The 288358-nt window shown below is 43.9% G+C and overlaps 6 protein-coding genes and 1 long non-coding RNA gene across 15 annotated transcripts in view; 3 read left to right on the top strand and 4 right to left on the bottom strand.

The window, feature by feature from the left end:
* Positions 1 to 64280, bottom strand: part of LOC115124429 (cystic fibrosis transmembrane conductance regulator-like) — an 88220-nt gene extending 23940 nt beyond the window's left edge. The window contains exons 1-18 of the mRNA XM_065022377.1: positions 63859 to 64280; positions 62650 to 62760; positions 61027 to 61138; positions 59931 to 60146; positions 59593 to 59682; positions 47538 to 47701; positions 46929 to 47054; positions 45957 to 46074; positions 45563 to 45691; positions 40057 to 40149; positions 31274 to 31450; positions 30489 to 30680; positions 10493 to 10587; positions 9222 to 9308; positions 7861 to 8413; positions 4341 to 4601; positions 3977 to 4105; positions 1029 to 1066 (exon numbers count right to left, since the gene is read on the bottom strand). Coding sequence (XP_064878449.1) covers positions 1029 to 1066; positions 3977 to 4105; positions 4341 to 4601; positions 7861 to 8413; positions 9222 to 9308; positions 10493 to 10587; positions 30489 to 30680; positions 31274 to 31450; positions 40057 to 40149; positions 45563 to 45691; positions 45957 to 46074; positions 46929 to 47054; positions 47538 to 47701; positions 59593 to 59682; positions 59931 to 60146; positions 61027 to 61138; positions 62650 to 62760; positions 63859 to 63911 — 2744 coding nt within the window. The 5' untranslated portion in view covers positions 63912 to 64280. The remainder of the gene's footprint in view (positions 1 to 1028; positions 1067 to 3976; positions 4106 to 4340; positions 4602 to 7860; positions 8414 to 9221; positions 9309 to 10492; positions 10588 to 30488; positions 30681 to 31273; positions 31451 to 40056; positions 40150 to 45562; positions 45692 to 45956; positions 46075 to 46928; positions 47055 to 47537; positions 47702 to 59592; positions 59683 to 59930; positions 60147 to 61026; positions 61139 to 62649; positions 62761 to 63858) is intronic.
* Positions 64281 to 77962: 13682 nt separating this feature from the next.
* asz1 (ankyrin repeat, SAM and basic leucine zipper domain containing 1) lies at positions 77963 to 114650 on the top strand. Of its 2 annotated transcripts, XM_029668883.1 has the most exons (14): positions 77963 to 78061; positions 78189 to 78318; positions 78828 to 78930; positions 83061 to 83183; positions 84776 to 84887; positions 100824 to 100935; positions 101335 to 101469; positions 102969 to 103093; positions 103764 to 103836; positions 104321 to 104377; positions 104605 to 104717; positions 111619 to 111724; positions 111985 to 112098; positions 114243 to 114650. In XM_029668883.1, exons 1-14 carry the CDS (start codon positions 77985 to 77987, stop codon positions 114393 to 114395), a joined length of 1533 nt encoding a protein of 510 aa, XP_029524743.1. In that variant the 5' UTR covers positions 77963 to 77984; the 3' UTR covers positions 114396 to 114650. The 2 variants fall into 2 exon arrangements, with proteins under 2 accessions (XP_029524743.1, XP_029524744.1); XM_029668884.2 differs by lacking the exon at positions 77963 to 78061 and having other exon boundaries at positions 78068 to 78318.
* Positions 114651 to 126054: 11404 nt separating this feature from the next.
* LOC115133974 (protein Wnt-2) lies at positions 126055 to 145626 on the top strand. The gene is made up of 5 exons (XM_029667449.2): positions 126055 to 126463; positions 126906 to 127126; positions 132806 to 133083; positions 133439 to 133703; positions 144939 to 145626. The coding sequence occupies exons 1-5, from the start codon at positions 126381 to 126383 to the stop codon at positions 145142 to 145144; spliced, it is 1053 nt and encodes a 350-aa protein (XP_029523309.1). The 5' UTR covers positions 126055 to 126380; the 3' UTR covers positions 145145 to 145626.
* Positions 145627 to 145867: 241 nt separating this feature from the next.
* Positions 145868 to 242448, bottom strand: LOC115133973 (suppressor of tumorigenicity 7 protein homolog). 8 transcript variants are annotated; one of them, XM_029667443.2, is made up of 15 exons: positions 200467 to 200568; positions 175923 to 176005; positions 174306 to 174465; positions 173122 to 173176; positions 170857 to 170972; positions 168815 to 168890; positions 167221 to 167375; positions 166795 to 166892; positions 166015 to 166129; positions 165558 to 165630; positions 165149 to 165251; positions 152222 to 152372; positions 150424 to 150516; positions 148267 to 148409; positions 145868 to 145972 (listed from the first exon to the last, which is right to left on the bottom strand). In XM_029667443.2, exons 1-15 carry the CDS (start codon positions 200486 to 200488, stop codon positions 145877 to 145879), a joined length of 1539 nt encoding a protein of 512 aa, XP_029523303.1. In that variant the 5' UTR covers positions 200489 to 200568; the 3' UTR covers positions 145868 to 145876. The 8 variants fall into 8 exon arrangements, with proteins under 8 accessions (XP_029523303.1, XP_029523302.1, XP_029523304.1 ...); XM_029667442.2 differs by lacking the exon at positions 200467 to 200568 and adding an exon at positions 181716 to 181863; XM_029667444.2 differs by lacking the exon at positions 200467 to 200568 and adding an exon at positions 181716 to 181861 and having other exon boundaries at positions 148267 to 148406.
* A 2092-nt stretch (positions 242449 to 244540) lies between these two features.
* LOC115133972 (F-actin-capping protein subunit alpha-2) lies at positions 244541 to 267968 on the bottom strand. The gene is given in 11 exon segments (XM_029667441.2): positions 244541 to 245544; positions 245777 to 245839; positions 245976 to 246047; positions 246138 to 246216; positions 246690 to 246769; positions 246881 to 247087; positions 251362 to 251425; positions 251584 to 251635; positions 255465 to 255528; positions 267851 to 267946; positions 267948 to 267968. Coding segments are annotated over 11 exon segments (939 nt in total). The 3' UTR covers positions 244541 to 245403.
* LOC135573337 (uncharacterized) lies at positions 250707 to 253170 on the top strand. Its single transcript, XR_010464666.1, has 2 exons — positions 250707 to 250862; positions 251046 to 253170. It is a non-coding gene; the product is annotated as an uncharacterized LOC135573337 (long non-coding RNA).
* Positions 267969 to 284835: 16867 nt separating the features above from the next.
* met (MET proto-oncogene, receptor tyrosine kinase) overlaps positions 284836 to 288358 on the bottom strand; it is a 33381-nt gene continuing 29858 nt past the window's right edge. The window contains exons 11-12 of the mRNA XM_065022136.1: positions 288083 to 288219; positions 284836 to 287035 (exon numbers count right to left, since the gene is read on the bottom strand). Of these exons, the coding sequence (XP_064878208.1) occupies positions 286792 to 287035; positions 288083 to 288219 (381 nt within the window). The 3' untranslated portion in view covers positions 284836 to 286791. The remainder of the gene's footprint in view (positions 287036 to 288082; positions 288220 to 288358) is intronic.

The raw sequence follows: 288358 nt of genomic DNA, 5'->3' as shown, positions 1-288358 counted from the left end.
TGTATAAGGTAGTTGTTGTGAAATTGTTGGATTACTTGTTAGATTTTACTGCATCGTCGGAACTAGAAGCACAAGCATTTTGCTACACTCGCACGATGTGATAAAAACATTTTTTTAAACATCTGCGTATGTGACAAATAAGATTTGATTTGACGTGTTATCACGCTGTTCTGAGCTGTTTACATGTGATCAGGCTGATCTGAGCTGTTTACATGTGATCAGGCTGATCTGAGCTGTTTACATGTGATCAGGCTGATCTGAGCTGTTTACATGTGATCAGGCTGATCTGAGCTGTTTACATGTGATCAGGCTGATCTAAGTTGTTTATACGTTATCACGCTGTTCTGAGCTGTTTACACGTGATCAGGCTGATCTGAGCTGTTTACATGTGATCAGGCTGATCTGAGCTGTTTACATGTGATCAGGCTGTTCTGAGCTGTTTACACGTGATCAGGCTGATCTGAGCTGTTTACACGTGATCAGGCTGATCTGAGCTGTTTACATGTGATCAGGCTGATCTGAGCTGTTTACATGTGATCAGGCTGATCTGAGCTGTTTACATGTGATCAGGCTGTTCTGAGCTGTTTACACGTGATCAGGCTGATCTGAGCTGTTTACACGTGATCAGGCTGATCTGAGCTGTTTACATGTGATCAGGCTGATCTGAGCTGTTTACATGTGATCAGGCTGATCTGAGCTGTTTACATGTGATCAGGCTGATCTGAGCTGTTTACATGTGATCAGGCTGATCTGAGCTGTTTACATGTGATCAGGCTGATCTGAGCTGTTTACATGTGATCAGGCTGATCTGAGCTGTTTACATGTGATCAGGCTGATCTGAGCTGTTTACATGTGATCAGGCTGAGCTGAGCTGTTTACACGTGATCAGAATGATCTGAGCTGTTTACATGTGATCAGGCTGATCTGGGTTTCTTTTGGTGGACACTACTTGTTTACCATTGTAGGCTGATCATCCTAGTTCCTTGTGATGAATATTATAGCACATGTGAAAACAAACAAGTACTTACTCTGTGATAAGAAATATCCCCAGGACAGAGCCAGCAACCTACAGCACACAATAAACACAGTTAGACTGAGGGTGGCAACAGCATATGCATTGAAATAATAATGTCAATAAATGCAATTATGACCCAACAGGGACCCTCTAGTCTAGCGCTCCCAGACATCAGTCCACATTCTTGTTCAAGAATCTGGAAAAGTCCAGAAATGCTGGAGTTGAGTTTAGGGATTCTCTAATACAGTATCGTTATGGGTTAATTGTCAGATTCTCCCTAGGAGAGTTGGGTGTAGAGTCAGGCGCAGGAGAGTAAAAATTACAAGAAGGGCATTTATTTACAAGTCCATCAAAAGAACAGGCACAGCACCACAACAACAGCCACTAACAAAAACAGGAATGCAGTCCAGTAGAACACGGAGGAAACCACTCCTCTAACTAAGCTAACATGTAGGAAACAGTCCAGTAGAACACGGAGGAAACCACTCCTCTAACTAAGCTAACATGTAGGAAACAGTCCAGTAGAACACGGAGGAAACCACTCCTCTAACTAAGCTAACATGTAGGAAACAGTCCAGTAGAACACGGAGGAAACCACTCCTCTAACTAAGCTAACATGTAGGAAACAGTCCAGTAGAACACGGAGGAAACCACTCCTCTAACTAAGCTAACATGTAGGAAACAGTCCAGTAGAACACGGAGGAAACCACTCCTCTAACTAAGCTAACATGTAGGAAACAGTCCAGTAGAACACGGAGGAAACCACTCCTCTAACTAAGCTAACGTGTAGGAAACAGTCCAGTAGAACATGGAGGAAACCACTCCTCTAACTAAGCTAACGTGTAGGAAACAGTCCAGTAGAACACGGAGGAAACCACTCCTCTAACTAAGCTAACATGTAGGAAACAGTCCAGTAGAACACGGAGGAAACCACTCCTCTAACTAAGCTAACGTGTAGGAAACAGTCCAGTAGAACACGGAGGAAACCACTCCTCTAACTAAGCTAACATGTAGGAAACAGTCCAGTAGAACACTGAGGAAACCACTCCTCTAACTAAGCTAACGTGTAGGAAACAGTCCAGTAGAACACGGAGGAAACCACTCCTCTAACTAAGCTAACATGTAGGAAACAGTCCAGTAGAACACGGAGGAAACCACTCCTCTAACTAAGCTAACGTGTAGGAAACAGTCCAGTAGAACACGGAGGAAACCACTCCTCTAACTAAGCTAACGTGTAGGAAACAGTCCAGTAGAACACTGAGGAAACCACTCCTCTAACTAAGCTAACGTGTAGGAAACAGTCCAGTAAAACACCTGTTCAACAGACAAACAAAACGCAACCCCAAACCAATGACAGATACACAAACAATCCCGCACAAACCGTAGAGGGTAGGGCGAGAATAAATATCCCACTGATTAACCTAAACTAGACACAGGGGCGGCAGGTAGCCTAGTGGTTAGAGCAGTAGTAACCGAAAGGTTGCAAGTTCGAATCCCCGAGCTGACAAGGTATAAAACTGTCGTTCTGCCCCTGAACAAGGCAGTTAGCCCACTGTTCCTAGGCCGTCATTGTTGGTTAAACTTGCCTGGTTAAATAAAGGTAAAATAGAAATAAAATAAACCCTAACCCTAATATAACATCTTTCCTCTAAGACAGTACCATAAGGGGTAATATAACATCTTTCCTCTAATACAGTACCATAAGGGGTAATATAACATCTTTCCTCTAAGACAGTACCATAAGGGGTAATATAACATCTTTCCTCTAATACAGTACCATAAGGGGTAATATAACATCTTTCCTCTAAGACAGTACCATAAGGGGTAATATAACATCTTTCCTCTAAGACAGTACCATAAGGGGTAATATAACATCTTTCCTCTAATACAGTACCATAAGGGGTAATATAACATCTTTCCTCTAAGACAGTACCATAAGGGATAATATAACATCTTTCCTCTTAGACAGTACCATAAGGGGTAATATAACATCTTTCCTCTAATACAGTACCATAAGGGGTAATATAACATATTTCCTCTAAGACAGTACCATAAGGGCTAATATAACATCTTTCCTCTTAGACAGTACCATAAGGGGTAATATAACATCTTTCCTCTAAGACAGTACCATAAGGGGTAATATAACATCTTTCCTCTAAGACAGTACCATAAGGGGTAATATAACATCTTTCCTCTAATACAGTACCATAAGGGGTAATATAACATCTTTCCTCTAAGACAGTACCATAAGGGGTAATATAACATCTTTCCTCTTAGACAGTACCATAAGGGGTAATATAACATCTTTCCTCTAATACAGTACCATAAGGGGTAATATAACATCTTTCCTCTAAGACAGTACCATAAGGGCTAATATAACATCTTTCCTCTTAGACAGTACCATAAGGGGTAATATAACATCTTTCCTCTAAGACGGTACCATAAGGGGTAATATAACATCTTTCTTCTAAGACAGTACCATAAGGGGTAATATAACATCTTTCCTCTAAGACGGTACCATAAGGGGTAATATAACATCTTTCCTCTAAGACTGTACCATAAGGGGTAATATAACATCTTTCCTCTAATACAGTACCATAAGGGGTAATATAACATCTTTCCTCTAATACAGTACCATAAGGAGTAATATAACATCTTTCCTCTAAGACGGTACCATAAGGGGTAATATAACATCTTTCCTTTCCTTAACTGACTGACTATCAGTGACTGAAATAACAAGAGAAAAACTGCTGATGCACAACCACATTTTGAAATGCACCTTGTGTATTCTACTATTCTAACTCACAACATTAAGTTAAGACCCAGACTGAGTTCCACCCTAAAATAAAAAAATATTGATCCGAGGGCCTTGAAAAGCGGGGCCACAGACCGCGGGCAGCCAGTTGCCTATCCTTGCTCTACAGTATCTCCGAGTCAGGGATCATCTAAAGCTATCATTACCTCGAGAGCGAAGATGAGGAAGATAAAGATGAGGACGTAGACCAGGTTCCTGTTGGTGAAGATGTAACGCAGATAGGTGTTCCACGACGTCGTCTCAAACACGTTCTCACGCTCGTCTGCAAAGCATTGCTACAAAGAGACAAAAGAGATACGTCAAATTAATTACTGAAGCCTAGCTGTCTTTGTGTTTTGTCTTCAAACGTTTATGTTCAAACTTTACTTTGAAAAAGGTGGTTCAAACACTGGTGAACATTCTATGACGTCCCTTTGGCAACTCCTTGATCCTAACCATAACCTCCATGTGCTCTTAAAGACCTGCAGCTACAGGGGGAAACGTCCAAGCTGCTGCCTTCACTGAACCTACCTCCATGTCCTCCTCATCCACATCCTCACTGATGTCATAGACACTATCTTTGGACAGGCGTCGCGCGTAGATGTCCAGCTCAGAGGCCAGCTCGCACTGCGGCGTGACGGACAGCTTCTTCCTGAAGGATGTCTGGAGCTGCTCCCTCCTGCCCTGCCCCTGTGCGTTGGTGATGAACTGCAGCACAGACTGGCGCCGCTGCCCGCTCAGGTGCTGCAGACCGTCGTGGTACAGGTTCCCCCGGGGCAGCGACTCTTCCACCTATAATCAAATCAAATTAAACTTAGATTTTTTTGTATATATTTAGCCTTTATTTAACCAGCTAAGTCATTGAGAACACATTCTCATTAACAACGACCTGAGTTTATTTGTGATTTGTACAGGATACAGCGAAGTAGTGTAAACACGTCTACATACAAGCTCTCGTGTCATACAGTGTAACAGCTATAAAACACAATAAGACCAAGTTCAATTGTCACGTGCCCCGAATTCAACAGGTGTAGACTTTACAGTGAAGTGCTTACTTACGAGCCCCTAACCAACAATGCAGAGTTTAAAAGTATGCCACAATTTTGTTCAATAAAAAAGGAAATAGTAACACAAAAACAATAAAGAGGCTGTATACAAAGAGTACCAGTACCAAGTCAATGTGCCGGGGTACTAGGTAGTAGAGATAATGAAGGTAATACAGTATGTATGCATGGGTAGGGGTACAAGTGACTAGGCAATCAGGATATATAATAAACAGAGTAGCAGCAGCGTATGTGAAGTGTGAAAGTGTGTCTATGTGTGAGTGTGCATGTGAGTGGTGTCATGACATTGCGCTTTTCTGCAATTCCTAATAAAACCCAACTTTGAGAAATTATCACCAGACCATGTTTTTTTCCATTTGGAGAGGACAAAGGTTGTAGACCATTGTTGAATCTTTTAACCATACCACGTGGTTAAACTCTTAGACTATCGATACTGACAGAATAAGAACAAGTCTTTGATATTAATTACTGGTCTGCAGCTAGGAATCATTGAACGCGAAGAACGACAACCGCCGAAACATCCATTCTATAACAATCCCCTCTAACCAATAACTATCCAATAACTATCCCCTCTATCCAATAACTATAACTATCCTCTCTAACCGAGAGAGAGAGAGAGAGAGATCGAGAGAGAGAGAGAGAGAGAGAGAGAGAGAGGACGAAACTCTCCAAAAGAAACAAACTTTTCACCAGCGATCAAGACGACACACTGAGCGTAAATATATATATTGATTGCAATTGTTTCCGAGTGAGTGAGCGTTCATGTGCAAAGGATTAGCATTTCATTTGTTATAATTATTAACTCTGTAGTGACTTCTTAGTCGACCCCCACTTCCCCTTTTGTCTAAAAAGCCGCCATGCCGGTTTAGCCCACTAGGGCACATTCTCATTTCATGTAACCACATTTACCTTGTTTGTTTATGCATTTCTGTGAATTACTTAGTTAGTAATAAATGAATGATTTAAGACAATTGATGTATGGATGACTCATAGTGAAGACTGGGTTCGTGCAGATAACCAACCATTTACGACGTTTGGAATGAGACTAACGTGATGTAAAGTAAATAATTCATTAATTCGAAGACTAATTGATCAGATAAAATATCTGAAAAGTTATTTTAGGAAATGATAACTTTGTAATCTGAATATTTTTCCTTGGTGCCCCGACTTCCTAGTTAATTACAATTACATGATTAATCAGTTGATCGCGTAATACTAATTACAGAGAATCTTTGATAAAAACTATAAGTCTTCAATTTAATGATAGTAAAGACACGACAGTGGTGTCAAGATGCATGTTCGTGAGCGTATGTGTTTTGTGTGTGTGAGCATATGTAGTGTGTGTATGTGTGTGTTGGAGTGTCAGTATAGCATGTGTGAGTGTGTGAGTAGAGTCTAGTGAGAGTGCATAGAGCCAGTGCAAAACAATGAAGATAAATAAATAAATAATAGGGGGGGGGGGGGGGGTCAATGTAAATTGTCCGGGTAACCATTTGAATCACTATTATGGCTTGGGGTTAGAAGCTGTTCAGGTGCCTTTTGGTCCCACACTTCACATGCTGGTATCGCTTGCAGTCTATGATGCCTGGAGTCTTTGACCATTTTTAGGGCCTTCCTCTGACACCACCTGGTATAGAGGTCCTGGATGGCAGGGAGTTTGGCCCAGTGATGTATTGGTCGGTACGCACTACCCTCTGTAGAGCTTTGCGGATGCCGAGCAGTTACCGTACCAAGCAGTGATGCAGCCAGTCAAGATGCTTTCAATGGTGCAGCTGTAGAACTTTTTGAGGATCTGAGGGCAGTGTGGAGTGTGGATCTGTAGGGGCGGTATTCAAATTGGAGTGGGTCCAGGGCTTCTGGGATGATGGTGTTGATGTGAGCCTTGACCAGCCTTTCAAAGCATTTCATGGCTACAGATGTGAGGGCTACAGGCCGTAGTCATTTAGTCAGATTACCTTGGTGTTCTTAGGCACAGGGACTATGGTGATTTACTTAAAACATGTAGGTTTTAGAGAATGGTCAGATAGTGGTTGAAAATGTCAGTGAACACACTTGCCAGCGCATGCTCCGAGCACACATCCTGGTAATCTATCTGGCACTGCGGCCTTATGAATGTTAACCTGCTCAAAGGTCTTACTCACATCGGCTATGGAGAGTGTGATCACACAGACATCCAGAACAGTTGGTGCTCTCATGCATGTTTCAGTGTTGCTTCCATCGAAGTGAGCATAGAAGGCATTTAGCTCGTCTGGTAGGCTTGCGTCACTGGGCAGCTCTGGGCTGGGTTTCCCTTTGTAATCCGTGATAGTTTGCAAGCCCTACCATATACGATGAGAATCAGAGCCGGTGTAGTAAGATTCGGTCTTAGTCCTGTATTGATGCTTTGCCTGTTTGATGGTTTGCCTCCTCTGACGAGGAGGAGTAGTAAGGATCGGAGGACCAATGAGCAGCGTGGTACGTGTTCATGCTCTTTATTAAAACAAGCACGTGAAACGACACGTGAAATACCCAACTGAAACAGTGAAATAACCAACTGAAACAGTTCCGTGTGGAACACACAGACACAGAAAATAAACACCCACAAAACACAAGTGGGAAAAGGCTACCTAAGTATGATTCTCAATGAGAGACAACTAACGTCACCTGCCTCTGATTAAGAACCATACCAGGACAAACGCAAACACAACATATAAAACGGAACATAGACAAACCCACCCAACTCCCGCCCTGACCATACTAAAACAAAGTGCCGGAATCGGTTTGTGGTGGTAAATAGACAGCTATGAAAAATACATATGAATTCTATCTTGGTAAATGGTATGGTCTATAGAGCATCATGAGGTATTCTAACTCAGGCGAGCAGAACCTCGAGACTTCCTTAATATTAGAGATCGCACTCCAGCTGTTGTTAATAAAGAGACACCCTCCTCTGACCTTACCGAACTCTAAGAGCACTATGTAAATAAAAAATAGAAAGGCACCCTCACCTGATCATCCTCGGGCACCACAGAGAACTTCCTCTCCGACAGCTCCCGCACGCCATCCTCGATGGTAGTGGACCCTGGGGTTGGAGCCTGGCTGTTTTGGGGCCCAGTACCGATGAAGGAGAACTTACGTGCCGTTGCTAATGGATTTAAGATAATCGACTGTTTACGTTTCTCCACCACTGTGAGACCGTCGCCCCCGGCGATGGTGATGCCTTGAGGTCCCGTGTTGCCGTTGATGACCGAAGGCGGGGGCTGGCGGAAGGACTGGCGGATGGGCTCGTGGCCACGGAGGACAGCGGATTCGTCGATGGAGACACGTCGGAGGGTCTCGGTGAGGATGGAGCTGCGGCGTTCGGCTTTGATGTTGTCGTAGGCCTCCAGGCCCAGGAGCAGGGAGCTAAAGTCTGGTCTCTTGGCCTGCAGCTGGGAGAAGGAGCCGTAGAAGTAACACACTCCGTTGTGAAGCAGAAGGATCTTGTCTGCTCTCTTAAGGTGGTCCAGCTTACTGGTGACCACGATACGAGTCTTGGAGGACATCAGTTTACACAGACACCTGGCAAGAGAAAATACGTGTATCCTTTGTTTAGTTTATCAACCTTTACTTTAACAGACAGGCATGAAGTGACCTTTGGAAAACATGTAGTTTCCTAGGAACGCGAAGAGATTCACATTGTAAAAAAAGTTTCACATTGCTGTTCAATCATGTGCTTGCCCTCATTTCTGAGAGGAAAGATGCTGATAACACAAATGTCTGAAAATTAGATCAAAGTTCATGAATGTCAGACACAAAGTTACATTTCCGCAAAAAGCCCACACCTCACCACCTAACCCAATTGCTCAATAGGTCAAAGACAACACGACCTTGATCTTAACCTTCTCTCTTCACCTTAACCATTTACCCAGCCCATCCCCCACCCTCATCTCCCAGACTCAGCCCATCCCCCACCCTCATCTCTCAGACCCCAGCCCATCCCCCAACCTCATCCACCAGACCCCAGCCCATCCCCCAACCTCATCTCCAGACCCCACCCTCATCTCCCAGACCCCAGCCCATCCCCCAACCTCATCTCTCAGACCCCAGCCCATCCCCCAACCTCATCCACCAGACCCCAGCCCATCCCCCAACCTCATCTTCCAGACCCCATCCCACCCCCACCCTCATCTCCCAGACCCCAGCCCATCCCCCAACCTCATCTCCCAGACCCCAGCCCATCCCCCAACATCATCTCCCAGACCCCAGCCCACCCCCCCACCCTCATCTCCCACCCCCACCCTCACCTCCCAGACCCCAGCCCATCCCCCAACCTCATCTCCCAGACCCTCGCCCATATGAAAGCTTCAGTGTTGAGCCACAGACAGACCTCTCAAAGATCTCTTTCTCCGTCACAATGTCCAGGTGGGTGAAAGGCGAATCCAACAGGTAGAGGTCAGCATCCTTGTACACGGCTCTGTAAAAGCACACGCACACACACACACATACACACACACACACACACACACACAGACACACACACACACACACACACAGACACACACACACACACACACATAGAGATGCACACTCATACACAGATACACAGAGATGCACAAACACAAATATAATTGGAAGTAAGTAATAAATCAAACAGGCATCTAATTAGGAAGTCAAGTCCTAGTGGGATTCAATTCAGTTTAAGTGATACATCTGGCCAAACTGGCAGTGATGCTCTCAGTTAAGTGGGAGCAAATGGATACCGGGACAATAAAACCAATAAATAATGCATATGTTCAGAATGTTGGACTAGACATAGAGATTTAATGGGAGTAAAAAAACGTCTGCAGAAGCACCAGAAATATTAGATCATAAAACACTACAGTTATAGGAGCTGGACTAGATGTCTTCACGGATCCACCCGAACCCGAATACCCGAGACTCGAGCGACTTTTTGCTCGGGTCCTGGTCAGGTCCTGTTTGATTGTCATCGAGTCTCGGGTCTATGTAGCTACAGCTGATAAACACGAGTGGATCCGACCAGGGTTCTGCATATATTACTTATAAAGCCCTTTTTACATCAACAGATTTCACAAAGTACATATACAGAAACCCAACTTAAAACCCCAAACAGCAAGCAATGCAGATGCATGCCTAGAGCATATTAAGTTTACCCTAATAAGGTTCATTTATTGACTTATAGAAGGCCTAGCCAACATATAAAGGCCTATTCGTTAACCAGAAGAGCAATTTGACTGATAAATATATTTTTTTGGTCACTCGGTCCAATCGGGTCTGTTCTGGGTCTGGTTGTTGTTGGGTCCGTTCAGGTCTGACTTTTTGGACCCGATAAGACCTCTAAGCTGAACAATGAAAGCATTGATACTGTAGTAATCATCTTTTTCATGGGGCATTATGACCAGGAATCACTATCCATACACTGTCCCATACATTTAACGAGTCTCAACACTAGTCATGACTTCAAAAAATCAACCACAGTGTTTTGCCGAGTAGATCATAGAATGAGTGACTCAACATATTGTGGGTCTTTTATAATGAACGGGGGAGATTTAATGAATGAATGTTGCCATGGTGACAGACGGTGAAAGGTGCTGGGGGTGAGTGATGCTAAAAGACAGGTATGTGCCTATAGGTACCTACCTGGCCAGACCTATCCTTGCCCTCTGACCTCCACTAACGGTCACCCCTCCCTCCATAAGGGGCGTCTTGTCTTTCTCCGGCAGCAGGGCCAGATCCTGAGGCGAGAGCAGCGAGGGTTTAGATACATGTTTGAGATGCACACACACAAATCAAAAGCTGAAATATGAAATGTAGGGGAGTAGGGACATCATAGCCCTACTAAATGTAGGGGAGTAGGGACAACATAGCCCTACTAAATGTAGGGGAGTAGGGACATCATAGCCCTACTAAATGTAGGGGAGTAGGGACATCATAGCTCTACTAAATGTAGGGGAGTAGGGACATCATAGCCCTACTAAATGTAGGGGAGTAGGGACATCATAGCCCTACTAAATGTAGGGGAGTAGGGACATCATAGCTCTACTAAATGTAGGGGAGTAGGGACATCATAGCCCTACTAAATGTAGGGGAGTAGGGACATCATATCTCTACTAAATGTAGGGGAGTAGGGACATCATAGCCCTACTAAATGTAGGGGAGTAGGGACATCATAGCTCTACTAAATGTAAGGTAGGGACATCATAGCGCTACTAAATGTAGGGGAGTATGGACATCATAGCCCTACTAAATGTAGGGGAGTAGGGACATCATAGCTCTACTAAATGTAGGGGAGTAGGGACATCATAGCTATACTAAATGTAGGGGAGTAGGGACATCATAGCCCTACTAAATGTAGGGGAGTAGGGACATCATAGCTCTACTAAATGTAGGGGAGTAGGGACATCATAGCTCTACTAAATGTAGGGGAGTAGGGACATCATAGCCCTACTAAATGTAGGGGAGTAGGGACATCATAGCTCTACTAAATGTAGGGGAGTAGGGACATCATAGCTCTACTAAATGTAGGGGAGTAGGGACATCATAGCCCTACTAAATGTAGGGGAGTAGGGACATCATAGCCCTACTAAATGTAGGGGAGTAGGGACAACATAGCCCTACTAAATGTAGGGGAGTAGGGACATCATAGCCCTACTAAATGTAGGGGAGTAGGGACATCATAGCCCTACTAAATGTAGGGGACTAGGGACATCATAGCTCTACTAAATGTAGGGGAGTAGGGACATCATAGCTCTACTAAATGTAGGGGAGTAGGGACATCATAGCTCTACTAAATGTAGGGGACTAGGGACATCATAGCTCTACTAAATGTAGGGGAGTAGGGACATCATAGCCCTACTAAATGTAGGGGACTAGGGACATCATAGCTCTACTAAATGTAGGGGAGTAGGGACATCATAGCTCTACTAAATGTAGGGGAGTAGGGACATCATAGCCCTACTAAATGTAGGGGAGTAGGGACAACATAGCCCTACTAAATGTAGGGGACTAGGGACATCATAGCCCTACTAAATGTAGGGGACTAGGGACATCATAGCTCTACTAAATGTAGGGGAGTAGGGACATCATAGCTCTACTAAATGTAGGGGAGTAGGGACATCATAGCTCTACTAAATGTAGGGGACTAGGGACATCATAGCTCTACTAAATGTAGGGGAGTAGGGACATCATAGCCCTACTAAATGTAGGGGAGTAGGGACATCATAGCTCTACTAAATGTAGGGGACTAGGGACATCATAGCTCTACTAAATGTAGGGGAGTAGGGACATCATAGCTCTACTAAATGTAGGGGACTAGGGACATCATAACCCTACTAAATGTAGGGGACTAGGGACATCATAGCTCTACTAAATGTAGGGGACTAGGGACATCATAGCCCTACTAAATGTAGGGGACTAGGGACATCATAGCTCTACTAAATGTAGGGGACTAGGGACATCATAGCCCTACTAAATGTAGGGGACTAGGGACATCATAGCTCTACTAAATGTAGGGGACTATGGACATCATAGCCCTACTAAATGTAGGGGACTAGGGACATCATAGCTCTACTAAATGTAGGGGACTAGGGACATCATAGCTCTACTAAATGTAGGGGACTATGGACATCATAGCTCTACTAAATGTAGGGGACTAGGGACATCATAGCTCTACTAAATGTAGGGGACTAGGGACATCATAGCTCTACTAAATGTAGGGGACTAGGGACATCATAGCTCTACTAAATGTAGGGGAGTAGAGACATCATAGCCCTACTAAATGTAGGGGCGTAGGGACATCATAGCTCTACTAAATGTAGGGGAGTAGGGACATCATAGCTCTACTAAATGTAGGGGAGTAGGGACATCATAGCTCTACTAAATGTAGGGGAGTAGGGACATCATAGCTCTACTAAATGTAGGGGAGTAGGGACATCATAGCCCTACTAAATGTAGGGGACTAGGGACATCATAGCTCTACTAAATGTAGGGGAGTAGGGACATCATAGCTCTACTAAATGTAGGGGAGTAGGGACATCATAGCTCTACTAAATGTAGGGGAGTAGGGACATCATAGCTCTACTAAATGTAGGGGACTAGGGACATCATAGCTCTACTAAATGTAGGGGAGTAGGGACATCATAGCCCTACTAAATGTAGGGGAGTAGGGGCATCATAGCTCTACTAAATGTAGGGGACTAGGGACATCATAGCCCTACTAAATGTAGGGGACTAGGGACATCATAGCCCTACTAAATGTAGGGGACTAGGGACATCATAGCCCTACTAAATGTAGGGGAGTAGGGACATCATAGCTCTACTAAATGTAGGGGACTAGGGACATCATAGCTCTACTAAATGTAGGGGAGTAGGGACATCATAGCTCTACTAAATGTAGGGGACTAGGGACATCATAGCCCTACTAAATGTAGGGGACTAGGGACATCATAGCTCTACTAAATGTAGGGGACTAGGGACATCATAGCCCTACTAAATGTAGGGGACTAGGGACATCATAGCTCTACTAAATGTAGGGGACTAGGGACATCATAGCCCTACTAAATGTAGGGGACTAGGGACATCATAGCTCTACTAAATGTAGGGGACTATGGACATCATAGCCCTACTAAATGTAGGGGACTAGGGACATCATAGCTCTACTAAATGTAGGGGACTAGGGACATCATAGCTCTACTAAATGTAGGGGACTAGGGACATCATAGCTCTACTAAATGTAGGGGAGTAGGGACATCATAGCCCTACTAAATGTAGGGGCGTAGGGACATCATAGCTCTACTAAATGTAGGGGAGTAGGGACATCATAGATCTACTAAATGTAGGGGAGTAGGGACATCATAGCTCTACTAAATGTAGGGGACTAGGGACATCATAGCTCTACTAAATGTAGGGGAGTAGGGACATGATAGCTCTACTAAATGTAGGGGAGTAGGGACATCATAGCTCTACTAAATGTAGGGGAGTAGGGACATCATAGCTCTACTAAATGTAGGGAGTAGGGACATCATAGCCCTACTAAATGTAGGGAGTAGGGACATCATAGCCTACTAAATGTAGGGGGCCTACTAAATGTAGGGGGGACATCATAGCTCTACTAAATGTAGGGGACTAGGGACATCATAGCCCTACTAAATGTAGGGGACTAGGGACATCATAGCCCTACTAAATGTAGGGGACTAGGGACATCATAGCTCTACTAAATGTAGGGGACTAGGGACATCATAGCCCTACTAAATGTAGGGACTAGGGACATCATAGCTCTACTAAATGTAGGGGACTAGGGACATCATAGCCCTACTAAATGTAGGGGACTAGGGACATCATAGCTCTACTAAATGTAGGGGACTAGGGACATCATAGCTCTACTAAATGTAGGGGACTAGGGACATCATAGCCCTACTAAATGTAGGGGACTAGGGACATCATAGCCCTACTAAATGTAGGGAGTAGGGACATCATAGCTCTACTAAATGTAGGGGACTAGGGACATCATAGCTCTACTAAATGTAGGGGGCTCTACTAAATGTAGGGACATCATAGCTCTACTAAATGTAGGGGACTAGGGACATCATAGCCCTACTAAATGTAGGGGACTAGGGACATCATAGCTCTACTAAATGTAGGGGACTAGGGACATCATAGCCCTACTAAATGTAGGGGAGTAGGGACATCATAGCCCTACTAAATGTAGGGGCGTAGGGACATCATAGCTCTACTAAATGTAGGGGAGTAGGGACATCATAGCTCTACTAAATGTAGGGGAGTAGGGACATCATAGCTCTACTAAATGTAGGGGACTAGGGACATCATAGCTCTACTAAATGTAGGGGACTAGGGACATCATAGCCCTACTAAATGTAGGGGACTAGGGACATCATAGCTCTACTAAATGTAGGGGACTAAGACATCATAGCCTACTAAATGTAGGGGACTAGGGACATCATAGCCCTACTAAATGTAGGGGACTAGGGACATCATAGCCCTACTAAATGTAGGGGACTAGGGACATCATAGCCCTACTAAATGTAGGGGACTAGGGACATCATAGCTCTACTAAATGTAGGGGACTAGGGACATCATAGCTCTACTAAATGTAGGGGACTAGGGACATCATAGCTCTACTAAATGTAGGGGACTAGGGACATCATAGCCCTAATAAACATAGGGGACTAGGGACATCATAGCTCTACTAAATGTAGGGGACTAGGGACATCATAGCTCTACTAAATGTAGGGGACTAGGGACATCATAGCTCTACTAAATGTAGGGGACTAGGGACATCATAGCTCTACTAAATGTAGGGGACTAGGGACATCATAGCTCTACTAAATGTAGGGGACTAGGGACATCATAGCTCTACTAAATGTAGGGGACTAGGGACATCATAGCTCTACTAAATGTAGGGGACTAGGGACATCATAGCCCTACTAAATGTAGGGGACTAGGGACATCATAGCTCTACTAAATGTAGGGGGGACATCATAGCCCTACTAAATGTAGGGGACTAGGGACATCATAGCATCTACTAAATGTAGGGGACTAGGGACATCATAGCTCTACTAAATGTAGGGGACTAGGGACATCATAGCCTACTAAATGTAGGGGACTAGGGACAAAGCTCTACTAAATGTAGGGGACTAGGGACATCATAGCTCTACTAAATGTAGGGGACTAGGGACATCATAGCTCTACTAAATGTAGGGACATCATAGCTCTACTAAATGTAGGGGACTAGGGACATCATAGCTCTACTAAATGTAGCTCTACTAAATGTAGGGGAGTAGGGACATCATAGACTAGGGACTAGGGACATCATAGCTCTACTAAATGTAGGGGACTAGGGACATCATAGCCTACTAAATGTAGGGGACTAAATGTACTAAAGGGGACTAGGGACATCATAGCTCTACTAAATGTAGGGGGACTAGGGACATCATAGAGTAGGGACATCTACTAAATGTAGGGGATAGGGCTCTAGCCCTACTAAATGTAGGGGACTAGGGGCCCTACTAAATGTAGGGGACTAGGGACATCATAGCTCTACTAAATGTAGGGGACTAGGGACATCATAGCTCTACTAAATGTAGGGGACTAGGGACATCATAGCCCTACTAAATGTAGGGGACTAGGGACATCATAGCCTCTACTAAATGTAGGGGACTAGGGACATCATAGCTACTAAATGTAGGGGACTAAATGTAAATGTAGGGGACTAGGGACATCATAGCTCTACTAAATGTAGGGGACTAGGGACATCATAGCTACTAAATGTAGGGACTAGGGACATCATAGCTCTACTAAATGTAGGGGACTAGGGACATCATAGCTCTACTAAATGTAGGGGACTAGGGACATCATAGCTCTACTAAATGTAGGGGACTAGGGACATCATAGCTCTACTAAATGTAGGGGACTAGGGACATCATAGCTCTACTAAATGTAGGGGAGTAGGGACATCATAGCTCTACTAAATGTAGGGGACTAGGGACATCATAGCCCTACTAAATGTAGGGGACTAGGGACATCATAGCCCTACTAAATGTAGGGGACTAGGGACATCATAGCATCCTACTAAATGTAGGGGACTAGGGACATAGGGACATAGCCTACTAAATGTAGGGGACTAGGGACATCATAGCTCTACTAAATGTAGGGGACTAGGGACATCATAGCCTACTAAATGTAGGGGACTAGGGACATCATAGCTCTACTAAATGTAGGGGCTCTACTAAATGTAGGGACTAGGACATCATAGCTCTACTAAATGTAGGGGACTAGGGACAATAGCTCTACTAAATGGGGACTAGGGACATCATAGCTCTACTAAATGTAGGGACTAGGGACATCATAGCCTACTAAATGTAGGGGACTAGGGACATCATAGCCCTACTAAATGTAGGGGACTAGGGCCCTACTAAATGTAGGGACTAGGGACATCATAGCTCTACTAAAATAGGGTAGCTCTACTAAATGTAGGGGACTAGGGACATCATAGCTCTACTAAATGTAGGGGACTAGGGAAATGTAAAGGGGACTAGGGATGTAGGGAGTAGGGACATCATAAATGTAGGGAGTAGGGACATAGCTCTACTAAATGTAGGGGACTAGGGACATCATAGCCCTACTAAATGTAGGGGACTAGGGACATCTAAATAGGGACATCTACTAAATGTAGGGGACTAGGGACATCATAGCCCTACTAAATGTAGGGACTAGGGGTAGGGACATCATAGCCCTACTAAATGTAGCTCTACTAAAGGGGACTAGGGACATCATAGCCCTACTAAATGTAGGGGACTAGGGACATCATAGCTCTACTAAATGTAGGGACTAGGGACATCATAGCCCTACTAAATGTAGGGGACTAGGGACATCATAGCCCTACTAAATGTAGGGGACTAGGGACATCATAGCTCTACTAAATGTAGGGGACTAGGGACATCATAGCCCTACTAAATGTAGGGGACTAGGGACATCATAGCTCTACTAAATGTAGGGGACTAGGGACATCATAGCCCTACTAAATGTAGGGGACTAGGGACATCATAGCCCTACTAGGGGGGACATCATAGCTCTACTAAATGTAGGGGACTAGGGACATCATAGCCCTACTAAATGTAGGGGACTAGGGACATCATAGCCCTACTAAATGTAGGGGACTAGGGACATCATAGCTCTACTAAATGTAGGGGACTAGGGACATCATAGCTCTACTAAATAGGGGTAGGGACATCATAGGACTAGGGACATCATAGCCCTACTAAATGTAGGGGACTAGGGACATCATAGCCCTACTAAATGTAGGGGACTAGGGACATCATAGCTCTACTAAATGTAGGGGACTAGGGACATCATAGCTCTACTAAATAGGGGACTAGGGACATCATAGCCCTACTAAATGTAGGGGACTAGGGACATCATAGCCCTACTAAATGTAGGGGAGTAGGGACATCATAGCTCTACTAAATGTAGGGACTAGGGACATCATAGCCCTACTAAATGTAGGGGACTAGGGACATCATAGCTCTACTAAATAGGGGACTAGGGGACTAGGGACATCATAGCCCTACTAAATGTAGGGGACTAAATGTAGGGACATCATAGCCCTACTAAATGTAGGGGAGTAGGGACATCATAGCTCTACTAAATGTAGGGGACTAGGGACATCATAGCCCTACTAAATGTAGGGGACTAGGGACATCATAGCTCTACTAAATGTAGGGGACTAGGGACATCATAGCTCTACTAAATGTAGGGGACTAGGGACATCATAGCCCTAATAAACATAGGGGACTAGGGACATCATAGCTCTACTAAATGTAGGGGACTAGGGACATCATAGCTCTACTAAATGTAGGGGACTAGGGACATCATAGCTCTACTAAATGTAGGGGACTAGGGACATCATAGCTCTACTAAATGTAGGGGACTAGGGACATCATAGCTCTACTAAATGTAGGGGACTAGGGACATCATAGCTCTACTAAATGTAGGGGAGTAGGGACATCATAGCTCTACTAAATGTAGGGGACTAGGGACATCATAGCCCTACTAAATGTAGGGGACTAGGGACATCATAGCTCTACTAAATGTAGGGGACTAGGGACATCATAGCCCTACTAAATGTAGGGGACTAGGGACATCATAGCCCTACTAAATGTAGGGGACTAGGGACATCATAGCTCTACTAAATGTAGGGGACTAGGGACATCATAGCTCTACTAAATGTAGGGGACTAGGGACATCATAGCTCTACTAAATGTAGGGGACTAGGGACATCATAGCTCTACTAAATGTAGGGGAGTAGGGACATCATAGCTCTACTAAATGTAGGGAGTAGGGACATCATAGCTCTACTAAATGTAGGGGAGTAGGGACATCATAGCCCTACTAAATGTAGGGGACTAGGGACATCATAGCTCTACTAAATGTAGGGGACTAGGGACATCATAGCCCGACTAAATGTAGGGGACTAGGGACATCATAGCCCTACTAAATGTAGGGGACTAGGGACATCATAGCTCTACTAAATGTAGGGGACTAGGGACATCATAGCTCTACTAAATGTAGGGGAGTAGGGACATCATAGCTCTACTAAATGTAGGGGAGTAGGGACATCATAGCTCTACTAAATGTAGGGGAGTAGGGACATCATAGCCCTACTAAATGTAGGGGACTAGGGACATCATAGCTCTACTAAATGTAGGGGACTAGGGACATCATAGCCCGACTAAATGTAGGGGACTAGGGACATCATAGCCCTACTAAATGTAGGGGACTAGGGACATCATAGCTCTACTAAATGTAGGGGAGTAGGGACATCATAGCCCTACTAAATGTAGGGGACTAGGGACATCATAGCTCTACTAAATGTAGGGGACTATGGACATCATAGCCCGACTAAATGTAGGGGACTAGGGACATCATAGCTCTACTAAATGTAGGGGACTAGGGACATCATAGCCCTACTAAATGTAGGGGACTAGGGACATCATAGCCCTACTAAATGTAGGGGACTAGGGACATCATAGCTCTACTAAATGTAGGGGACTAGGGACATCATAGCCCTACTAAATGTAGGGGACTAGGGACATCATAGCTCTACTAAATGTAGGGGACTAGGGACATCATAGCCCTACTAAATTTAGGGGACTAGGGACATCATAGCTCTACTAAATGTAGGGGACTAGGGACATCATAGCCCTACTAAATGTAGGGGAGTAGGGACATCATAGCTCTACTAAATGTAGGGGACTAGGGACATCATAGCCCTACTAAATGTAGGGGACTAGGGACATCATAGCTCTACTAAATGTAGGGGACTAGGGACATCATAGCTCTACTAAATGTAGGGGACTAGGGACATCATAGCCCTACTAAATGTAGGGGACTAGGGACATCATAGCCCTACTAAATGTAGGGGACTAGGGACATCATAGCTCTACTAAATGTAGGGGACTAGGGACATCATAGCTCTACTAAATGTAGGGGACTAGGGACATCATAGCCCTACTAAATGTAGGGGACTAGGGACATCATAGCCCTACTAAATGTAGGGGAGTAGGGACATCATAGCTCTACTAAATGTAGGGGACTAGGGACATCATAGCCCTACTAAATGTAGGGGACTAGGGACATCATAGCTCTACTAAATGTAGGGGACTAGGGACATCATAGCCCTACTAAATGTAGGGGAGTAGGGACATCATAGCCCTACTAAATGTAGGGGAGTAGGGACATCATAGCTCTACTAAATGTAGGGGACTAGGGACATCATAGCCCTACTAAATGTAGGGGACTAGGGACATCATAGCTCTACTAAATGTAGGTGACTAGGGACATCATAGCCCTACTAAATGTAGGGGAGTAGGGACATCATAGCCCTACTAAATGTAGGGGAGTAGGGACATCATAGCTCTACTAAATGTAGGGGACTAGGGACATCATAGCCCTACTAAATGTAGGGGACTAGGGACATCATAGCCCTAATAAACGTGTTGAGGAAAACAAAATGAAAAGTTCAATACCTTATTGTTTACATCTGTGTTAACAGACATAACAGACAGAGATGGCAGCTAAAGAAATCTATGACTTCTGAAAGAATGTTGACAACAAACTGGGCAAAGACTCAATTCAACGTCCCCTAGTTTTTCTGTCCAGTGTTTAAATGGGAAATTAAATTAACCTGTTGAAAATGTACAACTTGTTGAGTTTTGCAAATCCAATTCCTTTTCCACATTGGGATACAGCCGCAGCGTAATCAAATCACGTGTCTTTAAAGCTATTTAAAAAAGCTATTTACAGTATAAGTACCAAGCTGAAAGATACAATGGTTTGATTTCAAAAGTCTAATAGCACCACATCAAAAATACTAAACCAGAAACACTGAAACATAAAAGGAGTATAAAAAACGATCACAGCTGAGGATAAATAAATTCATTATTAACTATTTCAAACACAAACGTCTGACACACATGTACACCAACATGTAAAATAATGAATGGAGTCAGACAGTGATGAGTCTACCATCATAAAACCGCCTACCTTTTTTAATGCTACTTCCGCTGTCCAAAAGGAAGGCATTGGGAATTAAGTTAACATGTTGTTTAACAGGTCTTAAAACACAGCAAGTGGAAAAAGGCACCTTGTGTGTCTCATACTGAACAAAGCCACTGCATTCGTTCCAAATGGCACCCTGTTCCCTATATAGTGCCCTTCTTTTTGAACAGTAGCCTGGTCAAAAGTAGTGCACTTTATAGGGAATAGATTTGGAACGTGTCCGCTGTTAGGCTGGAGCTGAAACCTACAAGCTAACCAAGGGCAAATGTGTCAAATCCATGGGGTTTACAAGACACAGCCCACCAATGGTAGATGTCTGGTCCTGGGACAGGCCACAATAGTCTGCAGCACAATCACAAGCCCTACTAAACACAGTCTGATTCGTCTGGGCACACAGAAACAGGTGTCTCTCTTTTCTCTCTGTCTCAGACCACGTACACCAAATTGCTTTTGCCATATTACTCACTTTGAGAGATTTCATATTCATGACTCTTCTAAAGTCGCTCAATTGACAGTGTGGATAAAGGTAGACGTTGCAGTTACATACGAGGGAATGGTCACTATCGTGAGCTGTCAAAGCGATTAAATATGTTCATACAGTAGTGTTTGCTTTAAACACACTCTGATGTTGGTCAAACAGCCATTGTGTAACACACCATCCACTTTATATGTGGCAAATCATCAATACCCCAGGGCATGAGTGGTGCCAATTGGCCACTCTAATAATTTTCACACCTTCTCAAAAGTCAAAATGTAAAACCAATGATAACTACTGTATAGTAGCTCTGCTGCCCAGGGTTTCTGGTCAGGTCATGTAGTCAGGAAAAACTCCTGATCCTAAATATATACAGATACACAGATTGACAATGAGTGCTAGTCTAATCTACATCAATGCCTGTGTCTCTGAGCAAGCTGATATTCCGTCCCAATGACATAATGTGGTGCATCCATGGCAACGGGAGTGTCTGGGACAGTAATCCAGTGACACGGCCCCCCTGCTGAGGCAGCACTTTGAACACACTGCCCAAGACTTAACAATGGGGCTCCACAAAGGGATGGGACGACATTGTGTGTGTGTGTGTGTGTGTGTGTGTGTGTGTGTGTGTGTGTGTGTGTGTGTGTGTGTGTGTGTGTGTGTGCACAAACTGGAGAAATATGACACATCAACGCCTCACAAAGGCTACTGGGTAGACAGTCAAGTAGAACATATGAGTCAAGGGAGAAGGAGAGAGAATTGGGTTGGGAATGAGAGAGTAGCAACAGAACAGGGGCAGGTTGAGAGAGTAGCAACAGAACAGGGGGAGGTTGAGAGAGTAGCAACAGAACAGGGGGAGGTTGAGAGAGTAGCAACAGAACAGGGGAGGTTAGCAACAGAAAAGGGGGAGATTGAGAGAGTAGCAACAGAACAGGGGGAGGTTGAGAGAGTAGCAACAGAACAGGGGGAGGTTGAGAGAGTAGCAACAGAACAGCGGGAGGTTGAGAGTAGCAACAGAACAGAGGGAGGTTGAGAGTAGCAACACAACAGGGGGAGGTTGAGAGTAAAAACAGAACAGGGGGAGGTTGAGAGAGTAGCAACAGAACAGGGGAGGTTGAGAGAGTAGCAACAGAACAGGGGGAGGTTGAGAGAGTAGCAACAGAACAGGGGGAGATTGAGAGAGTAGCAACAGAACAGGGGGAGGTTGAGAGAGTAGCAACAGAACAGCGGGAGGTTGAGAGTAGCAACAGAACAGAGGGAGGTTGAGAGTAGCAACACAACAGGGAGAGGTTGAGAGTAAAAACAGAACAGGGGGAGGTTGAGAGAGTAGCAACAGAACAGGGGGAGGTTGAGAGAGTAGCAACAGAACAGGGGGAGGTTGAGAGAGTAGCAACAGAACAGGGGGAGGTTGAGAGAGTAGCAACAGAACAGGGGGAGATTGAGAGAGTAGCAACAGAACAGGGGGAGATTGAGAGAGTAGCAACAGAACAGGGGGAGGTTGAGAGAGTAGCAACAGAACAGGGGGAGGTTGAGAGAGTAGCAACAGAACAGCGGGAGGTTGAGAGTAGCAACAGAACAGAGGGAGGTTGAGAGTAGCAACACAACAGGGGAGGTTGAGAGTAAAAACAGAACAGGGGAGGTTGAGAGAGTAGCAACAGAACAGGGGAGGTTGAGAGAGTAGCAACAGAACAGGGGGAGGTTGAGAGAGTATAACAGCACAGGGGAGGTTGAGAGAGTGGCAACAGAACAGGGGAGGTTGAGAGAGTAGCAACAGAACAGGGGAGGTTGCAAGAGTAGCAACAGAACAGGGGAGATTGAGAGAGTAGCAACAGAACAAGGGAAGGTTGAGAGTAGCAACAGAACAGGGGAGGTTGAGAGAGTAGCAACAGAACAGGGGAGGTTGAGAGAGTAGCAACAGAACAGGGGAGGTTGCAAGAGTAGCAACAGAAAAGGGGAGATTGAGAGAGTAGCAACAGAACAGGGGAGGTTGAGAGAGTAGCAACAGAACAGGGGAGGTTGAGAGAGTAGCAACAGAACAGGGGGAGGTTGAGAGAGTAGCAACAGAAAAGGGGGAGATTGAGAGAGTAGCAACAGAACAGGGGAGGTTGAGAGAGTAGCAACAGAACAGGGGAGGTTGAGAGAGTAGCAACAGAACAGCGGGAGGTTGAGAGTAGCAACAGAACAGAGGGAGGTTGAGAGTAGCAACACAACAGGGGAGGTTGAGAGTAAAAACAGAACAGGGGAGGTTGAGAGAGTAGCAACAGAACAGGGGAGGTTGAGAGAGTAGCAACAGAACAGGGGAGGTTGAGAGAGTAGCAACAGAACAGGGGAGATTGAGAGAGTAGCAACAGAACAGGGGGAGGTTGAGAGAGTAGCAACAGAACAGCGGGAGGTTGAGAGTAGCAACAGAACAGAGGGAGGTTGAGAGTAGCAACACAACAGGGAGAGGTTGAGAGTAAAAACAGAACAGGGGGAGGTTGAGAGAGTAGCAACAGAACAGGGGGAGGTTGAGAGAGTAGCAACAGAACAGGGGGAGGTTGAGAGAGTAGCAACAGAACAGGGGGAGGTTGAGAGAGTAGCAACAGAACAGGGGAGATTGAGAGAGTAGCAACAGAACAGGGGAGATTGAGAGAGTAGCAACAGAACAGGGGAGGTTGAGAGAGTAGCAACAGAACAGGGGAGGTTGAGAGAGTAGCAACAGAACAGCGGGAGGTTGAGAGTAGCAACAGAACAGAGGGAGGTTGAGAGTAGCAACACAACAGGGGGAGGTTGAGAGTAAAAACAGAACAGGGGAGGTTGAGAGAGTAGCAACAGAACAGGGGAGGTTGAGAGAGTAGCAACAGAACAGGGGAGGTTGAGAGAGTATAACAGCACAGGGGAGGTTGAGAGAGTGGCAACAGAACAGGGGAGGTTGAGAGAGTAGCAACAGAACAGGGGAGGTTGCAAGAGTAGCAACAGAACAGGGGAGATTGAGAGAGTAGCAACAGAACAAGGGAAGGTTGAGAGTAGCAACAGAACAGGGGAGGTTGAGAGAGTAGCAACAGAACAGGGGAGGTTGAGAGAGTAGCAACAGAACAGGGGAGGTTGCAAGAGTAGCAACAGAACAGGGGAGATTGAGAGAGTAGCAACAGAACAAGGGAAGGTTGAGAGTAGCAACAGAACAGGGGGAGGTTGAGAGAGTAGCAACAGAACAGGGGAGGTTGAGAGAGTAGCAACAGAACAGGGGGAGGTTGAGAGTAACAACAGAACAGGGGAGGTTGAGAGAGTAGCAACAGAACAGGGGAGGATGAGAGTAACAACAGAACAGGGGAGGTTGAGAGTAACAACAGAACAGGGGAGGTTGAGAGAGTAGCAACAGAACAGGGGAGGTTGAGAGTAGCAACAAAACAGGGGAGGTTGAGAGTAGCAACAGAACAGGGGGAGGTTGAGAGAGTAGCAACAGAACAGGGGGAGGTTGAGAGAGTAGCAACAGAACAGGGGGAGGTTGAGAGAGTAGCAACAGAACAGGGGGAGGTTGAGAGAGTAGCAACAGAACAGGAGGAGGTTGAGAGAGTAGCAACAGAACAGGGGGAGATTGAGAGAGTAGCAACAGAACAGGGGGAGGTTGAGAGAGTAGCAACAGAACAGGGGGAGGTTGAGAGAGTACCAACAGAACAGCGGGAGGTTGAGAGTAGCAACAGAACAGAGGGAGGTTGAGAGTAGCAACACAACAGGGGAGGTTGAGAGTAGCAACACAACAGGGGAGGTTGAGAGTAAAAACAGAACAGGGGAGGTTGAGAGAGTAGCAACAGAACAGGGGAGGTTGAGAGAGTAGCAACAGAACAGGGGAGGTTGAGAGAGTAGCAACAGAACAGGGGAGGTTGAGAGAGTAGCAACAGAACAGGGGAGGTTGAGAGAGTAGCAACAGAACAGGGGAGATTGAGAGAGTAGCAACAGAACAGGGGAGGTTGAGAGAGTAGTAACAGCACAGGGGAGGTTGAGAGAGTAGCAACAGAACAGGGGAGGTTGAGAGAGTAGCAACAGAACAGGGGAGGTTGCAAGAGTAGCAACAGAACAGGGGAGGTTGAGAGAGTAGCAACAGAACAGGGGAGGTTGAGAGAGTAGCAACAGAACAGGGGAGGTTGAGAGAGTAGCAACAGAACAGGGGAGATTGAGAGTAGCAACAGAACAGGGGGAGATTGAGAGAGTAGCAACAGAACAGGGGAGGTTGAGAGAGTAGCAACAGAACAGGGGAGGTTGAGAGAGTAGCAACAGAACAGCGGGAGGTTGAGAGTAGCAACACAACAGGGGGAGGTTGAGAGTAAAAACAGAACAGGGGGAGGTTGAGAGAGTAGCAACAGAACAGGGGGAGGTTGAGAGAGTAGCAACAGAACAGGGGGAGGTTGAGAGAGTATAACAGCACAGGGGGAGGTTGAGAGAGTAGCAACAGAACAGGGGGAGGTTGAGAGAGTAGCAACAGAACAGGGGGAGGTTGCAAGAGTAGCAACAGAACAGGGGGAGATTGAGAGAGTAGCAACAGAACAAGGGAAGGTTGAGAGTAGCAACAGAACAGGGGAGGTTGAGAGAGTAGCAACAGAACAGGGGAGGTTGAGAGAGTAGCAACAGAACAGGGGTAGGTTGAGAGAGTAGCAACAGAACAGGGGAGGTTGAGAGAGTAGCAACAGAACAGGGGAGGTTGAGAGTAACAACAGAACAGGGGAGGTTGAGAGAGTAGCAACAGAACAGGGGAGGATGAGAGTAACAACAGAACAGGGGAGGTTGAGAGTAACAACAGAACAGGGGGAGGTTGAGAGAGTAGCAACAGAACAGGGGAGGTTGAGAGTAGCAACAAAACAGGGGGAGGTTGAGCGTAGCAACAGAACAGGGGGAGGTTGAGAGAGTAGCAACAGAACAGAGGGAGGTTGAGAGTAGCAACACAACAGGGAGAGGTTGAGAGTAAAAACAGAACAGGGGGAGGTTGAGAGAGTAGCAACAGAACAGGGGGAGGTTGAGAGAGTAGCAACAGAACAGGGGGAGGTTGAGAGAGTAGTAACAGCACAGGGGGAGGTTGAGAGAGTAGCAAAAGAACAGGGGGAGGTTGAGAGAGTAGCAACAGAACAGGGGGAGGTTGCAAGAGTAGCAACAGAACAGGGGGAGATTGAGAGAGTAGCAACAGAACAAGGGAAGGTTGAGAGTAGCAACAGAACAGGGGAGGTTGAGAGAGTAGCAACAGAACAGGGGAGGTTGAGAGAGTAGCAACAGAACAGGGGAGGTTGAGAGAGTAGCAACAGAACAGGGGGAGATTGAGAGAGTAGCAACAGAACAGGGGAGATTGAGAGAGTAGCAACAGAACAGGGGAGGTTGAGAGAGTAGCAACAGAACAGGGGAGGTTGAGAGAGTAGCAACAGAACAGCGGGAGGTTGAGAGTAGCAACAGAACAGAGGGAGGTTGAGAGTAGCAACACAACAGGGGAGGTTGAGAGTAAAAACAGAACAGGGGAGGTTGAGAGAGTAGCAACAGAACAGGGGAGGTTGAGAGAGTAGCAACAGAACAGGGGAGGTTGAGAGAGTATAACAGCACAGGGGAGGTTGAGAGAGTAGCAACAGAACAGGGGAGGTTGAGAGAGTAGCAACAGAACAGGGGAGGTTGCAAGAGTAGCAACAGAACAGGGGGAGATTGAGAGAGTAGCAACAGAACAAGGGAAGGTTGAGAGTAGCAACAGAACAGGGGAGGTTGAGAGAGTAGCAACAGAACAGGGGAGGTTGAGAGAGTAGCAACAGAACAGGGGAGGTTGAGAGAGTAGCAACAGAACAGGGGGAGGTTGAGAGAGTAGCAACAGAACAGGGGAGGTTGAGAGTAACAACAGAACAGGGGAGGTTGAGAGAGTAGCAACAGAACAGGGGAGGATGAGAGTAACAACAGAACAGGGGAGGTTGAGAGTAACAACAGAACAGGGGGAGGTTGAGAGAGTAGCAACAGAACAGGGGGAGGTTGAGAGAGTAGCAACAGAACATGGGGAGGTTGAGAGAGTATAACAGCACAGGGGGAGGTTGAGAGAGTAGCAACAGAACAGGGGGAGGTTGAGAGAGTAGCAACAGAACAGGGGGAGGTTGCAAGAGTAGCAACAGAACAGGGGGAGATTGAGAGAGTAGCAACAGAACAAGGGAAGGTTGAGAGTAGCAACAGAACAGGGGGAGGTTGAGAGAGTAGCAACAGAACAGGGGGAGGTTGAGAGAGTAGCAACAGAACAGGGGTAGGTTGAGAGAGTAGCAACAGAACAGGGGGAGGTTGAGAGAGTAGCAACAGAACAGGGGGAGGTTGAGAGTAACAACAGAACAGGGGGAGGTTGAGAGAGTAGCAACAGAACAGGGGGAGGATGAGAGTAACAACAGAACAGGGGAGGTTGAGAGTAACAACAGAACAGGGGGAGGTTGAGAGAGTAGCAACAGAACAGGGGAGGTTGAGAGTAGCAACAAAACAGGGGAGGTTGAGCGTAGCAACAGAACAGGGGGAGGTTGAGAGAGTAGCAACAGAACAGAGGGAGGTTGAGAGTAGCAACACAACAGGGAGAGGTTGAGAGTAAAAACAGAACAGGGGGAGGTTGAGAGTAGCAACAGAACAGGGGAGGTTGAGAGAGTAGCAACAGAACAGGGGAGGTTGAGAGTAGTAACAGCACAGGGGAGGTTGAGAGAGTAGCAAAAGAACAGGGGGAGGTTGAGAGAGTAGCAACAGAACAGGGGAGGTTGCAAGAGTAGCAACAGAACAGGGGAGATTGAGAGAGTAGCAACAGAACAAGGGAAGGTTGAGAGTAGCAACAGAACAGGGGGAGGTTGAGAGAGTAGCAACAGAACAGGGGGAGGTTGAGAGAGTAGCAACAGAACAGGGGGAGGTTGAGAGAGTAGCAACAGAACAGGGGGAGATTGAGAGAGTAGCAACAGAACAGGGGGAGATTGAGAGAGTAGCAACAGAACAGGGGGAGGTTGAGAGAGTAGCAACAGAACAGGGGGAGGTTGAGAGAGTAGCAACAGAACAGCGGGAGGTTGAGAGTAGCAACAGAACAGAGGGAGGTTGAGAGTAGCAACACAACAGGGGGAGGTTGAGAGTAAAAACAGAACAGGGGGAGGTTGAGAGAGTAGCAACAGAACAGGGGAGGTTGAGAGAGTAGCAACAGAACAGGGGGAGGTTGAGAGAGTATAACAGCACAGGGGAGGTTGAGAGAGTAGCAACAGAACAGGGGAGGTTGAGAGAGTAGCAACAGAACAGGGGAGGTTGCAAGAGTAGCAACAGAACAGGGGAGATTGAGAGAGTAGCAACAGAACAAGGGAAGGTTGAGAGTAGCAACAGAACAGGGGAGGTTGAGAGAGTAGCAACAGAACAGGGGAGGTTGAGAGAGTAGCAACAGAACAGGGGAGGTTGAGAGAGTAGCAACAGAACAGGGGGAGGTTGAGAGAGTAGCAACAGAACAGGGGGAGGTTGAGAGAGTAGCAACAGAACAGGGGGAGGATGAGAGTAACAACAGAACAGGGGGAGGTTGAGAGTAACAACAGAACAGGGGGAGGTTGAGAGAGTAGCAACAGAACAGGGGAGGTTGAGAGTAGCAACAAAACAGGGGGAGGTTGAGAGTAGCAACAGAACAGGGGAGGTTGAGAGAGTAGCAACAGAACAGGGGGAGGTTGAGAGTAGCAACAGAACAGGGGAGGTTGAGAGTAGCAACAGAACAGGGGAGGTTGAGAGAGTACCAACAGAACAGCGGGAGGTTGAGAGTAGCAACAGAACAGAGGGAGGTTGAGAGTAGCAACACAACAGGGGAGGTTGAGAGTAGCAACACAACAGGGGAGGTTGAGAGTAAAAACAGAACAGGGGAGGTTGAGAGAGTAGCAACAGAACAGGGGGAGATTGAGAGAGTAGCAACAGAACAGGGGAGGTTGAGAGAGTAGCAACAGAACAGGGGAGGTTGAGAGAGTAGCAACAGAACAGCGGGAGGTTGAGAGTAGCAACAGAACAGAGGGAGGTTGAGAGTAGCAACACAACAGGGGAGGTTGAGAGTAAAAACAGAACAGGGGAGGTTGAGAGAGTAGCAACAGAACAGGGGAGGTTGAGAGAGTAGCAACAGAACAGGGGAGGTTGAGAGAGTATAACAGCACAGGGGAGGTTGAGAGAGTAGCAACAGAACAGGGGAGGTTGAGAGAGTAGCAACAGAACAGGGGAGGTTGCAAGAGTAGCAACAGAACAGGGGAGATTGAGAGAGTAGCAACAGAACAAGGGAAGGTTGAGAGTAGCAACAGAACAGGGGAGGTTGAGAGAGTAGCAACAGAACAGGGGAGGTTGAGAGAGTAGCAACAGAACAGGGGAGGTTGAGAGAGTAGCAACAGAACAGGGGAGGTTGAGAGAGTAGCAACAGAACAGGGGAGGTTGAGAGAGTAGCAACAGAACAGGGGAGGATGAGAGTAACAACAGAACAGGGGAGGTTGAGAGTAACAACAGAACAGGGGAGGTTGAGAGAGTAGCAACAGAACAGGGGAGGTTGAGAGTAGCAACAAAACAGGGGAGGTTGAGAGTAGCAACAGAACAGGGGAGGTTGAGAGTAGCAACAGAACAGGGGAGGTTGAGAGTAGCAACAGAACAGGGGAGGTTGAGAGTAGCAACAGAACAGGGGAGGTTGAGAGAGTAGCAACAGAACAGGGGGTGGTTGAGAGAGTAGCAACAGAACAGGGGAGGTTGAGAGAGTAGCAACAGAACAGGGGGAGGTTGAGAGAGTAGCAACAGAACAAGGGGAGGTTGAGAGTAGCAACAGAACAGGGGGAGATTGAGAGAGTAGCAACAGAACAGGGGGAGGTTGAGAGAGTAGCAAAAGAACAGGGGGAGGTTGAGAGTAGCAACAGAACAGGGGGAGGTTGAGAGAGTAGCAACAGAACAGGGGGAGGTTGAGAGAGGAGCAACAGAAAAGGGGGAGGTTGAGAGAGTAGCAACAGAACAGGGGGAGGTTGAAAGGAAAGCAGAAAAAGTAAAGAAACATCCGACACAATCACATCAAAGACCAGACCTGAGACCAAAGGAATTCTAATCAAGTTAACAAACAACAAGGTTACATATTTCAGTCCACCGTACCTCCTCCAGCTGACATGCCTTGATGACAGAGGTGTAGCGGAATTCGTCGTAGGTCAGACCAAACAGGATGTTGTCACGGATGGTTCCGGGCATGATCCAGGAGGTCTGGGGGGAGAAGGAGATCCGCCCACTGTGTTTGATCTTCCCCTCTGACGGGACCAGCTCTCCCAGGATCATCATCAGCAGCGAACTCTGGGGGGAGAGACAGAATTAAAGACAACAGACACAGATAAAATACAATTTTATCTCTATGGAAGACACACATTAGTGTGTGTGTTAGCTTCCAGATGCAACTTCAGGAGTCTGTTGGGACATTGGGCTGATATTTGTGGACTCCCTTAGTTGAGCATCTCTCTGGTGCCTGACAATGGAAAATAACCCTAACCTAAAGTGTCAGTTTTCACACCATTTGTTTTTGCCTGTCAACAAAAGCAGATCTATAATTTCTAGGAATACTACTTACCAGTTGGCAGGTAAAATGTGTCTGTCGCTATCAAAAAATGCATTTAGAACCAGTTTTTATCCAGTCTTCCACTAGCCTACGACTAACATTTTCCACCGGAAACACTTGTGGAAAATGTCAATAGTAGGCTAATCGTTGGAATGGAAGACACTATGACATAATGAGATGTGAGAAATACAGGGACTGCAGTTGGCACATTTACAGAAATGTTGATTCATGTACACTGTTTGTGTCAAATCAACCCAAAAAAGTAAACTACAACGGCCCAGACCTCCTCCATCCACCCCAGTGTTCCCTGACAGACAGTGAGTGGTAGTGGTACCTTTCCAGAGCCGGTGGACCCAGCCACGGCCAGCATCTGTCCCTTCTCCAGATACAGGCTGATGTTCTTGAGGACGGGAGTAACATATAGGTTGGTGAAGAACAGCCCTACGTCACCGTTAGGGTGGCCGTTAGACTTGTTCTCCTGCTTTATCTTCTCAAACAACTCCCCGATACCCTGGAGAGGGGGAGAGAGTTGGGGGAGAATTAGAGAAAGAGGGAGGGAGGGAGAGAGAGAGGGGGGTGAGAAAGAAAGAGAGGGTGGGAGAGAGAGAGGGTGAGAAAGAAATAGAGAGGGTGAGAGAGCGAGAGAGAGAGATAGAGGGTGAGAAATAGCTTTACATTACATCAAATGTAAATTTCTCTCATACAATATGACCAGACCAGCATGTCTGAAAGAGTGAGCTCATGTGTGTACAACTCTGGTTGTATTAGAAATACTATTTGTGCATAAAGGGGACAACAGACTAGTGATACAATACTCTGATGATGGCTTTATGCTGAAATGTCTCAGCCATCCAGCTGGGAAAATTAGAAAGATGAGAAAGTATTTTTTGGAAATTTATTTTCAAGATTCTGGGAATCACTGAGAAATAGGAGACTCTTGCGCCCTAAAGAAAAAAGGCCTCAAATGCCAGTATTGGCCCCTAATCCATCAACATTTCCATAGAAATCAAATCACTGGTGAGAGTTCTGTAGGAGAGAAACGGTGAACCTGGTTGGTTTGTTAAATCCTTTACCTGGTGACGTTTTATGGGTCAGTGATCTTCTAATGCCAAGGGCTTCCGTCACTTCTATAGCTTACACTGCGTCACATTCATATTCAAATGAGCTGACGTACATGCAGTCCACAATAAAGACCAGTCTGACAACTCTGGCCTATTTCCAAAACAACTTTCACAGGGGGAGACGCTGGGATAGAATCCTGGATGTGATAAATGAATGGATTCCTAACCAGATTTTCCCAGCATAGAATAGGTTTAGTATAGTTTACCACCGTGCAGCATAGAATAGGTTTAGTATAGTTTACCACCGTGCAGCATAGAATAGGTTTAGTATAGTTTACCACCGTGCAGCATAGGATAGGTTTAGTATAGTTTACCACTGTGCAGCATAGAATAGGTTTAGTATAGTTTACCACCGTGCAGCATAGAATAGGTTTAGTATAGTTTACCACCGTGCAGCATAGAATAGGTTTAGTATAGTTTACCACCGTCCAGCATAGAATAGGTTTAGTATAGTTTACCACCATGCAGCATAGAATAGGTTTAGTATAGTTTACCACCGTGCAGCATAGAATAGGTTTAGTATAGTTTACCACCGTCCAGCATAAAATAGAGTATAGGTTTAGGTTTAGTATAGTTTACCACCATGCAGCATAGAATAGGTTTAGTATAGTTTACCACCATGCAGCATAGAATAGGTTTAGTATAGTTTACCACCGTCCAGCATAGAATAGGTTTAGTATAGTTTACCACCGTGCAGCATAGAATAGGTTTAGTATAGTTTACCACCGTGCAGCATAGAATAGGTTTAGTATAGTTTACCACTGTGCAGCATAGAATAGGTTTAGTATAGTTTACCACCATGCAGCATAGAATAGGTTTAGTATAGTTTACCACCATCCAGCATAGAATAGGTTTAGTATAGTTTACCACCATGCAGCATAGAATAGGTTTAGTATAGTTTACCGTCCAGCATAGAATAGGTTTAGTATAGTTTACCACCATGCAGCATAGAATAGGTTTAGTATAGTTTACCACCATGCAGCATAGAATAGGTTTAGTATAGTTTACCACCATGCAGCATAGAATAGGTTTAGTATAGTTTACCACCATGCAGCATAGAATAGGTTTAGTATAGTTTACCACCATGCAGCATAGAATAGGTTTAGTATAGTTTACCACCATGCAGCATAGAATAGGTTTAGTATAGTTTACCACCGTGCAGCATAGAATAGGTTTAGTATAGTTTACCACCATGCAGTATAGAATAGGTTTAGTATAGTTTACCACCTTGCAGCATAGAATAGGTTTAGTATAGTTTACCACCATGCAGCATGCAGCATAGAATAGGTTTAGTATAGTTTACCACCGTGCAGCATAGAATAGGTTTAGTATAGTTTACCACCATGCAGTATAGAATAGGTTTAGTATAGTTTACCACTGTGCAGCATAGAATAGGTTTAGTATAGTTTACCACCGTCCAGCAGGTTTAGTATAGTTTACCACCGTGCAGCATAGAATAGGTTTAGTATAGTTTACCACCGTGCAGCATAGAATAGGTTTAGTATAGTTTACAGTCCAGCATAGAATAGGTTTAGTATAGTTTACCACCGTGCAGCATAGAATAGGTTTAGTATAGTTTACCACCATGCAGCATAGAATAGGTTTAGTATAGTTTACCACCATGCAGCATAGAATAGGTTTAGTATAGCTTACCACCGTGCAGCATAGAATAGGCTTAGTATAGTTTACCACCATGCAGCATAGAATAGGTTTAGTATAGTTTACCACCATGCAGCATAGAATAGGTTTAGTATAATTTACCACCATGCAGCATAGAATAGGTTTAGTATAGTTTACCACCATCCAGCAAAGAATGGGTTTAGTATAGTTTACCACCGTGCAGCATAGAATAGGTTTAGTAAGTTTACCACCATGCAGCATATAATAGGTTTATAGTTTACCACCACCATAGAATAGGCAGCATAGAATAGGTTTAGTATAGTTTACCACCATGCAGCATAGAATAGGTTTAGTATAGTTTACCACCATGCAGCATAGAATAGGTTTAGTATAGTTTACCACCATGCAGCATAGAATAGGTTTAGTATAGTTTACCACCATGCAGCATAGAATAGGTTTAGGTTACCACCATGCAGCATAGAATAGGTTTAGTATAGTTTACCACCATGCAGCATAGAATAGGTTTAGTATAGTTTACCACCATGCAGCATAGAATAGGTTTAGTATAGTTTACCACCATCCAGCATAGAATAGGTTTAGTATAGTTTACCACCGTCCAGCATAGAATAGGTTTAGTATAGTTTACCACCGTCCAGCATAGAATAGGTTTAGTATAGTTTACCACCCAGCATAGAATAGGTTTAGTATAGTTTACCACCATGCAGCATAGAATAGGTTTAGTATAGTTTACCACCATGCAGCATAGAATAGGTTTAATAGGTTAGAATAGGTTTAGTATAGTTTACCACCGTCCAGCATAGAATAGGTTTAGTATAGTTTACCACCATGCAGCATAGAATAGGTTTAGTATAGTTTACCACCATCCAGCAAAGAATGGGTTTAGTATAGTTTACCACCATGCAGCATAGAATAGGTTTAGTATAGTTTACCACCATGCAGCATAGAATAGGTTTAGTATAGTTTACCACCATGCAGCATAGAATAGGTTTAGTATAGTTTACCACCATCCAGCAAAGAATGGGTTTAGTATAGTTTACCACCATGCAGCATAGAATAGGTTTAGTATAGTTTACCACCATGCAGCATAGAATAGGTTTAGTATAGTTTACCACCATGCAGCATAGAATAGGTTTAGTATAGTTTACCACCGTGCAGCATAGAATAGGTTTAGTATAGTGCAGCATAGAATAGGTTTAGTATAGTTTACCACCATGCAGCATAGAATAGGTTTAGCATAGTTTACCACCATGCAGCACAGAATAGGTTTAGTATAGTTTACCACCATGCAGCATAGAATAGGTTTAGTATAGTTTACCACCATGCAGCATAGAATAGGTTTAGTATAGTTTACCACCGTGCAGCATAGAATAGAATAGGTTTAGTATAGTTTACCACCGTGCAGCATAGAATAGGTTTAGTATAGTTTATCCAGCATAGAATAGGTTTAGTATAGTTTCCAGTCCAGCATAGAATAGGTTTAGTATAGTTTACCACCGTGCAGCATAGAATAGGTTTAGTATAGTTTACCACCATCCAGCAGTATAGTTTACCACCATGCAGCATAGAATAGGTTTAGTATAGTTTACCACCATGCAGCATAGAATAGGTTTAGTATAGTTTACCACCGTCCAGCATAGAATAGGTTTAGTATAGTTTACCACCGTGCAGCATAGAATAGGTTTAGGTTTTGCAGCATAGAATAGGTTTAGTTTACCACCGTGCAGCATAGAATAGGTTTAGTATAGTTTACCACCATCCAGCATAGAATAGGTTTAGTATAGTTTACCACCGTGCAGCATAGAATAGGTTTAGTATAGTTTACCACCATCCAGCATAGAATAGGTTTAGTATAGTTTACCACCGTCCAGCATAGAATAGGTTTAGTATAGTTTACCACCGTGCAGCATAGAATAGGTTTAGTATAGTTTACCAACATGCAGCATAGAATAGGTTTAGTATAGTTTACCACCGTGCAGCATAGAATAGGTTTAGTATAGTTTACCACCATGCAGCATAGAATAGGTTTAGTATAGTTTACCACCGTGCAGCATAGAATAGGTTTAGTATAGTTTACCACCGTCCAGCATAGAATAGGTTTAGTATAGTTTACCACCATGCAGTATAGAATAGGTTTAGTATAGTTTACCACCGTGCAGCATAGAATAGGTTTAGTATAGTTTACCACCATGCAGCATAGAATAGGTCCAGCATAGAATAGGGTTTAGTGCAGTATAGAATAGGTTTAGTATAGTTTACCACCTTGCAGCATAGAAATAGGTTCAGTATAGTTTACCACCATGCAGCATAGAATAGGTTTAGTATAGTTTACCACCGTGCAGCATAGAATAGGTTTAGTATAGTTTACCACCATGCAGTATAGAATAGGTTTAGTATAGTTTACCACTGTGCAGCATAGAATAGGTTTAGTATAGTTTACCACCGTCCAGCATAGAATAGGTTTAGTATAGTTTACCACCATACAGCATAGAATAGGTTTAGTATAGTTTACCACCGTGCAGCATAGAATAGGTTTAGTATAGTTTACCACCATGCAGCATAGAATAGGTTTAGTATAGTTTACCACCATGCAGCATAGAATAGGTTTAGTATAGCTTACCACCGTGCAGCATAGAATAGGCTTAGTATAGTTTACCACCATGCAGCATAGAATAGGTTTAGTATAGTTTACCACCATGCAGCATAGAATAGGTTTAGTATAATTTACCACCATGCAGCATAGAATAGGTTTAGTATAGTTTACCACCATCCAGCAAAGAATGGGTTTAGTATAGTTTACCACCATGCAGCATATAATAGGTTTAGCATAGTTTACCACCATGCAGCATAGAATAGGTTTAGTATAGTTTACCACCATGCAGCATAGAATAGGTTTAGTATAGTTTACCACCATGCAGCATAGAATAGGTTTAGTATAGTTTACCACCATGCAGCATAGAATAGGTTTAGTATAGTTTACCACCATGCAGCATAGAATAGGTTTAGTATAGTTTACCACCATGCAGCATAGAATAGGTTTAGTATAGTTTACCACCATGCAGCATAGAATAGGTTTAGTATAGTTTACCACCATGCAGCATAGAATAGAGTATAGTTTTACCACCGTGCAGCATAGAATAGGTTTAGTATAGTTTACCACCATGCAGCATAGAATAGGTTTAGTATAGTTTACCACCATGCAGCATAGAATAGGTTTAGTATAGTTTACCACCATGCAGCATAGAATAGGTTTAGTATAGTTTACCACCATGCAGCATAGAATAGGTTTAGTATAGTTTACCACCATGCAGCATAGAATAGGTTTAGTATAGTTTACCACCATCCAGCAAAGAATGGGTTTAGTATAGTTTACCACCATGCAGCATAGAATAGGTTTAGTATAGTTTACCACCATGCAGCATAGAATAGGTTTAGTATAGTTTACCACCATGCAGCATAGAATAGGTTTAGTATAGTTTACCACCATGCAGCAAAGAATAGGTTTAGTATAGTTTACCACCATGCAGCATAGAATAGGTTTAGTATAGTTTACCACCATGCAGCATAGAATAGGTTTAGTATAGTTTACCACCATGCAGCATAGAATAGGTTTAGTATAGTTTACCACCGTGCAGCATAGAATAGGTTTAGTATAGTTTACCACCATGCAGCATAGAATAGGTTTAGCATAGTTTACCACCATGCAGCACAGAATAGGTTTAGTATAGTTTACCACCATGCAGCATAGAATAGGTTTAGTATAGTTTACCACCATGCAGCATAGAATAGGTTTAGTATAGTTTACCACCGTGCAGCATAGAATAGGTTTAGTATAGTTTACCACCGTGCAGCATAGAATAGGTTTAGTATAGTTTACCACCATCCAGCATAGAATAGGTTTAGTATAGTTTACCACCGTGCAGCATAGAATAGGTTTAGTATAGTTTACCACCATCCAGCATAGAATAGGTTTAGTATAGTTTACCACCGTCCAGCATAGAATAGGTTTAGTATAGTTTACCACCGTGCAGCATAGAATAGGTTTAGTATAGTTTACCACCATCCAGCATAGAATAGGTTTAGTATAGTTTACCACCGTCCAGCATAGAATAGGTTTAGTATAGTTTACCACCATGCAGCATAGAATAGGTTTAGTATAGTTTACCACCATGCAGCATAGAATAGGTTTAGTATAGTTTACCACCATGCAGCATAGAATAGGTTTAGTATAGTTTACCACCTTGCAGCATAGAATAGGTTTAGTATAGTTTACCACCGTGCAGCATAGAATAGGTTTAGTATAGTTTACCACCATGCAGCATAGAATAGGTTTAGTATAGTTTACCACCGTGCAGCATAGAATAGGTTTAGTATAGTTTACCACCGTGCAGCATAGAATAGGTTTAGTATAGTTTACCACCGTGCAGCATAGAATAGGTTTAGTATAGTTTACCACCATGCAGCATAGAATAGGTTTAGTATAGTTTACCACCGTCCAGCATAGAATAGGTTTAGTATAGTTTACCACCGTGCAGTATAGAATAGGTTTAGTATAGTTTACCACCGTCCAGCATAGAATAGGTTTAGTATAGTTTACCACCGTGCAGCATAGAATAGGTTTAGTATAGTTTACCACCATGCAGCATAGAATAGGTTTAGTATAGTTTACCACCATGCAGCATAGAATAGGTTTAGTATAGTTTACCACCGTGCAGCATAGAATAGGTTTAGTATAGTTTACCACCATGCAGCATAGAATAGGTTTAGTATAGTTTACCACCATGCAGCATAGAATAGGTTTAGTATAGTTTACCACCGTGCAGCATAGAATAGGTTTAGTATAGTTTACCACCGTCCAGCATAGAATAGGTTTAGTATAGTTTACCACCGTCCAGCATAGAATAGGTTTAGTATAGTTTACCACCGTCCAGCATAGAATAGGTTTAGTATAGTTTACCACCGTCCAGCATAGAATAGGTTTAGTATAGTTTACCACCATGCAGTATAGAATAGGTTTAGTATAGTTTACCACCATGCAGCATAGAATAGGTTTAGTACAGTTTACCACCGTCCAGCATAGAATAGGTTTAGTATAGTTTACCACCATGCAGCATAGAATAGGTTTAGTATAGTTTACCACCATCCAGCATAGAATAGGTTTAGTATAGTTTACCACCGTGCAGCATAGAATAGGTTTAGTATAGTTTACCACCATGCAGTATAGAATAGGTTTAGTATAGTTTACCACCTTGCAGCATAGAATAGGTTTAGTATAGTTTGCCACCGTGCAGCATAGAATAGGTTCAGTATAGTTTACCACCATGCAGCATAGAATAGGTTTAGTATAGTTTACCACCGTGCAGCATAGAATAGGTTTAGTATAGAATTTACCACCTGTGCAGCATAGAATAGGTTTAGTATAGTTTACCACCGTCCAGCATAGAATAGGTTTAGTATAGTTTACCACCATGCAGCATAGAATAGGTTTAGTATAGTTTACCACCATCCAGCATAGAATAGGTTTAGTATAGTTTACCACCGTGCAGCATAGAATAGGTTTAGTATAGTTTACCACCATGCAGCATAGAATAGGTTTAGTATAGTTTACCACCATGCAGCATAGAATAGGTTTAGTATAGTTTACCACCATGCAGCATAGAATAGGTTTAGTATAGTTTACCACCATGCAGCATAGAATAGGTTTAGTATAGTTTACCACCATGCAGCATAGAATAGGTTTAGTATAGTTTACCACCATGCAGCATAGAATAGGTTTAGTATAGTTTACCACCATGCAGCATAGAATAGGTTTAGTATAGTTTACCACCGTGCAGCATAGAATAGGTTTAGTATAGTTTACCACCGTGCAGCATAGAATAGGTTTAGTATAGTTTACCACCGTGCAGCATAGAATAGGTTTAGTATAGTTTACCACCGTGCAGCATAGAATAGGTTTAGTATAGTTTACCACCGTGCAGCATAGAATAGGTTTAGTATAGTTTACCACCGTCCAGCATAGAATAGGTTTAGTATAGTTTACCACCGTGCAGCATAGAATAGGTTCAGTATAGTTTACCACCATGCAGCATAGCATTGGTGTTGGTTATCTAAATTGGTGCACAAAGCATCTGAACACAAATCATTTTTTACCTACTTGGGATGGCCATAACATGTGTCCATAAAGTTAAATGTACTGCCTGTGACACTTCAAACTGATAACGTTGTTCTGTGGTCATGATTATGAATTGCCTTTTACCTACACAATAGTAGGATTATTATCAGGAAGAATAGAATGCACTCACACACACACACACACACACACACACACACACACACACACACACACACACACACTTACCTCATCCCAGGAGGCGGTCACGTTCACCAGCTCTACCTCAGTGGTGGTCAGGTTGTACTCTAATACTTTGTACTCCTCTTTACAGAGGTATTCCTACAGGACAGACAAAACAAGAGTTAAAACCACTAATGTATTACAAATAGAAACAGACAATAATATTATCTTGGCAACAACAAGTCAGCTCAATACGCGCACACGCATACACGCACACGCACACGCGCACACACACACACACACACACACACACACACACACACACAGTGGAGAACAAACAGTAGTGGCTGAAATACAAAAACGTGTTGTCCTACTGTAGTGCCTTGTGCAGTACTGGCTCACAGACAGAATATACAACATGTTCAGGAGATAGAGAGGACTCCCTGATAAGAATGACACAACAACAACTGTACTGTGACCCTAATATGGCCTTTTTGGCCGAGGACAACGTGTCTGTCTCTCTCTCTATTTCTTGATGGTCCTTATGGCAAGGCAGTATGAAGGGCATGTATGTGTCTTGGGGTGCAGTTGGTGTGGGTAGGGGGCTGTGTGTGTTTTGGATTCCAGATGTTGGACTGGAAAGATGACTCCATTACCTCAAACAGGTAGCTTCTACTTCCTCTTTGTGCGTGTGATTGAATGCCTCCATGCGTGTGTGTGGTTGCCTGTGTGTGTGTGTTATTATTATTTTGGTGATTGTTATTCAAAAATCTTATTCAAAAATATATAGCTCCATTATCTCTAAATACTTGATATCTGGTTTTAGTTGTTTAAGTTTACACTGTAAACACTTTACCATCCCGAAAATTATGAAAAAAATCAAATATGAAATAGCCGCTGCTAAATGAAAAAAGGGGAAACACTGATCCATGTGTCTGAACATGCAGTTGTGTTCATGTGCATGTATGTGTGTGTGTGTTTGTGCCAATTCCTATGAGTCTTCAGATACAGATACCGATTCTTCAGATACTGACAAAAAATCACCTAAACTGACATAACTGTAGGGGACACTGACATAGCCTTTAGGGACAATGACATAGCCTTCAGGGACAGTGCCATAACCTTCAGGGACAATGATATAGCCTTCAGGGACACTGACATAGCCTTCAGGGACAATGACATAGCCTTCAGGGACAGTGGCATAACCTTCAGGGACAATGATATAGCCTTCAGGGACAGTGCCATAGCCTTCAGGGACAGTTCCATAGCCTTCAGGGACAGTGCCATAACCTTCAGGGACAGTGCCATAACCTTCAGGGAAAAGTGCCATAACCTTCAGGGAAAAGTGCCATAGCCTTCAGGGACAGTGCCATAACCTTCAGGGACAATGATATAGCCTTCAGGGACACTGACATAGCCTTCAGGGACACTGACATAGCCTTCAGGGACAGTGCCATAACCTTCAGGGGCAGTGCCATAACCTTCAGGGACACTGACATAGCCTTCAGGGACACTGACATAGCCTTCAGGGACACTGACATAGCCTTCAGGGACACTGACATAGCCTTCAGGGACACTGACATAGCCTTCAGGGAAAAGTGCCATAGCCTTCAGGGACAGTGCCATAACCTTCAGGGAAAAGTGCCATAGCCTTCAGGGACACTGACATAGCCTTTAGGGACAATGACATAGCCTTCAGGGACAGTGCCATAACCTTCAGGGACAATGATATAGCCTTCAGGGACACTGACATAGCCTTCAGGGACAATGACATAGCCTTCAGGGACAGTGGCATAACCTTCAGGGACAATGATATAGCCTTCAGGGACAGTGCCATAGCCTTCAGGGACAGTTCCATAGCCTTCAGGGACAGTGCCATAACCTTCAGGGACAGTGCCATAACCTTCAGGGAAAAGTGCCATAACCTTCAGGGAAAAGTGCCATAGCCTTCAGGGACAGTGCCATAACCTTCAGGGACAATGATATAGCCTTCAGGGACACTGACATAGCCTTCAGGGACACTGACATAGCCTTCAGGGACAGTGCCATAACCTTCAGGGACAGTGCCATAACCTTCAGGGACACTGACATAGCCTTCAGGGACACTGACATAGCCTTCAGGGACACTGACATAGCCTTCAGGGACACTGACATAGCCTTCAGGGACAGTGCCATAGCCTTCAGGGACAGTTCCATAGCCTTCAGGGACAGTGCCATAACCTTCAGGGAAAAGTGCCATAGCCTTCAGGGACAGTGCCATAGCCTTCAGGGACACTGACATAGCCTTCAGGGACAGTGCCATAACATTCAGGGACAGTGCCATAACATTCAGGGACAGTGCCATAACCTTCAGGGACAGTGCCATAGCCTTCAGGGACACTGACATAGCCTTCAGGGACACTGACATAACATTCAGGGACAGTGCCATAACATTCAGGGACACTGACATAGCCTTCAGGGACACTGACATAACATTCAGGGACAGTGCCATAACATTCAGGGACAGTGCCATAACCGCCAGGGACAGTGACATAACATTCAGGGACAGTGCCATAACCGCCAGGGACAGTGCCATAACATTCAGAGACAGTGCCATAACCTTCAGGGACAGTGCCATAACCTTCAGGGACAGTTCCATAGCCTTCAGGGACACTGACATAGCCTTCAGGGACAGTGCCATAACATTCAGGGACAGTGCCATAGCCTTCAGGGACACTGACATAGCCTTCAGGGACAGTGCCATAACCTTCAGGGAAAAGTGCCATAGCCTTCAGGGACAGTGCCATAGCCTTCAGGGACACTGACATAGCCTTCAGGGACACTGACATAGCCTTCAGGGACAGTGCCATAACATTCAGGGACAGTGCCATAACATTCAGGGACAGTGCCATAACCGTCAGGGACAGTGCCATAACCTTCAGGGACAGTGCCATAACCTTCAGGGACAGTGCCATAACCTTCAGGGACAGTGCCATAGCCTTCAGGGACACTGACATAACCTTCAGGGACACTGACATAGCCTTCAGGGACACTGACATAACATTCAGGGACACTGACATAGCCTTCAGGGACACTGACATAGCCTTCAGGGACAGTGCCATAACCTTCAGGGACAGTGCCATAACCTTCAGGGACACTGACATAGCCTTCAGGGACACTGACATAGCCTTCAGGGACACTGACATAGCCTTCAGGGACACTGACATAGCCTTCAGGGAAAAGTGCCATAGCCTTCAGGGACAGTGCCATAACCTTCAGGGAAAAGTGCCATAGCCTTCAGGGACAGTGCCATAGCCTTCAGGGACAGTTCCATAGCCTTCAGGGACAGTGCCATAACCTTCAGGGAAAAGTGCCATAGCCTTCAGGGACAGTGCCATAGCCTTCAGGGACACTGACATAGCCTTCAGGGACACTGACATAGCCTTCAGGGACAGTGCCATAACATTCAGGGACAGTGCCATAACATTCAGGGACAGTGCCATAACCTTCAGGGACAGTGCCATAGCCTTCAGGGACACTGACATAGCCTTCAGGGACACTGACATAACATTCAGGGACAGTGCCATAACATTCAGGGACACTGACATAGCCTTCAGGGACACTGACATAACATTCAGGGACAGTGCCATAACATTCAGGGACAGTGCCATAACCGCCAGGGACAGTGACATAACATTCAGGGACAGTGCCATAACCGCCAGGGACAGTGCCATAACATTCAGAGACAGTGCCATAACCTTCAGGGACAGTGCCATAACCTTCAGGGACAGTTCCATAGCCTTCAGGGACACTGACATAGCCTTCAGGGACAGTGCCATAACATTCAGGGACAGTGCCATAGCCTTCAGGGACAGTGCCATAGCCTTCAGGGACACTGACATAGCCTTCAGGGACACTGACATAGCCTTCAGGGACAGTGCCATAACATTCAGGGACAGTGCCATAACATTCAGGGACAGTGCCATAACCGTCAGGGACAGTGCCATAACCTTCAGGGACAGTGCCATAACCTTCAGGGACAGTGCCATAACCTTCAGGGACAGTGCCATAGCCTTCAGGGACACTGACATAACCTTCAGGGACACTGACATAGCCTTCAGGGACACTGACATAACATTCAGGGACAGTGCCATAACATTCAGGGACAGTGCCATAACCGTCAGGGACAGTGCCATAACCTTCAGGGACAGTGCCATAACCTTCAGGGACAGTGCCATAACCTTCAGGGACAGTGCCATAGCCTTCAGGGACAGTTCCATAGCCTTCGGGGACACTGACATAGCCTTCAGGGACAGTGCCATAACATTCAGGGACAGTGCCATAGCCTTCAGGGACACTGACATAGCCTTCAGGGACAGTGCCATAACATTCAGGGACAGTGCCATAGCCTTCAGGAACAGTGCCATAACCGTCAGGGACAGTGCCATAACCTTCAGGGACAGTGCCATAGCCTTCAGGGACACTGACATAGCCTTCAGGGACACTGACATAGCCTTCAGGGACAGTGCCATAACATTCAGGGACAGTGCCATAACCGTCAGGGACAGTGCCATAACCTTCAGGGAGAGTGCCATAACCGTCGGGGACACTGACATAACCTTCAGGAACAGTGCCATAACCGTCAGGGACAGTGCCATAACCTTCAGGGAGAGTGCCATAACCTTCAGGGACAGTGCCATAGCCTTCAGGGACACTGACATAGCCTTCAGGGACACTGACATAGCCTTCAGGGACAGTGCCATAACATTCAGGGACAGTGCCATAACCGTCAGGGACAGTGCCATAACCTTCAGGGACAGTGCCATAGCCTTCAGGGAAAAGTGCCATAGCCTTCAGGGACAGTGACATAACCTTCAGGGATGCTGATATAGCCTTCAGGGACACTGACATAACCTTCAGGGACACTGACATAGCCTTCAGGGACAGTGCCATAACATTCAGGGACAATGACATAGCCTTCAGGGACAGTGCCATAACCTTCAGGGACAATGATATAGCCTTCAGGGACAGTGCCATAGTCTTCAGGGACAGTTCCATAGCCTTCAGGGACACTGACATAGCCTTCAGGGACAATGATATAGCCTTCAGGGACAGTGCCATAACATTCAGAGACAGTGCCATAGCCTTCAGGGACAGTGACATAACCTTCAGGGACAGTGCCATAACATTCAGGGACACTGACATAACCTTCGGGGACACTGACAAAACAAGAGTTGACAATGACAAAAACAGAGTTATCATCAACCTCTGTTAACAAGCACTCATTTCCCCTCCACCTCCTCAAGTCTGTACATTCCACATGCAAATTTATATACATTATATACAGACTACAACATGCCTACAACATGTGCTTCTCCAACCCAACTCCCAACTATTACAGCCCTCTCTCTACTGGACTCTACCAAAGTTAAATTCCCACTTCGACGGTGACCCAATGTTCCAGCGTACTGTACCGCATCTGAATGGAACGTTGAAACCCCATCCATCCCTCACACCTCCCCCTGTCCTCCCTCCATCCTCCCCCCCCCATCTGTCTTTTCCTCCCATGCCCAAGTATACATAACCGCCTCACCTCTATCTTTGTGACCAGCGCCAGGGTGTCGTACCACATCTGTATGGAGCCAGGCAGCTGTCTGGTGAGGGTCATACGGAGCACCATGAGGTAAGAGGCTGTGGTGAAGATACTTCTCAGGATGATGCCCTGGAAAGACCATTCAGATTGTATGTGATTCATCCCCAAGAGAAGTATTTCACAGATGTTTTACCTCATATTCATTATATCCACCACAATACTGGTGTCTACGTGTGAAACAGATAAGAAAAGGTATTTTATTAATCCCCAAGGGGAAAATAATTTGTCATACTTTGTCAACAATAAAAAACACAAAACAAATACTCACAACATAAAAAACATCACAAGTCAATTATATTTTAAATAAATATATATAGACCAGTGGGGAAAGTACCTTGCTGAGGGCGTGGGGCACGATAGCTGACACAATGACCAGGATGGCAGAGAAGAAGTAGGAGGCACTGTAGAAGTACCGCAGAGAACCAATCTTCCTCGTCAGCGTCATCTCATCCCTGGGAGGGGAGGGAGAGGAGAGGGGGGGGGGACAAACAGCCACAGGGAAATCTAATTATGGATTTAGCCCCACATTCTCCCAAATCAGACAGGGATTAAACATTGAACATTGGCAATTTACTCAAGGACTGTATAACCAAAAAACATAATGCATCAAGGATAGAGCTCTCCATTGATTAACTGGACTTCACAATGCAGGATTGTTGCTCTGATTGGCTTTGTTTGTGAAAGTCATGTGTCATGATCATAGAGTGCAATTAATGCTTCCTTTGAGCTTTGAATCATATTTAAAGGAATTGAAGCAAAATTATCTTGATGGGAATCTCATTAATGAGAGTCACAGATCATCTATCCAAACTAACAGTTTTTAGTTCCAAGAAGATCTTAGATAGATAAGTACCTGTTGCTAACATGACTTTTCACGTCAGAGTATTACAACAGAGTCAAAGCATGACCACTTTCCCTATAGCTCTGGGATTGTTGCCTTGGACATTTAAGCAATAAGGCACGGGGGGGGGGGGGGGGGGGTGTATGGCCAATATACCACGGCTAAGGGCTGTTACTTAGGCACGACGCATCGTGGAGTGCCTGGATACAGCCATTAGCCGAGGTATATACCATATACCAAAAACCCCTGAGGTGCCTTATTGCTTTTATAAACTGGTTACTAAGTCATTAGAGCAGTAAAAATAAATGTTTTGTCATACCCATGGTATACGGTCTGATATACCATGGCTGTCAGCCAATCAGCATTCAGGGCTGGAACCACCAAATGCTTGTAAGATCACTTGTCTCTGTTTATGTACAGTATTCGGTTATAGTTAGGTCATGGAGTGTTTTGTGTGTGTCTTACTGTCTGATGTTCTTGATGATGGTCTCCATCACCTCCTCCCAGCCGTAGGCCTTCACTGAGTGGATGTTCTCTACGATCTCTGAGGTCAGAGCCAGACGCCTGCTGATTAACCCTGCTCTTTTCTGCCTGATCATAGGACCCCCCCAAACACACACACACACACACACACAAAATAAGAGACACACACCATATTGATACAATTAATGAGACTTTTCAACTTCAGAGAGATGGCTGAGAACATAAACATGAAGACTTAACAGGTTTGGATGTTAATTAACAAGATTTATTTCTGGATCAAAAGAGTTTTGTATGGAACAGTGAAAGTTGTGCCCATCTGAATAGGCAGTTATTCCTACTTTGTTGACATTTCTCAGGGGCACAGGCCATGCCGTTCTGTTCTATGTGGGTAAGATGAGATCAGTGGTGGAGATCAGAGATACCTGTCCTGTACAGACCCATCTAGAGTGCACAGTGTGTGTGTGTGTGTGTGTGTGTGTGTGTGTGTGTGTGTGTGTGTGTGTGTGTGTGTGTGTGTGTGTGTGTGTGTGTGTGTGTGTGTGTGTGTGTGTGTGTGAGTGCATTCTATTCTTTTGACCAGCCAGTACCCACCTGTGAGGCCCCATCTTCTGAGAGAGGCAAGCCTGTATGATGCCCAGCAGGGTGAGGGCAGCCAGGGCACAGAAACCATTCACCTCGATCAGCTCCCAGATCAACCCCACACACAGGATGCACTGCAGAGGGGTGATCCACACAAAGTGGGCCAGGCCAAGACTCTGCAACACACATCCACATGAATGTATGAAGAGAAGAAACACGCAGTAACATTTATATGTACACAGAACACACTCACACAAACACAAGCACAACAAAAATATATATGTAACGACAAATCTACAATACATATTTTACACCATGGGTCTTCAACCCTCCCAGGCAAATCGGCACCCCAGGGACCCCGTAATACATTAGCAAAAAAACTTTTTGTTGTTGTTGTTTTACAATCAGGTGAATGATAATGGCAAAGAGAAGTAATCAACATTTTAAAATAGTAGTTAATAATAGTTTTTCAGAATTTTGACCTCCCCACATTATAATTGGAAGAGGAAGTGTAAACTCTTATATAGCCTATTAGCTAGAAAGGTGACTCCAAACACATTTTCACTAAAAGAAGCTGTTACGCCGGTCAAACAAAGGTTAGCCATGTGTTGGCAAAAATGTATGTCCAATTCAGGAAAGCTCACCAGCAGCCAGCGGCACTTGCCACACTGGTCAACTATTCGCAGGTGCTTTTTCTAAGCCTATGTGAGATACCTCAGTGAATGTGATTAACTCCAGTGAGTTTAATTAACTCCAGTGAGTGTAATTATCTCCAGTAAGTGTAATTAGCTCTAGTGAGTGTAATTAGCTCAATATTAGAAGTTGAGAAATAAAGTTGACATCATGAGAGAAAATATTCTCCTATTTTCTACTCTAGGTATGTAATTACAATTTTGTTTATTCTGTTGCTGTTAGTGATATTCATGAAATAATGAAATAATAAAATAAATCATTGACATAATTTGAGTCAATTGGAGGTGTACCTGTGGATGTATTTCAAGGCCTATCTTCAAACTCTCTGCCTCTTTGTTGGACATCATGGTAAATTCACAAGAAATCAGCCAAGACCTCAGAAAAAAAATAGTAGACCACCAGTCTAGTTCATCCTTGGGAGCAATTTTCAAACACCTGAAGGTACCACATTCATCTGTACAAACAATAGTACTCAAATATAAACACCATGGGACCACGTAGCTGTCATACCGCTCAGGAAGGAGACACATTCTGTCTCCTAGAGATGAACGTGCTTTGGTGTGAAAAGTCCCAGAATAACAGAACAACAGCAAAGGATCTTGTGAAGATGCTGGAGGAAACAGGCACAAAAGTATCTATATCCACAGTAAAACGAGTCCTATATCGACATAACCTGAAAGGCCACTCAGCAAGGAAGAAGCCACTGCTCCAAAACTGCCATAAAAAAGCCAGACCACGGTTTGCAACTGCACATGGGGACAAAGATCGTACTTTTGGGAGAAATGTCCTCTGGTCTGATGAAACAAAATTAGAACTGTTTGGCATAATGACCATCTTTATGTTTGGAGGAAAAAGGAGGAGGCTTGCAAACCAAAGAAAGTACAGTTGAAATCGGAAGTTTACATACACCTTAGCCAAATACATTTAAACTCAGTTTTTCCACAATTCCTGACATTTAATCCTAGTAAAAATTCCCTGTTTTAGGTGAGATAGGATTACCACTTTATTTTAAGAATGCGAAATGTCAGAACAATAGTAGAGAGAATGATTTATTTCAGTTTTTATGTCTTTCGTCCCATTCCCAGTGGGTCAGAAGTTTACATACACTCAATTAGTATTCAGTAGCATTGCCTTTAAATTGTTTAACTTGGGTCAAACGTTTCGGTTAGCCTTCCACAAGCTTCCCACAATAAATTGGGTGAATTTTGGCTCATTCCTCCTGACAGAGCTGGTGTAACTGAGTCAGGTTTGTAGGCCTCCTTGCTCACACATGCTTTTTCAGTTCTGCTCACAAATGTTCTGTAGGATTGAGGTCAGGGCTTTGTGATGGCCACTCCAATACCTTGACTTTGTTGTCCTTAAGCCATTTTGCCACAACTTTGGAAGTATGCTTGGGGTCATTGTCATTTTGGAAGACCCATTTTAAGACCAAGATTTAACTTCCTGACTGATGTCTTGAGATGTTGCTTCAATATATCTACATCATTTTCCTCCCTCATGATGCCATCTATTTTGTGAAGTGCACCAGTCCCTCCTACAGCAAAGCACCCCCACAACATGATGCTGCCACCCCCATGCTTCACGGTTGGGATGGTGTTCTTCGGTTTGCAAGCCTCCTTGACAGTACATGTAAGAGCAAAACCCAAGCCATGAGGTCAAAGGAAAACTCCGTAGAGCTCCGAGACAATATTGTATGGAGTCACAGATCTAGGGAAGGGTACCAAAAAAATTCTGCAGCATTGAAGGTCCCCAAGAACACAGTGGCCTCCATAATTATTAAATGGAAGAAGTTTGGAACCACCAAGACTATTCCTAGAGCTGGCCGCCTGGCCAAACTGAGCAATCGGGGGAGAAGGGTGTTGGTCAGGGAGGTGACCGAGGACTCGATGGTCACTCTGACGGAGCTCCAGAGTTCCTCTGTGGAGATGGGAGAACCTTCCAGGAGAACAACCATCTCTGCAGCACTCCACCAATCAGGCCTTTATGGTAGAGTGGCCAGACGGATGCCACTCCTCAGTAAAAGGCACATGACAGCCCACTTGGAGTTTGCCAAAAAGCACCTAAAGGACTCTCAGACCATGAGAAACAAGATTATCTGGTCTGATGAAACCAATATTGAACTCTTTGGCCTGAATGCCAAGCGTCATGTCTGGAGGAAACCTGGCACCATCCCTACGATGAAGCATGGTGGTGACAGCATCATGCTGTGGGGATGTTTTTCAGCAGCAGGTAGTGGGAAACAAAGCAAGATCAAGGGAAAGATGAACCGAGCAAAGTACAGAGAGATCTTTGATGAAAACCTGCTCCAGAGCGCTCAGGACCTCAGAATGGGGTGAAGGTTCACGATCCAACAGGACAACTGCCTTTCTAAAGTCTTCGAAAGCCAAGTGAACAAACAGATCACCGACCATCTCGAATCCCACCGTACCTATATGCAATCCAGTTTCTGAGCTGGTCACAGGTGTACCTCATCCATGCTCAAGGTCCTAAACGATAACATAACCACCATCAATAAAAAACAGTACTGTGCAGCCGTCTTCATCGACCTGGCCAAGGCTTTCGACTCTGTCAATCACTGCATTCTTATTGGCAGACTCAACAGCCTTGGTTTCACTAATGACTGCCTCGCTTGGTTCACTAACTACTTCTCAGATAGAGTTCAGTGTGTCAAATCGGAGGTCCTGTTGTCCGGACCTCTGGCAGTCTCTATCATGGTGCCACAGGGTTCAATTCTCAGGCCGACTCTTTTCTCTGTATATATCAATGATGTCGCTCTTGCGGCGGGTGATTCTTTGATCCACCTCTACGCAGACGACACCATACTGTATACATCTGGCCCTTCATTGGACACTGTGTTACCAAACCTCCAAACGAGCTTCGATGCCATACAACACTCCTTCAGTGGCCTCCAACTGCTCTTAAATGCTAGTAAAACTAAATGCATGCTCTTCAACCGATCGTTGCCCGCACCTGCCCGCCATCGTAGCATCACTACTCTGGACAGTTCTGACTTAGAATATGTGGACAACTATAGATACCTAGGTGTCTGGCTAGACTGTAAGACTCATATTAAGCATCTCCAATACAAAATTAAATCTAGAATCAGCTTCCTATTTCGCAACAAAGCCTCCTTCACTCATGCTGCTAAACATACCCTCGTAAAACTGACTATCCTGCCAATCCTTGACTTCGGCGATATCATTTACAAAATAGTCTCCAACACTCTACTCAGCAAATTGGATGCACTCTATCACAATGCCATCCGTTTTGTCACCAAAGCCCCATATACTACCCACCATTGCGACCTGTATGCTACATATTTTCCGCCAAACCCACTGCCTCCAGGTCATCTACAAGTCTCTGCTAGGTAAAGCCCCGCCTTATCTCAGCTCACTGGTCACCATAGCAACACCCACCCATAGCATTCTCGCTCCAGCAGGTACATTTCACTGGTCATCCCCAAAGCCAAATCCTCATGTGGCCGCCTTTCCTTCCAGTTCTCTGCTGCCAATGACTGGGAACGAACTGCAAAAATCACTGAAGTTGGAGATTTATATCTCCCTCACTAACTTCAAGTATTGGCTGTCGGAGCAGCTTACCGATCGCTGCAGCTGTACACAGCCCATCTGTAAATAGCCCATCCAACCTACTACCTACCTCATCCCAATATTAAAAAAAAAAAAAAATTCTGTTCTTTTGCAAACCAGTATTTCTACTTGCACATCTTCATATCTATAACTCCAGTGTTATTTGCTCAATTGTAATTACTTCGCCACTATGGCCTATTTATTGCCTTTCCTCCTTACTTAAACAATGACCCTAAGCACACTGCCAAGACAAAACACAGGAGTGGTTTCGGGACAAGTCTCTGAATGTCCTTGAGTGGCCCAGCCAGAGCCCAGACTTGAACCCGATCAGACATCTCTGGAGAGACCTGAAAATAGCTGTTCAGTGATGCTCCCCATCCAAGCTGACAGAGCTTGAGAGGATCTGGAGAGAAAAATGTGAGAAACTCCCCAAATACAGGTGTGCGAAGCTCGTAGTGTCACACCCAAGAAGACCCGAGACTGTAATCGCTGCCAAAGGTACTGAGTAAAGGGTCTGAATACTTATGTAAATGTAATATTTCAGTTGTTTATTTTTTATACATTTGAAAAAATGTCTGAAAACCTGTTTTTGGTATGTGATTATGGGGTATTGTGTGTAGATTTAATCAATTTTAGAATAAGGCTGTAACATAAATAAATGTGGAAAAGGTGAAGTGGTCTGAATACTTTCTGAATGCATAATAACTGAATCATAATTCATAAACATAGTTTCTCAAAACAGATTGTTAGCATTAAAGGGACATTTCTAAAATGTTCAACTTCATATTCATCATCTCCAGCACCACCCCAACATCAACATATGTGAAAATGGCATGTTTCTATGTTTTGTCATAAACAAGTATTTCCAATGATATCATCAACCAATTAGTAGGACATTAGTAGGTAATGCCTACTCATAATTGGTTAAAATCACACGATGGTGTCATTGGAAACACTTATCTTCCCCTATCTTCTTTACTACAAAACATAGAAATGCGCAATTTTCACATACTGTACAAATCCAATCAAATCTATTTTTATTGGTCACATACATATATTTAGCAGATGTTATTGCAGGTGTAGCGAAATGCTTGTATATTTTTCTGGCTGTATGTAATAACACAAAAAATGTTCTGGGCTAATAATGTAAGAAATAACACAAAAAAATAAATACTGCAAAGTTGCTTTGGAGGTAGAAGCAGAGCTGCCATGTCTGTAGACGCCATATTGAGTGAAGGAGATTTTTTAATTTTATTTTTTATTTCACCTTTATTTAACCAGGTAGGCTAGTTGAGAACAAGTTCTCATTTGCAACTGCGAGATGATCGAGGGTGAACAAGCAACACTTCAGGTATTTTGTCTTTGTACTTTGAGCTTATTGCTTGGACTTGGGGGTCAATTAATGTTATTGCTGGTATGCAAGTTTTAATGTCTTATGTATTTTTGTCTGTTTTCCTCCTTTCCAGCTTTAATTGTCTGGAGCCTGGTGTTGTTGTAGCCAAGGAGCTTTCACTCAGATGGAACCAGGTTTCAGCTGCTGTGCAATGTTGACGTCCTTCCTCCCAGAGATGTGAAATCATCCCCTGGGCTGGACACAACCCGACTTTTGAAATGAAAAGGCGATGGACATTACATGTCCTGCTCCAAATGGCAGGACAGAAACATGCTCTATGGCTAGATTCCTTTTTTCATATCGTAACATGACCTGAACCAAAGTTACTCAAAGGATCTGATGATCAAATCAAATCAAAGTTTATTTGTCATGTGTGCCAAATACAACAGGTGTAGACTTTACAGTGAAATGCTTACTTACAGGCTTTAACCAATAGTGCAAAAAATGTATTAGGTGAACAATAGGTAAGTAAAGAAATAAAACAACAGTAAAAAGACTGAAAAATAACAGTAGGGAGGGTATATACAGTAGCGAGGCTATAAAAGTAGCGAGGCTACCTACAGACACAGGTTAGTCAGGCTGATTGAGGTAGTATGTAGGGTGGGGCAAAAAAGTATTTAGTCAGAGAGCATTTGGATGATCCAGAAGAAGATTGGGAGAATGTCATATGGTCAGATGAAACCAAAATATAACTTTTTGGTAAAAACTCAACTCGTCGTGTTTGGAGGACAAATAATGCTGAGTTGCATCCAAAGAACACCATACCTACTGTGAAGCATGGGGGTGGAAACATCATGCTTTGGGGCTGTTTTTCTTCAAAGGGACCAGGACGACTGATCCGTGTAAAGAAAATAATGAATGGGGCCATGTATCATGAGATTTTGAGTGAAAACCTCCTTCCATCAGCAAGGGCATTGAAGATGAAAAGTGGCTGGGTCTTTCAGCATGACAATGATCCCAAATACACCGCCCGGGCAACGAAGGAAGAAGTAAGAAGCATTTCAAGGTCCTGGAGTGGCCTAGCCAGTCTCCAGATCTCAACCCCATAGAAAATCTTTGGAGGGAGTTGAAAGTCCGTGTTGCCCAGCAACAGCCCCCAAAAATAACTGCTCTAGAGGAGATCTGAATGGAGGAATGGGCCAAAATACCAGCAACAGTGTGTGAAAACCTTGTGAAGACTTACAGAAAACGTTTGACCTCTGCCATTGCCAACAAAGGGTATATAACAAAGTATTGAGATAAACTTTTGTTATTGACCAAATACTTATTTTCTACCATAATTTGCAAATAAATTCATAAAAAATCCTACAATGTGATTTTCTGGATTTTTTTCTCTCATTTTGTCTGTCATAGTTGAAGTGTACCTATGATGAAAATTACAGGCCTCTCTCATCTTTTTAAGTGGGAGAACTTGCACAATTGGTGGCTGACTAAATACTTTTTTGCCGCACTGTACTTGTCTTGTAGATATGGTTAAAGTGACTATGCATATATGATGAACAGAGAGTAGCAGTAGCGTAAAAGAGGGATTGGCGGGTGGAGGGTGGCGGGACACAATGCAGATAGCCCGGTTAGCCAATGTGCGGAAGCACTGGTATTGAGGTAGTATGTACATGAATGTATAGTTAAAGTGACTATGCATATATGATAAACAGAGAGTAGCAGCAGCGTAAAAGAGGGGTTGGGGGGGGAACACAATGCAAATAGTCCGGGTACCCATTTGTTTACCAGTTCAGGAGTCTTATGGCCTGGGGTAAAAAACTGTTGAGAAGACATTTTGTCCTAGACTTGGCACTCCGGTTCCGCTTGCCATGCGGTAGTAGAGAAAACAGTCTATGACTGGGATGGCTGGGGTCTTTGACCATTTTTAGGGCCTTCCTCTGACACCGCCTGGTGTAGAGGTCCTGGATGGCAGGCAGGTTAGCCGCAGTGATGTACTGGGCCGTACGCACTACCCTCTGTAGTGCCTTGCGGTTGGAGGCAGAGCAACGCCATCAACCAGGAGTTGATGCAACCGGTCAGGATGCTCTCGATGTTGCAGCTGTAGAACCTTTTGAGGATCTCAGGACCCATACCAAATCTTTTTAGTTTCCTGAGGGGGAATAGGCTTTGTCGTGCCCTCTTCACGACTGTCTTGGTGTGTTTGGACCATTCTAGTTTGTTTTGATGTGGACACCAAGGAACTTGAAGCTCTCAACCTGCTTCACTACAGCCCCGCCGATAAGAATGGGTGCGTGCTCGGTCCTCCTTTTCCTGTAGTCCACAATCATCTCCTTAGTCTTGGTTATGTTGAGGGATAGGTTGTTATTCTGGCACCACCCGGCCAGGTCGCTGACCTCCTCCCTATAGGCTGTATCGTTGTTGTCAGTGATCAGGCCTACCACTGTTGTGTCATCTGCAAACTTAATGATGGTGTTGGAGTCGTGCCTGGCCATGCAATCATGGGTGAACAGGGAGTACAGGAGGGGACTGAGCACGCACCCCTGGGGAGCTCCAGTGTTGAGGATCAGTGGGGCAGATGTGTTGCTACCTACCCTCACCACCTGGGGGCGGCCCGTCAGGAAGTCCAGGATCCAGTTGCAGAGGGAGGTGTTTAGTCCCAGGATCCTTAGCTTAATGATGAGCTTTGAGGGTACTATGATGTTGAACGTTGAGCTGTAGTCAATGAATAGCATTCTCACATAAGTGTTCCTTTTTTCCAGGTGGGAAAGGGCAGTGTGGAGTGCAATAGAGATTGCATAATCTGTTTGGGTGGTATGCAAATTGGAGTGGGTCTAGAGTTTCTGGGATAATGGTGTTGATGTGAGCGATTACCAGCCTTTCAAAGGGTCTGTAGTCATTTAGGCAGGTTGCCTTTGTGTCCTTGGGCACAGAGACTATGGTGGTCTGCTTGAAACATGTTGGTATTACAGACTCAATCTGGGACATGTTGAAAATGTCAGTGAAGACACCTGCCAGTTGGTCAGCACATGCCCGGAGCACACGTCCTGGTAATCCGTCTGGCCCTGCATGATCACACAGCATGATCACACAGTCGTCCGGAACTGCTGATGCTCTCATGCATGCCTCAGTGTTGCTTGTCTCAAAGCGAGCATAGAAGTGATTTAGCTTGTCTGGTAGGCTTGTGTCACTGAGCAGCTCGCGGCTGTGCTTCCATTTGTAGTCTGTAAAAATTTGCAAGCCCTGCCACATAAGACGAGTGTTGGAGCCGGTGTAGTATGAATCAATTTTAGCCCTGTATTGACGCTTTGCCTGTTTTATAGTTCGTCGCAGGGCATAGCAGGATTTCTTGTAAGCTTCCGGGTTAGAGTCCTGCACCTTGAAAGTGGCAGCTCTACCCTTTAGCTCAGTGCGAATGTTGCCTGCAATCCATGGCTTCTGGTTGGGATATGTACGTACAGCCACTGTGGGGACGACGTCTTCGATGCACTTATTGATAAAGCCAGTGACTGATGTGGTGTACTCCTCAGTGCCATCGGAAGAATCCCGGAACATGTTCCAGCCTGTGATAGCAAAACAGTCCTGTAGTTTAGCATCTGCTTCATCTGACCACTTTTTTATAGACCGAGTCACCCGTGCTTCCTGCTTTAATTTTAGCTTGTAGGCAGGAATCAGGAGGGTAGAATTGTGGTCGGATTTACCAAATTGAGGGCGAGGGAGAGCTTTGTATGCGTCTCTGTGTGTGGAGTACAGGTGATCTAGAATTTTTCCCCCTCTGGTTGCACATTTAACATGTTGATAGAAATTTGGTAGTTCTGATTTAAGTTTTCCTGCATTAAAGTCTCCGGCCACTAGGAGCGCCGCCTCTGGGTGAGTGGTTTCCTGTTTGCTTATTTCCTTATACAGCTGTCTGAGTGCGGTCTTAGTGCCAGCATCTGTCTGTGGTGGTAAATAAACAACCACGAAAAGTATAGCTGAAAACTCTCTAGGCAAGTAGTGTGGCCTGCAATTTATCACAATATACTCTACTTCAGGCGAGCAAAATCTAGAGTCTTCCTTAGATTTCGTGCATCAGCTGTGTTTACAAATATGCACAGACCGCCCACCCTCGTCTTACCGGAGTGTGCTGTTCTATCTTGCTGGTGCAGTGTATATCCTGCTAGCTGAATATCCATGTCATCATTCAGCCACGATTCCGTGAAACATAGGATATTACAGTTTTTGATGTCCCATTGATAGGTAATATTCGTGATCGTACCTCGTCTAATTTATTGTCCAATGATTGCACGTTGGCGAGTAACGGTAACGGCAGCTTTCCCACTCACCTTCTGCGGGTCCTCACGAGACATCCGGCTCTTTGTCCTCTATAGCTGCGTCGCTTCCTCTTGCAAATAACGGGGATGTCGGCCCTGTCGGGTGTTTGGAGAATGTCCTGTGCGTCCTGCTTGTTGTAGAAAAAAATCTTCGTCCAATCTGAGGTGAGTGATCGCTGTCCTGATATCAGAACCTCTTTTTTTACCGTAAGATATGGTTGCAGAAACATTATGTTCAAAATAAGTTAAGAATACATAATAGCACAATTGGTTGGGCGCCTGTAAAACTGCTGCCATTTCTTCCGGCACCATTTGAACTATATAGGCCTAGGTCTAGATATTTTTTTTTACCTAAGCCTTTATGTGTTTGACATTTGTCCTAATTGTAGGCTACTACAATTTTTTAAACACTACCTCACTGCTTTAGCACGTGGCCACATTCACATGTGTTTCAATATGAATTATTTAAGAGACGGGTGGGTCTAAGGCTTTAGAGGGTGTAAATGATGCTAAATGGGCATAAACAAAGAACATCACTGTAGCTGATCAATGTGAAGGTTATCTTTATTATACAACCATTTTTGGTTTGGCTAATCTGGGAACCTGGTGAAATAATGTTCAGAGAATCGATGTTGGCAATTTGGTGAAATGATTCCTTTTCTAAATATTCAGTATGATTCCCAAGGATTGATGTAGAGCAAGTGTGAAAATCTAAACGTTCGAATGCCTTTTTCTTCTAAATTGGATTATAAATTGCTCAACTTTGAAGGCAGCATTACTTCCCCATGTTTCCTCTAACTACAGTGTATGATACGCCATTTTGAAGATCTGAGTCTGTACCTTTATCCAATGTAAAAAAACACCATTTCAAATTGTAGGACATAAGACTGAAAAGAGACAGTGGATCACATATGTTGATGTTGGGGTGGTGCTGGAGATGATGAATATGAAGTTGAATAAAACAATACAATCTAGCTGGCCTGCTCACATGTGAGATTTGTTTCAGAGTGCCCGAAGTGTTAACCGTCTTCTCCTTTATCCAAAAAGCCTAGATTGGAGGGCTTGGCAATGTAAACTCCTGCTAGTTCGTAGAGATAGCTTTGGGCTAAGCCACAAGAGAGGAGAAGAGAGAGCTTGGGAACAAGTGAGAGTTTGAGGCCACATCCAATCCAGGTGATAATTGCCTAGGAGCAGGTAGCAGAGTGTATTGACATTCAACACCCCTGCTCTAGGACTCCTAACGTTCAGCCTTCACTAGCCTAGCTACGGCTAAATTACACACCCCTCTCATCCCATGTTGGCTTGACAAACGGCTGGCTTCACTTGTTTTCTGCCACTGAGCACTGACATAAGACTCATGCTCAAGCCTAACAGGAGTGGAGAAATGTGCTCAGAGTGTGACTCACATTTTTTACGTCCTTCTCACATTGACATCTGCATGATGTATGATTTTACAGGGAGGTTGGAGTTGCCTGGCTGCGTGTGTATCTCGAGCTGGGATTCGGCCCATGCTGCAGGTTTTTGTTACCACATAGTTCAATTGGGAGATATTCAAGGGAGCACAGCTAGTGTTGTGGTGTCTCAATTCGTAGAAAGCATAGCTTGGTGTTTGGATGACGATGCAACACTGATTCAAAGTAGTTGAGATTGCAAAATGTCACTCCTGCCCTTGACTACGCAATACTGGCCCAACCTGGCCCCTTCAACCTGGCCCCTTCAGCCTGGCCCCTTCAGCCTGGCCCCTTCAACCTGGCCCCTTCAGCCTGGCCCCTTCAGCCTGGTCCCTTCAACCTGGCCCCTTCAACCTGGTCCCTTCAGCCTGGTCCCCTCACACCACCATGGCCACCTAACTATCCCCTAACTAACTGGCTCATTCAAATCCCCCATTTTCACCACTGAAACTCTTCCCCCATTGTCTTCTGACGTGTTTCGTCACTCTTATGCAACGGTGAAGAAAATCACGCTTTCTGACATAATACAATGCTCTTCTTGATATCATTGTTATAGAGGAGAATGCATTCTCAGTCGACTAAACTGGTAAACTGACAGTTAATAAGTAGATTACTTGGGTCCTTACTTCTCATCAAGATTATTGAGGTTGAGCTTAGGGTTAGTACAGCAGATGAGTTGGTGGTTCTTACCTCATCCAGCTTGTTGAGGTGGGCTGACATCAGGCTAACCAGCTGACCTGTGCTGATCTTGTCCAGGACCCGGCTGGACAGCTTCAGAGTCTGAGGTGTCAAAGGTCAGGGGTTAGGACAGACACAAAGGGTTAAAAAGCTGTAGCAGGAGAGGCTGCAGTGTGACACTAAGAGGGTGTTGCAGCCACACAGCCCGACCCTCACACAAGAGTCTGGCTACACTGAAGAGGGCAATGTAGATCTTCATGCCTGCCAAGGTGGTGGCATGCCAAAGATGTGCCCATACACACACACCCACACCCTGCCCACACAAACACACACACCACCTCCCCCCACACCTTCTTATAGATGAGGCTGAAGAGAGCGATGCGAATCTGCATGCCCAGGTGGTGCAGTCCAAAGATGGCTGGCTGCAGGAGCAGGAAGCGAGCAGTGAAGAGAAGACAGAGACCCAGGGCTAGGTAGTAACCCTGCTCCCGCTCAGGGGCATGGATGGGGTCAAATGAGCCGATTATACGACCCAGGAGCTGGGGCTGCACTGTCTTCGACGCCTCCTGTAAGAAAAGAGAGGGGAAAAAAACATCCAGAGACATTGATGTAAAGAGTTCAGAATATATCCTACAAAATACAATTCAGTGGCAGCTTGATATCATTGTCTTAACTATGTACCTTGATACCTCTAGTCTTATTTCCAATCAACTCTGAACTGAACTGATGGGCATTCCTAGAAGGTTCCACGGGGAACACCCCACACCACTAGGTTACGCAAGACCTGCTACTGACGTCAGCTTCCTCTCCGAGCCGGGGACACTGGGATACTCACACTGCAGTGACACATGCATCTTCTCCATACTCTGGTCATGCCACTAATTCACTAGTAAGTAACACACACGTACAGGACAGAACAGGCTAACAGACAGCCTGGGTTGGGTTGAGGTCAGTTCCATTCCAGTTCCAACTCTCTCCATCAATTTAGGAAGTGAATTTGAACTCCTTGTCAACTCCTCATTGACAATAAATGGGCACTTTTTAAAAATGATTTAATTGGAAATGTCCATTTCCCTCCTGAATTTAAATGGAATTGATCACACACAAAACTCTAGCAATGGTATAACACGTCTGCTGTCACAATACATGACATGTTCTCATATGTGAGATATTGTCATGTGCGTATCACAGTATATTTAGGTGCTGGGTGAAATAACACTATAATAAAAACCAAACAGTGACCTACATTTGAAATACAAAGTGATTCATCATCTGGTATCGTACTAATAAAGTATGGAGGCCTTTTTGACAAACGTGGCCAACTCCGATGCCCACGATGTGTGCAGGCTTTTGCTCCAGCCCAGTTCCAACACACCTGACTTTTAAACTGCAGCCTCTCCAGGTAACCGTTGGCCAACTGTGCTTCACGCGGAGAGATGGACTCACCCCAAAGTACAGCAGGATTCCGTAGAACACAAAAGGCCAGAGGAAACAACGGGAGAGTGCCCGCAAGAGCCGAGGCTTCTTCTTGGCCGATGCCACTTCTCGGTCCCATTCTCTACACCAAGAACACAGACCAGAGGAGTTAGAAACTGTTAAAAAAAACACACAAATTAGCTAACAGTAAAAGTAAAGTAGGGGCACATTGTTCAGGGCACTGATGTATAACCTGGGTGATTTGGTCAACTTATTAAACGGAGTGCGAGACCTTAACAAATGAGGGAGAACGAGGAAAGAGAAAAAGATGACAACATTTATGAGAAAAATAGAGCAAGGAGGGAAGGAGAAAAGCAGAGAGGATGAAAAAATGTGAAAATGAGAGAGAGAGAGAGAGAGATAGAGAGAGAGAGAGAGAGAGAAAGAGAGAGAGAGAGAGAAAGAAAGAAAGAGAGATTGAGCGAGAAAGAGAGACAGAGAAAGAGGGTAGAGAGAGAGAGAGAGACAGTGAGAGATTGAGAGAGAAAGAGAGACAGAGAAAGAGGGTGTAAGAGAACATGTGCGCGCATCATAGATTGAGGGACCATACCAACCTGTTAATTCAATGTAAAGTTCAAATTCCCATGCAGCTACCAACAGTATTTGGCAGATTTAAAAAATGACCCGGTCATTTATCACTCTCCGGGCATCTGGCCCTTTTAAAGGTCGACTTTTACACCCATTTAGAAGGCTGCTGGCACCCTTTACCGTGACGCTGCCCCTGCCCCCGCCTCATAGGGGCCCCCGCAGCAGGATAAGGGTTGTGTTTGCATTGTTTCGGGGGCGAAAACACGGGTGGCATTTAACGGGTGGCCTAAGATCCTTCCCTTTTTTCTTTGTTCTTTCTACAATCCTCTCAAAGGTGTGACATTTACTTGCTCTTAAATAACGGGGACAGAGCGGAGAGGAGAGGGCACATACAGTGAGGGGAAAGGGGAGAGACAGAGAGGGAAAGGGACAGAGAGATTGGAGAGAAAGTGAGATTGAGAGAGGACGTTAGAGAAAGAGAGCCCAGCCCGTCTCCAGTGTGTTTGTTTGGGACACGCTAAGGTTTATGTTTGTCTGTCCACCTCCAACCAAAAAGCATCCCATATTTAAGGTTGGGGTTGTCTGTCTAGAATTTCCAGTTCCTTAGCTAATCATTGGATGGGCGGTGGAATGAATGGGGGGTTATTACAGTAAATACACTTAAAGTGCAGTAAGAAACATAAATGATCAACTCTCACAACTCAACAAGACAACAACAAAGAAAGGACCAACAACAATGCCAACAGGAGCACTCAATTTGATATATTGATATAGCATTAGGCTAATCCTCTATCAAAATATTTTGTGTTCTATATCATTCATATGGCTGGAATCAAATGAATAAGACACAAGTAAAAAGAGGTTCTCTAAGTAGGCTACTGTATGTGCCTACATGCGTGTAATCCAATTTGTTTCTAATTTTGTATTTAGTAACTTCCAATGCCGCACACGTCTGTGATTCTGATTTAGATTAAGAATAATATTTATAAAATGGTTATATCAATTTAATATGAGTCCAATGTGCCTTACATTTTCATAAAGTGAGGCACTTTGGCTGATACAAACCTTTCTAGTCGTTCAGAAAGATTGTCTGCGAGATCAAAATATGGTGCTTTATAAACATCTGTCAACTCCAAATTCTTTCTGAAGCCCTTCCTCAACAGTGGAGATGTCCACCTGCAAAACAACCAAATGGGTATAGGAGGTTAGGTTGGTAACAAACTCCTATCACATTTCTCCACTCACACAAGCGAACACATTATCCCACTGAGCACAGACATCATTTCAAAGTCCTGTTTTGATTTACATTTGATGTAGTTATCAATTCATTTTAATTCAACATTACATTTGTTTTAAATGTCACCATGTCATTGGATTTAGGTTAACAGTTGGATGAAAAAAATACCAAATTCCCTCATGTTTAGGACTTTTTGCAAATCCAATCATTTTTCTACGTTGATTTAACATGATTTTAAAATGACATGTAAACAACGTTGATTCAACCAGTTTTTGCACAGTGGAAAACTCACAACAAGTGAGTTGGCTATACAGCGTGTATAGAATATAGCCTACTTCTGGGGTACCTACATAGATCAATGTCCTCCGAAGTTGACCACAGATCGGCCAAATCAATAAATGTATAAATTAATTAAGCAAACGCCCAGTCGTATCTATAGGGTGACAAAATCAAACAGCAAGCAAATAGCAGAGTGTATGTAGCTGGATAATTAGGCCTACTACATCTTAGATAGCTATATAGATAGTTAAATGATAGCTTAATGTCTATTTGTTAAAATATATATATAGGCAATCCTGAGTTTTGGGATGACAAGGGATTTTCTAATGGCAGGAAGCGTGTGGTGAGTAGGCCTATTGTAGGCTACAAGATGACAATGTAGAAGTCTTTTACGCGCCTGAAAAATGACGAAAGATGTTTAGTATCAATTACACATTTCATACAAAGATAATCATTATGAAAGTTGGAGGACAATCGACACGTGACGCACTGGAGCGCAAAAGGGCTGCTGGAATTTTCTCTCAGAGCAAAACAGGACACAGAAACTGTCTATGGTGCATAGTTGCCCTAAAAGTGACCATTGAAACATCTATAAAATAATAAGTAAGATCCCTGGGACCTGCCTTGACCTGACCTGGTCCCCTTTCAACAACAGTGCGCTCTCCAAATCTAGCAACCACGTCTAGAAAATCATTCCATGGTTTATTTACGCGTCAAATCAGCCGGCACATAGATGAAGAAAACATATAATTCCTTACCAGAAGAAATATTTGGAGAGGAAGTTTGCATCTTCCACCGGTGACTTCTGCATCCTAAGAGAACCGCCAGTTTGATTTCACTGCACCTGTGAAATCACTGCACCTCGCTGTGTCGCTCACATTTGTGTCCCTCTGCTTCCCTTTTTCTCGAGGATGACCCAGCGCTTGTGATTTTCTGACTGTCCCACCTTGTACGGATTGTAGCCTAAATGCGCAGATCAGAGGTGATGTCACTGTTGTGAAATTGTCTCTTCCCAACCCGGAGTTGCGACCACTATCCAACCCACTATCGCACTATCCGACTTCTCAGATCAGCATTCACTGTTCTCACACACTGCGGAGCGCACAACACTGACCGCAGCAAATGGGCTGTCTTGTCCTTTCCTTGATCCTAACAATGAGAACACCGTGGTTAGCAAGAGAATCATTTATGGTCTCGCCAAAGATCCCGAGCGCGTCATTTCCATACTGACAGGCCTCTGCAAAAATGACACGGGTTGCATATTGTGGAAACCCAATTTGCAGAGACATAAACTACTACACGGCGTACAACTTTTAGCAGGCAGGTTTCAGAGAAATCACCTCTTCTGCAATTATGTGACCTATTATTTGAATCAATAAGAGGATATGTGATATCATACATTTTATAGAATGAATGAGATCCTTCAGAAAATCCAGTTATATCACCTGAGGCTCCAAGTAATGAACGCATTAGTCTAAAAAGATTAGATGATAGAGTTAGTCTGGAGAATATTCAAGACAAAGTAGGTGAAATCTTTTTGTAGGTCATTCCACGAAATTAATTTTAAATGCCTGTTATATTAAACTAAGTGCCCTTTAATATAGACCATGTGGAAAATTCAATAAATGTGATTTTTAACCCTCTAACTGCACATCGGCAACAGGAAACATTTTATCCCCCCAATGATATTTGTTTAAATTCCTACACATGACAATATGTGATGATAATATGTGATGACACGTCTGTAAACAATCTAATGAGGTCCAGAAGTCGGTATGATGTCTCAATTGGGGGAGGGACCTTCTTTCAGGAAGGAGTGCATTGTGTGAGTGAAAAGTACAGTAACGTTACATGTAATTATTTTTCATGTTTCAATAGAGCTAAATTGACAAAAAAAAATGTAGTAGTGTAATAACCTCTAAAGAAGCATATTTTATTGTTTAAAAAAAAACATATTTTGTTTTTATATACAGTACCAGCCAAAAGTTTGGACACGCCTACTCATTCAAGGGTTTTTCTTTATTTCACTATTTTCTACATTATAGAATAATAGTGTAAACATCAAAACTATGAAAACACATGGATTCTGTAGCAACCAAAAAAAGTGTTAAACAAATCAAAATATATTTTAGATTCTTTAAAGTAGCTTTTCCAACAGTCTTGAAGGAGTTCCCGCATATGCTGTGCACTTGTTGGCTGCTTTTCCTTCACTCTGTGGTCCAACTCATCCCAACCATCTCAATTGGGTTCAGGTCAGGTGATTGTGAAGGCCAGGTCATCTGATGCAGCACTCCATCACTCTCCTTCTTGGTAAAATAGCACTTACACAGGCTGGAGTTGTGTTGGGTCATTGTTCTGTTGAAAAACAAATTATAGTCCCACTAAGCGAAAACCAGATGGGATGGCGTATCGCTGCAGAATTCTGTGGGAGCCATGCTGGTTAAGTGTGCCTTGGATTCTAAATAAATCACAGAGTGTCTCCAGCAAAGCACCCCTACAACATCACACTTCCTCCTCCATGCTTCACATGTGGAGATCATCCATTCACCGTTCACCTACTCTGCGTCTCAAAAAGACAGCGGTTGGAACAAAAAATCTCACATTTGGACTCATCAGACCAAAGGACAAATTTCTACCGATCTAATGTCCATTGCTCATGTTTCTTGGCCCAAGCAAGTTTCTTATTATTATTGGTGTCCTTTAGTAGTGGTTCCTTTACAGCAATTCGACCATGAAGGGCTGATTCACGGAGTCTTCTCTGAACAGTTGATGTTGAGATGTGTCTGTTACTTGAACTCCGTGAAGCATGTATTTGGGCTGCAATGTCTGAGGCTGGTAACTCTAATGAACTTATCCTCTGCAGCAGAGGTAACTCTGGGCCTTCCTTTCCTGTGGCGGACCTCATGAGAGCCAGTTTCATCATAGCGCTTGATGGTTTTTGCGACTGCACTTGAAGAAACTTTCAAAGTTCTGGAAATGTATCAGATTGACTGACCGTCATGTCTTAAAGTAATGATTGTCGTTTCACTTTCCTTTTTTGAGCTGTTCTTGCCATAATATGGACTTGTTCTTTCACCAAATAAGGCTATATTCTGTATACCACCCCTACCTTGTCACAACACAACTGATTGTCTCAAACACATTAAGAAGGAAAGGAATTCCACAAATGAACTTTTAACAAGGCACACCTGTTAATTGAAATGCAGTCCAGGTGACTACCTCATGAAGCTGGTTGAGAGAATGCCAAGAGTGTGCAAAGCTGTCATCAAGGCAAAGGGTGGCTACTTTGAAGAATCTCAAATATAAAATATATTTTCAACTTTTTTGGTTACTACATGATTCCATATGTGTTATTTCATAGTTTTGATGTCTTCACTATTATTCTACAATGGAGAACATAGAAAAAAATAAAGAAAAACCCTTGAATTAGCAGGCATGTCCAAACTTTTGACTGGTACTGTATATTTTCAAAAATAGTTTTATTTTTGTTAGGAGAGGCTACTTTTTTTGTTGCCTCAGGGAAATGTTGTTCAGTAGACAACTTTTCAGGGCAATATAATGCTCAATGAATGACATATAATTTGATCTAAAATGGTGGCCTTGGTCAATGGTATGCCAACATATCCACTGACATTCACAGCCTTCGCAGGCAATGAACACAGGGACATTCTATGGGCGAAAGGAGCCTAATCGAGCATACCCTCTGATTGTGATAGTGGGCTTGAGGACAGTGACAGTGTGGGAGGAATGGGCCCCAGAATCAGGTTTGAGAGGCGGTAAAATTTTAGTTTATGCCCAACTTGTATTTTCTCATGAACGTTTTTATTTGTTATTATTTATACATTATCAGAAAGCCACAATCTTCCAAAAAGGAGGAGATGCAATATCTTTTAAAATGATTAAACTGAATGTGTGCAGTAAAAGGAACTAAAAAGGCTTTTCATATGGCAAGTAGGAGGCACTCTTTCCTCTGGTCTAAAAACAATGCCCCGGTGATTGGGGACATTGCCCTGTGTAGGGTGCCGTCTTTCAGATGGGACGTTAAACCGACTCTCTGTGGTCACTAAAGATCCCATGGCACTTATCATAAGAGTAGGGGTGTTAACCCCGGTGTCCTGGCTAAATTCCCAATCTGGCCCTAGTACCAGTCTGGCCCTCATACCAATCTGGCCCTCATCCTCTCCACCATAACTATTCCCCAGGTCATTGCTGTAAATGAGAATGTGTTCTCAGTCAACTTACCTGGTAAAATAAGGGTACAATTCTGGGGGGAATTATGTGTAGAGAATCATTGTACAATCTAAAATGCTGAGATATATATTTTCATTAACCAAAAATATTGTATTTTCAGCTGTTTGAGGCTGGTGTACAAAACTGAAAGTAAGGCAAAAGCTAAACCTAAGAATGGCAAGCATATAAATAGCGCACATAGAACAGATCTACCGCTTCTTAGACATGCTTTCAATGAGAGTGACAGATCTATAACTCACTTTTCTACTTCACACAAGAAGTTACATACGGAAGCTTTAAGATGGGAAAACATGTTTTTTATTAAGTTGAACATGTGCTCTTCATGACAAAATGTTCAAATTTTGTGAAATCAAACATCCTTTTTCAACAAGTTACACTACACAAAAAGGATTCTCTCCGTGGAACAACTCTTCTACATGTTGAAATATCAAGAAAAAAATGAATAGTGTGTGTGACATCCAATGGCTTAGAATAAAATAGGCTACTTAATGCACAATGCTGTATTATATTTTAATAACCTGAGTGTATTTACTCACAAAACGTTAGAGTAGAGATAGGAAACAAATGATTCAACAATGTCATTCACAAATTGCTGTAGAATGATCAGATCACACCATGTCAGACATAAAAAGGTATAGTACCAACAATTCTTCCAATCGTATTCTGAGATTACTGGAGCAAAAACAAACATGGTTCTGCTAACTGAGAGAACTTGAAACTTTCTATCAGCTTAATCACAATTTAATCAGTACAGTTTTAGGGAGGATGAAAAAGTCAAGACAAAGTCAAGACATTCCATTATGGAACACAGATAAAACGTGAAAGCCAGCCTTAACTTCCTTTGTAGCCTTTAAAAAGCGTGCTAGTGGGCTACAAACAGTCTTCTCTCACATCTTGACCCCTCATCATAATCCGTACACTCTTAGAAAAAAAGGTGCTAGAACCTAAAAGGGTTTTTCGGCAGTCCCCATAGGAGAACCCTTTTTTGGTTTCAGGTATAACCCATTTGGTTCCAGAGAGGTTGAAAATTGAAAATACAATTTTGTTCTTAACTGACTTGCCTAGTTAAATAAAGGTTAAATAAAAAAATCTAATAAAAAGTCAGCTAAGAACAAGTTCTTATTTACAATGACAGCCTACACTGACCAAACCCTAACCCAGACGACACTGGGCCAATTGTGCAAGAGGCGTCACTACAGCCCCTGGTTCGATTCCAGCCTGGAATCGAACCAGGGTCGCAGTGATCTAAGGCACTGCATCTCAGTGCAAGAGGCGTCACTACAGCCCCTGGCACTGAGATGCAGTGCCTTAGATCACTGCGCCACTCTGGAGCCCATGAACAGTTGCGGTTCTACATGGATCCCAAAAGGCTTCTACCTGGAACCAAAAAGGGTTCTCCTATAGGGACAGCCGAAGATCCCTTTTCAAAGAGTGTAGGACACATCGGGTATTCTCTCATGCCGGGTTACAAACAGTGTTTCTTAGTTCACCATCAGGTGAGACCATGCAAAATGCCTATTCTCCAAACAGCTACCATGGTCAGGTGAGACCATACAAAATCCCTATTTTCCAAACAGCTACCATGGTCAGGGCCGTAATCAAGATTTGAGTTTTAGTGAGGTCTGGAAGGGGGGGGGGGCTGTTTCTGAAATAATTTACTGCAATTATTTACAAATAAAAAAATGTAATATGCTATTTGGAGAAGAGAAAAAACATTAGTTATACAATTGTAATGTTATACCCCTGAAAGTGAGAAATATTAGAAATGACTCACACTGACACGTAGCATCAGAGACAAAACAGAAACCTATGACATGTTTTTACTTTATTGTTTGCATTTTGATTGCATTTTAATGTCGGCCTATATGGAAGATATGAAAATATCCACATGGCCTATATGAAACATATCTTATTTTTTAAAGTTCTTAACTTGTTTGATGAGATTAGTACAGATTTCCCCAGGGGACCCCACAAGGGGCCCCGACCCCATGTTTGGGAACCACTGTACTAACCCCTCTGCTTGCTTCCTCTGCTTTACCAGCCTTCAGCCACACCACTGATCACCACGTCACTGTCTGTCTCGGTAGCCTATGAGAATTTAGTAATGTATTTCTTACTCAGTTTAACGTTAGCTTCTCCTTCATCCTAGCTGGCTAAGTAATACTTGCCAGGAACCTTCAACATTACTGCAATATAAGTCTCTGGTGGCAGGTATAAGCGACTATTTACAGTACCAGTTGTGTACTCTTTCTCCGAAAGTCGGTTTTTGTTTGTATTGGGATGTCTGTAGAGTCGCGGGACAGTTTTTTTCCGGTATCTCGCAAACACACTGTCTGCGGGGTCTCTAGGTGCTCAATTGAGTGGGCTCCGAGCTGGGGTAGGACGTTTCACCTCTCAGGCCCCCGGCCTGTGCCGTGAGAGGGCAGAGTTAAACGTTTGAGAGAGTGGTGAATATACTGCTACAAAGGCAAACTTTTGCTTCGCAAGTCCCAACTTTACATATTCGTAATACTTCTTCTTATTCCCGACTTTAAATTCTCGTCATACTTTTTATTAGGTGGGACTTGCAAAGCAAAAGTCCCTACTTTAATCTTCGTCATACCTCTTTTTCTTATTATTATTCTTCTGCATGCTACTCCTCTTACACCGTTTTAGCCAGAAAGCCATTCAAACTTTTAAAATATGCAGACTAGTCTGGAATAATGTGCTTGCATACAACTTTTTAAATATTATTTATACTTTTTAAACTACCGGTATACATGTGTGTCTTTCTTTTTGTCCATCTTCATTCAACATTCTAAAGCTCCTCATTGTGACATCATCACTTCCAGCTTCCGTTCCCTGTAAATGCAACTTTTGACACAAATCAGCTACTTTGACCACTTTGCGAAACACTTACACAAAAAGTTAGAGGGCATGACATCTTCCTCTACTTCTCTGCTATTCAAATCTAAAATAATAACACAATTATTTGGTACCAATCAAACGTTACAGCTGTTTAAGTGACCGCATCAACAACATCTTCTGTAACTTTTTATAAACAACTGACATTTTGACCACTTTCCGAATAAGTTAGAGAAAAAGTTAGAGACTATGCCATCTTTGTCTACTCTGCAATTCAAATATGTCTGCGGAACAAACATTTCCGCAATGGATCTAACATACAGCTGTTTTTGTAGGAGTTTAGAGTGACGGGAAAAAAATAAGCTAACATCAGCTAACAGGTTTCTCATGTCTCAATAAAACCTTTTTTTTTGTAAAATGTAACCTTTATTTAACTAGACAAGTCAGTTAAGAACAAATTCTTATTTACAATGACGGCCTGCCTACTCATCATTGATCAGCTCAAACGGAGCTGTTGCTATAGATACTATGGTTGCTATGGATACTCATACAAATGTAGAGTAAACGCTTACAGCTGTTTGTCAGAGTTTAGAGTGACAAAAAGCAGCTAACTAACGTCAGCCAACAGCTCTTTCATATCGCATCATTGAGCAGCCCAAACGGGAGCAGTTGCTATGGATACCAATGCATTACAATGGCAAAAACAGGGCCACTGACTAGAATGGTAATACAATTCTAGACCTATCTCATTTTTTAACGCAGCTATAGGATACCATAGTATGAGTCAAACACGGAAATTGTTCCAACTGTTTTTCCACCATTCATTTTTCCATAGGGGATTTTAGAACCACTTCATATAAGGTCTGTGTTTCATATAGGCTTACCCTGGCTTGATGTTTTGATGACCGTATAAATCTCTCTCGGACAAGGTCACTTGTATCAATGTTTTCACCTTGCATTCACCCCATATAAATGAAATGCTAACTAGCCGCTAATGTGACTATCATACAGAACTACACATCCTGTCTCAAGCTTTGACTTCGTCACCCAAGGCAGTGTTTCAAGGGTTGGAAAAACCTCCACATTTCTTCATGCAAACTCACGTCAACATGTAGCTAGTAACCTACCAAGTCAAGCCAAATAGAATATCATAGCCTTTTTGTAGTTTCTCGATTACATCATTGAAGTTGTGTACTTATCATGTTGATTGTTGTTCAGAATTTTTCAAATTACCTACCGTAGCATTTTTTTAAACTAGATTTTTAAAATTACCCTGGCCTTTATAGCTAGCTAGCTACCATTAGGTATCTATGTTGATAGAAGCAAGGATGGTTCTGTGCTTATGTACCGGATTATAACCACTACTCCGATAAGGACACGTGCATTTTATCGTTTTCCAACCTCTAAGAGCCGTCGCTAGAGCCGTGTGATAAGCTAAGCCGTTTGCTAGCTGCTAACAAACTATTTTGGGTAATAAGTCAAAGATCTGTGGTTAGCTAGGTGCTTATTAACTACATATACACGTAACTACAGTCAGTGGTTAACACCGGTTACCTTTCTTACAAGTAAAAAGAAAACCAGCATAGGCTAGCAAAATTACTGTTGTGACCTTTTATTATTGACAAGCCAGCTAGTTAACCTTAGCTCACAGTTCTTGTAGTAATACTTTTTGATGTAGTGATATTGCTAGCTAACGTTAGCACAGCACCATGGCAAGGATCGTTAACTAGCATGTCACCACGTAGTAAAGTCTGACTACATGAATGGTGAGCTAATGTTAACTAGCTAAATATCGCCTGGTGGGCTAGCTAGTTGGGCACCTTGGTTGGCTAGCTAGCTACATTAGTATGTTGAAGCACCTTTGGCAGTGATTACAGCCTCGAGTTTTCTTGGGTATGACACTACAAGCTTGACACACCTGCATATCCTCTCAAGCTCTGTCAGGATGGATGGGGAGCATTTCTGTACAGCTATTTTTTTTAGGTCTCTTCAGATATGTTAGATAGGTTCAAGTCCGGGCTCAGGCTCATTCAGATACCAGTCCCGAAGCCATTCCTCCTGCATTGTCTTGGCTGTGTGCTTAGGGTCATTGTCCTGTTGAGGTGAACCTTCGCCCCAGTCTGAGCTCTCTTGGTTTCATCAGACCAGATAACCTTGTTTCTCAGGGTCTGAGAGTCCTTTAGGTGCCTTTAGGGTCTGAGAGTCCTTTAGGTGCCTTTAGATAGCCCAAGCGGGCTATCATGTGCCTTTTACTGAGGAGTGGCTTTTGTCTGGCCACACTACCATAAAGGCCTGTTTGGTGGAGTTCCTCAGAGATGGTTGTCCTTCTGGAAGGTTCTCTCATCAACACAGAAGAACTCTGAAGCTATGTCAGAGTGACCATCAGGTTCTTGGTCACCTCCCTGACCAAGGCCGTTCTCCCGATTGCTCAGTTTGGCCGGGCGGCCAGCTCAAGGAAGAATCTTGATGCTTCCAAACTTCTTCCATTTAAGAATGATGGAGGCCACTGTGTTCTTTTTTGACCTTCCAAGCTGCATATATGTTTTGGTACCCAACCCCCAGATCTGTACCTCGCCACAATCCTGTCTTAGAGCTCTACAGACAATTCCTTCGACGTCATGGCTTGGTTTTTGCTCTGACATGCACTGTCAACTGTGGGACCTTATATAGACAGGTGTGTGCCTTTCCAAATCATGTCCAATGAATTGAATTTACCACATGTGGACTCCAATCAAGTTGTAGAAAAATCGCAAGGATGATCAATAGAAACAGGATGCATCTGAGCTCAATTTGGAGTCTCATAGCAAATACATATAAATAAGGTATTTCTTTTTTAAATTTTGTATAAATGTTCATTATGTCATTATGGGGTATTGTGTGTAGATTGATGGGGGAAAAGTTGTATTTGATCAATTTTAGAATAAGGCTGTAATGTAACAAAATGTGGAAAAGGGGAAGGGGTCTGAATACTTTCCGAATGCATTGTATACCTGCACAGTATGTTTGTGTATGGTTCTCATGATTTAGGATTGGGTGTTGAGGGACCACTTGTCACATTGTCCAAGGTGTGTTTGTGTTAGGATAAACAATACATTTTCTGTCCAGATAAAGATGGTGATACATCATTGAAAAAGACCCACCACATCCCTCAGGCCATCCGGTGCATGGACATCTTGTGCCAGTGTGATCCAGCACGAGAGTCAGTTGTAGAGGCTACAGCTGATCAAGCATGTGGACGGACAGGTCAGTAACTCATCAAATGTGATACAATATTGTGTAAAACATTGAATTTATAGATTGACCTTTGTCTCCCCTTTTTCCCATGTTTTCCCCATGTTTTAGACATGAGGCATGACATGCAGAACATCTTCAGGCTCCCCCCATGAGAAGCAGTGCATGATGTTCAATGCCACCCTCCTTAAGGATATCTGGTGGAAGTAATGGCTCTCCCATTCTTAGATGTATTCTCTCTCTCTTGCTCTCTGTCTAGTTAAGCAGTCCAGATGATTTTCGTAGGGTGTGTCCTATCCAACTCTACTTACTTCTTATTTGGACACCAATGGAAACATTGAAGTTTCAGGCATCTCCACCATGGCACAATTCCAGAATGCTTTCACTGAGGTGCATCTTGTGGCCTAATTTTTTTCCCCATACAAACCACAGAAACGGTTTTGTTTTACGAATGCATCTGTGGTACAGTACAGACAATCCGACAACCACTGTTGGTCCTCCTTAGTGATCTCGCGACTCAGACGGTTAACTTTCCTCTTGAGAATTAGAATCAGAAATACAGTCGTATAGCTCACCGCAAGACTTCACCTCTTTCGGGGCAAAAGGTATCCTAGACTGTCCTGATTATCTAGGTGAGCATTACAGATAAATCCTCCATCCCATGGTTTTTCAGCTCAGCATTCTGAGGGAAACATTTGCCAGAAGTGGTGACCTCCGTGTTCTAAGAAAATGGAGTGCTTCAACTCTTTGTCCAGTGAGTGAGGCTTGCCTCCATAGCCTTTAGTTAGTAGCCTAGTTGTGGTTCTTGTTATTCCCACCAGGTGTTTCTTCAGGCTGAGAACCTTTCCCCACACAAATCACAAAGACAGTTTGAACATGACAAGTTAAATGACTGACCGACTTGACTTAAGCCCATGGCTCCTATAAGTCAGGGCTTCCCCAAATACGGTCCTGGGTCTCTGTTGAACATCACTTTCCTGTCTGACTTTAAGGTTTGATGCGTCAACTGGATGGTCATTGACTGTACTGACGTAGAAGTTGCTACTCCAAGTTAGATGGATCTGCAGAAGTAAACCTACTCAGTGTACCGTTCGATGCACTCCTTCAAGCTACTCCTGGGAGTTGCAACTAATGTGGTTTTAACATACTGCAGCGACCTGTATACAGTATCTGTGTCAGACAACACTAAAAACAACAACCATACAGAAATACACAAGATAAATAATGTGATCAGTACTTTCCTATACTTTTCATATGAGGACGAGTGCAGTTTTTCCAGAAACTTTTAATTGATCACTTTGGATTTTATCACTTGACTTATCAATTACAATGGGAAGGATCATACAAATTAAGACTGTGAATGCATATAGCTTTGTGACAGTAGTTCCCAACCTGAGATACTAGGACCCCTGAAGGTTCTTGGCCTACCCACAAGGTGCACATGTGTACTTGAGGAGACTCATGAGACCATAGGCCTAATGGTAAAATGCACATGTGGGCGTACTTTAAGGGTACTCCGGGCAGAGAGAAATTCAATTGGTGATAGTGTAGCCGAAAAGGGTTGGGAACTACTGCTCTATGACAGACCACTCCTAAAAAGTAAATTTGAAGATTTGTCTCTGGATGGCTCAACAATAAATATGTCAATAGATTTTTTGATTCATTCTCATCAATGACAACATTCTAGAACTGAGTTATCACTCATCTAAGTCTGGTATCCACACTGTATTGCTAAGATGCTCAAACTTTTCTTAATAGCTACACTCACCAACACAGGATAAACTTAATCCCTCATGCTGGCCCTGACCAAACCGGTATGTTGCCCTTCATCATAGCTGCACTTCTCCACATGGCCAGACTTATAGTAGTCTTTCCACCTTTTAATGCTCAAGCTCATCCTTCAAAAAATGCCATAAGGTCTGAAATAGAGACCAAAGTCAACATACTGTACAAACAATTATACAGGCTAAGTAAAAACATATAGTTTTGTATCTACTGCTCTGCTAACTAGTTAGCTAAAGTGTAGTCAGTGGGTAGCTAAGACATAGAGAAAGGGGACTGAAGAATTTCATCACATTTAATTCAATTCATTTGAATACAGCACTTGGATTCCTCATTGATTGGGCACAGAAGGTAGCTGACAGGGTCGGCTAGAGATGACGTGCACAAGCTTCCTGCAGGAATTTGTAGTCTCGCATGAGGTCTTCTCTGTTGCTAATTAGCATTTAACAATTTTGAGAGTAAACAATTTTGAGAGTAAATATATTGATCAAACTCACCTTGTCCGAGAGAGAAATTACACGGTTATCAAAATGTCACGCTAAGCCTACACCAAACACATACTTAATTTTAAATGTTTCTAAAATCTCATTTGGGAAAAATGAATGGTGAAAAAACGAATTGTATTACAACGCACCCACTGTGGGGCTCAATTAACTCCAAATCAATGCTGAGATGTTTAGACTCACCCTACTTAGATTGCGTGTCAAAACATTTTTGATACTATATACACTTAACAGAAATATAAACACAACATGCAACAATTTTAAAGATTTTACTGTGTTACAACTCACATAAGGAAATGAGTCAATTGAAATACATAAATAAGGCCCTAATCTATGAATTTCACATGACTGGGAATACAGATATGCATCTGTTTGTCACAGATACCTTAAAGAAAAAGTAGGGGTGTGGATCAGAAAACAGTATTAGCAACAGAGAAGACCTCGTGCAAGACCATAAGCCTAATTTAGCACGACACATCTCCTTTGCATAGAGAAGGACTGCAAAATTCTCCAAAATAACGTTGAAGAGGCTTATGGTAGAGAAATTAACATTCAATTATCTAGAAACAGCTCTAGTGGACATTCCTGCAGTCAGCATGCCAATTTCACACCCTCAAAACTTCAGTCATCTATGGCATTTTGTTGTGTGACAAAACTGCATATTTAGAGTGGCCTTTTATTGTCTCCAGCACAAGGTGCACATGTGTAATGATCATGTTTAATCATCTTTTTGATATGCCACACTTGCCAGGTGGAGGGATTATCTTGGCAAAGGAGAAATGCTTACTAACAAGGATGTAAACAAATTTTTTGCACAACGTTTTTGCGAAACAAGCTTTTTGTGCATACATTTTGCATTTATATTTTTGTTCACTGTAATTCAAATGCAAATTAATTTCTGCAAATGTTAAAAGGTTATAGTAATAGACACTCTTGCACATGTAACGGATGTGAAACGGCTAGCTTAGTTAGCGGTGCGCACTAAATAGCGTTTCAATCAGTGACGTCACCTGCTCTGAGACCTTGAAGTAGTACTTCCCCTTGCTCTGCATGGGCCGCTTCTTTTGTGGAGCGATGGGTAACGATGCTTCGTGGGTGACTGTTGTTGATGTGTGCAGAGGGTCCCTGGTTCGCGCCCGGGTATGGGCGAGGGGACGGTCTAAGTTAAGTTATACTGTTACACACACACACACACACACACACACACACACTTGTGGGGCCCCTCACCTCAGAAACAATACATTTTAGTGGCCCCCGTCCTGAAGACAGAGATTAAAAAAAAAAAAAAAGTGTTAAAGTAAAAAAAACTTGCAATTCTACACATTATGTCATGGAGTGAAGAGAACATTTTGTAGTTTTACAGCTAATTTCCTGAAATTAATGATACTTGAGTGAGATTGACTAACAAAATTAATGGGGGCCCCCTTGAGGTCAGGGCCCCTGGGCACATGCCCTGCGTGACTGGTCGGTAGTCAGCCAAGTTTAGATATCTGGCTAGACTAATTTATCAATCTAAAAAAAAAATGCTGACATGGCTAATTGAGTGACTGTCAGTGACTGACATAACAAGTAAATTAAAACCCCAACTGAGTTCCTAAAAATGTAAAATATAAACATTTTGGGGGCCTGGGGCCCTATGCGGCTGCTTACATACACACACACCACCATGCACACACCCACCACTTATGCTACTGCAATACTGTTTACTAAAATTACCCTGCTTACCAGTCACTTTCTCGTAATCCCTGCCTATGTAGCTCATGGGGATGTGTGAAATTTACTCCTCAGCCTAGTGTCCACACTTGCTTCAGAGAATAGCTATCTTTTCGAAATAGAACGTAAGCTCCTGAGAATGTAAGTTCCTGAGATCAGGCTTCAGTATCCTTGCACATTGAATATGTGGTACTGGCACTGACCTTGTATATGGCTTCCTCTCTTATTTCTCGAACTGCACAGGTATCCTACTTTTTGAAGTGATTGGGTTGACAATCATGCAGGCTGGCATAGCTGCAACAAACAGAACATGCACATTCTTACAACTAAACTGGTATGGCAACTTCAAAGTCAAATAGGTTGCCCCTTTGGTCCATCAGTTTTCCACTGGGTAGAACTCTGAAACGTTTTTACAACACCCACAATTCCTGTTGTTAAAATACTTTTGGATTATGGTCTAGACCACTGATGTATATAGCATATGAACGATGTAGACCTGGATGCGCAAACTTGACCTGATTCTGACATGGTCACCCGGGTGACCTCATGGAGCGCCCTCCATGGTCACGTGCGTCTCGAAGCTTTATACAGAACACACTCTTCACGTCACTTCGATACGAAGTGATTTTCGTACTAGGTTAGGATATCATTTTCGCAAACCCTAACTCTTTTCCTAACCCTAATCTCAGTCTCCTAACCTGTTACGAAAAAGTAACTTCGGTATCGAAGTGCCGTGAAAAGAGTGTTCCCTTTTTTTTTTACAGAGGATCCATACTCGAGGTCATCATGTCCAACCAGGTGGAATATGCCTTCCCTGCAGGAGACGAAAGCGATGGGAGCAACGACGAGTGGGACATTGGATTTTCAAAGTCGATAAAGGTCCCCTTAATTGAGGTGACACATATTTCCTATTTGTTTCTCCAATAATTTCGTATCTCATCTTGCGCTCGAGCCAGCTAAAATGCTAATGCCAGCTAGATAGCTATAGTTAATGTTTAAGATGAATTGGCTAGGTATTTGCCAGCTCTGTTCAATGCGCAGTAACTTGTCAGGTTATCTCGTTTGATTATGACAAGACAACCATTTATCTTTAGTATTTTTATTGTTTAGTTACGATACTTAAAAAAAATCTAGCTAGCTATTGCGTGCATGTAACAGTGTGAGAGGAAGATGGTAAATCCAATCCAGCAGGTGGCGACAACTATCCCAGACGGTCTGTCTTGTCTAGTAGTTTGGCCAGGCTAGCTTCATGACCTAGCTACCAACCAGACAACAATCACTTTTAAAATACAACACACAGTGAAGTACTCATCATTTAATGTACCAGCATTGTGTAATTCATTTCTAACAGAAAGGCATTTCACTGTACTTGTGCATGTGACATTAAAACTTGAAACTAACAGAGCACAGATGCAGGGGTCCCAGAAGCAGAGGATAAGGTCTCCACTTTGAAAAGAGCCATCAACACCAAAGATGTCCAGCTGGTCCAGCAGCTGTTGGACAATGGCAGGTTTTGATAATGAACAGTCAATTCTACATTAGGAAATTGCCATTATGATCTGTTACAATTTTGAAATTGAAGCACCAGTTATACAGTCAGCCTTTTACTGAATATTATAATCTTTGGTTTTAGCCCTCTTGTTCAGGCAATGTTCTGTAAATGACAGTGTTTGCAACCTTTGGTACTGAGTTATTTTTTTATATCAATTACATTGATGGAAGCTACAATCTGTTAGTCGTATTAAAGCTGGTCTACCCCCTAAAATGTTTTGTGTGTATACTACCGTTCAAGAGTTGGGGGTCACTTAGAAATGTCCTTGTTTTTGATAGAAAATCAAATTTCTGGAACATTTTAAAATAACATCAAATTGATCAGGAATATAGTGTAGACATGGTTAATGTTGTAATTGACTATTGTAGCTGGAAACGGCAGATTTTTTATTTAATATTTACATTTATCAGCAACCATCACTCCTGTGTTCCAATGATGCTGGATTGGATGCTGGCCTTCGAGGCAGAGTTCTTCTTTCCAGTGTCTGTGTTCTTTTTCCCATCTAAATCTTTTATTTTTATTGGCCAGTCTGGGATATGGCTTTTTCTTTGCAACTCTGCCTAGAAGGCCAGCATCCCGGAGTCGCCTCTTCGCTGTTGGTGTTTTGCAGGTACCATTTAATGAAGCTACCAGTTGAGGACTTGTGAGGCGCCTGTTTCTCAAACTAGACACTCTAATGTACTTGTCCCCTTGCTCAGTTGTGCACCGGGGTCTCCCACTCTCTATTCTGGTTAGAAGGGAGTAGTACAGTAGAAGGGAGTAGTACACAGCGTTTTATGAGGTCTTGAGTTTCTTGGCAATTTCTTGCATGGAATCAGCTTCATTTCTCAGAACAAGAATAGACTGATGAGTTTCAGAAGAAAGTACTTTGTTTCTGGCCATTTTGAACCTGTAATCGAACCCACAAATGCTGATTCTCCAGATAGTCTTCAGCGAGCAAGCCTTTCTAATTGACCTGGCCCGGGTATCCTGGAAGGATATTGACCTCATCCCGTCCGTAGAGGATGCCTGGTTGTTCTTTAAAAGTGCATTCCTCACCATCTTAAATAAGCATGCCCCATTAAAAAAAATTAGAACTAAGAACAGATATAGCCATTGGTTCACTCCAGACTTGACTGCCCTTGACCAGCACAAAAACATCATGTTGTGTACTGCATTAGCATTGAGTAGCCCCCACGATATGTAACTTTTCAGGGAAGTCAGGAACCAATATACACAGTCAGTTAGGAAAGCTAAGGCTAGCTTTTTCAAACAGAAATTTGCATCCTGTACCGCTAATTTCAAAAAGTTTTGGGACACTAAAGTCCATGGAGAATAAGAGCACTTCCTCCCAGCTGCCCACTGCACTGAGGCTAGGAAGCACTGTCACCACCGATAAATCCACGATAATCGATAATTTCAATAAGCATTTTTCTACGGCTTGCCATGCTTTCCACCTGGCTACCCCAACCCGGCCAACAGCTCTGCACCCCCCGCAGTAACTTCCCCAAATCAAGATAGCTGATGTTCTGAAAGAGCTGCAAAATCTGGATCCCTACAAATCAGCTGGGCTAAACAAAACTCTCTTTCTAAAGTTATCTGCCAAAATGGTTGCATTCCCTATTACTAGCCTGTTCAACCTCTTTCGTATCGCCTGAGATCCCTAAAGATTGGAAAGCTGCCGCGGTCATTCCCCTCTTCATTGGGCGAGACGCTAGACCCAAACTGTTAGGCAGGGCAGGATGGATATAGGTCTATCTACAGTCTTCGAAAGCCAAGTTAACAAACATATCACCAAACATTTAGAATCCCTCATTACCTTTTCCACTATGCAATCTGGTTTCCAAGCTGGTCATGGGTGCACCTCCGCCACGTTCACGGTCCTAAAAGATATCACAACCGCCATCGATAAAAGACAGTGCTGTGCAGCCGCCTTCATCGACCTGGCCAAGGCTTTCGACTGCATTTCTGTCAATCACTGCATTCTTATCGGCAGTCTCAATAGCCTTGGTTTCTCAAATGACTGCCTCGCCTGGTTCACCAACTACTTCTCAAATCGAATTCAGTGTGTCAAATTGGAGGGCCTGTTGTCCGGACCTATGGCAGTCTACGGGGGTGCCACAGGGTTCAATACTCAGGCCGACTCTTTTCTCTGTATATATCAATGATGTCGCTCTTGCTGCTTGTGATTCTCTGATCCATCTCTACGCAGACGACACCATTCTGTATACATCTGGCCCTTCTTTGGACACTGTGTTAACAGACCTCCAAACGAGCTTCAATGTCATACAACACTCCTTCCGTGGCCTCCAACTGCTCTTAAATGCTAGTAAAATTAAATGCATGCCGATTGCTGCCCGCACCCGCCCGCCTGCGTAGCATCACTACTCTGGACAGTTCTGACTTAGAATATGTGGACAACTACAAATACCTAGGTGTCTGGTTAGACTGTAAACTCTCCTTCCAGACTCACGATATGCATCTCCAATCCAAAATGAAATCTAGAATTGGCTTCCTATTTCACAACAAAGCCTCCTTCACTCATGCTGCCAAACTTACCCTCTTAAAACGGACTATTCTACTGATCCTTGACTTCGGCGATGTCATTTACAAAATAGCCTCCAACACTACTCAGACTGCATCCAATTTGCTATCACAGTGCCATCCGTTTTGTCACAAAGCCCAATATACTACCCACCATTGCGACCTGTATGCTCTCGTTGGCTGGTCCTCCCGACATATTCGCCGCCAAACCCACTGGCTCCAGGTCATCTATAAGTCTTTGCTAGGTAAAGCACCGCCTTATCTCAGCTCACTGGTCACCATAGTAACACCCACCTGTAGCACGCGCTCCAGCAGGTATATTTCACTGGTCATCCCCAAAGCCAACACCTCCTTTGGCCGCCTTTCCTTCCAGTTCTCTGCAGCCAATGACTGGAACAAATTGCAAACATCACTGAAGCTGGAGTCTTATATCTCCTTCACTAACTTCAAGCATCAACTGACAGTGCAGCTTACGGATCACTGTACCTGTACACAGCGCATCTGTAAATAGCACATCCAACTACCTCATCCCCATATTGTTTTATATATATATATCTTGCTGTTTTGCACCCTGGTATCTCTACTTGCACATTATCATCTGCACATGTATCACTCCAGTGTTAATGCTAAATTGTAAATATTTTGACCACTATGGCCTATTTATTGCCTTAACTCTCTAATCTTACTACATTTGCACACACTGTACGTATATTTTTCTATTGTGTTATTGACTGTACGTTTGTTTATCCCATGTGTAACTGTTGTTTTTTTGTCACACTGCTGTGCTTTATCTTGGCCAGGTCGCAGTTCTAAATGAGAACTTGTTCTCAACTGGCCTACCTGGTTAAATAAAGGTAAAATAAAAGTCTAAAGAAGGCACGGTTTTATTGCTTCTTTAATTAGAACAACAGTTTTCAGCTGTGCTAATATAATTGCAAAAGTGTTTTCTAATGATCAATTAGCCTTTTTTAAATTATACATTTCGAGTAGCTAACACAACGTGCCACTGAACACATTAGTGGTGGTTGCTGATAATGGACCTCTGTAGATATTCCATTAAAAGAATCAGCCGTTTCCAGCTACAATAGTCATTTACAACATTAACCATGTCTACACTGTATTTCTTATCAATTTGGTGTTATTTTAAATGGACAAAAATGTGCTTTTTATTTCTAAGGGACCCAAACTTTTGAACGATTGTTTGTGTGTATATATATATATATATATATATAATGTTCATATTTTTAGGGGGTATATCAGCTTTAATATTGCAGATAGATTGTAGCTTCCATCAATGTAATTGTCTGTCATTTCCAATGTATTTAAAATAAACAAATAAAAATTCCTTTATTATTTTCCCCTAACCCTACCATCCCTCTCCTAACCCTACCACCCTTCTCTAATTGGAGTAAACTAATGGACAACAACACTTAGGCCTCTACTTCCAGCTTATACATACTATATACATTTGACCCATCTGTGGTCTTTGTGCCTAGTAAGATAGCTAAGTGCTGTAACTCTGTATGGACTGGTTTAACCTTTCTAATCCCTGCCTTGTTAGGCCTGGATGTGGAGACGAGGCTGGGGTTTGAGTGGACACCACTGATGTGTGCTGTGCACATGGCTCACTATGACATCGCCAAGCTGCTGCTGGACAGAGGGGCCAGCGCTAACTTCAGCAGAGGTAAGAAAGACTTGCCATATTATGTTAGCTGTATTCAATACCATGCCCTCACCAGCACTCAGATGTTGACAACGTCCTGGTGCACTACAGGTGTGATGTGTTGCATTGTAGTTGAACAAAAGTACAGCCTTATTCTAACCAAAGTTAATAGACCTAAATGTTGAATCATTCGTCCAGGGAGTTATTTTTGGCACTTCGTGGTTTTTCAGGGTTTCATAGACAGGTGTGTGATCTAGAATTTGACTCATTGCTGCCAGACTCTTTCACATCTTCCAGTTTATGCAAGTCTCTGCTTGTAGAAAAGACTATCTGCTCTACCCACCTCTGTAGAGACTGAGAGCAATAAAGAGAATGCTCCCGCTGACTACATCAGCCCGTCAGAACTAGGACAGATAACAGTCAGACTTTATCTTCCCGTCCTCTGACGTGCCACTTCAGCTTTCCTTGATGAAGCACACACACACACTGCACTCGAAGCACACACATGCACACCAATGCACACACGGTGATACAGAGTGACCCCCCCCCTCCACTTCTCACACCTTCTTTCAATTTCCACACGTGTCCCGGCCAAAGACTGGAGAGCGAATTAGAAGCCTCGCTACATAGTTCATCTGCCATTACTTAATATCTATGACGTTAAAGAGGAACCGTCGAAAAACATGCTGCTAATCCGCCGGTGTTTTCAGTTTACATCTTCGACTGTTTCATTCCTCTTGTCTTTCTCTCTATCTCTCGTGGAGAAATTGAATGCATCTGTTTTATTGGTGATCTTGGAAAGGGAGACTTTAAGTTATGGATAGACTGGGGACAGTGCTACCACATTTGGATGTTACAGGTGTCTTGGTCTGTGTGTATGTTATTCCAGTCAGTACATACGACAGGGATGGTTGTGTACAATACTTGTGTGTGTGTCTGTGTTTACACACACCGTGGCGGCGTCTGTTGCCAGAGGCTTTGAAAGGAAACAATTAAACGGGAGAGCGGCGGTCACTTCCTATTTTGTGTTTCTCCAAGAGAGAGAGAAAGAGAGGGGGAGGAATGCAGGAGTGATTGATAAAGCTGGTACACAGAGCGTGGTGCTGTCGTCATAGCACTAGGCCAACCCCAGACTTTTATTTATTTTCCCCGGTCCACTGCAGACGCAAACCGTCAGTCTGGTTGCAACTGCCCTCAATGATTGCTCCCACCTAAAACATACTCACAGACACGTACACTCCACACACGCACACAGTCAGTCCATGCCGAAACAGGAATTCAGCAGATTGCCATCACTCTCGTGTTCCGAGTCTGAGATGTCAAGACAATGCCACTGAAGTCAACACCACAGATCCCGAGTTAAGATAAAAGGATATCGATCACATCAACGTTCACAGGGCCAATTTCAAAATGATATTTATAATGCTGCCTCATCCTGCACTGTCTGGTTTCTTATTATTGTAATGACTATTGATTGAATGTCTAATGTGATGTTTTATCCATTGACATTGGTTTTGTTGGCATTGAATTGTGTCTAGTTAAATGATAGTCATGAGATTATGCATGGACTGCATATTCTGCCCCAGTACTAATGCTCTTTGTGTGTTACATAGACCAGTACACTGTACTGATGGCTGCATGCACAGCTTCTGCCAGTGAGGACAAGATTGTCCAGTGTGTGGAGCTGCTCTTGTCCAGAAACGCTGATCCCAACACATTCACCAGGTGAGAGAGACGGTGTATGTGCCTGTCTTTGTCTGTCATGTTTTGAGTATCTCTGTGTGGATTTTCATGTCATTTAGTCAGAAGACATGGTACATTTCATACTCTGCAGCACAGGGACTGATATGGGCTCCAGAGTGGTGCAGCGGTCTAAGGCACTGCATCTCAGTGCAAGAGGCGTCACAACAGTCCATGGTTCGAATCCAGGCTGTATCACATCCGGCCGTGATTGAGAGCCCCATAGGGGCAGTGCACAATTGGCCAAGCGTCGTCTGGGTTTGGCCAGGGTAGGCCGTCATTGTAAATAAGATTTTTTTTTCTTAACTGACTTGCCTAGTTAAAAAGGTTAAATAAAAAATGTAACAATATAATATAGCCTCTGATGGCCAAGCTTTGTGAAACACTACTAGAGTATGTATTTCCTTTTAGCCACAGGACCACACTGTTATGCTGGCATCGCATTATAGAACAGCAACATGTTATTACATTCATTAAGGGTTAGAGTTCCCATTCATCCACTGTTTTATTCATTTAGACATGATTTACTGTGATGGAATGTACCAGGACTGAAGCAGTGTTTCCTGTTGCCTGGCACCATGTCTTGACCCTGGCTTTGACCACCTTGTGACATTCTCCTGTGCTATCCAGTGTCCCTGTTCACCACTATACCACTTGGAGTACAGTGTGTGTTTGTCTCAGTACAGTGTGTGTTGGTCTGCATTTATCTTTTGTGTGGAATGCCCTGTTATGGCATTTGCATGCACACATACCCAGATCCCCTTCAGACAGACAATAAACACTTACAGAGCAGGGGGGGAGAAGGACTAAACAAGAGTAAGAGAAGCCCTCCTCCACACCACCTAAACACACTGTACTGCCTGATGCTGCCCAGACACAGAGAGAGAGAGCGAGAGGGAGGGAGAGAGCAGGGAGGGAGGGAGGATTCTGGAACCACTTACACGTTGTCATTATCGCTGGACATTTCTCATGGCAAGTCAAGGAGAAAGCACCGAACTTAGCCTTCTCCCCTCCACCTCCATTGCCCTTCGCCCACCCCTCACAAACTCTCCGCCATCCTTGTCTTATGCCGTTGCCCGTGCCACACACCACCCCATCCCTCCTACACACACACACCGTCCTGAAAGCGAGCGAGAGCAGGCGGTAGGAAATTGATTGTTTCCTCTCCAGACAAAATATTTGAAGAACGGTAACGAGAGACAGAAGGGATGTGGACGAGAAGAAAGGGGGGAAGAACGGCGTTACAACAACAGGAGAAGAAGAAAGAGGATCAGGGGTTCTTGTGGGTAGAGAGCTATGGCCTTAACCTCTGAGTATTTGACCAGCAATTCACACCAGATGCATTTCTTTCCCTCAGCATCATAAACAAATGAACCTTTAAAGATGGTGTGTTTGTTCAGGAGCAAGATGTGGGGTCCACTCTCTCAACCTACAGCAGGGATCATCAACTACATCATTTTTTTTCTTGAGTGGATGGTCAGGGGGCCGGAACATAATTTCAGATAATTTGTAGACTGCAAATTGACTGCAAGAAGCCCAAACATGTATAATATTGGACTAAAACACAACCTTTTCAAATCTTGCATGCATTTATATATAATGCGTGGGAATACTTTGGAACAGATGTCCAAAATACTAATAATTTGGAGCTGATTTTCTGATATATTTTTTAAATATATGTATATAATTTTTAAATATATGTATATATTTTGCTCAGAACTTAGGAGGGCCATATAAAATCAGTTTGGGAACCATGGCCTACAATAACCTGGATCATTGGTCATCAGTGCAGCAAATTGAGGTCCTTTTGCATACACAATATTACATACACTGAGTATTAGAGGTCGACCAATTAATCGGAATGGCCGATTAATTAGAGCCGATTTCAAGTTTTCATAACAATCGGAAATCGATATTTTTGGGTGCCGATTATTTTTTATATTTAACTAGGCAAGGCAGTTAAGAACACATTCTTAGTTTCAATGACGGCCTAGTTAAATAATCAACTTAAAAAAAAACTCTGGAACCAAATGGGTTATACCTGAAACAAAAAAAGGGTTGGGTTAACTGCCTTGTTCAGGGGCAGAACGACAGCTCAGGGGATCCAATCTTGCAACCGTACAGTTAACTAGTCCAACGCTCTAACCATTGCACTCCACGAGGAGCCTGAATGTAGTAGAAGCCAAGATAAATTGCTAGCTAGCATTAAACTTACCTTATAAAAACAATCAATCATAATCACTAGTTATAACTACTAATCCAGTTTAGCAGGCAATATTAACCAGGTGAAATTGTGTCATTTCTCTTGCGTTCATTGCACACCGAGTAAGGGTATATGCAACAGTTTGGGCTGCCTGGCTCATTGCGAACTAATTTGCCAGAATTTTACGTAATTATGACATAATATTGAAGGTTGTGCAATGTAACAAGAATATTTAGACTTAGGGATGCCACCCGTTAGATAAAATACCGAACGGTTCCGTATTTCACTGAAATAATAAACGTTTGTTTTCTAAATGATAGTTTCCGGATTCGACCATATTAATGACCAAAGGCTCGTATTTCTGTGTGTTATTATGTTATAATTTAGTCTGATTTGATAGAGCAGTCTGACTGAGCAGCTTTCGTCCGTTTTGCCAGCAGCTCTTCGCAAGCACAGCGCTGTTTATGACTTCAAGCCTATCAGCCTAATGGCTGGTGTAACTGATGTGAAATGGCTAGCTAGTTAGCTGGGTGTGCGCTAATAGCGTTTCAAACGTCACTCGCTCTGAGACTTGGAGTAGTTATTCTCCTTGCTCTGCAAGGGCCGTGGCTTTTGTGGAGCGATGGGGTAACGATGCTTCGAGTGTGGCTGTTGTCGATGTGTTCCTGGTTCGAGCCCAGGTAGGGGCGAGGAGAGGGACGGAAGCTATACTGTTACACTGGCAATACTATATTGCCTGTAAGAACATCCAATAGTCAAAGTATATGAAATACAAATGGTATAGAGAGAAATAGTCCTATAAATACTATATTAACTACAACCTAAAACCTCTTGCCTTGGAATATTGAAGTATCATGTTAAAAGGAACCACCAACTTTCATGTGTTCTCATGTTCTGAGCAAGGAACTGAAACGTTATCTTTTTTACATGGCACACATTTTTACATGGCACATAGTGCATATGGGCACATAGTACTTTCTTCTCCAACACTTTGTTTTTGCATTATTTTAACCAAATTGAACATGTTTCATTATTTATTTGAGGCTAAATTCATTTTATTGATGTTTTATATTATGTTCAAATAAGTGTTCATTCAGTATTGTTGTAATTGTCATTATTACAAATAAATGTTTAAAAAATCGGCCGATTAATCGGTATCGGCTTTTTTGGTCCTCCAATAATCGAGTATCGGTATCGGCGTTGAAAAATCATCAGTCGACCTCTACTGAGTATACCACACATTAGAAACACCTTCCTAATATTGAGTTATACCCCGTTTTGCCCTCAGAACAGCCTCAATTTGTCAGGGCATGGACTCTACAAGGTGTCGAAAGGGTCCACAGGGATGGTGGCCCATGTTGACTCCAATGCTTCCCACAGTTGTGTCAAGTTGGCTGGATGTCATTTGGGTGGTGGACCATTCTTGATACACACAGGAAACTGTTGAGTGTGAAAAGTCCAGCAGCGTTCTTGACACAAACCAGTGTGTCTGGCACCTACTACCATACCCCATTCAAAGGCACTTAAATCTTTTGTCTTTGCCATTCACCCTCAATGGCACAAATAAATACACAATCTCTCAAGCCTTAAAAGTCCTTCTGTAACCTGTCTCCTCTCCTTCGTGTGTGTGTGTGTGCGAGCGTGCGTGTGTGACATCAATAGGGGATCATAGGTTTCACCTGGTCAGTCTATAAATGGAAAGAGCAGGTGTTATGATCACATCTCTGGTTTATCCTCTGCGTCCTCTACTGTGTCTGTCCTCTGCGTCCACTACGGTGTCTGTCCTCTGCGTCCACTACGGTGTCTGTCCTCTGCGTCCACTACGGTGTCTGTCCTCTGCGTCCTCTACGGTGTCTGTCCTCTGCGTCCTCTACGGTGTCTGTCCTCTGCGTCCTCTACGGTGTCTGTCCTCTGCGTCCTCTACTGTGTCTGTCCTCTGCATCCTCTACGGTGTCTGTCCTCTGCGTCCTCTACGGTGTCTGTCCTCTACGGTGTCTGTCCTCTGCGTCCTCTACGGTGTCTGTCCTCTGCGTCCTCTACGGTGTCTGTCCTCTGCGTCCTCTACGGTGTCTGTCCTTTGCGTCCTCTACGGTGTCTGTCCTCTACTGTGTCTGTCCTCTGCGTCCTCTACGGTGTCTGTCCTCTGCGTCCTCTACGGTGTCTGTCCTCTACGGTGTGTGTCCTCTGGCTTTTGAATAAAAAGTCAAGCATTTTTCTCCAGCCTATAGACCTATCAGTTGGATAAGAGCTGGAAATCAGTTTCAACTGAAACCTTTGAGGAGATAAGGACTGTTTGGGATGCAGGATGAGAGTAGGCAGCCTGTGTGTGGTGTGGTCATCCTCTCCAGAGGTTATGGATATGTACTGATTATAACCTGTCACAATGGTTTCATAGGAAGGGGAGTTTGATCGTTTTATCTGGTATGGTTGTTTTATCTCTCGAGGCCATTGTTCTCAGAGTTGTGACGTCGGAGTTGTGTTTGCTCAAAACCGTCTACGTATCGATTCTCTGCTCATTTGGAACTGGTGATGAAAAACGCATACAGTACAAACACATACCACCCTTCACTCTCTGGCTGCACCCCACCGTGAGCCAATGACCTTGTCACTGGTTTGCCACTGAGACCAATACCTTAGGCCAAACCTGTTTTTCCCGTCTCCTGTGCTCAGAGGAAGGAAACATTGAATACCTGGAATGTGTTAGGATGATAGATTACTACGCCCTGACTCACCTACTTCTAGATGTCACCAATACACACAGATTTACAAACTATCTCTCTCACACACACACATCCTCCCTCTGTGTCCCTGGGAAACGTCACATATTGTGATGAATGGCCACAGGCCATTCCCACACCTCTGGATTGATGCAGTTTCTCACCCTCTGTTCTGTCAGTGTCGGGTGATTTAAAGTTGAATTGTGTCAGTGGTTGACACTTGCCGGTTTGTTGCTCAACACAATAGGATGGGTAACCAATGGCATGGGCTGCCTCACTCTTTCCCCAAAAATATAGTGTTTTGGGTGTTCCCAATGTTAGAAGGCAGATTAACAACAACTGACCTAGAGCAGGGTTTCTCAAACTCTGTCCCGCCCCCCTGGGTGCACGTTTTGGTTTCTGCCCTAGCACCACACAGCTAATTCAAATAACCAATTCAAATTTTAATTATTTGAATCAGCTTTGTAGTGCTAGGGCAGAAACCAAAACGTGCACCCAGGGGGGGCCCAGGACAGAGTTTGGGACTGACCTAGAAGACTGCTTGTTTGGGCCAAACAGTGTGGTGAACCACTAAGTAATACAGTACTTGCAGTAATTGTTTAACTTATTGTAACTTACAGTAAGTAGTCTATGTTTTATGTCACCCTTGAGGTGTCAAAGCCAAGCGCTGCTTTGTGGATAATGTTCTCCCTTACAGCATGTTTCCATAGAGAATGTAACCTGGGCAGGTCTGCTGTAGCTGGTCACTCAAGAGTTGAGTGCTTGGTGTCTGTCTCCCTCCAGTGTTTTAAAGGTGTTCTACCAATCATTCTTTCATACCTAGAGCGGCAGAGACAAATTGAGATTGGGAGAAGAAAAATGTCTGTTTCTTCAAAAAAAATTGACAAAGTATCTATTCTATTTCATTCTTTGATGTCCAATCAAAAACATATTTGGGCCAATGGGTAAAATAGTGTTAATTGTGTAGATAATCCTATAAGAAAGCCATTGGTCCAAACCTCAGGTCTCTCTATTGGAATTTTTACCCTTATTAGGGTGACTAAATCAATGGAGGCCAGATACAGTGCATTCGGAAAGTATTCAGACCCCTTGAATCTTTCCACATTTGTTACATTACAGCCTTTATTCTAAAATTGATAAATTAATTTGTTTCCTCAACCTACACACAATTCCCTATAATTACAAAGCGAAAACCGGTTATTAGAAATTTTTGCAAATTTATAAAAAAAATACATATTTACACAAGTATTCAGACCCTTTACTCAGTACTTTGTTGAAGCACCTTTAGCAGCGATTACAGCTTCGAGTCTTCTTGGGTATGACGCTACAAGCTTGGCACACCTGTATTTGGGAAGTTTCTCCCATTCTTCTCTGCAGAACCTCAAGATCTATCAGGTTGGATGGGGAGTGTCGCTGCACAGCTATTTAAAATCAAATGTTATTTGTCACATCCGCCGAATACAACAGACCTTATAGTGAAATGCTTAATTACAAGCCCTTAACTGTTAGCAGTTGATGTTACTCTTCAATAACACAGACCCCAAAGCTTGATGTTACTCCTCAATAACACACACCCCAAAGCAGATCAGGTCGAGGAAAATGGGTTTATTCTTATTCAAAGAGGACAAATCATGCAGGGCGGTAGATGGTAGATATTAATGCTCCCCTGTCCTCAGTGATTCTCTCCCCAGAAAATAAATAACAGGATGTCATTTATAACTCCCCACCCTAGCCTGTGGCTGACCAATTATAAGTCCTTGCATTACAACTGGGCCAATGGCCAAATAAAAAGTATCCTCTAAACTCAGACAAATTAAAACATAGCACATGTAGCTTTGAGTTCAGGACTGACATTCCTAACCGATTCTAAACAGATGTTGAACTGAAAAACAACTATTTCCATTGATCGTTAATTTTCGTTCTCTCATCCTCTGCGTTGTGTATTTATCTTCGACATATCCCCCCCACCCTAGACCATTTAAAAAAACATATATACTTGCAATGTATATTTCGAAAACAATAGAAAACATGGAAAAATTAAATCATTCACATTAAACACCTTGCATTTCTATAAAACACAAAGGGAATATTTTACTTGCTGTTACAATAAGAAATATATTTCGAACAAAGTTATAGAAAATAAGTATTAACAGGTGTAATGATGATGTCCCTTACGATTCCTACCACATCCTGTATTAGGAGGAAACTCTCACAAACACTATTATCAAGACAATAATATGAAATTGTCCTATTGGCAAGGTAATCATTCACCAAGTCTTTTAAGTGATCATCTCTTCCACACTGGTATCAGTCCCTCATAGATAACTATTATAAATGATGTTCTGACGATAGTGAGGAATTCTTCCATTCTAATTTTTCTTCCGTTCTACTAGTTGATAAAGACTTCTCTAATGAACACTTCATTGGTGATCTTGTATCGTTTAAGGTACAGTCCTTGGGTCAAGGGATATTGCTTAAGTTTCAGACGGTAGATTCTCATAGCCTATAACAAAAGAAACAAAAAAGTGAAAGTAACATATCCTGGTTTCAAGAGAAATTAGTATTTCACATAGATTTCCCTAAATAAGCAACTCAAATTTTATTTGTCACATACACACGGTTAGCAGATGTTAATGCGAGTGTAGCGAAATGCTTGTGCTTCTAGTTCCGACAATGCAGTAATAACCAATGAGTAATCTAACCTATCAATTCCACAACTACTATACACACAAGTGTAAAGGGATAAAGAATATGTACATAAAGATATATGAATGAGTGATGGTAGAGAATGGCATAGGCAAGATGCAGTAGATGGTATCGAGTACAGTATATACATATGAGATGAGTAATGTAGGGTATGTAAACAAAATGGCATAGTTTAAAGTGGCTAGTGATACCTGTATTACATAAAGATGCAGTAGATATAGAGTACAGTGTATATACATATACATATGAGATGAGTAATGTAGGGTATGGAAACATTATATTAAGTGGCATTGTTTAAAGTGGCTAGTGATACCTTTTTTTTCATCCATTTCCATCCATTTCCATTATTAAAGTGGCTGGAGTTGAGTCAGTATGTTGGCAGCATCCACTCAATGTTAGTGGTGGCTGTTTAACAGTCTGATGGCCTTGAGATAGAAGCTGTTTTTCAGTCTGTCGGTCCCTGCTTTGATGCACCTGTACTGACCTCACCTTCTGGATGATAGCGGGGTGAACAGGCAGTGGCTCGGGTGGTTGTTGTCCTTGATGATCTTTATGGCTTTGCTGTGACATCGGGTGGTGTAGGTGTCCTGGAGGGCAGGTAGTTTGCCCCCGGTGATGCGTTGTGCAGACCTCACTACCCTCTGGAGAGCCTTACGGTTGAGGGCGGAGCAGTTGCCGTACCATGCGGCGATACTCTTGATTGTGCATCTGTAGAAGTTTGTGAGTGCTTTTGGTGACAAGCCGAATTTCTTCAGCCTCCTGAGGTTGAAGAGGCGCCTTCTTCACGATGCTGTCTGTGTGGGTGGACCAATTCAGTTTGTCCGTGATGTGTGCCCCAAAGAACTTAACTTACTACCCTCTCCACTACTGTCCTGTCGCTGTGGGTAGGGGGGTGCTCCCTCTGCTGTTTCCTGAAGTCCACAATCATCTCCTTTGTTTTGTTGACGTTGAGTGTGAGGTTATTTTCCTGACACCACACTCCGAGGGCCCTCACCTCCACCTGGGGGCGGCCCGTCAGGAAGTCCAGTACCCAGTTGCACAGGGTGGGATCGAGACCCAGGGTCTCGAGCTTGATGACAAGTTTGGAGGGTACTATGGTGTTGAATGCTGAGCTGTAGTCGATGAACAGCATTCTCACATAGGTATTCCTCTTGTCCAGATGGGTTAGGGCAGTGTGGTTGCGATTGCGTCGTCTGTGGACCTATTGGGGTGGTAAGCAAATTGCAGTGGGTCTAGGCCTAGGGTGTCAGGTAGGGTGGCGGTGATATGGTCCTTGACTAGTCTCTCAAAGCACTTCATGATGACAGAAGTGAGTGCTACGGGCGGTAGTCGTTTAGCTCAGTTACCTTAGCTTTCTTGGGAACAGGAACAATGGTGGCCCTCTTGAAGCATGTGGGAACAGCTGACTGGGATAAGGATTGATTGATTGAATATGTCTGTAAACGCACCAGCCAGCTGGTCTGCGCATGCTCTGAGGACGTGGCTGGGGATGCCGTCTGGGCCTGCAGCCTTGCGAGGGTTAAATGTTTTAGTGAGTCGGCTGCAGTGAAGGAGAGTCCGCCGGTTTTGGTAGCAGGCTGTGTCAGTGGCACTGTATTGTCCTCAAAGCGAGCAAAAAAGTTATTTAGTCTGTCTGGGAGCAAGACACCCTGGTCCGCTACGGGGCTGGTTTTCTTTTTTAATCCGTGATTGACTGTAGACCCTGCCACATACCTCTTGTGTCTTAGCCGTTGAATTGCGACTCATGTCCCGATTTTCATGAAAAAGTTGGACATTTCACCTAGATATCCCTAATATGATGACTGCGGTGTACAACATGGAAGCTTATCAGGTTCTGATCATCTTACTATGCTTCTTCACCCGAGATTGGCCCCCGATTGCTAATCAATCAGTTCTTTATTCTCCAGGCTCTGCTTTGTCATCAAAATGGAAAACCTTACAATGAGTAACATCGTGATTTTCCCTAGACTTTTATTGCTGACCTCCATTATGACAAAAAATGTATAAGGACTTTCCTATTTTGGCCCTAATGTGTCTGTTACATAAAAATCTAAAAAAGTTTTACCATCACCCACTGTCCTGGTACTATGTTATGTCCCCCCCTCGGGACTTATCCCCCACAAAAATAGAACTGTTTGGCCATAATGGCCATCGTCATGTTTGGAGGAAAAAGGGGGAGTCTTGCAAGCTGAAGAACACCATCTCAACCGTGAAGCACGGGGGTGGCAGCATCATGTTGTGGGGGGCTTTGCTGCAGGAGGGACTGGTGCACTTCACAAAATAGATTGCATCATGAGGCAATGTGGATATATTGAAGCAACATCTCAAGACATCAGTCAGGAAGTTAAAGCTTGGTCGCAAATGGATCTTCCAAATGGACAATGACCCCGAGCATACTTTCAAAGTTGTGGCAAAATGGCTTAAGGACAACAAAGTCAAGGTATTGGAGTGGCCATCACAAAGCCCTGACCTCAATCCTATAGAACATTTTGTGAGCAGAACTGAAAAAGCATGTGCGAGCAAGGAAGCCTACAAACCTGACTCTGGCCAAAATTCACCCAACTTATTGTGGGAAGCTTGTGGAAGGCCACCCAAAACGTTTGACTTAAGTTAAACAATTTAAAGGCAATGCTAACAAATACTAATTGAGTATGTGTAAACTTCTGACCCACTGGGAATGTGATGAAAGAAATAAAAGCTGAAATAAATCATTTTCTCTACTACTATTCTGACATTTCACATTCTTAAAATAAAGTGGTGATCCTAACTGACCTAAGACAGGGAATTACTAGGATAAAATGTCAGGAATTGTGAAAGACTGAGTTTAAATGTATTTGGCTAAGGTGTATGTAAACTTTCAAATTCAACTGTATATGTTTTGCATAAGATATGGGCAATACAGTGACTTCAGCATCCGTATCTACTGAAAAATCTACTGCAAAGTTGTTAACCATCATGTTCACATATTCCATCTGATGTCATATGTACATCAGCTGAGATGGAACATAAGAGGGGGTCTATAAGTTTCCCTCCACAGCATCCAGCAAACTCTGCTGCTGAGCCGGAGAGAGCTTCTTAAGTTTCTGCATCAGCTTTGCGTTGTTGGGGCTGTCTTCATTCCATTTCCCCTTAGTCCCTGCTTCTCCTGACCATTCCTCATAAGAACACATTTTATTTTCCGACATTCTCGTTGCCAGTGACCAGATATCCTGCAATAATGACATACACCAGGTTTCTCATCTGCTGAACGAATAATGTTGGTTTCACTTGGAACCTGCGTATCTCTGATACCCACGTCTCGTGGATGCTTCAAAGTATTTGACCATTCATCCAACTGTTTTGGAGATGCTGATTTATGTGTGATTACTGTCACTGGAGGTTTGTCTTTACTACCTTTTACAGCCTATGTTCGTTCTGGTTGGCCTAAGACATTGTTCATCACTGCTGTCAGAATCTGTTGACTCAATTCCAGGCAATGCTGACCAGATTCTTGAAACCCGATCATCCTTGCGCAACTCAGTGTGAGGGTAGATTGAGGGAACAAAGGGTCCACTTGTTGGAGCCAAGTCTGTTTTTTACAACCCTCTCCTGTAATTGTTGAAGCTCTTCTCAAGATTTTTATGTTCACCAAGAGCTTTCAAACTATTCTTATCTCTCTGCAATGTCCTGTCATGATTCTCCAGAAATAATTTCTCATCCTGTTTTCTTACTTCGGCTAGAACAGTTAAAGACCATCTTTTTTTTAGTCAACGAGTTAGACATCCTCTATTTTTCCCCAAGCTTTTTGTATGCCAGACAGATTCCATCTTTGTCAACAATGACGGAATATTTCTTTCTCTTGCATACACTTCTCTACTTTGAAATTGTTATTCATATCACTAGACAGTGAATGTAAAATATTTTTCATGGTGGGTGATAACCGTCAATCTGGATAATAACACAAAACAAATCTTAAGACTAGAGAAATTTATTGACAAATATTACGAAAACAAGCAACACCCAAACATGACGGAGAGTAAGACATGGGAACAGATTTCAAAATGAAAACGTGATTCTTCTACAGACACAGACGATTTAATATTTTCACCACCGGGGATGGTAAAGGTCGAAACGGATCTGTTAAAATCGATAAATGACAAACTGGGTATACTTGAATTAGTCAGTAACGATATAAGAGTTGAAGGCAAGTCTCGAGATGAGTGATGAAAAAGCTGCAACATTGGAGAAGGAAACAAACAAGCTAAAAGTGACAGTCAATAAGATTGAAACCGAAGTGAATGAAAACCGTTCTGAGAGAAGCCTTACTTGAAATACAGACTAGATCCATGAGCGAGAATCTGGTACTTACAGGTAACCAAGAGAAAGGAGAAGTTCCTGAATCTGTAGTTAGAGTTCAGATTCCACGAGAAGCTATCAACTAAATGTAACTCGAACGTGTACACCTATTCGGACAAAGAGGGCAGAGGTATAAACACCCAATCATTGGCAAATTTGCTTCATTTAAATATAAAATAATGGTTAAAAGCCTGGGTAAAAGACTTGCTGGGACCAAAATTGGCATGAATGATCAGTTCCCGAAGGAAATTGCAGAACGGCGTAGAGTTCTGTATCCAATTTTCAAGGAAAATAGATGAAAAGGGAAACGAGTAGGTCTCGTTGTCGATAAACTATATATTGATAACCAGTTGTTTAGAGACACAAAGACTACTCCATGGCTATTTTAAAAAGTATTACATTCTTATAGATGAGGAAAACAGTAACACAATTCTATCCCGGTTATGGATTGTAATAATACAATAAAAAATATAGCTTTTCTATATATCTTCAAATGGAACTAATTGGAACACAAAAGCACGAATTCAACATGGTGAAGATAAAAACTCAGTAAACAGAAGGCACAGTATATGTGGATGGATGGTGTGTTTTTTTTTATGTTTGGGAAAGTGTGGCGTTGAGTGAGAAAGGAAATGGTTGCATACCAATGTATTGCTGTGAGCCGGGGTATGAGAGGGCTTTCAATGTTGTTCAGATGATGGATATACTTTTTATAATGAATTGTCTCATTTATTGTCCTATCATGGTGGAACAGTGTTTTTTAAAATTATACATTTAATTTATTTATTTTCCTATAATGGGGAACTACATTTAAAAAATAAATTGTATATCTTATTTGTGTCTGATCCTATATTGATGGAACGGTCCACAACCCTATACCCTAGACACCCACCTGAATGACCCAGATACTAAGAAGAAGTCCCGAACTGTTTTATGGGCCTGCTGTAAGCGGTATGTATGCAGTCAAAACGCGGTTAGAGACCTAGAGCAGCACTGCCCCCTCAAGATTCTGAGCCTGCTTGGCAGGGTTGGACCTGCAAAGCCAAAGGGAGAGCATACTATACAAGGAAATTCTCAAAGCTGCTATTGAGAACCTTATAACAACCTTGTACCTAGCCGGTGGGGATTCCGGTGGGGTGCCCCCACCCAGGCAGAGGCAGTACTGGCAACACTAGCTGCAGTAACCCATGTGGAGGGGGTCACACTCGGACATTCAGAGAGGGGGTATATTATTGTGGCACAAAATCAAAAGTCTGACTGCATGGAGATGCTTGGGAATATGGTCAATACAGGGGACCGTGTTGTGGATGTTTTCAGCGAAAATGTGTACATTTGACCTGCATCATCTAGGATGTGGCAATGGTTAATAAAATCTCTCCATTTCTGCCCATTTTTTTTTCCTGCACGGTCTTGCAGGCCTTCTCATACAGCTGCAACTTTATATTAATTTGTAAATCAAGACCATTCTTGAGAATGTAGCCTATGGTTGTGTGCGGGGAAATGGTTGAGTGTGCGTGCGTGCGTATCCCACAACTGTTGAGAAGGAGTAAAAAATGTTAGGGACAATATAGGATGATTCACAATAATTGTTTGCTAATATAATAATTGCTTGCAATAATGTCCATCTGGTAATGCCTCGACTGGTGAGAGGTAAAATCCTTTGCATAAATTTCCTAAATTACTACAAACATTAACTAATTATGGAAATGAAGAAACAGGATTTTTTAAAATATGTATATATTATTATATATACACTGCTCAAAAAAATAAAGGGAACACTTAACCAGCACTACTGGAACTACTGAACAACGCGCAAATGTAAACTCAGATTTTTTTATATAAATATGAACTTTACTGAACAAAACATACATGTATTGTGTAACATGAAGTCCTATGTGTGTTATCTGATGAAGATCATCAAAGGTTTAGTGATTAATTTTATCTCTATTTCTGCTTTTTGTGACTCCTCTCTTTGGCTGGAAAAATGGCTGTGTTTTTCTTTGACTTGGCTCTGACCTAATATAATTGTTTGGTGTGCTTTCGTCGTAAAGCCTTTTTGAAATCGGACACTGTGGCTGGATTTTCAAAGTGTATCTTTAAAATGGTGTAAAATACTTGTATGTTTGAGGAATTTTAATTATGGGATTTCTGTTTTGAATTTGGCGCCCTGCAGTTTCACTGGCTGTTGACGAGGTGGGACGCCCATGTACCCTAGAGAGGTTAAGGAGCGGGACACTAATCCGGATGCTTATAAGAAGTCCCGCTATGCCCTCAGACGAACCAACAAAACAGGGAAAGCGTCAATATAGGATTAAGATAGCGCCGGTGTAGTAGGATTCAGACGCTCGTCGGATGTGGCAGGGCTTGAAAACTACGGACTACAAAAGGAAAACCAGCCACGAGCTGCCCAGTGACACGAGCCTACCAGATGAGCTAAATTCATTTTATGCTCGCTTAGAGACAAGCAACACTTAAACATGCATGAGAGCACCAGCTATTATGGACGACTGTGTGATAATGCTCTCGGTAGCTGATGTGAGCAAGACCTTCAAACAGGTCAACATTCACAAAGCTGCGGGGCCAGACGGATTGCCAGGTCGTGTTCAGCGCAGACCAACTGGCAAGTGTCTTCGCTGACATTTTTCAACCTCTCCCTGACCGAGTCTGTAATACCTACATGTTTCAAGCAGACCACCATAGTCCCTATGCCCAAGGAAGCGAAGGTAACCTGCCTAAATTATTATTGCCCCGTAGCACTCATGTCAGTAGCCATGAAGTGCTTTGAAAGGCTATCAACCGCATCATCCTGGATACTCTAGACCCACTCCATTTCGCGTACCGCCCCAACAGATCCACATATGACGCAATCTCAATGCCCTTTCCCACCTGGACAAAAGGAACACCTATGTGAGAATTCTGTTCATTGACTACAGCTCAGCGTTCAATACCATATTTCCCACAAAGCTCATCACTAAGCTAAAGACCCTGGGACAACACCTCCCTCTGTATCTGGATCCTGGACTTCCTGACAGGCCTCCCTCAGGTAATAAGTGTAGGCAACAACACATCTGCCACGCTGATCCTCAACACTGGGGTCCCACAGGGGTGCGTGTTTAGTCCCCTCCTGTACTCCCTGTTCACCCACAAGATTGTGAGCAAGACAAAGAAGCCAATCGTGAACTACAGGGAAAGGCGGGCCAAACAGGCCTCCATTACCATCGACGGGGCTGTAGTGGAGCGGGTCGAGAGTTTCAAGTTCCTTGGTGTCCACATCACCAACAAACTATCATGATCCAAACTCACCAAGACAGTCGTGAAGAGGGCACGACAACACCTTTTCCCGCACGGGAGACTGAAAAGATTTGTCATGGGTCTCCAGATCCTGAAAAAAAAAAAAAGTTCTACAGCTGAACCGTTGAGAGCATCCGGACCGGTTGCATCACCGCCTGGTATGGCAATGCTCGGCATTTGACCACAAGGCGCTACAGAGGGTAGTGCTTACGGCCCAGTACATCACTGGGGCCATCCAGGACCTATATACTAGGCAGTGTCAGAGGAAAGCCCAAAATATTGTCAATGGCTCCATTCACCCAAGTCTCAGACTTGTTCTCTCTGCTACCGCACGGCAAGCGGTACCGGAGCACCAAGTCTAGGACCAAAAGGCTCATTAACAGCTTCTACGCCCAAGCCATAAGACTGCTGAACAATTAATCAAATGGCCACCCAGACTATTTACATTGATTCACCCCCCTCACCACCACCACACACACTTGTTTTTACACTGCTGCTACTCGCTGTTTGTTATCTATGCATAGTCACTTTACCCCTACCTACATAAACAAATGAAGTCGAGGAGTGTGAATACTTTCTGAAGGCAGTGAAATTTCATTACCGAAGTGCATTTTCACCCATTCTAGGTAGATGAGGTGGATACCCTATTCATTCTAGTCTAATTGCCAGGTCTCGTATGACATCCCTGATGCTGGCGTCCCGGGACGGCTACAGTCAGGTAATCAACCTGTTGTTGTCTCACGGGGCAGAGGTCAACTCCCAGGATGAAAATGGGTACACGGTAAGAATGCCTACCTGGTGTAATGCCTGTCTCACATAAGCGGACAATATTATTCATCAGCCTTCCCTACATCCCAATAATCTCTCCTTTCTCCAAAAGTGTGGACTTGTTCACTTCCCTTGGGACATCGTTTGAAAGCATTTACAAGCATTTTGCTACACCCGCAATAACATCTGCTAAATATGTGTACATGTTATTTGAAAGAAAATGACTGGGTTAGGAAATATGTTGGAAACTCCCTCCAGCCCATGCTAACTACAATCAAATTCTTTTACATTATCTTGATTGATTCTAACTGTGATTGATAGTAATGATTGGTGACACTGTGTGGTTATTAATAGTAATTAGGATGCCGCTAGACATTGATAGGTGATGACCTGCTGTGACCTTTGACCCCAGGCTCTGAGTGTGGCGGTGCAGTATGGAAGAGAAGAGGCCGTCCTCAAGCTGCTCCAGCTGGGGGCAGACAAGACCCTCAAGACCAAAGCAGAGAAGAGTGCTGCCGACTTGGCCAAGGTCTTCAAACGACCACAGGTAAACACAACCAGTAATTATATTATTTATACTGAACAAAAATATAAATGCAACAATTTTAACGATTTTACTTAGTTACAGTTCATATAAGGAAATAAGTCAATTGAAATAAATTAACTAGGCCCTAATCTACGGATTTCACATGACTGAGCAGGTGGCGCAGCCATGTGTGGGCCTGGGAGGGCATAGGCCCACCCACCTGGGAGCCAGGCCCAGCCAATCCCCCACAAAAAAATCTTTATTACAGACAGAAATACTCCTCAGTTTCATTAGCTGTCCGTATGGCTGGTCTCAGACCATCTCGCAGGTTGTGAGGCCGGTTGGACGTACTGGCAAATGAACATTCAATTCTCTGGCAACAGTTCTGGTCGATATTCCTGCAGTCAGCTTGCCAACGGCATTCTCCCTCTAAACTTGAGACATCTGTGCCATTGTGTGACAAAACTACACATATTAGAGTGGCCTTTTATTGTCCCCAGCACAAGGTGCACCTTTGTAATGATCATGCTGTTTAATCAGCTTCTTGATATGCCACACCTGTCAGGTGGATGGATTATCTTGACAAAGGAGAAATACTCACGAACAGGGATGTAAACAAATGTGGGCACAAAATTTGAGCGAAATAAGCTTTTTGTGCGTTTCTGGGATCTCTTATTTCAGCTCATGAAACATGGGGCCAACATGTTATGTCTATTTTAGTTCAGTATATATTATCAAGAGGCTGGAAAGAGTGCTTCTGACATAGCCACAGTGTTCAATTGACCACATGTAGAACCAACAGAACCTCACAGTCACAGCTTTGTTTCCCACATAGTTAGCCAAGTACATAACTCTGGCACCTAAATCTGGTGTTTAAACAACCACAGGTACAGTAAAACCAAACACTAACCACAGCCACAAATTTACCACACTATGAAATGGTAGTTTTGAGGTGGTAGAGTAGTGCCAATTTCCCCTTCTCTTGCAAACATATAAAATACATGGAGTGTACAAAACATTAGGAACACCTTCCTAATATTGAATTTCACCCCCTTTTGCCCTCAGAACAGCCTCAATTCGTCGGGGCTTGGACTACAAGGTGTCTAAAGCGTTCCACAGAGATGCTGGTCCGTGTTGACGCCAATGCTTCCCATAGTTGTGTGAAGTTGTCTGGATGTCCTTTGGGTGGCTGACCATTCTTGATGCACACAGGAAACTGTTGAGCATGAAAAACCCAGCAGCACTGCAGTTCTTGACACTCGAACCGGTGTACCTGGCACCTACTACCATACCTTGTTCAATGGCACTTCAATATTTTCTTTCCCATTCACCCTCTAAATGGTACACATACACAATCCTCGATGTCTCAAGGCTTAATAATCCTTTTAAAAATCTCTCCTCCCCTTCATCTACACCAGCGGAAATGGATTTAACAAGTGACATCAATAAGAGATCATAGCTTTCACCTGGTCAGTCTGCCATGGAAAGAGTTTTGTGTATCAGGTCTTCTTTCCTCGCAGATTGCCAGGATCCTGGCGTCCCCAGGCAATGCCCTCACCAACGGGCAGGTAACCTCCTCGAAGGAGGAGACCCTCTTCAAGTTCTTCAAGAGGGACGCCGATCTATCTGCTGACTCCAAGGAGCGGTGAGACCATGGCTAAATCTCAATTCGTCTTATTGCTATTCCTTATATCCTCTTCTCAACCGTAATGGAGGAGGTAAAAGGTCCCTCAGGAGTTCTTTTACCATTTGTTTTTAGGACAGAGGATGCGAGGAATCGAGGTAAGATGAATTGAGAAAAGGCCACAGATCAGTCAGTGGAGGCCAGCAGCCGTGATTGGTATTTGGGGCCCTCTAGTGGACGTAGAGTTAAGTGTCCCATGCCATGAGACCGGTTTTTAGATGTAAACAAACATCTAGGGACTAGCTGCTAAATCTGCACCATAATGCTTTAACATATTTAGTCTGTATTTGACTGTTGAAGATTCAATGTTTTAATTTGGATTGTTTAATCTGTCAATGTTTATCTGTTCTGAAATATTTTAGGCGGCCGACTTGGCAACGTGGGGTTGATGTAGTACGCTCTTAAACCTATTTATGTATTTATCTATTGCTTTTATTTAACCCGGGGAAGTTATTGAGAATGCATTACTTGTCTGAGAGCATGAGAAAACTGACTGATTTTACAAATAATGTTGAGTAGGTGATTTAAAGGTTGATTTGTTGATCAGAGATTCTGCACAGTTGGACTGCAATGTGGTCAATCTCAAACGCGCCCATTCACTTTCAAAATAACGACTTTGAACCTCTCCTAGTCTGGCCAAACTGTGTGATATCGAGCTGCTTCTGCACGGACTCAACCTGGAGTACCTCTCTGACATAATGCTAGTAAGTAGTGTACACACACACACACACACAGGAGTACCTCTGACATTGTTTGAGTACTGTACCTCATCCTCACTGTGATTGGACAGTTTTCAGATTTCCATACCTCCCTCATGCCATATCCCAGCATATGGTATTATCATATACCTGTCCAACCCTACTGCTGGCTTATTGATGTTGAGCAGGCAGGTGTAAAGACTGTGGTTCTGACTCTGGAGTGATTGGGTGAAAAACTATAGTGTATGAAGCTCAGTTTGGGGTGGTGGGGGTGGATTGATATTTTCATCATTAGATCGAATAGACATACCGGTAACAAGTAGCTACACAACACAAACACATACTGTAATCGGTTACCGGTATTTAAAAAAAAAAAACTTATCGGTAGCTACACAAATGCAGATTGTAAATGATTGTACAATATCTGTTCAGGGTTTAGGCTGGTTTGCAAGTTGTCAGATCGTCAAAGTAGTTTTTCTTCTCTCCGCAGGAAAATGACATCACTTGGAGCTACCTGGTAACCATGGAGAAGGATGACCTGGAGAAGGTATGAAAGACCTCTTTATGTCAGTCTGTCTGGCAGCAAGTTTCCAGGTTTTTCAGAAATCTATGGTTCCTGGAATCAGTAGAGAATTAGCATGGAAGGAATCCTCCAACTGGGAATGCTTCAACCAGGATTTCTGAAAAACCTGGGAACTTTGGGAACGTTTTGGGAATTTTGCAACCTGAGTTACCAGTATGTTGCCCAGTTATTAATGTTGCGTTCTTCCCCAGATTGGTATCTCTGACCCAGAGGACCAGCAGAAGGTTCTGAGTGCAGTGAAGGAGATGCATCTAGACCGGGTCGATCTGGACACTGTCAACCAGCTGGAGAACATAGACACCGGGTAACATTGAAGTACAATGAAAAAAAATATTATTTTGAGCAATTCCTTCCAGGTCAAATCGTCAAGCACAATAACATATTTTCTTGACACATTATATATGCAACACAAACACCTACAGACTTACATGACATACTGTACACAGTCCATCCTCCAGCACACCACTGGAAGTCATTCCTCATACTGACCTAAAGCATCCATCCCACTGTTATTCTCCCACTGCCTCACCTCCTATATCCTCTCCGAGCTTCTGAGAGCAGAGTCCTAATGGTTTATTAAATGGGGCCGTAATGATTTGTAAGGTGAGAGGAGATGGAATGAAATCCCCTCTTTCACCCCCCCACCCACCCCTTCTCTCTGTGACTGATGATAGGATAGCTCTCAGGCCAAGCGGTACTGTAGTGTCAGGGCCAGGGGTACAGGGGTACTTTTACTGAGCCTTTAAATCCCCCAGGAGTAAATCCTCTGATGATGGCCACACTGTAAACATTAAAGCACTAGATTACCACATCCCTTATGCTTTATGCTCATCCCAGGACCTAGTGGCCATGTTCTAGTTGGCCTGGGATGTTAGACGTTCATGTTCTAGTTGGCCTGGGATGTTAGATGTTCATGTTCTAGTTGGCCTGTGATGTTAGATGTTCATGTTCTAGTTGGCCTGGGATGTTAGATGTTCTAGTTGGCCTGGGATGTTAGATGTTCATGTTCTAGTTGGCCTGGGATGTTAGATGTTCTAGTTGGCCTGGGATGTTAGATGTTCTAGTTGGCCTGGGATGTTAGATGTTCATGTTCTAGTTGGCCTGGGATGTTAGATGTTCATGTTCTAGTTGACCTGGGATGTTAGATGTTCATGTTCTATTTGGCCTGGGATGTTAGATGTTCATGTTCTAGTTGGCCTGGGATGTTAGATGTTCTTGTTCTAGTTGGCCTGGGATGTTAGATGTTCTTGTTCTAGTTGGCCTGAGATGTTAGATGTTCTAGTTGGCCTGGGATGGTTAGACGTTCATGTTCTAGTTGACCTGGGATGTTAGATGTTCATGTTCTAGTTGGCCTGGGATGTTAGATGTTCATGTTCTAGTTGGCCTGGGATGTTAGATGTTCTAGTTGGCCTGGGATGTTAGATGTTCTCGTTGGCCTGGGATGTTAGATGTTCTCGTTAGCCTGGGATGTTAGATGTTCTCGTTGGCCTGGGATGTTAGATGTTCTCGTTGGCCTGGGATGTTAGATGTTCTCGTTGGCCTGGGATGTTAGATGTTCTCGTTGGCCTGGGATGTTAGATGTTCTCGTTGGCCTGGGATGTTAGATGTTCTCGTTGGCCTGGGATGTTAGATGTTCATGTTCTAGTTTGCCTGGGATGTTAGATGTTCATGTTCTAGTTTGCCTGGGATGTTATTTGGCCATGTTCTAGTTGGCCTGGGATGTTAGCTGTTCTCGTTGGCCTGGGATGTTAGATGTTCTCGTTGGCCTGGGATGTTAGATGTTCTCGTTGGCCTGGGATGTTAGATGTTCTCGTTGGCCTGGGATGTTAGATGTTCTCGTTGGCCTGGGATGTTAGATGTTCTCGTTGGCCTGGGATGTTAGATGTTCTCGTTGGCCTGGGATGTTAGATGTTCTCGTTGGCCTGGGATGTTAGATGTTCATGTTCTAGTTTGCCTGGGATGTTAGATGTTCATGTTCTAGTTTGCCTGGGATGTTAGATGTTCATGTTCTAGTTTGCCTGGGATGTTATTTGGCCATGTTCTAGTTGGCCTGGGATGTTAGATGTTCTAGTTGGCCTGGGATGTTAGATGTTCTAGTTCAAATCAAATCAAATTTTATTTGTCACATACACATGGTTAGCAGATGTTAATGCGAGTGTAGCGAAATGCTTGTGCTTCTAGTTCCGACAATGCAGTAATAACCAACAAGTAATCTAACTAACAATTCCAAAACTACTGTCTTATACACACAAGTGTAAGGGGATAAAGAATATGTACATAAAGATATATGAATGAGTGATGGTACAGAGCGGCATAGGCAAGATACAGTAGATGGTATCGAGTACAGTATATACATATGAGATGAGTATGTAAACAGAGTGGCATAGTTAAAGTGGCTAGTGATACATGTATTACATAAGGATGCAGTAGATGATATAGAGTACAGTATATACATATACATATGAGATGAATAATGTAGGGTATGTAAACATTCTATTAGGTAGCATTGTTTAAAGTGGCTAGTGATATATTTTACATAATTTCCCATCAATTCCCATTATTAAAGTGGCTGGAGTTGAGTCAGTGTGTTGGTAGCAGCCACTCAATGTTAGTGGTGGCTGTTTAACAGTCTGATGGCCTTGAGATAGAAGCTGTTTTTCAGTCTCTCGGTCCCAGCTTTGATGCACCTGTACTGACCTCGCCTTCTGGATGATAGCGGGGTGAACAGGCAGTGGCTCGGGTGGTTGTTGTCCTTGATGATCTTTATGGCCTTCCTGTAACATCGGGTGGTGTAGGTGTCCTGGAGGGCAGGTAGTTTGCCCCCGGTGATGTGTTGTGCAGACCTCACTACCCTCTGGAGAGCCTTACGGTTGTGGGCGGAGCAGTTGCCGTACCAGGCGGTGATACAGCCCGCCAGGATGCTCTCGATTGTGCATCTGTAGAATTTTGTGAGTGCTTTTGGTGACAAGCCGAATTTCTTCAGCCTCCTGAGGTTGAAGAGGCGCTGCTGCGCCTTCTTCACGATGCTGTCTGTGTGGGTGGACCAATTCAGTTTGTCTGTGATGTGTATGCCGAGGAACTTAAAACTTGCTACCCTCTCCACTACTGTTCCATCGATGTGGATAGGGGGGTGTTTCCTCTGCTGTTTCCTGAAGTCCACAATCATCTCCTTAGTTTTGTTGACGTTGAGTGTGAGGTTATTTTCCTGACACCACACTCCGAGGGCCCTCACCTCCTCCCTGTAGGCCGTCTCGTCGTTGTTGGTAATCAAGCCTACCACTGTTGTGTCGTCCGCAAACTTGATGATTGAGTTGGAGGGTGCGTGGCCACGCAGTTGTGGGTGAACAGGGAGTACAGGAGAGGGCTCAGAACGCACCCTTGTGGGGCCTCAGTGTTGAGGATCAGCGGGGTGGATCGCCTGGGGGCGGCCCGTCAGGATGTCCAGTACCCAGTTGCACAGGGCAGGGTCGAGATCCAGGGTCTCGAGCTTGATGTTCTAGTTGGCCTGGGATGTTGGATGTTCTAGTTGGCCTGGGATGTTAGATGTTGTAGTTGACCTGGGATGTTAGATGTTCTAGGTGACCTGGGATGTTAGATGTTCTAGTTGGCCTGGGATGTTAGATGTTCTAGGTGACCTGGGATGTTAGATGTTCTAGGTGACCTGGGATGTTAGCTGTTCTCGTTGGCCTGGGATGTTAGATGTTCTCGTTGGCCTGGGATGTTAGATGTTCTCGTTGGCCTGGGATGTTAGATGTTCTCGTTGGCCTGGGATGTTAGATGTTCTCGTTGGCCTGGGATGTTAGATGTTCTCGTTGGCCTGGGATGTTAGATGTTCTCGTTGGCCTGGGATGTTAGATGTTCTCGTTGGCCTGGGATGTTAGATGTTCATGTTCTAGTTTGCCTGGGATGTTAGATGTTCATGTTCTAGTTTGCCTGGGATGTTAGATGTTCATGTTCATGTTCTAGTTTGCCTGGGATGTTATTTGGCCATGTTCTAGTTGGCCTGGGATGTTAGATGTTCTAGTTGGCCTGGGATGTTAGATGTTCTAGTTCAAATCAAATCAAATTTTATTTGTCACATACACATGGTTAGCAGATGTTAATGCGAGTGTAGCGAAATGCTTGTGCTTCTAGTTCCGACAATGCAGTAATAACCAACAAGTAATCTAACTAACAATTCCAAAACTACTGTCTTATACACACAAGTGTAAGGGGATAAAGAATATGTACATAAAGATATATGAATGAGTGATGGTACAGAGCGGCATAGGCAAGATACAGTAGATGGTATCGAGTACAGTATATACATATGAGATGAGTATGTAAACAGAGTGGCATAGTTAAAGTGGCTAGTGATACATGTATTACATAAGGATGCAGTAGATGATATAGAGTACAGTATATACATATACATATGAGATGAATAATGTAGGGTATGTAAACATTCTATTAGGTAGCATTGTTTAAAGTGGCTAGTGATATATTTTACATAATTTCCCATCAATTCCCATTATTAAAGTGGCTGGAGTTGAGTCAGTGTGTTGGTAGCAGCCACTCAATGTTAGTGGTGGCTGTTTAACAGTCTGATGGCCTTGAGATAGAAGCTGTTTTTCAGTCTCTCGGTCCCAGCTTTGATGCACCTGTACTGACCTCGCCTTCTGGATGATAGCGGGGTGAACAGGCAGTGGCTCGGGTGGTTGTTGTCCTTGATGATCTTTATGGCCTTCCTGTAACATCGGGTGGTGTAGGTGTCCTGGAGGGCAGGTAGTTTGCCCCCGGTGATGTGTTGTGCAGACCTCACTACCCTCTGGAGAGCCTTACGGTTGTGGGCGGAGCAGTTGCCGTACCAGGCGGTGATACAGCCCGCCAGGATGCTCTCGATTGTGCATCTGTAGAATTTTGTGAGTGCTTTTGGTGACAAGCCGAATTTCTTCAGCCTCCTGAGGTTGAAGAGGCGCTGCTGCGCCTTCTTCACGATGCTGTCTGTGTGGGTGGACCAATTCAGTTTGTCTGTGATGTGTATGCCGAGGAACTTAAAACTTGCTACCCTCTCCACTACTGTTCCATCGATGTGGATAGGGGGGTGTTTCCTCTGCTGTTTCCTGAAGTCCACAATCATCTCCTTAGTTTTGTTGACGTTGAGTGTGAGGTTATTTTCCTGACACCACACTCCGAGGGCCCTCACCTCCTCCCTGTAGGCCGTCTCGTCGTTGTTGGTAATCAAGCCTACCACTGTTGTGTCGTCCGCAAACTTGATGATTGAGTTGGAGGGGTGCGTGGCCACGCAGTTGTGGGTGAACAGGGAGTACAGGAGAGGGCTCAGAACGCACCCTTGTGGGGCCTCAGTGTTGAGGATCAGCGGGGTGGATCGCCTGGGGGCGGCCCGTCAGGATGTCCAGTACCCAGTTGCACAGGGCAGGGTCGAGATCCAGGGTCTCGAGCTTGATGTTCTAGTTGGCCTGGGATGTTGGATGTTCTAGTTGGCCTGGGATGTTAGATGTTGTAGTTGACCTGGGATGTTAGATGTTCTAGGTGACCTGGGATGTTAGATGTTCTAGTTGGCCTGGGATGTTAGATGTTCTAGGTGACCTGGGATGTTAGATGTTCTAGGTGACCTGGGATGTTGGATGTTGTAGTTGACCTGGGATGTTAGATGTTCTAGTTGACCTGGGATGTTAGATGTTCTAGTTGACCTGGGATGTTAAATGTTCTAGTTGACCTGGGATGTTAAATGTTCTAGTTGACCTGGGATGTTAGATGTTCTAGTTGACCTGGGATGTTAGATGTTCTAGTTGACCTGGGATGTTAGATGTTCTAGTTGACCTGGGATGTTAGATGTTCTAGTTGGCCTGGGATGTTAGATGTTGTAGTTGGCCTGGGATGTTAGATGTTGTAGTTGGCCTGGGATGTTGGATGTTGTAGTTGACCTGGGATGTTAGATGTTCTAGTTGACCTGGGATGTTAGATGGATTTTTACTTGTAGTACATCACTAATGGACTGACAGACAGAGATGGGTGGACGGGGGGGGGGGTCTTCACACTGGGGGACAACTGACACGGACGGGCGACTGGGCAGACACAGTTAAATCAACTGACCTCTACACAACAGACAAATGAACAGACATAAGACTGTGTGTGGCCAATGGCTAGGATTTCCTCTCATAACTCAAAACTAGATTAAAAACTTTTACATCCAAATTATTTGTACATCGTATTCATCGCGGCCCGATCTTTAAATATGTTTTGTTGCTGCGATTGTTCCACTGCCCTTTGTATGTTGTTGGATTGTTTCATCTTAGTGGTACGTATCCCTGCATGTGTAGCAGCCGTTTTGTGATGCTCACACTCTGTCAGTGGTCGTGTAAACAGTGTCAGTCAGACTGGAGTTACTATCTCCTTCCAGAGGCTTGTGACCAGGGACTACAGCTCTGTTAGTTTATCTAGCGCACCCAAGACTGATAGTACAGGATAGAGAGGAGCAGAGGAGAGGGGGAGATGTCTGTCTGTTATAGGTGACCTCTGTCTCTCCCTCCCTCCTGGTCTAGGTGAGACCTATAGGGGGTATAGGAGATGGGCAGGAATGCAGACTGACACGGGTTGTGCTGCTCACCCACTCACACTGACAGTCACACATAAACACACTTGGGTTGAGGTAGAAGGAGACTCATCAACTAGGCATGGTCACGGTTAATCGAATATCCGGATGTTTGGCCTATTTTAACAATGAAAAGGCTATGTCTAAATTAAATTATCCTTGTGACATTTCTACCTACAAGGATATACCATGACATTTGAAATTCTTAATTTAGTAAAACAAAAATCTTTTCAATGTAGTTTTTCTAACTGTGCATTGAGTTACTGCCCTCCAGGTTGCCCTGGCATCGGTATGCTGTTTACCCCTCTTTAAGTAGAAATTTAAGGCACTCTGCAAATGTATCAATGCAAAACACTCACCAGAAAGGCTATTTGTAACAGAATCAGTTCTATCATTGCCAAAATCTGACTTTTCCTTCGCTGTTGCTGACAAATTACAGAAGAAAAGCACCCTGTCCTCTGTTTACCTCTGCCATGTACATTTCAGCATTCTAATTGGTCAAGAGTTGACTATAAAAATTGTATAATTTAAAATGACCATCCCTGTCATCAACACTGATAGTGGGAAGTATTGTGAAAAGTTGTCGAATGGTGTATGTGTGTCCTTATAGAAGTGAGGAGCTGTATAACTTCCTGATCAGTCTGCGGCAGCAATGCTGCTACTTGACAGAGACGGTACAGGATGTCATCAGCCGCTTCCCCCGCCGAGCTTCTGAGGTGTGTGTGTCATTCCGTGTCCCTCTCTGATAATCTAATGGACTGGCGACTGATCCATCAATGCTGTTGTCTGACTGAAAGCAGACAGTATGGTTGTATAACCTACTAAAGCAAATTCCCTTTCAGCCCTGAAAGGAGGGTGCCCCCACTCATGTTTGTGGTTAGATTAAGTGAGTGCGTTTTCAGTCAGACACTATAGTACTGATGGATTTATCTAGAGCGAACCTGTTTCTAGCTCCCCTAACTTTCTCTGTCCTCAGCTGGTGTTGTCCCTGGACCCTAAGAAGGAGGCCCAGGCCATCTGTAATGAGCTGGTGGCCCAGACTGGAGACCTGCAGAAAGAGGTCGCCTGCCTCAAGAACCTGCTGCACAAGGTACATCTCACACCTTTTTCTCTGACTGCTGTGTACGTGTCACTGTCACCCAAGAGCCCCCGCCACTATGTTTCTGCTCTCCTCAGTGGGCCACTCTGACAGAACGAATTGGGGAACGGTCTGTTTCCTTCGTCTGGTCCCCCACACCCTTTCACTGCCCTAACCATCTCTCTGTCTGGTCCTCCACACCCTTTCACTGCCCTAACCATCTCTCTTTGTCTGGTCCTCCACACCCTTTCACTGCCCTAACCATCTCTCTGTCTGGTCCTCCACACCCTTTCACTGCCCTAACCATCTCTCTTTCTCTGGTCCTCCACACCCTTTCACTGTCCTAACCATCTCTCTTTGTCTGGTCCTCCACACCCTTTCACTGCCCTAACCATCTCTCTGTCTGGTCCTCCACACCCTTTCACTGCCCTAACCATCTCTCTTTGTCTGGTCCTCCACACCCTTTCACTGCCCTAACCATCTCTCTGTCTGGTCCTCCACACCCTTTCACTGCCCTAACCATCTCTCGGTCTGGTTCTCCACACCCTTTCACTGCCCTAACCATCTCTCTGTCTGGTCCTCCACACCCTTTCACTGCCCTAACCATCTCTCTTTGTCTGGTCCTCCACACCCTTTCACTGCCCTAACCATCTCTCTGTCTGGTCCTCCACACCCTTTCACTGCCCTAACCATCTCTCGTTGTCTGGTCCTCCACACCCTTTCACTGCCCTAACCATCTCTCTTTGTCTGGTCCTCCACACCCTTTCACTGCCCTAACCATCTCTCTTTGTCTGGTCCTCCACACCCTTTCACTGCCCTAACCATCTCTCTTTGTCTGGTCCTCCACACCCTTTCACTGCCCTAACCATCTCTCTTTGTCTGGTCCTCCACACCCTTTCACTGCCCTAACCATCTCTCTGTCTGGTCCTCCACACCCTTCCACTGCCCTAACCATCTCTCTGTCTGGTCCTCCACACCCTTTCACTGCCCGAACCATCTCTGTCTGGTCCTCCACACCCTTTCACTGCCCGAACCATCTCTTCCCAGGTCTGGTCCAAGCTTCCTGCAAACTTGGGTCAACTCCCCTTCTCATCCTCGCTATTGCTCATCCAGCGTTTACACACAGCGTGTGTGCGCGCTGTGTGTAGGATTCTGACAGGGCGAGTCCTCACAGCCTATAACTCAGAGACAGTGTGACAGTGTCCTGTCAGAGTGGAGATGGGGGGGTGGTGAGGAAGGAGGGGGGTAGCCCCGGACGCTGTCGGTGTCAGACAGGAATCCGACAACCAACAGAGGCCATTTGGAGACACTGGCTCAGTGCCCGGGGGGAGAGGCCCTTGCACCCGTTTATCTTATCTGTGGGGGCTCGTCTTGACACCCATCCCCCTACACAGAGCGCAGGTGCGCACACACACACAATCTATCTGCCCGGCCAGAAAGTTTGGAGATGGGAGGGGGGGAGCATGAATTGTTCCCTGGGTTGGACATTACTGTGTAGAATGGTAGATCTGTGCCATATGTACCCGTCAGGTGCAGCACTGTGCAGTGGTTCTCTTATTCAAACTCTAATTTGCATACTTAAGCAGATCACCTCACCCAGATCGGTTTCATTTTATTCCTAATAAATGATTGATAGGACACAACAGTCACATGACAAAACACTGCTCATGGCTACCATCTAGTGTCGAGAGGGAAGGTTCTTGTAGGGCAGGGGTGTCAAATATACAATCTGACGCTGTTCAATCCAAGGGGGGGAAACAAACTCAATATGACTAAAACCAAATGGAAACAGTGTAGTAACAATAATGGACTTATATTCATACAGTTTCTGGACTGTCCAGCTCACTGCTAATCACTGAAATTAAAGCTAGACAGTCAGGGAACATTAAAAAAAGAGAAGAAAAAACAATATTTTGAGGGCAAGGAAATATAATAAAATTCAATGTGGACCTTGTTGAAGACCGAACCCCTCCCCCCATGATAATCAGATTAACTTGGGAGTACTATTTTCAAAATGTCATACTTTAACACTTTCTTTTTTATACTAGTATGGGTATTTGGACACGTCCATGGTGTGTGCGCATCTCTAGTTTGTGTGTCCACCGTGCTCTTTCTCACCTCTTACCTTGTGACGTTCTGCTGCTCCTCTTCCTAAGATGGACCCAGCAGGAGATTTCTGCCCACTTCCTCAACCTGGTTCCCACGGCGACTGGAGGAGACGGGTCCTGAAGAGGCTTGCACTGAGCATGCTTGGCGCAGGCCTGCTGTTTGCCCTGTCCAGAGCAAAGAGTGCCAAGGTTTACCTTTAGACTGACAGCTCTTTTATTATCCAATTTACTCTTACTTTGGATAAATTGCCATAGGTTATCAATCAATAAGCTTAATTGTCTTAATTTACATTTCTGTTTGAGGAATTATGCCGAATGAGAATAACTCGAATGCAAAAAAGTTTGGTTTTTGATTGAGATTCCTTATATTTGTTATACTTTGTTCTTGTTTTTTTATTGAGTTCTTAATTGTTTTAAGCAATTTTCTGGGCTTTTGTAAAATAAAAACTATTTCTTTATCCAGCATTTTCTTTGCATTAAGTTGCTGCACAAGTTAGGACAATATTAGGGAAATCCATCCCCTACATATTACTCAATACTTTATGTAGTTGACTATATGACAAACTATTTAGGCTACTAAAAATCTAATTACATTTTTTTGGTCACATACACATATTTAGCAGATGTTATTGTGGGTGCAGCGAAATACTTGCATTCCTAGTTCCAACAGTGAAGTAATATCTAACAATACACATAAATATAAAAGTTAAAGAATGTAATTAAGAAATATATAAATATTAAGTCGAGCAATGTCCAGGGTATGTGTACAGTACCCGTCAAATTTGGACACACCAAATTTGGACACACCACATACTACTCATTCAAGAGTTTTTCTTTATTTTTACTATTTTCTGCATGGTAGAAGAAAAGTGAAGACATCAAAACTATGAAATAACACCTATGGAATCATGTAATAAGAAAAAAGGTGGTAAATCAAAATCGGCTCAAATAAAGTAACGATGGACTGTCGTTTCTCTTTGCTTAAGGCATGTAGGTCAGTCAATCCGGAACATTTCAAGAAAGTTTCTTCAAGTGCAGTCGCAAAAACCATCAAGCGCCGTGATGAAACTGGCTCTCATGAGGACCGCCACAGGAAAGGAAGACCCAGAGTTACCTCTGCTGCAGAGGATAAGTTCATTGGAGTTCCCAGCCTCAGAAATTACAGCCCAAATAAATGCTTCAGAGTTCAAGTAACGGACATCTCAACATCAACTGTTCAGAGACTGTGAATCAAGTCTTCATGGTCACTGATTGGCTCAAACGCATTAAGAAGGAAAGAAATTCCACAAATACTTTTTAACAAGGCACACCTGTTAATTGAAATGCATTACAGGTGACTACCTTATTAGCTGGTTGAGAGAATGCCAGCAAAGCTGTCAAGGCAACGGGAGGATGAATCTAAAACATCAAATATATTTTGTCTTCACTACTATTCTACAATGTAGAAAATAGTAAAAATAAAGAAAAACCCTTGAATGAGTAGGTGTGCCCAAACTTTTAACTGGTACTGTGTTTGTGTACACTGAACAAAAATATAAACGCAAATGTAAAGTGTTGGTTGCATGTTTCATGAGCTGAAATAAAAGATCCCAGAAATTTTCCAGATGCATGACGAAAAGCTTATTTCTCTCTAAGCTCTACATCCCTGTTAGTGAGCATTTCTCCTTTGCCAAGAATCCCTCCACCTGACAAGTGTGGCATATTAAACAGCATGATCATTAGACAGGTGCACCTTGTGCTGAGGACAATAAAAGGAAGCTCTAAAATGTGCAGTTTTGTCACACAAAACAATTCCACAGATGTCTCAAGTTTTGAGGGAGCGTGCAATTGGCATGCTGACTGTAGGAATGTCCCCCAGAACTGTTGCCAGATAATTTAATGTTAATTTCTCCACCATAAGCCGCCTCCAACGTGGTTTTAGAGACCACGTATGGCGTTGTGTGGGCGAGTGGTTTGCTGATGTCAACGTTGTGAAGGAGTGCCTCATGGTGGCTGTGGAATTATGGTATGGGCAGGCATAAGCTACAGACAACGAACCCAATTGCATTTTAGGGCCTAATGAATTTAAATTGACTGATTTCCTCATATGTACTGTAACAGTAAAATATTTGACATTGTTGCATGTTGCGTTTATATTTTTATTAAGTATATGAATGGATGGATGGAATGGGATGTATAGACATCATGGACAGTGTGTGGATAGAGTATTTAGAATGTCTGTAGAGTACATAGGATAGAATAGTACATAAACAGCAATAGTTTAATAGGATGGAATTGACTAGAATACAGTATATAAATATGAAATGAATAAAACCGTATGTAAACAGTGACCAGGGATTCCATGTCTATGTACAGTACATTCGAAAAGTATTCCGACCCCTTGACTTTTTTCACATTTTATGTTACAGCCTTATTCTAAAATTGATTTAAATACATATTTTCCTCATCAATCTATACAGAATACCCCATAATGACGAAGCAAAAAAAGGTTATTTGAATTTTTTGAAAATGTATACAGACCCTTTTCTATGAGACTCAAAATTGAGTTTCCATTGATCATTCTTGAGTCCACCTGTGGTAAATTCAATTGATTGGAGAAAAAATGCACCTTTATTTAACCAGGTAGGCAAGTTGAGAACAAGTTCTCATTTACAATTGCGACCTGGCCAAGATAAAGCAAAGCAGTTCGACACACAACAACACAGAGTTACACATGGAGTAAAACAAACATACAGTCAATAATACAGTAGAAAAATAAGTCTATATACGATGTGAGCAAATGAAGTGAGATAAGGGAGGTAAAGGCAAAAAAAAGGCCATGGTGGCGAAGTAAATACAATATAGCAAGTAAAACATTGGAATGGTAGATTTGCAGTGGAAGAATGTGCGAAGTAGAGATAATGGGGTGCAAAGGAGCAAAATAAATAAATACAGTAGGGGAAGTGGTACTTGTTTGGGCTAAATTATAGATGGGCTATGTACAGGTGCAGTAATCTGTGAGCTGCTCTAACAGCTGGTGCTTAAAGCTAGTGAGGGAGATAAGTGTTTCCAGTTTCAGAGATTTTTGTAGTTAGTTCCAGTCATTGGCAGCAGAGAACTGGAAGGAGAGGTGGCCAAAGGAAGAATTGGTTTTGGGGGTGACCAGAGAGATATACCTGCTGGAGCGCGTGCTACAGGTGGGTGCTGCTATGGTGACCAGAAAGCTGAGATAAGGGGGGACTTTACCTAGCAGGGTCTTGTAGATGTCCTGGAGCCAGTGGGTTTGGCGACGAGTATGAAGCGAGGGCTAGCCAACGAGAGCGTACAGGTCACAGTGGTGGGTAGTATATGGGGCTTTGGTGACAGAACGGATGGCACTGTGATAGACTGCATCCAATTTATTGAGTAGGGTATTGGAGGCTATTTTGTAAATGACATCGCCGAAGTCGAGGATCGGTAGGATGGTCAGTTTTACGAGGGTATGTTTGGCAGCATGAGTGAAGGATGCTTTGTTGCGAAATAGGAAGCCAATTCTAGATTTAACTTTGGATTGGAGATGTTTGATGTGAGTCTGGAAGGAGAGTTTACAGTCTAACCAGACACCTAGGTATTTGTAGATGTCCACATATACAAGTCAGAACCATCCAGAGTAGTGATGCTGGACGGGTGGGCAGGTGCAGGCAGTGATCGGTTGAAGAGCATGCATTTGGTTTTTACTTGTATTTAAGAGCAGTTGGAGGCCATGGAAGGAGAATTGTTTGGCATTGAAGCACGTCTGGAGGGTTAACACAGTGTCCAAAGAAGGGCCAGAAGTATACAGAATGGTGTCATCTGCGTAGAGGTGGATCAGAGACACCAGCAGCAAGAGCGACATCATTGATGTATACAGAGAAGAGAGTCGGCCCAAGAATTGAACCCTGTGGCACCCCCTATAGAGACTGCCAGAGGCCCAGACAACAGGCCATCCGATTTGACACACTGAACTCTATCTGAGAAGTAGTTGGTGAACCAGGCGAGGCAATCATTTGAGAAACCAAGGCTATCGAGTCTACCGATGAGGATGTGGTGATTGACAGAGTCAAAAGCCTTGGCCAGGTCAATGAATACAGCTGCATAGTATTGTTTCTTATCGATGGCGGTTAAGATATCGTTTAGGTCCTTGAGCGTGGTTGAGGTGCATCCATGACCAGCTCTGAAACCAGATTGCATAGCGGAGAAGGTGCGGTGGGATTAAAAATGGTCGGTAATCTGTTTGTTGACTTGGCTTTCGAAGACCTTAGAAAGGCAGGGTAGGATAGATATAGGTCTGTAGCAGTTTGGGTCAAGAGTGTCTCCTACTTTGAAGAGGGGGATGACCGCAGCTGCTTTCCAATCTTTGGGAATCTCAGACGACACGAAAGAGAGGTTGAACAGGCTAGTAATAGGGGTTGCAACAATTTCGGCAGATCATTTTAGAAAGAAAGGGTCCAGATTGTTTAGCCCAGCTGATTTGTAGGGGTCCAGATTTTGCAGCTCTTTCAGAACATCAGCTGACTGGATTTGGGGGAAGGAGAAATGGGGAAGGCTTGGGCGAGTTGCTGTGGGGGGTACAGTGCTGTTAGGGGTAGCCAGGTGGAAAGCATGGCCAGCCGTAGAAAAATGCTTATTGAAATTCTCAATTATAGTGGATTTATTGGTGGTGACAGAGTTTCCTAACCTCAGTGCAGTGGGCAGCTGGGAGGAGGTGTTCTTATTCTCCATGAACTTTACAGTGTCCCAGAACTTTTTTGAGTTTGCGTTGCAGGAAGCAAATTTCTGCTTGAAAAAGCTAGCCTTGGCTTTTCTAACTGCCTGTGTATATTGGTTTCTAACTTCCCTGAAAAGTTGCATATCACGGGGGCTGTTCGATGCTAATGCAGAACGCCATAGGATGTTTTTGTGTTGGTTAAGGGCAGTCAGGTCTGGGGAGAACCAAGGGCAATATCTGTTCCTGGTTCTAAATTTCTTGAATGAGGCATGCTTATTTAAGATGGTGAGGAAGGCGTTTAAAAAAAATAACCAGGCATCCTCTACTGACGGGATGAGATCAATATCCTTCCAGGATACCCGGGCCAGGTCGATTAGAAAGGCCAGGGGGGACCAATCCAATTGGCAAAATAGATATAGTTATAGTGACCCAAGAAAATGGTCCGATAGACCTATTCAGATAGCAGCCGATAAGACAGCTAACGATTAATGGGCTGCAGATGGGCGTTCAGGTAACGTCGCGACGGAGGGGCCAGTTGAATAACTCCCTCGGGCAGATAACGTCAGTAGTCCAGTCGTAAAGGCCCGGTGGGGTTCCGCATCGGCAGTAAAACGGGTCCGGATAGGTGATCGTAGCCCAGGAGTGGCTGATGGAACTCTTCAGCTGGCTAGCTACGGAATAATTGATGTTTGCTCCGGGACCGACGTAAGCCAGTAGTCACTCGGATAGCAGCTAGCTAGCTTCAAGATCCAGGTGTAAATGTCCAGAGCTTGCGGTAGAAATCCGGGGATATGGAGAGGAAATAGGTCCCGTATGCTCTGGTCTGAGTCGCGTCTTACAAAACTGGCGCTAGGTTTTCGAGCTAAAGGATAGCTGATGACCACCAATCGTGGTTAGCTGAATACTAACGTTAGCCAGTAAACTGGCTAGCTTCAGGCTAACTTCTGGCTAGCTTCTATTGTGGATTTCAAGATGAGGACAAAAGACGTCTGACTGCTATGCCATCTTGGGACAAGATTTGGACATGATTTGGAAAGGCACACACCTGTCTATATAATGTCCCACAGTTGACAGCGCATGTCAGAGCAAAAACCAAGCCACGAGGTCGAAGGAAATGTCCATAGAGCTCCAAGACAGGATTGTGTCGAGGCACAGATCTGGGGATGGGTACCAAATATGTCTGCAGCATTGAAGGTCTCCAAGAACACAGTGGCCTCCATCATTCTTAAATGGAAGAATTTTGGAACCACCAAGACTCTTCCTAGACCTGGCCAAACTGAGCAATCGGGAGATGGACCTGATGGTCACACTGACAAAGCTCCAGAGTTCCTCTGTGGAGATTAGAGAACCCCCCAGAAGGACAACCATCTCTGCAGTACTCCACAAATTAGGCCTTCATTGTAGAGTGGCCAGTCGGAAGCCTCTCCTCAGTAAAAGGGACATGACAGCCCACATGGAGTTTGCCAAAATGCACCCAAAGGACTCTCAGACAATGAGAAACAAGATTTTCTGGGTTGATGAATCCAAGAATGAACTCTTTGGCCTGAATGACAAGCGTCACGTCTGGAGGAATCCTGGCAACATCCTTACGGTGAAGCATGGTGGTGGCAGCATCATGTGGGGATGTTTTTCAGCGGCAAGGAGTGGGAGACGAGAGTCAGGATCAAGGGAAAGATGAACAGCGCAAAGTACAGAGAGATCCTTGATGAAAACCTACCCCAGATCACTCAGGACTGCAGACTGGGGCGAAGGTTCACCTTCCAAGAGGACAATGATCCTAAGCCCACATCCAAGACAATGCAGGAGTGGCTTCGGAACAAGTTTCTGAATGTCCTTGAGTGGCCCAGCCAGAGCCCTGACTTGAACCCAATCTAACCTCAGGAGAGACCTGAAAATAGCTGTGCAGCGATGCTCCCCATCCAACCTGACAGAGCTTGAGAGGGTCTGCAGAGAATAATTTTTATTTAACCAGGCATGTCAGTTAAGAACAATGTGCAACTCGTCAATCCTTGTCACGGATGGGCTGTTGCAGCAGACGACAATTGCAGCATACGTTCTACCCCGATCAGCTAAAAACAAGAAGAAACGGCTCCAGTGGGCACACGTTCTCCAACACTGGACAATTGAGGAGTGGAAAAACAATGCCTGGTCTGAGAATCCCAGTTCCTCTTGCATTTTTTAAATTTTACCTTTATTTAACTAGGCAAGTCAGTTAAGAACAAATTCTTATTTTCAATGACGGGCTAGGAACAGTGGGTTAACTGCCTGTTCAGGCAGAATGACAGATTTGTACCTTGTCAGCTCGGGGGTTTGAACTTGCAACCTTCCGGTTACAAGACCAACGCTCTAACCACTAGGCTACCCTGCCACCCCATACGGGTGTGCCAAGCTTGTAGCGTCATACCCAAGAAGACTCAAGGCTGTAATCGCTGTCAAAGGTGCTTCAACAAAGTACTGAGTAAAGGGTCTGAATACTTATGTAAATGTGATATTTCAGTTTTTTATTTTTAATAAATTTGAAAAAAATGGAAAATCCTGTTTTTGCATTGTCATTATGGGGTATTGTGTGTAAATTGATTAGGGGATTTTTTTTTAATCAATTTTTGAAATAAGTCTGTAATGTAACAAAATGTAGAAAAGGTCAAGGTCTGTATACTTTACGAATGCACTGTATATAGGGTAGCACCCTCTACGGTGCAGGGATGAGTAACCGGGTGGTAGCCGGCTAGTGACCATGACTAAGTTCAGGGCAGGGTACTGGGTGGAGGTCGGCTAGTGATGGCTATTTAACGGTCTGATGGCCTTGAGATAGAAGCCATCAGACAGGGCTCCGGGCAGCCGAGCGGAAATGGAGGAAAACTCGCCTCCCTGCGGACCTGGCATCCTTTCACTCCCTCCTCTCTACATTTTCCTCTTCTGTCTCTGCTGCTAAAGCCACTTTCTACCACTCTAAATTCCAAGCATCTGCCTCTAACCCTAGGAAGCTCTTTGCCACCTTCTCCTCCCTCCTGAATCCTCCTCCCCCCTCCTCTCTGCAGATGACTTCGTCAACCATTTTGAAAAGAAGGTCGACGACATCCGATCCTCGTTTGCTAAGTCAAACGACACCGCTGGTTCTGCTCACACTGCCCTACCCTGTGCTCTGACCTCTTTCTCCCCTCTCTCTCCAGATGAAATCTCGTGTCTTGTGACGGCCGGCCGCCCAACAACCTGCCCGCTTGACCCTATCCCCTCCTCTCTTCTCCAGACCATTTCCGGAGACCTTCTCCCTTACCTCACCTCACTCATCAACTCATCCCTGACCGCTGGCTACGTCCCTTCCGTCTTCAAGAGAGCGAGAGTTGCACCCCTTCTGAAAAAACGTACACTCGATCCCTCCGATGTCAACAACTACAGACCAGTATCCCTTCTTTCTTTTCTCTCCAAAACTCTTGAACGTGCCGTCCTTGGCCAGCTCTCCCGCTATCTCTCTCAGAATGACCTTCTTGATCCAAATCAGTCAGGTTTCAAGACTAGTCATTCAACTGAGACTGCTCTTCTCTGTATCACGGAGGCGCTCCGCACTGCTAAAGCTAACTCTCTCTCCTCTGCTCTCATCCTTCTAGACCTATCGGCTGCCTTCGATACTGTGAACCATCAGATCCTCCTCTCCACCCTCTCCGAGTTGGGCATCTCCGGCGCGGCCCACGCTTGATTGCGTCCTACCTGACAGGTCGCTCCTACCAGGTGGCGTGGCGAGAATCTGTCTCCTCACCACGTGCTCTCACCACTGGTGTCCCCCAGGGCTCTGTTCTAGGCCCTCTCCTATTCTCGCTATACACCAAGTCACTTGGCTCTGTCATAACCTCACATGGTCTCTCCTATCATTGCTATGCAGACGACACACAATTAATCTTCTCCTTTCCCCTTCTGATGACCAGGTGGCGAATCGCATCTCTGCATGTCTGGCAGACATATCAGTGTGGATGACGGATCACCACCTCAAGCTGAACCTCGGCAAGACGGAGCTGCTCTTCCTCCCGGGGAAGGACTGCCCGTTCCATGATCTCGCCATCACGGTTGACAACTCCATTGTGTCCTCCTCCCAGAGCGCTAAGAACCTTGGCGTGATCCTGGACAACACCCTGTCGTTCTCAACTAACATCAAGGCGGTGGCCCATTCCTGTAGGTTCATGCTCTACAACATCCGCAGAGTACGACCCTGCCTCACACAGGAAGCGGCGCAGGTCCTAATCCAGGCACTTGTCATCTCCCGTCTGGATTACTGCAACTCGCTGTTGGCTGGGCTCCCTGCCTGTGCCATTAAACCCCTACAACTCATCCAGAACGCCGCAGCCCGTCTGGTGTTCAACCTTCCCAAGTTCTCTCACGTCACCCCGCTCCTCCGCTCCCTCCACTGGCTTCCAGTTGAAGCTCGCATCCGCTACAAGACCATGGTGCTTGCCTACGGAGCTGTGAGGGGAACGGCACCTCAGTACCTCCAGGCTCTGATCAGGTCCTACACCCAAACAAGGGCACTGCGTTCATCCACCTCTGGCCTGCTCGCCTCCCTACCACTGAGGAAGTACAGTTCCCGCTCAGCCCAGTCAAAACTGTTCGCTGCTCTGGCCCCCCAATGGTGGAACAAACTCCCTCACGACGCCAGGACAGCGGAGTCAATCACCACCTTCCGGAGACACCTGAAACCCCACCTCTTTAAGGAATACCTAGGATAGGATAAAGTAATCCTTCTCACCCCCCTTAAAAGATTTAGATGCACTATTGTAAAGTGGCTGTTCCATTGGATGTCATAAGGTGAACGCACCAATTTGTAAGTCGCTCTGGATAAGAGCGTCTGCTAAATGACATAAATGTAAAATGTAAATGTTTTTCCAGTCCCAGCTTTGCTGTACCTGTCCTGATCTCGCCTTCTGGATGATAGCAGGGTGAACAGGCCGCGGCTCAGGTAGTTGATGTCTTTGATGATCTTTTTGGCCTTCCTGTGACTTAGGGTGCTGTAGGTGTCCTGGGGCAGGCAGTGTGCCCCCGGTGATGCATTGAGTAGACCGCACCACCCTCTGGAGAGCCCTGAGGTTGCAGGAGGTGCAGTTGCCGTACCAGGCAGTGATACAGCCCGACAGGATGCTGTCAATGGTGCATACTATATTGAAATGTTCAGATATAAAGTAAATATGTCTTTGGGAGATTTTTTGGAGATGATTTTTTTTCTTCCCTTAAAGATACTTTTTAGTAGAGATTTTCCATTTCAATTATGTTTATTTTCGAACAGATTTATATTGAGTTCATAAACTTAATTGAAAGATTACTATGGTTAATATTTTGTCTCCAAATAGTTTATAGTATTAAGCATTATAAAACAGATATTGAAACAACTTGTGGATATTTTTGCTATTGAACATCTAACAATTTATAAACGAAATAGTTTCAAGAAATCCATACTGTGGGATTATAATTAGTATTATTCATTCTTACATGTTTATAATGCCTCTATAAAAATTTATCGAATATCATGTGACGCAATTCAGTTGATCATCCTTTCACTGCAATCTGTAGGACTAGCCTATACTTGTACCTGATAGAGTGGTGTTTAATGCTGAAAAAGCAAGCAATGAAGCCTCAAAGTTTCCTCCTAATACTGGTGGCATATTGGTTTTGTGAATTTTCCTTCCGTTTTGTCCAATTCTTCCACGAAGATCATGAGAGTGACTTCAATTTGAGCATTAATCTCATCCGGTCAGAAGATCAGACCTCCCAATACAAAGACGAGATGAACATTAAATCGCTTACATAAAACGGAGATCAAAGATAAAGCAAATACAATGTGACAATCGTACAGATTGAGAAGAGTTCAAAAGAATGTGATAATCCCATTTTAAATGCACACATCACCTTTTGTTGCAGCCTTTGAGGAATCTGTGCATTTAACGTCTACGAATATACCTAATATTAACCCTCCTACTGTGTTCCGGTGGAAATTGACCAATTTACAAGTTTTCTCTCTGAAAAATTTAATTCATTTAATCTGATTGTTATAAAGTTCCATGACTTTGTCCACACAGGGCATCTGAACACACAAAATACATTTAGATGATTTTCATTACATTTTGGGTGTTTTATTTAACTTTTGTACACCTGTGGTGTTCCCGGTCATTAGAAATGAATGGGTGAGGCTACAATTAGCGTATAAAATTGAGTTCAGGCACATGCCCATTCATCAGATGAACACACTTCCTCTCCCAGACCCCCACATGCATGTGTGTTTGAGCGCAAACACACACACCTCACCTCCTCTTCTTGGCTTCCATGGCAACCCCCATGGGAACCTTTCCCCAATATAATATTTCCTCCATGGGAACCACACCTGTTGGCATTCTCACAAACAATCACAACATTGTTTCAATAGTATATAGAACTTTTCCTGCAGCTCTGGTATATAAAGCACAATAACCAAATGATATACTGAATGTGAGGCTCTTGATCAAATCTTTGATCATGACACTGGTGAGGAGAGAGTCCTTGTTAAACTTTGACACAAAGTAGTCTGTGATAAATAGCACAATATGTTTCATCTGAGTATTTGTTATAGTCAAAATAATCCATACATTATGCTTTTATTACTCAAAAACAAGTTGTATGAGCTCAGGTCAATGAGGCCTACAGGCCATAAATAGAAGTTCAAAACTTGTAATGTTCACAAGAACTTAAGTTGATAAAAAGATCTAGCACAACATTAGGGTGATAATATATGTAATATTATGGATTTATAATCAGCTATAATGGGGCGGTCATTTTGGACCAGGAACACACAATTAATTAAAATGAAACGAACACAACAGGAAGGTTAATCAAGGGCCTATCTCCACATCTTAATTTTTAATCTGTGTGCATAATATGGCGTCATGGCTGTGAGTTTCTGGAATATTTGGCATTTGGGCGTTATAGGCATAACCATAACTAAGCGCGTTTGCGCGCACCAGTTCCTCCCAAACACGTCAAATGTTTTTGTTAAAACACTCAGGGTTTAACGCATCACGTTGTACCACATTCTACAACTTGCCGCTTGGAAATCGGCCAAGCTTGTGTCTGGTGTCAAGCTAGCCTGAACAGATACTTTCAGACATCTAATTTCTTCACCTCATTCCTGAGACAGAACTGCGCCCACCCCTTGTGTAAGCAATTTAAACCTGATAGCAGACGATCATTTGCCTATATTTACACTGCAAATCTTTGTTCACTTCAGATCGACCCAATATCTCATGCGCTTCTTTACCATAATCATTGTCATTTTTTTACGCGCAAAACTCCACCCGGGCGGTAAACCTCTTCTGATTATCGATTTTTAATGCAAGACAGAGCAGAACTTTGATTGGTGCAATCGAGAGGCTGTAGACTCCTGTCTGACGCGCGCCTGTGTTCTTTTCTACCCATGGAAATGGTCAGTACAGGTGCCTGAATGTGCACAACGACAACATTTTAATAATATGAACTTATTGCCAAGTGGAATATGTTTTTATTTATCTGTAGCAATCTGCTGGCTAACGTCAAGGGTCGACGGATCTTGGTGGTGAGTAGGCTCTCAAGAATGTGAAAATAGCACTTACGACAAATGAAAATGTAAAGTTAGTAGAAAATATTATCGGCTTTAGGAACAATATATATACACAGTGGAGTCTAAACTTTATAGTATACGCTATTGGCAAGGACTGCGTGAGACAATGCATGACTTTGGACAGAAAGGCTATGATCTGTGTAAACGTTGGTTTAATTTGAATTAAACTATAATAATTTCCAATAAAATATGTAAATGTTTAAAATAATCGAATGTTTTCCCCAGAACACTAGACATGCATGTTTCTTTAATTTGGACACATTATGGGGCAGATCATTTTTTTCTAGGAGCCTAGTTTTTAATTATATATATAAATAAACACCATAGCCCACAAGGACATTCAAACAGATTAAAGTTGCATGGTCAAAGCCAAAACCTCTTTCATCTTTCTATGCAGGTACATGGGTACCCTCGGGTCGCAAGTGATGTGCGACAACATCCCCGGGTTAATCAACAAACAGCGGCAGCTGTGCCGCCAGCATCCCAAAGTTATGCAGGCGATTGGAGCCGGGATTAAAGACTGGATCGGGGAGTGCCAACATCAGTTTCAGAACCACCGCTGGAACTGCAATACCATGGCGCGAGAACACAACTTGTTCGGACGCCTACTGCTGCGTAGTAAGTATTGAGAGGGTAAAAAACTCATGCATATGCCTACTGTAAAAATATGTAATTTCATATTTAGTTAAATACATTTTAAATTATACTGAACAAAAATATAAACACAACATGCAACAATTTCAAAGATTTGACTGAGTTACAGTTCATATAAGGAAATCAATCAATTGAAATAAATAAATGAGGCCCTATGGATTACAGATATAAATCTATTAGTCACAGATACCTTAAAAGAAATGGGCCTCACAATGGGCCTCACAATGGGCCTCAGGATCTCTTCACAGTATTTTTATGCATTCAAATTTCCATCGATAAAATGCAATGGTGTTCGTTGTCCATAGTTTATGCCTGCCCATACCATAACCCCACCGCCCCCATGGGGCACTCTGTTCACAACGTTGACATCAGCAAACTGCTCGCCCACACAACGCCATATACATGGTCTGCGGTTGTGAGGCTGGTTGGATGGTTGGACGCTCTGCCAAATTCTCTAAAAAGCTGCCTCTGCTTATGGTAGAGACATTAACATTCAATTATCTGTCAACAGCTCTTGTGGACATTCCTGCAGTCATCATGCCAATTGCACGCTCCCTCAAAACTTGAGACATCATGTGGCATTGTGTCGTGTGACAAAACTACACATTTTAGAGCTGCTTTTTATTGTGCCTCAGCTTCTTGATATGCCACACCTGTCAGGTGGAGGTTTATTTTGGCAAAGGAGAAATGCTCACTAACAGGGATGTAAACACATTTTTGAGAAATAAGCTTTTTGTGTGTATGGAACATTTCTGGGATGTTTTATTTCAGCTCATGAAACATGGGACCAACACTTTACATTATGCGTTTATATTTTGGTTCAGTGTTATTGATCAAATCAAAGATATAGGCCTATATATGAACTAAATATCATATTTTTCATTCTCAAATATGAGCATGAACATGTTATTAGCTAAATTGCTCAGGTAAAAAAGTGCAGCTATTAAATTACCATACGTAAAATAGCTGATATTCTGGAATTATTTTTTAAAATTGTGTGCTGGGAAAGTAATATAGTCTACTCATCTTCGTCCTCATGTACAAGACAAGCACTTCTGAACAATAGACTAGTAATTCCAACATGCTATCTGCTATAGACTGTAGGCTCCTAGATATATAGCAAATATGGTATGTGTTTTTCCCCAACCAATTATTAACATTTAACAGTGGCGAACCTATAAAGTTCTAGCCTTTATCAAAGTGAACGAATTTGTGTGAAATTCATGTTCTTCTTTGACAGATGTTTTCTCCGTGTGCTTGCATTGCATTCCATACATTGTCTCACTTTACAGCTCTAGATGTATCAATATGACGTGCCTGCTTGCTGCTTCTCTGATGAGAAGGGTGTAATTGCGGCACGCAATTCGGGGTGTTCCTGCATGTGGTCATTCCTGTATCTGCAGGAACCCCTCTTTACACTTCTATTGGTTGATCCATTTTTATAAGCTAGGACTCCAGTAAACAGGCAGGAGGCGACAGCTCTCCTATACAGTAGATGGCGCCAACCACCAATAAACCCCACATGGGTGACAACTGTAGCTAGTTAGGACACCGGTAGACAGTGTCCTCCGTTCTGTTAGTGAGGGCAGGTGTTTGGCAGGCGGGCGCGAACGACACTATGTGCTAGCTAGCTAGGACTCCGATACGCAGCAGGTGGGGTAGGTAGGTAGCTAGCTGGAACACGACACCAGTACATAGCAGGCGGGATAGGTAGCTAGCTAGAGCATGACACCAGTACACAGCAGGCGGGATAGACAGCTAGCTAGGACACCGGTACACAGCAGGCGGGATAGACAGCTAGCTAGGACACGACACCGGTACACAGCAGGCGGGATAGACAGCTAGCTAGGACACGACACCGGTACACAGCAGGCGGGATAGACAGCTAGCTAGGACACGACACCGGTACACAGCAGGCGGGATAGGTAGCTAGCTAGGACTCCGGTACACAGCAGGCGGGATAGACAGCTAGCTAGGACTCCGGTACACAGCAGGCGGGATAGACAGCTAGCTAGGACACGACACCGGTACACAGCAGGCGGGATAGACAGCTAGCTAGGACACGACACCGGTACACAGCAGGCGGGATAGACAGCTAGCTAGGACACGACACCGGTACACAGCAGGCGGGATAGACAGCTAGCTAGGACACGACACCGGTACACAGCAGGCGGGATAGACAGCTAGCTAGGACACGACACCGGTACACAGCAGGCGGGATAGACAGCTAGCTAGGACACGACACCGGTACACAGCAGGCGGGATAGACAGCTAGCTAGGACACGACACCGGTACACAGCAGGCGGGGTAGGTAGCTAGCTAAAACACCGGTAGACAGTGTCCTTCACCCCTAAAAACTTGGATAATACTTTTGCCTGTTGGGTACTGCTTTCCTGCAGTTCTGTTAACAACTGCATTGGTAGGTGTTTGTCTAGCTAGGTAGATAGAACTCTGGTACACAGCAGGTGGGAGGCGGGGGCGACATCGGTAGCTAGCTAGTACACCGGTAGACAGTGTTCTTCACCCCTAAAAACTTGGATAATACTTTTATTTCCCTTTATTTATTTTTCTCCACATTTTAATTGTATAGACAATCATGCAGGAACCAATGGAATGCTCGAGGGGGGGAGTGTCCACATGCAGGAGCACCCTGAATTGCGGGCCGCAATCACACACTATTGGCTCTGATCGGTATCAGGTCCAGTGCTCTACATGCTTATAAAACTGCCACAGCTGACAAATGTGGGGAGTCAAGAATAAGTGTGTCAACTCCCATCTCGTATTAGTCTTACTTCTCTCCACGTTGGAATCTCTTTTTAATTGGTATAAATGTGAGGATCCACTCCACCTTGGGGGTGATCATAGAAATAAAATGGGTAATTCTATTGGGCATCATGTCCCAGTCCTCCGGCTCCTATAGGCCCTAAGTTATTCCAAGGCGGAACATTAATGGCCAGTTTCCCAGAAAGACTAGTCCTGGTCTAAAAATCATGTTCAATGGCGATTCACTATTGAACGTATTTATTTTTTACTCCTGGACTAGGCTTAATCTGTGTCCAGGAAACCGACCCTGAGAATTGCGTGTAATTTGGTTCTTTTAATCGTCCCTTTGGTATTCAGACCTCCCAGACTCGGCTCTGGTTGTGTCACACAACATTAGGAAGCTGCTCTGATTGGCAGCATTATTGCTGTGGCACCGTGAGAAGCTACTTATTGTCAATGTCAGGACGCTAATTTAAAACAATTACTGAGTTTTTTTTTTTTGGATGGTTTCATGTTCTCATCCTTTGGTTTATCTCCTCATTAACCAGATTAAACATTCACAGTCATTCACAGGCGCACACACAGTGAGTGTGTGTGTGTGTGAGAGAGTGAGAGAACATCTTGACATAAAAACAGAGCATTGTGAACTGAAGTTTGGCGTTTCCTGATCTCAGACACGCACGCCCCCCCCCCCCCCCCCACTATCCATAGTCTTTGATCCCACAGATCTCTCATCAGTTAGAAGAGAAGTCAGGGGTATTTTATCACAGAGCATTGCTGGTCAATTTCACCTGTTTTCCCATCTTGGAGTTAGATAAAGCAACACACTGCCATGCCTTAAATAAAAGACTTGAAAGAGTAACAAACAGTATTTTTACAGGATCCTATTTAAACTGTGAACCCCCCGAGCAAGACATTTTTACATAATGTTTACTGTGTACAGTACACACACACACTGTAGTGGTTATGCATCTTTATGGGATACTGGCTGGATACAATTTACAGTTTATCTGTCGGTTTGTGTAACTTATACGCTGAGTATACAAAACACTAAGAACTTCTCTTTCCATGACATAGACTGACCAGGTGAATCCAGGTGAAAACTATGATCCCTTATTTATGTCACTTGTTAAATCCACTTCAAATAAGTGTAGATGAAGGGGAGGAGACAGGTTAAAGTAGGATTTTTTTAAAGCCTTGAGACAATTGAGACATGGATTGTGTATGTGTGCCATTCAGAGTGTGAATGGGCCAGACAAAAGATGGAAGTGCCTTTGAACGGGGTATGGTAGTAGGTGCCAGGCGCACCGGGTTGTGTCAAGAACTGCTGGGATTTTCACGCTCAACAGTTTCCTGTGTGTATCAAGAATGGTCCACCACCCAAAGGACATCCAGACAACTTGACATAATATTAGGAAGGTGTTCCTAATGATTTGTACACTCGGTGTATGTTTGTGCAATGAGTTTGTGTGCATTAGTCATGGCCTTTAGGTAAGCCTATTCATACAGTTGAAGTCGGAAGTTTACATACACCTTAGCCAAATATATTTAAACTCAGTTTTTCACAATTCCTGACATTTAATCCGAGTAAAAATTCCCTCCTTAGGTCAGTTAGGATCACCACTTTATTTTAAGAATGTGAAATGTCAGAATTGACAATTATTTATTTAACCTTTTATTTATTTCATCACATTTGCAGTGGGTCATTCCCACTCGCACATGCTTTTTCAGTTCTGCCCACAAATCTTCTATAGGATTGAGATCAGGGCTTTGTGATGGCCACTCCAATACCTTGACTTTGTTGTCCTTAAGCCATTTTGCCACAACTTTGGAAGTATGCTTGGGGCCATTGTCCATTTGGAAGATCCATTTGCGACCAAGCTTTAACTTCCTGACTGATGTCTTGAGATGTTGCTTCAATATATCCACGTAATTTTCCTCCCTCATGATGCCATCTATTGTGTGAAGTGCACCAATCCCTCCTGCAGCAAAGCACCCCCACAACATGATGCTGCCACCCCCGTGCTTCACGGTTGGGATGGTATTCTTCGGCTTGCAAGCCTCCCCCTTTTTCCTCCAAACATAACGATGGTCATTATGGCCAAACAGTTCTATTTTTGTTTCATCAGACCAGAGGACATTTCTCCAAAAAGTATGATCTTTGTCCCCATGTGCAGTGGCAAACCGTAGTCTGGCTTTTTTATAGGGGATTTGGAGCAGTGGCTTCTTCCTTGCTGAGCGGTCTTTCAGGTTATGTCGATATAGGATATAGGACTCGTTTTACTGTGGATATAGATACTTTTGTACCTGTTTTCTCCAGCATCTTCACAAGGTCCTTTGCTATTGTTCTGGGATTGATTTGCACTTTTCGCACCAAAGTACGTGGTACCTTCAGGCGTTTGGAAATTGCTCCCAAGGATGAACCAGACTTGTGGAGGTCTACAAAAAATTTTCCTGAAGTCTTGGCTGATTTCTTTTGATTTTCCCATGATGTCAAGCAAAGAAGCACTGAGCTTGAAGGTAGGCCTTGAAATACATCCACAGGTACACCTCCAATTGACTCAAATTGTCAAAACTATAGTTTGTTAACAAGAAATTTATGGAGTGGTTAAAAAACAAGTTTTAATGACTCCAACTTAAGTGAATGTAAACTTTACTGTGTGTCCATGTAACTTATAACTTCTGGTGTGTATACTGTTCCTGTGTGTGTGTGTGTGTGTGTGTGTGTGTGTGTGTGTGTGTGTGTGTGTGTGTGCGTAGTGTAGTGTGGTGGGTGTGTGGGTGTGTGTGTAGTGTGTGTGCATGTGGAGTGTGAGCTTGCTAACGTGTGTGTGTTCAGCACTCACACAATGTCTTCCTCTTCCTCTCTATGCCTAACAGGCAGTCGTGAAGCGGCCTTTGTGCATGCCATCTCCTCGGCCGGGGTGGTCCACACGCTGTCCCGGGCTTGCAGCCAGGGAGAGCTGCAGTCGTGCTCCTGTGACCCCACCAAGAAGGGCTCGTCCCGGGATGCCAAGGGGACGTTCGACTGGGGCGGCTGCAGCGACCATGTGGAGCACGCCATGAGGTTCAGCCAGTCCTTCGTAGACGCCAAAGAGAGAAAGGAGAGAGACGCCAGGGCTCTGATGAACCTCCACAACAACCGAGCTGGGAGAAAGGTGGGTTCAAAGTTCAAACACATGGGGGAGTAATGACTCCAACTGAACCAATTTGATCTAGATCAGTGTTTTCCAAACAGTTGGTTTGCATATTTGTATTCCTGAACTAGTTGACTAGTGGAATCAGGTGTGCCAATCAAGGGCTAGTGATCCAAGAGTAGAGGGTTGGGATACACTTGTTTAGAGGAATTTGATAGGCTATTACCCTGTGTAGATTCCTTCCAGAGACACACGTGCACATACACGTGCACATACAAACCCTACCTGACACACAACCACCAACCAACCAGATACACACCTAGCCTCCCTGACAACACTTCTTTCTCTCTCCATCCCCTTCCTCATCACCATACAGGCGGTGAAGCGGTTTATGTCCCTGGAGTGTAAGTGTCATGGCGTGAGCGGCTCCTGCAGCGTCCGGACCTGCTGGCTGGCCTTGGCCGACTTCCGCCGCACGGGCGACCACCTGCGGCGGCGCTACAACGGGGCGGTGCAGGTGGCTATGAACCAGTATGGCACGGGCTTCACCACCGCACAGCGACACTTCAAACGGCCCAGCAAGAACGACCTGGTCTACTTCGAGGACTCGCCAGACTACTGCATAAGAGACCAAGAGTCTGGTGAGTCTGGTTTGTAGTGTTCAGATTTAGTCCACAGTCCAGACAGAGATACTGACGTAGATGACGTACGCTCTGTCTGACATCTGACATGACTGTCTCGCTGTAGAGTAGAACACCGTACTACTTGACCATAATATCTTCAGTATGTGGTAATATTTTCACAGGGTAACCGCTCAGCCTCTTGTACAGTAGGGTTATTCTCTTAATGCTGCACCGGATAACACCATAGAGAATGTGTTGGTGTGCCTGTGAGCGAGAGGGCGAAAACTGTATGTGTGGGTGCGTTTCTGAGACGGCAAGAAAATAGTGTTTGTGTGTGAGTGAAAACAATGTGTGTGTGATCTGAAGGACCTGGGTGCCCGCCAGGCAGCAGATGATCTGAGGTGATCAGGTGTCGGCCAGTTTAAGGGCCATTACACACTTCGGTGGGCTGAAACCCGACCTGCCGCGCACCACTATAAATTACCCCTGCTGGAGCACACACACATACCCTTGGGCACAGTGATGGCCCCTACACCTCTGCATGCTTGGAACCCCAAAATGGAGGAATATTTGGAGGGTAAGTCATATCTCTCAAACCCCTCTGACCGACATCAAAGCTAACCACTCCTAATGTAGACCTGGGACGGCCTCTCTGAAGTTCCCTCCCCTCTTTTTCTCCTCTCCTTCATTACGCTGACCTAAAGTCACAGGATAGGTGAAGGCAATATGGTGAACACCCACCACTGAGGATAGATGAAGGCAGTATGGTGAACACCCACCACTGAGGATAGATGAAGGCAATATGGTGAACACCCACCACTGAGGATAGATGAAGGCTATATGGTGAACACCCACCACTGAGGATAGGTGAAGGCAGTATGGTGAACACCCAGTACTGAGGATAGGTGAAGGCAATATGGTGAAAACCCACCACTGAGGATATGTGAAGGCAGTATGGTGAACACCCAGTACTGAGGATAGGTGAAGGCAGTATGGTGAACACCCACCACTGAGGATAGGTGAAGGCAGTATGGTGAACACCCAGTACTGAGGATAGGTGAAGGCAGTATGGTGAACACCCACCACTGAGGATAGGTGAAGGCAGTATGGTGAACACCCAGTACTGAGGATAGGTGAAGGCAGTATGGTGAACACCCAGTACTGAGGATAGGTGAAGGCAGTATGGTGAACACCCACCACTGGGGATAGGTGAAGGCAGTATGGTGAACACCCACCACTGAGGATAGGTGAAGGCAGTATGGTGAACACCCACCACTGGGGATAGGTGAAGGCAGTATGGTGAACACCCACCACTGAGGATAGATGAAGGCTATATGGTGAACACCCACCACTGAGGATAGATGAAGGCTATATGGTGAACACCCACCACTGAGGATAGGTGAAGGCAGTATGGTGAACACCCAGTACTGAGGATAGGTGAAGGCAATATGGTGAACACCCACCACTGAGGATAGGTGAAGGTAGTATGGTGAACACCCAGTACTGAGGATAGGTGAAGGCAGTATGGTGAACACCCACCACTGAGGATAGGTGAAGGCAGTATGGTGAACACCCAGTACTGAGGATAGGTGAAGGCAGTATGGTGAACACCCACCACTGAGGATAGGTGAAGGCTATATGGTGAACACCCAGTACTGAGGATAGGTGAAGGCAGTATGTTGAACACCCAGTACTGAGGATAGGTGAAAGCAGTATGGTGAACACCCACCACTGAGGATAGGTGAAGGCAGTATGGTGAACACCCAGTACTGAGGATAGGTGAAGGCAGTATGGTGAACACCCACCACTGAGGATAGGTGAAGGCTATATGGTGAACACCCAGTACTGAGGATAGGTGAAGGCAGTATGTTGAACACCCAGTACTGAGGATAGGTGAAAGCAGTATGGTGAACACCCACCACTGAGGATAGGTGGAGGCTATATGGTGAACACCCAGTACTGAGGATAGGTGAAGGCAGTATGGTGAACACCCAGTACTGAGGATAGGTGAAGGCAGTATGGTGAACACCCACCACTGGGGATAGTTGAAGGCAGTATGGTGAACACCCACCACTGAGGATAGGTGAAGGCAGTATGTTGAACACCCAGTACTGAGGATAGGTGAAGGCAGTATGTTGAACACCCAGTACTGAGGATAGGTGAAGGCTATATGGTGAACACCCATTGCTGAGGATAGGTGAAGCCAATATAGTGAACACCCACCACTGAGGATAGGTGAAGGCAATATGTTGAACATCCAGTACTGAGGATAGGTGAAGGCAATATGGTGAACACCCAGTACTGAGGATAGGTGAAGGCAATATGGTGAACACCCACCACTGAGGATAGGTGAAGGCAATATGTTGAACACCCAGTACTGAGGATAGGTGAAGGCAGTATGGTGAACACCCACCACTGGGGATAGGTGAAGGCAGTATGGTGAACACCCACCACTGAGGATAGATGAAGGCTATATGGTGAACACCCACCACTGAGGATAGATGAAGGCTATATGGTGAACACCCACCACTGAGGATAGGTGAAGGCAGTATGGTGAACACCCAGTACTGAGGATAGGTGAAGGCAATATGGTGAACACCCACCACTGAGGATAGGTGAAGGTAGTATGGTGAACACCCAGTACTGAGGATAGGTGAAGGCAGTATGGTGAACACCCACCACTGAGGATAGGTGAAGGCTATATGGTGAACACCCAGTACTGAGGATAGGTGAAGGCAGTATGTTGAACACCCAGTACTGAGGATAGGTGAAAGCAGTATGGTGAACACCCACCACTGAGGATAGGTGAAGGCAGTATGGTGAACACCCACCACTGGGGATAGGTGAAGGCAGTATGGTGAACACCCACCACTGAGGATAGGTGAAGGCAGTATGGTGAACACCCACCACTGGGGATAGGTGAAGGCAGTATGGTGAACACCCACCACTGAGGATAGATGAAGGCTATATGGTGAACACCCACCACTGAGGATAGATGAAGGCTATATGGTGAACACCCACCACTGAGGATAGGTGAAGGCAGTATGGTGAACACCCAGTACTGAGGATAGGTGAAGGCAATATGGTGAACACCCACCACTGAGGATAGGTGAAGGTAGTATGGTGAACACCCAGTACTGAGGATAGGTGAAGGCAGTATGGTGAACACCCACCACTGAGGATAGGTGAAGGCAGTATGGTGAACACCCAGTACTGAGGATAGGTGAAGGCAGTATGGTGAACACCCACCACTGAGGATAGGTGAAGGCTATATGGTGAACACCCAGTACTGAGGATAGGTGAAGGCAGTATGTTGAACACCCAGTACTGAGGATAGGTGAAAGCAGTATGGTGAACACCCACCACTGAGGATAGGTGAAGGCAGTATGGTGAACACCCAGTACTGAGGATAGGTGAAGGCAGTATGGTGAACACCCACCACTGAGGATAGGTGAAGGCTATATGGTGAACACCCAGTACTGAGGATAGGTGAAGGCAGTATGTTGAACACCCAGTACTGAGGATAGGTGAAAGCAGTATGGTGAACACCCACCACTGAGGATAGGTGGAGGCTATATGGTGAACACCCAGTACTGAGGATAGGTGAAGGCAGTATGGTGAACACCCAGTACTGAGGATAGGTGAAGGCAGTATGGTGAACACCCACCACTGGGGATAGTTGAAGGCAGTATGGTGAACACCCACCACTGAGGATAGGTGAAGGCAGTATGTTGAACACCCAGTACTGAGGATAGGTGAAGGCAGTATGTTGAACACCCAGTACTGAGGATAGGTGAAGGCTATATGGTGAACACCCATTGCTGAGGATAGGTGAAGCCAATATAGTGAACACCCACCACTGAGGATAGGTGAAGGCAATATGTTGAACATCCAGTACTGAGGATAGGTGAAGGCAATATGGTGAACACCCAGTACTGAGGATAGGTGAAGGCAATATGGTGAACACCCACCACTGAGGATAGGTGAAGGCAATATGTTGAACACCCAGTACTGAGGATAGGTGAAGGCAGTATGGTGAACACCCACCACTGGGGATAGGTGAAGGCAGTATGGTGAACACCCACCACTGAGGATAGATGAAGGCTATATGGTGAACACCCACCACTGAGGATAGATGAAGGCTATATGGTGAACACCCACCACTGAGGATAGGTGAAGGCAGTATGGTGAACACCCAGTACTGAGGATAGGTGAAGGCAATATGGTGAACACCCACCACTGAGGATAGGTGAAGGTAGTATGGTGAACACCCAGTACTGAGGATAGGTGAAGGCAGTATGGTGAACACCCAGTACTGAGGATAGGTGAAGGCAGTATGTTGAACACCCAGTACTGAGGATAGGTGAAAGCAGTATGGTGAACACCCACCACTGAGGATAGGTGAAGGCAGTATGGTGAACACCCAGTACTGAGGATAGGTGAAGGCAGTATGGTGAACACCCACCACTGAGGATAGGTGAAGGCTATATGGTGAACACCCAGTACTGAGGATAGGTGAAGGCAGTATGTTGAACACCCAGTACTGAGGATAGGTGAAAGCAGTATGGTGAACACCCACCACTGAGGATAGGTGGAGGCTATATGGTGAACACCCAGTACTGAGGATAGGTGAAGGCAGTATGGTGAACACCCAGTACTGAGGATAGGTGAAGGCAGTATGGTGAACACCCACCACTGGGGATAGTTGAAGGCAGTATGGTGAACACCCACCACTGAGGATAGGTGAAGGCAGTATGTTGAACACCCAGTACTGAGGATAGGTGAAGGCAGTATGTTGAACACCCAGTACTGAGGATAGGTGAAGGCTATATGGTGAACACCCATTGCTGAGAATAGGTGAAGCCAATATAGTGAACACCCACCACTGAGGATAGGTGAAGGCAATATGTTGAACATCCAGTACTGAGGATAGGTGAAGGCAATATGGTGAACACCCAGTACTGAGGATAGGTGAAGGCAATATGGTGAACACCCACCACTGAGGATAGGTGAAGGCAATATGTTGAACACCCAGTACTGAGGATAGGTGAAGGCAGTATGGTGAACACCCACCACTGAGGATAGGTGAAGGCAGTATGTTGAACACCCAGTACTGAGGATAGGTGAAGGCAATATGGTGAACACCCACCACTGAGGATAGGTGAAGACAGTATGTTGAACACCCAGTACTGAGGATAGGTGAAGGCAGTATGGTGAACACCCAGTACTGAGGATAGGTGAAGGCAGTATGGTGAACACCCAGTACTGAGGATAGGTGAAGGCAGTATGGTGAACACCCACCACTGAGGATAGATGAAGGCTATATGGTGAACACCTAGTACTGAGGATAGTTGAAGGCAGTATGTTGAACACCCACCACTGAGGATAGGTGAAGGCAGTATGTTGAACACCCAGTACTGAGGATAGGTGAAGGCAGTATGGTGAACACCCAGTACTGAGGATAGGTGAAGGCAGTATGGTGAACACCCACCACTGAGGATAGGTGAAGGCAGTATGGTGAACACCCAGTACTGAGGATAGGTGAAGGCAGTATGGTGAACACCCAGTACTGAGGATAGGTGAAGGCAGTATGGTGAACACCCACCACTGGGGATAGGTGAAGGCAGTATGGTGAACACCCACCACTGGGGATAGGTGAAGGCAGTATGGTGAACACCCACCACTGGGGATAGGTGAAGGCAGTATGGTGAATACCCACCACTGAGGATAGATGAAGGCTATATGGTGAACAAACAACAATTGAGGATAGATGAAGGCTATATGGTGAACACCCACCACTGAGGATAGGTGAAGGCAGTATGGTGAACACCCAGTACTGAGGATAGGTGAAGGCAATATGGTGAACACCCACCACTGAGGATAGGTGAAGGCAGTATGGTGAACACCCAGTACTGAGGATAGGTGAAGGCAGTATGGTGAACACCCACCACTGAGGATAGGTGAAGGCAGTATGGTGAACACCCAGTACTGAGGATAGGTGAAGGCAGTATGGTGAACACCCACCACTGAGGATAGGTGAAGGCAGTATGGTGAACACCCAGTACTGAGGATAGGTGAAGGCAGTATGGTGAACACCCAGTACTGAGGATAGGTGAAGGCAGTATGGTGAACACCCACCACTGAGGATAGGTGAAGGCTATATGGTGAACACCCAGTACTGAGGATAGGTGAAGGCAGTATGTTGAACACCCACCACTGAGGATAGGTGAAGGGTATATGGTGAACACCCAGTACTGAGGATAGGTGAAGGCAATATGGTGAACACCCAGTACTGAGGATAGGTGAAGGCAGTATGGTGAACACCCACCACTGGGGATAGGTGAAGGCAGTATGGTGAACACCCACCACTGAGGATAGGTGAAGGCAGTATGTTGAACACCCAGTACTGAGGATAGGTGAACGCAGTATGTTGAACACCCAGTACTGAGGATAGGTGAAGGCAGTATGGTGAACACCCAGTACTGAGGATAGGTGAAGGCAGTATGGTGAACACCCACCACTGAGGATAGGTGAAGGCTATATGGTGAACACCCAGTACTGAGGATAGGTGAAGGCAGTATGGTGAACACCCACCACTGAAGATAGGTGAAGGCAATATGGTGAACACCCAGTGCTGAGGATAGGTGAAGGCAATATAGTGAACACCCACCATTGAGGATAGGTGGAGGCAATATGGTGAACACCCAGTACTGAGGATAGGTGAAGGCAGTATGGTGAACACCCACCACTGAGGATAGGTGAAGGCAATATGTTGAACATCCAGTACTGAGGATAGGTGAAGGCAATATGGTGAACACCCAGTACTGAGGATAGGTGAAGGCAATATGGTGAACACCCACCACTGAGGATAGGTGAAGGCAATATATTGAACACCCAGTACTGAGGATAGGTGAAGGCAGTATGTTGAACACCCAGTACTGAGGATAGGTGAAGGCAATATGGTGAACACCCACCACTGAGGATAGGTGAAGGCAGTATGGTGAACACCCAGTACTGAGGATAGGTGAAGGCAGTATGGTGAACACCCAGTACTGAGTATAGGCGAAGGCAGTATGGTGAACACCCAGTACTGAGGATAGGTGACGGCAGTATGGTGAACACCCAGTACTGAGGATAGGTGAATGCAGTATGGTGAACACCCAGTACTGAGGATAGGTGAAGGCAGTATGGTGAACACCCACCACTGAGGATAGGTGAAGGCAATATGGTGAACACCCAGTACTGAGGATAGGTGAAGGCAGTATGTTGAACACCCAGTACTGAGGATAGGTGAAGGCAGTATGTTGATCACCCAGTACTGAGGATAGGTGAAAGCAGTATGGTGAACACCCAGTACTGAGGATAGGTGAAGGCAGTATGGTGAACACCCAGTACTGAGGATAGGTGAAGGCAGTATGTTGAACACCCAGTACTGAGGATAGGTGAAGGCAGTATGTCGAACACCCAGTACTGAGGATAGGTGAAGGCAATATGGTGAACACCCACCACTGAGGATAGGTGAAGGCAATATGGTGAACACCCACCACTGAGGATAGGTGAAGGCAGTATGTTGAACACCCAGTACTGATGATAGGTGAAGGCAGTATGTTGAACACCCAGTACTGAGGATAGGTGAAGGCAGTATGTTGAACACCTACCACTGAGGATAGGTGAAGGCAGTATGGTGAACACCCACCACTGAGGATAGGTGAAGGCAATATGGTGAACACCCACCACTGAGGATAGGTGAAGGCAGTATGTTGAACATCCACCACTGAGGTATTTAACGTCAGCACAATTGAAGAAAAGGAAACAAGGAGAGTACTTTTTTCACATCTTGTTATGTTACATCCTTATTTGAAAATGTATCATCAATCTACACACAATACCCCATAATGACAAAGAGAAAACAGTTTTTTAGAAATGTTTGCAAATTTATAAAAAATGAAAAACAGATACCTTATTTACATAAGTATTCAGACCCTTTGCTATGAGACTTGAAATTAAGCTCTGGTGCATCCTGTTTCCATTGATCATCCTTGAGATGTTTCTACAACTTGATTGGAGTCCACCTGTGATAAATTCAATTGATTGGACATGATTTGGAAAGGCACACACCTGTCTATATAAGGTCCCACAGTTGACAATGCATGTCAGAGTAAAAACCAAGCCATGAGGTCAAAGGAATTGTCCGTAGAGCTCCTAAACAGGATTGTCGAGGCACAGATCTGGGGAACGCTACCAAAAGAATTATGCAGCATTGAAGGCCCCCAAGAACACAGTGGCCTCCATCATTCTTAAATGGAAGATGTTTGGAACCACCAAGAATCTTCCTAGAGCTGGCCGCCTGGCCAAACTAAGCAATCGGGGGAGAAGGCTCTTGGTCAGGGAGGTGACCAAGAACCCGATTGTCACTCTGACAGAGCTCCAGAGTTCCTCTGTGGAGGTGGGAGAACCTTCCAGAAGGACAAATATCTCTGCAGCACTCCACCAACTAGGCCTTTATGGTAGAGTGGCCAGTCGGAAGCCACTCCTCAGTGAAAGGGACATGACAGCCCGCTTGGGGTTTGCCAAAAGGCACCTACAGGACTCTCAGACCATGAGAAACAAGATTCTCTGGTCTGATGAAACCAAGATTTAATTATTGGCCTGAATGCCAAGCGTCATGTCTGGAGGAAACCTGGCACCATCACTACGGTGAAGCATGGCAGTGGCAGAATCATGCTGTGGGGTGTTTTTCAGTGGCAGGGACTTGGAGACTAGTTAGGATTGAGGGAGAGATGAACGGAGCAAAGTACAGAGAGATCCTTGATGAAAGCTCCAGAGCGCTCAGAACCTCAGACTGGGGCAAAGGTTCACCTTCTAACAGGACAATGACACTAAGCACACAGCCAAGACAATGTAGGAGTGGCTTCGGGACAAGTCTATTATGTAAATGTGATATCCTTTTCTTATTAATACATTTGTAGAAAGTTCTAAAAACCTGTTTTTGCTACGTCATGGGGTATTGTGTGTAGATTGATGAGGGGAAAAAATGATTTAATCCATTTTAGAATAAAGCTGTAACGTTGCAAAATGTGGAACATGTCAAGGGGTCTGAATACTTTCCGAATGCACTGTATACACTCCTCGGACAGTTTATTTGGTACACTCATCTATTACCGGTTTTGACCCCCTTTGTCTCCTGAATGGACCTGGTCAGCAGAAATGTTAAGATACGTTGTGGCGTTCAATCATTATTCAATTGGTATCAAGTGACCTAACGTTCCTCACACCAGTACACCACCTTCATGGACTGCTTACGCCAAATCCTGACTGCCATCAGCATGATGCAAGAGGAACCGGACCAGGCATTGTTTTTCCACTCCTCAATTGTCCAGTGTTGGAGAACGTGTGCCCACTGGAGCCATTTCTTCTTGTTTTTAGCTGATCGGGGTAGAACGTCTGCTGCAATTGTCGTCTGCTGCAACAGCCCATCCGTGACAAGGATTGACGAGTTGCACATTCCGAGATGCATTTCTGCACACCACTGTTTTACTGCACCATTATTTGTCAGTTTGTTATTTTTGCACAATTCTGTTATTTTGCACAATTCTGTTATTTTGCACAATTCTCCTTCAACCTCTCATCAATGAACTGTTTTTCACCCACACTACTGCCACTGACTGGATGTTATTTGTTTACTAGACAATGTAGTGCATGCAAAGCGCAGGAGGCTTGCCGTTTGAGATACTGGAACTGGCACCAACGATCATACCACGCTCAAAGTCGCTTAGGTCACTTGTTTTGCCCATTGTAACGTTCAATAGAACAGTAACTGAACGCCTCGACTCCAGTCTGCCTGCTTTATATGAAGGGTCTTTATGGCCTGTATACATGTAAGCATGGTGAGCTCACTGATCATGGCCCCTCTCATGAGAACCTCTCTCCACAGACATTGGCTCCAGTCATCTTGGATGCCACACACACACACACCACACACACACACACACACACACACACACACACACACACACACACACACACACACACACACACACACACACACACACACACACACACACACAGCCCTGGGAGACAGATACTGTAGAGACTGCACCCCCCTGTGCCTCTCCAAAGTGTGAAATCAATTTCCCTCGGCCCCATGGAGGCTCAGGTGCTAAACTCATCTCTCGGCGCCCCCTCATCTTAATTCAATAAGCAGACGCCAGGAGAGAAGAGAGAGAGGGAGAGAGAGAAGGGGGGTGGAGTCTGTCCTTGATGTCAACCCTAGCTGTGCAGCATACCATGACTGACGGAGAGGCGGACACGTTGTCGGGTGGGGGTGGAGTCTCATCGTGCCCAGACACAATACCTGACTGCTCTCCCTCTTTTTCTACCTCCCTCCTCCTCCCTATCACTCTACCTCCCTCTATCTCTCAGCAGTGAGGAACAGATGGACAGAGTGGGAAGGAGGGATGAGGAAGAGGAGAGCATAGAGGGCTATAGAAATAAGCTGCCTAGAATAGACATGATTTGTTCCCAATCCCAAATCGACTCCTAGCTAGCCCCTTTAAGTCAGGACATTCATCGTCACGTGTACAGGGTTTTCACCTTAGTGCAGAGGAAGGAGGTAAGGAAGCTACTTTAGACTATTGAGATGCACCCCATTGAGGTTTGAGTTGAGGCCTCAAATAAATAGTAAATATTGATCTAATTTAATTGTATTATGGGATGATTTCTGAGAGTCCAATAAGCCTGCCAGACTCCCTTGCATGGTCACTCTGAGAAGAGGTGCAGGAGTGTGTGTGTGTGATAGTGTGACAGTGAGTGCCAGCCAGGGTGTAAAATTAACACCTGATGAAGAACCTGACTACCAGCTGATGGCTCCTATCATGGATCGCTCATCCTGTCTCCCTTCATCCTCTTATCCCTCACTCCCTCCTCATCTCCCCGCTCCTGCACGCCTTGCTCACTCTATCACTCACCGTCTTATCCAGTTAAGATTGAGTACACTGCATTCTATTGGAATGATGTCAATACCTGTACGGTAGTGGGGCTTAGCCCGCTGTTTGCCAACAATCACTCCATTGCAGCTAAAGATTAGATTTAGTCTATTTGGCATGTTATAAGCACATTTTATAAGGATTGTATGTGGATCACAAGGTATAAAAATCTTACTGGTTCAATATACAGGCAGAATATATACCATATACCAATATATACCTGATTGTGTCTCTTCTGATTTGATTCATTATTTCTCTCCCTCGCCAGGTTCGGTGGGGACGGGAGGGCGGGTGTGCAACCGGACGTCTCGCGCCGTAGACAGCTGCGAGGTTATGTGCTGCGGCCGGGGCTACGATACAACACGCGTCAGCCGCACCACCAAGTGTGAGTGCAAGTTTCACTGGTGCTGCGCTGTGCACTGCCGGGACTGCAACCAGGAGATGGACGTGCACACCTGCAAGGCCCAAACATGACTATACCACCAACCAACCTCTTATCCAGATTTGGTCTGAAATGGCAACCTATTTCCTATGGTGCGCTACTTTTGAGTAGTGCACTAACTAGTGAATAGGGTGGATTTTGGACATAACGCCAAATCAGTCTGACTTGCACCTGTAGGCTATTGCACCAAGAACACCTTACAATCTAATTTTGTTCTTCCCTCACATTCCATTATATTTATTTGCTCTCTCAATAACCAAAAAACATTTCTGAAATGTATTCAAATTTGTATATGTAAATACAAACTTTATGTAATTTAAAAGAAAGTTGAGTGTATAGTTTATGGAAACTGGTTGATAGCAGACCTGACCATACACCCCTGTCCTCAACCAGCCAGTTCCAGGACATGCTTTAGTCACCTGACCGCCATTTATGTTCCATGGCCCACAGGAATATTTATTACAGTTGTGATATATGCTTGACAATCAAAATTGTGTAGTAGAAGTTGCAGCAATACACATAGTCCTTTATTTTGGTATTTTTTTCACTTTTTTAATGATGGCAATTGAGCACCTTTTTTTTGTACAACAAAAAAAACGTTTTTTTTTTTTTACATGATTTGAAAACAAAATTGAACATATCAAATAAAGTCAAAACCGATTCAGAATGTTTCCCTTTTCTCTTCTCTTCCATCCTCTCTGTCCGTCTAATCCATGATCTTGGCACAAAGGGTGTGTCAGTCAGTCTGGTTCAGTCTAGTCCAGTCAGATGCGTGTGAGTTGGTGCCACAGACTGGATGGCAAGATGCTCTCCACTTTCTCCATGATGAAGTTCAGAGGAGCAAACAGGGTGCTAAGAAACTACATACAGAGAGACATGATGTTAGAACACACACGCCAATTCCTAGTGGAACCATTGCAACCAGATTTCTTCCTGAACATGTCCAGGTACTGTATGTAGATAGGTGCAACAGTTGAGAATGTACCCATCTTTACTGAAGCTCTGCGCATTTCAAGGTAGCTACTGTGGGTTGTCGTTGGCCTCAAATGATAGCTAGAGGACCATGATAGGAGCACCATAGCATGCCAGTTTAGGTACTGTGCTCAATGGGGCAGAACCAGAACTTGTCTACCAGGTATGTTGACTACTGACTGTGCTCTAACCCCTAAGAGTGGTAGTGGACTCTCTGTCAGCTCCCCATTCATCTCTCCTTCATCCTCCTCCCCTCTGATGTTATTTTGCTCCCTCTCTTTCTATTCACACCACCCTCGCTCTCATCCCTCTCTCTCCTCTCTGATGTGTTTTGGCAACATGCAGTGTGGGGGATAGGGGCTCCCTCAGAGGGATTGAGGGTGATGGAGGTTTGGCTTTGTCTGATGGCAGATAAAAGGCTGTCAGGGAGAGATGGAGAGAGGTGGAACAAGCACCTTGTTTACACGCTAAGAGGGAGAGAGGCCCTGTTCCAATGCTTTGAAGATGCACCTTTACTTCCTTCCGTCTTTGTTTGGGAGAAGCCACTGATCTGACATGATTCGATCATGTTTTCATCCATTCAATCACATTAGATCAGTGCTTACTTTAAGAAAGGGAGGAACTGTGCCTCTACCCTTGCATGTAAACCAGATGCTGATTAGTTTGTCTTTGAAGTATTGGAAGTGGATCAGAGTGTGTCTGATCATTCTGTCTCTTATTACGTATACCAGAATGTTTCTATTGGCAAGAACATACTCACCTTTACCATTAAGGCGAGAATGCAGGTTCTACCAACTAAATAAAACCTAGCACTCTGGTACCCTGCAAACCATGATCTGTTTTGTATCTCACATGATGTAATAAGAGTATATTGCAGATATTGTTAATGGTTTCTATTCATATAAGGACCAGTACATATGTAACCTTTATTTAACTAGGCAAGTTAGTTAAAAACAAATTCTTATTTTCAATGACGGCCTAGGAACAGTGGGTTAACTGCCTGTTCAGGGGCAGAACAACAGATTTGTATCTTGCCAGCTCGGGGATTCGATCTAGCAACCTTTCGGTTACTGGCCAAACGCTCTAACCACTAGGCTACCTGCCGCCTCACATATCTAGACATGACCGCCTCGTTGACCATATAGCTAGTGAGATGAAACAGGCAGTACCACCATCAGTGCATATTCAAACATTCTCGTCAGAGGAGGCTGATGAAGATGTGTTGTGTTTTCTTGTATACCAAATATGTCAGATATTGTTGTTGTGGAGGGAGGCCAGAAGGGGGTGCTACTTTGGAAGTAGGTTGCTTTGACACCTACATGAAGCATACCTTGGCTGCTAAGCCCCTTGTCAAGTGGAAACATAGGCTGACTGTACGTAGCCTTCAGATTGCAGGGCTACATAGGACAAAGGCAGAGCAGCTAGCGAGGTACTGCGCCGTTGTAGAGCTCATGGGCAGCCTAGCTTCATGGTGAAGGTGCTTTCTATGTCCAGATATCCGTGACCTTTGATATGTTTGAATCATTCTCGACTGTAATGTGATTTGTGGATTCAAATAAAGTATGTAAAGTGTGTGTCATCAGCACCCAACTAAAACAGGGCCAGAACAGAGCAGAACAGAGCAGAGCAGAACAGAGCAGAGCAGAGCAGAACAGAGCAGAGCAAGCCCCTGCCGAGGAGATGGTAGCTGCTGATAGAGTCACACCAGGAGCACAGCGATGAGCTCACACACATTCCAGGGGAGTGGCAGCACAGACAGCACAGGCCTGCGGAGGAAGTACGTCGAGGAGAATGCCCTCCACTGGTAGATAGGAGAGGGCCTGTGTAGGTTCTAGGGGTTGGATTCAATAGTTCTAAGCTGCATCCTTTACACATTTCCTTCCCTGCATCACCACTGATCCACAAGAACTTGTATTGATATAGGACCTTGCATCAACTTGTATAGAGCTTGCCTAGTCTCCTGTTATCCAGACTTCAGATAAAAGCAAATCTATGGTTGTTACAGTCAAAACAAAAATGGCTCAATGACAACCTCTGTACAGTTCAGAAGAACGCAACGAAATGAATGGCCACCTTATGAGGAATCTGAATGCAAATAACCTTATTGGGGATGGGGACTTGGCTTAGAAAGGGACCTGGTATGTGTGCACGAGTGTGAAAGCGACCGGTGCAGGAGACTCACCGCTTTAGCGAAGACTCCCATGAGCTCGGGGAACTGGTGTGTTAGCAGGGCCAGCATGGCGGTGAAGGAGCAGAGACCAGCCGTGAAAAGGATGAAGAACGGCAGCTCCTTCTTAGGATACACCGACACCTCATGAAACACTGCTTCCACATGAGAGAGAGCGCATCAACACACTGTACATACTTTATTCACACACACAGTATTATCTCATACCCCTGAACATTGACTCTGGTACTGGTATCCCGTGTACAGTGCATTCGGAAAGTATTCAGACCCCTTCAACTTTTTCCACATTTTGTTACGTTACAGCCTTATTCTATAATAGATTTAAAAAATAAAATTATTCTCAATCTACACACAATACCGCATAATGACAAAGCGAAAACAGGTTTAGACATTTTTGCAAATGTATCAATAAATAATATATATATATATTTAACCTCATTTACATAAGTACTCAGACCCTTTGCTATGAGACTCAAAATTGAGCTCAGGTGCATCCCGTTTCCATTGATCATCCTTGAGATGTTTCTACAACTTGATTAGACATGATTTGGAAAGGCACACATCTGTCTATATAAGGTCCCACAGTTGACAGTGCATATCAGAGTAAAAACCAAGCCATGAGGTTGAAGGAATTGTCCGTTGAGCTCCGAGACAGGATTGTGTCGAGGCACAGATCTGGGGAAGGGTACCAAAAAAATGTCTGGGGCATTGAAGATAGGGTAGCCTAGTGGTTAGAGTGTTGGACTAGTAACCGGAAGGTTGCAAGTTCAAACCCCCGAGCTGACAAGGTACAAATCTGTCATTCTGCCCCTGAGCAGACAGTTAACTCACTGTTCCTAGGCCGTCATTGAAAATAAGAATTTGTTCTTAACTGACTTAGTTAAATAAAGGTAAAAAAGAACAGTGGCCTCCATCATTCTTAAATGGAAGGAGTTTGGAACCACCAAGACTGGCCGCCCAGTCAAACTGAGCAATTGGGGGAGAAGGGCCTTGGTCAGGGAGGTGACCAAGAACCTGATGGTCACTCTGGCAGAGCTCCAGAGTTCCCCTGTGGAGATGGGAGAACCTTCCAGAAGGACAAAAATCTCTGCAGCACTCCACCAATCAGGCCTTTATGGTAGAGTGGCCAGACAGAAGTCACTTGTCAGTAACTTCTACTTAACCTGCCTTGAGTTTTCTTATGATGCTACCTGTATTTGACAGCTTGCCAAAAGGCACCTAAAGGACTCTCTGGTCTGATGAAACCATATTGAACTCTTTGGCCTGAATGCCAAGCGGCATGTCTAGAGGAAACCTGGCACCATCCCTACGGTGAAGCATGGCGGTGGCAGAATCATGCTGTGGGGATGTTTTTCAGTGGCAGGGACTGGGAGACTAAACAGGATGGAGGGAAAGATGAACAGAGCAAAGTACAGAGAGATCTTTGATGAAAACCTGCTTCAGAGAGCTCAGGACCTCAGACTGGGGTGAAGGTTCACCTTCCAACAGGACAACGACCCCAAGCCCACAGCCAAGACAACACAGGAGTGGCTTCGGGACAAGTCTCCGAATGTCCTTGAGTGGCCCAGCCAGAGCCCAGACTTGAACCCGATCGAACAGCTCTGAAAAGACCTGAAAATAGCTGTGCAGCGACGCTCCCCAACCAACCTGACAGAGCTTGAGGGGATAAGAAAACTAAGAAAACTCAAGGCTGTAATCAATGCCAACGGTGCTTCAACAAAGTACTGAATAAAGGGTGTGAATACTTATGTAAATGTGAGTTTATTTTTAATAACTTAACAAACATTTCTAAAACACTGTTTTTTCTTTGTCATTATGGGGTATTATGTGTAGATTAATGAGGGAACATTTTAGAATAACACTGTAATGTATCAAAATGTGGAAAAAGTGAAGGGTCTGAATACTTTCCCAATGCACTGTGGACAAGTTATTCACTGCCCTCATTGTGTATTACATTCCTTGTGTTATTATTTATTTATTCATTCCTATTCATTTGTTTCTATCTGCATTGTTGGGAAGGGCCGTCAGTAAGCATTTCACTGATAGTCTACACCTGATGTTTACCAAGCATGTAACAAAACACTGCTTCCACATGAGAAATACAGAAAGTCAACACACTGCACACACAGTTGAATCCAGAGCGTCTCTTACTTGGTAGCAGCTCTCTGTCTGCGGTCTCGGTGCAGATGGGATATGGGTAGAAGAGGTGTCCTTTCTCCAGAGGGTAGGGGATCATTCTAAAAGCTGGGGAGGAAAGAGGACACAGCAGTCAGAATAGGTTCAGTCAGGTACAAAGGTTTCATGTTCAGCTCAGAAGTGTAGTGCACCATTAGAAAACTCTGAAAATGTGTGTTGTACTCACTGCCCTCAAAATGTGTGTTGTACTCACTGCCCTCAAAATGTGTGTTGTATTCACTGCCCTCAAAATGTGTGTTGTACTCACTGCCCTCAAAATGTGTGTTGTACTCACTGCCCTCAAAATGTGTGTTGTACTCACTGCCCTCAAAATGTGTGTTGTACTCACTGCCCTCAAAATGTGTGCTGTACTCACTGCCCTCAAAATGTGTGCTGTACTCACTGCCCTCAAAATGTGTGTTGTACTCACTGCCCTCAAAATGTGTGTTGTACTCACTGCCCTCAAAATGTGTGCTGTACTCACTGCCCTCAAAATGTGTGCTGTACTCACTGCCCTCAAAATGTGTGCTGTACTCACTGCCCTCAAAATGTGTGTTGTACTCACTGCCCTCAAAATGTGTGCTGTACTCACTGCCCTCAAAATGTGTGTTGTACTCACTGCCCTCAAAATGTGTGTTGTACTCACTGCCCTCAAAATGTGTGTTGTACTCACTGCCCTCAAAATGTGTGCTGTACTCACTGCCCTCAAAATGTGTGTTGTACTCACTGCCATCAAAATGTGTGTTGTACTCACTGCCCTCAAAATGTGTTGTATTCACTGCCCTCAAAATGTGTGTTGTATTCACTGCCCTCAAAATGTGTGTTGTATTCACTGCCCTCAAAATGTGTGTTGTATTCACTGCCCTCAAAATGTGTGTTGTATTCACTGCCCTCAAAATGTGTGTTGTACTCACTGCCCTCAAAATGTGTGTTGTATTCACTGCCCTCAAAATGTGTGTTGTATTCACTGCCCTCAAAATGTGTGTTGTATTCACTGCCCTCAAAATGTGTGTTGTACTCACTGCCCTCAAAATGTGTGTTGTACTCACTGCCCTCAAAATGTGTGTTGTATTCACTGCCCTCAAAATCTGTGCTGTAGTCACTGCCCTCAAAATGTGTGTTGTATTCACTGCCCTCAAAATGTGTGTTGTATTCACTGCCCTCAAAATGTGTGTTGTACTCACTGCCCTCAAAATGTGTGTTGTATTCACTGCCCTCAAAATGTGTGTTGTATTCACTGCCCTCAAAATGTGTGTTGTATTCACTGCCCTCAAAATGTGTTGTATTCACTGCCCTCAAAATCTGTGCTGTAGTCACTGCCCTCAAAATGTGTGTTGTATTCACTGCCCTCAAAATGTGTGTTGTATTCACTGCCCTCAAAATGTGTGTTGTATTCACTGCCCTCAAAATGTGTGTTGTATTCACTGCCCTCAAAATGTGTGTTGTATTCACTGCCCTCAAAATGTGTGTTGTACTCACTGCCCTCAAAATGTGTGTTGTACTCACTGCCCTCAAAATGTGTGTTGTACTCACTGCCCTCAAAATGTGTGTTGTACTCACTGCCCTCAAAATGTGTGCTGTACTCACTGCCCTCAAAATGTGTGTTGTACTCACTGCCCTCAAAATGTGTATTGTACTCACTGCCCTCAAAATGTGTGTTGTACTCACTGCCCTCAAAATGTGGGCAAGTGTGTGTTACAGAGTAAAGGCAATGTGTAACACAATGAAGTTATGGCGTATGAGGTAAAGCGGATGTTGTGTGTGTGTTACGCACTGCCCTCCCAGGTACAGTGGAGCAGGTTAAGGGCCCCCTCCACCCTCTTCCAGTGCTGCAGGTGAAAGAAGGCGTATGCTATGGCCTCACTGTCCCCTCGCTTCAGAATGTGCTCTGGAGGCAGTATTACACTTTTCATTTCTAACAGGTACTGTGGAAGACAGAGAGAGAGTCCGTAAGTACAATATAAAATGGACAACAGAAACATACTTTTTAATGCAACTTTATACCAGTTCTTACAACCAGGAGAACGTCGATCAGCATTCAAGTAGCACCATTATAAGCGTCGTAGTAGTAGTAGTAGTAGTAGTAGTAGTGTGACGACCCTCCCACTCTGTCTGCCGTATTCTGTCTTTGTTCTTGTTTCCTTATTAGGATGCCGGTGGGCGGAGTTGGGAGGGTCGTCAGCTACATGGGAAACACCTGGGCCAGGTGTCTCCCAGGATAAATAGACCTCTTCCACATTCATGGAGGAGACTCTCTCCATGCAGACACCTTTGTAGATTGTGTTGTGGTTCTTGGTGGCCTTTTGTTTGTTTGCTTTGGCACCTTTCATCACCCTGCATTATCACATTCATGCATGCAAAACACTCACTTACACTACTGATTACTGATTACACACACCATTGTATATTATACTTAGTTACTTATTTAATAAATATATATTTTGCTACGCCTTATCTCCACGTTGTCTCCCTTTGTTACGGGCTTTGAGCCGGTTCGTGACAGTAGTAGTGGTTAGTGGTAGTAGTAGTGGTAGTAGTGGTTAGTGGTAGTAGTAGTAGTAATAGTGCTACAGTAGTAGTAGTAGTAGTAGAAGTAATAGTGCTACAGTAGTAGTAGTAGTAGTAGTAGAAGTAATAGTGCTACAGTAGTAGTAGTAATAGTAGTAATAGTGCTACAGTAGTAGTAGTAGTAGTAATAGTAATACAGTAATAGTGCTACAGTAGTAGTAGTAGTAGTAGTAGTAGTAGTGGTGCTGTAGTAGTAGTAGTAGTAGTGCTACAGTAGTAGTAGTGCTACAGGAGTAGTAGTAGTAGTGCTACAGGAGTAGTAGTAGTAGTAGTAGTGGTTAGTGGTAGTAGTGCTACAGGAGTAGTAGTAGTAGTGCTACAGGAGTAGTAGTAGTAGTAATAGTAGTGCTACAGGAGTAGTAGTAGTAGTAGTAGTAGTAGTAGTGGTTAGTGGTGATGCATTAGTAGTAGTAGTAGTGGTTAGTGGTGCTGCATTAGTAGTAGTAGTAGTAGTAGTAGTGGTTAGTGGTGCTGCAGTAGTAGTAGTAGTAGTGGTTAGTGGTGCTGCAGTAGTAGTAGTAGTAGTGCTGCATTAGTAGTAGTAGTAGTGGTTAGTGGTGCTGCATTATTATTATTAGTAGTAGTAGTAGTAGTAGTAGTAGTAGTAGTAGTAGTTAGTGGTGCTGCAGTAGTAGTAGTAGTGGGTAGTGGTGCTGCAGTAGTGCTACAGTAGTAGTAAAGTACTTAAGTAGTAGTAAAGTACTTACTACTTAAGTAGTACTTTCAAGTATTTTTACTTAAGTAATTTTTGGGGGAATCTGTACTTAACTATTTCTATTTTTGACAACTTTTACTTCAATACATTCCGAAAGACAATAATGTACTTTTAACTCCATACATTTTCCCTGACACCCAGAAGTACTCGTTACATTATTAATGCTTAGCAGGAGAGGTAAATGGTCTAATTTACACACTTCTCAAGATAAAATCCCTGGTCATCCTACTGCCTCTGATCTGGTGGACTCACTAAACACATGCTTCATTTCTAAATGATATCTGAGAATTGGAGTGTATCCGCTTCTACATTTTATGCTTCTCTCTGGTTTGCTTAATATACAGAATTATAAGTGACTTATACTTTTAGACTTTTACTCAAATAGGATTTTACTGTGTGACTTTCACTTTTACTTGAGAAATGTTCTATTAAGGCATCTTTACTTTCACTCAAGTATGACAATTGGGTACTTTTTCCCCACTGGCTGCAGTAGTAGTTGTTAGTGGTGCTACAGTAGTAGTAGTAGTAGCAGCAGTGCTACAGTAGTAGTTGTTAGTGGTGCTACAGTAGTAGTAGTAGTAGTAGTAGCAGCAGTGCTACAGTAGTAGCAGCAGTGCTACAGTAGTAGTTGTTAGTGGTGCTACAGTAGTAGTAGTAGTAGTAGCAGCAGTGCTACAGTAGTAGTTGTTAGTGGTGCTACAGTAGTAGTAGTAGTAGCAGTAGTGCTACAGTAGTAGTTGTTAGTGGTGCTACAGTAGTAGTAGTAGTAGTAGCAGCAGTGCTACAGTAGTAGTTGTTAGTGGTGCTACAGTAGTAGTAGTAGTAGCAGCAGTCTTACAGTAGTAGTTGTTAGTGTTGCTACAGTAGTAGTAGTAGTAGCAGCAGTGCTACAGTAGTAGTTGTTAGTGGTGCTACAGTAGTAGTAGTAGTAGCAGCAGTGCTACAGTAGTAGTAGTAGTAGCAGCAGTGCTACAGTAGTAGTAGTAGTAGCAGCAGTGCTACAGTAGTAGTAGTAGTAGTAGTAATGGGTTCTACAGTAGTAGTTGTTAGTAGTGCTACAGTAGTAGTAGTAGTAGTAGCAGCGCTACAGTAGTATTTGTAGTAGAGGTCGACTATAGTAATAGTAGTAGTGCTATGGAAGTAGTAGTAGTAGTTATGGGTTCTGTAGGAGTAGTAGTAGGAGTAGTAGTAACGGGTTCTACAGTAGTAGTAGTAGTAGTAGTAATGGGTTCTACAGTAGTACTAATAGTAGTAGCAGTAGTAGTAACGGGTTCTACAGTAGTAGTAGTAGTAGGTTCTACAGTAGTAGTAATAGTAGTGGATTCTACAGTAGGAGTCGTCCTCGTCGTAGTGGTGCTACAGTAGTAGTAGTAGTAGTAGTAGTAGTAATGGGTTCTACAGTAGGAGTCGTCGTAGTGGTGCTACAGTAGTAGTAGTAGTAGTAGTAGTAGTAATGGGTTCTACAGTAGGAGTCGTCGTCATCGTAGTGGTGCTACAGTAGTAGTAGTAGTAGTAGTAGTAGTAGTAGTAACGGGTTCTACAGTAGGAGTCGTCGTGGTGGTGCTACAGTAGGAGTCGTCGTGGTGGTGCTACAGTAGTAGTAGTAGTAGTAACGGGTTTTACAGTAGGAGTCGTCGTCATAGTGGTGCTACAGTAGTAGTAGTAGTAGTAGTAGTAGTAGTAACAGGTTCTACAGTAGGAGTCGTTGTCGTAGTGGTGCTACAGTAGTAGTAGTAGTAGTAGTAGTAACGGGTTCTACAGTAGGAGTCGTCGTGGTGGTGCTACAGTAGGAGTCGTCGTGGTGGTGCTACAGTAGTAGTAGTAGTAGTAGTAGTAACGGGTTTTACAGTAGGAGTCGTCGTCATAGTGGTGCTACAGTAGTAGTAGTAGTAGTAGTAGTAGTAACAGGTTCTACAGTAGGAGTCGTTGTCGTAGTGGTGCTACAGTAGTAGTAGTAGTAGTAGTAGTAACGGGTTCTACAGTAGGAGTCGTCGTGGTGGTGCTACAGTAGGAGTCGTCGTGGTGGTGCTACAGTAGTAGTAGTAGTAGTAGTAGTAACGGGTTCTACAGTAGTAGTAGTAGTAGTAGTAGTAGTAGGTTCTACAGTAGCAGTAATAGTAATGGGTTCTACAGTAGGAGTCGTCGTCGTCATAGTGGTTCTACAGTAGTAGTAGTAGTAGTAGTAGTAATGGGTTCTACAGTAGGAGTCGTCGTAGTGGTGCTACAGTAGTAGTAGTAGTAGTAGTAATGGGTTCTACAGTAGGAGTCGTCGTAGTGGTGCTACAGTAGTAGTAGTAGTAGTAGTAGTAATGGGTTCTACAGTAGGAGTCGTCGTCATCGTAGTGGTGCTACAGTAGTAGTAGTAGTAGTAGTAGTAGTAGTAATAATGGGTTCTACAGTAGGAGTCGTCGTCGTCGTGGTGCTACAGTAGTAGTAGTAGTAACGGGTTCTATAGTAGGAGTCGTCGTCATAGTGGTGCTACAGTAGTAGTAGTAGTAATGGGTTCTACAGTAGGAGTCGTCGTCATAGTGGTGCTACAGTAGTAGTAGTAGTAGTAACGGGTTCTACAGTAGGAGTCGTTGTCATAGTGGTGCTACAGTAGTAGTAGTAGTGGTAGTAGTAGTAGTAGTAGTAACAGGTTCTACAGTAGGAGTTCCTGAGGACGGCTCACCTCTCACAGTTCTGGGCGACTTTAACCTCCCCACGTCTACCTTTGACTCATTCCTCTCTGCCTCCTTCTTTCCACTCCTCTCCTCTTTTGACCTCACCCTCTCACCTTCCCCCCCTACTCACAAGGCAGGAAATACGCTCGACCTCATCTTTACTAGATGCTGTTCTTCCACTAACCTCATTTTTTTATTTTTTTATTTCACCTTTATTTAACCAGGTAGGCTAGTTGAGAACAAGTTCTCATTTGCAACTGCGACCTGGCCAAGATAAAGCATAGCAGTGTGAACAGACAACACAGAGTTACACATGGAGTAAGCAATTAACAAGTCAATAACACAGTAGAAAAAAAAATGGGCAGTCTATATACAATGTGTGCAAAAGGCATGAGGTAGGCGAATAATACAATTTTGCAGATTAACACTGGGGTGATAAATGATCAGATGGTCATGTACAGGTAGAGATATTGGTGTGCAAAAGAGCAGAAAGGTAAATAAATAAATAAAATAAAAAAACAGTATAAAAACAGTATGGGGATGAGGTAGGTGAAAATGGGTGGGCTATTTACCAATAGACTATGTACAGCTGCAGCGATCGGTTAGCTGCTCGGATAGCTGATGTTTGAAGTTGGTGAGGGAGATAAAAGTCTCCAACTTCAGATATTTTTGCAGTTCATTCCAGTCACAGGCAGCAGAGTACTGGAACGAGAGGCGGCCAAATGAGGTGTTGGCTTTAGGGATGATCAGTGAGATACACCTGCTGGAGCGTGTGCTACGGATGGGTGTTGCCATCGTGACCAGTGAACTGAGATAAGGCGGAGCTTTACCTAGCATGGACTTGTAGATGACCTGGAGCCAGTGGGTCTGGCGACGAATATGTAGCGAGGGCCAGCCGACTAGAGCATACAAGTCGCAGTGGTGGGTGGTATAAGGTGCTTTGGTGACAAAACGGATGGCACTATGATAGACTGCATCCAGTTTGCTGAGTAGAGTGTTGGAAGCCATTTTGTAGATGACATCGCCGAAATCGAGGATCGGTAGGATAGTCAGTTTTACTAGGGTAAGCTTGGCGGCGTGAGTGAAGGAGGCTTTGTTGCGGAATAGAAAGCCGACTCTTGATTTGATTTTCGATTGGAGATGTTTGATGAGTCTGGAAGGAGAGTTTGCAGTCTAGCCAGACACCTAGGTACTTATAGATGTCCACATATTCAAGGTCGGAACCATCCAGGGTGGTGATGCTAGTCGGGCATGCGGGTGCAGGCAGCGATCGGTTGAAAAGCATGCATTTGGTTTTACTCGTTTAAGAGCAGTTGGAGGCCACGGAAGGAGTGCTGTATGGCATTGAAGCTCGTTTGGAGGTTAGATAGCACAGTGTCCAATGACGGGCCGAAAGTATATAGAATGGTGTCGTCTGCGTAGAGGTGGATCAGGGAATCGCCCGCAGCAAGAGCAACATCATTGATATATACAGAGAAAAGAGTCGGCCCGAGAATTGAACCCTGTGGCACCCCATAGAGACTGCCAGAGGACCGGACAGCATGCCCTCCGATTTGACACACTGAACTCTGTCTGCAAAGTAATTGGTGAACCAGGCAAGGCAGTCATCCGAGAAACCGAGGCTATTGAGTCTGCCGATAAGAATATGGTGATTGACAGAGTCGAAAGCCTTGGCGAGGTCGATGAAGACGGCTGCACAGTACTGTCTTTTATCGATGGCGGTTATGATATCGTTTAGTACCTTGAGCGTGGCTGAGGTGCACCCGTGACCGGCTCGGAAACCAGATTGCACAGCGGAGAAGGTACGGTGGGATTCGAGATGGTCAGTGACCTGTTTGTTGACTTGGCTTTCGAAGACCTTAGATAGGCAGGGCAGGATGGATATAGGTCTATAGCAGTTTGGGTCCAGGGTGTCTCCCTTTGAAGAGGGGGATGACTGCGGCAGCTTTCCAATCCTTGGGGATCTCAGACGATATGAAAGAGAGGTTGAACAGGCTGGTAATAGGGGTTGCGACAATGGCGGCAGATAGTTTCAGAAATAGAGGGTCCAGATTGTCAAGCCCAGCTGATTTGTACGGGTCTAGGTTTTGCAGCTCTTTCAGAACATCTGCTATCTGGATTTGGGTAAAGGAGAACCTGGAGAGGCTTGGGCGAGGAGCTGCGGGGGGGGGCGGAGCTGTTGGCCGAGGTTGGAGTAGCCAGGCGGAAGGCATGGCCAGCCGTTGAGAAGTGCTTATTGAAGCTTTCGATAATCGTGGATTTATCGGTGGAGACCGTGTTACCTAGCCTCAGTGCAGTGGGCAGCTGGGAGGAGGTACTCTTGTTCTCCATGGACTTCACAGTGTCCCAGAACTTTTTGGAGTTGGAGCTACAGGATGCAAACTTCTGCCTGGATGCAACTCCCCTCCAAGTCTCCGACCACTACCTTGTATCCTTTTCCCTCTCGCTCTCATCCAACACCTCCCACACTGCCCCTACTCGGATGGTATCACGCCGTCCCAACCTTCGCTCTCTCTCCCCCGCTACTCTCTCCTCTTCCATCCTATCATCTCTTCCCTCTGCTCAAACCTTCTCCAACCTATCTCCTGATTCTGCCTCCTCAACCCTCCTCTCCTCCCTTTCTGCATCCTTTGACTCTCTATGTCCCCTATCCTCCAGGCCGGCTCGGTCCTCCCCTCCCGCTCCGTGGCTCGACGACTCATTGCGAGCTCACAGAACAGGGCTCCGGGCAGCCGAGCGGAAATGGAGGAAAACCCGCCTCCCTGCGGACCTGACATCCTTTCACTCCCTCCTCTCTACATTTTCCTCTTCTCTCTGCTGCTAAAGCCACTTTCTACCACTCTAAATTCCAAGCATCTGCCTCTAACCCTAGGAAGCTCTTTGCAACCTTCTCCTCCCTCCTGAATCCTCCTCCCCCTCCTTCCTCTCTGCAGATGACTTCGTCAACCATTTTGAAAAGAAGGTCGACGACATCCGATCCTCGTTTGCTAAGTCAAACGACACCGCTGGTTCTGCTCACACTGCCCTACCCTGTGCTCTGACCTCTTTCTCCCTCTCTCTCCAGATGAAATCTTGCGTCTTGTGACGGCCGGCCGCCCAACAACCTGCCCGCTTGACCCTATCCCCTCCTCTCTTCTCCAGACCATTTCCGGAGACCTTCTCCCTTACCTCACCTCGCTCATCAACTCATCCCTGACCGCTGGCTACGTCCCTTCCGTCTTCAAGAGAGCGAGAGTTGCACCCCTTCTGAAAAACGTACACTCGATCCCTCCGATGTCAACAACTACAGACCAGTATCCCTTCTTTCTTTTCTCTCCAAAACTCTTGAACGTGCCGTCCTTGGCCAGCTCTCCCGCTATCTCTCTCAGAATGACCTTCTTGATCCAAATCAGTCAGGTTTCAAGACTAGTCATTCAACTGAGACTGCTCTTCTCTGTATCACGGAGGCGCTCCGCACTGCTAAAGCTAACTCTCTCTCCTCTGCTCTCATCCTTCTAGACCTATCGGCTGCCTTCGATACTGTGAACCATCAGATCCTCCTCTCCACCCTCTCCGAGTTGGGCATCTCTCGGCGCGGCCCACGCTTGGATTGCGTCCTACCTGACAGGTCGCTCCTACCAGGTGGCGTGGCGAGAATCCGTCTCCACACCACGTGCTCTCACCACTGGTGTCCCCAGGGCTCTGTTCTAGGCCCTCTCCTATTCTCGCTATACACCAAGTCACTTGGCTCTGTCATAACCTCACATGGTCTCTCCTATCATTGCTATGCAGACGACACACAATTAATCTTCTCCTTTCCCCCTTCTGATGACCAGGTGGCGAATCGCATCTCTGCATGTCTGGCAGACATATCAGTGTGGATGACGGATCACCACCTCAAGCTGAACCTCGGCAAGACGCAGCTGCTCTTCCTCCCGGGGAAGGACTGCCCGTTCCATGATCTCGCCATCACGGTTGACAACTCCATTGTGTCCTCCTCCCAGAGCGCTAAGAACCTTGGCGTGATCCTGGACAACACCCTGTCGTTCTCAACTAACATCAAGGCGGTGGCCCGTTCTTGTAGGTTCATGCTCTACAACATCCGCAGAGTACGACCCTGCCTCACACAGGAAGCGGCGCAGGTCCTAATCCAGGCACTCGTCATCTCCCGTCTGGATTACTGCAACTCGCTGTTGGCTGGGCTCCCTGCCTGTGCCATTAAACCCCTACAACTCTTCCAGAACGCCGCAGCCCATCTGGTGTTTAACCTTCCCAAGTTCTCTCACGTCACCCCGCTCCTCCGCTCTCTCCACTGGCTTCCAGTTGAAGCTCGCATCCGCTACAAGACCATGGTGCTTGCCTACGGAGCTGTGAGGGGAACGGCACCTCAGTACCTCCAGGCTCTGATCAGGCCCTACACCCAAACAAGGGCACTGCGTTCATCCACCTCTGGCCTGCTCGCCTCCCTACCACTGAGGAAGTACAGTTCCCGCTCAGCCCAGTCAAAACTGTTCGCTGCTCTGGCCCCCCAATGGTGGAACAAACTCCCTCACGACGCCAGGACAGCGGAGTCAATCACCACCTTCCGGAGACACCTGAAACCCCACCTCTTTAAGGAATACCTAGGATAGGATAAAGTAACCCCCCCTACTACAGTAGTAGTAGTAGTAACGGGTTCTACAGTAGGAGTCGTCGTGGTGGTGCTACAGTAGTAGTAGTAGTAGTAGTAATGGGTTCTACAGTAGGAGTCGTCGTCATCATAGTGGTGCTACAGTAGTAGTAGTAGTAGTAGTAGTAGTAATAATGGGTTCTACAGTAGGAGTCGTCGTCGTCGTGGTGCTACAGTAGTAGTAGTAGTAACGGGTTCTACAGTAGGAGTCGTCGTCATAGTGGTGCTACAGTAGTAGTAGTAGTAATGGGTTCTACAGTAGGAGTCGTCGTCATAGTGGTGCTACAGTAGTAGTAGTAGTAGTAGTAGTAACGGGTTCTACAGTAGGAGTCGTCGTCATAGTGGTGCTACAGTAGTAGTGGTAGTAGTAGTAGTAGTAACAGGTTCTACAGTAGGAGTCGTTGTCATAGTGGTGCTACAGTAGTAGTAGTAGTAGTAACGGGTTCTACAGTAGGAGTCGTCGTGGTGGTGCTACAGTAGGAGTCGTCGTGGTGGTGCTGTAGTAGTAGTAGTAGTAACGGGTTCTACAGTAGGAGTCGTCGTCATAGTGGTGCTACAGTAGTAGTAGTAGTAGTAACAGGTTCTACAGTAGGAGTCGTTGTCGTAGTGGTGCTACAGTAGTAGTAGTAGTAGTAGTAGTAGTAGTAGTAGTAACGGGTTCTACAGTAGGAGTCGTCATCATAGTGGTGCTACAGTAGTAGTAGTAGTACAGTTGAAGTCAGAAGTTTACATACACTTGGAGTCATTAAAACTCGTTTTTCAACAAACTATAGTTTTGGCAATTCATTTAGGACATCTACCTTGTGCATGACAGGTAATTTTTCCAACAATTGTTTACAGACAAAGATTACTTCACTTATAATTCACTGTATCACAATTCCAGTGGGTCAGAAGTTTACATACACTAAGTTGACTGTGGGATTAAACAACTGAAATTGCAACCAATCACAACCAGTTGTGATACAGCCAACCTAAATAAGAAATACATTTGATGATAGAATTCTCCCCCTACCCTCCTTCTAGGCAAGTCTATTGTCCAGCTACCTGCGAATAGCCATAATGGTGCTGTACAACGTGACCATATGTGTTTGAAGGAGTATTTTCTAGTAAGCAACAAGTTGTTTACATTCATTAAACAACTTTGTTCCAATATTTCTGTAATTCAGTGATATTCTTTTCCCATAGTAATTCGTTATGGATCCATAACTAAATAAATAAACATCTGCATTTTGAAAGAGTATTTTTATCATTATTTTATTAATGAAAGCATAAAGATGCCATTATTAGTTCCATTGTTTTAGTTTGAACGTGCAGACTGGCACTTAGAACAGAGGGAAAGTTTCCCTGGTCAGCTCCATTATTAGTTACATTGGTTTAGTTTGAACGTGCAGACTGGCACTTAGAACAGAGGGAAAGTTTCCCTGGTCAGCTCCATTATTAGTTCCATTGTTTTAGTTTGAACGTGCAGACTGGCACTTAGAACAGAGGGAAAGTTTCCCCAGTCAGCTCCATTATTAGTTACATTGTTTTAGTTTGAACGTGCAGACTGGCACTTAGAACAGAGGGAAAGTTTCCCCAGTCAGCTCCATTATTAGTTCCATTGTTTTAGTTTGAACGTGCAGACTGGCACTTAGAACAGAGGGAATGTTTCCCTAGTCAGCTCCATTACTAGTGCAATGCCCCTTAAAGTGTTGCTCTGTCCTACCCAGTGTGACAAAGTGGGGGTCCACCCCCTCCCTCCTCTTCCCTTCCCCATGGGCTAGGTCCGTCTTCTGTGCGTGGCTCTGCGGCCCATCCCGTGCCCCCTGCCCTCGTGCCTTGAACGCTTTCAGTGGATAAAGCTGGAGAACTGCAAGGCAATCCCATTGTGTACCACTCAGGAGCCATGAACAATATGAAAAACGTATATTGTCCTGCTAATTACAGGGTTAATAATATATCTGTGAGAATATCCAACAAGCTTTTATATCATTCTAAATTAATAATAATAATAAAATAACAATAATAATCGCTTTGTTTAAAAAATAACAATATTTTGGAGATGATTTAGTTGTAAAATAACGTAAAATTAGCAAGAAAAAGTCCATTCTTGAACATGGTGTGACACATTGTTACTAATTTGTAAATAAAGCTAATTAGTTTTTTTTAGAATGATTTATTTCTGTTTTTAGAGGGAGAGAAACCTCATGGGTCTCCCAGTCAAGGCCGGCACGGGTATTGGACCAGCATCTGTCTTAGACCGTTGCACCACTCAGGCACTGTACAGCATGCCCAGTTGGGAGTGGCCTACAGTACTACAGTAAGACCAAAATAAAATGATTAAAAACCTTAGTGTAACAGCAGTTTTAGTAAGTAATATTGAAGTCGTACACAAGTATTATTTTCTATTTAGGTTTATGTCGCCCATTCATTGTCAGAGACACAGTAGGACCCAAAATCATAATCAGTGCTTTAACTGTCCTTGCGCTGGTCTGGAGAAATTAAGTGGTGACGCAGGGTATCGTACTAAACCACAAATTACCTCTAAATCCCGCAGCATAATCGCAAAACTTTTAGTGGAGCAACCACTGTAGTAATGCTACTAGCGGTTGTCATGACGTTGGCCTCTTTGGGTATAGCAACCCCATCCTCCTCTCCCTGCCTCCCCCTTGCCTCCTTCAACTAGGCTGCTGTGGCCAGAGGTCGTAAATTCCTGAGAAGACCTCCTCGTGGACACACAGTATACAGAGAGTAGATTTTCATGGAGCACAAAGGAATTTCTTCCAACTCACAGAACTTGAGGTACGAACAAATTTCATGTTCCGGAGAAAGTATAAAAGATCGGTGAAGAATCCAGCTACGAACTGGTGCGTTTGGCACAACTTGGGGAAGCTCATGGGAGACGGTGTGGCCACATTACCATAACACTGTTTATATAATAGCCTCAGATATGAGGTTTACATCTTATTGTTGTATAAGATGAATGAGTGAGTGTGATACTGTTTGTATAATTGTGTAATATGATTATGGACTGTTTAATGAAGAAGAATACAATTCCCTTTTGATTTGAACTAAATCAGAGGACCGCCCCTGAGCCCAGTTAGGGTCAGACATCCTGGGACAGCCCTCTTCGGCCCTTCCGAATAAAACCCCCACTCTGGTTTTCGATCAGCAGACCGAGCTTACCTCAATGACGAGATGGCTAAAGGTTTCAGACCATGTTTTTCTCCATTAGGAGGACAAAGGTTGTAGACCATTGCTGAATCTTTTAACCATACCACGTGGTTAAACTCTTAGACTATCGATACTGACAGAATAAGAACAAGTCTTTGATATTAATTACTAGTCTGCAGCTAGGAATTCGGTATCATTGAACGCGAAGAAGACAACCACCGAAACACCCGTTCTATAACGAATGTCACTCTGAACAATCCCCTCTAACTACAACCCGAAAGAGAAAGGGAGAGAGATGGACGATTCTACAAAATAAATGAACTTTTCACCAGCGATCAAGACGACACACTGAGCGTAAATATATATATTGATTGCAATTGTTTCCGAGTGAGTGAGCGTTCATGTGCAAAGGATTAGCATTTCATTTGTTATAATTATTAACTCTGTAGTGACTTCTTAGTCGACCCCCACTTCCCCTTTTGTCTAACAAGCCGCCATGCCGGTTTAGCCCAGGGCACATTCTCATTTCATGTAACCACATTGACCTTGTTTGTTTGTTTGTTTATGCATTTCTGTGAATTACTTAGTTAGTAATAAATAAATGATTAAATACAATTGATGTATGGATGGCTCATAGTGAAGACTGGGTTCGTGCAGATAACCAACTATTTACGATGTTTGGAATGAGACTAACGTGAGGTAAAGTAAATAATTAATTAATTCGAAGACTAATTGATCAGATAAAATATCTAAAAAGTTATTTTAGGAAACTTTGTAACCTGAATATTTTTCCTTGGTGCCCCGACTTCCTAGTAATTACAGTTACATAATTAATCAGTCTAATCGCGTAAAAACTAATTACAGAGAATCTTTGATAAAAACTATAAGTCTTCAGTTAATGATAGTAAAGACACGACACAGTGTTACGTATGTAGCTCCATTGTTGTGTCTTACTTTGGGAACGTGTGGGTTGAACTCCACAGCTCTGTGTATGGCTTCTACAGCATTCATCTCTGCTGTACTCAACCCTCGCCTCGACGCTGCCTCTGGAGAGAACCTGCATGGGGAACACGGGACACCAGTGTGTGTGTGTAAGAATGTGGGTCATTGAGTGTATCTGAAAGTGTAGTGTGTGTGTACCTGCAGTCATAGGGGCTACTATGCTAAGATAAATGGAATCCTCTCAGTCTTATACGCAGAACTAGGATATCTAGGTGTTTTAAAATGACCTAACCCATTTCAAAACAGAATCACTCAATATCATTCTCTCTGTCACACGAATATCCCCAGGCTAACTTCTAAATACTACTTCAGGTATGTGAACCACTTGGTGCCATTGTAACAGTAGTAAAAGGATACTCACTTGTCTGATACCGCCCTGGCTTTGAGCAAGGCTGCTGTGTAGCATATTGTTGCTGATTTGGGTAAACTAATATCTGTGGGGAGACAAAGCACATATCAACAGTGTTCTTTCTCCTCCACTTAACTAGAATACATTTACACTAAACAGGGAAGGAATAGGGCCCCTAAGGGTTTTTACTGAAGGTATTGGAGGGTTTACAGGATTTCACTAGAATACAGTCTCATTTTACTTTAAGTCATATGGTAATGGTTGGATGTAGACTTTATTTTCTAATGGTTTGTATTTGATGACTTTTGTTATGTAATGTCTGTCATTCAAACTTATGTCTCATCTCCAGAAATAAAATCACAGTGACACTGTTAGCACTGCAGAGGTGTCTCTTGAATGTCTGGTCATGGACCAATGAGCAACAGTTAATGTTGAACTTTTTTCACTTTAAGAGGTGTGTGTGTCTTACCGTCGTACTTGGCTAGTACGGCCTGTACGTCTGCGTAGTTCTGCAGCTCTAGCAGCGACTCCAGCAGGTTCTCATGGATATTGAACATACTGAGGAGAGGGAACTCCTTCATTAACTGGAAAACATACAACTGTTGTTACATGTAATACCAGACAGGCAGTGAAACAACAGTCAGACTTTAGTAACCCTGCCCAGTCCCACACAGCCTCAAACCTAGCCTGGTGCCAGACCTATTTGCTCTGTCTTGCAAAATTGTCATGGCAATAAGAGATGACGTGACAGCAGCAGATGTGGGACCAGGCTACCTCCAACCACTTCCCCAGACCTCTTATGTTCTGAGGCTGCAGAACATACTGTACATTTCCATTTCAGTCATTTAGCAGACACTCTTAACCAGAGCGACATGCGGAACAAATTAAGGTGCCTTGCTCAAGGGCACAGATAGATTTTTTACAAAGTCGGCTCGAGGATTCAAACCAGCGACCTTTCAGTTACTGGCCCAATGCTCTTAACTGCTAGGCTACCTGCCGCCACTGTTGTTTCGTTACATGTTTTTGTTACATTTATCATACGAATGTATAGTGATTGAAAACATTGGCATGTAAAAATTAGGCAAATCCTAACTTTTACCAAAGTCACATTTTCACCTAGTCCCCCCCTCTCCGTAGTTCCCCCCGACATCAATGCTGATCTAACAGACAATTCAAGTTCAGTGGGAACTACAGTAGGATTGGGGATTGGTCCGTAACCTCCTGGTGGCTTGGTGTATACTGTACTTACATCTCTCAACATTTTGACAGCTTCTCTGGTTCGGCCCAGCTTTCTAGAGCACATAGCAAGTCTCCTCTTAATGTAAACCAGAACATTGGTGTCCCTTCCTGAGAGAAACACCGCAGCAAAGTTATTTCAGTTGGTATAACACACATGGACACACACACACACACACATCCGAGCACACACACTAATAGATTTATTTGCGTACATATGTAAGTGTTTGAGAGTGTGCGTCTGTGTTTCCAACCAGGTGCATGCGTAATCTTTTCGACTGTGTGTGTAGGTTCAACTGTGTGTATGTTTGACTGTCTGTCTGTGTGTGTGTGTGTGTGTGTGTGTGTGGGTTCAACTGTATGTTTGGCTGTGTTTGTAGGTTCAACTGTGTGTATGTTTGACTGTATGTTTGGCTGTGTTTGTTTGTACTCTACTCACTGTGCTGTGCCTCGTACTGTGCACCATGGTGTTGAAGCTGTTGGCTGCGTCTGTAGCAGCCCTCTCCTGTCTTCAAGGCCTGTTTGAAGAGCTTCTCTGCCTCCACGATGGTGGTGGCCTCCTCCTCTGCCAGCAGGATGGACGCTGTTGCACAGCTAACAGGACAAGACAGACCAGTTGGAAAAGAGTGAAAATAATTTTTGGGGAAGACAACACAGAAGAGGAAGACAACAGAGTATATATACAAAAGTATGTGGACACCCCTTCAAATGAGTGGATTCGGATGTATAAAATCGAGCACACATCCATGCAATCTCCATATGTTGTTGGACAGGATGCCACCTTTCCAACAAGTCAGGTCATCAAGTCAGCTGCTGCGGTAAACTGTAAGTGCTGTTATTGTGAAGTGGAAACGTCTAGGAGCAACAACGGCTCAGTTGTAAAGTGGTAAGCTTGTTGAATGCCAAGTTTTTTTTAAACATTTTTTAAAATGTAACCTTTATTTAACTAGGCATGTCCGTTAAGAACAAATTCTTATTTACAATGACGGTCTAGGAACAGTGGGTTAACTGCCTTGTTCAGGGGCAGAACGACAGATTTGACCTTGTCAGCTCTGGGATTTGATCTTGCAACCTTTCAGTTACTGGCCCAACGCTCTAACCACTAGGCTACCTGCCGCCCCAAAGTGATGGCTGGAGTGGTGTAAAGCTCTGGAGCAGTGGAAACGTGTTCTCTGGAGTGATGAATCACGCTTCACCCTCTGGCAGTCCGAAGGATGAATCTGGGTTTGGTGGAGTAGGTTGCCTGCCCAACTGCATAGTGCCAACTGTAAAGTTTGGTGGAGGAGGAATAATGGTTCGGGCTAGGCCCCTTAGTTCCAGTGACGGGAAATCTTAACGCTACAGCATACAATGACATTCTAGTGGAGTCTCTGCTTCCAACTGTGTGGCAATAGTTTGGGGAAGGGCCATTTCCTGTTTCAGCATGACAATGCCCCCGTGCAAAAACCGAGGCCCATGCAGACATGGTTTGTCGAGATCGGTGTGGAACAACTTGACTGGCCTGCACAGAGCCCTGACCTCAACCCCATCGAACACCCTTGGGATGAATTGGAAAGCCGACTGCGAGCCAGGCCTCACTAATGCTCTTGTGGCTGAATGAAAGCAAGTCCCTGCAGTAATGTTCCAACATCTAGTGGAAAGCCTTCCCAGAAGAGTGGAGGATGTTACAGCAGCAATAGGGAGGACCAACTCCATATTAATGCCCATGACTTTGTTTGACGAGCAGGTGTCCACATACTTTTGGTCATGTAGTGTAGCTGGAGGGAGAAACAGGGGAAGATCCCTAAAAAAAGTATCCTGAAAGGCTGTGAAAATGTTATGTGTGTGTGTGTGTGTATCTCACACTTTATAGTCAGGCTGTATATACAACAGTATACAGGTGGGGTTGATACAACCTCAATTGAGGAAGAGTTGAAGAGACCTCATTGAAGATTCCTCAGAAAAATAATAGGTTATTTTCAAGTAATGCATGAGTGAACTGAGGCCAACCATGTTCCACAGCATCTGTGTAGGTGAAAGAAGGAACTACTCACTCCTCTAGTTCCAGGGATTCGTGTGCAGCAGAGATTCGTGCCTGTGGGTTCCTCTCTCTCCACGCTTTCTGCATTACTAAAAACACACACGCACATTAGTAAGTGTTATTGAGGTCAGAGAGGTACGATACTACCTGTGAACATGAATCACACCTCCCTGGAGATGGGGTGAGTGACAGGGTGTGGTGTGTGTCTCTCTGGGTGCGTGTGTGTGTGTCTCTGGGTGCGTCTCTGGGCGCTGTGTGTTTGTGTGTGTCTCTGGGTGCTGTGTGTCTGGGTGCTGTGTCTGTGTGTGTGCGTCTCTGGGTGCTGTGTGTGCGCGTGTGTGTCTCGGTGCTTTGTGTGTCTCTCTGGGTGCTGTGTGTGTCTCTGGGTTTCTGTGTGTGTGTGTGTGTCTGGGTGCTGTGTGTGTGTGTGTCTCTGGGTGCTGTGTGTGTGTGTGTGTCTCTGGGTGTTTCTCTAGGTGCTATGTGTGTGTGTCTCTGGGTGCTTCTCTAGGTGCTATGTGTGTGTGTCTCTGGGTGCTGTGTGTGTGTGTGTGTGTGTCTCTCTCTGGGTGATGTGGGTGTCTCTGGGTGTGTGTGTGCGTGTCTCCGGGTTGATGTGGGTGTGTGTGTCTCTGGGTGCTGTGTGTGTGTGTGTCTCTGGGTGCTGTGTGTGTGTGTGTCTCTGGGTGTTTCTCTAGGTGCTATGTGTGTGTGTCTGGGTGCTGTGTGTCTCTGGGTGACGTATGTGTGTCTCGGTGCTCTGTGTGTGTCTCTCTGGGTGGGTGTCTCTGGGTGCTGTGTGTGTGTGTGTGTGTGTCTCTGGGTGCTGTGTGTGTGTCTCTGGATGCTGTGTGTGTGTGTGTATGCGTCTCTGGGTGCTGTGTGTGTGCGTCTCTGGGTGCTGTGTGTGTGTGTGTGTGCGTCTCTGGGTGCTGTGTGTGTGTCTCTGGATGCTGTGTGTGTGTGTGTATGCGTCTCTGGGTGCTGTGTGTGTGCGTCTCTGGGTGCTGTGTGTGTGCGTCTCTGGGTGACGTGTGCGTCTCTGGGTGACATGTGTGATGTGGGCGTCTCTGGGCGATGTGGGCGTCTCTGGGTGACGTGTGCGTCTCTGGGTGACGTGTACGTCTCTGGGTGACGTGTGCGTCTCGGGGTGACATGTGTGATGTGGGCGTCTCTGGGCGATGTGGGCGTCTCTGGGCGTCTCTGGGCGATGTGGGCGTCTCTGGGCGTCTCTGGGCGATGTGGGCGTCTCTGGGCGTCGTGTGTGTGTGTGTGCGTCTCTGGGTGACGTGTGCGTCTCTGGGTGACGTGTGCGTCTCGGGGTGACATGTGTGATGTGGGCGTCTCTGGGCGATGTGGGCGTCTCTGGGCGTCTCTGGGCGATGTGGGCGTCTCTGGGCGTCTCTGGGCGATGTGGGCGTCTCTGGGCGATGTGGGCGTCTCTGGGTGACGTGTGTGTGTGTGTGCGTCTCTGGGTGACGTGTGCGTCTCTGGGCGATGTGGGCGTCTCTGGGTGACGTGTGTGTGTGTGTGCGTCTCTGGGTGACGTGTGCGTCTCTGGGTGACGTGTGCGTCTCGGGGTGACATGTGTGATGTGGGCGTCTCTGGGCGATGTGGGCGTCTCTGGGTGACGTGTGTGTGTGTGTGCGTCTCTGGGTGACGTGTGCGTCTCTGGGTGACGTGTGCGTCTCGGGGTGACATGTGTGATGTGGGCGTCTCTGGGCGATGTGGGCGTCTCTGGGCGATGTGGACGTCTCTGGGCGATGTGGGCGTCTCTGGGCGTCTCTGGGCGTCTCTGGGCGATGTGGGCGTCTCTGGGCCTCTCTCTCGGTGATATGTGTGTGATGTGTGTGTCTCTGGGTGATGTGTGCGATGTGTGTGTCTCTGGGTGATGTGTGCGATATGTGTGTCTCTGGGTGATCTGGCCGATGTGTGTGTCTCTGGGCGATGTGTGCGTCTCTGGGCGATGTGTGCGTCTCTGGGCGATGTCTCTGGGCGATGTGTGTGTCTCTGGGCGATGTGTGTGTCTCTGGGCGATGTGTGCATGTTCCTTACTGGCGTCAGCTTGCCGGAGGTGGTCAGAGTCGCATGTGAAAAAGGTCTGGTGGTCTTGTGCCGAGAGATTCATATCGTAATACGTGAGTGGCTCTCGGCCCGTCACCCACGTATACCTGGTAGACACACACACACACACGGTCAAAATAATGTTCATGGTCCTACTAAAAGTCTGGGGGGAGTGAGAGAGGTGGAGAGATCTAGAATGAAAGAGAGAGGTGGAGAGATCTAGAATGAAAGAGAGAGGTGGAGAGATCTAGAATGAAAGAGAGAGAGTGGAGAGATCTAGAATGAAAGAGAGAAAGTGGAGAGATCTAGAATGAAAGAGAGAGGTGGAGAGATCTAGAATTAAAGAGAGAGGTGGAGAGATCTAGAATGAAAGAGAGAGGTGGAGAGATCTAGAATGAAAGAGAGAAAGTGGAGAGATCTAGAATGAAAGAGAGAGGTGGAGAGATCTAGAATGAAAGAGAGAAAGTGGAGAGATCTAGAATGAAAGAGAGAAAGTGGAGAGATCTAGAATGAAAGAGAGAGGTGGAGAGATCTAGAATGAAAGAGAGAAAGTGGAGAGATCTAGAATGAAAGAGAGAAAGTGGAGAGATCTAGAATGAAAGAGAGAGGTGGAGAGATCTAGAATGAAAGAGAGAGGTGGAGAGATCTAGAATGAAAGAGAGAGGTGGAGAGATCTAGAATGAAAGAGAGAGGTGGAGAGATCTAGAATGAAAGAGAGAGGTGGAGAGATCTAAGTTGAAAGAGAGAGGTGGAGAGATCTAGAATGAAAGAGAGAGGTGGAGAGATCTAGAATGAAAGAGAGAGGTGGAGAGATCTAGAATGAAAGAGAGAGGTGGAGAGATCTAGATGAAAGAGAGAGGTGGAGAGATCTAGAATGAAAGAGAGAAAGTGGAGAGATCTAGAATGAAAGAGAGAGGTGGAGAGATCTAAGTTGAAAGAGAGAGGTGGAGAGATCTAGAATGAAAGAGAGAGGTGGAGAGATCTAGAATGAAAGAGAGAGGTGGAGAGATCTAGAATGAAAGAGAGAAAGTGGAGAGATCTAGAATGAAAGAGAGAAAGTGGAGAGATCTAGAATGAAAGAGAGAGGTGGAGAGATCTAGAATGAAAGAGAGAGGTGGAGAGATCTAGAATGAAAGAGAGAGGTGGAGAGATCTAGAATGAAAGAGAGAGGTGGAGAGATCTAGAATGAAAGAGAGAGGTGGAGAGATCTAGAATGAAAGAGAGAGGTGGAGAGATCTAGAATGAAAGAGAGGTGGAGAGATCTAGAATGAAAGAGAGAGGTGGAGAGATCTAGAATGAAAGAGAGAAAGTGGAGAGATCTAGAATGAAAGAGAGAGGTGGAGAGATCTAAGTTGAAAGAGAGAGGTGGAGAGATCTAGAATGAAAGAGAGAGGTGGAGAGATCTAGAATGAAAGAGAGAGGTGGAGAGATCTAAGTTGAAAGAGAGAGGTGGAGAGATCTAGAATGAAAGAGAGAGGTGGAGAGATCTGGAATGAAAGAGAGAGGTGGAGAGATCTAGAATGAAAGAGAGAGGTGGAGAGATCTAGAATGAAAGAGAGAGGTGGAGAGATCTAGAATGAAAGAGAGAGGTGGAGAGATCTAAGTTGAAAGAGAGAGGTGGAGAGATCTAGAATGAAAGAGAGAGGTGGAGAGATCTAGAATGAAAGAGAGAGGTGGAGAGATCTAGAATGAAAGAGAGAGGTGGAGAGATCTAGAATGAAAGAGAGAGGTGGAGAGATCTAGAATGAAAGAGAGAAAGTGGAGAGATCTAGAATGAAAGAGAGAGGTGGAGAGATCTAAGTTGAAAGAGAGAGGTGGAGAGATCTAGAATGAAAGAGAGAGGTGGAGAGATCTAGAATGAAAGAGAGAGGTGGAGAGATCTAAGTTGAAAGAGAGAGGTGGAGAGATCTAGAATGAAAGAGAGAGGTGGAGAGATCTAGAATGAAAGAGAGAGGTGGAGAGATCTAAGTTGAAAGAGAGAAAGTGGAGAGAGAGAAAAGGGGAGGGCTGCACTGATCTAATAACATGGGCTCCTGGTGAGGCAGGGATTCTCTCAGCCTGTTGACACCATGTCAGACCCAGCCATTACTACCTACTCTCTCGAGGTGAGAGAGCGAGAGCGAGCAGACATAGCAGAGCAGAGAAACAGAGAGAGGGAAGGAGGGAAGAACAGGACAGAGTATGGAAAAGAGTGAAGAACACAGAGGAGATGTGGAGAGAAACAGGGGTACTTGAGGAAGGGATCATGTGACTCACCGGTTATATTCCGCCCCTCGAAATAAATTCAGTGGATTTCGCCATACTTTACATTCTGAGGGAACAAGAGGAGAAAGACATTGTTCGGGATGGTTTGTAGGCGGATCCGACAAAGTAGACTCCTAAATGTACTCCTGAGCAAGTTAGGGATCAAGTGTACATCATGAAATTCCTACACTAAATTACACTACAGTAAGGCAACTTCATAGCTTCTGTAATCTTCAGGTCAGTACTACCAGACTGCATCCCAAATCCACAGGTCTTCATCACTAGCCAGTCCATCTTAAAACCCCCCTCCTTTCCCCAGACATGGGGATTACAACCGCAAATCATTCTAAAGCAATTTCACCAATCATGCAGTGTTGATTCAACACAGCTCAGATAATCCCATTTCACTCAACGAAAACACACACTGGATTTGTCAGTGGTGTTGGAGCGAACGATAAGGCAATAAGGTACTAAATGCTCTATTTGTCTGTAGTAGGCCTAAATGCTCTAATGTGTAGGCAGATTCTCTATCTGTTATCTCTATTGATGAGCTGGGCTGTCTTTTCTTCTACCAACAAGGCAACAATAAACATGTCACCCCCCACAAATGATGCAGCGCCACCCCTTGAGATATTTACATTTACATTTACATTTAAGTCATTTAGCAGACGCTCTTATCCAGAGCGACTTACAAATTGGTGCGTTCACCTTAAGACATCCAGTGGAACAGCCACTTTACAATAGTGCATCTAAATCTTTTAAGGGGGGGGGGGTGAGATATCAGATGTGACTAAGAGATTTAAGTTAATTACTATAGTTTCCGCCTTGGGCCAATCAGTGTCATTATGCAAGTGCCGGATCTCTATGGCAAGACGCATCATTCACCCAAGCTCCCTGAAAGTCGTCCCAGTGCTGTCTGAGATATCGCGTGGGACTAACGTACAGACGGAGACAGATCCACAGTCCCCTCCCCGATATCATCTCGGGGGACAATACTCCATCTGGCTTTAGTAAACCACAGGGTCTCAGGCCACTTCACTGAGGAGCTGGGTCACTAACAGTAAACACTCTGGTGAACGCTCACTGAAGGCTTTATCTAGTTTGTAAATGCTCCATCTAGTTAACGCTCTATACCTAGTGCATGCTCTATATATGTAGTGAATGCTCTACCCATATAGTACATCTCGGAGTCTTACCAGACACACTCTGTCGGTTGGAGTCTGCGTCTCCGTTACTGCTGTTGGAGTTGGTTGGGGAGCTGTTGTCCACGCCGCCCAGCAGAGGGCGCAGGTGGCTCACTGACACCTGCTCGATGAAGGAAGTACCGTACTTCCTGAAGTACCACCACTCAAATATCTGACAGGAGACCAACACGAGGCAGTTGATTCAGGGAGGATTCAGTAGGGTCAGGGCCATAGAGAAACAATATGTGACTGTATAATTGGTATGACTGATCTATTCCAAAAACGGTCTTTAGGGCCGTGTCGAATTACTTGAATGTCCTTTGGGTTACATCACTCATACCACTGATAGGTTTGATAGGACTGTCTTCGACTTAGAGGGTCTTTGATTTTTGGTATTATGCCACTAAGTGCAATGTAACACAGGCTAGCACAGGATTTCTCATTTCCGAAGAGCCCTAATGCTCTTAAAATATGAAAGTAAAAGCATCTGCACAAAAATGTGCACACTTTCTTACATGTTCTCTTTTAGCATTGCCCAATCAAGACAGGGCCCAATACGCAACTCTATTTCAACACTGGCTGACACACATACAAAATCCTTGACTCTTTGTATCTGGAAAGTCATCCACAACTGGTATTGCCTTGTCTACATTACTTCTAGTCCTGGTGATACAGTAATGCCCTATTACCTAACCGTCTTAGTCTCAACTGACTGTAATTAATATAACAAGAATCCATCTGTATTTTAACACATCACAGTCCAGGCACATATAATCTCATCTCTACTGTAATTATTCATAGGACACAATGAAGGCTTAAGAGCCCTATGAGACTCATCGTCGTTACCAGGCAACTAAACAAACTGGCCAACCCACAGAGAGGAATGAGGTTCGCTAGTTAAAGCTACCGTAGCTCTCTTATTTTTTAGTTTTCATTTTCTTTGGAAGAAAGACCCTTGTAGCACAGTTCACTCTCACCATACAACAGACACACGAGGCTCAACTTGGTGGTCATGTGTGGCTCAGTGGGTAAGACCAGTGTTGGGGGATCAATTCCCACTGGCATCACACAATACTTAAGTGTAGTGTAGGCTATGCACTCCCTGTACTGCAAATATCTTGCTTTGGATACAAATCTTCTGCTAAATGGCATAGATCATCATATACTAAAATGTATACACTCACTGGACTGTAAGCGGAGAGGAAGAGGCACAAGCAAGAGGGTTTACTCCACCCACATTTTTTTGTATAGAGGTCAATGAGAGCGTGTTGAATTTGGCCAACAAAAATGTAATTGCTAAGTGCGGTATATTTGATTGAATAGAATTTCTGTAATTGTTAGGTTGCTATGAAAGCACTTATATAAAAGTGGACACGTGGCATTTTGGCAAAGTCGACGATTTTATATCGCAGTTGTGCCCGTTGTTGACATGTACATCTGCCCTCTCATTGGCTAGAATGGTCCCACCTGATCTCGCCTCCTCCCACCTGCCTTCCATCTTTGAGGACATGCATTTACATTGTTAGAGCGGTCACTCATATCTTATCAATATAATAGAATCATTTGATCTAAGTCGCTTTGGATAAATGTGCTAAATGTCATAATATGAATATAATATCATCAACTTACCAGTATGAGTCCTGATATCAAGGAGGATGTCCCTGTCAGAGCCACGTAGAATTTGGGGGTCAGGGTGTTCAGAAACATGCTTACTGTAGAGGAGACAGAAACACACAGCACTGTTAGTGTTATACACACCACCATGGCATTAGAAACAATAGAGCTACAATGATTACCCCCAGTGGCATCAACCACATTAGCCCATATTACAGGAATTCAAAGGCTTTTATACACAATTCTAATGCACCATGTTTCTCCAAGAACAATCAAAAGTCCTGCAACACGGAACAGCGGATATCAGAACAGTGGTTTGAGTTGGTCAAAGTTCATGTGTCACTCCACAATGATACAAATGATAGATTATTTACAAACCACATTGTGGACCACTCAAAATGAGTTGAGACACTAAAAACCATTATATTCAAACATGGTACAGGCATATTGTATAATGAATTATATAATCTAAACCAGTGGTTCCCAACAAGGGGTACGAGGACCCCTGGGGGTACTTGGCCTATCCACAGGCGGTACTTGAGAACTCATTAAACCTCAGGCCTACTGGTTAAATGCACACGAGGGGGTACTTCAGGGGAACTCCGGGCAGAGTAAAATTCAGTTGTTGGTACCGGAAAAGGTTGGGAACCACTGATCTATACACAAGTATGCATAAACAATGTATAGATAATCGTCTGAATCAACCGCACACCCAAAGCTGATTTATGAAGGAGGCAAAAGGCAAAATGGAGAAACAGGAAAAAGTCTCTACACACTTCCAGTGAGAGGCAAATGTATTTTACTATAGTGGAGCTTTCTGTCAGTGGACTTTTAGTCAGCTCTGATGAAGGTCGCCTGACCGAAAGCTCAGTTATATACAAAAATTATAAGCATCTTTCCTGGTTCTGCATAAACATTAGGCACTTAAATAAACATCTGTGTGTTGCGCCGTCACAATGCTTACTCCTACAGATGCGGTCAAATAAAAGAGTTATTTGTCACGTGCCAAATACAACAGGTATAGTCAATTCACCTTACCGTGAAATGCTTACTTACAAGCCCTTAACCAACAATGTAATTCAAGAAATAGAGTTAAGAAAATATTTGCTAAATAAACTAAAGTAATTTTTAAAATAAAATAACGAGGGGGGGAGTTTAATGTAAATAGTCCCGGTGGCCATTTGATTAATTGTTCAGCAGATTTATGGCTTGGGGACAGAAGCTGTTCAGGAGCTTTATGGACCTAGACTTGGTGCTCTGGTACTGCTTGTCGTGTGGTAGCAAAGAGAACAGTCAGTCTATGACTGGGTAGCTGGAGTCTTGAAAAAGTTTTGGGCCGTCCTCTGACACTGCCTAGTATATAAGTCCTGGATGGCAGGAATCTTGGCCCCAGTGATGTACTGGGCCAATCACCACCTTCCGGAGACACCTGAAACCCCACCTCTTTAAGGAATACCTAGGATAGGATAAAGTAATCCTTCTCACCCCCCCTTAAAAGATTTAGATGCACTATTGTAAAGTGGCTGGTCCACTGGATGTCATAAGGTGAATGCACCAATTTGTAAGTCGCTCTGGATAAGAGCGTCTGCTAAATGACTTAAATGTAAATGTAATGTACACACTACCCTCTGTAGTGCCTTACGGTCAGATGCCGAGCAGTTGCCATATCAGATGGGGATGCAACTGATCAGGATGCTCTCGATGATCCAGCTGTAGAACTTTGAGGATCTGGGGACCCATGTCAAATATTTTCAGTCTCCTGAGGCAGAAAAGGTGTTGTGCCCTCTTCACAATGGTCTTAGTGTGTTTGGACCATGATAGTTTGTTGGTGATGTGGACACCAAGGAACTTGAAGACCTCAACCTGCTCCACTACAGCCCCGTCGATGTAAATAGGGGAGTGATCGGCCCTCCTTTTCCTGTAATCCACGATCAGCTTCTTTGTCTTGATCATGTTGAGGGAGATGTTGTTGGTCTCTGCCAGGTCTCTGACCTCCTCCCTGTAGGCTGTCTCATCGTTGTTGGTAATCAGGCTGTTGGTGACCACTTATGTCGTCAGCAAACTTAATGATGGTGTTGGAGTCGTGGTCAGCCATGCAGTCGTGGGTGAACAGGGAGTACAGTAGGGAACTAAGCATGCACCCCTAAGGGGCCCCCGTGCTGAGGATCATCGTGGCAGATGTGTTGTTGCCTAGCCTTACCACCAGGGGCAGTCCGTCAGGAAGTCCAGTATCCAGTTGCAGAGGGTTGAGTGCTATCCTGGTAATCCGTCTGGCTTCGCAGCCTTGTGAATGTTGACCTGTTTAAAGGTCTTGCTCACATCGGCTACGGAGAATGTGACCACACAGTTGTCCGGAACATAAAGGGATTTCTTATAAGCTTCTGGATTGGTGTCCCGCTCCTTGAAAGCGGCAGTTCTAGTCTTTACCTCGGTGCGACTGTTGCCTGTAATCCATGGCTTTTGGTTGGGATATGTACGTACGGTCACTGTTGGGATGACGTTGTCGTTGTACTTGTTGATGAAGCTGGTGACTGAGGTGGTACACTCCTCAATGCTATTGGATAATTCCAGGAACATTTTCCAGTCTTTACTAACAAAACAGTCCTGTAGCGTAGCATCCGCATCATCAGACCACTTCCGTATTGAGCGAGTCACTGGCACTTCCGGCTTTAGTTTTTGCTTGTAAGCAAGAATTGGGAGGATATAATTATGGTCAGATTTGCCAAATGGAGGGTAAGCTTTGTATGCGTCTCTGTGTGTGGCGTAAAGGTGGTCTAGAGTTTTTTTCCCTCTGGTTACTGGTAGAAATGAGGTAAAACGGGTTTAAGCTTGCCTGCAGTAAAGTCCCTGGCCACTAGGAGTGCCGGATGAGCTTTTTTTCTGGATGAGCATTTTCTTGTTTGCTTATGGCCTTAAACAGCTCGTTGAGTGCAGTCTTAGGTGCCAGCATCAGTTTGTGGTGGTAAATAGACGGATACGGAAAATATAGATGTCTAGATAGTGTGGTCTACAGCTTATCATGAGGTACTCTACCTCAACCGAGCAATACCTCGAGACTTCTTTAATATTAGACATCGCGCACCAGCTGTTATTGACAAATAGATAAACACCCACACCCTTCGTATTACCAGACGTAGCTGTTCTGTTCTGCCGATGCACGGAAAACCCAGCCAACTGTATATTATCCGTGTAGTCGTTCAGCCACGACTCAGTGAAAAACACAATATACTGTTTTAATGTCCCGTTGGTAGAATAGTCTTGAACGGAGATCATCCAGTTTATTCTCCAGTAATTGCACATTGGCCAATAGAACAGATGTGGGAGGCGGGTTACCCACTCGCCGACGAATTCTCCCAAGGCACCCCGATCTCCACCCCATGTATTCAGTCTTTTCTTCATGTGAATGACAGGGATTTGGACCTGGTCTCGGAGAAGCAGCATATCCTTCGCTTCGGAATCATTAAAGAAAAAAATCTTTGTCCAGTTGGAGGTGAGTAATCAATGTTCTGCTATCCAGAAGCTGTTTTTCGGTCATAAGAGATGGTAGCAGCAACATTATGTACAAAATAAGTTACAAACAAAAACAAAATATTGCAGTTGGTTAGGGTCCGTAAAACAGCAGCCGGCGCCATTTATGACACCATTGCACTTACAAAAAATAAAAATGGGGTCCTGCGCAGTTGTAAATCAAACAAATAGGCCTACACGGGTGAACACCAAATGCTTTTTCAATTTATATTTAGAAGGAAGCATGACCTGTGTAAGGGTGCCAATATATTTGACCGCATCTGTAGCTATCATACACTTGATTAGGGCCAAGTGTATGATACAGCAGGTGACCATATGATCCAATGTCTCATTATTATATGTTTGTATGTATAATTATTTTTTATTTTTTTGTTACACTTGTCTGTTACTGTCACTTTGTCCTATCGTTGTCACATATCTTTTCACTTTTGTTTTGAATGTTCTTAATTGGAAAATGCAAAAATAAAATACAAAACCCCCCACAAAAAAACCATAGGATACACTTACCCTAACTAACACTGATAACCTTACCCTAACTAACACTGATAACCTTACCCTAACTAACACTGATAACCTTACCCTAACTAACACTGATAACCTTACCCTAACTAACACTGATAACCTTACCCTAACTAACACTGATAACATTACCCTAACTAACACTGATAACCTTACCCTAACTAACACTGATAACCTTACCCTAACTAACACTGATAACCTTACCCTAACTAACACTGATAACCTTACCCTAACTAACACTGATAACCTTACCCTAACTAACACTGATAACCTTACCCTAACTAACACTGATAACCTTACCCTAACTAACACTGATAACACTTAACCCCTAACTAACACTGATAACCTTACCCTAACTAACACTGATAACACTTACCCTAACTAACACTGATAACCTTACCCTAACTAACACTGATAACCTTACCCTAACTAACACTGATAACCTTACCCTAACTAACACTGATAACCTTACCCTAACTAACACTGATAACCTTACCCTAACTAACACTGATAACCTTACCCTAACTAACACTGATAACCTTACCCTAACTAACACTGATAACCTTACCCTAACTAACACTGATAACCTTACCCTAACTAACACTGATAACCTTACCCTAACTAACACTGATAACCTTACCCTAACTAACACTGATAACCTTACCCTAACTAACACTGATAACCTTACCCTAACTAACACTGATAACCTTACCTAACTAACACTGATAACCTTACCCTAACTAACACTGATAACCTTACCCTAACTAACACTGATAACCTTACCCTAACTAACACTGATAACCTTACCTAACTAACACTGATAACCTTACCCTAACTAACACTGATAACCTTACCTAACTAACACTGATAACCTTACCCTAACTAACACTGATAACCTTACCCTAACTAACACTGATAACCTTACCCTAACTAACACTGATAACCTTACCCTAACTAACACTGATAACCTTACCCTAACTAACACTGATACACTTACCCTAACTAACACTGATAACCTTACCCTAACTAACACTGATAACCTTACCTAACTAACACTGATAACCTTACCCTAACTAACACTGATAACCTTACCCTAACTAACACTGATAACCTTACCCTAACTAACACTGATACACTTACCCTAACTAACACTGATAACCTTACCCTAACTAACACTGATAACCTTACCCTAACTAACACTGATAACCTTACCCTAACTAACACTGATAACCTTACCCTAACTAACACTGATAACCTTACCCTAACTAACACTGATAACCTTACCCTAACTAACACTGATAACCTTACCCTAACTAACACTGATACACTTACCCTAACTAACACTGATAACCATCTAGATGTCACCATTATACATGCACATACATTTTAGTCAAAAGGTACGGCATGAACGGCAACAACACCGGGACACAGTGCCCTTCGTTCCCGCTTGACAAGCAATGCTGTCTGGCAAAGGCATGGGAAGTAGCTGCATAGTATCAGAGTGACAGTCACAGTAAGCACACGCATACGACGCATGACACAAGAGTACACCAGTCATCAGTACTTTAAAACTGAAAATGTACAATTATTTGGGTAAAACTAACAGTGAAATACGACTAACTTCTCCATCTTAAAAACAGAAGTCCAAACTCTGGCAATACGGAAGCTCACAGTTACGTGGTAAGAAACAGAAGATAAAATAAGAAAACGAAACACAGCTCAATCCAAAATGTCTAACCTATAGCAGAGCACTTGACTCACCCACTTCATTCCACATGCCCATCACTTTCCCTTTGACACCCACTTGTCTACACTCCGGGTCTACACATTGAGCTGCAGCTATCCTCTTCTCAGCTAAAGCCCTATGCAGAACACCCACAACACTACAACTAGATCATCTCATAATGAGGTGGATAGGGCTGCTGTTATCTGTTCGTAGGTTCGGCCTCAATGTGGGATTGTGGGTAATGTAGTATACAAGGATGTGGTGGTAAAAGAGGACAAACCCCACTCAACTGCATCCCTGGTAGTGTGGTGTAGCTGTAACAGTTTTAAGCCCTTCTCCTGGGCAGAAAAACCTGTTAACATTCAATCATGTTAACACCACCTAAATGTTCAATTTCCCTTCCGTTGGTTTCAATTGGGCCTAGTTTCAGAGTGGGGGGTGCAAACAGCATTAGGGCCGGCGGCTCATTAGGCTATTTGTAGGAGAAATACTTGTACAGTTATAGTGGGGATAACAGGATGCTATTGGATGCTGCTCCAGAAGGAAGCCGGGTGTTCCTTCTTAGGGAGACGCCAGTTATAGAGCGATCGGCTGGGACAAAGACCCCACTCAGACAGCCCTCCACTCAACCAGATACACACGCCCATCCTCTACCACAGTAGCAGCTGGGCCCCTATGCCTATTCACCCTTCTGGAGTGGGTCTCCTTTCCTACTGAGAGGGGGCATTATGGAGGAACCACAGCCCCACAGACCTGACATAGACCACACTATGGGAGAGGCCTGTAGTGTGGCATATAGGCCTATGTAAAATGTGGTGTTTACTCTACGTTGCTAGAATGTCAATGTTGCAGAACCGGATGCAGAGTCAAGTCTGTCTGGCACCTTTAAACATCATAATAGCACAGAGGAAATGAAAAGGTGTGATAAATAAACCTGAACCTGGATGCTCTGTTGAGTTGCATTATGACACTGCAATATCAATACTATAAGGGCTTCACTCGTACTAGTTTAACTGTTGTAAGAGATTGAGAACATTGTAACATCAGTGTAAATATGAGGTAGCATAAATTGGTAATTCATTAAGGCTCAGCTGACCCACCATCGGTGATACCATGTCTACAGAAAATGTAAACTGGCTTGATAATCAAGACAGCGATTCTAGCAGGGGAAAAACTAAATGTCATTGCAGACCAATAGATACAGTATGTGCCCTTCAGTAAGGACACCCAGGTGACTGCTGATAATGATAATAGAAACCGTTCTGTTCAGAATGATAAATCACACACACAGTCAGAAACTACTAGAGCTCTGTGTGGAGTCCATTTGCTATATTCTCCGATTAGAATGTCCCCCTCTGTGTCACTGTGGTTTGGCTAGTAATGCCCAAATGTTTGGGGTTGCAGAGGCGATTAGCATCCACATCTGTCTCGGCTCGTATGGATGCTCCACGGCCGCCGCAGCACGGCCCATTTTGTGTTTTAACTACCTATGTGACCTTTTGGGAACACAGGAAGTGGGCTGGGTATCATCTCACCTGTTATGGCAGCCAGGGGAAGGTGAAACACTCGCATGGGTGATGAAGGGTTATGGCCCAATTTAAATGAAATGGTCTGGATAAAATGACTATCCAAAAGCTGGTGGTTGTATTCATTAGGCACAAAAATGGAATAAAACCGATTGAAACAGGGAGGGATTACCTGGCCAATAAACACTCATTTTTGTTGTCTGTTGCAAAACGTTTTGCTAAAGTGTTCACTAACGAATATAACCCTGGATTGAGATCCGTCACTGAGATCCCCACCCACACACGTACTGTATGTTTAATATGGCTCAACCTTATACCAGATAGGGAGCCCTTTGAGTCTTCTTCATTTACCTACTGACACACATTCAGGTTTATTGATAAGACAATGGAGTAGCCTGGTGTTTCTCAGCAACAATGACCAAGAACAGAAACAGGTCTCTATTCCCTACAGGCCTTGGTCCAAAACACTGCATTATATAGGATAGGGAATATAGTGCCATTGGGGACACAGGACAGGCCTATCTGCCAGGGACACTGGTATTCTAAACTAGCTCTATGGTCCTTATGTACACACAAGCTAGTAGATAACTTCAATGTATGAACACACACACACACACACACACACACACACACACACACACACACACACACACACACACACACACACACGGGCACGGGCACAGAGACAAAACAAACACACAAGTGTAAACAAACACACAGTACAGGTTAATGTTTATATGAACAGCCCCTCGGCTCACCCACACACGAGCAAACTGTTGAGTTCAGGAATAGAGACGAACAGTAGTTTCACTCTATGTAGCAACTGTACACTACACTATCAAAAATGTCATGAACCTAGCCTAGCCTAATAGATAACCCAACAGAATAGAGCTCACCATCTCACCCCAAGCTGTGTAAAGAGAAGCTGATACACATTACGTAGGCTACAACACAGACTCTAGTATAGACTATAACTCACCTTCCATTTCTCTGTGACATCCGCTGTGATGATAGCCAGAGAAACCCACCACAGGAAAATCAAACCACACACAAAGAGCACACAGTGAGTCAAGGCAATAAAACCCAGTCTAAGAGCACACACACACAATGTGCTTGGGGGGGCCCCTCAATGCCCTCAGTCCAGCTTCTGTGTACGTGATAGGCAGCTGCTTTTGAGTGACAGCTGGCCAGGCCAATCATAATGCATGACTAGTCTGCCCTCTCTAGTGACACCGTAGAATCAGGAGGGGGTCTGTAAACCAGCGGCTCAACCAATCAAAAGCTCCCATTTTAATGTGGGGGTGGGCTGCTCTTTCACCTTCGCATGAAAAGGTAACCATGACAACCCCTCTCAACGACCCTACACGAGACTAGAAGACGTTAGAAGACGTAGCTAGAGAGAGAGAGAGAAAAAGAGTGTGAATTGAAATAGTCTACTCCATTAATGCCATGTCTCAAACAGCTCGGAGATGGGATGTTGTCTTTCCGGACTTAATAAAAGACCGGAGTGGTTGAAACATGGTCAATGAACCACGTAGGAGAATAGAATGCAGTGGGTGTAGTTTCACTCTTCATTTATTTAATTAATAAACAAATCCAGCACCTGCTCTGTAATATTTTTCTGTTGCCTTTCTTCCAATAGAGCCTAATAAGAACCTGACAACTGCCAGAGAGCCCAATGTAATTAAATGTCTGATGTGATTGGTCTAAATCATACAGTGGTAGAGTTGTGAAGGAACATGACGAGGAATGTTATGCTTTTGTAAAGAAGATCCCTCTGAACCAACTACAATAAGGGCTCTCTGCTCTGAGCTTGTCTCGACTTCTTCTCAACAAAATCAACATGCCTTGAAGAGAGATGCTTGAACAACATCAATGAGTTGAATGCATTTGCATTTCAAAACACAAAGCGGAACATCTAATACATTGGTGTCCTTGAAAGCTCGCTCACTATCACCAACCTAGCAGTCAACATGAAGAGGGCTCAAGTTGTTTGACTCTTCAAACAGTGGTTCTCGTTCCATACTTCATCCACATATCATGGAGGCCACACTTAGTCAGACTGACTTACTGACTGAGGCTCCTGAGGATAAGGGGAACTGCTATAGCTCTGAGGGTGGCTTTGATAGAATCACACCATCAGCTGAAGCCTGAGGGACCACAGCTTACTGAAGCCTGAGGGACCAGAGCTTACTGGAGTCATTTCCACTGAATAAGAGCGCAACTGGTAAATCCACCTGTTCTGGCAAACTGGCTTTGGATCATTAGAAAATGTACCAGTGTGAGTGCAAACATTATCAAAGTGTGCCTCAATTAAGCAGCAACGTGCTTTACTGTAAAAGGTTATTGAAAAGACACTGGTCAGTGACAGGTAAACTTGATCTGGATTGTTTATTACAACAGTAAACACCGTCCAACAAAGCTCTATCTGAATAGGCAGTTAACCCACTGTTCCTAGACCAGTTAACCCACTGTTCCTAGACCAGTTAACCCACTGTTCCTAGACCAGTTAACCCACTGTTCCTAGACCAGTTAACCCACTGTTCCTAGACCAGTTAACCCACTGTTCCTAGACCAGTTAACCCACTGTTCCTAGACCAGTTAACCCACTGTTCCTAGGCCAGTTAACCCACTGTTCCTAGACCAGTTAACCCACTGTTCCTAGACCAGTTAACCCACTGTTCCTAGACCAGTTAACCCACTGTTCCTAGACCAGTTAACCCACTGTTCCTAGACCAGTTAACCCACTGTTCCTAGACCAGTTAACCCACTGTTCCTAGGCCAGTTAACCCACTGTTCCTAGACCAGTTAACCCACTGTTCCTAGACCAGTTAACCCACTGTTCCTAGGCCAGTTAACCCACTGTTCCTAGACCAGTTAACCCACTGTTCCTAGGCCAGTTAACCCACTGTTCCTAGGCCATCATTGAAAATAAGAATTTGTTCTTAACTGACTTGCCTAGTTAAATAAAGGTTTAAAAAAAAAAAAGTTTTTTTGTTTGTTTTTTAAATCTCAGCAGTACCTTGAAAAACCATCTAGGCCATTTGTGAATAAATAACAAACACCTTAATGTAAAATAAAACCTTTTTTATTTTATTTTTTATTTTACTTCCCTCAGGTTCTAGTTACCAAGTAAGCTTCTCACTAAAACAAAAATAGCAGTAGTGGGCAGATACCACAGAAACCCGACCCTGAGCCATCCGTTTCTACTGCTCATAGGGCAGGCCGGGTAACCACGGTAACAGAAAGTGACAGCTGGTTGCCGTCAAAGTTATATACGCCGTTATCAAACTTCCAAAACAAAAAGAGCTGATCGTGGACTTCAGGAAACAGCAGAGGGAGCACCCCCCTATCCACATCGAAGGGACAGCAGTGGAGAAGGTGGAAAGTTAAGTTCCTTGGCGTACACATCACAGACAAACTGAAATGGTCCACCCACACATACAGTGTGGTGAAGGCGCAATAGTACCTCTTCAACCTCCGGAGGCTGAAGAAATTTGGCCTGTCACCCAAAACCCTGAGAAACTTTTACAGCTGCACAACCGAGAGCATTCTGTCGAGCTGTATCACAGCCTGCCCTCAACCGCAAGGCTCTCCAGAAGGTAGCGAGGTCTGCACAATGCATCACCAGGGGCAAACTACCTGCCCTCCAGGACACCTACACCACCCGATGTCACAGGAAGGCCAAAAAGATCATCAAGGACATCAACCACCCGAGCCACTGCCTGTTCACCCCGCTAGGTCAGTGCAGGTGCATCAAAGCTGGGACCGAAAGAATGAAAAACAGCTTCTATCTCAAGGCCATCAGACTGCTAAACAACAATCACTAACTCAGAGAGGCTGCTGCCTACATTGAGACCCAATCACTGGCCACTTTAATAAATGGATCACTAGTCACTTTATACAATACCACTTTAATAAAGGTTTACATATCTTACATTACTCATATCATATGTATATACTGTATTTTAAACCATCTATTGCAACTTGGCTATACCGCTCGGCCATCGCTCATCCATATACTTAGATGTACATATTCTCATTCACCCCTTTAGATCTGTGTATTATGTAGTTGATAGGGAATTGTTAGATTACTTGTTAGATATTACTGCACTGTCGGAACTAGAAGCACAAGCATTTCGCTACACTCGCAATAACATCTGCTAACCATGTGTTTTTGACAAACATTTGATTTGATGCTGTAAATACTACTCCTAAAGCTATGCTGCCGAGGCTCAAAGACATAGAATAGACCCATGCGTGGGCTACAGCTGTTTGGACAACAGGCGTCATCAAATGTCCACAAGTGGTGGAAGTCCCCCACTTCAGTTCTGACTTGCACTTCTTATTGGTAAGTGAAGCATCTACAGGCTAAATGTGAAACATGTCAACAGAAGAATGTAATTGACACTACACTGCTAGAGGAGATTGACACACTACACTGCTAGAGGAGATTGACACACTACACTGCTAGAGGAGATTGACACACTACACTGCTAGAGGAGATTGACACTGCTAGAGGAGATTGACACACTACACTGCTAGAAGAGATTGACACACTACACTGCTAGAAGAGATTGACACACTACACTGCTAGAGGAGATTGACACTGCTAGAGGAGATTGACACACTACACTGCGAGAAGAGATTGACACACTACACTGCGAGAAGAGATTGACACACTACACTGCGAGAAGAGATTGACACACTACACTGCTAGAAGAGATTGACACACTACACTGCGAGAAGAGATTGACACACTACACTGCGAGAAGAGATTGACACACTACACTGCTAGAAGAGATTGACACACTACACTGCGAGAAGAGATTGACACACTACACTGCGAGAAGAGATTGACACACTACACTGCGAGAAGAGATTGACACACTACACTGCTAGAAGAGATTGACACACTACACTGCGAGAAGAGATTGACACACTACACTGCTAGAAGAGATTGACACACTACACTGCGAGAAGAGATTGACACACTACACTGCGAGAAGAGATTGACACACTACACTGCGAGAAGAGATTGAAACACTACACTGCTAGAAGAGATTGAAACACTACACTGCTAGAAGAGATTGAAACACTACACTGCTAGAAGAGATTGACACACTACACTGCGAGAAGAGATTTTTACACTTTTTCCTCCAAACATAACGATGGTCATTATGCCAAACAGTTGTATTTTTGTTTCATCAGACCAGAGGACATTTCTCCAAAAAGTACAATCTTTGTCCCCCATGTGCAGTTGCAAACCATAGTCTGGCTTTTTTATGGCGGGTTTGGAGCAGTGGCTTCTTCCTTGCTGAGCGCCCTTTCAGGTTATGTCGATATAGGACTCGTTTTACTGTGGATATAGATACTTTTGTATCGGTTTCCTCCAGCATCTTCACAAGGTCCTTTGCTGTTGTTTTGGGATTGATTTGCACTTTTCACACCAAAGTACGTTCATCTCTAAGAGACAGAACACGTCTCCTTCCTGAGCGGTATGACGGCTGCGTGGTCCCATGGTGCTTATACTTGCGTACTATTGCTTGTACAGATGAACGTGGTACCGTCAGGCGTGGTACCTTGTGGAAGTCTACAATTGTTTTTTCTGAAGTCTTGGCTGATTTCTTTTGATTTTCCCATGATGTCAAGCAGAGGCACTGAGTTTGAAGGTAGGCCTTGAAATACATCCACAAGTACACCTCCAATTGACTCAAATGATGTCAATTAACCTTTTAGAAGCTTCTAAAGCCATGACATTTTCGGGAATTTTCCAAGCTGTTTAAAGACACAGTCAACTTAGTGTATGTAAACTTCTGACCCACTGGAATTGTGATACAGTGAATTATAAGTGAAATAATCTGTCTGTAAACAATTGTTTGAAAAATGACTTGTGTCACGCACAAAGTAGATGTCCTGACCGACTTGCCAAAACTATAGTTTGTTAGCAAGAAATTTGTGGAGTGGTTGAAAAACAAGTTTCAATGACTCCAACCTAAGTGTATGAAAACCTCCGAATTCAACTGTATGTTGTCAGTGATAGGCGTATTATATTCTCAGTTCAATAAGTATTGTTCATATGTGGTCATCTCACTGTGCACTCCAGCCAGGTACATTGTATAGGCTAGGCCTACATATGAGCATCAATCTTATAATGGGAGTATATTGTACTGTGCAAATATGCAAAGGCTTTTCCATTGCGATGTCGCCAAAGACCCATCCGCTTGCCCTGGCCCGCTAGCTTTCTGAACGCCATCGTCTCCCACTCGCCTAGCGTAGTACTGACTACCGAACGGCTCCCTGATACACCTATTGCTGCTCATTGGACCTTATGATCACTCGGCTACACAGCTGATGCCTGCTGGACTATTCAGTAACGTGGTACCTCTTTTTGTTTATCTGTCGGCCCCAGCCTTGAACTCAGGTCCTGTGCATACCTAAATAACTCTCTCTGCCCATTCATCGCCATTTACCCATTGTTGTCTTAGCTCTCCCGATCAACACCCATGATTGCTTTATGCCTCTCTCTAATGTCAATATGCCTTGTCTACTGCTGCCTCAGTTAGTACTTTGTTTTATTTCACTGAAGAGCCCCCGGTCCCACACAACATGCCTTAGAGAGCTCTTTTGTCCCACCCCCCACACATGCGGAGACCTCACCTAGCTTAACTGGTGCCTCCAGAGAATTTCTCTCATCGTCACTCAACGCCTAGGTTTACCTCCACTATACACACATCTAACCATACCCTTGTCTGTACATTATGCCCTGAAACTATTCTACCACGCCCAGAATTCTGCTCCTTTTATTCTCTATTCCCAACGCACTAGACAACCAATCAAGTCAATTTGAAAAAGCTAGCCTTTGCTTTTTTGGGACACTAAAGTCCATGGAGAATAAGAGCATCTCCTCCCAGCTGCCCACTGCACTGAGGCTAGGAAACATTGTCACCACCGATAAATCTACGATAATCGAGAATTTCAATAAGCATTTTCTACGGCTTGCCATGCTTTCCACCTGGCTACCCATACCCAGGCCAACCGCTCTGGACCCCTACAAATCAGCTGGGCGAGACAATCTGGACCTTCTCTCCCTAAAATGATCCGCCAAAATTGTTGCAACACCTATTACTAGCCTGTTCAACCTCTTTCGTATCTTCTGAGATCAAAGATTGGAAAGCTCCCGCGGTCATCCCCCTCTTCAAAAGGGGGAGACAATCTAGACCCAAACTGCTACAGACCCATATCTATCCTGCCATGCCTTTCTAAAGTCTTCGAAAGCCAAGTTAACAAATAGATCACCGACCATTTTGAATCCCACCGTACCTTCTCCACTATGCAATTTGGTTTCCGAGCTGGTCATGGGTGCACCTCAGCCACACTCAAGGTCCTAAACAATATCATAACCGCCATTGATAAAAGACAGTACTGTGCAGCAGTCTTCATCGACCTGGCCAAGGCTTTCGACTCTGTCAATCACCGCATTCTTATCGGCAGACTCAATAGCCTTGGTTTCTCAAATTACTCCCTCGCCTGGTTCACCAACTACTTCTCAGATAGAGTTCAGTGTGTCATATCGGAGGGCCTGTTATCCGGAACTCTGGCAGTCTCTATGGGGTGTCACAGGGTTCAATTCTCAGGCCAACTCTTTTCTCTGTATATATCAATGATGTCGCTCTTGCTGCTGGTGATTCTCTGATCCACCTCTACACAGACGACATCATTCTGTATACTTCTGGCCCTTCTTTGGACACTTAACCTCTCTAGGGTATGTGGGACGCTAGGGTATGTGAGAACATAGCCCAGCAGACAAATCATTACAAACAGTAATCAGCCAAGTAGAAGAGTTACACAAGTCAGAAAGAGATAAAATTAATCACTTACCTTTGATGATCTTCATATGGTTACACTCAGAAGACATTCATTTAGTCAATAAATGTTCTTTTTGTTCGATAAAGTCTCTCTTTATATCCGAAAACCTCCGTTTTGTATGCACGTTTTCTTCAGTAATCCACAGGCTCAAACGCAGTCACAAAAGGCAGACAAAAAAATCCAAATTGTATCTGTAAAGTTCATAGAAACATGTCAAACGATGTTTATATTCAATCCTCAGGTTGTTTTTAGCCTAAGTAATCTATAATATTTCTTCCGGACAATAACGTCGTCAATATAAAAAGGTAAACAAGAAAGGCACTCTCTCGGTCATGCGCATGAAAAAGTTCTGTGACACTGCAGGGTCCACTCATTCAGGCTGCTCTTACTCCCTCATTTTTCAGAATACAAGCCTGAAACAATTTATAAAGACTGTTGACATCTAGTGGAAGGCATAGGAACTGCAATTTGAGTCCTAAGTCGATGGATACTGTAGAAAACTACAACAACAACAAAAAATCCTGATTCCTGAATGGATTTTTCTCTGGTGTTCACCTGCCAAATCAGGTCTGTTATACTCACAGACATTATTTTAACAGTTTTGGAAACTTTAGAGTGTTTTCTATCCACATCTACTAAATTATATGCATATCCTATCTTCTGGGCCTGAGTAGAAGGTAATTTAATTTGGGCACGCTTTTCATCCAAAATTCCAAATGCTGCCCCCTACCCTAGAGAAGTTAACAAACCTCCAAACAAGCTTCAATGCCATACAACACTCCTTCCGTGGCCTCCAACTGCTCTTAAATGCTAGTAAAACTAAATGCATGCTCTTCAATCGATCACTGCCAGCACCCGCCCGCCCGACTACTGATTACTTAGAATATGTGGACAACTACAAATACCTAGGTGTCTGGTTAAACTGTAAACTCTCCTTCCAGCCTCACATTAAGCATCTCCAATCCAAAATAAAATCTAGAATAGGCCTCCTATTTCACAACAAAGCCTCATTCACTCATGCTGCTAAACATATCCTTGTAAAACTGGCAATTCAACGGCTCAGACACGATAAGTATGTGGCAGGGTCTACAGTCAATCACGGACTATAAAAGGACAAGCAGCCCTGTCGCGGACCAGATGTCTTGCTCCCAGACAGACTAAACAACTTCTTTGCTCGCTTTGAGGACAACACAGTGCCACTGACACCGCCCGCTACCAAAACTTGCGGGCTCTCCTTCACTGCAGCCGACGTGAGCAAAATATTTAAACGTGTCAACCCTCCCAAGGCTGCCGGCCCAGACGGCATCCCCAGCCGCGTCCTCAGAGCATGCGCAGAAAAGCTGGCTGGTGTATTTACGGACATATTCAATCAATCCCTATCCCAGTCTGCGGATTCCCACATGCTTCAAGAGGGCCACCATTGTTCCTGTTCCCAAGAAAGCTAAGGCACTGAGCTAAATGACTACTGCTACTATGGCCAATACCAAAGAGCTGTCAAAGGACACCAGAAACAAAATTGTAGACCTGCACCAGGCTGGGAAGACTGAATCTGCAATAGGTAAGCAGCTTGGTTTGAAGAAATCAACTGTGGGAGCAATTATTAGGAAATGGAAGACATACAAGACCACTGATAATCTCCCTCGATCTGGGGCTCCACGCAAGATCTCACCCCGTGGGGTCAAAATGATCACAAGAACAGTCAGCAAAAATCCCAGAACCACATGGGGGGACCTAGTGAATGACCTGCAGAGAGCTGGGACCAAAGTAACAAAGCCTACCATCAGTAACACACTACGCCGCCAGGGACTCAAATCCTGCAGTGCCAGACGTGTCCCCCTGCTTAAGCCAGTACATGTCCAGGCCCGTCTGAAGTTTGCTAGAGAGCATTTGGATGATCCAGAAGAAGATTGGGAGAATGTCATATGGTCAGATGAAACCAAAATATAACTTTTTGGTAAAAACCCAACTCGTCATGTTTGGAGGACAAAGAATGCTGAGTTGCATCCAAAGAACACCATACCTACTGTGAAGCATGGGGGTGGAAACATCATGCTTTGGGGATGTTTTTCTGCAAAGGGACCAGGATGACGGATCCGTGTAAAGGAAAGAATGAATGGGGCCATGTATTGTGAGATTTTGAGTGAAAACCTCCTTCCATCAGCAAGGGCATTGAAGATGAAACGTGGCTGGGTCTTTCCGCATGACAATGATCCCAAACACACCGCCCGGGCAACGAAGGAGTGGCTTCGTAAGAAGCCTTTCAAGGTCCTGGAGTGGCCTAGCCAGTCTCCAGATCTCAACCCCATAGAAAATCTTTGGAGGGACTTAAAAGTCTGTTGCCCAGTAACAGTCCCAAAACATCACTGCTCTAGAGGAGATCTGCATGGAGGAATATGCAAAAATACCAGCAACAATGTGTGAAAACCTTGTGAAGACTTACAGAAAACGTTTGACCTCTGTCATTTCCAACAAAGGGTATATAACAAAGTATTGAGATAAACTTTTGTTATTGACCAAATATTTATTTTCCACCATAATTTGCAAATAAATTCATAAAAACTCCTACAATGACTTAAATGTAAATGTAAATGTACAATGTGATTTCCTGGATTTTTCCCCCTCATTTTGTCTGTCATAGTTGAAGTGTACCTATGATGAAAATTACAGGCCTCGCTCATCTTTTTAAGTCGGAGAACTTGCCCAATTGGTGGCTGACTAAATACTTTTTTGCCCCACTGTAGATATTTCTATTGTGTTATTGACTGTACGTTTGTTTATCCCATGTTTAACTCTGTGTTGTTGTTTTTGTCGCACTGCTTTGCTTTATCTCGACCAGGTCGCAGTTGTAAATGAGAACTTGTTCTCAACTGGCCTACCTGGTTAAATAAAAAAAATAAACAAACACTACCCGTAGTCATGTTAGCATTCGAATATATTGCCTCGTTATTGTATGACTTTTAATTTATTTTTTACTTTACTAAATATTTTCATATCTCTTTCTTGAACTGCATTGTTGGTTAAGGGCTTGCAAATAAGCATTTCACTGTAAGGTCTACACCGGTTGTATTCGGCGCATATGACAAATACAATTAGATTTGAATATCATATGGTTAGCAGTTTTCATGCCAAAGCTGGATACTGAAGCAGAGATGAATCAACCAATTACACATTCTGTCTTTATCTACAGGTCACATCCACCGCTAAAGGCTGGAACACACGAATAGCGCTCGCAGCAGAGAGTACTTGCGAACAGAGTACTAACCGCGAGAAAATATCAGCCATCACAAATGTCAACAATAAGATTAGTTTTCTTGGTCTATAAAGTATCTCAGTTGAGTGGTTCAGTCTTATATGGTGGCAAAAGACTAAAAGGTGACCTAGCACAGTAAAATGGTGGCATGAACTCGGTGTCAGACTCACACTACATCCTGTCAGAACCAACACAAAGCACCTTCAGCCTTCTTTGCTGCTCTGCTATGTACATCCACCAGTTCTAAGAGTATTTCTCCTAGTAACCTCTGCATACAGTGCAGGGCAAAAGGCCATCGGAATGAAACCAGGTAAGAGGATGGGAGGTCAAAACCCAAACCTAATACATTTCTAGTTTTAATGTCACATGCTCAAATACAGTGAAATGCCTTTCTTACAAGCTCTAAACCCAACAATGCAGTAATCAATATCAATGTAGTAAAATAACATAAAGTAGAACAAAAACACGAGAAATAAAAATAGGAAAAGTAAGAAGCTACAGTGCCTTGCGAAAGTATTCGGCCCCCTTGAACTTTGCGACCTTTTGCCACATTTCAGGCTTCAAACATAAAGATATAAAACTGTATTTTTTTGTGAAGAATCAACAACAAGTGGGACACAATCATGAAGTGGAACGACATTTATTGGATATTTCAAACTTTTTTAACAAATCAAAAACTGAAAAATTGGGCGTGCAAAATTAATCAGCCCCCTTAAGTTAATACTTTGTAGCGCCACCTTTTGCTGCGATTACAGCTGTAAGTCGCTTGGGGTATGTCTCTATCAGTTTTGCACATCGAGAGACTGAACTTTTTCCCATTCCTCCTTGCAAAACAGCTCGAGCTCAGTGAGGTTGGATGGAGAGCATTTGTGAACAGCAGTTTTCAGTTCTTTCCACAGATTCTCGATTGGATTCAGGTCTGGACTTTGACTTGGCCATTCTAACACCTGGATATGTTTATTTTTGAACCATTCCATTGTAGATTTTGCTTTATGTTTTGGATCATTGTCTTGTTGGAAGACAAATCTCCGTCCCAGTCTCAGGTCTTTTGCAGACTCCATCAGGTTTTCTTCCAGAGTGGTCCTGTATTTGGCTCCATCCATCTTCCCATCAATTTTAACCATCTTCCCTGTCCCTGCTGAAGAAAAGCAGGCCCAAACCATGATGCTGCCACCACCATGTTTGACAGTGGGGATGGTGTGTTCAGGGTGATGAGCAGTGTTGTTTTTACGCCAAACATAACGTTTTGCATTGTTGCCAAAAAGTTCAATTTTGGTTTCATCTGACCAGAGCACCTTCTTCCACATGTTTGGTGTGTCTCCCAGGTGGCTTGTGGCAAACTTTAAACGACACTTTTTATGGATATCTTTAAGAAATGGCTTTCTTCTTGCCACTCTTCCATAAAGGCCAGATTTGTGCAATATACGACTGATTGTTGTCCTATGGACAGAGTCTCCCACCTCAGCTGTAGATCTCTGCAGTTCATCCAGAGTGATCATGGGCCTCTTGGCTGCATCTCTGATCAGTCTTCTCCTTGTATGAGCTGAAAGTTTAGAGGGACGGCCAGGTCTTGGTAGATTTGCAGTGGTCTGATACTCCTTCCATTTCAATATTATCGCTTGCACAGTGCTCCTTGGGATGTTTAAAGCTTGGGAAATCTTGTTGTATCCAAATCCGGCTTTAAACTTTTTCACAACAGTATCTCGGACCTGCCTGGTGTGTTCCTTGTTCTTCATGATGCTCTCTGCGCTTTTAACGGACCTCTGAGACTATCACAGTGCAGGTGCATTTATACGGAGACTTGATTACACACAGGTGGATTGTATTTATCATCATTAGTCATTTAGGTCAACATTGGATCATTCAGAGATCCTCACTGAACTTCTGGAGAGAGTTTGCTGCACTGTAAGTAAAGGGGCTGAATAATTTTGCACGCCCAATTTTTCAGTTTTTGATTTGTTAAAAAAGTTTGAAATATCCAATAAATGTCGTTCCACTTCATGATTGTGTCCCACTTGTTGTTGATTCTTCACAAAAAAATACAGTTTTATATCTTTATGTTTGAAGCCTGAAATGTGGCAAAAGGTCGCAAAGTTCAAGGGGGCCAAATACTTTCGCAAGGCACTGTATATACAGGGTCAGTTCCAATACCATATTTACAATGTGCAGGTATACTGGAGGTAGATATGTAGAGGGGTAAGGTGACTAGGCATCAGGCTATATGATAAACAGAGCAGCAGCGTAATGATGATTGTATGCGAGTGTGTGCGCACGTGTAGAGTCAGTGTAAATGTGTGTGCATGTTAAACGTGTGTTGGAGTGTCAGTGTGATTAAGTATGTAGAGTCCTGTGAGTATGCATAGAGAGTGCAGAAATATAAATACAATTTAAGAGTCAGCTCAGGTAGTCCATGTAGCCATTCTGTTAGCTACCCAACTGTCAGGTCAATGACCTCCTCCCTGACCCTTTTGTGTTTGTGTGTGTATGTATGTTGGTGGGAGATGGGTGATGCAGGGGAAGGGAGGGGTTAGCCACAAATAGAACAATGAGACAGATATTTCACCAGATGAATAAATGTGAAGCATCCGCTTGGCGTTTCCAAGCCCAGTGGCCGGCAGTGGGAGAAGATGGAAAGAGACGGATTTTGGCCGACATTCTGCAAATGTTCTCACCAATGAAACATTTAATCTCAACACAGTTTACTGTTCCCAAGACTAGAATATGTTACAAACAGAGTGGATAAAGTTTTGTAGATTTTACCCTTTGCCAAAGTTTTTAAAAATTGCATTGTTTAGGAGTGCAAAAGCAAATTGAATTATTGCATACGCGCATTTCAGAGTAGGCTTTCCCTAACAGAAATATGCAAATGTATTGCCAGAACAGGCCAATAGGATCACGCTAGCTCATGCTTGGCTCTGCCCACCTCCTTGCTTGTTCTGCCCACTATGACTCATTTGTTCCCATTTGAAACGACGGGCTGTGGTCCATCTTTGGGATACCTGTCCTAACATGAGCTCTGTAAGTGTGGAGGTAACGTGGACTTAAATGTCTGGAGGGGATACGTTGTTTCTGGTTACACTGACTGGGGTCGAATACACCTGTTTACAGGCTAAGCACTGTATTTTGTTGTGACTGAGTGTGTGGTATGTTGTGTCTGCTGTGTAAGTCTAGTTGTTTGTGTCTGCAATGCTGTGCATGTAGTCTGTTGGAGCTAGTTTTTCAAGTCTGTACGGAGTTATTGCAGTCCGTTTGTAGTTCATGCTAGTCAGAGTTATTTGGTTAAAAAACACAAGTGAAGTGTCTATTTATTATGGATCCCCATTGGTTCCTGCCAAGGCAGCACCTACTGTTCCTGGGGTCCAGTTAAATTAAGGCCGTTTATAAAATGTTAAACATTCACAACACATGAAGTATGTGCTCTAAGTATGTTGCGTCTGAGGTTTGGTAAGTGTTATGACATTGGTCTGAATGTAGGTTCAGTCATAGTTTGACACTGCACTGTAGGTTGGTGGTGCCTTAATTGGGGAGAACAAGCTTGTGGTAATGGCTGGAGGAGAATTAGTGGAATGGTATCAAATACATCAGACACATGGTTTCCGGCCATTATTATGAGCCGTTCTCCCCTCAGGCACTGAAAAGTCCAAGCACAAACCTAACCAGGTCCCCTGCTGTTGTTAGCTGTGTGACAATGGAAGAAACCATGCTCACCACCACAAAGCAATCACCATAGGAATGTAAATGAGGGAGAGGTTGACCCACAGTCCACCAGCAGCAGGTGGACAAAAGACTCCTGAAACACGATCAATATACAGTAGACCTACAGGAGCCATCTCTCCTCAGCAGTAACACTCACCCATAAAACAATCTTTATCTGGAACTAGAACCTAAAAAATAAAAACTACAAAGTTAAGTATATTTCAGTGTATGTAGACCAAGGCTCTCCAACCCTTTTCCTGGAGAGCTACCCTCCTGTAGGTTCACTCCAACCTGATTCAGCTTATCAACCAGCTAATTATAAGAATCAGGTGCGCTAGATCAGGGTTGGAGTGAAAACCTACAGGATGGTAGTTCTCCAGGAACAGGGTTGGAGTGAAAACCTACAGGATGGTAGTTCTCCAGGAACAGGGTTGGAGTGAAAACCTACAGGATGGTAGTTCTCCAGGAACAGGGTTGGAGTGAAAACCTACAGGATGGTAGTTCTCCAGGAACAGGGTTGGAGTGAAAACCTACAGGATGGTAGTTCTCCAGGAACAGGGTTGGAGTGAAAACCTACAGGATGGTAGTTCTCCAGGAACAGGGTTGGAGTGAAAACCTACAGGATGGTAGTTCTCTAGGAACAGGGTTGGAGTGAAAACCTACAGGATGGTAGTTCTCCAGGAACAGGGTCGGAGAGCCCTGATGTAGACCGCTGGCTGACTAAACCGACTATGCTTTAGAGCTGGGCAACATGGACAAAAATCCATATCGCAATAAATTGCCTGAATTGATACAATAACGATAGAACGATAAGATTTATAATAATGTGCAACCACAGTTTATTTTATTATCCTTTAAAACTACTAGTTTGATGGTTGTAGCAATCAATTGTCCCATGAACAAATCACCCATATTAGAAACCTGATTTCATTTCAAACTTCACATTTCTCTAGTATAGGCTACTTAACGTAATGGACAACATCAGCAAAATGCCTGCGTTAAGTGATCTGTGGTCTGTGTTGATCATTTTCGGTTTATCGTCCCAGCTCTACTCTGCTTTGTGACACACTACCCAGGTAGACTGAGCATTGTAGTAGCAATTGATTAATAGGGGCAGGTAATGGTCCTACGGTTATGCACCTTTTGGCTACAGACCTACACTAAGTTCTTCTGGAAAACAGCAGGTCAGGTCAGGACAATCTTTTGGGTCCTGTTCCGCAGGAGACTAACAGTTGAAATCAAATTTCCACATAGATAACAGAACATCCTTATCCACTTAACAGTCAGTCATACATTCTGTCAAATTAAAATATTAAATTCATTTGATATGAAGAAGCAGCATTTTGATGCACAACTGAGTACTCCACTCCTCTGTTTAGAAGCCAGGGAAGCTGGTAACAGAAAAGGACTCGTTGCTGGACTGTTGCATGCAATCTCTAATCTAAATTTCAGGAGAGAAAAATTAAGTATCCTAACTTTGTCTCTGTGCGGCAACAACAGTTTCTATTAGATCAGAGTGGATATTCCTCGTGACAGACGGGGAAGGAGACTAGATTGAACAGCGGACCACCTGAAGATCATGGTGACAGCTCCTCAAAATGGGGGTGAGGAGGGGGGGGGGGGTACAGTCTACAGTGAGGAGCCCACCTACACAACACCCATCCAGACACTGGTCTAGCTAGCCTAAGATAGAGATCATAGCATAGCCTACATGCTATGTTTTTGCATGTGGGAACGCTACATTCACCCCTCTCAAAACCCACCCAAACATTGGTGCCATCACAGAGCCTCACTAGCAGTAGCATCTTTATGCCTTAGCTCAGCATGTGTACATGCTACATGCTACACTCACCCCTCTCAATGTCTTCTGACTGAGCAGGAGAGAGATTGAGATAGAACTGCCTGCAATGGCAGGAGGTTGCTGAAAGCAAACTGTAGAAAATCATGATCTATCTATCTATAACAAAAAAAAATGTCACGTGGAATGCACGCACTCACAACATGCACAGCGAGAGAGCGAGAAGGAGACAGTAATGGTGTATATTTCAGTCTAGCTAGCAAAGCCATTCGGAAAGGTGAAAAGAGAATATACACGGCATAACAGGATAAGTCTGGGATAAACATGGCGACGTGCAGGAATACCAAGGAATGGTGAGGAAAAGGAGGAATAAAGGGGAGGGAAGGCAGAGGAAGGGATTGACAGAGGAGAGATGGATATTTGTATAACGACCAGCTATCATTGGTCCTTTATGCAAAATGGTAGATCCCAGCTTTCTTGCCACCAGGAAACATGGAGAACAACAGAAAGGTCAGAGAGAGGGGAAAAAGAGAGGGATGTAGAGAGGAGAGCGAGAGCCCAGAAGGACGGGAGCAGACACTGTTACACCAGACAACAACACGCCACATAGAGAGAAAGACAGACGAGGCTGGCGGTACGGTACTTACATGAGGACTCTGTGCCAAACATGGCTGGGCCGGGAGCTGCGATGGAGATAGAGGAGAGGGGAAAAGGGGGACAGAGAGAGAGGGGGGGGTTGAGCAGGCAGCTACACAGAGGGGGTCATCAAAGCACACAGTGCAGCCAGCCAGCCGGCCCTCGCTCTCAGACGCCCAGATGCTCTGCTCACTCAGTCGGCGCTCCCGTTGCCGCTAAACGGGCTTCCTCCACATACACACACTGCTCACAAAACACACACACACGCACACAGTTCAGCTGCCGAACAGGGGCCTCACAAGAGGGAAGAGAAACTCTTCTCCACCACTGAAAAGGTGTATTTTAAAATCCAGACTCAGAAGTAGCAGCCTGCCTGCTGTAGCTATGTTAGCTCTTGCTTTCCTCTCCTTCTCTTGTCCTCTCCTCCACTGTTAATTTATCTCTCTGGACTGCCCCTGGGAAAAAAAGCTGAAAGCAGATACTGCAACCCTGGAGCCATGCTAGGCAGCCCGATGGGTAAGACAATAGCTATGCAAACAGAGAGTGACGTCAGGAGCCCTGCGAAACACTGACAGACTGCTGCTGGAGAGAGGGAGAAGGGGAGGGAGATATGGACGGAGGGAGAGAGGAGGAAAGGGGGGCGCTGGAGTTTGCAAACGGGACTGGGAACAGGCCAATCATTTACACTTTTAGCAGACGCTCTTATCTAGAGTGACTTACAATTAGCTCATTCATCTTAACGAGGTAAGACAACCACATCACAGTTGTAGCAAGCAATGTTCTTTCAATAAAGTAGTTAGCAGCAAAGTCAGTGCTTGACAATTATTCTTCATTTTGGGGGCGGGGGAGTGGATATGTCTCTGATTGGACACATTCAAAATGGAGGTTGTCTATTATGCCCCCCGGAGAGCTGTAGGAAGTTAAAAAAGGCAGTGGCTCATGTCCTTGTTTAACTTTTTGGCTTTCCTGTGACATCGGGCGCTGTTAGGTGTCCTGGACGGCAGGCAGTGTGCCCCCAGTGATGCATTGGGCAGACCGACAGTATGCTCTCAATTGTGCATCTGTAATAGTTTGTGAGGGTTTTAGGGGCCAAGCAGAATTTCTTCAGCCTCCTGAGGTTGAGGAGGCGCTGTTGCGCCTTCTTCACCACCCTGTCTGTGTGGGTGGACCATTTCATATTGTCAGTGATATGTACGCAGAGGAACGCAGAGGCTTTCCACCTTCTCCACTGCGGTCCCGTCGATGTGGATAGGGGCATGCTCCCTCTGCTGTTTCCTGAAGTCCACGATCAGCTCCTTCGTATTGTTGACGTTGAGGGAAAGGTCGTTTTCCTGGAACTACTCCACCACCACTCATGAGTTATGTTCAGTTTTTGTTTTGACTGGTTGTAAGGGGAAAAAAAGCTGTAAAAACAACCCAACATGTTTCTGATAAGATTTCAGTTCGCCTTGGATGCATATTTTCTGTGGTTGAAATACTATCATCTTTTATGATGCTGATAAAGATAGCACTTCTACAGACTGTATCTAACTGAGCGTTTGGATTCTCTCAAGCTGCTGAAAGAAAGAAGATCATATTTTCTCCACTCCTACTTCCATGTCAAAATGTTGCCCACATTTGGTGTATCATTTTAGGCTACTGCAAGAAATGATTCATTCTGCAGTAGTTAATAAATATTAAGGATATGTGAGCAGTTATAAACCTGCAGTGAGTGTCCAGATTTCAGTTTCCAGTACCTGATCAGTAGGTTACACTTCCCTTGAACTTCCCTATTTGATGTCCGCTTCTTGTGACTGTAGAATTTGTATAGCGCCTCACAACATAGGCAGCATAGCTATCATCCTCTTCTACCACTTCACCAAATTGTTTCCAAACATTACTTTTCTGGCCCTCCCTTCTCTTTCGAACTTTCCATTTCACAGTTTCTCTTATTGAATTAAACTCCGACATGGTCTTTTTTACCTCTGTGGATTGACCTGAACTTTTTCTGCCCGTTCCCAAAAGCATTTAAAATCAAATCAAATGTTATTGGTCACATACACATGGTTAGCAGATGTTAATGCGAGTGTAGCGAAATGCTTGTGCTTCTAGTTCTGACCGTGTAGTAATATCTAACAAGTAACCTAACAATTTCACAACAACTACCTTATACACACAAGTGTAAAGGAATGAATAAGAATATGTACGTATAAATATATGGATGAGCGATGGCCGAACGGCATAGGCAAGATGCAGTAGATGGTATAGAGTACAGTATATACATATGAGATGAGTAATGTATGGTATGTAAACATTATATAAAGTGGCATTGTTTAAATGACTAGTAAAAACATTTATTACATCCAATTATTAATTATTAAAGTGGATAGGGATTGAGTCTGCATATTGGCAGCAACCACTCAATATTAGTGATGGCTGTCTAACAGTCTGATGGCCATGAGATAGAAGCTGTTTTTCAGTCTCTCGGTCCCTGCTTTGATGCACCTGTACTGACCTCGCCTTCTGGATGATAGCGGGGTGAACAGGCAGTGGCTCAGGTGGTTGTTGTCCTTGATTATCTTTTTGGCCTTCCTGTGACATCGGGTGCTGTAGGTGTCCTGGGGGGCAGGTAGTTTACCCCTGGTGATGCGTTGTGCAGACCTCACTACCCTGTGGAGAGCCTTAGGGTTGTGGGCGGAGCAGTTGCCGTACCAGGTGGTGATACAGCCCGACAGGGTGCTCTCGATTGTGCATTTGTAAAAGTTTGAGAGTGTTTTTGGTGACAAGCCAAATTTCTTCAGCCTCCTGAGGTTGAAGAGGCGCTGTTATGCCTTCTTCACCACGCTGTCTGTGTGGGTGGACCATTTCAGTTTGTCCGTGATGTGTACGCTGAGGAACATAAAATCTTTCCACCCTATCCACTACTGTCCCATCGATGTGGATAGGGGGGTGCTCCCTCTGCTGTTTCCTGAAGTCCACGATCATCTCCTTTGTTTTGTTGACGTTGAGTGTGAGGTTATTTTCCTGACACCACACTCCGAGGGCCCTCACCTCCTCCCTGGAGGCCATCTTGTCATTGTTGGTAATCAAGCCTACCACTGTAGTGTCGTCTGCAAACTTGATGATTGATTTGGAGGTGTGCATGGCCACGCAGTCATGGGTGAACAGGGAGTACAGGAGAGGGCTGAGAACACACCCTTGTGGGGCCCCAGTGTTGAGCCAGTGTTGAGGATTAGTGGGGTGGAGATGTTGTTTCCAACCCTCACCTCCTGGGGGCGGCCCGTCAGAGAGTACAGGAACCAGTTGCACAGAGCGGGGTCGAGACCCAGGGAGGTAATATGATCCTTGACTAGTCTCTCAAAGCACTTTCATGATGACGGAAGTGAGTGCTACGGAGCGATAGTCATTTAGCGCAGTTACCTTAGCTTTCTTGGGAACAGGAACAATGGTGGCCCTCTTGAAGCATGTGGGAATCCGCAGACTGGGATAGGGATTGATTGAATATGTCCGTAAACACACCAGCCAGCTGGTCTGCGCATGCTCTGAGGACGCAGCTAGGGATGCCGTCTGGGCCGGCAGCCTTGCGAGGGTTAACACGTTTAAATGTTTTACTCACGAAGGCTGAAGTGATGGAGAGCCCGCAGGTTTTGGTAGCGGGCCATGTCGGTGGCACTGTATTGTCCTCAAAGCAAGCAAAGAAGTCGTTTAGTTTGTCTGGGAGCAAGGTGAACGCACCAATTTGTAAGTCGCTCTGGATAAGAGCGTCTGCTAAATGACTTAAATGTAAATGTAAATGTAAGACATTGGGGTTCGCGACGGGGCTGGTTTTCTTTTTGTAGTCCGTGATCGACTATAGACCCTGCCACATACCTCTCGTGTCTGAGCCGTTGAATTGCGACTCTACTTTGTCTTTTGATTGCCTTGCGGAGGGCATAACTACACTGTTTGTATTCGCTGTGGTTCGCAGTGGTTCGCAATGGGTCGCACGTTCAGTTTTGCGTGAATGCTGCCATCAATCCACGGTTTCTGGTTGGGGAAGGTTTTAATATTCACCGTGGGTACCACATCACTGATGCACTTGCTAATAAACTCGCTCACCGAATCAGCGTATCAATGTTATTGTCCGATGCTATCCAGAACACATCCCAGTCCACGTGTTCGAAAAACATGCAATCAGATTGGTCAGACTAGCGTTGAACAGACCTGAGCACGGGTGTTTCCTGTTTTAGTTTCTGTCTATAGGCTGGGAACAAAATTGAGTTTTGCCAAGAGTAGGGCGAGGGAGGGCTTTGTATGCGTCGCGGAATTTAGAGTAGCAATGATCTAGAGTTTTACCAGCCCGGGTCGCGAATTTGATATGCTGATAAAATTTAGGGAGCCTTGTTTTCCAATTAGCCTTGTTAAAATCCCCAGCTACAATAAATGCAGCCTCAGGATATGTTATTTCCAGTTTCTTTCAGGGACATCGAGGTGTCTGCTTGGGGGGTGGGGGGTATACACAGCTGTGAGTATAATCTAAGAGAATTCTCTTGATAGATAATGCGGTCGGCATTTACTCGTAAGGAATTCTAGGTCAGGTGAACAAAAGGACTTGAGTTCCTGTATGTTGTTATGTTCACACCCCTAATTGTTAATCATAAGGCATACTTCTTCTTACCAGAGAGATGTTTGTTTCTGTCGGCGCAATGTGTGAAGAAACCGGGTGGCTGTACAGACTCGTATCCCGAGTGAGCCATGTTTGCGTGAAACAAAGAATGTTAGAATCTCTGATGTCTCTCTGGCAGGCAACCCTTGCTCAAATTTCATCCTCCTTGTTGTCAAGAGACTGGACATTGGTGAGTAGTATTGTAAGGGGTGCGTACTGGCAGCAGAGAAGTCAGGTGCAGGAGAGCAAAAACTGTGTTACAACGAAGCAGTTCAATAAATAAAACCCACCGGAATCAGAACAAACAATCAATGGGTACAAAACCCGTCGCACACCAGATAAACGTGCACATGCACTTAAAATAAACAATTCCGGACAAGGACGTGGTGGGAACAGAGGGTTAAACACACAACATGTAATGATGGAATTGAAACCAGGTGTGTGGGAAGACAAGACAAAACAAATGGAAAATGAAAAGTGGATCGATGATGGCTAGAAGATCGGCGACGCCGACCGCCGAACAAGGAGAGGAACCAACTTCGGCGGAAGTCGTGACCGTACCCCACATACCGCTGACCCAGCTTCTGGCAGGGCAGACGGAGGGGCAGGTTTCGGGTAGAGAGCCAGACCCGGTCTCCCGTTGCGAGCACCAGGGCCTCACTGCGGTGACGTTCTGTGTTCTTTTTTTTGGCGCAGCACGGCTCGCTGAAGGTGAACAGGGGCAGCTTCCCATGTCTCCTCCGCGCGCCTGAACCAGTCGTCAACCGCAGGAGCCTCGGTCTGACTCTGTTTCCAAGGAGCCAGAACCGGCTGGTACCCCAGTATGCACTGGAAGGGAGAGAGGTTAGTGGAGGAGTGGTGAAGCGAGTTCTGTGCCATCTCGGCCCAGGGCACGAATGCCGCCCACTCCCCCGGCCGGTCCTGGCAATAAGACCGCAGAAACCTGCCCACATCCTGGTTTACTCTCTCCACCTGCCCATTACTCTCGGGGTGAAACCCCAAAGTAAGGCTAATCGAGAACCCCAGACGTTCCATGAACGCCTTCCAGACCCTAGACTGGGGACCTCAATCAGACACTATATTCTCAGGTACCCTGTAGTGCCGGAAGACGTGCGTAAACAAGGCCTCCGCAGACTGTAGGGAGACCGGGCAGAGGGAGGAGACAACAGGACTTAGAGAATCGATCCACAACGACCAGGATTGTGGTGTTACCCTGTGAGGGGGGAGATCGGTAAGAAAATCTACCGACAGGTGCAACCAAGGCCGTTGTGGAACGGGTTTGGGGTGTAGCTTCCGTCTGGCCAGGTGCCTAGGAGCCTTACACTGGGCGCACACCGAGCAGGAGGAAACATAAACCCTCACGTCCTTAGCCAAGGTAGGCCACCAGTACCTCCCGCTCAAACAGCGCACTGTCTGACCGATCCCAGAATGACCAGAGGAGGGTGACGTGTGGGCCCAATAGATCAACCGGTCACGAACAGCAGACGGGACGTACAGACGCCCAGCGGGACACTGAATGGAGGCGGGCTCTGCACGTAACGCCTGCTCAATTTCTGTGTCCAGCTCCCACACTACCGGCGCCACCAGGCAGGAGGCTGGGAGTATGGGAGTGGGATCCATGGGCCGCTCTGTGTCATTCAGCCGGGACAATGCGTCTGCCTTCACGTTCTAGGAGCCTGGTCTGTAGGAAAGGGTGAACACAAAACGGGTGAAAAACATGGCCCACCTTGCCTGGCGAGAGTTCAGTCTCCTCGCTGCCCGGATGTACTCCAGATTGCGGTGGTCAGTCCAGATGAGAAAAGGGAGTTTAGCCCCCTCAAGCCAGTCTCCACGCCTTCAGAGCCTTTACGACAGCCAACAGCTCCCGGTCCCCAAAATCATAGTTACACTCCACCGGGCTGAGCTTCTTCGAGAAGAAGGTACAGGGGCGGAGCTTCGGTGGCGTACCCGAGCGCTGAGAGAGCACGGCTCCTATCCCAGCCTCGGACGCATCCACCTCCACTATGAACGCCAAAGAGGGATCCGGATGGGCCAGTACGGGAGCTGAGGTAAACTGAGTCCTCAGGTGACCAAAAGCCCTGTCTTCCTCAGCCGACGACTGCAAACTCACCAGGCCCACCTTCAGCAGTGACGTAATGGGAGCCGCTACCTGACCAAAACCTCCGGTAGGATTTGGCGAACCCAAGAAACCGCTGCACCTCCTTTACCGTGGTGGGAGTCGGCCAATTACGCACGGCTACAATGCGGTCACTCTCCATCTCCACCCCAGAGGTGGAAATGCGGTACCCTAGGAAGGAGACGGACTGCTGGAAGAACAGGCACTTCTCAGAAGACAAGACAAAACAAAACAAATGGAAAATTAAAAGTGGATCGATGATGGCTAGAAGACCGGCGACGCCGACCGCCGCCGCCCGAACAAGGAGAGAAACCAACTTCGGCGGAAGTCGTGACAAGTATAAATCGGGAGCGGTGGGCGATGTGCCCGTCTACGGAGCCTGACCAGAAGACCGCTCCGTCTGCAGGACCGTTGTTTTGGGTCGACTACTGGGATCTGATCAATTGTCCTGGGTGGTGGTCCAAACCGCTTCGGGAAAGTCATATTCCTTTCCTAAGAATGCGAAGCGAGGCGTCCATCTCTGTCGGCGCCAAACTGAGAATGGTGATTGGCCCAGGGACTGAGGTTCAAAATTAGCCGGCTGGCTAAAACCGGCACTTTTACTGAAACGTTGATTAATGCACTGTCCCTGTAAAAATAAACTCAAACTCAAAATGATGTATTTAAGGAATTGTTCTCTTTTATTCAACCCACCCGACCTTCAACCACACAATATTTAATGACCATAAACCTGCGCGCACTGCGGATATAACTGTGGGACTGCGGGTTATGAGTCAACCCGCGCATCACTAGTGCACGGGTTCTTCACGCTGCCACAACATGGTAGCTACTGGACCAAAACAATGTTGAAGTTTAGCATTGCACTTCCAACACTCCTGGTTGTTGCGGAAATTGACACACTACAACGGTTTACTTTGTACATCAATGCCATCTTGCTTAGTCTACGTTTAAACCTAACATACAGTATGACCTTTCCCATCACCTTTTTGCATTACAGCCCCACAGTGGCAAGAAGTGACATCCCCAAAAACACAAACTATTCAACACATACATGGCTCCTAGCCTGCCATGCATAGGCTACTTTCTGGCCCTAACACTAAATAATATAAAAACAAAATAGGAATGGTTTTATAAAGCTTTAACTAAATGGATCTGAAAACTAACTGAAACTAAAAAAACATCTTAAAACGCATATAAATAAAAACAAAACTATAATAACGTTGTGTGAATATGAGACAATGAGTATGTGTGTATTTAGGGGGCTATACTGGGTATTTATGTAATAGTCAAGGGTGTTCATGATGTGTGTGTGTGTATTAGTAGTGGGTCTACATGTAACATGCCTACTTGCTGTCATGCCAGACAGACAGCCCTAACTGTCATTTGAATATAGGACTGGAGTGAGCTAGCAGCATTAGGATTAGGCCTAGCTCAGTGAGAGAGAGAGAGAGAGAGATAAAGGGAGAACAAGAGAGGGGAGAGAAAGAAGAGTTTTGGCCTTGTCTCCTTTGTCCCTCACACATGGTGGCTCCCTCTCTTCCCTCGCCAAAACCCAACGTCTTTGTCCTTCAGGCGGAGGCAGCACCCCCCCACCCTCTACCCAGCCACCCCCCTCTCCTTCCTTTTCCATCCCTCCCCATCTACTAAAGACATCTCCTGGGGTCTGAAACACTGCGCCGGGGGAGAGGAGGAGAGAGGAGGAATAGGGCAGAAGAGGACTGACTGCACAGGATCAGCTCTGATAGAAACAATTCCCAGCTGTAATCACGGGCATCTACATCTGCTATAATGTCAGCTTTTCCCTCATAGCTCATCTGACTAGAACAACCAACAATCTGATCTAGGATCAGTTTATCTAGGAGTGGGATCCTAATCAGTGCTAGGGTAAACAATATTGAACCATAACCAACATCATCTAAAATACTTAACTGATCCAAAGCCTGTGCTAGGAGACAATAAATGCAGTCAATGTTCAGCAAGGTGAATCTAGAGGAAGAACAGGCCAGTCCAGAAAGACCTGATTCAAGACGAAACCATTAGACACAAAAGCATTCAGCGGAAGTGAAAGTGCTGAGGCCTTGTTCTTTCTATGGCTCAACTGAAGAGTTATGAGATAAGTTGTTGTTGTTTTCGGTAGACCCCTTTACAAGTCTTCAATCCTCATCGGTTAAGAACAGGAGATAATTTTTCGAAAATGGCCAATTGCCACACACCACGACGCCGGCCCGTTGTCATGCTGACCACAAGGGTCAGGTGAGGTGGATGAGGGACTAGTTATAATGGCAGCAAGGCATCAACTGTACTTCGCAGTACTCAAATGGGCTATTTCTGAATTTTGCTCTCCCTCTTTCGCAGAATCGTTCTAGCAGAGGAACCAATCATACATAATGACATTCATGGAGGGACTTAACTCAAAACAATGCCCCCATCTCATCTACACCCCCCCTACCCTACCCCCGCCCGAATGGGAACAAGTACCACCCAAGTAAGCAAGGCCTCTCCTCTGGGTTGCTAGGCAACTGAAAATAAGTGTGAGAGGAGTGTGGCCATCCTTGAGAGAGAAAGAACAAGAGAAAGAAGGAGCGGGATAAAGAAAATCCATTTATTTTACCTCTATTTAACCAGGCAAGTCAGTTAAGAACAAATTCTTATTTTCAATGACAGCCTAGGAACAGTGGGTTAACTGCCTGTTCAGGGGCAGAACGACAGATTTGTACCTTGTCAGCTCGGGGATTTGCACTTGCAACCTTCCGGTTACTAGTCCAACGCTCTAACCACTAGGCTACCCTGCTCCCCCCATAATTCTATGGGCTGAACTTTCTAGAAGCAGCTACATAGGAGAAGCAAGAGAGGATGAAAAATGTGCAAAGAAAGTGGTCAATTGAACTGTATTATTGCAAGAACAAAGATTCCCACTTCACTTGCCGTGGATGTTCAATTGTGCAAAACAAGTGCCCTTTATTAATTTTTTTAAATGTAAGCTTCATTAGTAAGTGTCTTACTTTACTTGAGCATTCACTTTCATTTTACACGAGGCGAACAAAGCATTTAGAGCAGTTGGACAATAACTAATAGGCCTAGGTACCCTATAGATAGGAACAATGTGTTGTGTAGGTTAGATACGTGTAGATGAGTCTCTATTCATAAGCGCTTGAATGAGTGCAAATGTTAGCGTGCCTGTGTGTGTGTGCCTGTGTGTGTGTGTGTGTGTGTGTGACATAATTGGATGTTTCCCATCCAGTATGCAGACTAGACAACAACGTATGACAGCATTTTTTTTTCTTGCTTTTCGTTTTCCTTTCAGGCTCGAGCAGAAGAACGAGGCGCCCACAAAGGAAGGTCAGCAATGCTTTGATTACCTACATGGGGTCACCATTCAAATGCAGCGTTCAGATAACTGAGTCAGTGCTACTGAGGATCTGATGCTACTGACACCTAGTGGCCACAGGGAAAATGGCAGCTTCTTTTCTTCAGAAGGGAAGGCTTCTCAGTGTTAGTGGTTTAAAGTCTTATCGGACTCGTCGCAGGTATTTAGCAGACCTTTTCCACTCTGGTGTTCTCTCGTTTGGGAAAATGTTGGTCCTCCCTCCTGGGTGACCCCGAAACCGATAAAGTGGTCGAGGAGTGTGAAGGCAAACGGAAGACAGTCCTCCCATCCTAGATAGTCTCCTTTTGGTAAGGAAGCACAAGTGTATCCTACCACAGTTTTGATATGTGCCACACCCCCTTTGAATCAGCCGTTGTATTGTCGAAGGAGAAAATGCACACATTTAAAAACAATATGCTACTTATCTTTTGATCTATAAAATGTTTTGCACAACTTAATTTTGAGCACTTTATACGTTTATCTTGGGATCCACCACTGTACACGTCATTTGCTAATGACGCCCGAGTGAGAAGGACCAGGGCAGATCATGTCGACTGACAGAAGGGGTAAATGGAGTCTCTAGAGAAAGCAAGATGCGTGTCAGGGAAGGAGAGGCAGTATTATCATAAGGAGACGTGTACTTGGAAAATGGAGGTGAAAATGGAGGGAGAAGAGGGTGAACTTGAGTTGGATAAAAATGGTGGGAAAAGGGAGATGGTTTGTCAAATAAGAACAGTAGAAAGTGGAAGCAGAGGGAGCTGAAGACAGGAGGAGAAATGGAAGTGAATGAGGCTGATGTATCGGAGGTGGTAGGTGCAGTAAAGTTATCTGAGACCGAGGAATGCACCGAGGATCCCGGATGAAGAAGAGGCTATGACAGTAGGAGTGAAGATTATGGGAAAAGTGGACTCTTGCCTTTTGGCTGATCCATTTGTGGTTTCACAGTGGGTGAAAAAAAGAGTTGTGTCATGTGGAATCGGTGAGGGTAACTAGAAGAGCTGCAAAATCTGGACCCATACAAATCAGCTGGGCTAGACAATCTGGACCCGCTCTCCCTAAAATTATATCGGCCGAAATTGTTGCAACCCCTATTAATAGCTTGTTCAACCTCTCTTCCGTATCGTCTGAGATCCCCAAAGATCGGAAAGCTGCCGCGATCATCGCCCTCTTCAAAGGGGGATACACTCTAGACCCAAACTGATACAGACCTATATCTATCCTGCCCTGCCTTTCTAAGGTCTTCGAAGGCCAAGTTAACAAACAGATCGGACCATTTCGAATCGCACCGTACCTTCTCCGCTATGCAATCTGGTTTCCGAGCTGGTCACGAGTGCACCTCAGTCACGCTCAAGGTCCTAAACAATGTCATAACCGCCATCGATAAAAGACAATACTGTGCAGCTGTATTCATCAACCTGGCTAAGGCTTTCGACTCTGTCAATCACCACATACTTATTGGCAGACTCAACAGCCTTGGTTTCTCAAATGACTGCCTCGCCTGGTTCACCTGGTTCAACTACTTCTCAGATAGAGTTCAGTGTGTCAAATCGGAGGGCCTGTTGTCCGGACCTCTGGCAGTCTCTATGGGGGTGCCACAGGGTTCAAATCTCGGGCCGACTCTCTTCTCACATCAATGATGTCGCACTTGCTGCTGCTTATTCTCTGATCCACCTCTACGCAGACAACACCATTCTCTATACTTCTGGCCCTTCTTTGGACACTGTGTTAACTAACCTCCAGATGAGCTTCAATGCCATTCAACTCTCCTTCCATGGCCTCCAACTGCTCTTAAATGCAAGCAAAACTAAATGCATGCTCTTCAACCGATCACTGCCCACACCTACTCACCCGTCCAGCATCACTACTCTGGCCAGTAAGTCTAAGTGACTTAGAATATGTGGACAACTACACATACCTAGGTGTCTGGTTAGACTGAAAACTCTCCTTCCAGAGTCACATTAAGCATCTCCAATCCAAAATTAAATCTAGGAATCGGCTTCCTATTTCGCAACAAAGCATCCTTCACTCATGCTGCCAAACATACCCTAGTAAAACGGCCTATCCTACCGATCCTTGACTTCGGCGATGTCATTTACAAAATAGACTGCATCCAATACTTTTTTGCCCCACTGTATATAAGGTCCCACAGTTGACAGTAGATGTCAGAGCAAAATCCAGGCCCATGAGGTCGAAGGAATTGCCCGTAGAGCTCCAAGATAGGATTGTGTCAAGGCACAGATCTGGGGAAGGGTACCAAAACATGTCTGCAGCATTGAAGGTCCCCAAGAACACAGTGGCATCCATCATTCTTAAACAGAAGAAGTTTGGAACCACCAAGATTCTTCCTAGAGCTGGCTGCCAATCCAAACTGAGCAATCAGGGGAGAAGGGCCTTGGTCAGGGAGGTAACCAAGAACCCGATGGTCACTCTGACAGAGCTTCAGAGTTCCTCTGTGGAGATGGGAGAACCTTCCAGAAGGCCAACCATCTCTGCGGCACTCCACCAAATCAGGCCTTTATGGTAGAGTGGCCAAACAGAAGTCACTCATCAGTAAAAGGCACATGACAGCCCACTAGGAGTTTGCCAAAAGGCACTTAAAGGACTCTCAGACCATAAGAAACAAGATTCTCTGGTCTGATGAAACCAAGATTGAACTCTTTGGACTGAATGCCAAGCATTAGTTCGGGAGGAAACCTGGCACCGTCTCTACGGTGAAGCATGGTGGTGTGGTGGCAGCATTATGCTATGGGGATGTTTTTCAGCGGCAGGGACTGGGAGACTAGTCAGGATCGAGGGAAAGATGTACGGAGCAAAGCACAGAGATCCTTGATGAAAACCTAGTCCAGAGCGCTCGGGACCTCAGACTGGGGCGAAGGTTCACCTTCACAATAGGACAATGATCCTAAGCACTGTCGTGTCTGACTATCATTAAATGTGAAGACAGAATGACAAAATAACTGTGTATTTATTATTACGCGATTAAATTAATCATGTACACTTTAACTAGGAAGTCGGGGCACCATGGGAAAATGTTGAGTCTATTTCCCGAATCGACTCTCCACATATTTTCATATCTTATCGAGGACAGTCTTGTATCAATGTATTATTACCTCATCAGTTGTCATTACTGAACGACGCAAACCCTTGGATATCTGCATGAACCCTAGTTTCCATAACGAATCAGCGATACACAAATTGGCTTAGTAAATAAATAATTAACTAACTAAACAAATCCCAGAAATAAACAAACAATATATTGGCTACAAACACAATGTATTGATAAGTCCCTAATGCGCTAAACCGTAATGACGTCTTGGTAGACAATGGAAAGGGGGTGGGGACAGATAAAAAGCGGGAAAGGCTAAATGGATTCACTAAACAGAGTTGAGAATTATATTCATTGAAATGCTAATCCTTTGCACATGAACGGCCACTCATTTGAACATAATTGCAATGTATATATTTATGCCCGAAATCACATTGTCTTTCGTAGTTGTCGCTTTCTCAGCGGCTCTGGATAGTGTCTGTTGTAATGGATCCGTCAGGCGTACAGATGGTCGTTACATAGAATATATGCTTCCGCGGTTGTCTGTATTCTCGTACTAGACTTACGTCATTTCGAAACCAAAATATAACTTTTTGGTAAAAACTCAACTCGTCGTGTTTGGAGGACAAAGAATGCTGAGTTGCATCAAAAGAACACCATACCTACTGTGAAGCATGGGGGTGGAAACATCATGCTTTGGGGCTGTTTTTCTGCAAAGGGACCAGGACGACTGATCCGTGTAAAGGAAAGAATGAATGGGGCCATGTATCGTGAGATTTTGAGTGAAAACCTCCTTCCATCAGCAAGGGCATTGAAGATGAAACGTGGCTGGGTCTTTCAGCATGACAATGATCCCAAACACACCGCCCGGGCAACGAAGGAGTGGCTTCGTAAGAAGCATTTCAAGGTCCTGGAGTGGCCTAGCCAGTCTCCCGATCTCAACCCCATAGAAAATCTTTGGAGGGAGTTGAAAGTCCGTGTTGCCCAGCAATAGCCCCAAAACATCACTGCTCTAGAGTAGATCTGCATGGAGGAATGGGCCAAAATACCAGCAACAGTGTGTGAAAACCTTGTGAAGACTTCCACAACCAAATAAATAAATTTAAAATCCTACAATGTGATTTTTTTTCTCATTTTGTCTGTCATAGTTGAAGTGTACCTATGATGAAAATTACAGGCCTCTCTCATCTTTTTAAGTGGGAGAACTTGCACAATTGGTGACTGACTAAATACTTTTTTCCCCCACTGTAAATGTTGAACAGCTAAGGGCAAAGATTCCCGGTGTATGTGATGCTCGTCGTTTGATGCGACGCAGACAAGATGGTGAGTGGGGAAACAGAAGAGTCATTGTCTGTTCTTTTGAGTTTTGAAGTAGAGTCTTTGCCTGACAAAGTGAAGTTAGGATATATAAGTTATCCTGTACGAGCGTATGTGCCGAATACATTAAGACGCTACAGGTGTTAAGCTTATGGGCATGTGGCAGCAGTGTGTAGGAGGGAGGGTCCAAGGTGTGACAAATGTGCAGAAGGGCATGAGACAAAGGAATGTGTAGTATTGGGGAAAGTTGTGGAATGTGTTAATTGTAGGGGTGCCCTTGGAGCTGGGGATCAGAAATATCCCATGCAAGAGAGGCAGGTGGGGTTTCCAGGGGTAGAGTAGAGCAGATGTTGTCATATGTTGAGGCAGTTTAGAAAGTAGAGGAAGCTGGGTTAAGGGGGAGGAGTGGTGAGAGTAGTAGAGATATACCAGTACAGAGGGAGGAGTGGTGAGAGTAGTAGAGATATACCAGTACAGAGGGAGGAGTGGTGAGAGTAGTAGAGATATACCAGTACAGAGGGAGGAGTGGTGAGAGTAGTAGAGATATACCAGTACAGAGGGAGGAGTGGTGAGAGTAGTAGCGATATACCAGTACAGAGGGAGGAGTGGTGAGAGTAGCAGAGATATACCAGTACAGAGGGAGGAGTGGGGAGAGTAGTAGAGATATACCATTACAGAGGGAGGAGTGGTGAGAGTAGCAGAGATATACCAGTACAGAGGGAGGAGTGGTGAGAGTAGTAGAGATATACCAGTACAGAGGAGTGGTGAGAGTAGTAGAGATATACCAGTACAGAGGGAGGAGTGGGGAGAGTAGTAGAGATATACCAGTACAGAGGGAGGAGTGGTGAGAGTAGTAGAGATATACCAGTACAGAGGGAGGAGTGGTGAGAGTAGTAGAGATATACCAGTACAGAGGGAGGAGTGGGGAGAGTAGTAGAGATATACCAGTACAGAGGGAGGAGTGGTGAGAGTAGTAGAGATATACCATTACAGAGGGAGGAGTGGGGAGAGTAGTAGAGATATACCAGTACAGAGGGAGGAGTGGTGAGAGTAGTAGAGATATACCAGTACAGAGGGAGGAGTAGGGAGAGTAGTAGAGATATACCAGTACAGAGGGAGTAGAGTACCAGGGGAGAGTAGTAGAGATATACCAGTACAGAGGGAGGAGTGGTGAGAGTAGTAGAGATATACCAGTGTGGGGAGAGTAGTAGAGATATACCAGTACAGAGGGAGAGGGAGGATATACCAGTGGGGAGAGTAGTAGAGATATACCAGTACAGAGGGAGGAGTGGGGAGAGTAGTAGAGATATACCAGTACAGAGGGAGGAGTGGGAGAGTAGTAGAGATATACCAGTACAGAGGGAGGAGTGGGGAGAGTAGTAGAGATATACCAGTACAGAGGGAGGAGTGGGGAGAGTAGTAGAGATATACCAGTACAGAGGGAGGAGTGGGGAGAGTAGTAGAGATATACCAGTACAGAGGGAGGAGTGGGAGAGTAGTAGAGATATACCAGTACAGAGGGAGGAGTGGGGAGAGTAGTAGAGATATACCAGTACAGAGGGAGGAGTAGTAGAGAGTAGTAGAGATATACCAGTACAGTGGGAGGAGTGGGAGAGTAGTAGAGATATACCAGTACAGAGGGAGGAGTGGGGAGAGTAGTAGAGATATACCAGTACAGAGGGAGGAGTGGGGAGAGTAGTAGAGATATACCAGTGGGGAGAGTACAGAGATATACCAGTACAGAGGGAGGAGGGGAGAGTAGTAGAGATATACCAGTACAGAGGGAGGAGTGGGGAGAGTAGTAGAGATATACCAGTACAGAGGGAGGAGTGGGAGAGTAGTAGAGATATACCAGTACAGAGGGAGGAGTGGGAGAGTAGTAGAGATATACCAGTACAGAGGGAGGAGTGGTGAGAGTAGTAGAGATATACCAGTACAGAGGGAGGAGTGGTGAGAGTAGTAGAGATATACCAGTACAGAGGGAGGAGTGGGGAGAGTAGTAGAGATATACCAGTACAGAGGGAGGAGTGGTGAGAGTAGTAGAGATATACCAGTACAGAGGGAGGAGTGGGGAGAGTAGTAGAGATATACCAGTACAGAGGGAGGAGTGGGGAGAGTAGTAGAGATATACCAGTACAGAGGGAGGAGTGGGGAGAGTAGTAGAGATATACCAGTACAGAGGGAGGAGTAGAGGGAGGAGTAGTAGAGATATACCAGTACAGAGGGAGGAGTGGGGAGAGTAGTAGAGATATACCAGTACAGAGGGAGGAGTGGGGAGAGTAGTAGAGATATACCAGTACAGAGGGAGGAGTGGTGAGAGTAGTAGAGATATACCAGTACAGAGGGAGGAGTGGGGAGAGTAGTAGAGATATACCAGTACAGAGGGAGGAGTGGTGAGAGTAGTAGAGATATACCAGTACAGAGGGAGGAGTGGTGAGAGTAGTAGAGATATACCAGTACAGAGGGAGGAGGGAGTAGAGATATACCAGGTGAGAGTAGTAGAGATATACCAGTACAGAGGGAGGAGTGGGGAGAGTAGTAGAGATATACCAGTACAGAGGGAGGAGTGGTGAGAGTAGTAGAGATATACCAGTACAGAGGGAGGAGTAGGGAGAGTAGTAGAGATATACCAGTACAGAGGGAGGAGTGGGGAGAGTAGTAGAGATATACCAGTACAGAGGGAGGAGTGGGGAGAGTAGTAGAGATATACCAGTACAGAGGGAGGAGTGGTGAGAGTAGTAGAGATATACCAGTACAGAGGGAGGAGTGGTGAGAGTAGTAGAGATATACCAGTACAGAGGGAGGAGTGGGGAGAGTAGTAGAGATATACCAGTACAGAGGGAGGAGTGGTGAGAGTAGTAGAGATATACCAGTACAGAGGGAGGAGTGGGAGAGTAGTAGAGATATACCAGTACAGAGGGAGGAGTGGGGAGAGTAGTAGAGATATACCAGTACAGAGGGAGGAGTGGGGAGAGTAGTAGAGATATACCAGTACAGAGGGAGGAGTGGGGAGAGTAGTAGAGATATACCAGTACAGAGGGAGGAGTGGGGAGAGTAGTAGAGATATACCAGTACAGAGGGAGGAGTGGGGAGAGTAGTAGAGATATACCAGTACAGAGGGAGGAGTGGGGAGAGTAGTAGAGATATACCAGTACAGAGGGAGGAGTGGGGAGAGTAGTAGAGATATACCAGTACAGAGGGAGGAGTGGGGAGAGTAGTAGAGATATACCAGTACAGAGGGAGGAGTGGGGAGAGTAGTAGAGATATACCAGTACAGAGGGAGGAGTGGGGAGAGTAGTAGAGATATACCAGTACAGAGGGAGGAGTAGGGAGAGTAGTAGAGATATACCAGTACAGAGGGAGGAGTGGGGAGAGTAGTAGAGATATACCAGTACAGAGGGAGGAGTGGGGAGAGTAGTAGAGATATACCAGTACAGAGGGAGTAGAGAGTACAGGGGAGAGTAGTAGAGATATACCAGTACAGAGGGAGGAGTGGGGAGAGTAGTAGAGATATACCAGTACAGAGGGAGGAGTGGGGAGAGTAGTAGAGATATACCAGTACAGAGGGAGGAGTGGTGAGAGTAGTAGAGATATACCAGTACAGAGGGAGGAGTGGGGAGAGTAGTAGAGATATACCAGTACAGAGGGAGGAGTGGGGAGAGTAGTAGAGATATACCAGTACAGAGGGAGGAGTGGGGAGAGTAGTAGAGATATACCAGTACAGAGGGAGAGGCCAAAAAGTGAAATAAGTTTCAGTAAGATTGGATTTTTAGCATTTATATCAATGGTTATCAATTGTACTGCAGGGATGGATCGGAAGTCTCAGAAAATGTAGTTTGTGGTGGCAGCTGCATCATTGGGGTGTGTGAGACTTGACAGCAGAAGAGTTACAGGACATGTTACAGGACGTGTTACAGGACGTGTTAAGTGGTGATGTCCCATCCTTTCAGGGTGTCCCCCTGTCGCCCATTTAAAACATTTATTGGAGGATTTTTATTTTTGTATTGCTTGTAACTGTTTCGGGTAATGCAAGTTCTTGTGCTGTTAGGTTATTCCCCTAACAGGTTATTCCCCTGTCTGTAAATGTAATCTGTTGCTGTATTTTTGTGTTATCTGTGATCGTTTTGTTTGTCTTGTGTAGTTTCTTAATCATTGTACCTAAACTGTATGTGTAAACATCTATACGCAGGACCCAGCTGTAAAAGAGACCTTGGATTCAGTCTGTGTTCCTTGTTGAAATAAAGGTATAATAATAATAATAATAATAATAATAATGGCATGAGGTAGAAATATATACATTTAATTATTGGTGTAGGGGGGGTGTTCATTTTTTTTAAATCATTTGAAATGAATGAGTATAGTGTTAGATGGTAGGGTATTTATTTAGTACATTTTTCTCTTTCAAGTATAAGGGAGTTGTACTCCAGTCTAGTAGGTGGCAGTAATGCAACAAACTGGGATGCCAACCGCTGTTAAACCTCAGAAGAAGTGAGCAGGATCATCATTTCAAGCAAGCAGATTTCCATCCACATTCACTGTCCTCGCTGATTTTGACCTTTCGCCTAAATTGGAACGCATTGGCTGTACAGTAACACGCTATAAAATGACGTCAGACCTCAGGCTCTCCGCTTCACAACTTTTGCATATTTTTTTGTTGTCTGAGTGAAGGAAATTCTGTAACTGAAGAGGACTTAAAGTATTTTGAAAGATGATACGTTGAGGATTATAATAAATACCACTGATGTCATAAAAGCAAGCCAAAAACACTTGTCGAGTTCAAATGTGTACTTCACATTTCACATTACCAAACCGAGATGGCATAGCAGTTCAGACGTCTTTTGTCCTCGTCTTGTCGTGTCCTGTATATATATTTACAACTTTTTCACATACATTTTATTTTTATTTTCCATCAACTCATCTTCAAAACACTCTCCTGCAACCCGCCTCACCAATTTATATCTATAAATAAGTATTATTCACCTCAAATCTGGAATCCTCCAAGAAGCTAGCCAGAAACTCCAAGAAGCTAGCCAGAAACTAGCCAGAAGCTAGCCAGGAGCTAGCCAGAAGCAAGCCCAGAAGCTAATCCAGAAGCTAATCAGAAGCTAGTTCAGAAGCTAGTTAGCTTCTTTACTGGCAAATCGTTAGTATTCAGCTAACCACGGTTTGTGGTCATCAGCTATCCTTTAGCTCGAAAATCTATCGCCAGTTTTGTACGGCGCAACGCGGTTCGGAACGGAACATACCGGACCAATTTTTCTCTCCATGTCCCTGGATTTCAACTGCTCTCTGGACATTCTCGGATCTCACAGCTAGCTAGCTGCTATCCGTGTGACTATCTGTAGCAAACATCAATTACTCCGAGCTAGCCAGCTCCGTCAATCACTCCTGAGTTCCATCAATCACTCCTGGGCTGCAGTCACCTATCCGGACCCGTTTTACTGCCTACGCGGAGCCCCACCGGGCCTTCACAACTGGACTGCCGACGTTATCTACCCGAAGGAGATCCGGCTGGCTCCTCCGTCGCGACGTTACCTGGACGCCCATCTGCGGCCTGCTAACCGTTAGCTGTCTTACCGGCTGCTCTCAGAATAGACAATCGGACAATTTATTTATTTGTATTATTATTATGTTTCTTCTTGGGCCTCTATAACTATATCTAATGTTTATTTTATTTTTATTTATTTGTTGTTTATTTTATTTTTTGTGTGATTTGGATGAATCCCCTCTACCACACGGAACCTCACTAATCTACTGACGGAACGCAAGAGGTGGCTAACAACAGACCTCCATCCTATGCTAGCTTGCTACCGATGGCCTGGCTAGCTGTTTAAATCGCCGTGACCCCCAACCAACCTCTCACTGGACCCTTTTGATCACTCGACTAAGGATGCCTCTCCTTAATGTCAATATGTCTTGTCCATTGCTGTTCTGGTTAGTGTTTATTGGCTTATTTCACTGTAGAGCCTCTAGTCCTGCTCACACTTATCCAATTTATTAGTTCCACCACCCACACATGCTGTGACATCTCCTGGTTTCAATGATGTTTCTAGAGACAATATCTCTCTCTTCATCACTCAATACCTAGGTTTACCTCCACTGTATTCACATCCTACCATACCTTTGTCTGTACATTATACCTTGATGCTATTTTATCGCCCCCAGAAACCTCCTTTTACTCTCTGTTCCAGACGTTCTAGACGACCAATTCTTATTGCTTTTAGCCGCACCCTTATTCTTCTCCTCCTATGTTCCTCTGGCGATGTAGAGGTGAATCCAGGCCCTGCAGTGCCTAGCTCCACTCCTATTCCCCAGGCGCTCTCTTTTGATGACTTCTGTAACCGTAATAGCCTTGGTTTCATGCATGTTAACATTAGAAGCCTCCTCCCTAAGTTTGTTCTATTCACTGCTTTAGCACACTCTGCCAACCCGGATGTTCTAGCGGTGTCTGAATCCTGGCTTAGGAAGACCACCAAAAATTCCGAAATTTTAATTCCAAACTACAACATTTTCAGACAAGATAGAACTGCCAAAGGGGGCGGTGTTGCAATCTACTGCAAAGATAGCCTGCAGAGTTCTGTCCTACTATCCAGGTCTGTACCCAAACAATTTGAACTTCTACTTTTAAAAATCCACCTCTCTAAAAACAAGTCTCTCACCGTTGCCGCCTGCTATAGACCACCCTCTGCCCCCAGCTGTGCTCTGGACACCATATGTGAACTGATTGCCCCCATCTATCTTCAGAGCTCGTGCTGCTAGGCGACCTAAACTGGAACATGCTTAACACCCCAGCCATCCTACAATCTAAACTTGATGCCCTCAATCTCACACAAATTATCAATGAACCTACCAGGTACCCCCCCAAAGCCTTGAACACAGGCACCCTCATAGATATCATCCTAACCAACTTCCCCTCTAAATACACCTCTGCTGTCTTCAACCAAGATCTCAGCGATCACTGCCTCATTGCCTGTATCCGTAATGGGTCAGCGGTCAAACGACCTCCACTCATCACTGTAAAACGCTCCCTGAAACACTTCAGCGAGCAGGCCTTTCTAATCGACCTGGCCGGGGTATCCTGGAAGGATATTGATCTCATCCCGTCAGTAGAGGATGCCTGGATATGTTTTTTAAATGCCTTCCTAACCATCTTAAATAAACATGCCCCATTCAAGAAATTTAGAACCAGGAACAGATATAGCCCATGGTTCTCCCCAGACCTGACTGCCCTTAACCAACACAAAAACATCCTATGGCGTTCTGCATTAGCATTGAACAGCCCCCGTGATATGCAGCTGTTCAGGGAAGCTAGAAACCGTTATACACAGGCAGTTAGAAAAGCCAAGGCTAGCTTTTTCAAGCAGAAATTTGCTTCCTGCAACAATAACTCAAAAAAGTTCTGGGACACTGTAAAGTCCATGGAGAATAAGAACACCTCCTCCCAGCTGCCCACTGCACTGAAGATAGGAAACACTGTCACCACTGATAAATCCACCATAATTGAGAATTTCAATAAGCATTTTTCTACGGCTGGCCATGCTTTCCACCTGGCTACTCCTACCCCGGTCAACAGCACTGCACCCCCAACAGCAACTCGCCCAAGCCTTCCCCATTTCTCCTTCTCCCAAATCCGTTCAGCTGATGTTCTGAAAGAGCTGAAAAATCTGGACCCCTACAAATCAGCCGGGCTAGACAATCTGGACCCTTTCTTTCTAAAATTATCTGCCGAAATTGTTGCCACCCCTATTACTAGCCTGTTCAACCTCTCTTTCGTGTCGTCTGAGATTCCCAAAGATTGGAAAGCAGCTGCGTTCATCCCCCTCTTCAAAGGGGGGGACACTCTTGACCCAAACTGCTATAGACCTATATCTATCCTACCATGCCTTTCTAAGGTCTTCGAAAGCCAAGTCAACAAACAGATTACCGACCATTTCGAATCTCACCATACCTTCTCTGCTATGCAATCTGGTTTCAGAGCTGGTCATGGGTGCACCTCAGCCACGCTCAAGGTCCTAAACGATATCTTAACCGCCATCGATAAGAAACATTACTGTGCAGCCGTATTCATTGATCTGGCCAAGGCTTTCGACTCTGTCAATCACCACATCCTCATCGGCAGACTCGACAGCCTTGGTTTCTCAAATGATTGCCTCGCCTGGTTCACCAACTACTTCTCTGATAGATTTCAGTGTGTCAAATCGGAGGGTCTGCTGTCCGGACCTCTGGCAGTCTCTATGGGGGTGCCACAGGGTTCAATTCTTGGACAGACTCTCTTCTCTATATACATCAATGAGGTCGCTCTTGATGCTGGTGAGTCTCTGATCCACCTCTACGCAGACGACACCATTCTGTATACTTCCGGCCCTTCTTTGGACACTGTGTTAACAACCCTCCAGGCAAGCTTCAATGCCATACAATTCTCCTTCCGTGGCATCCAATTGCTCTTAAATACAAGTAAAACTAAATGCATGCTCTTCAACCGATTGCTACCTGCACCTACCCGCCTGTCCAACATCACTACTCTGGACGGCTCTGACTTAGAATACGTGGACAACTACAAATACTTAGGTGTCTGGTTAGACTGTAAACTCTCCTTCCAGACCCATATCAAACATCTCCAATCCAAAATTAAACCTAGAATTGGCTTCCTATTTCGCAACAAAGCATCCTTCACTCATGCTGCCAAACATACCCTTGTAAAACTGACCATCCTACCAATCCTCGACTTTGGCGATGTCATTTACAAAATAGCCTCCAATACCCTACTCAACAAATTGGATGCAGTCTATCACAGTGCAATCCGTTTTGTCACCAAAGCCCCATATACTACCCACCATTGCGACCTGTACGCTCTCGTTGGCTGGCCCTCGCTTCATACTCGTCGCCAAACCCACTGGCTCCATGTCATCTACAAGACCCTGCTAGGTAAAGTCCCCCTTATCTCAGCTCGCTGGTCACCATAGCATCTCCCACCTGTAGCACACGCTCCAGCAGGTATATCTCTCTAGTCACCCCCAAAACCAATTCTTTCTTTGGCGCCTCTCCTTCCAGTTCTCTGCTGCCAATGACTGGAACGAACTACAAAAATCTCTGAAACTGGAAACACTTATCTCCCTCACTAGCTTTAAGCACCAACTGTCAGAGCATCTTACAGATTACTGCACCTGTACATAGCCCACCTATAATTTAGCCCAAACAACTACCTCTTTCCCAACTGTATTTAATTTATTTATTTATTTTGCTCCTTTGCACCCCATTATTTTATTTCTACTTTGCACATTCCTCCATTGCAAAACTACCATTCCAGTGTTTTACTTGCTATATTGTATTTACTTTGCCACCATGGCCTTTTTTGCCTTTACCTCCCTTCTCTCCTCATTTGCTCACATTGTATATAGACTTGTTTATACTGTATTATTGACTATATGTTTATTTTACTCCATGTGTAACTCTGTGTCGTTGTATCTGTCAAACTGCTTTGCTTTATCTTGGCCAGGTCGCAATTGTAAATGAGAACTTGTTCTCAACTTGCCTACCTGGTTAAATAAAGGTGAAATAAAAATAAATAAATAAAAATGTCCATATCATAAAACTCATGTCATGTAGCCTACAGTGTCAACGTTTATGATCACTATGTTTGTACAGTTACAACATTGCGTCATACACGGACGGTGTTGTTCTGAACAGAATGAGCCTGTTTGTCTATTGTGAAGAAAATTTACCACGGAACATGCATCTGAATGCACATGACTCTATGCACACCAGAATTAAGATCTGTTTCTCTGAATTGCCTTGTGAAAGCCTAACACGGCAAGTTAACATTTTATAACTTAACTAGTCATGTTGACAATAGAGCAAGCATTCAAATGATGCCCACCTGACCCAGATCGCGATTTTTAATGGTCGGTTTTTGGATTGTGTAAACCACAACAGTAATTGTGTGATAGAAGGATGCAGGGTTGTGTTCAAAACAACTACAATTGTGCTTGCTCTAGCTCCTCATAGTTGAAGATGCTTTTATTAGTCATAAAAGTGCATTGAAATGACTGAGAAACAGTGTGGCCACTTGGAGACACCAGTTAGTTCTCTCCCTCAACCTTGTCATTTCTTTGTCTTATGTTGCACCTACCCCACATTTTCCAGGAATATTCTTATCATGTTACTGAATGTATCCAGAGTATTTTCAGATCTTGTTTTCGACAAAATGCATCAAAAAGCACAATAAATATAAAATGCACATAAAATCAACAGTTTCATGTTTGGACTCTTGTGTCACGTGAACTTGTGTCCTCAACTTTGGTCTAATAATATCCCCATAATTTCCAAACTGTTCCCTTTCAATTACTACCATGCTTATGCATATTATTTTATTTTTCATATTTATTCTGTAAGATACATTTCATATTAGCCCTATCTATATACGGCAATTCCCACAAGTGTAAAGGGTTGCCCTCATAGGTAAAAGGACTTGCTAGTTTCCACTACATCGCAGAAATTTGTTCACCAAGTCCTCTGAGGTTCAGTTGTTATTAGGGAGAAGTTGATGTGGAAAGAAACATAACAATTGAGACAGCACACAAATTAGAGAAATGTCTGAGGAACCTGTGGTGTGGGGGCTGTGCTTTGGCAAAGTAGGTGGGGTTATGTCCTGCCTGTTTGGCTGTGTCCGGGGGTATCATCGGATGGGGCCACAGTGTCTCCTGACCCCTCCTGTCTCAGCCTCCAATATTTATGCTGCAGTAGTGTGTGTCGGGGGGCTAGGGTCAGTCTGTTATATCTGGAGTACTTCTCCTGTCTTATCCAGTGTCCTGTGTGAATTTAAGTATGCTCTCTCTAATTCTCTCTTTCTCTCTGAGGACCTGAGCCCTAGGACCATGCCTCAGGACTAGCTGGCATGATGACTCCTTGCTGTCCCCCAGTCCGCCTGGGCGTGCTGCTGCTCCAGTTTCAATTGTTCTGCCCTCGGCTGTGGAACCCTGACCTGTTCACCGGACATGCTACCTGTCCCAGACCTGCTGTTTTCAACTCTCTAGAGTAGAGGTCGACCGATTAATCGAAATGGCTGATTAATTAGGGCCGATTTCAAGTTTTCATAACAATCGGAAATCAGTATTTTTGGACACAGATTATTATTTTTTTTTTACAGCTTTATTTAATCTTTATTTAACTAGGCAAGTCAGTTAATGACACATTCTTATTTTCGGCCTAGGAACGGTGGGTTAACTGCCTCGTTCAGAGACAGGCAGAACGACAGATTTTCACATTGTCAGCTCAGGGGATCCAATCTGGCAACCTTACATTTAACTAGTCCAACGCAATAAGGACCTGCCTCTTGTTGCACTCCACAAGGAGACTGCCTGTTACGCGAATGCAGTAAGCCAAGGTAAATTGCTAGCTAGCATTAAACTTCTTATAAAAATCAATCAATCATAATCACGAGCTTCAATGCCATACAACACTCCTTCCGTGGCCTCCAACTGCTCTTAAACGCTAGTAAAACCAAATACATGCTTTTCAACCGTTCGCTGCCTGCACCCGCACGCCTGACCAGCATCACCACCCTGGATGGTTCCGACCATGAATATGTGGACATCTATAAGTACCTAGGTGTCTGGCTAGACTGTAAACTCTCCTTCCAGACTCATATCAAACATCTCCAATCGAAAATCAAATCAAGAGTCGGCTTTCTAATCCGCAACAACGCCTCCAAACTTACCCTAGTAAAACTGACTATCCTACCGATCCTTGACTTCGGCGATGTCATCTACAAAATTGCTTCCAACACTCTACTCAGCAAACTGGATGCAGTTTATCACAGTGCCATCCGTTTTGTCACTAAAGCACCTTATACCACCCACCACTGCGACTTGTATGCTCTAGTCAGCTGGCCCTCGCTACATATTCGTCGCCAGACCCACTGGCTGCAGGTCATCTACAAGTCCATGCTAGGTAAAGCTCCGCCTTATCTCAGTTCACTGGTCACGATGGCAACACCCATCCGTAGCACGCGCTCCAGCAGGTGTATCTCACTGATCATCCCTAAAGCCAACACCTCATTTGGCCGCCTTTCGTTCCAGTTCTCTGCTGCCTGTGACTGGAACGAATTGCAAAAATCGCTGAAGTTTCAGACTTTTATCTCCCTCACCAACTTCAAACATCTGCTTTCTGAGCAGCTAACCGATCGCTGCAGCTGTACATAGTCTATCGGTAAATAGCCCACCCATTTTTACCTACCTCATCCCCATACTGTTTTTATTTATTTACTTTTCTGCTCTTTTGCACACCAATATCTCTACCTGTACATGACCATCTGATCATTTATCACTTCAGTCTTAATCTGCAAAATTGTAATTATTCGCCTACCTCCTCATGCCTTTTGCACACAATGTATATAGAGTCCCCTTTTTTTTCTACTGTGTTATTGACTTGTTAATTGTTTACTCCATGTGTAACTCTGTGTTGTCTGTTCACACTGCTATGCTTTATCTTGGCCAGGTCGCAGTTGCAAATGAGAACTTGTTCTCAACTAGCCTACCTGGTTAAATAAAGGTGAAATAAAAAAATACAAAATAAAAACTAGTTAACTACACATAGTTGATGATATTACTAGATATTATCTAGCGTGTCATGCGTTGCGTATAATCTGACTGAGAATACAAGCATACAAGTATCTGACTGAGCGGTGGTAGGCATTAATTCAAATAGCACTTAACAAAACGATGAGCAATAAATAGCCTATTATAGTAGTTACTAGAAGCTTGGGAACAAAGGCCAACTCACCAGCTGTGCATCTGATGCTACAGGCCTGGCACATGAGGCTAAATAGCATTCAGCACTCGCTAGCGTCCTAAAATCACAATATTATTTATTTATTTATTTTTTAAACGGGGTCAACAGAAACAAAATGAACAGATCTCTGAAAACGTCCAAATATTCTACATCCAATTATAGCATTGCCATAGCAGGAATTCTAACCTTGACCTACAAATATCAATTGTTGGAAACCCTAGAACAACTACAATTTGCATATCGCCACAACAGAAGACGCAATCTCTATTGCACTCCACACTGCAATTTCCCATCTGGACAAAAGGAACACCTACAGTTGAAGTTGGAAGTTTACATACACCTTAGCCAAATACATTAAAACTCAGTTAATCACAATTCCTGACATTTAATCCTCGTAAAAATTCCCTGTTTAGGTCAGTTAGGATCACCACTTTATTTTAAGAATGTGAAATGTCAGAATAACATTGAGCCAAGTTAAAATGGTTTAACTTGGCTCAAACGTTTCAGGTGGCCTTCCACAAGCTTCCCACAATAAGTTGGGTGAATTTTGGCCCATTCCTCCTGACAGAGATGGTGTAACTGGTTTGTAGGCCTCCTTGCTCGCACACGCTTTTTCAGTTCTGCCCACAAATCTTCTATAGGCTTGAGGTCAGGGCTTGTGATGGCCACTCCATTACCTTGACTTTGTTGTCATCAAGCCATTTTGCCACAACTTTGGAAGTATGCTTGGGGTCATTATCCATTTGGAAGACCTATTTGCGGCCAAGCTTTAACTTCCTGAACGATGTCTTGAGATGTTGCTTCAATATATCCACATAAATTTCCATCCCCATGAGGACATCTATTTTGTGAAGTGCACCAGTCCCTCCTGAAGCAAAGCACCCCCACAACATGATGCTGCCACACCCATGCTTCACGGTTGGGTTGGTGTTCTTCGGATTGCAAGCCTCCCCCTTTTTCCTACAAACATAACGATGGTCATTATGGCCAAACAGTTCTATTTTTGTTTCATCAGACCAGAGGACATTTCTCCAAAAAAGTACAATCTTTGTCCCTATGTGCAGTTGCAAACTGTAGTCTGGCTTTTTTATGGCTGTTGGAGAAGTGGCTTCTTCCTTGCTGAGTGGCCTTTCAGGTTATGTCAATATAGGACTCGTTTTACTGTGGATATAGATACTTTTGGACCTGTTTCCTCCAGCATCTTCACAAGGTCCTTTGCTGTTGTTATGGGATTGATTTGCACTTTTCACACAAAAGCACGTTCATCTCTAGGAGGCAGAAGGCGTCTCCTTCCTGAGCGATATGGCGGCTGTGTGGTCCCATGGTGTTTATACTTGCGTACTATTGTTTGTACAGATGAACGTGGTACCTTTCCTGCAGACGTTTGGAAGGTACACAGGTATGCCTCCAATTGACTCAAATGATGTCAATTAGCCTAACAAAAAGCCACAGCACACCAACATCTAAACCTCATCCCAACTGTAAAGTATGGAGGGAGCATCATGGTTTGGGCTGCTTTGCTACCTCAGGGCCTGGACAGCTTGCTATCATCAACGGAAAAATGAATTCCCAAGTTTATCAAGAGCTTTTGCAGGAGAATGTTAGGCTATCTGTCCGCCAATTGAAGCTCAACAGAAGTTGGGTGACCCAAAACACAAAAGTAAATCAACAACAGAATGGCTTCAACAGAAGAACCTCTGGAGTGGCCCAGTCAGAGTCCTGACCTTTTTTTTAACCTTTATTTAACTAGGCAAGTCAGTTAAGAACAAATTATTTTCAATGATGGCCTAGGAACAGTGGGTTAACTGCCCACATGGGCAGAACAACAGCTCGGGGATTCGAACTTGCAACCTTGAGGTTACTAGTCCAAAGCTTTAACCACTAGGCTACCCTGCCGCCCCAACCTCAATCCGATTGAGATGCTGTGGCATGACCTGAAGAGAGCAGTTCACACCAAACATCCCAAGAATATTGCTGAACTGAAACAGTTTTATAAAGAGGAATGATGCAAAATTCCTCCTGACCGTTGTGCAGGTCTGATCCGCAACTACAGAAAATTTTGGTTGAGGTTATTGCTGCCAAAGAACGGTCAACCAGTTATTAAATCCAAGGGTTCACATACCTTTTCCACCCTGCACTGTGAATGTTTACATGGTGTGTTCAATAAAGACATGAAAATGTATAATTGTTTGTGTGTAATTAGTTTAAGCAGTCTGTGTGTGTCTATTGTTGTGACCTAGATGAAGATCAGATCAAATAATATGACCAATTTATGCAGAAATCCAGGAATTTCCAAAGGGGTCAAATACTTTTTCTTGCCACTGTAAATAAAAAATGCGCTGCAAATTTCAGATCCATTTTGGGTCTGATTTCCTCTCAACTCTGACATGTTTTGGGTCAGATCTGGTCCACTTCAGATCCGAACCGAATATTGATTTTCCCCAAAAAATGACCGGTCCTGTGGGGTTCGGTAGGAATTTAATGGATACAGTTCGGGTCTCAATTTTGGGATCCGAGAAGACCTATACTGAGTTGTCCTTCCTCCCGAAGGTCTTTTCTAATCTAACATGCCATGACCTCTGCCCCTGATCATGATATAGGCCTACTAACAGTCTTACTATAGGTCTTACACTGGGACTCGATTCCTACCCCTAGTACCCCATCCTGTTATACTGGCTAGCAGTAGCACCTGTATTGAGTGTACTTGTCCTAATGCTAGCACTCTCTTGACCCTTAGCTTACTTGATCAGATCCTTTCTGTCCAAGCAGCTCTGGCAACTCGAGAACAGGTCAGTTTTAGGAGTACTGAGGGTCAACTGCTTGGAATGGTTCTGTAGTGCCTAGACGTTCTCCCAAGGCCTAGACGTTCTCCCAGGGCATGAGTCCCCAAAACAACATCCAAAGTTGCTGACTTGACATTTTCAGATTGGTGCCTATTGAAAGCAGAAAGGCGAACTAGAGCGGGTTGGGCAAGGCAGCCTGCAGGGAAAGCATTACTTTCTGTGCTCATGTTACTGAGACTGCACACAAGTTCTGTATTTAGGCCCCCATTCCAGTTGGGCCTTGCTATTCTGTGTGTGTGTGTGTAACCTAGCACTCTGGCACCCTGCAAACCATGACCCATTTTGTATTCTACATGAGTCAAATGTAAAACAGAGTCTGTTGCCCATGTTGGAAATGGTTACTGCTCATACAAGGATTGTACATTGCTAGACATTAGAGTTCGACCGATTAATCAGAATGGCCGATTAATTAGGTATTTTTGGACACCAATTTGGCCATTAAAAAAAAAAAAATGTACACCCTTATTTAATCTTTATTTAACTAGGCAAGTCAGTTAAGAACACATTCTTATTTTCAAATGATGGCCTAGGAACGGTGGGTTAACTGCCTCGTTCAGGGGCAGAACGACAGATTTTTACTTTGTCAGCTCGGGGGAATCAATCTTGCAACCTTACAGTTAACTAGTCCAACGCTCTAACCACCTGATTACATTGCACTCCACGAGGAGACGGCCTGTTATGCGAATGCAGTAAGCCAAGGTAAGTTGCTAGCTAGCATTAAACTTATCTTATAAAAAACAATCAATCATAATCATTAGTTAACTAAACATGGTTGATGATATTACTTGTTTATCTAGCGTGTCCTGCGTTGCATATAATCGATGCGGTGCGTATCGTTGCTCCAATGTGTACGTAACCATAAACATAAATGCCTTTCTTAAAATCAATACACAGAAGTATATATTTTTAAACCTGCATATTTATCTAAAAATAAATCCAGGTTAGCAGGCAATATTAACCAGGTGAAATTGTGTCTCTTCTCTTGCGTTCATTGCGCGCAGAGTCAGTGTATATGCAACAGTTTGGGCCGCCTAACTTGCCAGACTTTTACGTAATTATGACATAACATTGAAGGTTGTACAATGTAACAGGAATATTTAGACTTATGGATGTCACCCATTAGATAAAATACAGAACGGTTCCGTATTTCACTGAAAGAACAAATGTCTTGTTTTCGAGATGATAGTTTCCGGATTCGGCCATATTAATGACCTATGGCTCATATTTCTGTGTGTTATTATGTTATAATTAAGTCTATGATTTGATAGAGCAGTCTGACTGAGCAGCAGCAGGCCAGTAATCATTCAAACAGCACTTTCGTGCGTTTGCCAGCAGCGGTTTATGACTTCAAGCCTATCAACTCCCGAGATGAGGCTGGTGTAACCGATGTGAAATGGCTAGCTAGTTAGCGGGGTGCGCGCTAATAGCATTTCAAACGTCACTCGCTCTGAGACTTGGAGTGGTTGTTCCCCTTGCTCTGCATGGGTAACGCTGCTTCGAGGGTGGCTGTTGTCATTGTGTTCCTGGTTTGAACCCAGGTAGGAGCGAGGAGAGGGACGGAAGCTATACTGTTACACTGGCAATACTAAAGTGCCTAGAAGAACATCCAAGGTTAATGAAATACAAATGGTATAGAGAGAAATAGTCCTATAATTCATATAATAACTAAACTAAAACTTCTTACCTGGGAATATTAAAGAGTCAAGTTAAAAGGAACCACCAGCTTTCATATGTTCTCATGTTCTGAGCACATATTGCACTTTTACTTTCTTCTCCAACACTTTGTTTTTGCGTTATTTAAACCAAATTGAACATGTTTCATTATTTATTTGAGGCTAAATTGATTTTATTGATGTATTATATTAAGTTCAAATAAGTGTTCATTCAGTATTGTTGTAATTGTCATTATTACAAATAAATAAATCACCCCCCCAAAAAAAATATATATATATATATATATATATATATATATATATATATATTATTTATTTTAAAAATCATCTGATTAATCGGCAGTGGCTTTTTTTGTTCCTCCAATAATCGGTATCGGCGTTTAAAAAAATCATAATCGGTCGACCTCTAGTACAAACATTATTGGGCAGAGACAACAGCACAAAGGGCAAGAAGGCAGAGACAACAATACATCACGCAAGGCAGCCACAATTGTCAGTGAGTGTCCATGATTGAGTCTTTGAATGAAGAGATTGAGATAAAACTGTCCAGTTTGAGTGTTTGTTACAGCTCGTTCCAGTCGCTTGCTGGAGCGAACTGAAAAGACGAGCGACCCAGGGATGCGTGTGCTTTGGGGACCTTTAACAGAATGTGACTGGCAGAACAGGTGTTGTATGTGGAGGATGAGGGCTGCAGTAGATATCTCAGATAGGGGGGAGTGAGGCCTAAGAGGGTTTTATAAATAAGCATCATCCAGTGGGTCTTGTAACTGGTATACAGAGATGACCAGTTTACAGAGTATAGAATGCAGTGATGAGTCCTATAAGGAGCATTGGTGGCAATACATACATACAGTACCAGTCAAAAGTTTGGACACACCTACTCATTCACAGGTTTTTCTTTATTTTACTATTTTCTACATTGTAGAATAATAGTGAAGATATCAAAACTATGAAATAACACATATGAAATCATGTAGTAACCAAAAAAAGTGTTAAATAAAAAAATATTTGAGATTTGAGATTCTTCAAAGTAGCCGCCTTGAAGACAGCTATGCACACTCTTGGCATCCTCTCAACCAGCTCCATGAGGTAATCACCTGGAATGCATTTCAATTAACAGGTGTGCCTTGTTAAAAGTTAATTTGTGGAATGTCCTTCTTAATGCGTTTGAGCCAATCATTTGTGACAAGGTAGGGGTGGTATACAGAAGATAGCCCTATTTGGTTAAAGACCAAGTCCATATTATGGCAAGAACAGCTCAAATAAGCAAAGAGAAACGACAGTCCATCATTACTTTAAGACATGAAGGTCAGTCAATCCAGAACATTTCAAGAAGTTTCTTCAAGTGCAGTAGCAAAAACCATCAAGCACTATGATGAAATTGGCTCTCCTGAGGACCGCCACAGGAAAGAAAGACCCAGAGTTACCTCTGCTGCAGAGGATATGTTCATTAGAGTTACCAGCCTCAGAAATTGCAGCCCAAAAAAATGTTTCAGAGATCAACTAACAGACACATCTCAACTAGATGTCGACCGATTATGATTTTTCAACACCGATACCGATTATTGGAGGACCAAAAAAGCCGATACCGATTAATCGGCCAATTTTTTTTTTTTTAATAACATATTTGTAATAATGACAATTACAACAATACTGAATGAACACTTATTTTAACTTAACATAATACATCAATAAAATCTATTTAGCCTCAAGTAAATAATGAAACATGTTCAATTTGGTTTAAATAATGCAAAAACAAAGTGTTGGAGAAGAAAGTAAAAGTGCAATATGTGCCATGTAAGAAAGCTAACGTTTCAGTTCCTTGCTCAGAACATGAGAACATATGAAAGCTGGTGGTTTCTTTTAACATGAGTCTTCAATATTCCCAGGTAAGAAGATTTAGGTTGTAGTTATTATAGGAATTATAGGACTATTTCCCTCTATACCATTTGTATTTCATTAACCTTTGACTATTGGATTTTCTTATAGGCACTTTAGTATTGCCAGTGTAACAGTATAGCTTCCGTCCCTCTCCTCGCTTCTCCCTGGGCTCGAACCAGCAACACAACGACACCAGCCACCATCGAAGCAGCGTTACCCATGAAGAGCAAGGGGAACAACCACTCCAAGGCTCAGAGCGAGTGAAGTTTGAAACGCTATTAGTGCGCGCTAACTAGCTAGCCATTTCACTTCAGTTACACCAGCCTCATCTCGGGAGTTGATTGGCTTGAAGTCATAAACAGCGCAATGCTTGACGCACAACGAAGAGCTTCTGGCAAAACGCACTAAAGTGCTGTTTGAATGAATGTTTACGTGCCTGCTTCTGCCTACCACCGCTCAGTCAGATACTTAGATACTTGTATGCTCAGTCAGATTATATGCAACGCAGGACACGCTAGATAATATCTAGTAATATCATCAACCATGTGTAGTTAACTAGTGATTATGATTGATTGTTTTTTATAAGTTTAATGCTAGCTAGCAACTTACCTTGGCTTACTGCATTCGCGTAACAGGCTGTCAGAGTGCGACGAGAGAGAGAGGCAGGTCGTTATTGCATTGGACTAGTTAACTGTAAGGTTGCAAGATTGAATCCCCCGAGCTGACGTGAAAATCTGTCGTTCTGCCCCTGAACAAGGTAGAGTTAACCCAGGCGGTCATTGAAAATAAGAATGTGTTCTTAACTGACTTGCCTAGTTAAATAAAGGTATATAAAAAATATAAAAAATATATAAACAATTTAAATGACCAAAAAATAATAAAACAAAAAAAAATGATTAAAAATAAAAATTGGCAAATCGGCGCCCAAAAATACAGGTTTCCGATTGTTATGAAAACTTGAAATCGACCCTAATTAGTCGGCCATTCCGATTAATCTGTCGACCTCTAATCTCAACATCAACTGTTCAGAGGAGACTGCGTGAATCAGGCCTTCATGGTCGAAATGCTGCAAAGAAACTACTACTAAAGGACACCAATAAGAAAAAGAAACACAAGCAATGGACATTTGACTGGTAGAAATCTGTCCTTTGGTCTGTTGAGTCCAAATTTGAGATTTTTGGTTCCAACCGCTGTGTCTTTGTGAGACGCAGAGTAGGTGAACGGATGTGTGGTTCCCACTGTGAAGCATGGAGGTGTGATGGTGCTTTGCTGGTGACACTGTCTGTGATTTATTTAGAATTCAAGGCACACTTAACCAGCTTGGCTACCACAGCATTCTGCAGCGATACGCCATCCCATCTGGTTTGCACTTAGTGGGACTGTCATTTGTTTTTCAACAGGACAATGACCCAAAACACACATCCAGGCTGTGTAAGGGCTATATGACCAAGGAGAGTGATGAGTGCTGCATCAGATGACCTGGCCTCCACAATCACCTGACAATCACCTCAGTCCAATTGAGATGGTTTGGGATGAGCTGGACTGCAGAGTGAAGGAAAAGCAGCCAATTTGTGTGACATTTTTTAATAGAGCATTATCATACACCTGTATCAAAACAGGGGCAGCATGAAAAAAAATACATGTCAACTATGCACTTAATTAAATAGTGAATAGGGGACGCTTTTCCCCATGGTTTATTTTCATGCCAGGCAGGTAGGCTACGCTCCCATTGTAAATATAAGCAATGTGCTTAATATTAGGAAAGTTGAGAAATATAGTACTCCTAGCCTATAGAAAGATGATCTTCCTCTTTCTAAGAGGCCATCAATCTGTTTTCTAGCACAATTGCATAGCCTATCGAAATGTTGAGCAACATGAGCTCATGGGCTCTCGTAAAGTGTTTGATTAGATTTTCAAATACATTTGCATTAATGTCAGAGTAATTAGAGCAGGCCTGGGCAAAGGCTGGCCCAGGTGCCGTATTCGGCCGCGAGCTGATTCAATACGGCCCGCGGAATTATACTCAAAGAATTTGCGATAGTAAAGTTTTGAAAAACGTATTTGACATTCAAATTAAAAGCCCAATGAATACTCAACCTTGTGTAATGATTTAACTCCCACCGCTTGTGGGACATTTATTTTGAAGGCACGCATAAATAACTGCACGAGGACAGACAGTTTACTGACAGACTGACACACGTCACAGTTACAAATAGTAGCTAGCTAGAAATTGCGCAAAAATGAGTTTTTCAAAGTAAAGTATAAAATGATGTTCAGCCTTGTCAAAGTCTTCAAGGGAAAAATACTCCTCCTGAGTCGCCAAGTAGAAGACCACAATCTCGCCCACCTTCAGACACTCCTTATCAGATGACCAGCAGGAGAAGTATACATCGCTGCTGCATTTACATTTACATTTAAGTCATTCAGCAGACGCTCTTATCCAGAGCGACTTACAAATTGGTGCATTCACCTTATGACATCCAGTGGAACAGCCACTTTACAATAGTGCATCTAAATATTTTAAGGGGGGGGTGAGAAGGATTACTTTATCCTATCCTAGGTATTCCTTAAAGAGGTGGGGTTTCAGGTGTCTCCGGAAGGTGGTGATTGACTCCGCTGTCCTGGCGTCGTGAGGGAGTTTGTTCCACCATTGGGGGGCCAGAGCAGCGAACAGTTTTGACTGGGCTGAGCGGGAACTGTACTTCCTCAGTGGTAGGGAGGCGAGCAGGCCAGAGGTGGATGAACGCAGTGCCCTTGTTTGGATGTAGGGCCTGATCAGAGCCTGGAGGTACTGAGGTGCCGTTCCCCTCACAGCTCCGTAGGCAAGCACCATGGTCTTGTAGCGGATGCGAGCTTCAACTGGAAGCCAGTGGAGAGAGCGGAGGAGCGGGGTGACGTGAGAGAACTTGGGAAGGTTGAACACCAGACGGGCTGCGGCGTTCTGGATGAGTTGTAGGGGTTTAATGGCACAGGCAGGGAGCCCAGCCAACAGCGAGTTGCAATAATCCAGACGGGAGATGACAAGTGCCTGGATTAGGACCTGCGCCGCTTCCTGTGTGAGGCAGGGTCGTACTCTGCGGATGTTGTAGAGCATGAACCTACAGGAACGGGCCACCGCCTTGATGTTAGTTGAGAAGGTTCTTAGCGCTCTGGGAGGAGGAGGGAAAGGGGGTGTTGTCCAGGATCACGTATAGGGAAAGGGGTTCTTAGGGGCGCTCTGGGAGGAGGAGGAAAGGGGGATACCTAGTCAGTTGTATAGGGAAAGGGGAGGAGATACCTAGTCAGTTGTATAGGGAAAGGGGGATACCTAGTCAGTTGTATAGGGAAAGGGGAGGAGATACCTAGTCAGTTGTTTAGGGAAAGGGGGATACCTAGTCTAGTTGTTGTATAGGGAAAGGGGATACCTAGTCAGTTGTATAGGGAAAGGGGGGATACCTAGTCAGTTGTATAGGGAAAGGGGGGGATACCTAGTCAGTTGTATAGGGTATAGGGAAAGGGGGATACCTAGTCAGTTGTATAGGGAAAGGGGGAGGTTGTATAGGGAAAGGGGGATACCTAGTCAGTTGTATAGGGAAAAGGGGATACCTAGTCAGTTGTTTAGGGAAAGGGGGATACCTAGTCAGTTGTATAGGGAAAGGGGATACCTAGTCAGTTGTATAGGGGAAAGTTGGGGAAAGGAGATACCTAGTCAGTTGTTTAGGGAAAGTTGTATAGGGGGATACCTTGTCAGTTGTATAGGGAAAGGGGGATACCTAGTCAGTTGTATAGGGAAAGGGGATACCTAGTCAGTTGTATAGGGGAAAGGGGGATACCTAGTCAGTTGTATAGGGAAAGGGGATACCTAGTCAGTTGTATAGGGAAAGGGGATACCTAGTCAGTTGTATAGGGAAAGGGGGATACCTAGTCAGTTGTGTAGGAAAGGGGGATACCTAGTCAGTTGTTGTATAGGGAGGGAAGGGGGATACCTAGTCAGTTGTATAGGGAAAGGGGGATACCTAGTCAGTTGTATAGGGAAAGGGGACACCTAGTCAGTTGTATAGGGAAAGGGGGATACCTAGGAAAGGGGGATACCTAGTCAGTTGTATAGGGATACCTAAGTTGGGGGATACCTAGTCAGTTGTATAGGGAAAGGGGGATACCTAGTCAGTTGTATAGGGAAAGGGGGATACCTAGTCAGTTGTATAGGGAAAGGGGGATACCTAGTCAGTTGTCAGTTGTATAGGGAAAGGGGATACCTAGTCAGTTGTATAGGGAAAGGGGATACCTAGTCAGTTGTATAGGGAAAGGGAAGTCAGTTGTATAGGGAAAGGGGATACCTAGTCAGTTGTATAGGGGGAAAGGGGGATACCTAGTCAGTTGTATAGGGAAAGGGGGATACCTAGTCAGTTGTAGGGAAGGGGAGGATACCTAGTCAGTTGTATAGGGGAAAGGGGGATACCTAGTCAGTTGTATAGTCAGGAAAGGGGGATACCTAGTCAGTTGTATAGGGAAAGGGGGGATACCTAGTCAGTTGTATAGGGAAAGGGGGATACCTAGTCAGTTGTATAGGGAAAGGGGGGGATACCTAGTCAGTTGTATAGGGAAAGGGGGATACCTAGTCAGTTGTTTAGGGAAAGGGGGATACCTAGTCAGTTGTTTAGGGAAAGGGGTATACCTAGTCAGTTGTATAGGGAAAGGGGGATACCTAGTCAGTTGTATAGGGAAAAAGGGGTCAAGGGGGATACCTAGTCAGTTGTTTTAGGGGGAAAGGGGGATACCTAGTCTGTTGTATAGGGAAAGGGGGATACCTAGTCGGTTGTGTAGGGAAAGGGGGATACCTAGTCAGTTGTATAGGGAAAGGTGGATACCTAGTCAGTTGTATAGGGAAAGGGGGATACCTAGTCAGTTGTATAGGGAAAGGGGGATACCTAGTCAGTTGTATAGGGAAAGGGGGATACCTAGTCAGTTGTATAGGGAAAGGGGGAGGAGATACCTAGTCAGTTGTTTAGGGAAAGGGGGATACCTAGTCAGTTGTATAGGGAAAGGGGGATACCTAGTCAGTTGTATAGGGAAAGGGGGAGGAGATACCTAGTCAGTTGTTTAGGGAAAGGGGGATACCTAGTCAGTTGCTGCGTGCTTTGAACGGTGAGTTTTCTCGTCATTTTGTGGATTCAAAGTGTTGGAAAATGACATGCTGTTGGTTAACATGGCTCTCACCTCTCAGTAATCCTGTGCATAGCAACATCAGAAACTATACCAGACTTTACTGCTCTAGTCAATGTCCATCAGAGGCTTCACTCCTCACACTGATGGAGTCATTTAAAATGTAATGTTGAGCTCTCTTTTGTGATTTTGTGCATTCCCCTTAACAAGAGTTCTGTCCGTGGTGCTGAATGCACAGTGAACTTTTCCCTCCGTGTAGTTCATTACATGTTGAATAATGAAAATACCTAGGCCTGGATTAGAGGGAGAATAGAGTGCTGAGTACCAGGCAGTTAGCAAGTTTGGTGGCTACTAATGACCATCAGCAGCATCAGAGCTTGGAGAAGCCTAATTACCATGACTAAACGGTCACGTGGAATTTGACTGCCTTCATGACTTGTGACAGCCGGTGTGGCGGTAATATACAGTCACCGCAACAGCCCTACCCGTGGTACACCTTTATGGACTTCAAGACATTCAGACTTAACCCCATCCATCACGATGGCCTGAGTTCTGTCACTAAGATAATCGTGAAACCAAGAACAAGCATCAGAGCTCAGGCCTATTGAGGACAAGTTATTCAATAAAACAACATGATCAACAGTATCAAAAGCTTTTGACAGGTCCACAAACAAAGCAACACATTCATTTGAATGTCTAAAGAATTGGCAAGATCATTAACAACTAAAGTGGTTGCTGTAATAGTGCTCTGTCCAGGACTAAACCCTGATTGCAGTGTTGTAGTAGTCGAGACCCGTCTCAGGTCCGGTCTCGAGACCATATATTGAGTGTCTTGGTCGTCTCGGTGTCAGATACAAGGACTGACCATCCATGATATCCAAATTATAGTTTTAACAGGTCTTTTTTTTTCAGGCTGATATATTTTGAATGTAAATCAACTTTTATATATACACACATATGGGATATCATGGATGGTCATCTCCAGCCCCATCCCTCAGCTGTTTACCAAATCAGTGGCGGGTTGACCTTTGCCATTGTTGGAACTGCAGATTGCCCCATTGAAGAAGACAGTGATGTTTCTACACAGCAAGTCATTCACACCACATCATGCATTGTTGAGTCAAGCATATTCATATCCACTCAATTGCGCTAGTCTTCTATGGTCCACTGCCACCCATCACTGACATCTTGCTCCCAGGGAAATGCCCAGAGACATGTTTTGCATATCGAGGGGAGGAAAGGAGAACTCAAAAAGTTGAGAACTGTTATGTAATAGTAATACCATAGATCTCTCAAACTCAACTCTGGACCTCGAAGCCAGTTCCACTGCTTTTCTTTCATTACCTGATTAGAGGCGAACAATCTTTTAGACCTGGGACACTGGGTGTAATTGATTATCAGGTAGAAGAAGAAAAAAAACAGGTACTGGACCTCGTAGGGTAAGAGTTGAATACCCCTGCCATATATAATATGAGGAACATACCATAGACAAGGTTGATGGGGAAGAGGAACTAAAAAGGAGTGATATAAGAACAAGAGAGGATGTTGTTGAGCCACAGCTCAAAAAGACAGGTAGTCCTACATATGCCTTCTATCTTAATTGGGGAGGACGGGCTTGTGGTAATGTCTGGAGCGGAATGAGTGGAAGGGTATCAAACACATGGTTTCTGTGTGTTTGATGTCATTCCATTTGCTCTGTTCCAGACATTATTATGAGCCATCCTCCCATCAGCAGCCTCCACTGGGGGGGGCTCGTGGTAATGGCTGGAGCGGAATGAGTGGAAGGGTATCAAACACATGGTTTCTGTGTGTTTGATGTCATTCCATTTGCTCTGTTCCAGACATTATTATGAGCCATCCTCCCATCAGCAGCCTCCACTGCTATCCAAAAATAAAGGAAGGTCACGTTATTAACATAAGTTAATGTTTGGCCCACGTATTGGATTTACAGGGAAGAAAAAGAAAATAGGCTAATGTACTGAGTGCTAGTACACTGTACATCTTATCTGTTTTCATGTAATAGGTCACTCGACAACTGGGTCATTAACATTGCTTTGGATGGGTTGCAATGCATACAAGTTGGCCTACGCATTGAGGCACTGCTGCCACCCATACGTTAACACGTTCTCAGCTCGGCCCTAGTCCCTTTAAAGCAGGGTAGTCAACTTTGACATTAACTATTGAAATCATGACTAAGATGACGATCACTCAAACCAACAATGACTTTTTCTGACCTTCTACCAAGCGGTTGTTGAGTCTTTACTGAAATCATAAATGGCATCCAAAAAAATACATTAGCCATGTCACCAGTTACATATGTGAGTAAACACTAAGCATTTCATAATCATATAAACGAGCCAGCTACCCACATTCAGACATCTTTCAATTATATGCCCTTATTTTATTACTTTAGAACAGCTAGCTACAAACACTTTATAAATACACAGTTACTGTTCCAAATATGAGATATTACTTATCCTCTGTTTAGCCCTGTACTAGTGGCTTTACTAACTGGGTTTAGGATCATTACAAAGCAACAATGAATTACCATACAATCTGGCACCATGCATGTAGAAGCTAGTTAGCGAACTTAGTAAAGAAAGACCATTGCATTTGGAACATGGCTTTGCTAGTTAGCTAAACTAGCTAGCTGGCAAAGTTAGGACCACAATAATGGAGACTTTGAAAGTGTGGTTAGTGTCCACACACTCAGTCAATACACAAAAAAATGAACAGGTTGAATTGCCTTACCTTGAAATTAGTTATTGGAAAGCCAGATAAAACACTATCAGTTGCATTTTCTAACTAAATTACTCAAATTAACTAGCCTAGCAAACTAGAGAAGAAATGTACTTATATAGCCAAATATATTTAATTTTCTCCCTGTTCTATCTGTGATATAGCCATGTCGGTCTAGCGAGACTGTAGACGTGTCTGCCAGTCTGCTAGCATACACAAACTAGCTAGTTTAGCTAGCAAATTAGCAAGCAAGTAACGTTACATACAACTTTAAAGTCATTAAAATAGCACGTCATGCAAGAATAATCTCACCTTGGTCAGATTGTCGCTGTATCTCAATGGCACTCTTAAAATGTCAACCAAATAAGCATCACATAGAACCAGACTGTCCAGAAGTAAGTCCAAGACCATGCGATGGTGGACTTGAGTTGCTACACTAAACCTGTCCTATCTTCAACCATGATACTCTGGGCTATCACTTTTTGTGTACTAGTACCTGTACAATTCTGTGTTTCTGGGACTACAATACCATGCCCTGTTTTTACTGTATGATCATGTGTATAGCTATTGTTCAATACTTTGAAAATATTAAAACATTATTTATTTGATAACACAAAAACATATATATATTTTAAATTGTATAATAAAAGTAGTCAACAAACCATACAGTGTTAATGCATATTTTATGCACACCACTGGCTGATTACCTGACAATCTTTCACCTTTGCAATGAAAATGAAATCAGACTGCATTCAGAGTAAATACACTTTTATAATGAAGTTAGGGCTCCTCCCCCTCATCAATATGGGGAATACGTGCCAGTTATCTTTCAGGTGTAGTGTAACTTGAATGCAGCTGCTTTGAGGATTCCCCGTTTTATGTTCAATACTGTACTCAAAAAAGGTAGTCGTATCCTACATTGTATGTTTGCCCTAGAGCCTCTATAAATTCATCTGTTGTCATTTTTAGCATCACATAAACTGATTTACTAAAGTGTTTTTTTATCTACTCTGTCATGTGGTCAACGTGTGCACATTTATGTAACGAGGGATTTGGAATTAAAGTGTAAAGTGAAAAACCTACACAGAGGCCACATTCCAGGCTACCTACACTGAGCACAAATATAAACACAACATGTAAAGTGTTGGTCCCATGTTTCATGAGCTGAAATAAAAGATCCCTGGAATGTTCCATATGCACAAAAAGCTTATTTCTCTCAAATTTGGTGCACAATTTTATTTTTTACATCCATGTTATTGTGAGCATTTCTCCTTTGTCAAGATAATCCATACTCCTGAGTGGCACATCAAGAAGCTGATTTAACATCATTACAAAGGTGCATCTTGTGCTGTGGAAAATAAAAGGCCACTCTAAAATGTGCAGTTTTGTCACACAACGCCACAAATGTCTCAAGTTGAGAGGGAGCATGCAACTGGCATTCTGACTGCAGGAATATCCACATGAACTGTTGCCAGAGAATGTAATGTTAATTTCTCGATCATAAACCGCCTCCGTCATTTTAGAGAATTAGGCAGTACTTTCAACCGGGCCTCAACTGCAGACCACGTACGTGTATGGTGAGCAATCTACTGATGTCAACGTTGTGAAGAGTGCTCCATGGTGGCGTTGGGGTTATGGTATGGGCATGCATAAGCTACGGACAACGAACACAATTGCATTTTATCTATAGCAATTTGAATGCACAGAAATACCGTGACAAGATCCTGAGGTCCATTGTGAGGCCCATGTTCTTTAAGGTATCTGTGGCCCAACCGATGCATATCTGTATTCCCAGTCATGTGAAATACATTGTTTAGGGCCAAATTAATTTATTTCAATTGACTGATTTCCTCATATGAACTTTAACTCAGTAAAATCTGTGAAAGTTGCATTTATATTTTTGTTCAGAATACTTTAGGGTCACATTGAGCAGATTATCAAGTCATATTGATAGGGATCTTACAGTACAATGGTAAACACTTCACCCACATTTGTGGAACTAAATAAATCTAGAGGGGTATACTACAAAGTAGGTTCAATGAGTTAGCCAGCTGACTTTGATAAACAGCCAGAAATAACCATTTTTGGGGTTCATTCAAGCACAGACCATAGAAACGTGGAGGAAATTATTTTACGACTTCCATTTGCCATTGGCGTACTTCTAAAAGCCTATTTCACACCATGGCCTGTTGAATTTGTAATATTTTTTCTGCGTTTGTGATTTCGGCACAAATTAAAATGTGGCACTGACTCACCCATGGATTGATGTTTCAGCATTGTCTCAATGAAGAGTTCAACTAGCCCTGCACGCACAATTACAAGTCTGCTCGTGGCAGGCAGACGAGCAATGTCCATTGCAGGAATCTGATAATCTATGCAACACGTCTGCATTGTAGGTAGCCTGGAACGTGTCCATTCTCAAACTCCATTAAAGAGAAAGAAAAACTGGTACAAAGTAGGAGTTGGTAAGTAAATAGAAAATGTTTAATTTAATGCAACATAGTCCTGACCGAATTACAATTAATCAAGGAAATAAATGACCAAACCATCAGACAAGGATGTTTAATACAGGTATATATTACAATGTGCCATGTTATAAGTCAGATCTGTTGTAATAAAAAAATAAGCACTGGTGGAGAAAGTGATACTTTTACCTTTTATTGTAAATTTAAATTCAACATTATCCACATTTAGTAGCAATTAAAGACTTGTTAATGAAGCGTGTCAAGTTATCAGTTTCTCCTTTTTTGCTAAATGAACATTCAGTTCAGAAGTCAGGGAGTTAAACTGCAGTTTAGCCAGGAGGGTCGCAAGCTTGAGATGTTCACGTATGATGCAAACCGTGGGGAGAGTACCAATATGAAGTGTAACAAGAACCTTGAGTGGTAGACATTGGCAAAGGTGACTAACCGCTTGTGCAAAAGATGTCATTATGATGTCATAAAAGTACGAGCAATTGAACACGACTGAGGGACTCTTTACAGTATGAGACAGTAACCGTGTTGTACAGTGGAGGATTCTCTTATCCTGTATTTGCCAATAAAGTCCTACTCTAAATATATTTTACAGTGATACTCCTCAAAAAATAATTGTTTCATCATTACAATTGGAATTGTTTTTCTTTAGGTCAAAGAAAAGGTGTGGGCTCACCACCATATTAATAAATATTGCACACATACATTGAGACGTATTATGCTCCACGTCGTCCTCCACATCCTATTTTGCCAACAATAATATCATTATTATCATCTAGGTATTATACAGATTATGTTTTTAACAGTGTCTGTATAAAAGCATTCATAAAAGTAGACTTGTGAGACCAAACCTTTTCTGCCCCCCATTAACCTAATTTGTACAAAGACGATACAACAATCCAGTCATGCAATGTTGGGGTTTTCCGTTTAGTTTGTTTTAAGCATTCTGCATCTCCTTGCCGATCTTGTAGCTCAGGATCTTGTTCCAGTCAATCTTGGTGCGCGTCACGGGAAGCTGGCGGCGCAAGGCTTTGAAGGTGGTGTCCGACATGGTTTGGTAATTCTCGTTGATGGCAGTCTGACGGGGTAAGAGAAGAGAGGGAAATTCATTTGGGCTTTTGCGTGTCACAATAAGAACCACAATTGACAGGAATTGTCACTCGGTGATGGTATCCAGAGACACTTGCCACTAGTTTGCCATCAACATTACTCATCACAAAATATGATGCTTCAGTATCTTGTGTTATAAATATAACAACTACTTTATTAGGCACACGTGTCCATATCAAAGCTTTCCCAATCTCACACACCTGGTAGTCATTCTCTGCAGCCTCAATGATCTTAATGAACTCCTTTGCAGTTGCAGCTTCGTTCTAGTGAAGAGGATCCGGAGTGGAAATCAGGAAGTGAATCAAGAGGTTCAAATAGATTGTCAAACATACATACTAACGTGCATGTACATGTTTTGACGTGTTTTTCATCACGTATTCCATGTAGTGATGTACTCACAGAAATGGACATCGACTCCTGGACCTCTTTGTGGCTGACCAGCTGAACGTTGCCGTCTTCATAGTAATGAACCTACAACCAGACCGAGTGGTGTGTTATTAGTGTGCAATGGTCTGGAACTCAATTACCTTACACGAAAACCATGCGCCCACACACACACACCTGGATTTTCATGATGCCGGCCACTTGAGTGGTGGAGGAGCCAATTGTGAATTTCCACTCTGACCTCCAACGTCCGTTCCTTTACAAAGAGAATAAATTAAGTATTTAGTATGTCTACAAGCTCTCTAAGTGTATTGAGTGTTCTCCCACTCCCCCTCTATCCACTACACAGCAGTCTTTCCTAAGAGGTATCAGATCTTGTACAGAAGCTATAAGATCATTATACTCAGGGAGCCTTAGGCTTAGTAAAACTCGCCGCAAAGAGGATTGGCACAGCCCTATTTCAATTATATTAACCTGATCGGGGCTGGCTCAACAAGGTAACGGGAGGCCAACAATCTCTAAACCAACAGGCACTGGTTAGCCAAGTAGCGAAAAAAGCAAGCTAAGATGGTGTTTGAACAGTGTTTAGCGTGTAAACCAGACAATAGAAGGTTTGCAGGCTAAACATTTTTAGATTCTGCCTGAAGAGAGTTTGAAGCCATTTACATGACTAGAAATCTAAAATACTTCATTCATCTCGCATCTTTAAATGATAAAGTCCATACATACCAGAAGTTTTTGGGTTGAAACTGATGGCACTCGATACACACAATGATGGTTTGATGTCCGTCTATGGTTTTGCCGTAAATCTAAGGGGAGATTTGACACTCAGTGTACTCAGTTAAATCACATTACATGATAAAATGACTAATTTCACAGCGCAGGATCAAGAAGATGGGTGTTATGCAGCCCAGACGTACGGTGCAGACTCCGCTGGGGTAGTGCTCCTTGACGTAGGCCCGGACAGCACCATCCACAGCACTCCTCCAGCCCTCCATGGCGCCATCCACATCGTGGGGCCGCGGGTCACTGGCCTCCTTCCTCAGGTGGTCAAACTTAAAGGAGATCTTGTTTTTAGGGTCAAGGACCCGCCCATTGCCCAGGTCTCCATGCTCTGTGATTAAGACCTGGAGAGAGATTGAGAGGGGAGATCCGTAGGAAGGTAAGAAGAGGTAAAAGGGGAGAAAGGGAAAGAGTTGCTCTCCTTTCTCCTGATCTACAGTGCATTCGGAAATTATTCAGACCCCTAGACTTTTTCCACATTTTGTTACGTTACAGCCTTATTCAAAAATAGATTCAATAATTTTTTTCATCCCTCAATCTACACACACAATACCACATAATGACAAAGCAGGTCTCAATAAAGGTCCCAATAAAAATATACATACACACTACTGTTCAAATATTTGGGGTCAATTAGAATTGTCCTTGTTTTTGAAAGAAAAGCACATTTTTTGTCAATTAATATCTCAAATTGATCAGAAATACAGTTTAGACATGGTTATAAATGACTATTGTAGCTGGAAACGGCAGATTTTGTATGGAATATCTACATAGGCGTACAAAGGCCCATTATCAGCAACCATCACTCCTGTGTTCCAATGACATGTGTTAGCTAATCATTTCGAACCCACAAGTGCTGATACTCAACTAGTCTAAAGGCCAGTTTTATTTCTTCTTTAAACAGGACAACAGTTTTCAGCTGTGCTAACATAATTGAAAAAGGGGTTTCTAATGATCAATTAGCCTTTTAAAATGATAAACTTGGATTAGCTAACATGCCATTGGAACACAGGAGTGATGGCTACAACATGAACCATGTCTACACTGTATTTCTGATCAATTTAAATGTTATTTAATGGAAAAAGTGGTTTTCTTTCAAAAGCAAGGACATTTCTAAGTGACCCCAAACTTTTGAATGGTGGTCGTAAAATAATCACACACACACCTTCTATAAATACCTATGTATTTAGCTCAGGTGCATCCTGTTACCATTGATCATACTTGAGATGTTTCTACCTATGGTAAATTCAATTAATTGGACATGATTTGGAAAGGCACACACCTATCTATAAGGTCCCACAGTTGACAGTGCATGTCAGAGCAAAATCCAGGCTCATGAGGTCGAAGGAATTGTCCGTAGAGCTCCAAGATAGGATTGTGTTGAGGCACAGATCTGGGGAAGGGTACCAAAACATGTCTGCAGCATTGAAGGTCCCCAAGAACACAGTGGCATCCATCATTCTTACACAGAAGAAGTTTGGAACCACAAAGACTCTTCCTAGAGCTGGCTGCCAATCCAAACTGAGCAATCAGGGGAGAAGGGCCTTGGTTAGGGAGGTGGGCCTTGGTCAGGGAGGTGATCAAGAACCCGATGATCATTCTGGCAGAGCTCTGGTTCCTCTGTGGAGATGGGAGAACCTTCCAGAAGGCCAACCATCTCTGCGGCACTCCACTAAATCAGGCCTTTATGGTAGAGTGGCCAAACAGAAGTCACTCCTCAGTAAAGGCACATGACAGCCCACTTGGAGTTTGCCAAAAGGCACCTAAAGGACTCTCAGACCGTAAGAAACAAGATTCTCTGGTCTGATGAAACCAAGATTGAACTCTTTGGACTGAATGCCAAGCACTAGTTCGGGAGGAAACCTGGCACCATCTCTACGGTGAAGCATGGTGGTGGCAGCATTATGCTATGGGGATGTTTTTCAGCGGCAGGGACTGGGAGACTAGTCAGGATCGAGGGAAAGATAAACGGAGCAAAGCACAGAGATCCTTGATGAAAACCTAGTCCAGAGCGCTCGGGACCTCAGACTGGGGCGAAGGTTCTCCTACAAAATAGGACAATGATCCTAAGCACTGTTGTGTCTGACTATCATTAAATGTGAAGACAGAATGACAAAATAACTGTGTATTTATTATTACGTGATTAAATTAATCATGTACACTTTAACTAGGAAGTCGGGGCACCATGGGAAAATGTTGAGTCTATTTCCCGAATCGACTCTCCACATATTTTCATATCTTATCGAGGACAGTCTTGTATCAATGTATTATTACCTCATCAGTTGTCATTACTGAACGTCGCAAACCCTTGGATATCTGCACGAACCCTAGTTTCCATAACGAATCAGCGATACACAAATTGGCTTAGTAAATAAATAACTAACTTAGTAAATAAATAATTAACTAACTAAACAAATCCCAGAAATAAACAAACAATATATTGGCTACAAACACAATGTATTGATAAGTCCCTAATGCGCTAAACCGTAATGACGTCTTGGTAGACAATGGAAAGGGGGTGGGGACAGATAAAAAGCGGGAAAGGCTAAATGGATTCACTAAACAGAGTTGAGAATTATATTCATTGAAATGCTAATCCTTTGCACATGAACGGCCACTCATTTGAACATAATTGCAATGTATATATTTATGCCCGTATGTCGTTGTCGTCTTCTCTGTTGGAATCGCCGGTCCGTCTGCTGGAGAGTCAGTTCATCATAGAGTCTCTGGTTAACTTCCCCAGAAATCACACAGTCTTTCGTAGTTGTCGCTTTCTCAGCGGCTCTGGATAGTGTCTGTTGTAATGGATTTGTCAGCGTACAGATGGTCATTACATAGAATATATGCGTCCGCGGTTGTCTGTATTCTCGTACTAGACTTACGTAATTTCCAGCTGCAGACCAGTAATTCTACGTCTAGGATTTGCTCTTATTCTGTAGCGATTGATAGTCTGAGTTTAACCATTTCCAGCCGAGTAGCCAACGCTACACGCTGTATGGTCTCCGTGGCCTATAAAGTTGTAGTTCTTAACCATTTCAACATGTAGCCACAGCTCCATGCTTTCTGGTCTAATTTAAATTTCGTCGGAAGTGGGTTTTATGCACTTCTGGTAAAAGGGGCGTTCCATGACGCCGATGTAATGTCAATGCTCACGTGGGCGTGGCCACTGATTTGGTTAACTACATGAAAACCTAAATGAGAAAATATGGGTTAACATCACATGACATCTTTTCACAAATAGTTTGTTTAATCACATACCCCATAATTAGGTGTACACAACCAGACACAGTGATGAGTGTTTCCTGTCCTTCATGAGATCACCAACTGAAACACTCATCATGCCTGTCCCTTAAATGTCCACGGACCACTCGCACATTCTTGAAAATATAAATGTTGTTTAATTATCCAACCTTTTGATGTCCAAGTGTTTCTCCGTGTTCAACAGTTTACATTCCAATCTCGAACACTACAGAGCACAGAGGCAGTATTTTACGACCGCCATAAAACAGCCGACTTCCCACTCTCCCCCTCTATGGGAGAGCACGCTGTAGAGCGGATCCACAGTAACCTGATCCTTCAGATCTCCACAGGAGAGAGCACGCTGTAGAGCGGATCCACAGTAACCTGATCCTTCAGATCTCACACAGATCCACAGTAACCTGATCCTTCAGTTAAGACAGCACAGTAACCTGATCCTTCAGATCTCCCAAGACAACATGAGTAGTGGCTTTGGGACCTGATCCTTCAGATCTCAGGATGTAACCTGATCCTTCAGATCTCCACAGGAGAGGCACGCTGTAGAGCGGATCCACACCTGATCCTTCAGATCTCCACAGGAGAGAGATTGTAACCTGATCAGATCTGGAGAGACCTGAAAATAGATCTCCACAGGAGAGAGCACGCAGCGGATCCACAGTAACTGATCCTTCAGATCTCCACATACAGGAACTTGACCTCCAGCAACGCTCCCCATACAACTTGACAGAGCTTGAGAGGATCTGCAGAGAAGAATGGGAGAAACTGCCCAAATACCGGTGTGCCAAGCTTGTAGCGTCATACCCAAGACTTGAAGCTGTAATCGCTGTGGCAAAGTACTGAGTAAAGGGTCTGAATACTTAGGTAAATATGATTTGTTTTATTTGTAATAAGTTAAATAAAAACTAAATTAATTTTAGAATAAGGCTAACGTATGATAAATGTTGAAAAAGGGGTCTGAATACTATCCGAATGCACTGTATTCCTGATACGCATTCTAGTGTGTGCTAAGCAGAACATTTATTGATGTATCATTGTGTTACCTAGGCAACACCACAACCACACTGATCTGGAATAGTACCACCATAGTACTAGAAGAGGAATTATTGTTTGTGTATAAAAACATAATACAATCAATATGCAACAAGGCTAATATTCAGTCCATTGAATAAAACATGATCCCTAAGGTAAGTCTGAAGGCACTAGGCTTCATTCCTTTACTAGGCTGTTAATCCTTATTGTGGCTTGTTTCTAATGATACCAGGATTGGAGTCACTAGCATCTATAGGCTTTGACTGGATAAAGGCTGTGAATTGTGAAAGCTGATGAAAAACATGCATGTCTTGTTTCACTGTAGTCCTACCTGTTCGTCATATCTCTCTATTTTCACAGGGGTAAACTGGTCCACGTTGTACTGTGCAAAAGCACTAAAGAAACAGACACACAGGTACAAGGTTTAATCAGTGCCAATAATGAATGACTTCCTGGAGAAACAAAGACCTCATCTTTCTAGTTGGTTAATAATGTACTCATGCTGTTGATAGTTTGACGTGAGCAGACCACGGGTCTATATTTCATCACTTACTGTGCTGCACCTTCCCTGAGCAGATTGTCATTGTTGAGCAGCAATCGTACATCTGTGGGAAGTACAGAACCACACGTCAGAGTTCAGAAACCTACAGCACACAAACACACAGGAGGATTCACATCAAATCACATCCCTCTCTATCATACATAAACATTCCAGTCACAGGGCTCTCATGGAGACAAAACTCAGACAGAAGGGCAACCAGTGGAGCACAAACCCCATTGTAAATACAATCTATTTTCCCTTTCATACATCAACTATTAGCACAACACTGTACATAGCCAATAATACCATTTGAAATTGTTTAAATGTTGAGTGAAATGTTTACTGTTCACTTTGACTGTTTATTTCACTTGCTTTGGCAATGTATACATGTTCCCATGACAATAAAGCCCCTGAGAGAGAGAGAACGAGTAATGTTTACTAATGTTTCCCTTTTGTTAATTGTATATTCCATTTGCTTTGGCAATGTAAACATACGTTTCCCATGCCAATGAGGCCCTTTATATTGAATAGAGAGAGACCAAAAGAGAGAGAGACTGACAGCCTGTCTTCTCGAGAGCCAGGTCTCGCTATGTCTCAGCCTCCAGTATTTATGCTGCAGTAGTTTGTGTTGGGGGGCTAGGGTCAGTTTGTTATATCTGGAGTACTACTCCTGTCCTATTCGGTGTCCTGTGTGAATTTAAGTGTGCTCTCTAATTCTCTCTTTCTTTCTTTCTCCTCTCTCTCTCTCGGAGGACCTGATCCCTAGGACCATGTCTCAGGACTACCTGACATGATGACTCCTTGCTGTCCCCAGTCCACCTGGCCGTGCTGCTGCTCCAGTTTCAACTGTTCTGCCTTATTTATTGGACCATGCAGGTCATTTATGAACATTTGAACATCTTGGCCATGTTCTGTTATAATCTCCACCCGGCACAGCCAGAAGAGGACTGGCCACCCCACATAGCCTGGTTCCTCTCTAGGTTTCTTCCTAGGTTTTGGCCTTTCTAGGGAGTTTTTCCTAGCCACCGTGCTTCTACACCTGCATTGCTTGCTGTTTGGGGTTTTAGGCTGGGTTTCTGTACAGCACTTTGAGATATCAGCTGATGTACGAAGGGCTATGTAAATACATTTGATTTGATTTATGTACACACTGCCCACAAAATGAGCTGCACTTCCTAACCTTCTGCCAAATGTATAACCAGAGAGACACATATTTCCCTCAGATTACACAGACCCACAAAGAACTTGAAAAAAAATCCAATTTTGATAAACTCCCATATCTATTGGGTGAAATACCAGTGTGCCATCACAGCAGCAAGATGTGACCTGTTGCCACAAGGGCAACCAGTGAAGAACAAACACCATTGTAAATACAATCCATATTTTTGTTATTTATTTTCCCTTTTGTACATCATTACAACACTGCACACACACAATATGACATTTGAAATGTCTTCATTGTTTTGATACTTCGTGAGTAATGATTCCTGTTATTTTTTTATTTCACTTTTGTTTATTATCCATTTCACTTGCTTTGGCAATGTAAACATGTTTCCCCATGCCAATAAAGCCCATTAAGGGTCGGACCCTTTTTTTCAATTGTCGCCTGAAATGACATACCCAAATCTAACTGCCTGTAGCTCAGGAACTGCAACAAGGATATGCATATTCTTGATACCATTTGAAAGGAAACACTTTGAAGTTTGTGGAAATGTGAATGTAGGAGAATAACACACACTAGATCTGGTAAAAAGAAAATGTTTTTTTCTTTGCATTTTCTTTTTTATATATATTTTTTTCCACCATCATCTTTGAAATGCAAGAGAAAGGCCATACACATTAAGATAGGAGCCTAGGTGTAAGTTTGATTTTGTCCACAAGATGGCAGCATGTGTGCAATGTTTCAGACTGATCTAATAAGAATTACCTCACTACACAATATTTTGCATCAAGTCTGCCAGGAGTTTGCCCAAATGTGCTAAATAGTTCAATTTATACATTCAAGTACATAACTATAGAGTATATACAAAAATGCTACGGTAATAGCATTGCCGTGATGCATTTTGTTGTTGTGCACAATCCTCAAACATAGCATGGTCTTTTTTTTCTGTCATAGCTACTGTAAGTTGGACACTACAGTTAAATTCTTGTTAATCTAAGCTTTCTGCCCATGTAAAGACATGTCTATGTCCCGAAAAATTGGCTGTTGTATACGATGTTTCCTAGTCACATTATCGCATATTGAGCAACAACTGTCCCGGTTTAGGGACACCGATCCCATAAAGGTTCATTTAAATTGAGATCCCTAGGATGAAGCTAAACAAGCCATGGCAAGTTCACACACTGTAAAGGGCTGTGAATTCAAAGAGATGAAAGGGGAAGTGTTGACACTGTGTGTGTGTGTGTTGGGCTGTGAAATGGAGGCACTCCGAGGTGACAAAGCTAATCATGGACGTGGGCAGGAGTACACACTCACAACCAATGTGCTAAATAGTCCCTGGTTTTGTTCCTCTCCGGTCGGCCCATTTGTGATCATACGCACTGGGCTGAGGCCTCAAGGCAGGGCTGCCCTACTGACCCAGAGAGTCAGGATGTTTCTCAAAATGCATATTACCATGCTCCAAGCATGCAAATTGTCTATATCAAAGTATGCGAAGCACTTTGAATGCGTACTCCCGTTTGTACATATTGAAACATAGATCTGAAAGTATGCTAAGAAATATTACGCTAAATGTATTAAAATTTGAACTGAAGCGAAGTGAAAATACCCTCCGACTTCAGAATGAAATGTTGCCTATTCACATCTCATATGTTGCAAGACTACAATATTTTATCTTGGTACGTTAATAAATATACGGTGTTAATTTTGGCATGTTTACCTGATCGCAGTCAAAGGGGCTTACTGGCTAGATACTACTGTTAGGTAGCCAGATCGCCACGAAGAATTGGTAACTACAAACGAAAAATGTACATCTACCTTGCATAACATTAGTTTTAGGTCATTTTTGCCTGTATAAATTGCTGGCTAGCTAGAGTATTACGATACACATATATCTAACTAATAATTATGTAAAACGTTTGCATTGAGTATATCTGGTTTCGTCAATTGTTGCCATTTTCCTCGCTGGAAGAAGGATCAGTGAATGGGGAGGTGCAGCATGAGGTACTACAGTAGGGGGAGGTGCAGCATGAGGTACTACAGTAGGGGGAGGTGCAGCATGAGGTACTACAGTAGGGGGAGGTGCAGCATGAGGTACTACAGTAGGGGGAGGTGCAGCATGAGGTACTACAGTAGGGGGAGGAGCAGCATGAGGTACTACAGTAGGGGGAGGTGCAGCATGAGGTACTACAGTAGGGGGAGTGCTTTCTCAAATGTAACGTTTTATGCGTTCTCCACACTCTCGTTCTCTGGAGTACGTTATTGTGAGGACGTCCTGGGAGAATGCACTCGGGCATGAGTGTGGAGTACGGTAGTATGCATATTGAGAAACATCCTCAGTCTGGCCTTTGTGATGACTGTCATTCATTCATTATGTTAGGAGCATAGTGCATGGTCTGATGGGGATTATGGGCCAGCGACTCAGTCTCTCCCGCTCAGAAATGCTCCGCAACAGGCTAGTAGAAAACTAGACAGTGCATGTGGGTGCGAGACAGAAATATTGAGATACAGAGAGAGAAGTCTGTTCTGCAGTGTGTGGTTTCGAGATGCGAAGGGTTATCGGTGTCAAGTGACACGCTCATCAGGATGCTGTGACTGGATGCTCTTCCAGTTATAACTGTGGCGTTACAGCAGGTAAATTGGGAGTTGTGGCGCTCAGACCAGTATCCTGACTTTGGGCGATAGGACACACACACACACACATAACCCCCCCCACACACAGACAAACTCTCACCATTGAAAACTTCGTTGAACTCTCCCGGTGGGGCGTGGATGACAAAGTTTGCTGCTATGCGTACCTACAAAACAGCAAGACAGACACTTTAAAAGCTGACATCCGCATCACCGGCTTATTTATTATTGTTGTTTATGAAACAGAGGAGCATCGTGGTAAAAATAAATAAAGAGAGTAAAAGTGCCTGGTTAGAATCCGGCCCACTGCTATTTCAGCACACTCATCTATCAAATAAACATACTAAAATGTTATGCATACTCTGCTGTTCTATTGCATTTGCAATGATTTCCAAGGTAAATTAAATCAAATCTGTTTGTTGTTTAAAGTAATTTCTTTGATGTCACAACGATAGACATATCAGGTAGATGTATTTGTCCATTTATTGTAATTTGGCTTTGGTTTCAGTCAGAGGATCCCATCTTTCCATGACTACGTTAATCAGTTATTAAAAACCTTGTCAATAAGGGGAAGTGCGAAACACACAAACAACCCCTCTAACCCCATCTAATGAGGACTGTATTGTCTGTTGCTAAGCCCAAAGCATGGACAAATAGTGGGTTTACAACCACAATTCTCACTTCTCAGCCATCATGCACCCAGAGTTGTCCTCTCTTCATAACATAACTGTCTGTCCCCTGCTGCACCACATTTCCTCTTTGGAGGTCACATGTGAAACTGACAGCATGGGGCAGGCAGCCCCTCCCTCCCCTGGAGGCTCATGACCATATAAGGGCATGAAAATGTGCTGAGGAGCCTAGTAGTGAAGTGCACCCCTCCCTCTCTCTGCTAGGGGTAGGGCTTGGCTAGTCTATCATCCCTGTTCCCCACCTCCGCTGGACTGACAGGCTGGGAAAGTGTGCCTCTCCCTGGGGCCCTTATTAGTGGTCTGCATGAGAGCTTTGGTTCCCAGTGCGGCTGCAGATTGATTCTCACTAATGAGTGATGATAGGGTGAAAGCAAGAGAGATGCTCTGGGATTCTTGTGTGTCTTCGTTGCTGCTGGCCTTGCTCTGGGGAAAAATAAAATAAAGTGTTCATTGCTAAAAATGGAGCCATTTGGATCAGGCCTCCCTTATTATGCTTCAGAGCAACGTAAACACACGTTCATTGAAAGTAGTGGCGCTGCAGTGTTATCTCCTATGCTCAGTTTAAACTAGCCGAGGACCACTCGACTCCATACGCTTACATCGTTGCAGAGTTGATAACTGGCCGTACTGATAACTGGTCACGCGATTTGCTAGCAACAACATGGAGTCACCATCAGTCAATACTGGTAAAATGTTACATTCTGGAAATACTTACCTTTACCACCGCGGTTCTTCCGCAGGGTGCTGAAATTCATACTTTTAATGAAACTTAGAATACAACTGACTTTTTCCTAATTGGTGTTGCTCAACTGGAGACATAACTTAGCTGCCTTGATGTACTACGTAAACAGATTCAATTGGCACAAATTAGGAAATATTTGTGTGTATTCAAAAGTTTATTAAATAGTATGAATTTCAGCACCCTGCGAAAGAACCGTGGTTGTACAGGACAAACATAGGTAAATGTAAGCATTTTAACATTTAAAAATCTGTTGTTCTGCCCCTGAACAAGGAAGTTAACCCACTGTTCCTAGGCCATCATTGTAAATAAGAATGTTCTTAACTGAAATGGCTAGTCAAAAGGTTCAAAAATAAATAAAATAATAAGTTGTCGTTAGTAATTCACGCGACCAGTTAACAATACTCAGCTCTGCCTCGATATAACAGAGTTGAGCGTTCCTCAGCTACATGTACACTCAACTCTGCTCTTATAGCCTAGCATCGTGAGATGCTGTGCCTTTTTATTTCACTGCTAATCTTAGTCAGGTCTATATTGTAAGAGAATTGAGTCTTTAAAAAAACATTAGGCCTACTATTATTCGACCCCATTATAACATTACCCTACCAATGCACTGTGTTAACATTGATGTAGTGACACTAACACAAGACGTCTGTTGGGCGTGAATAAAAAGGCATGATGCACTTCAATTAGGACTATTGGGGTGATTCTCAAGAAACCAATTTAAACCATGTCAGTAGTTACTTACTAAACCATGATCCATGATGCATCTGTTTTACCAGCTGACTTCCTGGTTAAAAAAAGGGCTCAATAAATGACTATCAATTCAGTGTAATCACTGGCCCATAATAATATGATAATCACTTGGCCATCTTTATTCTTTAACAGAGTGTGTGTCATAACAGGAGACAATGCAGGTATTGTTCAGACAGAGCAAACAAACTGTTCTTCCACATTATCCTCCAAATTCAATCACAACTTTATTGAATTGAAAGTGATTTACTGAAGTGAGAAGTGGTAAGAGGCATGCTGTGATCATCACCAGGTTGTTTGAGGGTCTTTTTGCACCCCACCATAGTGAAGATCAAGGAGTCAGACTAGGTGTGAATGAAGAGAGGTTGGCTAGAAGTTAGCCAGCTGACCTGACAGTGACAGATGTAGCCTGGGACAAGGGCACTGGTGTCACCTCAGTAGGGCTAGCCTGAGAAAGCCTCTGAAGGAAATTGACAGACTTGTGACACTCACTTTAAATCTGACAGCTAATGATAATACCAAGGGTAAGTGAAGTGGTCGTGTTTCATTGAGTGCTACTGTCTAACCTGCAGTAACATCAGTAGAAGCGAGAAGTGAGGAAAGGACCAACCATTACTTGGATACTTAGTATGTTTAGTAAAGGTCTACTGCCTCATGACAATCTGCAGCATGACAATCTAGTAGTCGACATTTAAACTGAAATCACTTGGCGTCAGAGACAAAAATAAATTCATCACAACAGATTGTATTTAGACAAACAGTGATGGTGGCAAACTTAAAAGATTTTTGCCACGTCCTTTATTAGAGATGCTGCTGTGTCTCTGACTAACTGGCTGTTTGGTGTGAGAGAGCTGGAGTGTCCACAGAATTAAATACTTGATCTTGTGACGCTAGGTTTGGATCACACCCACACACAATGAGGTCATTTCAAAGGAACACTGATAACAGACCTGCTCCAAGGAGGATTTTTTTTTTTTTTTTTTACACCAAACAAAGGACTTAAATCTTGTTTCAAATTTGGCCATGAAATTAGACACCCACCCTACTCGCTATAATCTTATAAAACACACTTTGGCCTAGACGATAGCATAACACATTCACAAAGCCATGCATGCGTAAACACACAGAGAGACCCCCTGCAGGAGCCTAGTGTTTGTAAGCTCCTGGGCAGACAGTCACCAGATGCTCTCTCTCCTCCAGTGATGATGCGTTTCGGTTTCCCCACATTAACACTCTCAGGAGCATCTGTTATTCCAAAACACACAGCTCTAGAACACCATCCCTAATCCCAGAATCACACTTCTTATCAGAACACTCCAGAACTCTAAACCATGAGGGAGGAGGAAGGGGTGTATTTGGCCTGCAGGCATCCTATAGATGTGTACTCCAGGGGGCTAAATCCTCCATCCTGGCACCTCTCCATCCATCCCCATAACAGTACATGGGTAGCCAGGATAGGGTCTTCTGTTCTGTCACAACCATTGAGGCGATGAGAAGAATAGCCACAAATAAAGAAGATAATCATCCCCATAATGTCCCTGGAAGTAACTGGACCAGAACCTCTAAAATAAAATGGGGCAAAGGACACAAACACACATCTACCATTGAGCTGTTTAGTCACTCTTCCACAAATATTCATATTTGAAGAACTTGAGACCAGTGACATTCTAGCCCTTGTTACGATTAGTTTGACAAATGCAGATAGTGTTTCCCTTACCAATACTACTGCCCGACGCCTAAACAAATTCAGAATTAGGCTAGTTCATTCTTGTTTCAACTGAATGTTATTGCTGTTTCAGGGCCCTATAAAATGTTTTATTTTTGTCTGATTCCATTGTGTTTTAATGTTTAAAGGCCAAAGATTAAAACATAAAAATCACACTTTTAATAGAAAAACAACAAAATGTCATGTTCTAAGTTCACAATAATGCTTAAACCACACCAGGAGACCACTTGAGATCTGGGAAAAATCGAAGACATTTTAAAATGAGTTTGTATTGTTTGGTTGGTTGGGTTTCTATAAGTGATTTTTTTTTTTTTTTACACCTTTATAACCATGCTAGTTGAGAACAAGTTCTCATTTGCAACCACCTGGCCAAGACCACAGTGTGAACAGACAGAGTTCTGGAATAAACAATTAACAAGTCAATAACACAGTAGAAAAAAAAAATCTATATACAAGCAAAAGGCATTTTAAAAATTTTGAGTTTGGGGTGATAAATGATCAGATGGTCATGTACAGGTAGAGATATTGGTGTGCAAAAGAGCAGAAAAGTAAATAAATAAATAAAAAAACAGTATAAAAACAGTATGGGAATGAGGTAGGTGAAAATAGGTGGGCTATTTACCAATAGACTATGTACAGCTGCAGCGATCGGTTAGCTGCTCGGATAGCTGATGTTTGAAGTTGGTGAGGGAGATGCTCCAGTCAGGCAGCAGAGGCAGCAGCCAAAGTGTTTCAGTGAGATACACCTGCTGGAGCGTGTGCTAAATGGGTGTTGTGACCAGTGAAAGCTTACCTAGCATGGACTTGTAGATGACCTGAGCCAGTGGGTCTGGGATTCCAAAGAGACTGGAACTAAAGTGCTTGAGTGACAAAAAAGGTGTTTTGATAGACTGATCAGTTTGCTGAGTAGACACATTTTGTAGATGACATGCGAAATCAAATAGAAAGCAGACTTTGTTTCATTAAAATGTCTGAAGGAAGTTTGCAGTCTAGCCAGACACCTAGGTACTTATAGATGTCCACATATTCAAGGTCGGAACCATCCAGGGTGGGACACAAATGCCACACTTCTAGATCGTTTGAGTTAGATAGCACTTTGTGTCCAATCCATTGCAGCAAGATGCAACATCATTTAGTTTCTGTTTAAACAAAGATGCTTTTGAAGGAATGGTGATTGAGATAAAAGGTCTCGATGAAGACAGCCACTTGTTCGTAATGATTAGTTTGACAGATTGCACAGGGAAATGGTTGAGATGGTCAGTGCATTTTGTTTGATGCTTAAGACCAGATTGGCAGGGCAGGATGGAATGGCAGTTTCACTGCAAGCTGTCCAATGAACAATCCTTATACTAGAATTGTTTGGTTGGTTGGGTTTCTATCCGAGAAACCGAGGCTATTGATCGTAATGATAAACCAAACCTGCACAGCGGAGTGATTGCAGTGACCTGAGTTTGGTCCAGGGTGTTTCCAGAATAAAATATGAAATAGAAGGGTCCAGATTGTCAAGCCCAGCTGATTTGTACGGGTCTATGTTTTGCAGCTCTTTCAGAACATCTGCTATCTGGATTTGGGTAAAGGAGAACCTGGAGAGGCTGGGCGAAGCTGCGGGGGGCGGAGCTGTTGGCCGAGGTTGGAGTAGCCAGGCGGAAGGCATGGCCATGAGAAGTGCTTATTGAAGCTTGATAATCGTGGATTTATCGGTGGAGACAGTGTTACCAGCCTCAGTGCAGTGGGCAGCTGGGAGGAGGTGCTCTTGTTCTCCATGGACTTCACAGTGTCCCAGAACTTTTTGGAGTTGGAGCTACAGGATGCAAACTTCTGCCTGAAGAAGCTGGCCTTAGCTTTCCTGACTGAATTGGTTCCTGACTTCCTGAACAGTTGCATATCACGGGGCTATTCGATGCTATTGCAGTCCGCCACAGGATGTTTTTGTGCTGGTCGAGGGCAGTCAGGTCTGGAGTGAACCAAGGGCTGTATCTGTTCTTGGTTCTGCATTTTTGAACGGAGCATGCTTATCTAAAATGGTGAGGAAGTTACTTTTAAAGAATGACCAGGCATCCTCAAACGGGATGAGGTCAATGTCCTTCCAGGATACCCGGGCCAGGTCGATTAGAAAGGCCTGCTCACAGAAGTGTTTTAGGGAGCGTTTGACAGTGATGAGGGGTGGTCGTTTGACTTCGGATACAGGCAATGAATGATCGCTGAGATCCTGGTTGAAGACAGCGGAGGTGTATTTGAGGGCCAGTTGGTCAGGATGACGTCTATGAGGGTGCCTTGTTTACAGAGTTAGGGTTGTACCTGGTGGGTTCCTTGATGATTTGAGTGAGATTGAGGGCATCTAGCTTACATTGTAGGACTGCGGGGTGTTAAGCATATCCCAGTTTAGGTCACCTAACAGAACAAACTCTGAAGCTAGATGGGGGGCGATCAATTCACAAATGGTGTCCAGGGCACAGCTGGGAGCTGAGGGTGGCCGGTAGCAGGCGGCAACAGTGAGAGACTTATTTCTGGAGAGGGTAATTTTCAAAATTAGTAGTTCGAACTGTTTGGTATGGACCTTTGACATTACTTTGCAGGGCAGTAGACTGGAACCCCTTTGGTAGTTCTATCTTGACGGAAGATGTTATAGTTGGGTATGGAAATCTCTGAATTTTTGGTGGCCTTCCTGAGCCAGGAAGATTGCAGAGTTTCCAGAATAAAAGACCACGGGATTGAGGCAAATTATATTCTGCCAGGTAGGTCTAGGCTTCATTATAGTTAATAACCTGTTTGGGATAGGGGCAGTATTTTCACGTCCGGATGAAAAGTGTGCCCAAAGTAAACTGCCTGCTAGGATATGCATATAAATTGGTAGATTTGGATAGAAAACACTTTAAAGTTTCTAAAACTGTTAAAATAATGTCTGTGAGTATAACAGAACTTATTTGGCAGGCGAAACCCCGAGGACAAACCATCCAGGATTTTTCTTTTTTTTTTTTAGTTCACTGTATTTTTAATTGGTTTTCTATGGTAGCCTAGATTTCTGTGGCACTTGGTTGCAGTTCCTAAGGCTTCCACTAAATGTCAACAGTCTTTAGACATTGGTTGATGTTTCTCTTTAGAGAAATGAAGAAGTACGGCTATTCAGAACGAGGGTCCAGCCTAGTGTACTCGTTTGGCGTGCGTTACCTGAAGCTCGCTCCACTTTCATTTTAGCCGCAATTGAACCCAGTGTATTCCGTCTTAAATTTGATTGATTATTTACGTTTTAAAATACCTAAAGATGGATTAGGAAAGTTGTTTGAAATGTTTGGACCAAGATTACAGGTAACTTATTCGATAAATGGTAGTCATGTTGGGCGAGTTGGAACCGGTGCTTTTCTGAATCAAACGAGCCAAATAAATGGACATTTTGGGGATATAACGATGGAATTAATCTAACAAAAAGGACCATTTGTGATGTTTATGGGACATATTGGAGTGCCAACAGAAGAAGATCTTCAAAGGTAGGCATGAATTATATAGTTATTTCTGAGTTTTGTGTCCCGCCTGGCAGGTTGAATTATGATTGTCATGTGTTTGTTTGATGGTTTGCTTTCGCCGTAAAGCCTTTTTGAAATCTGACACGGTGGCTGGATTAAATGACTTAAATGTAAATGTAAATGTTAAGCTGTATTTTGGTGTATTGCACTTGTGATTGTATGAAAGTTAAATATTTTTAATAATTTATTTTGAATTTCACGCTCTGCAATTTCAACGGATGTTGTCGAATCGACCCCTAGCCGTAAAAGGTTTAACATTTAAATTGGGAAAGTTTTTGGGAAGCCTTTCCATCTACCAACAGAGAGTTATCATTAGCATTGTTGTTAACAGCTACTACTCTTGACTGTACGCGTCTTCCCTGCTATGATAGATTTGGATGTGCAGGAGAAACAACCCTGGTGGTGCTATTCAGTGTGCAAACAGCTCCACCTATAGCCTGGGCTTGCTACAGTATGACTCTGGGGTGGAAACAGAAGATCTGTTTATTCCAAAGTCTTAACAATCTATTTGCTGTGTTGCTTCTGGATTTATTATCTTGGCAGCAGGGTGCTTTATCCCCCCCCAGCCCAAAGCAACATTCAGGCCTGCAGTGCAAACAGTAGGGCCCTATAACATCTGCATTGCGGAGAACGCGGTCGGAATCACGGACAGGGGCATTCCTGTGCTCTTTCAGAAAGTTGCAACAAAATATCACTGGTTCATTTTGTTCATGTCTTATGATTAACTTGGGCAAATTAATGGATTTTCAAAGTTCAATACATTTAGTTGATTTCATACAAAGTTCACATTTTTGAATATTGTTGAATTCGGTTTTAATGTTTGGATTCCGTGATTCCGACCGCGTTCTCCGCAATGCAGATGTTATAGGGTCCTACTGTTTGCACTGCAGGCCTGAATGTTGCTTTGGGCTGGGGGGGATAAAGCACCCTGCTGCCAAGATAATAAATCCAGAAGCAACACAGCAAATAGATTGTTAAGACTTTGGAATAAACAGATCTTCTGTTTCCACCCCAGAGTCATACTGTAGCAAGCCCAGGCTATAGGTGGAGCTGTTTGCACACTGAATAGCACCACCAGGGTTGTTTCTCCTGCACATCCAAATCTATCATAGCAGGGAAGACACGTACAGACAAGAGAAGTGTTCCTTAGACATTCTACACAAACACACACAGGAGAAGCAGGCCAATACTACAGGAATCATGATGTTTACTGTGAGGCTGTAAGTCCAGCCATGATAACCATGGTTTGTTTATTAGAGTAGGCTACATGACAACAATCTCCTGTAAAAAGTCTCAGATTACTTAGGCTAAATGACAAACACCCAAACATTGTTCTCAGTTTCAAAGTAAGCCATGTTAAAATGGCTGAGGTTTAAAATAGTCACTAAAAGTCAGGGTAGAGCAGACACTTGCAGACAGTGATGCAGTGGTCAAGTAGGTATTTGAGGGCGACACCAGAGAGACAGCGCTGGGGCTGGGCAGTTATATCTGTAGTTTGCAAGCTCGATTGCTACTGGCTCCGAGGCTGCACTTAACCTTCCCATATGAACCCATCTATAGGCAATCTTCGAGCCCACTCAATGAGCTAGGCGTACATAGGTCTACTACATTCAGTAGGCTACTCTGGAAAGTCTTCTATGCCATTAGGCTAGGCCACATTGTTGCAATTGCTGGGCTCTGAAAGACAAACCACTGCATTGTTTCTAGCGAAGACTTTTCCATGGTACGCTCTGGCACTTTGAGCAAGTTCAACCCTCACTTGGGTATATCAACACAGACTGGCATTTTAAAAGATGACATGTACGCAACTTCACATCTGGCAGTGCTAAGAAACAGCGGTAGGATACGATACGTTCAGCAGCATCTCTTAAGTGGAGCGCAAACAGACTAATGCCAATCTCCTCTGATGCGCGGCCCTGCATAACAAGGAAGCTGGCAGGCCTGCACCGTAAGGGCACTTAAAGGAAAAAATGGCTTGACGACTATGGTGTTGACTCTTCCTTCCTAAATCATTTAAAAATGTAGACTTTGTTTTTTCAAATGTTCACTAAAACCCAGAGGGGCAACTCTGTCTTCCCTAAATATCACAGTTAATGGTTAGGAAAGTAATCCACCCCAAGAGATAAAGATCAGTCCCTAGCAGCAAATATAAGGTCTCACAAATAACTTGTTGGTCCATTTGGTTATTTAAAAAAGGGACTTGTTTATGCCTTTTGCATCTACACCCATGGCAGCTGTTTCCTGACAGCTAGCTGGCTGTCAAGGGATGTGAGATAACGAGACAAGGCAAGTGTCAAAACACACATGAATGCATCATTAGCTCCACAGACACAGTACCTTTAGAAACTATTCACACACCTTCACTATTTACACATTTTGTTGCATTACAGCCTGAATTTAAATGGATTAATTTACATTTTTCACTGGTCTATACACAATACCACATAATGTCAAAGTAGAACTAGATTTTTTTTAAAGTTGTTTAAAAAAAAAAATGTAAGACTGAATTGTCTTGAGACAATAAGTATTCATCCCTTTTATGGCAAGCCTAAATTTAAAAAAAAATTGCTTTACAAATCACATAAGTTGCATGGACCCTGTGTGTGCAATAGTGTTTAACATGAATGACTACCTCATCTCTGTACTCCAAACACCCAATTATCTGTAAGGTCCCTCAGTAGAGCAGCGAAATTAAAACACAGATTCAACCACAAATACCAGGGAGGTTTTACAATGCCTCGCAAAGAAGGACACCTATTGGAAGAGAAGTAAAAAATTATGGAGATATTGAATATCCATTTGAGCATGCTGAAGTTATTAATCATAGTTTGGATGGTGTATCAATACACCCAGTCATTACAAAGATGCAGGCGTCCTTCCTAACTCAGTTGCCGGAAGAGTATGAAAACCGCTCAGGGATTTCACCATGAGGCAAGGGTGACTTTAAAACAGTTACAGAGTTCAATGGCTGTGATAGGAGAAAACTGAGGATGGATCTACATTGTAATTACTCCACAATACTAACATAATTGACAGAATGCCTGTACAGAATACAAATATTCCAAAACATGCATCATGTTAGGAACAAGGCTCTAAATACTGCAAAAAAAGTGGTATTCTTGTTCTAAATACAAAGTGTTATGTTTGGGGAAGATCCAATACACCACTAAGTATCACTCTCCATATCTTCAAGCATAGTGGTGGCATCATGTTATAGGTATGCTTATAAATCATTAAGGACTGGGGAGTTTTCAGGATTTAAAAAAACAAACAGAATTGAGCTAAACCCAGGCAAAATCTTAGAGGAAAACCTGGTTCAGTCTTTCCACCAGACACTGAGATGAATTCACCTTTCAGCAGGAAAATAACCTAAGGCCACATTCTTTAAGTAACCTTTATTTTAATAGGAAAGTCAGTTAAGAACAAATTCTTATTTACAATGAAGGCCTCCCGGGGAACACTGCCTTGTAGAGTAACAGATTTTTACCTTGTCAGCTCGGGGATTTGATCCAGCAACCTTTCGGTTAATGGCCCAACGCTCTAACCACTAGGCTACTTGCCGCCCTACACTGGAGTCGCTTATCAAGACAGTGAATGTTCCTGAGTGGCCGAGTTACAGTTTTGACATAAACCTACTTGAAAATATATGGCAAGACCTGAAAAGCAATCAAGCAATGATCAACAACCAATTTGACAATGTTTAAAGAAAGACTCACAGCTGTAATCACTGCAAAAGGTCCTTCTACAAAAATTGACTCAGGGGTCTGAATACATAAATGAGATATTTATGTTTTTTTGAAATGCATGGAAAATTAACTACATGTATCAACTTTGTCATTATGGGGTATTGTGTGTAGAAGGGTGAAATAACATCTATTTAACCCATTTTGAATTCAGGCTGTAACAACAAAATGTTGAATATGTCAAGTGGTATGAATACTTTCTGAAGGCACGGTCTTTAGATAAATTCAATTGAGACACTAGAACAGCCGTAGGCTGCTGAAAGAGTTTCCCTAGCATGAGAAGACTTGAATGCAAAATAAATGGCCTAAATACCATTACTTGTGTTGTATTCGTACTACCTGACAACAGTGATGCACTGTAGCTAACGTTAGCTAGCTAAAATATGTGTGGGGATATCATGAGTGAAGCCAGCTAGACTTGAAGTTGTGGTTTAGTGGGCCGGGTGGGGGTGGGGGGGAATGTTATGTTACATCTCGGCGACATATGGTGGCTCAGTCCTTACACTCAACCCACAATAATTAACGTGCTAGCATGATTAGCTAATGTCTGTGACTGATGGGGAAGAGGGAGCCACACCCATTGGACGATGCGCTGTCAAAATCCTAATAAACTTCTGACGTTAAGATGTTGTGGACAAACTAGTTGAAGATGAATAATGTTGAACATTGATCTGAAGTAATTTCTTGTGCAGTGGTTAATTTACTGCTATTCCTTTTAAGGAAATTAGAATGTACAGCCAACCCGCGATACTGTTGTCATCTCAGTTTAGCTAGCTTTCTAGTGACAATGATATCATGCTAGCCAGCTTGGTTTAGCAATATTTAAATCCGAGATTCAACACTAGTCATATCCGTCACAGACAAACAGCAGTAAATTGCACATGATTAGTATATCGTGCAACAAATACAGAACACGAACAGGGCGTGTAGAGCTCGAGGTGGTGAATTGCTTAAACGTTATCTGCTCATTCGTGAGAAGTTGAGACATGATCACACAAAGCGATAAAGAAACACAAATTACAGCACGGCGTTGGTTACAAGATTCACGATTAGGGGGGGGTGAGATGTTAGCGTTTAGTTTATTTGTTATACGCTGCATGGTTCCTATTTCAGAGATAGGACCGTACAAGGAGTCTCCATTTGAGATTCGCAAAGGAGCGGAAGTTGGGCAGAGACTGCCGAGCTAAAAATATAGACTAGCAGAGCGAGAAATCGCGGTCTGTTTATGCACAGTAGATTAATATTTTTAATAAACGCACACATACCTACACGATATGATATGTCATCCAATCAAGAGATGCTAAAAATGACATCTTACCTTCTCCTCATCAGATAACTGCTCTTCATGATCCGCCATCTTTTCTTCCGGCACCACCAGCTTGTAGAAGCCACATCTGACGTCATCAAATGGGAGGATTCGGCAACAAATGCCACATTCATATCCGAGTCAGAACTAGGAAACTCGGACATTTCCGACTGATTAATTTTTGAACGCGGCACGGGTATATCTACAACCAGTTTGCAAGTCGGAAATATCAGAGTTTCTTAATTCCGACTAGTAACTGAACGCGACAATATTAGTTGCTTTTGATTGGTGTGCAGGCCAATTAAAAACTGTATGTCGCTTCACCAATCAGGGATGAATTGTTATTCATAAACAGTGTAGTCCTCCCTTTGTTAAGTGTTTTGAACATACAGCCCATGGCTTTGAAAGATAAATGGTATTCAAATAACAGCTGTAAATTGTGTTGTACTTTTATAAGTGTTGTTGTTGTGTATTGCTATATATTTAGCTATGGACACTGAACAAAAATATGAATGCAACAATTGCCACGATTATACTGAGATACAGTTCTTATAAGAAAATCAGTCAATTTAAATAAACACATTAGGCCATAAATTATGGATTTCACATGATTGGTAATACAGATGTGCATCTGTTGGTCACAGACACCTTTAAAAACATTTTTTTTTAAGTAGAGGAGTGGATCAGAAAACCTCATGCATCACAACACATCTCCTTCGCATAGAGTTGATCAGGCTGTTGATTGTGACCTGTGGAATGTTGTCCCACTCCTCTTCAATGGCTGTGCGATGTTGCTGGATATTGGCGGGAACTGGAAGAGCTGTTTTACACATTGATCCAGCGCATCCCAAGAGCACACTTCTCCAGTGTGCCGGTGGCCATCGAACGTGAGCATTTGCCCACTGAAGTCAGGTTATTTTAGTGGCCTTTTATTGTCCCCAACACAAGGTGCATTTGTGTAATGATCGTGCTGTTTAATCTGCTTCTTGATATGCCACACCTGTCAGGTGGGTGGATTAGCTTGTCAAAGGAGAAATGCTCACTAACAGGGATATAAACACATTTGTGCACAAAATATGAGAGAAATATGCTTTTTGTGCATATGGAACATTTCTGGGAAAATACAGAGCGCCGTGATTGGCTCAGTGTTTTGTCACTCATGGGGACACTACATCACCACAAAATCTACAGGGAGAGCTTGAAAATTCAAGCCCCTTGGGTGCTGCAATAGATTTACAATAGAAGTGACAATCCAAGAAGGATCAAGGTCATTGGCCACAGATCAAATTACGTCAAGTCACGTTATATCTACAGTAGCTTTGACTAGATACTTTCAAAATCTTAGCTAGCAGTCATCATGAATCAAGTCGACAATCTACTGGCAAATCCTTTTTAATCCTTGTCATATGAAGATAAATAATGAAGAGAAATTACAGTACTTTCTAAATCTTAGCTAGCAGTCATCATGAATCAAGTTGACAATCTACTGGCAAATTTTTTCAATCCTTGTCATATGAAGAGAAAATATTGATCAAACGTATCGGTGCTCATTGGACATAAGAAATTGGACATAACAAGTTGGAAATCGCAAATTCAACCATGAGTGATTTGGAAGGAATCAGTAGCTATCTGCAAGAGTTACAAAGCAATCAATAGCCTGATTTTCAGTGGAGAGGGTGTGTGGTCCAGGTTTAAGGGTCTCTTTTCCAAGCTTAAAAAATAAACATTCAAATGCAACACCATGGGCCAGAAAAGGTTGAATACATTGGCCATGCTGTCAATCCAGCATGACTTCTGCCACGTTCAAAACACCTGGAAACTCAGAACTGGGAAATCTCAGACTTCAGTGAGTTCAAGACAACTGGGAACTCAGAAAAAAACTAGCTCCGACTGGGAAAATATGTTTTGAACGGTCATCCAACTCGGAATTCCATGTCGGGAACTCAGGCGTCTTTCTAAAGCTCCGACCTGAAGATCACTGACATCATGATTCAATCTGTTTTTTTTCTGATTTTCCAGTTGTCTTGAAAGCACCATAAATCCAGAGAATGTAAAACTTGTATGCCCACAAGAAGGACTGCTGCGTCACCTTCCTTTTCAAGTGAGTCCATAAATGATGTAATATGTAATATGCCATGTAGCTAAGAAAGTAATACTAAGTGTATGTTGTGTAGCAAGTCGTTAGAAGCCCATGTGCCTCACCCTAATAATTGGTCCCTCTCCCCTCATAACTTAGCCTACTGTTCTGACTTGGTGGTGTACATAGCCTGTTTTAGAGAAACGTCATCATCGAATATTGTAAGAGCTTTCATTGTCTGCTTATATGCCCCCTTTATTTATCCTACGGTTCTAACTTGGTGTACAGGGAAAATATTGTAAGAACGGCCAATGTTCTGAATTCTGTCGCTGTACATTTCAAAGGTTCTGAACAAATAGTAATATTGACTACATCCGTTCTAGCTCACTCATTAATGTCTTTATCGAAATTACAGATTAATTATCCGCTCATCGTTCCCTTATGCCATAGTTTGTACATTTCAATTGTCAGTACAAACCACATTTGTTTAAGCAAGTCAGCCATATCAGCTATGTTTTTTTAAGGCAGTAAATGAGGCTGAATTAACAGTTTCGCTGCCAGACAAGGCTCTGCTGATAGGCAGGTGTAGTGGTGGTAAGGATTCACTCCATGGTGCTGAAAAGAAAGCTCTGCTATTATGACAGCTTTATGTAGGCACTAACAGTTTCTTGGCAGTGTTTGTCACTGTTATAGTGGAATTAATGTAATGTTTAGTGTTTTGTATAGTGGCTTTGCTGGCATGCATCAACAATTATTTTATTTTTTTGCCCCACCAACATTTAACTAAAATCGCCACTGAGTATATTAATCCTATATTTGACCACATATGCAGTATGTGGTATATTTCCTACAGCACCATGCATGCTTTAATTCTTCCCACTAGATGGTACTGTAATCCAGCATTGTGTATTAGCTGTAAAAAGCATAAATCTCCATCACCCATGCTCATTTTACATGTAAATCTTACGTGAGAAAGGCACACAGTGGCAAGAACTGAAATCCCTGATAGACAAACTATTAGTCTACTCTGTGACAATACACACTCAAATTGCTGATTTAGTATTTTGTCCAGCTAGTCAATCAAAATGAAAGCACTTTTTTGACACCAGGCTCCAGCCTCCATCAGCTGATGCCAATGATGTACATTAGTGGTGTGTTCAGTTGGCCTCAACGTTTGCCATGTTGCATGGCGGTTTGTCAAGTTTATGTGAAGTTCAAGAGCCTTACTGATGGTGTTACAATGCAAGGACTACTCCTGCTGCAACTCATGCTGATTTACAGACATTCTACCTGTATTTTATATTAATGTATACTCAGGGTCTGCACCTGACATGTAGCTGGCTCCTACCACGTGACATGGAACGGGTCAGTATCTGCACCTTACCTCCTCACTACTGGTGTCCAAGTTAACAGGCCTAAGTGCCAGGTCCCCTTTGGTTCTCTCTGTACACAAAATCACTTGATTCTGTCACATCCTCACCTGGTCTGTCATCACTGTTATGCTTATTGTTATTTCTGTGTCTGGCAGACATTGCTGTTTGAATTTTGGCCCACCACCACAAGCTTTACCTGATGTGCCTGGCTTGAGGACACCCTGGCCCGATGACACCCTGAGGTGAGCCCACTCCGTTGGAATGAGTTGAAGTCAACAAAACAAAGGAGATGATCGTGGACTTCAGGAAACAGCAGAGGGAGCACCCCTCTATCCACATCGAAGGGATAGTAGTGGAGAAGGTGGAAAGTTAAGTTCCTCGGCATACATTTTGCACCAAAGTCCAGGCACGGCGTCCAGTCCCGCTCCATGGCAGGAGACTCTCTCTGCGCCGGTGCCCATTCCAGGCACGGCATCCAGTCCCGCTCCATGGCAGGAGCCTCCCTCTGCGCCGGTGCCCAGTCCTGGCACGGTGTCCAGTCCCGCTCCCTGGCAGGAGCCTTCCTCTGCGCCGGTGCCCAATCCAGGCACGGTATCCAGTCCCACTCCCTGGCAGGAGCCTTCCTCTGCGCCGGTGCCCAATCCAGGCACGGCGTCCAGTCCCACTCCATGGCAGGAGCCCTCCTCTGCGCCGGTGTCCAGTCCAGACATGGCGTCCAGTCCCGATCCAAGGCCGGAGCCTTCCTCTGCGCTGATGCCCAGTCCAAGCACAGCGGTCAGCCCAGCTCCATGGCCAGAGCCTTCTTCTGCGCCAGTGCCCAGTCCAGACACGGCGTCCAACTCAGCTCGAGGGCTGGAGCCCTCCTCTGCGCCGGTGCCCAGTCCAGGCACAGCGTTCAGCCCGGCGCCATGGCCGGAACCTTCATCTGCGCCGGTGCCCAGTCCAGGCACGGCGTTCAGCCCGGCGCCATGGTCGGATCCAGGGTCTGGGGGGGGGCTATGACCTGCACCCGAGCCGCCACCGACACTAGTCACCCCCCTCAACCCCTTCCCATTTGGTTTCAGGTTTTGCCGCCGGAGTCCGCACCTTTAGGTGGGGGGGGGGGGGTACTGTCACGCCCTGACCATAGAGAGCCCTGGTTTCTCTATGGTGTAGTAGGTCAGGGCGTGACTAGGGGGTGTTCTCATTTAAATGTTCTGTTGTTGTTTTGTATGGTTCCCAATTAGAGGTAGCTGGTAATCGTTGTCTCTAATTTTGGATCTTATTTAAGTAGCTATTTTTCCCACCTGTGTTTGTGGGATATAGTATTGTGCATGTAGCACCACGTAGTCACGTTTCGTTGTTTGTTTATTGATTTATTGTTTTTGATTAAAGTTTCACTTTGAAATAAATATGTGGAACTCAACATCCGCTGCGCCTTGGTCCCGTTCTTACGACAACCGTGACAGCAATTTCCAAATGCCTGAAGGTACCACGTTCGTCTGTACAAACAATAGTACGCAAGTATAAACACCATGGGACCACGCAGCCGTCATACTGCTCAAGAAGGAGACGCTTTCTGTCTCCTAGAGATAAACGTACTTTGGTGCAAAAAGTAAGAATCAATCCCAGAACAACAGCAAAGGACCTAAAAAAAGCCAGACTACGGTTTGCAACTGCACATGGGGACAAAGATCATACTTTTTGGAGAAATGTCCTCTGGTCTGATGAAACAAAAATAGAACTGTTTGGCCATAGTGACCATCATTATTTTTGAAGGAAAAAGGAGGAGGCTTGGAAGCCTTGGAACACCATCCTAACCTTGAAGCACGGGTGTGGCAGCATCATGTTGTAGGGGTGCTTTGCTGCAGGAGGGACTGGTGCACTTCACAAAATAGATGGCATCATGAGGGAGGAAAATTATATGGATATATTGAAGCAAAATCTCAAGACATCAGTCAGGAAGTTAAAGCTTGGTCGCAAATGGGTCTTCCAAATGGACAATGACCCCAAGCATACCTCCAAAGTTGTGGCAAAATGGCTTAAGGACAACACAGTCAAAGTATTGGAGTGGCCATCACAAAGCCCTGACCTCAATCCTATAGAATATTTGTGGGCAGAACTGGAAAAGCGTGTGCAAGCAAGGAGACCTACAAACCTGACTCAGTTACACCCGCTCTGTCAGGAGGAATGGGCCAATATTCACCCAACATATTGTGAGCTTGTGGAAGGCTACCTGAAACATTTGACCCAAGTTAAACAATTTAAAGGCAATGCTACCCAATACTAATTGAGTGTATGTAAACTTCTGACCCACTGGGAATGCGATGAAATAAATAAAAGCTTAAATAAATCATTCTCTCTACTATTATTCACATTCTTAAAATAAAGTGATGATCTTAACTGACCTAAAACAGGGGATTTTTACTTGGATTGAATGTCAGGAATTGTGAAAAACGGAGTTTAAATGTATTTGGCTAAGGTGTATGTAAACTTCCGACTTCAACTGTATTGTAACGGCTTTCTTCTGTGGACGAAGGATCGGGCCAAAGCGCAGCGTGATTAGTGTTCAACATGTTTAATAAAGACTATAAACGTGAACACTACAAAATACAAATGTGAAAAACCGAAACAGTCCTATCTGGTGCATAGACAGAAGACAACCACCCACAAAACCCAACACAAAACAGGCTACCTAAATATGGTTCCCAATCAGAGATATTGACAAACACCTGCCTCTGATTGAGAACCATATCAGGTCAAACAACAAACCCAACATAGAAACACAAAACATAGAATGCCCACTCAGCTCACGTCCTGACCAACACTAAAACAAAGAAAACACAAAAGAACTATGGTCAGAACGTGACATGTATGCCGATAGTGGACAACCTTGTTTTACTCTTCTTGACAGTTTAATACTTTCTGAGAAGTAGCCATTATTTACTAGTTTACACCTAGGGTTACTTTACATATCTTTAACCCATTGCATAAGATATTCTCCAAAATATAAATATTCTATGCATTTATAAATAAATTCCAGTCATACGTTATCAAAAGTCTTTTCAAAGTCAGCTATGAATACCAGGCCTGGTTTCCCAGATTTTTACATAGTGTTCTATTGTTTCCAGTACTTGTCTAATATTATCTCCAATGAATCATCCATGTAAAAAACCTGTCTGATTAGTACCTTTTTAATTCTATGCGCTATGCATTTTGCTAGAACTTTAGCATCACAACACTGAAGTGTAAAGGGGCCTCCAATTCTTTAAATGGACTGGATCTTTATATATACCACTTGGGTCCTGTTTCAGTAATACAGAAAGCAGACCTTCTTGTTGAGTATCTGATAATCTACCATTTTTATAGGTGTGGTTAAAAGATGCTAATAAAGGACCTCTGACTATATCATAAAATGTTTGGTATACTGGTATGCCATCCAGCCCTGCGGTTTCCCCAGACTTAAAGGCTTTAATTGCATCAAACTTTCTCCTCTTTAATTCGACCTTCACATGAGTCTTGCTGTACAGCTATTAATTTTAAATGATTAATAGAAAGAAATCTTTACAATTTGTATTATTTATTTTTCACCTTTATTTAACCAGGTAAGTTAGTTGAAGAACAAGTTCTCATTTACAACTGCGACCTGCCAAGATAAAGCAAAGCAGTGCGACAAAAACACAAAGTTACACATGGAAATAACAAGTGTACACAATAGAAAAAAAAAAGTCTATATACAGTGTGTACAAATGGCGTGAGGAGGTAAGGCAATAAATAGGCCATAGGAGCGAAGTAATTACAATTCAGCAGATTAACACTGGAGTGATAATGCAGCAGATGGTGATGTGCAAGTAGTGATACTGGCGTGCAAAAGAGCAAAAAAGTAAATAAAAACAATATGGGGATGAGGTAGGTAGATTGGGTTGGCTAATTACAGATGGACTATGTACAGCTGCAGCGATCGGTTAGCTGCTCAGATAGCTGATGTTTAAAGCTGGTGATGGAGATAAAAGTCTCCAGCTTCAGCGATTTTTGCAATTCGTTCCAGTCACTGGCAGCAGAGAACTGGAAGGAAATGCGGCCAAAACAGGTGCTGGCTTTGGGGATGACCAGTGAGATATACCTGCTGGAGTGCGTGGTACGGGTGGGTGTTGTTATCATGACCAGTGAGCTGAGGTAAGGCAGAGCTTTACCTAGCATAGACTTATAGATGACCTGGAGCCAGTGGGTCTGGCGACGAATATGTAGCGAGGGCCAGCCGACTAGAGCATATAGGTTGTAGTGGTGGGTGGTATAAGGTGCTTTGGTTTCAAAACGGATAGCACTGTGATAGACTGCATCCAGTTTGCTGAGTAGAATATTGGAAGCTATTTTGTAGAAGACGTCGCCGAAGTCGAGGATTGGTAGGATAGTCCGTTTTACGAGGGTAAGTTTTGCGGCGTGAGTGAAGGAGGCTTTGTTGCGAAATAGAAAGCCAATTCTAGATTTGATTTTGGATTGGAGATGTTTGATATGAGTCTGGAAGGAGAGTTTACAGTCTAGCCAGACACCTAGGTATTTGTAGTTGTCCACATATTCTAGGTCAGAACCGTCCTGGTCGGGCGGGCGGGTGCGGGCAGGGAATGGCTAAAAAGCATACTTTTTTTTTTACTAGCGTTTAAGAGCAGTTGGAGGCCATGGAAGGAGTGTTGTATGGCATTGAAGCTCGTTTGGAAGTTAGTAAACACAGTGTCCAAAGAAGGGCCAGATGTATACAGAATGGTGTCGTCTGCGTAGAGGTGGATCAGGGAATCACCCGCAGCAAGAGCGAAATCGTTGATATATACAGAGAAGAGAGTCGGCCTGAGAATTGAACCCTGTGGTACCCCCATAGAGACTGCCAGAGGTCCGGACAACAGGCCCTCCGATTTGACACTGAACTCTGTCTGCAAAGTAGTCGGTGAAACAGGTGAGGCAGTCATTTGAGAAACCAAGGCTATTGAGTCTGCCGATAAGAATACGGTGATTGACAGAGTCGAAAGCCTTGGCCAGGTCGATGAAGATGGCTGCACAGTACTGTCTTTTATCAATAGTGGTTATGATATCGTTTACTACCTTGAGCGTGGCTGAGGTGCACCCATGACCAGCTCGGAAACCGGATTGCACAGCAGAGAAGGTACGGTGGGATTCAAATTAACTTTGGTTAATGGAGATGGAGACTGAAACTAAAACATATGCTTAAAGTGCTTTGCTTCCTCTTTCAAAATATTGTTTGGTGAATCATGGGTGACTCCATTTGTAACAAGGTTCAGTAAATTAATTTTGGTAGCATTTGTATGTTGAAGATTAAAAAATTATTTGGTGCATTTTCCTCATATTCCATCCAGTTTGCTTTGTTTTTATAATATTTTACACTTGATCTTTCTTGAATAAGTTACTCCATTACTTTTTGTTTTTCCTCTAACGTATTGTGCGCCTCTATAGTACAGTTTTTGTTGCTATCTGTCTGTACAGTTAGTCCCTCTATTTCCTTTGTTAATATTAATTATTTTGTCCTACATATCTTTTGTTTTAAGGAAGAGTATTGAATTGCATAGCCTCTAGGGGCACATTTAAACGTGTGCCATACAATAAGGGGATCTGCTGTGCCTATATCACGTTGGAAAAAGTCAGTTATTGTAATCCGATTTGTCCTCCTCTGACGAGGAGTATGAGAGATCGGACCAATGTGCAGCGTGGTAAGTGTTCGTCATTTTTTATGAAAAGTCACTGAACACGATAAAACAAAAAAACAAAGTGAAAGACAGAAACGAAAACAAAACAGTTCTGTATGGCGGAAACACAGACACAGAAAACAATCACCCACAAATAAAATGGGGGAAACAGGCTACCTAAGTATGATTCTCAATCAGAGACAACGAACGACACCTGCCTCTGATTGAGAACCATACCAGGCCAAACACATAAATACTACATAGAAAAAAGAACATAGACTACCCACCCCAACTCACGCCCTGACCAAACTAACACAAAGACATAATAAAGGAACTAAGGTCAGAACGTGACAGTTATAATTGATTCTGTACTGGTGAAAAACAAGTTGTCATCCAATACAATACTACGTTTGGGTAATCCAAAAGTTACGTTACTGATTACAATTTTGGACGGGTAACTAATAATTGTAACGGATTACATTTAGAAAGTAACCTACCCAACCCTGTAAAGTACGTAGGACTCCATAATGTGCCTCCTCTCATACAGTATCTTCACACAAGACCCATATTAATGCTTCACACAGTGCTAGACCAAAGGGCCAAATGGGTAAAATTATAGATTTGACATTTATTGAGTAGGGTATACAGTATGCACCAATAGTGAATATGCAGTTCCCAAATTTGGGGTAGGGAATGGGGTCTCTTGACAAAATCTGTAATCTTATCAAACAAAGTATGATTGTTTTCTATTGAAATGGTTACAGAAGACAACCTTTTAGTGTCAACTAAAAACCTTAGACTATTAGAATGCACTTGCATGTCATTATGTGTTGCGACTGAAAAATGAATATGAACACCCAGCGTTAACTAGGGAATATACTTTTTCCATGTGGGAACTTCTGCATTTTCTAGTGTCAATATGCGGTCATGTGCTGTTAAAGTCTGGGAACATGGAATTATCAGATTGTCTAGAACACACACACCTGTTTACAGCTTTTAGAATTAATACCATGCAAGGAGAACACTCCTAACTTAAGTTATTTTTGTAAAAAAAAGAAAAAGACTTACAGTAGTGTCATGAAGTTGCCCTCTTTGGGTACAGCAAGCCCATCCCCCTCTCCCTGCCTTCCCCTGCCTCCTTCAACTAGCTGCTGTGGTCAGAGAGAGGTTGTAAATTCCTGAGAAGACCCTGCCTCATGGCCACACAGTATAAGAGACAGAGTGAATTTTCATAGAGAACAAAGGAATTTCTTCCACCTCACAGAACTTGAGGTCCGAACAAATTTCATGTCCAGACAAGGTATAAAAGATCGGTGAAGAATCCAGCTACGAACTGGTCCATTTGTTACTGTTACGAATCCCTTTTGGCCCGACAGTCTAGGGGGGATGGTAATGAGACCCGTAACATAACTCATGCAAATTATTATTGTGACAAAGTAAAAGTGTGCACGAAATAACCACGACAACAGAAATCTACCGTCAAACTCTAGGTTTATTTATAAACACACGGTAATGGGGGGAGCAGGAAAAGGGGCTGAGCTGGACCCAAGGAAAGAAACAATAAGTATTCAAAAACACCCCTAAGCTAGACTAGCCTACTTTAACAACAGCTAACTAACTAACCAAAAATACAGTGGGTGGTCCGCCCAGTTCTAACTAGTGTGTTTAACAAAGTTCACCTACGGGTAGTGTATGCCCATGGGCGACTTGTCTTGGTTTCCCCCTTTTCCCACCAGCAACACACAAACACCATAACCAAAAACAATACTCACAGGTGATGACAAAGTGCTATGGAGGTGCTTTAAACAAAAGAGGTTAAGACACAAAGCGAGAGTGAAACACAGAGACCTACAGACATGGCATTTACAGAGAGATTGAGCTCTAGAACAAACAAATGATGGGGTTTTTAAACCATGGGGAAGGAACTGTGATAGGGTAGGAAATAGGAGGAGGTGTGTCTTCTGATTGATGATTGATTGTTGACTGATTGGGGAGTGATGGTTTTCACCTGTGAGGGGAGAAGGAGAGAAAAGAAACACACACACAGGATACACACACACACAGGATAACTGTATCCGTAACAGTTACATTTTGGGGAAGCTCATGGGAGACGGTATGGCCACATTGCCATAACGCTGTTTATATAATAGCCTCAGATATGAGGTTTACATCTAATTGTTGTATAATATGAATGAGTGAGTATGATACTGTTTGTAAAATTGTGTGATGTGATTTTGGACTGTTTAATGAAGGAAACTCCAATTCCCTTTTGAGTTTAACTAAATCAGAGGACCGCCCCTGAGCCCAGTTAGAGTCAGGCATCCTGGGACAGCCCTTTTCTGCAATTCCGAATAAAACCCAACTTTGAGAAATTATCACCAGACCATGTTTCTCTCAATCACGGGCGTACAAATGTTGCAGACCATTGCTGAATCTTTTAACCATACCACGTGGTTAAACTCTTAGACTATAGATACCGACAGAATAAGAACAAGTCTTTGATATTAATTACTAGTCTGCAGCTAGGAATTTGGTATCATTAAACGCCAACCAACGACAACCGCCAAAACATCCATTCTACAACAACATGAATGAATGTCACTCTGAACTATCCACTATAACCACAACAGAGAGAGAGAGAGAGAGAGAGAGAGACGGACAATTCTACAAAAGAAACAAACTTTTCAACAGCGATCAAGATGACACACTGAGCGTAAATATATATATTGATTGCAATTGGCTCATAGTGAAGACTGGGTTCGTGCAGATAACCAACCATTTACGACGTTTGGAATGAGACTAACGTGAGGTAAAGTAAATAATGCATTAATCAGAAGACTATGGATCAGTTATGAAACTATCTGAAAAGTTATTTTAGGAAATGATAACTTTGTAATCTGAATATTTTCCTTGGTGCCGCGACTTCCTAGTTAATTACAGTTACATGATTAATCAGTTTGATCGCGTAATACTAATTACAGAGAATCTTTGATAAAAACTAAAAGTCTTCATTTAATGATAGTAAAGACACGACAGTAGCCTAACCCTAACCCTTTCAGTCTCTCTCATAGATCGTCATTTCTTTATTTCTTTAAAGTGACTCAGAGTGCAGCCAGCTCGCGTGAAGGAAGGAGCCGACACTAAAACTCCTGTATATTTGTTAATGTGCACTTTGAGAGGCAGTGTTACTACTAATCTCTGATTACTGAGCTGCTGACAGTGAAAGGGGCGATAATGATAATAGTCTTATGACTCTCTAGTCTTTCTACCATACCATGTTATAGTCTTTCTGCAGTACCATGTTATAGTCTTTCTGCAGTACCATGTTATAGTCTTTCTGCAGTACCATGTTATAGTCTTTCTACCGTACCATGTTATAGTATTTCTGCAGTACCATGTTGTATTCTTTCTACAGTACCATGTTGTAGTCTTTCTGCAGTACCATGTTATAGTCTTTCAACCATACCATGTTATAGTCTTTCTGCAGTACCATGTTGTATTCTTTCTACAGTACCATGTTGTAGTCTTTCTGCAGTACCATGTTATAGTCTTTCTACCGTACCATGTTATAGTCTTTCTGCAGTACCGTGTTGTATTCTTTCTGCAGTACCGTGTTGTATTCTTTCTACAGTACCATGTTGTATTCTTTCTGCAGTACCATGTTGTATTCTTTCTGCAGTACCATGTTGTAGTCTTTCTACAGTACCATGCTGTATTCTTTCTACAGTACCGTGTTGTATTCTTTCTGCAGTACCATGTTGTATTCTTTCTGCAGTACCATGTTGTATTCTTTCTACAGTACCGTGTTGTATTCTTTCTGCAGTACCGTGTTGTATTCTTTCTACAGTACCATGTTGTATTCTTTCTACAGTACCATGTTGTATTCTTTCTGCAGTACCATGTTGTATTCTTTCTGCAGTACCATGTTGTATTCTTTCTACAGTACCGTGTTGTATTCTTTCTGCAGTACCATGTTGTATTCTTTCTACAGTACCGTGTTGTATTCTTTCTGCAGTACCATGTTGTATTCTTTCTACAGTACCATGTTGTATTCTTTCTGCAGTACCATGTTGTATTCTTTCTGCAGTACCATGCTGTATTCTTTCTGCAGTACCATGTTGTAGTCTTTCTGCAGTACCATGTTGTATTCTTTCTGCAGTACCATGTTGTATTCTTTCTACAGTACCATGTTGTAGTCTTTCTGCAGTACCATGTTGTAGTCTTTCTGCAGTACCATGTTGTAGTCTTTCTGCAGTACATTGTTGTAGTCTTTCTGCAGTACCATGTTGTAGTCTTTCTGCAGTACCATGTTGTATTATTTCTGCAGTACATTGTTGTAGTCTTTCTGCAGTACCATGTTGTAGTCTTATCTGCAGTACCATGTTGTAGTCTTCCTGCAGTACCATGTTGTAGTCTTTCTGCAGTACCATGTTGTAGTATTTCTGCAGTACCATGTTGTAGTCTTTCTACAGTACCATGTTGTAGTCTTTCTACAGTACCATGTTGTAGTCTTTCTGCAGTACCATGTTGTAGTCTTTCTGCAGTACCATGTTGTATTCTTTCTGCAGTACCATGTTGTAGTCTTTCTACAGTAACATGTTGTAGTCTTTCTACAGTACCATGTTGTAGTCTTTCTACAGTAACATGTTGTATTCTTTCTGCAGTACCATGTTGTAGTCTTTCTGCAGTACCATGTTGTAGTCTTTCTACAGTACCATGCGTTTCTTCCTTGCCTCTGTGACTCACCCTCAAGTCACTCATTAGTCACTCCAGATACCCATTACAACCACCCCGCTTTAGATAATCATCAGTGGAGAAACTCAACAGATGGTTAATCAGAGAAGATATTAAAGGGGTAGGCAGTATCGGGATGAGTTGACAGGAGTTGCTGAACTTTTGGATACAGTATCATTGCAATATAACAATTCTTAACAATTGTGTGCTTATTTGTTGCTCCTCCTTTCTGAGTATCACTGTGAGAACAGTGTTTTTGGCCCGGCATCAAAACGTAGTCAGAGACAGTGCCATCAGGGAACTGAGATTATGTGTCCACACCTCTAGACCTCTAGTCTTGCCGGCCCAGATGATAGCCTTTGTGTTGAAAGCTGGTAGAGGGAGGAGGCAGTGGAACAGTCTGGCCTTGTCCCAATACTCCCTGGGCATTCCTTTTCATTTTGCATGTTTCTTTTTCATTTCTTTAAAATACAATTATTTTACATGACAAAATCTGTATTTATTTAGGAGTAGTGGCAATATATCATATAATTAAAATGGTTGACATCCATAAGTCTGGCAGGTCAAAGCCTGGAATATTCCATCTAACATGGGTACCAAGAGTGATATATCCAGATGAACTGCAACCCCAACCCGGCAGTCTTCTTCACTTTCCACCAGGGGCAGTCTAAAGTCACGCCCCAAATGGCACCCTTTTCCCCAAGCCCTATGGGTCTTGGTCAAAAGTAGTGCACTATAAAGAGAATGGGGTGCCATTTGGGACATATCCTAACTGATTATCTAAAATGGCAGCCAGAATCCTGTAGCCATGGCAGACAACAATGACATAATATTCAGCTCATGTCTGTGGTTGTGTTGGATGACCTTGGCTTGGAGCAGAGTATGGGTAGGGAGGAATGTGTGATTCAGGCCAAGATCCAACCGCTTGTAGGTATGTGAGATGTGTGCATCCAAAGGTCTACGGCCAAATTCTGAATTATGGATAAAGGTTCTGAAGTACCCAATCTCATGCAAATGTAGAACCTAGGAATTGTGAAATATTTGGGCAGAATTGTAATTGTTATATAGACTAGATGAGGCCTTTCTCTCTGTGTGAAATGGTCTTATGTGTTGTTTACTGTAATGTATACTAAGTTGGCAAATCAGACGAAAACATTAGATTGTACTTAGCTGCAAGAGCTGCAGAGTACCAATAGGGGGCATACACAAAAAAACACAGCTTGAGGACACAGTTCTCTACTGACTTAACAGATTCAATGATCAGAATAATGTATATTTCTCTAAAAGAAAAACAGCATATTCAAACTATGAGAGTTTGTTTGATAAAGAATAGGAATGAGGAGTTGTCCCAACTCACTCTCTTGCCAATGCATATTTCCAAAGCTCGTTAGTGGATTAAAGAGTGTGTGTGTGTTGACTCAGGTCAGAATGTGTGCTGAGAGGGTGGAATAGGTTCATTATCAGTTGGCGTGGGGCAGAAGAGGGGAAGAAAGGTGTAGTGTGTCTAGCAGCAGTCAAGTCGACTTGCATTCCAAACGGGCTGACTAATCCCATGACACACATTCACATACCTGAGCTTTGCCCACCTGTTCTTTCTTTTGGCGTGTGTGTCAAATAGAGGGGAAATGAGAAGGAGGAAGAAACACAGAGACAGAGAGAGAGAGAGAGAGAGAGAGAGAGAGAGAGGGAGAGAGGGAGGGAGAGAGAGAGAGAGAGAGAGAGAGAGAGAGAGGGGGGGGGACAGACAGACAGAGAGAGACAGGGAGAGAGAGAGAGAGAGAGACAGACAGAGAGAGACAGAGAGAGAGAGAGAGAGAGAGAGAGAGAGGGGAGAGAGAGAGACATACAGAGAGAGAGAGAGAGAGAGAGAGAGAGAGAGAGGGGGAGAGAGAGAGATAGGGAGGGAGATAATTAATACGTGAGAGGGTGAGGGAAACATTGTGCAGGCTCCAGTCATTCCAGAGTAACTGATAAGTACATAGTTGAAGAGCTTTAGCACTGAGAGGCTCCCTCCTCTATCTATCTTCAAATGATGACATTTTAGCTAAGACAAGTGGGTCACTACTGTATAGACAGATAGAGAGTAAAGATATATTGCTCAGGGTCTAATGAACACGACCCTAGGTCTCCAAGTAACTGAGAGGAAGTCTTGCAATGAACGCTTCAATCACTGGGCCAGGCTAGACAGAGGAAGATGTCAGGCTCGCCTAGACAATACAAAGAGGAGAGGGTAAAGAAAGGTGAGAGGTCAGAGATTACAACAAGCCAATGACAGCAGAGAAGGCTGAAGGAGTGAAGACAAAGCTAAAATTGTCATGTTTCCACCTGTCACCAGAGGGCGGCAGAGACCGCCCTAGAGATGATAATGACACAGGTGTTTTCAGTTACTAATTATGATTTTCTTGACCCTTTGCAGAAGCTAGATTTGTTTGCTGTGTGCGTCTGTCTCCTCACTGAGTTATCAAGTCATACTGTTTGTTGTTTTCCCAAGTTTTACTTTGTACCTACTGTTGAACTTTTTCCCAGGAAAGTATTTCAGTTTATTCTAAACCACTGGTTCCTCGTCTGGTTCTCTTCTCTGCTCCTGGGTCACCTCACCACGTCACAAAAATAGGGTAGACACAAAATGTACAGCCTATAAGGCTGTTGTACTTCCTGTATGTTATCCAAACAGGACTTCCAATCAACCTCAATGCCCAGTCCAATGCCCAGTCCAATGACAGGGTCATTCACCCCAACAAAATGTTCAGTATTCTGGGCACATATAAAACATTATTTTTCTCCAGCTCTTAGCAAGAACCTCCAGGTTGTTCTCTATCTCGGTTCTCAACCTCAAGAGATGCCCTGGTTTTGATGTGTTCATGCAGGGCTCATCTGCGAAAGAGACCCTGGTCTCAGCATGACTCCCTGCTTAAATAATGGTATTTTTTGTTGTTGCAAAAGTTAAATAAATGAAACTGAAACCCCTTGACTCCTTAGTTGACAGATATTACGAAATGCACCCCTATAGGTAGATGATATAAAGTAGTCATTATAATGACACCATTATATTACTATTTCACCGTCAGGTCACCCTTGTAAATAGAGATGTACTTTTCCTGGTAAACTAAAGGATGTACATACAGACAATGATAAGATATGTCACACTGATAATATAGCTTTATTACACTGAGACTGTCAGACGGCATAAAGACTTAACAACATATGTACCATCATTATTTTCATAGACGAACCCGCAACAGTGCTCATACAGACACTCACACTGCACAGACAGTGAGAAACATGGACCAATTTATGAATTTACAAGCCATTTAGTTACCAATAGAAAACATAGAAGTCTATAGTGAAGGAAGTGAACCTGCTAGCTCCAGTTGTTCAATGACTGTACAGTATCTTTAGTTTGTTTGTACTGTGCTGTACCTACAACCTGTCATAAAGTATATACACACACGTTTACCAGTTAAATCCTACATATAGAAGACACCTCCACAAAGGTGCTATCCTTTTAATATCATTTTGTACAAAAGGCAGTGGTTCTTCTAGTTAGTTTAGTGGACTTGTTCATTGTTGTGGCACCACTGCTCAGTTATTGCATTCCATTGGACCAATATTGATTGAGGCTCATTTTCATCATAAAGGCATTCTAAAAAATATAGTACAGCATTTTAAACATTTATTTTTACAAACATTCATATCTGTCCATTGCTGGCCTTATCATTAATTACATCACAGCAGTCATAGTAAAAAGCCAAACGCTTCACAAAGGAAAGGCAAAATGGTAACATTTTAACATTGAAGTGGTCTTTCAAAATGCTGACATAGCTATTGTACGAATACTATCATGATTGACAGAAAAAGTACTTTTCTCAACTGACATAACACTATTATTATGATGCCCAAACGCATCAAACGTTCAAACATGTGTCTCCAATTTCCCCCATTTGACTGTCTGAAGTCAAAAAGATGATGTCCGTTTTCAGGCTGAGCTTTCACAAACCGTTATGACACATGCTATGTAGACATTATGACAGGCCGTTTCAAGTCAGTGTTACCTACCAAAATACAAAAAAAGAAACACTTTTCAACTGGGAAACATCTGCAGATTACTAATAGGTGAGTCACTCACGGCAACAAAGCAGCGAGACATTTAAAACGAAGCATATCAAAAGGGAATCATCAAAGATTATTACACTATAAGAAGTATCCAGTGTAGCTGCTACACACCGCACGGGCCGGGTGGCAGATTGGTCCTCTTGCCAGCTACTCTTCACCTGGAGGCTGGAGCACACATTGTAATGGCAAAGCAGGCATCATTTGTCTTCCTTCAGTCCCGGTGCGCAGGGAGCTTGGAGGGAGGAATGCGAGGAGAAGTGGGAGGAGAGGGGCATTCAGTGACAGTAGGAAGGTGTAACATGTTTCTTTACAATACACCACCTTTCATTGACATAGAGAAAAAGAAGAGCTGGAGCCTGGCACTTTGCCATATCTCTAAGCACATGCCACCCAGTAACAAGCAGAAATGTCTCCAAAATCCACCGGTCCCCTCGTTGGGGAAGGGAATCGTTCAAATCATGGGCGCTTCACTTGTACTTCATACACACAATGTGCTTCTTGAGGCTTTGTTCTTTGAAAAGGTTCTCCCATGTCTCCAAATTGTCTGCGATAGAGACAAGAGGCCTGACCTCCTGAACTCAGGCTCCAGGGTCATACCAGGGTCAAAGGTCATTAGATATTCTAGAGCATGTTCTAGGTTGCCGAGCAGAGGCAGACCAAGGTCATCCTCACAGTTCATAAAGGTCTCAAGCGTACACTCATCGGTCAGTATATATACACATTACATACGTACTGAACACACGGCACAGGTCAGTATTCTCAAACTGTCTCAGTCAACGAGTTTGTCCAGTGTCTGTCTGTTAGTCACATACACTTGTTCTCCAGTGACCCAAAGTCTTCACCACCTCAAGCCCACTATTTACTCCCTCTTTCTTTCTCTCTGTCAAGCTCATTATTTTTCCTCTCCTCCTTTCATCTCATTTCCTCTCCTTTCTTCCATCACTCTTTTCTTTCTTCTCTCTCTCTCTCCACCCCCATCCCACATCAGGTGCAACAGTCTCGCTCCAGGGGGTGGCCCTGACGGGTGGAGGAAGAGGACGAGGATGAGGAGTAGGAAATGAGTGAGGGATAGGGGGTCATCTTGTCGATGTTGACATAGGTGGTGTTGAGAAGTATGTAGTGCTCTCCACTGAAGCTGGAGAAGATGGACTTGATACGGGACACCAGCTCTGAGAAGGTAGGCCTCCGCTCCAGTCTAGGGTGCCAGCACTCAACCATCACGTTATACCTGAGGGGTGGGATTTAGAGGAGGGGGTTAAGATTAAATGGACATGAAATATCGTTTTTAGGTATATATATTTGGCTTACTTAGGTGTCTAGTAGCCACTAGCCATATTAAGTTTGACAGTTATGTTACAGGGCCCCATTAATTCTGGAAATACTCTCTGTCAGTCAATGTTCATGAATAGACTCATGAATTGTTATGGATTGTTCTGTTTCGTGCTCCGCTTGGTTGAATCTGTATTATGATCTACGTCCTCCATTAAAAACCTAATGTTATCCAAAGACTAGGTAAGATAGGGAGGATTTCACTCTATAGTGCCCTTTCTAAACATTCAACTTCAGTAGTTGTACATGCTTTATAGCTCTCTCTCTCTCTCTCTCTCTCTCTCTCTCTCTCTCTCTCTCTCTATATATATATATATATATATATATATTTTTTTTCCCCTCTATGTCTGTCTCTCCCCCTTCCTCTGTCTGCATATCTGCCCACCTCTCCCTGTCGGTGTCTCTCTCTGTCTCTCTCTATTCCCTCTCTGTTGGTCTCTCCCCTGTCCACTACCTGCCCCTCCCTCCCTCCCTCCCTCCCTCCCTCCCTCCCTCTCTGTCTGTCTGTCTGTCTGTCTGTCTGTCTGTCTGTCTGTCTGTCTGTCTGTCTGTCTCCCTGTCTGTCTCCCTGTCTGTCTGTCTGTCTGTCTCCCTCCCTCTTCCTGTATGTCTCTCTCTCTCTCTCTCTCTCCCTGTCTGCATATCTTTCTTTCTCTCCATGCAGTACCTAAGTTAACAATGGGCCTCTGTTCATCTCAATGTCTCTGCCAATGAGAAGCACTGAGCCATGCCTCTATGTACATTGGTCAAGGTGAAGGACAGGGGAGTGTGTGTGTGTGTGTGTGTGTGTGCACTTTTATTAATAAAATAAAATAGTCTTATATCTGGGAGTGGTGGGGTATAAGCTTGAAGAGTGTACATGTATGTGTGTTTGTGTGTGTGCAAGATTGTGTGTGTCCTGTCTGTCTGTGTGTCTGTGTGTGTGTCATGTGTTTGCACTACTCACAGTGCATCGGGGCAGAACTCTGGCTGCAGCAGGCGTCTCCCCTGCAGTAGGAACACTGTGATGTCGAAAGAGTTGACGTCCGAGTAGGGTGGGGCTCCCCGGGTCATCAGTTCCCATAGCAACACGCCAAACGACCACTGAAACACAGAACACCAAATGGACCAATAACACATCAGATCACATCACAGTACTTTACAGGCTGTGTCTGAAATGGCACCCTATTTCCTATAATATGACCTACTTTTGACCAGAGCCCTATGATACATATGAGTCCTA

This window comes from Oncorhynchus nerka, linkage group LG9a (genome assembly GCF_034236695.1).
Source record: "Oncorhynchus nerka isolate Pitt River linkage group LG9a, Oner_Uvic_2.0, whole genome shotgun sequence".
Classification (NCBI taxonomy): Eukaryota; Metazoa; Chordata; class Actinopteri; order Salmoniformes; family Salmonidae; genus Oncorhynchus; species Oncorhynchus nerka.
This window is presented reverse-complemented; position numbering and strand designations above follow the sequence as displayed.

Bases quoted from the DNA above. Each gene is read 5' to 3' on its own strand.
- LOC115133973 (XM_065022373.1), bottom strand. From the start codon at position 200,488: ATGTTTGGCACAGAGTCCTCAT. The intron at 174,466-175,922 runs GTAAGTTGATGA...GTCTCCTGTCAG, and splicing joins TGATATCAGGACTCATACTG to ATATTTGAGTGGTGGTACTT. The intron at 170,973-173,121 runs GTGAGTCACATG...TGTGTCTACCAG, and splicing joins CGAGGGGCGGAATATAACCG to GTATACGTGGGTGACGGGCC.
- asz1 (XM_029668883.1), top strand. From the start codon at position 77,985: ATGGTCACGTGCGTCTCGAAGCTTTATACAGAACACACTCTTCACGTC. The intron at 84,888-100,823 runs GTGAGAGAGACG...TCTAATTGCCAG, and splicing joins GATCCCAACACATTCACCAG to GTCTCGTATGACATCCCTGA. The intron at 112,099-114,242 runs GTACATCTCACA...CCTCTTCCTAAG, and splicing joins TCAAGAACCTGCTGCACAAG to ATGGACCCAGCAGGAGATTT.
- LOC115133974 (XM_029667449.2), top strand. From the start codon at position 126,381: ATGAACTTATTGCCAAGTGGAATATGTTTTTATTTATCTGTAGCAATC. The intron at 133,084-133,438 runs GTGGGTTCAAAG...ATCACCATACAG, and splicing joins ACAACCGAGCTGGGAGAAAG to GCGGTGAAGCGGTTTATGTC. The intron at 133,704-144,938 runs GTGAGTCTGGTT...CTCCCTCGCCAG, and splicing joins CATAAGAGACCAAGAGTCTG to GTTCGGTGGGGACGGGAGGG.